Below are 288,358 nucleotides of genomic sequence, written 5' to 3' on the forward strand. Positions count from 1 at the left end.
ATTTATTAAAAAAACTTCAAATAGAAACTAAACTCAACACTCGATCATGGGAGGTGATATGCATTTTGAATATCAAGTATATTTGGAAATATGTAACGCATTGTATTTCAAGGAATTTATTCTGCACTGTATTTTGCTGTACTCGAGGAAGAAAAGGTAGGCAACAATCGATCACATGTATCCAAAGGAGTAGAATCTCCATCCTTTAGCCCCGCAATCTTTCCTAAGCACACAGATACAAACGAGAAGCCCGCGTTCAAACGAACACACCTAACGAGATCAAGGTCTGGGTTGCGCTATCGATTTTTGAACCTCGAAAAAGCCGTCCGCATCTGTGGCGCTGCTACCACAGCCAGTGCTTCTCCGTCTTACGCTTTAGCCAGTCACAATCGGACTACTTTCCTGAAAATAGGAGTTTTCATTCACCGAAGTTTTGGATAGAGATCCACGAGTGGCATTGCCATGGATGGGGAAGAGGATTCCAGCCAAGAGTTCCGCTCCTGTTGCATAGAGCAGGTACGTCTTTGAACCAGGAGTTTTTCCTTAAACGCAAAGCACGCTATTGGATATTTTAATGATTTGGAAGTTTTCGTTGGGGTTTTTCCAGTCAATTATATTTCTCCCAGTGTGTCTGTATATACTGTCATTGTTTTGAAAGAGTTAAATATATTTCTCAAGTGAAAATATTAATTTGAACGGCGCAATCAAGTGTTTAAATTATTCTATTAGGACCACATTTAGCATTCAGCATCCACTGAAGAATGGATTAATTGCACTTAATAGTATGGTGTACCGATATTTTCGTTTCAAAATGCATATCTTCTATTCATAAATATTTTATAACTACATAATTGAGGTTTTTGTTGGGGCTGTAAGTTTTCTAACATTTTGAAACACATGTTTACTTCCCACTATATTGTGAAACCAAAGATAAAAAGAATCAAGCAGAATACTTATGCGTTTTGAGTAATATTGACCGCTCCATGTATTTATATTAACGAAGCAATTATATTACAGACTATTGCACTGCAGAGAGGTTTTCTACTACCAGAAAAAGAAATCCAAATCATATTTTATTACATTTTCGATTAAGGCTTTCTCCTAATGGGGTTAGGGCCAGAACACCAGTGAGCGACTGGTTAACCCTTTGCGGCACATTGTATGCGGTCTGGACACACATAAAAATTTCCTTCTGTACGAACATAAAAATTGAATGAAAAAAGATTTTTAGGTTACTATAGGTTACTCTGAACCTTCTTCATTTATAGTAGATGGCAGCTCAACACAAACCAGTCCATATATTTTAGCCAGGTTTAGTTTTTTAAGACCCTCATTTTTCAAAGAAAGTTTCCAGTTTTTTAGTGTATAAAAGGAATTGTTTGAAAAGAAATTCCTATGTTATTTTTTTGGCTGTATGCTAATCTCCTTATCCTATATTAGTTCTAAATATTTACCTTGAAATCTTCGGTAAGTTCGGTTAATCTTCGGTAATCTTCGGTTTGGTTCGGTACTCATCGGTAAGTTCATTGACAACAATGCTCGTTTCAACACTCTTTTCGAAGCTCCATTCAATCAGTGTGCCCTTTTCGGGCACACCCACAGAAATAAGCGATAAGCTTCACAAAATTTTACTTGTGTTATTCTCTAGGCCTAATTAGACTGCCTACCTTTTTTTTTTTTTTTTTTTTTAATCAAAACTCCGACTTTAAAATGTAGCGTGCTGGAAAGAGTTAAGATCTCTGAATAATAGTACTTCATCACAGGTTCGAAACCAGATGAATCGGCCGTCATCATAGCTTTCACCTTGTGTAATATCAATTACACATGTTTTTCCTTACAAAGCCTTCCACTTGTCTTCCTTCAGTAGACAATTCTCATGTAATTTCCCATATTCAAATAACATGAGGTCAGGTAAAATCATTTTGCAATATAACGGACGAAATTTGCTTCCGTTTTTAGCCCAAAGGGGCCATTTGCCCAGAAAGGCTTTTAATTTCATTTTGGCATTTTGCGTTGGTTCACTATAAACGGCGAATCACTTTTTAAATTGTTGCCACCAAATAATAAAGCCCTGTAGTATGTTTATAGAAGTTAAATAATAAAGAATATGCATAAACGTATGTATGTTTCTCGCATTGTGATAAAACAACGATACCTAGAGCCATCCAATTTTGAATAACGTACGTCTCCACCCGAGTATGTGCATCTGGAAGCCCAAATTCACAATTTGGATTAGTTTTATTATCTATTTCATATTTTGTACAGCATTTATTAGTTTTTGATTAAGAAACTCAACGATTTGAAAGCGAGCAATGGCAACACTATATGAAAATAAAACAGTTTTATCCCCAGCGCGCGAGACTGCGTATCGGACATTCTAAAGATATGTTAATTTTAAAATTACTTTGCGATATTGCTATTGAATTGAATTTTATGGTTTAAGTGCGAAGAACATGATATTTAATGAATAAAAGCAACACACGAAACGTTAACAAAAATGCCTTTTGGGCTTAATATAAAATCTGGAATCTTTCAGATTTTTTTAAATCTCTAACCGCTATTTTTATCTCCTATCTCTATAGTGTTAGTCGCTATTTTGTGCTATTTAAGTGCGCTTTAGAAAGCCCTATTTAAGTGCTATTTTGTTAAATTAACGAAATGGAAGTGTCCATTTATTTAGTATGTCTTTCCCAAAGCTATTATAACTGCAGAAGTCAAGTGGTGCTATTAGTCATAACGATGTGCTTATTATATTGCTATAGATATAAAAGATCGTTATAAAAGTCTTTTGAAGTATACATTAGCGCTCAAAAATTGACATATGCAGTGCAGGACTAAGTAGTATACACGTAATTTAAATTAATTTTTTAAAAGACTTCTGACATCATATTGACTCTAATTTAAAATATCCTCGCGTATCAGAAAATATTACTTTTTATAAGCATGCCTCAAGACACATTGTGGCCATTACAGGCCGAACGTTTAAAACAGTTAAACACTGGGTGTTCCATCTGGATTCGAACCTCAGGAGAAAAAGGTTTTACCACGTGTAATATAAATACAAGGCAAATCTTTATGAATTTTGAATTAACTCTCCGCAAAGACATTCCATGTCTCAGGGAGATGTCCGTTGTATGTTTAGTCGTATTAAAAGTATTCACATGATAAAAGGCGGACATGCCTGCAGAATATTCTCGTATACAGGCTAATATGGATTTAACGATTCGCTTGGGATTCCATATAGTTTGTTAAATTCACAAGACGCTAAATCCCTGATAATATATGTGAAATAACACTAATTCATGATATGCAATAAACATTATATTTACGTATTGACGACAATAATAATCTGATAATAAGATCTGATCACTGCGTGTAACGTAAAATGCGATGATGAAAATTTTTAAAAAATGTAATTTCGCCAATAAAAGTTTCTTTTTGGGAGGGGAGAAAAAAACGAATGTCTTATTGTTCTTGTCAGTTCCAATGATTTTACCTATCAAATTCCTTTCCACAGTGTTTCAAAAGTGTTTCAAAGGTACCCTATCTTCTATTTCAAATTTTAGACGGAAATTCTTTCGTAGTCTCTAGACAAAAAACATATCTGACTTGCTGAATTTCTTTAACAGACAAACTACTTCCTTCATTCTTATCTTTCTATACCACAAAGTGTAATCAGAGAACTTGTACATAATCCAAGTTCAACCACCACACGCACATTCAGAGTAATTTCCATGCCAAGCATTTCCATTGCATTTTCTAATAAAAGTTTAGAATTTTAAATCAGTTATTGAAAGAATTTGATGAAACTTCCTTCTATGAAGCTTTGACAAAACATATCGAGTGAAAACATTAAATTTAAATTATCTCAGGTTGATAATTGGATTTTGTATCATTCAGAATTTATTTGATTAAAGCATTTTTGAAATTCAGTTAAAATTACAGAATTATTTTTGCATCTAGTAGCTTTTGGTTAGCTCTCTTTTAAGCCACTTGATGGGGTAAAAGAACTTTTTGTACTTCGCCTTTTGAAGCGTCAGTAATTTATGAATAAGTCGCATGTGTAGCTTTAATATGATTACTAAATTGCATAGATTGGATTCCCTTCTCAGGAAGAATTATATAAAAATTTCTAATTTTAAAACGTTAGGCGCGTTTTAATCTTTCGTCGTTTAAAAGTATAAATTTTGCAAAATCAGTATTTTTTGCTTATAAAAGTACCCTTCAGTTTGGGAAAATCTTTGAATTATTATTTCGTAAACACTAATTTAACTGAAATTTGAATTTGTACGAATAATGTGTTTTCTTTAAAAGCTAATAAAATGGTCTAAACATCTTACTTCTAGGCAAAACTTAGTATTTTGTAACTTAAAAGTTAAAGAACACACTAAACATAACTTTCATATTAAGTTAAAATATCTGACGGATGTGAGTTTCAGAAGGGCATTTTGAAAACAAAACCATATAATTATATTAATGCTTAGATCCTATATTTATTTTTACTTCCTTGTACGAAATAAAGGGAGTTTTGAAATCACGAACAATTTCTGATCTGATATTTCAACAAAAATATCCATTTTGACCGCTATCGAATGCAATATACATTTTTGCGAGTCATCTGTACGTAAGGATAAAATAAAGGACTATTTTCCCTCAAACGAATTATAAAACTAATTTAAAAAGTATTCAGAAGAGATTTTTTTTCGTGGGGTCTGTACGTATGTGTGCATGTAACTCTAACTCAAAACGAATAGCTTCAGAAAGTTGAAAATTTGTATGTGGGGCTGCTATAAATGTAGATATGCACCTACCTTTTTAGTTACAATCGGCCGCACCAAAAGCATATAAACATGTATATATATATATATATCCACTATGTTACTCGGCTCGGTAATCTCAGTTTCTTTATTCTTATTCTATGTTTGTAAATTGTGCACTTTTCGCTTTAAAAATGATTAAATTATATTGTTCTTATCTTTCGGTTAAGGTTTTTATGCCTTTAAATAATCTGCATGCAGTAGTTATAGAATTATCAATAATATAAAATTTTGTAAGTGCGCCTAAGCCTAATTTTGTTTTACCATAGCAGCCACATTTGTTCGCATTTCAAAGTTAGCAGATTTGTGAATTAAATCAGTTTCTAAACCTTCAGTATCTTTTTGCCTAGGCGGACCAAAAGGAAACTCAGTTTTGTGCAAAAAAGTCTGGCTTCTTGCCTGCTGGCTGAATTGATTGCTTTTGCGTAGAACCTGTAATTGCAACTGTAATTTTTTTTTTTTTTTTTTTTTTTTTTTGTTGTTGTTGTTTTTGTTTTAACTGTATTTAGTGTTTTATGTTTTTCTATACCTTTCAGTTTTTAATGAAGATATTTTGAAGTTTTATATATTTTTGCCTTGTTCCGAAGTGAGAATTGAATTGATTGAATGAAAAATATGTCTGTAATAAAATTCAAGAAAATGCGTTTAAATGAAATGAAGCAAAAATGCTTATAATTTCATATTCTGTACAAGGAAGTCATGTAGTGTACACATCAGATTTTTTTTTATAACGGAATCATCAATTACCATCAATCGTTTGCTTAAATTAGTTTTCATAATTCATCTTTGCTGTCACTTTCAGTTATTTAAAATTTTATTACTCAGTTTGCTTAAGAATAAGTAAGCTGAATGGGTGGAACGTGCAATAAATGCGGCAGTTTCGTCAGTATACCGATGATGCATTATTTATATAAATATTGGGAATAGAATGGCCATGAGCTTCCATCAGCGGCTTTTGCCTGTATACAGGCAAGGAAATCTTAATTTGTTGAGACGGTCACCTTTTACAGACTAATTTCGAATGACAATCGAACCAGAATCATGCAGTTCTTCCCCGCCATTTGATGGAGTGCTTTCTGGTTAATTAGTGGGTTCTTACGTTGACATTGCACTTGGGGATCCATTTCATAGCAAATAAAAGACGGAATGTGAAGGGAAATATTCTTGAGAATCCATTGAAAGGCCATTTCAAGTTTACTAAAGGTTTGGCTGAATGTTGAATATTAGCTTTGGGTAAGGGCATGGGTTCATTTGCTTAAGAAACTGTTATCGGTTCGATGTCCATTCGAAGATTATACTTTACTCTAGTGAGCAAGTAAAAATGTGTTGATATCTTACAGATGATTCTTACAAACCCAAAAATAAATAAAGTGGTTTTAGGAATACCAATCAAAAGCCTTTTTTTTTAACTGAATAGCACAAAAACGATTGAAGCAAAAGTAAGCGGAACTTAAGTTTTAAATGCACGAATTTTTATTTTTATTATTAAATTCCTACTATTAGCTCCACTCTCCCTATATCTTGTTCAGATTTTCAATCGTTAATAAAATACTTTTTCCCATCCATTCAAGTTCAAATACATTTTTGTAAACTTATAGTGAATGACACTGGATGTAAATACATTTTTTTCACATATTATTATTCTTTTAAATGGCTAAAAGCCGCTGAATGTTCATGGTCTTCAAGCCCTATATTTGCAACTAAAATAAAATTTTTCTTTGTAGACCTAAGTAGGAATTGACTTTAATTTTTTTTTATATTACTTGTTTTGAATGTCAAAAATACATAAGAACTGATATCACATAAAATAGGAAATATACTAAAAAAATCGGAACTAAATTTTTATTCCAATTTTTGAAAAAACATTTAATATTTACAAAAGAAATATGATAGGCAAATGTGTAATAACAATTTTGTGTAATAATACGTACCTTATAAACTTGTTCAAACAATTTTAAAACTTTGAATACATCAAATTAACAACAAACACAAAATCAAAAATTCGTAAACACAAATGATGTCCACATTCTACACATTAGCTCACAATCATGACCGTTACACCGTTAGTGGTGGCATTACATTGGTACGTTCAAAAGTCTAAACCTCAACAGTATGCATCCAATTGGTCACACTGTGCAGTAAGCTAAAATTTGCCTTTTGATTTGATTTACATGACTAAATATGAGTGTGTTGCTAAATGGTAATTACGTGCATTTAAGGGTTAAAAAGGCTATTATCTCATTAGCAATAATTATTTTAAGGCAGATATGTCGGATTCTTTGGATGAAACTTTGCAGTTTTTCAATGTTTCACGTATCAAATACGCAGCCGTAAAATTTTCCGCGAGCACTTTACACGAAATCCTGTTAACGGTTCAGAATGGCTTGAAGAAAATGAATAAAATGAGATAAGAATTTCTTTAAAAAGTTTAAGTAATTCTTTAAGAATAAATAGAACGGAAATATAAATTTTTGTAGAGAATGTCTATTCTTATAAATTCAAATATTAAGATTTATTTTAAACATTGTTCATAAATTCTTCAAAATATATTGTCAGCATGATAATGCATTCCATGAAAGTTCTTAAAATTCTCTGCTTTCAAGAATAAAATAAATATTACTGTCATTGATTGATATGAATATCTTTATATCTCATATTGAATGTATGCACAGTGGAGCTCATTTCTGAGCAAAAAGGATTGTCTCAGAAGAAAGCCAATTATGTTTTGAATTTGATGCAATTCAAGGAGATGCTCAGGTTTCTTGCATTCTAAGTATCAAAAGAAAAAAATATAAAGTATATATATAACCGAAAACGTAACCAATTTAACTAAACATAAAGAATCAAATATAAATTATAAAGAAATTTATTTTTCGAGGTTAGTTAAAAGAACTCATTGCTAGATTTTTGCTGATCCAAAGAGGAATTATATATTGTTGTTGTGATTGGTAAAAGGTGCTATAATTTCTTTACAGATGTAGTTAAAAGCCAAAAATTTAGAAAATAAATTTTCAAAGAAACATTCACAAAAAGGAATACCCTAACACTTTATGTAATATTAGATGATTTTTAATGAAATACGTGACAATATTCAATACTCCTGTTACTAAAAAAGCATATTTGCATTTTAAAAATCACATCAAGTGTAATAGGCCTTCCGACAACAACCATTTCGGTCATGTGTTACTTTTAACTAATAATTAAGGAAGCAAACTGTAAACGGGCTCCTTAGGATATAACCATGTAGAAAAAAAATATTCTTCAAAGTTAAATGTAACTAGCAAAAACAGTAAAATGTCAAATTTATTAGATCAAAATCCCCTGTGTAAAATTGTAGAGACATTAGGATTTATTGGAAAAGCCGGAGAGATGAAAAATTAGCAACCCTTTCGGCCGGGAATCCAACCACGGACCTCTGGAACACCAGCCCAGCGTGCAGAACCACTACACCACGAAGGCAGGCTAGGAAGGCGGGAAAAATACCTTATAAAATAATCTAATTTTTTTGGCATCAATTAGCTACAAGTATTAAGCTTATAAGGTATTTCCCTCAGCTTCTTAACATGCCTTCGTGATGTAATGACGATGCCTATTCGAGAGGTACATAGTTGGAGTCCGGCAAGGGCACTACTCATTTCCCCTTCTCTTGCTTTCAAAAATCCTAATGACTCTACCGTGGCGCCCGAACTAAAAGGTGGTGAAAGATGATTCTTTCCCACCGAGATTTGGCAACTGGGTCCCGTAATCCCCAGTCGTCTTTTAAAAAAGGGCTAGTATATAAAGTATTTCTCTCGCCTTCTTAACATGCCTTCGTGGTGTAATGGCCAGCACAATCGACGCGTATTCGAGAGGTCCGTGGTTCGACTCCGGGCGAGGGCAAATGAGCATTGCTTTTCACTTCTCCTGCTTTTAAACATCCTAATGGCTCTAGAAGCTTAATACGCGTATTTAAAAATATATATTTTATTTTAGAAAGACATTTATTTAAAAGTATTGCTTCCAAATTACACATTGCAGAAATGCTGAATTTCGAAACTCTGTATTTAACCGAAATCATTTTTATACCGCATCTGAATTTATCGAGAGTTTTTGTCCTTCCTCACCGCTTGCTTTTTTAATGTAAGTGGAAAGCACGTCCAGATCCCAAAGAAATTTCATAACTTCTAATTTTGGCCAGATTATCTCTGAGGTTTCCTGCTTCATGCTGCGAAACAAAACTGATATTTGAACAATTTGACATTGGTTTATTTGTATGAAATTACTTTAATTCATCCTACTTCGATATTTCTTTCAGAAATGGAAGCTTTGTTTTGTGGGAGACTTATTTAACAGAGTAACAAAGAAGATAAATAATCTGAATTTGCTTTCAAGATATCCATTTAAAGGTTTAGATTTCGTACATTTTTTACTAAAACCTATTACGTGGGCAGTTTCCACAGACGGAGAACCTATTTTATTTGATTAATTTCTTAAATCCGATCCTAGTTTTATACCCAGTATTTATGAGATATTTTGTTATGAAGAATTTTGAAAGACCCTGTAGAATTATAGTAATAAGAATAATAATATATTAGTATGTTACTGAATTCATATCGATTTTAATTCAGCCTGCGAGATTCGGTAAAAGAAGTATTCACTAGTATGATCTATCAAAGTAAAAAAAATATGATTTGCATACCACGTGATTTCCTTGTACGGAATATTAAATTATACGCATATTTTCCTTCATTTCATTTAAATCTATTTCCTCGAATTTCATTAGACATATATTTCTCATTTAATTAATTCAGTTCTTACTTCGAGACAAGGCAAAAATACATAAAAACTCAAATTATTTTCATTAAAAATTGAAAGATATAGAAAAACTTAAAACACCAAATAGAGTTAAAACAATTAAAAAAACAATTTTTACAATTAAAATTACCGTTTATATGCAAAAACAAGCAATTCGGTCAACATGCAAGAAGGCAGATTTTTCGGGGCTCAAAAATCGTTTCGTTTTGGTTCCACTCGGCAAAAAGACACTGAAGGTGCAAAAAGACTTAATTCACTTATCTGCTAAGTTTCAAATGTAAAAAAATATGGTTGCTGTGGCAAAACAGTTAGGCTTAGCCGCACTTTTAAATTGTTGATAACTTTTTCATGCGGATTAACTATGGACATAAAAACAACTAAAACTATTGCATGCATATTAACTAAAGGCATAAAATCCTTAACCGGAAGATAAGAACAATATAGTTCGATCATTTTTAAAGCAAAAAAACACAGTTTATCAAAATAGGAATAAAAAACCTGAGTTTACTGAGCAGAGTAACAGAGTAAATGTATATATATATATATATATGTATTTGTAGGTATATATATTTATATACTTTGGTGCAACCAATTGTAACCGAAAAGGGAGGTGCGGTGCACAACGCCATGTTACGGCAATCCCGTATACAATAGTTCAAAGTTCTGAGGCTATTCATTTCTACGTTATGCGTGATAAATACATACGTACGTATATACAGACTCCATGGGAAAAATCTCTTTTAAATCCATTTTAAACGAGTTTTATAATTCGTTTGGGGGTAAAGCGCGTTATTTGTCCTTACATACAAATATCGCGCAAAAGCATCGTTAAATTGCATCTGATAGCGGTCAAAATGAATATTTTCTTTGAAATATGAAACTCGGAATTTTTCGTGATTACGATACTTGGTGTAAGGAAGTAAAAATCATTACAGCAATAAAAAATCTCATGTGCACACCACACGACTTCTTTGTGCGGCCTATTAAACTATACAAGCTTTTTCTACATTTCATTTAAACGTATTTCTTCGAATATCATTAGATATCGATTTCTCATTCAATTAATTCAGTCCTCACTTTAAATGGAGGTGCACTATTAAATGTTTTAGCAGCCCCATATAAAAAATATCAATGTTCTACGCCTAATCGTTTCTGAGCTATGCGAGATGCATACATACGTACGCACGTACAGACGTCATGGAAACCAGCCCTCCTATATACATTTTAAATCCATTTCACCATCCGGTTAGGAAAAATGAGTGCTTTATTCTATTCGTACGTACAGGGACAGGGAAAGGGAAAAGTGGACGGAGCACCAGAACTTCGTCAGTGACTTTTACAGGTGTTGCTCCGCCGCACTACAGTATCCCGCTGGGCTTTTAGTTGGCCCGCATCGGATGCTAGCCTACCAAGACATTTACATAGTAATTTTACATTAATATTAGACTTACGTATTGAATATACAATTACAAAGACATAGTATACAATTATTGCAAAGAAATTAACCTATTAACAAAAGTTGGATTATGGCAGATTGAAATAACATACGTACGTACAGATGTCACCCACAAAAATCGTTCAAATGCGTCTGTGGGCGGTCAAAATGGATGTTGTTTTTGAAATATGATAGTCGAACCTTTTCGCGGTTACGGTACTTTTTTACTTCGTACAAGGAAGTAAAAAACAAAATTTGTCAGTGAACGAAAATTGTTAAAAATGAACTTTCAAGCAAACACTGATAATTAAGGACTCCATCAGTTACTTAACTTTTTTCGACTTTTCTTAAAAATTACTTTTGCCCACATTATGTGTTCCTTATCTATTGAAACATTTTGCCTTCCATCTCAGTTCCGTAACTTATCTTCATTATAAAGCTTTAACTGCTTATCACCAGTCAGAGATAGCGCAGATCGTAACAATAAATGTGAGATTAATTGCTTTAGAGAGCGTCGCAGGCTACTGCAATTACATCGACCTAAAACATTTATTTTATAGTTTTACGGGAAAGTAGCTCTCTAATAACTGTATCTGCGACAAATCTACTTTGCATACATCGGCGAATTTAGAACTACGCTTGGTAACATAATTACTAACTCGAACATCGTTAATTTACTCTTCTGTTGCAGTTAGAAAATGAATATTGCAACAGCCTGCTGCTGGTTGTTATTTAAAATTCTGTTAAGGTACCTCTAGCGAAGTCGATGTTTCTGAAACAGATATTAAGTAATTAAACATCACTGTCTAATTATTGCATGGTCAAATATGTCTAAATGAAATGCATGGAAATAAATATCCTCCCCCTTCCAACCCCCCAGAAATCTTTAATAATTTTAATTTAAAATCCGCAATGCTGCTAACTCGATAAAGATCAACTAGCATATCCAAGAGCACATTTTGTACTGTACTTACAAATAAAACAACAGGTAAAGAGTATAAAAATATTATTTGGTACCATAAAATGTTTTCTCTCTTCTTTGGCATGCCTTTGTGGTGGAATTGGATGCATACTCGACGCTTATTCGAGAGGTCTAGGATTCAAATCCTGGCTAGTTCACTGCATATTTTTCATGTCTCCTGCTTCTAAACATTGTACTGACTCTACAAGTGGCGTCCGAACTAAAAAATGGTGAACGATAATGCCTCACCCTCAGGATTTGGCGATTGGGTCCCTCAGTCCTCAGTTTCCCTTTAAAAGGATTATGTTATATAACTTATGATTTTTCTCCTTTCGCATGGTTTTGTGGTGTCACTGGAAGCATACTCGAAGCATATTCGAGAGGTCCAGAGTTCAAGTTCCTGCAAGGGCACTAAACATTTATCATGTCTCCTGCTTTAAAACACCTAATGACTCTACAAGTGGCACTTGAACTAAAAAGGTAGTGGACAATAATTTATCACCACTAGGATTTGTTTCTTCTGCATTCCACATGTCTGTGGGGTATATTCGAACGGGTATTCGAGAGGACTATGGTTTTATTTCCTGTGCATTTTTCACCTCTCCAGCATTAGAAAACCTAATTAATCTACAGTGCAATAAACCAAAATTAATTACAGAACCTAAAGTAAGTGCTAGGGAAAACAGTGGACGAGAATTAGGACACTAAATAGAATACTTCAAAAGCAATAGAACTGCTTTACAGTTCATGTAGTACCATATCACTGAATCGGCAAGATCCAACTTTACCATCTGATGCTTTTATCGGCTGTTCATATAGTTAAGGTTTATGAATTTATTTAGGTATTTTTAGTAGAATTTGTAATTAAAATTGTTTTATATTCCTATGCAATGCAGCACGAGACTTAATTGAAGAGAAAGCTTCGCCGGAAAAACTAAATACAGGAGCACGCGCATCTAACATTTTAATAATATATATCTCGTAATTGTACTCATTGAATATTTAGAAAAATCGGGAAAATGAGAGAATTTTCTCGTACATTTAAAAAGCTTATAAAAAACTGGAGAAAAACATCTCAGTTCAGTTGTTTACTTATTGCTGTTAATGATTGTAGCGAATTCGCGGTGGAGCCGGATTAGCTCTCTCTATTTTGAATTACGTTCTGCTGAACGTTTTAGTAGTTTAAAAGATAACTACTGTGATATATTGGGACATTGTACGAGTATCTCTAAGGACATTTAAGCAATTATTTTATTTGCTGTAACATTAATAAATTTTATTTACTTTTCACCGAACTTGCGCATTCAATTTATTGCGCACGCAACAATATTATATAGTAAACATAAGCAGAAATACTACTTTGCGGACTCCAATAAAAGATATAAACTGCTTGCTTGATAATAATTCTCGCAATATTTCAACAAGATATACATACGCAGTAATCAGACATTTCCAACAGTTGTGCAACAGGTATCAATATAACGCAGCATTAAATTCCTGCAGATGCTGTGCTGTATGTAAAATAAGTGCAAGCTATAATTTCAGTGATATATGAAATTGCATAATGCAATATTCAGCTGTAAATTGTAGTACTCAGTTTAACGAACTACCCAACAGGGATATGTGTTAGTAAAAATCATCGCCGTACCGAAGGCTCCGGTTTCGAATCTCGGAGAAGGCATGGATGTTTTTAAATGTATAGTGTTGATCGGCATCGGGGCACTCTTAATATGCGGCGAGCGAAACGTCCTTTCGAGAGGTTGGAGATAGTTAGTTAGTTAGTTAACGGAGGACGTGTGCACCACCCCTCTATCATTATGGGAGGTTGGTGATAGGGAAAGAGGGTCGGACCCGTCTCCTAGGGTGCTCGCTCTCAAAATTGGGGGGGGGAGGAACTGAGCTAAAGTTGAATGTCGGCGCAGACGACTCCTTGCTATGATGGATATAGTGGACTTATGCTGACTCTTGTCAGACAAGTGAGATTGGTAACAAGAACAACAATAGTTTAGCGAAATGTTTACAGTAGCTGCGATGGCAATTTTCCAAGCTTTACGAATGTATAGCGCTTTTGTAAAATCTTAAACTGCGTAGAGTGAAACAGCAGTTACTGTTAATTCAAATTGAAAATAGTTTTGAGGGACCTTAGATTTTCATACTAAAAGTATCAAATTATCCTAAGAAACATGTATAAAAGAGGATTAGATAGGATTGGGTTATTTAATTATAGCAAAGCACACGAGGGCTATCTGCCTAAAGCGAGGGATGCCTTCATGAAAGACTTTGTAAGGGAAACTGGCTCGTATACACGTAACACATGGGGAAAACCATAAAAATGCCCATGCAGCCAGCCCGTTCGCGAGATTCGAACCTCGGACGAAACTAGCGGTGTTCAGCGTCTTTACCGCTCGGCCGCTGGTGGGCCTGTACAAAAGAAGAAAAATTCCTTAAAAAACTAGCTGTAATTTTGTATTTAAGTGTATTATTAAAACGCATCAGCTTTTTTTACCGTATACAAACCACACAAACCGTATTAAATGTTAACAAAAATATCAGTATATGTATAATTATATGCATCAATATGTGCATATACTAATTATGTGCGTATTTTGCTTATAAGTAAAGTATTAACATTTATACATGTATTTTACGTACGGCCGAAAATTTGTTTTATTCAATATTGAACTAAGAATGCAGGCCTTTAAAACTGGCAGTATTTAATTAAATAAATTAAACAGTCTGTGAGGAATTATCATTAGTCATTCTGGTCATGATTTGGGGTTGTAGTAGTCAACCCGACCAGTTGACATATAGACGAACCGAGGTCATGGGGGTCGAGGACGGCAAAGTTGTATTTTCCCGTTTCCAACATCGAAAAACTGATAGTCTCTAAAGCGGTTCTAGACCGAACTAATATATGCTGGAAGTTAATTCGCAACCATCTTCATTTGGTTCACAAAAGCTCCTCTCCATTTGCCTTTTAACTGAACGAGAATAAAAGGAATTATTGTATTTCTTCTCGAAATCACATTTGCCATATCTGACATTAAAAACCATAATATTTTCTATAATGGTCTGGGCTTAATGTAGCTATATATAGTGCTGCCAGCTATCTGTTGCCAATTTAGAGCTCTGGCAGTGTACCAGGGGGTGTAGAGGATTAATTATTTCTAAGCGTAAAGTAGCATATTGTAGTGAGATTTGAATGACATAAAAAATTGAAAGAATTTGCTCAGACCATATATGTTTATGTTTCTACTTATATAAAGTAACAATAAAAAATGTATCAATAAAACATTTGTATGAAAAGTACATAGTTAAATGTGTAAGTTATATAAAGTAAATCTAAAAAAGATGTATAAAGTACATAGCTAAATATGAAAAGAACAGAAAAGGAACAGTTTTGTTGCAGAAAAATAGAAACACAGAGATTTAAGCTAATAAGTACTTAGTTTATGCAATAAATTTAACGGTAATTAATGGAAATTGATTTATGTAATTAATTCAATGGTAATTAACGTATGTAATTAATTCAATGGTAATTAACTTATGTAATTAATTCAATGGTAATTAACTTATGTAATTAATTAGGTAGTTAATTTAATACTAATTAACTTGCGTAATTAATAAAGTATTTAAGTTAACGCTAATTAATTAATGTAGTTAATTTATTAGCAATTAATTTAGGTAGTTAATTTCCTAGTAATTAACGTATGTAATTAATTTAATAGTAATTATGTAATAATTTAGGTAGTTAATTTAATAGTAGTTAACTTATGTAATTAATTTAATGGTAATCAAGGATAGTTAATTTAATGATAATGTTTCTAATATATATATAGGAAGACATAAAGTGCAGGCTAAATTAGTCGTAATTAATTTAAGTCTAATTGCTTAAATCTATTAGCTCTCCGACTAAATCGGGTTTTCGCAAAAAGCCCAAATTTCTTAAAACTTCTATGAGAAAGATTATTTCTTTTTAAATTTTAATATCAAAATGCCCGTGGTACGTAACACCGGGATTTATATAATTGAATATATTGCCTGAATTTTGTAGAGACATTAGGTATTTTTTTGGAAGCAGACGAGATGAAAAATAGCAAGCGACTTCGACGGGAATCGAACCACGGACCTCTTGAGTACCGGCCCAGCATGCAGAAACAGTACACCGCGAAGGCACGCTAGGAAGGCGGGAGAAATACTTTATATTTCCTTGGATGTATTACAGTATTTAAGGAAGTTTGCTGCTCGTTATCAAACACATACAATAAAATGTTCTTCACCAAAGATAAAAATTAATTGAGATAACTGCTGTTAAATATTGGAGATCATGTTCAGGACTAAACAAACTAACGAGTGAAATGTTTTCATTTGTATGTAACTAAAAACAAAGTACCAGTTTAAAAAGTATTATGATTTTAAGATCTTAAGTAACGAGAACTTCTATGCAGATAATTCGGAAAAATATTGATTAATAGGAATTTCTTTGAAATGAAGATCTTATTCCCAGAGTCTTATAAGATTCGTGTACTAGAAAACAAAGGCAGGCGCTTGAGTGATGTCACATAACCAGCGCATCATACTAATTGCATTAATAAAAGGCGAAAAATATTTATATTATAATAAATATAGTGGTAAAATAAATTAAGAGGATTTTTATATTTGATCTACGATCTCCAGAACCACTGTACATTTAATAACATTAATAGCATTTGGTGTGAACATAGTTTGATATAATACAAACAAAATAAACATTCAACAGTTAAAATAGACACACATGTTCGTGTGTAACACTCATGGGAGTCTGAAGGTCTGTAACAGTGGTTGCAAAAGACACAAAAGAAATGGGCTAATAGGTTGTATGATTCCCTCTTACAGCCATGCAGGCCACGTTGCGTGATATCATACTGGAAATAAGGCAGTTTATGAGTATCTGCGGCAATTGGTCCCACTCATTTAACAACGCTGTTTTCTGTTCCTGGATGGTTATCGGAGGGAGAATTGCGAGTTAAATTGCCCGCCCCAGAGTGTCCCAGACATGCTCTGTAGGGTTGAGGTCTGGAGACCTGGCTGGTCAATCCATCCGACGAAAATCCTCACTCTCGAGAAATTCGTCGACCAGAAGAGTTAAATATGTTACCAAATGTTAATATAATGTACCTACATTATATTTAAAGAAATTAAAGAATAAAAAGTCTGCATAAATGTATGTATATTTCTCGCATTGTGATAAAACAACGGTACCTAGAGCCATCGAATTTTGAATGACGTAATCCTACTGCGAATATGGGCATGTGGAAGACCAAATTTGAAATTTGGAATTTGTTTTATTATCGATTTCGTATTTTGTAAAACGTTAGCAAATGTTTGATTAACAAACTCAAGGATTTCAATGCGAGCCATGGCAATGTTGTACAGGAAAAATATTTTTATCTCCAGCGCGTGAGACTGTGTATCGGAAATTCTAAAGATAGGCTCATTTTAAAACTATTTTGCGATATTGCTGTTGAACTGAATTTTATGTTTTAAGTGAATTTTATGGAAACGTGATATTTAATAAATAAAGGTAACATAGAAAGTGTTAAAAAACGCCCCTTTAGACGTAATTTAATATCTAAAACCTTTCGTTTTCATTTATTTATTTATTTATTTATTTTTTACGTATTTCGAAATGTGAAATATGTCCAGCTTTGATGCTAAGCGACAGTTACTTTCGCAACACATTTGCTCCAGTATTTCACAACAGACAAGCGATACAGGCATCCATGATATAATTTTGATCATTTGGTAGATCGGCAAGGTGAGGTAGGCCAAAGAGAGTATTCTTGACAAACTTTCACAAGGAAACAAGGTAATCTTGCATGGCATTAAATCTGAAGATAGGAATGGCGAGCATCTCGCTCTATCCACATTGCAGCAAACTATAATTCAAATATTTTACCAGTTTCTTATTTTTGATGAAACTTTTTTAATGTTTTTGCAAATGGTTTCGATAATGGTCTTCTGTGGTAATACTGTAGTAGGGTCTCCTTTAGTTCAATTTACCAATTATTCAAAATTTTGTTATCTTTTATGTACTCCTCAACTTCCCTTAATATTTCCTCGCCAGGTTGCAAATTTAAAGTGAAGTGAAGTGAATATTTAAACGGGTGAATCTTGGAGTTTACCCAGAACATGTTTTTGCTAGCCAGAGCACGTTACGAGTCTGTCCTTGCTCTTATGTGAAGTTGCTGGTACGCCTTTTTTGGTCATTTAAATAATTATTACGCCGGGTAGGTTGTCGAGCAACCTAATTAGCCTAAACGTAAAGGGCTAGTCCAGCACTGCTCTTTAGTCTTGAACTTATTGTGTAGCGATTCTTAAGTTCTACCGCAACTTGTCGGTGTTACTGTAAAGCACGAAGTGAGTGCCTTTCTGTGCATAGTTATAATAATAAGGGGCTATTTCTACCCTTCTCCTGTGTTGGTATCATTAACGTTTGTTCGAGAATTGGCCAGGCTCTTTAGTAGGAGGTTTACTAGGATAGTCTCGTTTCCTTAGTAGTATAGTCTCGTTTCCTTAGTAGGACAGTCTCGTTTCATTTTACTGTAGCATCACCCACTGTGTCCATATAAACCTCTTAGAGATGCATAGATGCCCGCAGTATTAATAAAAGTGCAAATATTCAGCATTTGTAATATTAAAAAAATAATGTGGACACGACATGATTTCCTTGTACGGCCTATTACCCAAAGCAAATTGAAAATGGCATGAAAAATTGCAAATTTTGAAATTAAATATCTCGGTCAGTTTTTGCCGGAAAGGAAGCAAGCTTCTTGGGTTTTTATTTTTTCATAAACTAATATAAATTTTTCCAAGATATAAATATAGGAACCAGGAGACCATATTAAAAGTAAGATTTCGTTATTTGTTCAAAATAAGTTTTTTTAAAAATTCGACATTGTAAAAAGATGAACATTTAAGACACTACTGTCATTCGAAGTATATGACCAAGACCAACAATCACGAAAATAAAGGCTGGATAATGACGTTTAACCTAATGACGACGGTGGGTGTGTGTATGTATATATAAATTTTTCTATTGCCGAATGCAATAAAAATCGGAGATGCCCAACTAGATGTTATAGCAATCCGATATACAAAATTTCAACGTTTTACGTTCATACATACATACGTACAGACGTCATACACACGTCACGGAAAAATCCCTTTTGAATTCATTTTAAATTCATTTTACAATCCGTTATAGAACAAAAGAGGTCCTAATTCTCTCCACACTTACGGAAGTGCACTTACACGTAAAGATGTACGTACAGACGTCACACCAAAAAATCATACAGATAGGTTCGTGAAAGATCAAAATGGACATTTTCGTTGAAATCTGATAATTGAAATATTTCGCGAATACAATACTTCCTTCACTTCTTACAAGAAAGTAAAATCCTTCTTTAATAGACCTCCATTTCAAGGTAATAAAATTTACTAAACATTGTTTAAATTATTTTCTGTTAAATAAAACTGAAGTTGCAATATTTTCAATCAGTTAGCTAATATGGTATAATTTCTGTCTTTGACAAAGGAAAAACTAATTAAACTACTCATATATATTCTCAGAATTACCTTTATAATAACCCAAATAACCTAATGCTGTAGGATGAGTGTCAAATTTACTGTTGAGTATATACAAGGAAAAGCTAATAAAAGTAGCCAAAAGCAGAGAAAGCTGTGAAAGTTTCAATAATTAGAAGACATTTGAGAATCAGTGAACTAATTAACAAGGAATTTAATACGGATACTTTCAACAGGATGGAGTATGAGCCGATACAGCTGGTAATTTTATGGATAAAATTTACGAAATTTTCGGTTTTACTTTTGATGTAAATAGAAGCTAATGCGGAGATGGTTTAAGTTGACTGATCATTATTTAGAAAGAACGTGGAAGCCAAATTACATTGCATCAAACTCTCAAAGCTTTACGGATACAAGAAAAATGAGCTACGCACGTGTGAAGAGCCTAGCCATCTGAGCGCCGCTTGAGATAACCACTGACCTGACTTTGTTGTAAAAGTGTTACAGTGTTAATAGTCATCCTGGCAGAAGGGAATATTTCCTCCATGTAAAAATATAAATATAAATATTACATCGGCATACAAGGCCTCTGTATAAGCAGAGATATATGTTAATTACAAACATTGTCTTGTACATGTTACATGTGATAGTTACATAAAAACATGACAGCTATGTGTACATTTAAACATTATCTGAATTCATATTTACAATACTTTTAATGAGATAATCAAAGTAAACTTGTAATTCATTTACACATTGACTGGATTTTCAGTTTCATTTTAAACTGCTTTACAATATTATTTTTATCAAGTACATACAAACTTGGTAGTAATATGCTTGCATTACAATAGTTTTGCTTTTACAGTCCTGTTACTATTCTACGGGGTGAGCTATTTTTCTAGTGTTGATTTTCAGTTGTTATAGTATTTTGATTTGCTATTAAAATTATGCTGCGAAGCTACAATTCTCAAGGTAGGGGGAGAATCTCTTAGTACATTGCTGAGCATAGCCTGATCACCTCCTCTATCTTAGTTTTCGTCTGCTTGTTGCCGCAGGTATTCTCCGACCATTTGCGGCCAGCATTCACTGTTTGACATTTTTAAATGAAGTTTATCGGTTTGTGGGCACTTGAAGAGGTAGTGATCTGCATCGCCTACCGCACCATATTTGCACTATTCGTCTGGCGAATCTCTTAAGATAATGTGGCAAGGGATCATGGCCAGTGTAGAATTGAGTTTGTGTTCCGCTGTATGTACATTAATTGAGCATGTAACTTTCGGAAAGAATTTGTAGGTTCTTCTCCCAGTGCTTTCCTTTTCCCGTCTTTTCTGCCATTCTTGTAAAAGGCTACTAAGCGTGATTTTTTTAAAATAGAACTGCTGAACACTTACTGCGTTTTCCAGTCTACTGGAATTATTGGCTCAAGATTTTGCAAGCACGTCCGCCGCTTCGGTGCCAGTAATACCCACATGATCTGGAATCCAGATCAGGATAGGTCTGTTATCTGGTGGGATACTTAGAAGAATTTTCTGAATATCTCGCACCAAAGGAATTCTTATCTTGTGCCCTCGAATGGACTCCAAACTTAAGGCAGAGTCCTATATATATTGAGCTTTATTACTAATTGATATTTTACCAAATTGATGGCTGCTTTTAATGCAAGAAGCTCCGCATGAAAGACGGTATTTTTGTCTGCCAGTTGTCTTTCCCAAGTTTCAACCACTTCTCCTTCTTGGAGTACACAGTAGGCGCAACCTGTGCCTTTCTCCGTCTTTGTGCCATCTGTATAAATAACTAATGCTTTCTCATTTGGCGGGGTGTATTGTGTACGATAAATCTGTATCTGCAGGGACAGAAACAGGAAAAAGTGGACTGAGCACCAGAACGTCGCCAGTGACTTTTACAGGTATTGCTCCGCCGCACTACTGTACCTGCTGGGCTTTCGGTTGGCCCGCATCGGATGCCATCCTAACAAGACATTTACACAGAAATTTTACATTAATACTAGACTTACCTATTGAATATAATCTGTATCTCAAAGGAGTCCAAGCATGATCGGCTTGCGCTTCTCATAATCTGTATGGTAGAATGTCATTTGCCACAGAGAGACTTTTTCCCCCGGGCGCTATGTCCTTACTAAAAGTGATGGATCGATTTGTCTCTAAATGCAGACATACCGTTTTAAGTAGATATCTTCAAGGCGATAGATGCATGTGGTTACAAAAAATCATAAAAATGTCAATGGGTTGGCAAAGCTGTAGAATAAAATTAAACAAACTGTAATAGAAACTGATGGTCTCATATACACTTTGGTCCCATATATACATTTACACACGTTTAATAATGACTCGTTTAATATTGACTCATACGTTTAATATTGACGTTTAATAATGACTTTAATAATGTTACCTTGATTTGTTTATATTTGTTTCGAGAAACGTATATGTACTCACTCTACAGTACTGCATTGTTTTCTCCCAGCCTCTAAACTTATCTTGAAAAGTAAATTGGACTTCGTTTTTTGAAATGCTTGTATATTTAACACTTCCAATGCGTTACACATTAACTAGAATGCTTTACATTACGCCCTATAATATTATCCAAACAGTGAACAAACTGTATACTTTCTCCCACAATTACGTTTCTTTATCGGCGATTCTGTGTGAGATTGTTGCCATTTCAGAGATGGAAAATGTTCTTTATTCCGTTCATCAACCAGTTTGTTGATTTATGTTTTAAGTGGGCAACGGCCTGAATGATAGCGCACACACATCCTTAAGCAAAATATCCGTAAAGCAGAACACTTATTACATGATTAAAACTATGTCATCAAGTGAATTGCACGTCACCTTCAATAGTTTACTGGTCAGAGACCAAACGGTACTCTTGCCAAGCTCACTTGAAGCCTTCATTTGAAAAACTCACAAAAAACATTGCTACACTCAATAAGTATCTATTTTGACTGTCATAGACTCCCTATATATATATTTTTTAATTTACATATTTATCAAACGTTCAATATTCCAGCTTTGATGCTAAGCGATAATCTCTTTCGTCTCATATTAGCGCAGAAAATAACATAGTTAAAAAATATTTCAAATTTTATAACATTACATTGTCATATTTTCGAGTACACGAATAAGTATGTTTGAAAAAATTTACAAGGAAAGTGGAAGTGAGTAGAAATTAATCTAGGTACAGAAGATAACAGAATTTTTGTCTATGTAGTTAACAAATAAGGGATATTATTTAAATAATTGCTTTTATAAGGACGTATTTGTCGTTTTTCTTTAAACAATTTAAAATGTGAATTAAAGAGATAAAAATTATTTCTTATTCCTTCTTGTTCTCGTAAATCATTGCGTGAATATGCATTTATAATGTATAATGCAAATATATGTCTGCGATACTATCATTATGTAATGATTTGCAGGTGCTTTAATTCTTACCATGATATTTTCTACAACGATCTCACAAAACTCCGAAGAATTTGAACCGTGTAGATACATTAGGTTATTTCGAAACAGAAGAGAGGAAAAATGAGCAATACACTTGCCGGATTCGAATCTCGGACCTCTCGAATATGCCCCGAGCGTGTTAACCATTACACCACGAAGGCATGCTAAGAAGGCGGGAGAAATACCTTATGTGCTCCAGCTTTTAAAGGGCGACTGGGGATTAGGCGACACAATCGCCAAGTCTTGGTTGTGGAGAGTGATCATCCACCACCTTATTCTAGTTAGGGCGCCACTGTAGAGATATTAGGTTATTTCGAAGCAGGAGACATGAAAAATGTACAGTGTCCTCACTGAGAATGCCGACCATTACACCACGAAGGAATGCTAAGAAGGCGGTAGAAATACCTTATATACTCATCCTTTTAAAGGTTGACTGGGGATTAGAGCATCCAATCGCCACTGGTGATGGAGAATCGTTATCCACCATCCTTTTAGTTCGGGCGCCATTGTAGTGTCATTAGGATTTTTTTTTGAAAGCAAGAGTGTGGAAAAATTAGCAATGCCCTCACCGGTACTCGAAACTCGGAATAGAATACGTACCGAGCGTGCTGACCATTACACCACGAAGTCATGCTAAGACGGCGGGAGAAATACCTTATAACCGCACTGTTTTTTTACAACTGTGTTTAATGCCGCAATGCTTTAGAACTGCGAAGTTTTCTCATTACATTCTTTCCTCTAACGATGTTTTCTACGACACGTCTTTGCTTTTTTTTTCTTCGCGACGTTTTCGTTCGTTTTTTGCCTGTAACCTTGAACGAACTTATCAGGAAAGAAAAAGAAAGTGTGTGTTTCAATGGTTGTTATTCCAAAGATGATTGGATAATAAATTTTTACATCTCAAAACAAATCTGCTATAGAAGAATTTCTTGTGAGCATCTTTAATCTGAAAGTCTTTTTTCAAAACAAAGTAAGGATTTATATAAATTTGCATGCTAATAATTATCACGCTATGGGAAATACGAATTACAGATATTGAAAAGAAATGCTTATAAGTTTAATTAAATAATTTTTCTTAAACTTTAAATGAAAAATAAGAAACTCCTTGCTGCGCAGAATATTAAAACATGTTCCAGCTCTTGCCCCCAAATTTCTTAATTTAATAAGCAAGATTTATGCAGAATCATATTAATAGAAATATTCTATTAAGAATTTGAATAGCTTTAATTATACTTTCGCCCGAAAAAAATGACTTAGCTTTCGCTGGAAAAATGCATTTTCATTTTTCGTGATATTATTTAACTTGGTTTCTTTATTTGTTGGTTTGTGAACTGCTTGAATCACAACTGGATTTTTTTTTTTTAATTCCTTCTGCGAAATCAGTGACATTACGACTTTTCAGTCGTGTACATATTTGCGAAGGCAGTGCCGTGTTCCAAAAGAATTATTTGCATGATTTTCACAGAAATCTTTCTTTTCTTGGAATTTTTCTCACATATCTTTAATTAATTCCCAAACTAATCATAATAAATCTTCTATTCGGTATATTTTTAAACCGCCGAATAAAAGCAGAACTAATATTTTCTAAAAGAAAGGGTTTTTCGGAATTTCTAAAGTAATTTACAGAACTTTGGCCTGTATTTTAAAGATAGTTGAGAACATTAATAAATCTTATCAGAAGATTTATTACTTCATTTTTAGTTGTCCTATGATGAAGTGACCATAAGATCAACTATTAAACTAAAAATTTATAACAGTTTTAAATTATTTTTCACTTTATATTTTATTTAACTATAAATGCGGAACCTAAGAAGTTTTTATATGTATATGGTATTCTGAATAACGTTTTTACATTTTAGTGATCTATTTGACGCGGGATTTGAAAAAGTGATCTTAGTTCGTTATTGAAGTTTTACTGTATGGAGTTTTAACTTGGACAATGTCAAACGTTATAACTTACACGTGTTTTTACATTTTACGAAACTTGACTGCTTTCGATTCCGTGCCATTATCTTCTGAAACGAAAATGGCATATTTATAAATATCTTATTATATTTTAATACCTGCATCCTTCATTATGTCCGTTAGGTTCATTAAAACTTATAGGCCCACTAAATTCCTCATCCCGCGCAAATCAAGAAATGCCCACCAGCGGCCGAGCGGTAAAGTCGCCGAAGACTGGTAGTTTGGTTCGAGGTTCGAGTCCCGCTAACGGGCTGGCTGCATAGTGTTTTTCGTGGTTTTCCCTATGTATAGCGTGTATACGAGCCAGTTTCCCTTATAAAGTCATTCGCGAAGGCATCTCTCCCCTTAGGCGGATAGCCCTAGTGTGCTTTGCCATAATTAAATAAACTAAACTAAACCAAATCACGAAATATCATTAGTTATGAATTCTGTTAAAGTCGCAGTCAAGCATACCTTTTTCCCGTACAGAGTTAAGATCTTACTAGATATATAAATATTAGAAACCGCTTTTTAACTAATAATTAAGTGTTTGTTTTAAATCACCATTTTTGACGAATTTAAATTAGTAATGAAATTGAGTAAGTATTAGGAAGCAGATGGGAATTAGCGTAAAAGGCCTGTTTCAGCTAAATAAGAGTTTCTTTCGATACTTCTGAATCTTTTGTTGCATGTACATTTTGTAGTCAATATAAGATAATATATTAGTGAAAAGCAACAATGCTTTATTCATCTATGCTACTGAAATCTGTGCGCATCTGTCTGTCTGTTAGTTTGTGGCATTATCTCCTTCGAAACGGCAGGCAGTTTAGCTTCGAAAAAGGTACCCCCGGAATTCAAAAATTCGTGGGAGGTCATTTTGACCGTTGTCATCTTCGTACGACTTAATCAGCCAAGATATTAATTTAAAACTCTGAAAACGCTCATTTTTGCCTTTATATTTCAGAGTGGCAAGAGTCTCGCACTCTGGAAATAAAAGTGGACTTTATTTCGAAAAGTATTGATATTGCTCGCTTTAAAATCCTAAAGTTTGTTAATAAAAAATGTTTAAGTTTCATAAAATATGAAGTAAAATTAGCATTGCCAAACATTAAATATATTTGTCCAAAAATTTGTGAGAAGCCATTTCAACCATTCTCATCTTCGTACCACTTTAATTAGGCGAGATATTAATTAAAAACTCTGAAAATACTCATTTTCGCCCTCATTTCTCCGAGTGACATCAGTCTCGCACCCTGGAGACAAAATTCTGCTTTATTTTGGAAAGTGTTGCCACTGCTCGCTTTCAAATCGTAGAGTTTATTAAAACAAATTGTAACACAGTATGAAATAAAAATACTGTTGCCAAACATTAAAAATATTATTATATAAGGTCATATTCTGATGTTGGAGAATGCACGCGATTGCATGTGACGCCAATTTTTCTTTAATGTCTGCAGTTTTAATAAATAGCTGCTGTTGTCATATTTTTATTGTTTCAGGTTAGCATAATTGACTATTACGTTAATTCATCTATCGATTTTGAGAGAATTTTTTTATATTACGTTAAATTTAAAGCATAACGTTATACGTATCACCTTAAAAGTGAAAAGTTTTTGTTCCTTGGTTTGGCATGAAAAAAATTATTTACGAGTTCGTTATTGCTTGGAAAGGATGAACTTATTTTATTTATATTGTTACGCTTTTCTTTCTGACACCAGTTGTTGCGTTGTTTTCTTCCTTCACGCTTGTACGGAGTTTGTAGATTCGGAGTAGTGAATAACGACGATACTTCATGAAGTAACAAAACACACTTTATTATTTACCAATATTAACAAGGACAGCTCCAAAACACTTTTACAGTCGTCGAAGATCTACTATAAACACCCTGGAACAATCAACGACACAGCCTTCACACTGTCAGGCAATATCAATGGAGACAGCTTTACTGCAAAGCACCAGCTCCCGAGTCTGCTCGGTCGTTTTCGGAACTCCACGTACTCTCGAGACTCTCCAGCTACAACTCGAGATTTACTCGACGACACACAGAGCACAGCTCCCGACTCTTCGGTTCAGTCGTTGCCGGAGCTCAACACACTATCTCGACGATGCACTAGCCGCGATACACTAACGGACTCTTCGATGCACTTGACGAGCCACTCGGCACTCGCTGGCCGGCTGTCAACTCGATCGTCTCCGCACGGACTAACTAAATGAGAGATACTATCTCGCATTGTACACTAACTCGTAACTGATTGCGGACCAGCAGGGTTTGTATAGCTTTTGGCTTGTGTTCGAGAACATTCTGGGCTAAACCGGTAAGAATTCGTTTCAGAAGGTTCTCCATCCGCCCATGGCATATCGGCAAATTTGTTGCCAAATGTGGCAACCCCGCCTTCCTTGCTATTTTATGGCAACCCTAAACTTACTTTGCGGGGAAGCCATCTTACCACTCCTAAACATTTCGTAACAATATTTAAATATTTTTATGCATTTTCTTTTCAGCTGTACGTACGTAATTATAAATTTTATTTTAGATGCAGCCCTCTCATTTGGCGGCCTTGTTCGCTATTATCTTATTAAGTGGCCTAAACTTTAATACTTATGGAGCATTGATCTGCATATTTTATTACCTAATTTTAAATACGATTCATACTCATACATTTTTCAGTCTGATGCGATACAAAATCAAAAAATACAAAATCAAAAAATTAAAATCTGAAAGGTTTCAGATTTTAAACTTGGAATGTCATAAACTAAATATTCACATGATTATTGTTTGTCAACCTTCATCACTTAGGATCACGATGCAATGAACGTAGTGTCTTCATTCAATATTAAAGGATAACACTTCGTGAGTATAACAGTTGCACAGAGCTCTAATGTTGAAATTTTATTAAATTTAAGGCAACCTCCGTTAAATTCATGCACACTGATACATTAAATAACCTTCATCCTGGTTAGAGCCGACTAAAGTTGCATTGATAGATAGGAAAGGCAAAAGAAAAAGATAATGAGCTTAATATACATAAAAACCTTGCAAGATAATATTCCTTAAGGACACTATTTTAATATAAACATAAAACCTTGAAACATTCCTAAAAGATATCTTTCAGATCATGTCATAAAATTGGTAAATTGATGGTAACAAAATAATTTTAATTCTAATTCTTAAAACATAGCGCTCTGAATTATTAGCCCAAAGGAGCAGTTTGCCCAGAGAAGCTATTAATTTCGTTTTGACATTTTGCGTCATCCACAATAAAATGGCGTTTCACTTTTCAGATTGTTGCCACAATATATTAGAGCCCTGCATTATATTTACAGAAATTAAATGAGGAAGAATATGCATGAATGCATATAGGTTTCTCGCATTATGAAAAAACAATACCTAGAGATATCATATTTTGAATAACTTAGTCCTCCTTTCAAATACGAGCATCTGGAAGCCCATATTTAGAATTTGGAATTTATTTTAGTACCTCTTTAAAAATTTATAAATTTTTAACGAATTTTTTATTAACAAACTCAACGATTTCAAAGCGAGCAATGGCAAATGCATTTTTATCTCCAGCGAGCGAGACTGTGTATCGGAAATTTTAAAGATATGCTCTTTTTAAATGTTTTGTTATATTACCGTTGAATGAAATTTTATGGTTAAAGTGCGAAGAACATGATATTTAATAAATAAAAGCAACAAACAAAACGTTAAAAACTCGTCTTTGGACGTAATATAAATGTAAAAGCTTTCAGATTTTTTTTTTTTAAAACTTTAATTGAAAACTAAGTTTTTACTTTGACGCAGGGACATTGCTAATATATTCCATATGAATTTCGTTTTATTTCGCTTTTATTTTTTACGTTTTTCCAACAACGTTTCCGTCATAACAAGTAAATGTTATTATAACGGAAACGTTGTCTTTCAAGTTTTAATGCATCTTAGAGTTTGCGATGCCAGTAAAAAGCAGAAAATTATTTTTATATACATAAAATTGCCTGGCTGACTGCCCATTGCTTTACGCATTGATTGGTTGATCTGTTAAGCACTCAACCTGCCACTTCAGATGACGACAGAAAAAAGAAGTTATGAAAACAGAAGTCGCGGTTCTATCCGTTTTCATAAACTATCGATTTTCAGTTCTCTGCAGCTTACGTTCCAAATATAGTTCTATATTTATTGATGCAAAACTGAAATGTATCTCATTTTGAAGCATCATGTCTGGATATATTAAGCTTAAGTGTTTGATAGTTATCTTGTAATGTATCTTGTATGTATGAGTCAGTGTTAAAAAATTTAATGAGACATCCTTCTGCGACCTATTAAATTATGCATATTTTTTTTTGCTGCAGTTCTTTTAAGGGGGTCATACACCTTAAACTCCTTACGATCTTCGATATGTGACTGTTGCAAGAATTGGGATATTTAATTTATTTATAAACAATTACTTCCAACTTTTTACAGCTGACTACATAATACAGCTGCTTTGGGAACTAGTAACCAGAAAGTTTGTGTTGCCAAAAATATTTTTGTAATTTAATCCGCTTTGTGGCAAAACATTTCGTCATATTTCCACCTTGCGCGCATATTTTAAAAATGGTTAATGTTACATACTTGAAAGTTGATGGAATTCTTTATATGGGCACTATCGTCTACCTGAACCAAAAATTTGACGAATATCTTAGTATTAAAAAATTTTATGCACGAAAACATTACAGATTTTTTAATAAAATACATTTTATAAACTCAGTTTCAAATAAAATAAAAATTTAACATGAAATTCTTAGAATTTTTGGTTCACAATAGTTTGCAAATGTTATGAAAGCTACATATGAAATATGGAATCAAATTATGCAACAGAATGTTTTAAACTGTGCGCGCAAGGTGGATACATGACGAAATGTTTTGTCACAAAGAGGATTAAATTATAAAATTATTTGTGGCAACACAAACTTTCTGATTACTATTTCAGAAAGCAGCTATATTATGTAGTCATCTGTAAAAAGTTGGAAGTAATTGCTTTTAAAATAAATAAGTTATCCCAATTCTTGGAACAGTCGCACATTCGAAGATCTTATGGGTTTTAAGGTGTATGAGTACTCTTAAAATTACTTTCTCGAATTATTCTACCTTAATTAACCGATGCCTCAAAGCTAGTTGAAAATGAAATCAAAAGTTGCAAATTTTGAAATTAAATGTCCCAGTCAATTTTTATCCTAAAGGCGTAAAATTTCTTATAATTTTATTTTTTTCATAAAGAGAAAAAAAAAAAAAACTTTCCCAAACGTAAATAACGTAACCGAAAGACCGCATTAAAAGTTAGGTTTCGTTATTTACTCAAACGATTTTTTTCAATTTGGCACTGCGAAAACGTGTATATTTTTGTCATTTAAAACTCCTCTGTAATTGGAAGTATATTACTACGAGCAATGAATGCAAAAATATAGACCGGATAAGCGCTTTTAATCCAGGTAATGGAGTGAGTATCTATCTATCTAACTATCTATCTATCTATCTATCTATCTATATATATATATATATATATATATATACAGGGTGTTTCAGCAATCGGTCACATACTTTCAGGAAAAATAGAGTGCACCTAGACGATGAAAAATCACATAGCAATATATGGTAGGAATCGATTTCCTGGCTCAGGTAGCGCGACTACACAAAGCACAAGAAAGAATGGACACGAACAGGGGGAGAAAACATGTTTATTATGCTCAGTGCAGCTAAAGTGTTGGGAATGTTAAATTTTTGTATTACATTAACAGTTTTCATACGTGTCTCCATCTGAATGCAACGTATCTGAACTTTGGATCAGCAGGTGTGGTCCGGTGCATTGGCCAGTAAGATCGGTACACCTTACTTGTATTCACTGCTTTCTCTCAGGGGTACGCCAAGACACTGAGGTACGAAAGCACCATTAACATTGCTCAGGAACTTGTTTCAGGCATCCCAGCAGGTGCTGCGGAAGTCTGGAATACGCCAGGCACTTCCAAGAATATCGGATCTTCCAAAGGCCAGTGATATCAAGCCTGCATTACGGTCTGGGGTCGTAATTTCTTTCTCATAAGATTTAATTCTTTCTTTGATGACAATTGTTGCCAATTTTCGTTTTCAACTTCTTGTTTTCTGCTGTACTTAGCATAATTAACATGTTTTCTCAGCCTGTTCTTGTCCTTCTTTTCTGGTGTTTTATGCTGTCACAACCGCGCCAGGAAAGCGTTTCCGACCATGCATTGCTATGTTATTTTCCATCATACAGATGTACTCTATCTCTTTAAAAGTTCGTAACCGAACTTGTAAGGATCTTAAGTTTTACTAACGTTTATTTTATTTTAAATCTTTACTATCACTTCTTATTTTCTACTTCCGGCCAGAATTAAAAGCGTTAACTTATTTATGCAAAATTTGTCTGGCGAACGCCAAGTACTTAAGTTGTGGCTTTTTGCCAAGCGAGAGAGAGGAAGGAGTTAGTCGAAGCAGGCCGCTTGCCTTAGAAGTTTTACTCAGTTGCTGTTTGCCTTCCAGGCCAGAGGTTTAATCCTCGTGATAATTTTAAACGTATTGTAGTGTTAACAGTTCTCTGTACTACATACGGCTTCCTGTTAATATCCGGCCAATCTTCCACGTTTATTATTCCAAATTTAAGTTAGAGTTTAGTTATATTTTTTATATTCTTACGTTCAGACCACAAGTAGTTGGTCTCTGTATTCCGAAGTGCGGAAATTATTGTAAAGAGTGAAAAATAAAGGGTTTTGTATACCCTTCTTGTGTATCTTGTCTGCTTCCCACAGTTATTGAACATAGCTTTAGTAAGCTCTCTGTTCCGAGTCAGGTCTTGCATGTTCCCAAAGAAAGTAAGACGGAACATTGAACCTGATAAACTGATTAAAGAGCCTGTAATATATATATATATATATATATAGGATGTCCATCCATCCATATATTTATGTAAGTAAGGTAATTATTAATAACTAAAAAAGCCTTATGCTTGCGCTAAAGCTGCTAGACGAAAAATTAAGAATTTATTTATTAACAGAGTTTTTTATACCATCTCGTAGTAAAAGAAAGTAAATTAGAAAACTTCATAAAAATCTAATTACAATGCCATTGCAGTAAAATGTGACAGTAGTATAATTAAAAGTCGGAATATATTTTTTAAATAATAAATTTACAAACTGTGTAAAACGGAAATGCAGATTAAACAAGTCAATTAATTTCCGTTTAATGACAATAATTACATCGTTTAAATTGCATTTCTGTTTACATACAAAAATTTACCATTTAAAAAATTCGCCCGGCTTTTATTTATACTGTTGGCATAAACTTAATAATTAACCTAATAAAACTCCATCCACTCATGCATGTACACACATATACATATATATATATATATATACACCTTTTCGCACTACTTGCAATAAAAGAGAAGGATGCTTAACTAGAAGTTATATCAATCGCATCCACACAATTTAAACATTTCTATGATTAATACTTATTCAGTTATCCGAGATACATACGTACGTACGTTGCGAAAAAAAAAGAAATGACTGTTCTGTGTTTCTCGTTCTACTTGGCCGATTCACGAAATTCAACTTCCGTTTTCCATATCTACAAAGCGCGACTTAGGATATTTATTAGATGTACATAAAGCATTGTTTTAATATAGGTATTTTGACACAAAATTCGGAGTTTTTCTGAAATGACATGCCAATTTTTTTCCATATTTCGATTCTACGACTCAAATTATGCCAAATTGCCAAATTTTGTAAAAAATCACACGAGTAGTATTTTTAAAAAATTAGCTCTCAACATTTTAGCTCCTCAAAGTTAATTGAATTTGATATATATTTATTAATATCTCTTTTTTATTAAACTTACTTGAATTCTTCTTCAGAATTCGAAATTTAGGCTTCATCCAATTATAATTCGCCCATTTTTATGATTTATTTTAAAAATTTGTATTTTTAAATATTTTTAAAAAAAAATTTCGAAAAAAATTTTGTATTATAACATATAAAATTTTTAATACCATCTTAAAGAAGATGTATTTCTGAGCATATTTGTAAAAAATTAGAATTTTTATTTAAAATTTCCTTTCTATATATGCGAACGCGTTTTGAAATTTGGCGTATTTAATATAAGCGATAATAACGAAAATGTGGTTTACGCGCATTGTTAAAATTATTTGAAAGAATGATCGAATGACCTGTTTTAGTCTCGTGCATGAATGAAAAATAAGGTAAGTAAGCAGCTTACAATAAATTAAGGATTCCGCTAAGTGAACTATTCTTGGCGCAAACTGAAAAAAAAAAAAAAAAAAAAAAAAAAAAAATCCGCCAAGATAAATAATGTTTTATTTTCGTTTATTCGTTTTATTTAGAAATAAATTATTTATTTCTAAATGAGTCAAGAGCTTTGACATTCCCGATTAATGCTTAAAAAGCAAGCGTGCGCCCAGCATTACAATATTTGGTTTGGTTTGGTTTATTAGGTTACGGCAAAGCACTCGAGGGCTATCTGCCTTAAGGGAGGGATGCCTTCGTGGAGGACATTTTAAGGGAAACTGACTCGTATGCACTTTACACATGGGGAAAACCACGAAAACACCCATGCAGCCAGCCCGTTCGCGGGATTCGAACCTCGGAACGAACTACCAGTGTTCAGCGACGTTACCGCTCGGCCACTGGTGGGCCCCATCATTACAATAAAAAATAGCAATTGTAAACAGCTGAAGGTGCAAACCTGTGATTGATGAAGATATTTATCAAAGAGAGCTGTGGAGAAATGTGTCAATCGAATGAAAGGGAAATTGAAATAAAAACAAAAGATGAGTAACGTTATGAATTTGGTAGTTAATACAAGTTTAAGATTCTTGAACATCTCGCGATAGTAGGAAACACGCGGTGCTATGTTCTCTTGAGTAACAACATGAGATTTCCTTACGTAAATTAAAGACCGCACAAAATGGCATTAAATCATAGTGCAGTTATACCCAAATACTGCTCTATTTAGCGATGGATCACACGCCTGTCGACTTCAAGAGTCTTCCTTACAGTAGAGATGTTTTGCTCTATAGCAAACTGTCTTCTCTGTTAGGAAGTCTAAACTTCAGGCTTCTATTAGGCTAAAATTCGAAACTGCCGATACCACTTGGAAATGATAGTCTGTGTAGAAAAACTGGTCGGCGTTCACGATTCATGACAAAATGACAATCTTCCTTAGCGATGCGTCACACGCCTGTTAATTTTCAGAATCTACCTGGCAGTAGCGATGGACGGCTGAGTGGTAAACAAGATTAGGACTAGAGACCGAGGAGCACCTACTTGTCTAAAACTCTACAATTTCCGATGCGACTTGAAAATGGTAGTCCGATGACTAAAACTGGCCGCTTTTCCACTTTTGATCTAGATAACATTGCCAGTAATCTTTACCACCACAACCCGTATGGTACCCGTAGCCCAGGTGGAATAAGGGGAGCCTACTACGGCACCAAAGAGCCCGGTTTCGAGTCCCGGAGAAGACATGGATTTAAAATTGTCCGTGCCTTCATAGATGTCGGTGGCCCCTATTATGTGCCTTCACGGTGGCCACCTAACATGTGCTTCCACAATAAAATGGCCACCACTTCTGGCCTTAGGAGTGGCCAATGCCGTTATAGGCAAGAACCTGCCAAAAAGGAAAAAACAAATTCAGTGAAATTTTCTGTTGTTTCCATGTCAAGGAGCTTAAATGAATAACAAATGTAGACCAAATGTGTTTAAAATAAATAACAAACTACTATTTTTTCGTATGAAATACTCGTATTATTAAAAAACAATTCTGTTCAAATAATAATTCTAATGGATGAATTATTGCTCGAGATCTGAAATATTATTAGAACTACGTACTTTTTATGAGTGTTTTTGAGAACTAGGTAACTGGTTAATTCAAAATAATCGATTCACGTAGCCTAGTTAGCCCGATCCCAAAAGTAATAAAACAATTTCTCGTAAGCAATTAAGTCAAAGTGGCCGTAAAACAGGAGAGTCGTAAAATGGATTCATCACTTCTACCCTAGAAATGAGATGGAAGGAAGGCTATAATGCAGCTGCAAACTGGAAAATTTATAAACATGAACGAAGATACTTCTTCGTGTCCATGGTGAATTAGTTACTGCACTTCTATTGATGAATCGTTTTAGTGCAACAACAATTTTTCCACAGGGATTTTTCATGCCACTACATCAAGTGCTTACAACGCAAGAGGCTGATGTTAATTATACCACGCATTAATATTTTATGGTTTTTGCTAGACGGAAACGATCTAGTTAAGGGAAGGTCTAGTTGTTAATCTAGACTTATTTTGAGAGAAGACTATTATGCTTAAAAACCTGATGTAAGTATTAATAATATTTACAAATGAAAAATTGGGTGATTTTGTTTATCGTTCATCATTACTGAATTTATGAGCATTATTATTAAATTTTGATTCATGATAAATGATTCATTATTACCGAATAAGAACGAATTACTGAACGTAAAACCTGAAATATATTTTGCTGATTCATGATATTCATAATATGCTAAATCATGATAAATAATTCAGTATAAACGGAACAAAAACGAATTACTGAATGCAAGCCTGCTATATATTACTGTTCTAGATATTATAAATTATAATTAAAATGATTTGTGCAAAGGTTTCTGCTAATTCAAACTGAATTACCCAGCGCAGGCGGCGAGGACGCCCCTTTGCTTACTGCCCCACGGGGTTTCCACCCTTCTACTCGCTTAATTGCTTAAAGTAAACTGCAATGAAGGAAACCACTGGTGGTGCATTTCTTAAGAGCCATGGCTAGCTCAATAAATAAAGGTGATTTAAATAATAAAATGATAATTCACATGTCAAAGATCTCTTTGTACACAACATTTCTTGTGTAGATCTTTCCATCATTTATAAGCTCGCCCTGCAGAGGACAATCCATTATTTTTAATTTTACGTTAGTTCTTTCACGAACTCTTGAACAGGCAACATAAAGTTGACCGTGTCCAAATGCAGGCTCAGATAAAAAAATGCCAACACGCTTAAGCGTTTGGCCCTGATACTTATGGATGGTCATAGCAAAGGCAAGTTTTACAGGAAACTGTCTACGTCTCAATTGAAATGGCAACCCTGTGCCGTGGCAACTTCACCCCGTTGGCTAGTAGAGTTACGCAAGCAACCAAAAAAAAAAAAAAACTATCGGCGAGAAGCAGACACTTAAGCTGCATATAATAAAGATATTTATTTATTTCATTTTATTTGTTTTTCATCGTTGCCGGTTGCATATTTCCGAATTCTATTATATATAGATGTATACGAGCCAGTTTTCCTTAGAAAATCCTCCACGAAGGCATCCCTCCTCTTAGGCAGATAGCCCTAGTCTGCTTTGCCATAATTAAATAAACCAAACCAAACTATTATATATAGATGCTAAATTTATTTGTTAAATGTTTAATGCACGTACTCTTGTATTTTTAATTTTTCCAGCTTAGCCCTCTCATAATATTCGTCATGCACTGCACTGCATGGGGAATAAAACAATTTACGATTACGCAAGCAAACAATAAACTATCGGCGTCAAACACTTAAGCCGCATATATATAAGATGCTATTTCATAGTATTGATATTAGGCTGATTCATGATAAGTGATTCACTATTACCGAAAAAGAACGAATTGCTGAACATAAATCTGAAATATTGTATGGTACTCATGAGAAATGATTCAATATTAACCAATATCGAAATGCAATGCTAAAGGGTAACGTACAGAGGAAATACGAAGTTTTCTATTTTGCATTTACAGATTCAACTATAATATTTATAGGAAAACTGAAACTCCTATTTCGTTTTATTAAATTAGTATTTTGACATGAGAATAAAATTTTGATTTGAACAGAATTAACAGCATAAATGCTACACAAATCCTTTGACTAAGCAACAAGAACTTGATGCTATCGTTCAATTGTTAACAGCAGGGATAAATAGAAAGGGCTAGCTCATTTCTTTGTTCGACACCTCGCCGACGCGAGCCTAATGGGGGGGGACGTAACAGGCAGTAATCTGACGTCACTGTGATGCCACCTGTTTTGATTTCCCGCATTTAAATCTGTAGTTTCATTCAGCTGCAAGACGATTTTCTAGAGGTTACATATTCCAAATTAATTTTAATCATATATATATATGTTTTCTAATATTGCATATATTTAAAATAATTTATATATATGTAATTTTAGTCAGTTTTTATTTTAAATTCTATATTGTAAAGTATCGTTTACGTAATATGGCTTTTTGCGCTGTAGTAACGTGCCGTAGCATTTACAGAAGTACGAAAGGATGAGATATTTTATTTCATGGGACCAAAGGATCCAAATGAGATTTTGCTTTTGACGAAAGAATGGATACACAAATGTCAAAGACAAGATTCTATTAATGTGAAGAGCGGAAAAATCTGCAGCGAACATTTTCTATGCAGTGTTTATGAAGATGATATGAAAAATTGCTTGTTTGGATAGTCAAAAAAAGAAACTGTTGAAATGGAATGCTGTGCCGAAAGTAAATTACTTTCGGCATAATATTTATATTAATTATGATAAATCGATTATGATAAATCGAAATTGATGATAACAATAATAAATCGAAATTCATGATGACAATAATAAATCGAAATTCATGATGACAATAATAAATCGAAATTCATGATGACAATACTAAGTCAAATTTTAATGATTTTGAAATAAAACTCACAAATGAAAATGTAGATATTCCTGAATGCCCTAAGTTTAAGGATAAACAAGAATGCATTGATAATTCGAAGAACAAAATAATAGCCTTAGAAAATTGTATTAAAGTATTGAAAAATAGAGAAAAGAAAAATTTTAGAATGTTTGTTCAGCGACAAAGAAGGTGGATGACATCTAGACAGAAATTGGTATCAGAAATTAAAATCTCAAATAGCGAATTTTATTTGGGGGGAGGGGAGGAAGCACAAATCGAAGAATTTGGAAAAAATGTCTAAAGCCTATTTTTATAAAGACGCAGATTAATGCATTACTGAAAAAGAAGGAAAAAATCAGGTGGACTAGTGAAGATATTTCACGTTGCATTGTCATAAGAGCTCTGTCATCTTAAAGCTATGATTTTTGGAAAGAAAAAAAATTGGAATATCTTTACCTAGTATTAGCAAATTAAAGAAATGATGCGCTAAATTTTAGTGCAGTCCAAAAATTCAAAGTGATGTTCTTACTCTAAAGAATGAAAGAGGCGAATATGTGTATTCTGTAGAAAAAATATGCGTTCTCAGTTTCGACGAAATGCATATAGATTGAAAACTCTGCTATGACTCTAAACTGGACCAAGTTCTGGGTTCTTTTCACAATGTGAAGTTTGTTTTAATCAGAGGTCTCATTTCGCGCTCTGCCTCAAATTACTGAGAAACCACGTTTTAGATAAAGGATTTGTTTTAGAAGATGGAACTGTTTTAAATTTTGATATTATTAAAGAGGTTTTAAATAGAGATTGAGAAGAAATCAAATTGTGTCACAAACTAAAACCGAATTATTTAATGGTCAAGGGAAACGAGAGACAAAAATTCGCTACAGAAAAAACATTATTTTCAGTACTGCAAAAGGTATACTCCACCCCACAGGAAATCAAAAAGCATCTGACTTCTATGAGTTAATCGATAATATCTTCGGTATTATGCATAGTACCAAAATAGTACCAACAAGAATAACAAGTATTTAACAAACTAATTTTGTTAAGCAGTTGTTAAAGTTATTCTTATTGTACCCTTTGTAACTAATTATTGATTCGATTTTGTGCTAGATTAGCATTCTAGATAAAAAATAATAGTATAAAACATCAAAGTAATTGGCATAAAAAAACCTGCTTCCTTTACTCACACTTTTGAAAAATTAAATAATTGTTTTAGGTACTCTGAGTAAAGTTATTTTGTCAAAATTAAGGTAACAATCTTACATACATTTATTTAATTGTAATATAGATATAAGTATAAATTACAAAATTATTTAAAAAAATATCTATTATTATATTGAATCGGAAGAGAATTATACAATATAAAATTTACAATTAGGCAAAAAATCAAACCTTAGGTTAGCAGAAATGTTGCCATATATGTCATATATGTCTATGTCAATGTAAAGTTAATTTTTGAGTAAATTTAAATAGCTGCTATTATAGTTATCTTAGAAGCAGCATAAAAATTCTCTCAGTTAACATGCAAATAAAGAAATGATTAGAAATAAACATGCATTAAATAAAAAAAACCTTCAAATAAAATTTAAAAAAACCGCGGAACTTTATGTTAAAAGATAAGCACATTTTATCTATTATTTTAAAATTGAGTACGCATTATTAAATTTTTTAAGGGTTCAGTCAAAAATGTATAAAGCAGTAACATTGCCTCTTCCAAATTATAGCTATCTTTCATACACAGCTCATTTTAAACGCTGATTCAAAAACGCTAATTTCCAAACTGTGAATTGCATCTGCGCGCTCAGTGTCATCATGGCTACGTCATCACTTCTCACTTTCTGCTTCAGGAGGAAAAGAGCTCTATGAGCTAGCCCTTCTCTTCTAAGTCCTGTGTTAACAGTAGCTGAATGAGCATTCCATTGAGCTCGTGTTTGAGTCTGAAACTAGGTATTGTTAAATAGCTGAAAATTCTCCATTGTTAAGAAGCTGAAAATTACGAGTTTTACTTTTAAAACTCTAACTTTCTAACTTCGGGTGCCGGACAAAACTAACCTTAAAATCAAAATAAATCAAATTCATATATCATAAGAATTATTGCTGTGATCGTATAGTTTTCATTTGTACCTTGAGCGTTGTGTATCCGCACCCAGAAGCTGCCGCTGGAAATGGCTTTGTTAATATCAGGTTCCCTTTAATTGTCATACGAAAATCCTAATTCATAGTAGAAACAAAAATTTTATAACCAACATCGCTTACCCTTCAATTAACACAAATCACACAGTAATCATTTAAATTGATGCATATTTATTAATTATATTCCGATCAAATGACATTACATATTATTTTTAGGTTTAATCCTCCAGAGGTTAAAAAGAAAGTTAAACACATAAATTAAAGGAAGGTATTTAAGATTGCATATTTTTTTCTTGATTAATATAGACCTAGGTATTAGTGAAATTTCTATATGCATTTCCTTAATACTTGTATATTTTAGAAATTCCTACGAACATCATTTTTACTGAGTCCCTCTTTCATGGAACATAAAACTCTCAAAAAATTGTAAGAGCAACAGGTTCCTGTAATCGTTAGAATAAAAGAATGAAAACAACTTCTAAAGGTGAGGAAAGAACTAAAAAAAATTAGCTGAAAACACCAGTAATGGTCCAGCGTACATATCTCGATGTTACCACTAATGGCTCCGACCTAGACTAGGCTTCCAGTGACAAATGGTAAGGGCCTGTCAGCTTCAAACATTTCTCTCCCTTTTAAAGTTCATCGTTGAGTAGTCACGAGACAAGGCGCTCTAGTTGACACTTCTTCTTCTATCCTCTCCTTGGCTTCAAATGTCAGGAAAATTCTTGGAGATAATTGAAGTACACCATAGGGACGATTCAGGGGCTGGGGCTAAGTAATAATCCTTTTTCGTAGACGTAGCAAGAAAAACGCGCATTCCTTAGAGTTCTGTAATAGGTTAGCAGATAACAAACAACGAAGAGGCTCATTAAGAATCTTCTCGATCGTTACCAAAATCCAGAATATCTCAGCAGCGCGTTCGAGATAGTCGGTCTTCACCCAGAAGTCAAATTTGCAAGCAACAGAGACCTAATTCCAAGCGCAATCCAGCAGAACTGAGAGAGAGAAGCAACAAACGGGAGGTCGAACCCACAGATTTCACTCTACAAATACTGACAAGCAATGTTTCCCAGACTTGGCAAAACTCGCCCCTCAAACGTTTCCAATCCTTGTCTTCCAAAACCCGTCCAGTCACTACTGAGCAAGTCCGCTGCCTACGAAAATTCGCCAATTCTCCCAGAAACCGGCTCGCAAGAGCCTGACCTCTTCTCGACCTTTTTCATTAACCTACCTGTTTACAAGAAAAACTAATCATGTACATCTGCCTTCAGCTAAACCCTGAACAAAAGACCTAGTTTCTAGAATCTTGTGGAAGATTCCCTGAACGAAAGAAGACAAGAGAACGAAATGGCGGAAAGGAAACGAATATCAGGCGACCTTGTTCCTTTGCATTAACACCTTTAATCAAACTTAGCATTTCACAATTAATCCATTACAGTTAGTTAGATACTTCTCGTTCACTTTATATTTTTACATAAATTTTACTTGAGGCACTGGTTCACAGACTGTATCCCAACATAATAAGAATTAAGTGAAAAAAAATAAAAGAACAGTCTCTTAAAAATAAATATACACGAATAAATGCTTCTTTCTAGAGACACAAAAAATTAAGCTTAATATCTAATTAATTGAACCGAATACGAGATTATTTAATTCGTAAAATCCTGAATTTTACTACACAACAGTATTTATGACTTTGTTGACTAGAGGCATTTAAAATCTGCCGATCCAAAACTCTTCTCGAGAAACTAGTGGTAAAGGAAAAGAGTGTAGGATGCTTAATTTCCATTTAGCGGGGATTTCTTAATTAATAACAGACTTAATGTTAGCTATATACCGTTTCTGGGTTTTGCTTTTATTGAAAACACCATCCATATAGCTTTAAAGAATTTCAAGGTAAAAATAATGTTTTAAAATTAAATTCAAAGATATTAAATTTTGATCTGTAAACAAAATTAAACTTGACAAAAAAGGTGAACGTTTGATTCTGATATATCTTAGAGAGCAGATATTCTTCAGAAGTTTATGCCACCTGTAAACTGAATGAAAATGAATCTGTGTATAAAATTGTTCTCTGTACTCTAAACTTTTCTCCACTCTCCATTTCCCCCAAATGTAAGCTGTAAAGTATTCTTTTAGTCATTTTTAACACCAAATTTCTTTTGAAAATGCATTTAGTACTTTCTAGGTTCTAATTATATTTAATACGTGGTTAAAATTTTCTATTTACTCAAAATGTGTTTATTCAATATAAATAAACTTTCTGCACCATTTAAAACTCCATTTGAAGACGAAAATGTAAAATATATATTTATACAAACTATACAGATGTTAAGGGTTTGGTTTAACAGAAATTAACAGGGTTTCTAATGGAGAAAGCGAGCGCGTCTCTCAAAGCTAAGAGGAAGATTGTCAAACATAATAAGGAAGATTTATCAGCAGCGCCAAAAATTAGTATTCGCACCCGAATTAATCTAACATTAAAAAGCTTTATACAGAAGGATATTACTTAACTTTTTAATTTAATATGAAAGCAAACAAAATGTAAACACTGGAAAAAATTATGTACACAGCGGGAAAAAAAGGGGAGAAAAGTTAATTGAATTTGGTACATATTTATTAACCTCTCTTTTTTGGTTTAACTTACACCTACAATGTGTGGCTTCATACATCATTAGTACATAATGTATGAGGCCACACACTCAGTCTCGTAGTCTCTTCTCAGGAAACCACCTTATATATCTCCCTGTGTTTACTTGCGCTGAACGCCCGGGGAGAAATGATTCTTTCACTCAACTACAAAGTGTCCAATCTCTTCACCCTGATGAAAATACTTCTTTTACTTATTTTTTTAATGGAGCGACCTTCGAGGCTGCAACCGGAATTATTAACAAAGGCAAAGAATTTCACCACTGGTATGAAAACTATTGCACTCTGAAAACTCATCCTAGACAAAGAACCTAAGCCGCCTTTTCACATCATATAAAGGAGCTAAGGCCTCCTTCTCGAATAGAAGCTTATAGTAGGTAGAAAATTCAGCTCCTGTATCCTGTCCTTTGAGGTTTCTACCCTCAAAATCTTTCCTTTGCGATACGTTATGAAAATAATTCATAAAATGCTTGCCTCACGTTCAGCCTTATTGTACACTGACAGTGTTCGAATGGGAAAAAAAAGGTAAGTGTAGACTCGAATCTTGCGAGAAGTGGTGTTAGCACCAGAAGGCTCGGACGCGATCAAAATTCTATCAAAATTGATTGATTATTACGTAATATTGTATAACCCGAATAATTGTTGATTATAGAAGTTACATGAGGATTAAACGAAGCATAAGGGCATCGTTGTGAGCATAAAAGTTAACAAGGGGTTAAATGCTGCTGGTAGGACGTTACTGCTAAAAGTTCTTTAAGTAAAAATCAAAGCATAGTTGTAACTCAAGCAAGTGATACAAATTTAAGCAACATTCATAATATATTTATAAAGTCTTACTTTTTTTAATAGCATACACTAGTACCAAACTTCTAACCGACTATCGCTAAGTCTGCACAGAAATACAGTGTCTAAAGAAGGTTTTAAAATAGGCCTTTTTATTAACCAGTTAACTGTCATTGACGGTTTTATACTTGTCATATGTCATTGACGGTCATTGACATTGATAGTCATATGTCATTGAAAGTTATATACTTGTCATGGAGAAGCGGCACGATTTTGTATATTGACGAGTATACTCGTCATGCGTATAAAGCAGTGTAAGCAACGCGCGTATAAAGCAACGTAATAGAAACAGAGAAAAGAAAAATAATAATAATAATAATAATAATAATAATAATAAAAAACGGAGCTAGTGATTGATTTTAATTTTAAAAAATGAGTGGAGGGAATACGAGCGATAGAATTATCATAGCGTACTCCACAGCAAGAAAACGACTCAAAAAGTACTACAAAGAGATATTTTTTCATTTCTTAGACATTATATGTCTGAATGCATTCATATTATATAAAAAAATAATGGAACATTATCGCGTATCAATGTTTTGCGCAAATTTATTGACGTATCAAATTGTTTAATATGTATTTAATATATGCTTATGTTAACCAAATAAGTAAATAGTAATAAAATTTTCAATTTTATAAAATAAACTCATCTTTTTCATCCAGTATCTTACCAGCGCAACTTACTCTGTGACTGACGAATATACTCGTCATGGCTCGATTCTGGCGACAAAAAACGGTGCGCACTCTTAAACGAGAGCGCCACAGTTAACTGGTTAAAGCAAAACTGGAACATAAATACACGACTTGTACATATGATTCAGCCAAACCCTTGTGGTGATATATTTCGAATTCATAGTGAGTTTAGATTTAAATTTAACCTAGTAGATTAAAGACTACACAGTACAACTTAACGTGAAGTTGGCTCACAGATATAATAATCGTAAGAATTTAAATGTAGGCAATATAATGCAAAGCCGAAGAATAAAATCTTATCTGAGCTAGAAAAACTTAAATACGAGGCCTCGATAGGCAGAATACGCTCCATTTTACAAACTAGCAGTCTTCCCTTAAATACTCTAAACTAATTTGCGTCTTGGTATGGAAACGGAATTTAGAGGTGACAGTAAATATCTAGATCATAATAATAGGTTAAATTAATATATAGTAATGCTATATATATATTAATACAGAAGCAATACAAAATGTTACAAAATTTATATAGTGCAAAAAATGCAAAATACAAAAGCAGAAAAAAATCTAAAAGCTTTCAGATTTTACATTACGCCCAAATTGGTGTTTTTTTCATTCACACATAAATATTTCCAGAGCAATTGAGATAACTCTACTCTGGAATAAAAATATTTCAAACAACATATTTTTAGAATATCCGATAAACAGTCTCGCGCTGGAGATTAAAGTATTTTATTCCAGAAAGTGTGTTGCCATTATTCGCGTTGAAATTGTTTAGTATTTTTAAGCAAAAATTCGTTAAAGTTTAAAAAACACGAAATAGATAATAAAGAAAATTCGAAATTTAAGACTTCGGCTTAGACGTACCCATGTTTGGGTGGAGGACTAAGTTATTCAAGAATTGACGGCTCTGGTATAGCTGATTTTTCACAATGCAAGAAATACACATTCATTCATGCAAGATTCTTCATTATTTAATTTCTTTAAATATATTACAGCGCGATAATATTTGGGGGCGAAAAGTGATAAAGCCGTTTATGGTGATTCTACGCAAAAATGCCGCCCCTCTATGCTAATAATAAATTACTTACAAATTATTACTTAAGATGACCATTGAAGTCATTGAAGTCAAGAAGACCATTGATTTAGATAGTTACGAGAATTGTATTTATAACTGTAGAAAGGAGTAATGCTATTGTTTGAGTACCGAAGATCCAAATGCAAGCTGTGCGCCAGATAATGGATGTGGTCACGCACATGGATTACATTATTACTGACAAACCACGGGCAGCAGGCGATTTGTCAATGGATGCAATTCTGCAGAATTGCCTCCAATGTGCACTGAAAAAGGCAAGGAAAGCATTGGTCATGCTTGTAATCATTAAAAGAAAGATTGACTGAACAAAAGAAATGTTTAATCTTCCTGTTGGATAGAAACGTAAATCTTGACATTTGAATAAATCATTGGAAGAAGCCTTTTTAAAATTTATTCTATGCCTAACTTGTAACATGTCGAAATGTCAAGCGAAAGGACTTAAACCTGGATGAACAGAACAAATTGTTGAAGGATTTCAACGCTTTTGGTAATTGCAATTAGAGGAAAAACTGCATTTAAACTGGCAAATTTCCAAACAGCACTGTGCAATTTAGCTAAACAAGGAACTGTAATTAATGACAAACTAATAAAAAATGAAAATCTTTCGAGGAATTGCAAAAAGGCTAGAAAATCGAAAGACATTAAAAGTACTTTTCTAGAATGGCTTCAAGCTATAAAGCGAAAACTTTATTTATTTATTTATTTATTTTTTATTTGTTTGCACCGGCGATTTTCAGTCATTCGCTAAATGCTAGGAGAGAAACTTATATCAACTGACATGTAGCTCACAAGTTGGAGAAAGTGAAATCCAACTTTGTTTCATCAAAAATTACACGGTCATAAGAAAACATTGGATTATCATGCATCTGATAACTGGATACAATACGTTTCATCTGGCCTGCTAAATGAATACAAGCCGCACGCAGTTTATAACAGAGACACAATTTTACTGCCTTACAGAACATTATAAGAACTCACAGTAACTTTTAAAAGTGAGTTTTAAAGAAGATTAGAAAGAGTAGAAATAAGTTATTGTGTTATTAATGTGCAATATGGACACAACAATTTGGAAGACAGCACTGGTTATTGAGAAAAGCACAAAACCCCGATCAAACGAATCAATAATTTCTTTTTAACTTACCATAGCAACATAAACTCAGATATGGCAAACAGTATTTTTACTAATTTTCTTTTAAATGAGACAGCGAAGTGAAATACGAAAAAGTAGTTTTACTAATTACGTAACTGTGCAGCACCTATGACCTCTTTCTGAAAAAACGTCACTGTCTCTTCTTGTAACTTCCAACATTCAGCATTTAATTGTAGGGTATTATAAAAGCTTTCGAATGTTATTACAGAAATATATTCGGTAAATGATAAACAGTATCTAGTTTTATGAAATGTTACACTTCGAAGTAAGTCGATATCTCTGCTAGAGGCTATGCATATTATAGTTAATGCAAGTGTGTGTGTGTGGGGGGGGAGGTAATCTCTTAAAATGAGTTAGAAACGCTTTTTTAAGATGTGCTTTTATGTAGAAGAAGACTGAGAGGAAATTCATATTGCAGTTTTTGTTTCAGGTATCAGTCAGGAAAGTTACGAAGGTTCACTTTTAGAATATGTGTCAATTCACAACACTATAGAAAGATAAAAACGCTAATAACATTTATTAAAACTTATAGTGTTCGACCTAAATTACAGTTACTTGAATGTTAGAACCTACTAAAACTATAAAGCGATTATTCGGTAAATTCTTCCTGGTCAGTAACAACAACAAATACAATTTTAATTTAACTCAATCATGTTCACAAATGGCCCCCAACTGGGCGTAAAGATAGCCAGATTTATGGCTTTATTTTAAAAGTGGAAAAACTTTAAAACTAAGCTAATTTAAAATTGGATAATCAGGAGACAGGAGGCCTCTGTGTGAGCAGCTGTGTCACCAAGAAAACTTTCAGCTTTATTGCTCATTCAGTGGGACCATGCTTATTTAAATTTTATAACCTATGAAATTGGGATATATACGTTAAATCATTATACATAAATAAATTTGGATAATCAGTCGAAGCTTTAACGCGTAGTTGGTTCTTGGTTAAAATCACGGAAGTAGATTAACAGGCAATTAATATGTACGGCCATAAAATGGCAAGCTTCAACTAGTAACAAATAACCTGGCCGAAAAACAGAACACGCTTTGTTTGAAGTAGCCCACATTTCAACTTAAATAGTCATTTCTACGCTACATTGTAGAAAGCGTGGAATTGAAAACTCATTTCTGGCGGGAACGCGTGGGTAACAAAATGAGGGCTGTTTCCAAACTAAAAATTAACTCTTTGGAAAATAAAATACAACCCTACAAATTGACTATGAAAATGTTACAAGAACTGCGAAAAAGGATCACGATGCTGATGCAGAAAATAAATGTTTGTATGCCATCATCAATCAAATCAATAAAATAACTGCAAATTCTTAAGAAAATACCTTAAATAAAAGGTGCTGATCAAAAAAGCTATCAGCAGTTTTACGAAATCGAGGATGCATTTAAAAAGCTGTTTTTGGACAATATGAAACGAACACAGATAGAATAATTGTTCGCGAGTGAGAAAATTCCCCCCAAAACATAATTATAATAATATTTATTAAAAGTTTTAAGATGAATTTAAAAAAATCGCAAATTTTTAAATTGATTTTTAATTATTATTTTTGGATTAATTAATGAGTGTATTATTACTTATTAGTTCAAAGGGAAATTCGTCCAGAAGGACTATCACTTTCGTTTTGGCATTTTACGTCGATTAACTTTTTAATTTGTTGCCACCAAATTTTATCTTCCTGTGTTTTATTTAAACTGTGTTTAAGAAATTAAATAATGAAGAATCTGCATAATCTGTATGAGAAGATTTATTGGAATATTATTGCTTACAGGATATCATTCTTTACCTCAAGAAAAAATGTATAGTTCTTTCGATAAGGACATTTCTGGTCCTGTTCAACGAGAATCGATATCACGTTTGCAGTACATGATTATGAAGCAGAATTTGCATTTGACAATACTGATAAATTATATGAGGTGATATAATTATATTATATGATAAATTATATGACAATACTGATAAATTATATAAACTTACTAAATATCACCACTTTTTCTACTACTGGAAATATAAAGTCTCTTTTCGATTTCAGACGCGAGAATGCATTATTCCTTTTGCAAACTCCTATTGAGAGTGTAGAATTAGCCAGAAATAGATCAGCAACAGGAAGACCTAGTAAATTCAACATTTAAAAACCATTGAATGGAGCTGGTAGACATTTTATCGTAAAGTCCGTTGATAACAAAAGACTGTTGTAAAGAGTACCATAGCCAGACTGTTTATAGATGCAAAGCATGCAATGTAGCTTTACATCATGATTGTAATCAAGCATTTCATGCTTAAATCTTTCAATTGAAATAATATGTATTTGTGAAAGAAATACAATGTATATTTTAATACTAAATTAATTACAAGTAAAGTGATTTATAGATTTATCAAACGTTATACAGCTAAAAAGTAATCCTGCGCTCCACTCGAAAGAAACATCACACGAGTACAATCCTATTCACTAAACATCCGTAGTGCTATTCCGCTGACGTTGCGCGAACACAACACTCGCTTTTTCCACAGGTAACAGCATTGTTTTTATTTTAAATGTAAATTTATGTTATAAGTACTTAATTTAATATTTGTTATTATTTTTACGAGAAAAGAAACATTCCTTGTAGTTTTGGCGGTTAATGGGTTAAATGATACACATTTTTCGCTGCACTATATTTAAACGTAGCTCCTCGAATTACTCTGAATTTGTAAAGCGTTACGAATTTTTGATTAAAAATTTCAACGATTTCAGAGCGAGCAGTGGCAACACTGTACGGAATAAGATATTTTTATCTCCAACACGCGAGACTCTCTATCGGAATTTCTAAAGATATGTTGTTTTTAAACATTTTTAGCCCAAAGGGTCGAAATGAAAACAAAATGCCCCTTTGGGCGTAATATTAAATCTGAAAGCTTACAGTTTTTTTGTCTTTGACGAAATTATGAAGTCATGCTGATGGAATTAATTTCAAACCTCTTTTACGGGTAAGTTTCAGAGCTTCTAATTAAATTAACGATCTGTTTATACCATGATGACCATTTTCATTATAGCTAATTTGGTGCTAAGACTAGCAGAAGCTGCACAAATAGTAGTAAATTCAGAAAGAATGCATAAAAGTGTTACTAAATATTTAATAGATAAAAATATTTAATTCACCTTAATTTAATATTCTGCTAAATGCGATAGCTACAACATAATCAGTTAGTAAGAAATCCAAATTCAGCATACATTCTATTAAGATATTAAAATCTCTGATATAATCAAAAAATTTCATATATTTAAATGCATGAATTAAATATTAAGTTTCCTTTATAAAATTCATGCTCTCATTCAGGAACCTGAGAAAAAATTGAGCGAGAAAAACTAAAATTGATTTGCGCCATTTAATGGAATAATAAATTCCAGTGCAGTATTCAGAGTTGGTATTCCAATCAAATCTATGAGAATGCTTTGAATTTCGAATGCATTTAAGCATATAAGGAATCCCCGCCTACGCGATAAACACTTCCAATATTTTAATCTAAATTAGGAAAACAAGTCTACTTATCCATTATCGAATTCACATTTTGAATAAAATATTATTACAGTTTGTTTCGAAAACTCGTACTCCGTAATATTCTCTTTCTATTTTAAATTCTTCGCTTCCTCCTCGTTTATTTGATTCTATTTATGAAGATTAATATAATCATCTACAATCATTTTACATTACATTATTTATACTATTTACATTTTATATGCAGTCTAGCCTTATCGGGATCGGATTGAGAATTGTATGAACGCATGTTTGTATGTATGTGCATATATATACACACACACACATAGATTCGTACTTACCTGTATACATACGTTTCTGAACCCGTTCCTTAAAAGAGAAAAGTACCGGACAGGTTTTTATCCGTTATGTAGGAGTGTTCTCTAAGTGAAAGTGATTTGGTCTTCCATTTCAACGTTTCAAGGAGTTAGAAATTCACGACTCGCTATCTTTTATTGATTTGCGTAGTTGAAAGGCGCTTAGTTAAAGAATTTATTTTGGGACTTAGTGAAAAATTTATAAAAATACCCACACAAATGAATCTAATTTAAAAATTTATTTGAAATCTCATTAGCAGTATTCAAGCTGCATCATACAAATCGAAAAGGAAGTTCTAGATTTTAACTATTGCCACTTAACGTTGTCTAAATCAAGGCGCTTTTACTGATTTTCACGTTGCCATTCAGAGGCAGAGAAATATGCCTTTCGAAACTGGAACAAATGATGTGCCTTTTGCCATAAAACAAAATACGCGAAATACCTTTCAGAAATATCTTTCCGCGATTTTACAAAATAAATAAATCCCTTAAAAATCAGCCATTTTGAGAGGGAGGTCATATCACCGAGATACAGTGCAAATGTATTATCTCGCAGGTTTGATATTGTGCGGCTTTGGCATACTCTTAATTATAATCGCAGCGCCCATTATATGGAGTAGTTAGGTGTGCACCCATATTGATCGCAATCAGTTACGAGATGCTTATTTAGGAAAGGGAACATACTTTACTAACTGGTTACTAATTACAGAAGCTACGGTCTCGACATGTCAAAGCTTCCACCATTCATTAGCAATGACGTCTGGATTAGTTTCGTATGAACTCTGGATTAATCTACGTGAACATAGTTAATTAACTCGAAATGGCATTCAAGGTCTTGAATCTGACTTGATATGTGTAATATACTTGCATGCATGCTTCATGAGGGACTGAGGTTTTAATGGGAAGTCTGTAAACTTTGCAAAGAGAACAAAAGTTAAGAATACAGTAAAAGAGGACATTCTCGGTTGCATAACTTAAGTAAGTAGGATGAGAACGATGCAATGCAATAAAAACTGCAGAATTTCAACGTTTCCTTGAACTTAACTTCAAAAAGCTTCTCAAATCCTTCATATAAGTATGAAAAAAACTGAAAAAATAATAATTAAAAAAATCTGAGTGTTTCCAGATTTTATACTATGCCCAGAAGGGCTTTTTTTAACGTTATGTATGTTACCTTTATATGTTAAATACCATGTTCTTCAACTCAAACCCTAAACATCAATTCAACTGAAATATCGCAAAATACTTTAAAAAGAGCGTAACTAGAATTTCCGATATACAGTCTCGCGCGATGGAGATAAAAAGTTTTTACTACTGTACAGCGTTTTTTCCGAGTAATTTTCCGAGTATTTTCCGAGTGATTGTTATATTGAACAAAAATCAATTTTAAAAGCAGCTTTCTAGCAGACGTATCAACCAGGATGTTTAAACTTCCTGTAAAAGTGTCACAAGGTTTGACAACCATGCTGTGGTGATTAGCTTCTAAATGGCGCTTCAATTTATTTGGATTCTTTGCCAAACCCTTCTCATTTATGCTGATGTAAAACCAAACCCTAAATAATTGTCATTATACTTACGATATTTCGGTTTCTATACAGTCGTGCCACTGGTTGAAAACATACGTTTTTATCTGAACAATTACTTTAATTACTGTTCAAAAATCGGTCCATTATCGATGATACAAGAGCAAAAAATCGCAAAACTATGTATCCAACACAACATACAAGAAGTAAAATAACACTACTACTTGAACTAATTTTATATCACCGTTTTTATTTATACGAAGCTCTGAGTTTAATTTCACTAGACTTAGATTATAAACCAAATGACTTAATTGAGGCACAACTCTCGCTTGTATATGCTTTTCTCAAGATCTTCCAGAATATTCCTTAACATGAGAAGTTTCAGATCATAAGAAATGAGTTTCTACAGTCCACGTCTGAGTTTAATTTCACTAGACTTAGATTATAAACCAAATGAATTAATTGAGGCACAACTCTCGCTTGTATATGCTTTTCTCAAGATCTTCCAGAATATTCCTTAACATGAGAAGTTTCTCTGCGTCGACGACCTTATTCTTTTACAAGATCAAGTAAAAATAACTCCTACACACACACACACACACAAAAAAAAAAAAAAAAAAAAAAAAAAAAAATTCTTGTTTCTCACTTTGTGCTTTATTTAGGTAGGTCAAATGTCTTGGCTCAATTAACTATGAAGCTCTTACAATATTTCGCAGCGGCGTTGTTAAAAGCCCACGGCTCACAGTGTAGGAACAACGTTCCCAAACATACAGCGTTATTTCATTTCGTCGAAGAAATCATGGTAACATAATTTATATCTGATTCGTATCTTACAAATTCCAGCACTTCCCATTGCCATCGTCGTAGGAGATGTGTGACAGCTCTAGCAATACGACACTACGCGTAGTCGTGCAGGATAATCTCATTCGTCGTCAGACAGCAAGTGTTTTTGCTCTCTCCCGAGTGCTAGATACAGTGAAGTCTCGGGTGACGTTTTCGTTATCCTACATAACAATGGACGGGTTATGATACAAGTGCTGTCGCAGATCTCCCGTGACGACAGCAACTCCTGATTTTATGATGAAGGCCACGGATCGTTTTCTTGAGAGATCAGCGTCAGAGAGAATAAGGTTTCATCAGCACATCTTCTTTCAAGAATTTAATGGGAAGATTTGCGGCGTTTGAGGGTCACTAGTGTGTTTCTTAACGTTAAAGAGAATGGTTGTACGGTTTTACAGTACGAAGATATTTTTTTTAGAATATTTCATATTATACAAATATATATATATATATATATATATATACTAATAGCAAAATTTAGATATGGTGTACAAGCTCTGCATACCGATATTTAAAGGGAATTACCCCAATGGTTAAAAAACGCAAATTTCCTATTCTTCGAAAGGAAAAATTTACTAAACGATTGGATTTATGGAATTCACAAAAATAATTTGAGCCGACGTAAGTTTAGAAGCCAGATTGCATTCTTATACCATTTTATTGGAATGAATAAGTTTATATGCCACCCAAACTTGACAGTGGTTAGCGACTCTGACTGCCATACTGTAGGATCGTTGTTTGTAAAAAATAAAATAAAATAAAATAAAATAAAAATAAATAAAAATAAAAAATTGTAAACAAGTCATGATTGTAGGCATGATTTATACACTAGAAATAAGTTGCTTCTAGCCACCACAATTTATAATGTCATGATAAATTTTTACATGCAGATAACATGTACTGCTAGACAATAATATAATTTCTGAAAATCAATTAACATAAAAACGTACGTTAAAACAAATAATGAATCGTCAAAATTGAGCTGTTAAAGTTTCAGCACAACTTTACAACAGTACTTATATGTAAGCTTTGTAAACAATTTTATAGTTCTTAATTAATCTGATAGTAAACAGATCATGTTTTCAAAAGTGATTTGTAACGTGGAAACAACATGCTTGTTTGTAATGCAATATATAATGTCCTGAAATATGTTGCCTGTACCCACTACAATAGATAACATCTTGAAATATGCACCTGCACAACTATTTATATCTCAATGTATATCATGTAATTTAATCCCTTACGTGAACTAATTTAACGCTGAAAGGTTAGGAGTATCGTTGATGCCGCCGCCGGTGACAGTACTTGTAGTGTTCACTGGAGTCACAATTTCCATCACGACTCGAGGAATGATGCCAGAATGTTGTTAGTTTTGCAGTTAGTGTGTGGGGCTAATACCTGCTTACTTAGGGTAAATATTAGGTGCCCCCCTCACTTCTTCATAACATAACATACTGTAGGATCCACGTTCGAGTTCCGGAAAGAGCATAGATGTTTGTAAATGTATAGTGTCTGTTCATCGTGCGGGCACACTAAATAAACGTCAAAAGTTCTCTGGAGAGGTTGCTGGTAGGAGAAGGGGGTGGGAGACTCTCCGACTCGGCCACCCGGAGTGCTCTCCATGAAAACTGGGGACGAAAGCTGAAAGTCGTATTGTTATCTGTATATTTCTCAAAGCTCTTGCCAACGTTAATCGCAACATCTACTTGGCACGATGTATTTGATGGGTTTGTTCTAATGTTAATGTCAGACATGTGAGCTAAGTCCCAACAACAAAAGTTTATACTTTTTTTAATTGAGAAGATTTGTTGTTGACTTCTAAATTTATAAGAAGATACCTCTAATTAGGATACAACCATAATGCTCAAAAGCGAATATATATATTGACAGTAAGTACATTTACTTTTAAAATAAGTATAATGAAGGATTATGTAAATATGCTTACTTATATCACACTAATTATTTAATTTAAAACACATCTTTATCCGTCAAAACTACACTTTTTAAACAAAAGTACGGTTTTATTTAAAATTAGAAATAGTTCAAATTTTGAAAGAAATTTTCCTCAGAAAAAGAAATTTTGATTTTGATTTTGATTTGAGGAAAATTTGAAACTTTGTGCTGCAAAATGCTTCCATTCAAATATTTCAATATTTGACACGCAAACAAAATATTTATAAATAATTTAAAATTTGAAAATTAATATTATGCAATTGAGAAAAAAACTTTGAAAATGCATTTTCTATTAATTTTGCAGATCTTTTTTCTTGATTGTTATCTTTACTACACATTGAAATATATACATAATTAAGAAACTTGTATATATATTAAGGCATGATGACATCTAAAGAAACTTGAAATTATATTCTATATATTAAAGTGTGAAATATAAGAAAAATCTTAGTAAGACCTTTGCATTATTAAGATTTTTCTTATATTAATAATATGAGAAGTAACATAATGATCATTCATTTTTCTAATGCAATGATAATTGTTTTGTAATATCATTATAAAACTCTTAAAATTTTTCTTTTTACGATTTCATGCCTGATATCATTTTTTTCAGTTAATATTCGTATAAAGATCATTAGTAATACTCAGTAAAATAAAATGATGTTTAATGGTCCATTCTAACTCAGATAATTAAATCCAAGGGAAATATTTTTTAGCATGCAAGTGTTTTAAGATAATATATGATTTATCTCACGAAAGTAACATGGATGACGCAAATTAGATTTTTACAAGCAAAAAATTCATTTAAAAAGCTTAGGGGTATCTTAAAATGAGCTCTAACATTATTTAAAAGGACAAAGACAAAACAATGTTCGTTTGTCTAATGAAATAATATTCGAAATATGCTTTTAGGGAAAATTGATGTTCTAAAGTTTTGTGTAATATTCTAATTTTTCTCAGTTCCATTTTGAAAGTGGATAAATAGATAGTTTCCAATTATGCTGTAGTAGAAAATTTAGATTATCCTTCTCGCTTCTGTTTTATGTGAAAAAAGATCTTCTTATATTGCTAATTAAAAGTATTATTCTAAAGCAGAAGTGTTCTTTAAAAGCTCGTAATAGATAGTTATGATTTTCCATTTAGTGTTACAGAAAACATAATTTATCTTTTTTGTTATCGGGAAATGTTTTATAATGATTAAATCTCAGCTGAATGGCAGTATGTAAAATATTTGTTAATAGGATTTTGCCCTTCATTAATATCCTTTACAGCATTTCTTCAAAAACTACGGAAATATTTAATGTAGAATGCATTTAATTGTGTACTTTTTTTTGTTTTATTCTCTATTGCAATGTATTTTTATGCTGCCTCTAGAAAAAATGTAAGGAATATCATGCTATACAGTTTTACAGAGCAAAACCCCATATACAATATCTCCAGAACGTAATCATAGAAAGATATGCATAAATCTGTATACTGTGGGTAAATTTACAATAACTTATTTTCTTCTTCTCTTTTGAACTATAGTACCCTTGTAGGATTCCATATATTCTGGTAATGCTATTGAGTACAATAATTCTAAGATATTTAGTACAATAGCATTATAAGTTATTGATACTTATCGAGGTTATAAACTTTATTAAAGACATATACCAAGGCGAGTAGGATAAAATCGACCTCAGTTTCTAATTTTTATTTTTCTGTGTGCTTCTAATTAAAATATCATCGATAATTTAAATAAATTGTTAGAACTTATCTTCACATTTTAAAATCTCCATCTGTATCTTATTTTATTTAATTTTAGTCCAAAGAGGCAATTTGCCCTGAAGGACTATTAATTTCGTTTTGGCATTTTGCGTTGAAGCCTTTAAAAAGCTGTATCCCTTTTTAAATAATTGCTACCATATATTATTGCTCTGTCTTATATTTAAAGGCTCACCAGCGGCCGAGCGGTAAAGTCGCTGAACACTGGTAGTTCGTTCCGAAGTTCGAATCCCGCGAACGGGCTGGCTGCATAGGTGTTTTCGTGGTTTCCCCATGTGTAACGTGTATACGAGCCAGTTTCCCTTAGAAAGTCCTCCACGAAGTCATTCCTCCCCTTAGGCAGATAGCCCTCGAGGCTTTGCCGTAATTAAATAACCTAAGCTTATATTTAAAGAAATTAAGTAATGAAGAATCTGCATAAATATATGTATGTTTTTCTCATCATGATAAAACAACGGTATCTAGACCATCAAAATTTGAATAACGTAATCTTCCATAGAATACGGGCATATGGAAGCCCTAATTTAAATTTTAAATCTATTTTATTATCGATTTCAGATTTTGTAACACTTTAACGAATTTTTGATTAAAATCTAAACTATTTTAAGGGAGCAATGGCCACTCTGTACGAAAAAATAAAAAAACTATTTTTATCTCCAGCGCGCGAGACTCTGTATCTGAAATTAAAATGTATGCTCATTTTAAAATTAATTTGCAATATTGCAGTTGAACTGAATTTTATAATTTGAGTACGTAAAACATGATATTTAATAAATAAAGTTAACACACAAAACGTTAAGAAAACGCCCCTTTTGGCGTTATTTAAAAATCAGAAAGTTTTCAGATTTTTAATTTACTTAATCACTATTAAAAATTTGTAATTTTTGCAGAGGTACCGCAGATTCACTTGGCACTCTAAGTGTACCTAATTAAGAACATTTACATTTTTTAAAAATGTCTTTTTCTTTAATTATTCTAAGTAAATAAACTTTCGATTCATTAAGTATGAAGTTTTTTCGTTAATTAAAGTTAATCAGTAAATGTACAAACTTAGTAATTGCAGATTTCGATAGATTGAACTACATGAAGCTAAAATCTAACATCTTGTATCAAAAACATTCCTGAAATAGAACAAAATTATAATGAATAGTTTTAGCTCCCTGATTTATAAATATAAGAATATGTAAAATATGAAAACTCTTGTTTTATTAAACCTAGTTAAAAATGTATTTAAGGTGCTATCTCTACTGATCCTCAAAGTTAACGAGGCGAAACTGTCCAAGTTGCCAGTTTTCAGTTAGTCCAGGAGATGGTAGCGATGGGAGGTACTGAAATTTTTCCACACCCACCAGATTTGAGTTCCTTTAATTATTATTTCTCTACTAAAACGAAACAATTACTTAAAAGCATCCATTACAGCATTACAAGAAACCCATTTCTGTAGAAAGGAGATTTTTCATTCTTTAAGGTTTCTGTGGAGCACCAATAGAATTGGAAGTGCTGATGGTGCACGATGTTTTCCCAGTGTCTTGGCAGAACACGCCAGGAATCTCTTGTGGATGATAATGAGGCGTTTTTAGATCGACTTATCGCTACTAATACTTTTTATCCAACCATGTAGGGAAATGTAAGGCTGAAAACGGAACGTAGAAAAAATAAATTAAATATTTTTTTTTAGCTTAAGAAATAATTAACTGCCAAGTTTCTGTCTTTTCAACTTCCTTGTACGAAGTAAAAAGAAAGTATTGTAATCACGAAAAGTTTCAGGCAGCATACTTCAAAGCAAATATCCATTTTTACCGCTATGGAATGCAATTTAACGATGTTTTTGCGTGGCATCTGTACGCAAGGACGGAACAATGGACTCTTTTGCCCCCCAAAAATTATAAAACTAATTTAAAAGGAATTCTGAAGGGAATTTTCCATGGCGTCTGTGCGTACATACGTATGTGCGTATCTCGCATAACTCAAAAACGATTTGCCTCAGAACGTTGAAATTTTGTATATAGGATTGCCATAACATGTAGATGTGCACCTTATCTTTTGGTTGCAATCGGACGCACAAAAGTATTTAAATATATGTATATATATATATATATATCCACTATGTTACTCGGCTCAGTAACCTGAGTTTCTTTATTCTTATATATTTGTAAATTGTGCACTTTTTTCCTTTATAATGATTGAATTATGTTACTCTTATCTTCCGGTTAAAATTTTTATGCCTTTAGTTAATCTGCATGCAATAGTTTTAGAATTATCAACAATTTAAAAGTTGTTTAAGTGACGCTAAGCCTAATTATTTTTGCCATGGCGGCATGTCTGTTTACATTTGAAACAGCAGAATAGTAGATTTGTTGTCAGTCTAAGCTTTGCAATAACAAAGATAACGCCTACTTTTGTTATTGCGAATTAAATAATGCTTAATCCATTCTGGAATTTATTCAGGGAAATAAGTGTCTAAGATTTACTTCTTAATTTTCAATACAGATATTTTAAGTTTTTGTTGAAAACTGAATTAATTGAATGACAAGTACTGTATCGTCTGTGAACAACAGTTTCTTTTTTTGTTGTTGTTGTTGATTGCTTAATTTCTTTTATATATCGTTTTAGATTTATTATAGTATTTAAATATAATATGTGGCAACGATTCGAGTATTCGTATGATATAAATTTCCTGCATTCTGAATTATAAGGTGAATGAAATGTAACGCTGTCAAAGGAACTTAGCGTCAGAGTATCGCTATGATAAAGAAATATAGGGAATTTTAAAGAATGCATTTATTCTATTGTGGGTTATGCGCTATCGACGAAGTAAATTTAATTCAGTCCAATAAGTTTAAATGAAACGCAAGAAAAAATGCGTATAATTTAATATTCCGTACAAGGAAGTCATGTGGTGTACACATTAGAATTTTTTGTCAGAGTAATATCAGCTGAGTTTCTGTCGTAAATTACGGGACTCTAAGGGTGGAAATTTCCAGATTCGTTGATATGTACAGATCAGGGTAAAGAACAGAAAAATGAGACTGCCTAATGAAGAATTTTTGAAATGAAACACTGGTAGGTTACAGAACGGGATGATAAAAGTAAGCATAGAACAAGAAACATAAACAATAATGTATAATCAGAAGGATAATTGTTGTGTGAAACTATTAATCTGCTTATTTAAAAATTTAGCAAATTAAATGAACGTAAATAATAAATAAATAATTAAAAAAATGCGAAACAAAACCATTCTTTGAAGCGATTGTGATCAAACAGCACCGATAACAATCACATTTTACTGCGTACTGAGTAAAACCTCCTGCCCCTTCTACCACCAAAAAGCAGGCATTTCCAAAGATTCTGTTATAAGGAGCATTTACAATCGCAAAATTGCATAAAAATACTTCCTGTATAATTTATCGCATTTCGATTATTTCTGTTTTTGAAAGAAATAAAATTCTTATTTACTTTTACATTTTTTTTTATTTCTAACATTTATAAGACATATGAAAATTTTTAGAAATTTTACCGCTTAATTATGGGGTTGTAAATATCATGCTTGAGAACAGTTTTGAAAGGCATACTGCTTTGGTCTCTAATTTATTATCTGCATTCCATCCAGCATGCCTGTGGCTTTGCATGTCACTGAATATTTACGTATGTAAATGGTTCATTAAATTTAAAAATAATCTTAAAACCCGTTTTTCTAAAAGAAAGTTAGACATTTAAGAAAAGCGATGTGAATTAATGAATATAAAAAAAAATCATATTCCTTTCTAAGCAGACCTTAAAGCTGTTTCTAATGCTAAAATAACGTTGTTCAGGGTGTGTCCAGTCAAGCGTGCTGAGCTTGTAAAAAGGATATCCATGTTCTCTTTCCTACACACAAGAAAAATATTCTTATTTGCTCTTGAAATTATTTTTTCCGTCGTATTCAATTCAGTAATACTCCAGAGACGTGTAACGAACTGTATAGACTCTGTATAGATAGTTAGAACTGTATAGATTTATAGATTTATAGAACTGTATAGATAATTAGCACCGGATAATAATATAACTGCTAACAATTATCTTGGATTTTTAAGGTTATCTTCGAAATATTTAGCCATAACATGTTAGCTTTTTCATTTATCCACCTTATTTAATGAATCCGTTAAGACTGGATCTAAAAAGAGTTTCTTCTTAAAGCATAAATTGTTTTGTTTAAGGTTGATTACAAATTGCACTACCCTCATTTTAGGTGCAGTTATTCCGACAAAGGTGCTGGGACCAGACAGGTACTTTTATCAAACTGGATTCGCTGGAATCTTTAATCAACTGTGGGTAATTCCTAGCGAGCTGTGAATTTTTGAATGATTTATCGAATTCTTTCCGTCACACGTTTTTATGTTTATATGTAACGATATGAACCTCAGTTCAGGAAGCAAATTATGATATCGGTGTTCCTTATTGTTGAAGTTACGCCATAAATGCTGGCTGGTTTGAAAGCGTAATTAATAAAAGGGTTTTCTACACCCTTTTTAAATCCTGTTTCATCTTGTACATAACAATAAGTTGCTTAGAGTCTATTCAAGGATTGCTACAAGTTACACTTAATTACAGGCACAATCCCTGTAAAATAATCCACATTGTACCGTAAATCTTAAAATATACTACTAAGCATATGGCCTTTGCTGCTTTGGGTATTCAATGTTCTAAAGATACATAAGTCTGGCTTCAGTTAGCTTTTGCTTAACGCCGTTGATTGCCGTGCAGAAAGGCCCGGGTTCGAATACCGGAGAAGGCATGGATGCTTGTAAATGTACAGTGTTTTTGAGCCGAAAGTCTTATTGTGTGGTTTAGTGGAAGAGGAGAGGGTTCGAAGATCCTCGGATCCGTCTTCCCGGGGTGTTCTCCATTAAAATTGAGGGCGGAACTGAGCTAAATCCCACTGTCACTTGTAAAGGTGCTCAAGACTGATTCCGACGGCAGGCATTGGAATCAGCCACGAGGAATTTCATGGGCTTGGGACGATGTTCCTGTAAGACAAGTAAGAATAAGTAACAACAAATTTTGCTTAGCACTTTTAAGCAATTGCTGCACTCCACGTATTCCAGTGAACCACTCCTTTTTGGGTTCACCTCGGCGAGGTAGCATTTTGCAGAGGGAAAGTGTCTAACGGGCCAACTATCAAGCTTTGGGTAGCTCTCAATATAGATACTATGCAGATCATAGTGGTACATCATTATCACCGCACACAAAGACATACTAATAGGGGTACGCTTCTACGGTTTGGCAATGTCCGTAACGGAATCGTCCCGTCGGAGCAGGAGGAGAACTGAGCATTACAGAATTGTGATAGGCTAAGGCTAGCGCCTTCGCGCGGGATAACTTCCAGTGCAATGTTCCACTCACCCACTTGTGTTCTGAGATGACATGTCCAAGAAAGTGAAATTACACACGCGGGTGTTTCACAATGGACGAAGATGGGATGATCAGAACTAAATCATCCCCACCTGGATATAAAATCAAAAATCTATTGTTAACGTGCACACATTCACCTCTCTGCTCATTCATTTGCCAAATGCAGATAATTTCTCTTTAATCGACAAGACGATGATTGGATCTTGATGTCTCCCATCAGAGTTTTCCATCTATGTTTAGAAAGACTGAATGTAGGTCTAGATCTTGAATCAGTAATGAATGTGATAAAAGTTCCTTTTATCAACCCACCAAAATATGTTTCCTACAAATATTGATCTTTAGAAAGAGGTAAACATGGATGTTTAAGACTTTATTTCATCAGACAAACCAAACAAGATATTTAAATGTTTTCGATAATAATTTCAATAAAACTTAATAATACAGATAAAATAATTAACTTAGCTTCCTCTCATTGTAATTGTTTTAAAGGATTTTATGTTTACGAAACAGAGTTGGTATGTCAAATTGGTTTTAATTTAGGAACTGTTTCGTATTATTACCTAAATATAGTAAGTAAGCAGAATTTCACAATTCGACTTCAACTATATTTGCACTATAAAATATTCCTTGGTAGCTATCCATATACTCAAGAGGATGTTTATCTATATTTTAGTTATGATCGATTTGGATGTTAGGATGATAATGAAGATTCAGAGTGCAAATATACTAAAATATGTCAGCATCCTATTTCAAGAATTCCATTTTTGTATCAGTTTAAATTGCGAAATTGTTCTCTTTCTATAAATCAGACTTTATTCTGTCACAACATTTATTCTTATTGATACCTGAAGTCCTTTATTCGCTGGTATTTGCACGTATTCTATTGAAACCATGTTTAATAAATTAGTTTTTCTCATTCAAGATTCATTGTGTTGATAGGACTTTAAAGAAATAAATGCTGCTTAATATATAGTTTATCAGTTACGAAATCTGTTAACACCATTTATTTCACACACGAATTTGAATCCATGAATTTTAGTTTTTGGAATCTGAATTCCAGTGAAAAGTAATAATTTTAATTTCAACTCTGTTTGATTTAATGAAAATGTTTCTTTACTTTTTTCTCCCATAAAGACAAATCCCCCATTCAGTTAAAAAATTAATCACTTCCTAAATCTTTTAGGAAAGCACAAATATTTTTTTCTAATTTCAGATTCCAACTTAATCTCTCTTATCTCAATAATATGAATTATTATAATTTTTGAATTTTTATATTATTTTTAATCTAATCCAATGCAATAAAGTTTTGAAATATTGCATACTATATTTTTAATTGTTACATAGTATTTAATGCTATATAATAATACATACTATTATAAATATGCACGCTGCGTACAGTTAAAATAAATTCTATAAAGTAGCTTTCATTTTAAAATGCTAAACTCTCAAAAATTTCTCGAATTGAAGATTGTTGAACTCTCAAAACTTTTTTTGCTAGAACTAGAATAAAGGCCATTCAGAATCAGAAATTATATGCAGCCACGATGTTCTATAAATACAACATTTAGGATGCGCTTCTTCATATCTAAAGGCTTTTATTCCTTCATTTTTTTTAACTGCGTATAAAAATGTTATTAGAAATGCGTTGAAATGCTCAAGGACTATTGCTTTCGTTTTGCGATTTTGTGTTGAGTCACTATAAATGTCCGTTTCACTTTTCAAACTGTTGTCAGCAAATGTTAGAGTCTTGCGTTATATTTGAAGAAATTAAATAATGAAAAATCTGCATAAATGCATGTATACTTCTCTCCTTATGATAAAACAACGGTACATAGAGACATCGAATTTTGAATGACGTAATCCTCCTACGAATATGGGCATGAAGACCAAATTTAGAATTTCTTTTATTATCGATTTCATATTTTTAAAAATTTAACGAATTTTTGAGTAACCAACTCGGCGATTTAAAAGCAAGCAATGACAACACTCTACGGGGGGAGGACCTTTTTATTTCCAGCGCGTAAGATTGCGTATCGGAAATTCTAAAGATATGTTCATTTTAGAATTATTTTGCAACATTGCTGTTGAACTGAATTTTATGGGAACATATTATTTAATAAATAAAGGTAACACACAAAACGTTAAAAAAAAGTCTCTTTGGACGTAATTTAAAATCTGAAATTTTCAAATTTCTTTTTATAATTTCTTCCTTTTTTTTTTTTTTTTTTCAAATTATACTAGAATTTTTGCTGAGAAGTTTAAAATTAGACAAAATTTTAAAGCGATATTATTCTTAACAGTATAGTAACCTTCAACAATAGAGTATTTATAACATAATAGACAGTACTTGTAATTTAGGACTGGCTGGCAGAGGGGGAGAAAAGCTGCTTTACGTATCGAGAATAATCCTTGCCTTCCAGCCGGGATATGACTCTGACTGTCGTACCTAAGGTCCCGGGTTCGAATCTCGGATAAAGCGTGTTTGTTTATAAAGGTACAGTGTAAATGATTTCAAACTTCTGGCTGAAATACATAATATAAATTTACACTGGATCATGTTGGATACATTGGTAATGAGAGGATGGACCCGCTGGCAAAGGAAGCTGCTCAAGGACTAAAAAAGGAAGACATCGAAGTGTTGTATTCGAAAAGAAAGTTGTTACATATTATAAAAAATGAGCTATTTGTGGAATGGAAAGAAAATGGAGAATCGTCTGTAAGAAATAATGGTTATAACAGATTTTTGAAAATTGATGAAAGGAAAAAGATATTTAATAATATTGATATGAACCAAATTATTACTAGTCACGGACGAGTCCCAGCATATTTTAAGAGATGTCTTCAATGTAATGAAAACTGGCAAATTTATAAAGTGTAAAATGTAATAATTGCCATTTCCTTGAATCTTGTAATTTTAATAGCGACATGGTTCAAAGACACCAGTTTAATATAAATGGGGATTTCGAAAATTGTAAGAAATTTAATTTTAGTAAATTTAAACAAACAACAGAAGAAATTATGATGAGAATTAATCAGAGCAGAGAAGCGACAAGGATTTGGTTTGATTGGATAATTTGATGGAACATGGCTGGCTCGCTGTTCACCGTTATTGTTTGATGAGTTGGTCCCTGTTATAGCCTGATGGCTGAACGTGTTTCGACTCGGGGTGCCAGAGGTTTCACCCCTTGCCACAACAACAACAAAGGTATAGTGTCTAAGAGCCATGGGGGTATTCTAAATATTCAAATCAGGTAGAAAGGTAATAGTGTTTAAAGGAAGGTTTTAGAGGGTAGAATGAGAACGTGTTTTCCCTACCTGAAGGCACGTTGCTATTTTGATTTTCTTGAAAGTAGTACTGTGCGGCGTTGCGCTATTCTCACTTAAGTGGTGTCACGCCAACTTTAAGTCAGAGCCAACTTGCTCGTTACTCTACTTTTGTGGCCATTAGGATAACTTACCTAGTAAAGTCAAATTCATTATCTGATCTAAGCCAGAATTCTTGATTTCTGTAAGCACGAGTGGGGTTTTCTTAACTTTGATTTGAGTTCAATAAAAAGTGTCTTGTACAAGACATAGTGATTATTCGCTTCAAATCTTAAGATGTTTCGTATATTTTATGTTCCCAAAGAATACGAGGGTTTGTAACGTATGAATGAAATTTTGTACTCAATGTCTTCAAAATGTTATATATTAAATTTCGTTTCAGATCGCAATGATGTTCCGGTAAATCATTAAATAATGCGACATTAGTTTAATGAACTAAACAAACGAATCTCTTAATATCTTATGTTTGTAAAATATTTAGCCTCCCAATCGGCATAGTGATTAGCGACGCTGACTGCCGTGCCGAAGGGTCTGCCTTCGAATCCCGGAGAAGGCATGGATGTTTGTAAATGTATAGTGTCTGTAGGGCATGGTTGCACTCTAAGTATGCGGCGAACCGAAAGCCCTCTCGTGTTGTTTGATGGAAGGGGAGAGAGGTGGGTGACCCTCGGACCCGGCTCTCCATCAAAATTGGGGGAGGAGTTGAGTAAAATCGCACTGTCACCTGTAAGGTGCTCAAGGCTCATGCCAACGACAGACGTATCTAGCGATCCTTGCCACGAGGGATTTTGTGGGCTTGGGTACTGTTGGGCAAATGAGCATAAGTAACAACAACCACAACAAAATACTTCATACAAACTTGCGCAATTGCGTCCTCTTTGGTTAAAAATTAAAATATTTCTAGGCACGGGGTATACAAATTTGAAACTACTGATCTAAAGACCAATGCACTTGGTAAAAATAATCTTACATCCCCTTTCTTTATGATCCACGAAAGAAGTTTCAGGATTACACAAATGTTTTTTATCTAAATTAAGACACTACTTTAAAAGAAATCCTAAATTATACGCAATTTTCGGTTAAGACATTTCTTTCTTTTTATTGATTCAAAAAAGGAAATCCTTGGGCAATAAATTTGTTTCATGTGCAATAAATGTCTCTTGTTGAGCCAGTTGTGTTAAGATAAAGTACGAAGTTTTTTTCTCTAGAAAGCCTAAAATGGTTTTCTTGGAAGTTTAAAGCCAAACACAAGAACCATAAACATGTTTTATAACCGAAGTTATTTTTGAAGAATTAGTATCTGAGTAATAAATGTTAATACCCCTGGTTTCAAAGCAATAAAATGTTTGCAACGTTAAAGATGTAGCGTTCTGAATTAACAAACTGAGATGAGTTATTTTCATTAATATCTTGTTATTTAATTAGACACTGCAATTTTAAATTTAAGAAATTAACGGGAAGAATAAAATATTAAAAATACATGAACATACAGAGTATTAAAATTTGTTCTAAAATTTAAAAAATAATATTTTAGCTATCATAATAGTGTTAGTCACGTGAGAGTTTCTTAAAAAAACGAAAAGTGGAGAAAATAGAAGTCGTTATTCTGCTAGTAACGGTAGAACATAAATCAGGTTAGAGGAAATTTATGTGAAAATGTGAAATGGATGTAACCATTCGTACATACCCCCATTTCTGCACATTTACTTCTGTTGATCCTTGGTTCTACTAGTGTCTTAATACGATTTTTATATGGGAGGACCACTATGTTTTTTAAATAATATAAAAAGAAGATTGTTAATCTAACCTAAAAATACATTTTAATTTTGGTTGATTATCTGCAGCACTAAGAAACCACAGTTGCGAAAGCTGTAATTACTTTATTTTGATAAATCAAATTTACAGTGAATTGATAACTATCCAAGTCTCTATAGATCCTATTCAAAACCCTATAGGGGGAACTACATCGTTAACACAATTAGCGTTAGTAAAAATCGCTTTCAACGAAGTTAAGTTTCTATAGATAAAAAGGGTAAGGTATAGTTCGAATTAAGATAGTATGTATAATTTATATAAACCTAAAAATTATCGTAATTAAAAGGGGCAAATGAAGCAATGCTATTTATGTTATTGCTTAATATTATGATTTATGTTTCTGTTTAATAATTAGGTATATAACTCAATTATTGTTTTAAATAATTACTGATTTTTGTGTGGGGTAATATCTGGCGTAAGTCATTAAAGAAAGTGTGTAACGTGTATACGATCCAGTCTCCCTTAGAAAGTCCTCCACGAAGGCATCCCTCCTCTTAGACAGATAGCCCTCGAGGCTTTGCCATAATCACACACACACACACATTAAAGAAAGCAAAGCAAAGGTGTTTCTGTATATCTCATAGGGATCGTCTTCTTTGATTTGAGTCATTCTCCATTACACTATTAGTCTTTCCTCTGATTTTTACTTAAAAATTTAACTTCTTGCACCTGAAAGTCTCTTATTCTTCATTATTGCTATTTTAACAGTCAGCGTGTGCAGTAGAATCATCCAACATCTTTCGTTTTACATTTCCCGACCGTTATTTTTGCCTAATTCTTTAATTTCTTCTTCTTCCATATCTGGAAGTTCGTCGCTGCTCCTTGCTTTTGCAATTTGTAGAATTTCTTTGGCTTAGTTTTCAATCAGTGCAAATACTTTAATGTTGCTGACAGCTTCTGGCCAGCGAGCATTTACTGTTGAGGAATTTACTTGCTCCCATGCGAGCTGAATTATTTCTTCACAGTGTCTTCTGTTAAATTGCTTCTAGTGGTTTGTCGTACTTTCCTTCGTCTAGTGGTTTATTAACAGAGATGCAAACATGCCTAAGGTGGCATGGCTCTGAATGCTTTTAAGATTTCTTGATCCACTGATTGGATTAAGGATACGGTGGTCTGTGGAAGGAAGAAAATCTGTACTTTTGGATGCAATGGTGTGAGAGTGTCAGCATTGTATCCTACAGCATTATCGAGATTTAGGAGAACTTTACGCTCATATTTTGCTATTCTAAATTGTAGAGACGTTAGGTGGTTTTTTTTTTTTAAAGATCTTAAGATGTGGAAAATGAGCAATGCCCACACCGGAACTCGAACCTCGGCCCTCTCGAATACACGCAGTGTGTGCTGGCCATTACACCGCGAAGGCATGCTCTTTTGATTTTAATGGATTCGGAAACAAAATATAAAATATCTCAAGTATTACTTAAACATTTATCAAAACCATATTAAGAAAACCAACGTCAATGATTCTGAATTTTTAGTTGTACATTTTATTTATTAGATCCATTTGTATTGCCTTGATGATTACACAGATATTTCTAAAACCTATACTTTTTATTTTTGCTTTCCACTAATTGCAGATTTCAAATTTTAAGTAACAACTCTTATTATTAGCATCAGAGAAATTATTAATCTCGACATTTTGTCCCTAGTTCTTTTGTAACCGAATCACCTTTCGAATTGTTGCCACCAAATTACCTCGCATAAATGTATTATTTAGGAAGAAACAAAATAAATAAGAAAAAAAAGCGCTAGAAAGCCCGCTATTTGCATCCCACCTCCCACAAGATAGAGCGTTTACAATAGTGCATACAATACCCATACTGGACACAGCGTCAATGGGATAATTTTCTCTTCACGGATTCAGTCCAGATTCAGTCCAAATTCGGATTCTTGGCGATTATTGATATGGAGGAAACCTAGGACGTGATGCCATCCCAACAACATCATGGAAAAGGACCGGTATGGTGGTGGAGGAGTGTTGGTCTGAGGAAGGATCATGCTAAATATCCGCACACCGCTTCATGTGTTTGACACTAGTTCTTTGAATGCCAAAAGGTGCAGGCAAGAGATGCTAGAACCCTATGTGCCACTTTTCAGAGGTTTTGTTGAATCTAATTTCATTTTTATAAACGACAATGCACGATCACATAGGGCCCATCTTGTTGATGACTATTTGTAAAGCGAAGATATTCAACGAATGGATTAGCCAGCCTAATTTCCTAATCTTATTGAACATGCTTGGGATGCTCTTTGAGGCCTATTGCAATACGCCAACCTCCATCCAGAACCATTCAGGAGTTAAAGACTTAACTGTGGAGAATTGGTGTGGCTTCCACAGGCAGTCTTGAACTCCCTTGTTAACACCATGGTTAGCCTTGTGTATGCTGTCTGTCAGAGGTGACCACAGACCATAATAGCCATCTTTCAATCTCGCGTTTGGACCATATTGGATTTTAGGCCATAACGCATGCTAAGGATGCTAAGGAATGCGATTTTTATTGTTGTTTTGTACACATTATTGTTATGCAATAAAATATACCCGTACCTAATTTCATGTATTCCTATCCGGTATTTCTAGAGATATTTGGGAAATAGTGTTACATCTCTCAATTTTGTCCACCAGTATACTAACAAATCAAAATACTGATATATCAAGCTGAAAAGAAACAACATTGAAGAATGCACCAGAAGTTCTAAACATAAACACTGCTATGTCACTTTTGAGATTTTTGTGATTCTGCTGTTGATTTCAGCGTGGCGTAATGGGGAAAAATATTTAATTATAAAGCTAAAATAACCAAAACAACTGTGTTTGCAGGAGTGAGTCCAAGAACAGACTGCTAGTCTGGGATGCGCAGCGAGAGTACAGAAACCTTACAGAATCATCCGATGCGACTTTAATATCTTAATTCTTTCAATTTTCCTTCTTGTTCTTTATTAAATTATCGTTCTTAATGTTTTGCATTAGTTTTATAGGAGGAATTCAAGGGCCTTTTAGGATTTGAACTGGGATTCCAAAAAATTTAGAATTCGCCGGAATTCTAACCGATAGAAAATCCCAGGAAAAAACTTCTTTCTACGCGGGATTTGCTCCGAAAAATTCTGATAAATTGACCTTTCAATCGTTTGCCAAGTTTTCACAGGCTTTTGTTTCATTTTTTTATTCGCACTGCTGCTTGCAAAGTGTCGAAGAAAATGTCAGAGTTTCTCATAAAAATATAAAATTTTATTCTGAAAGTCTACCAGAATCGAGCTATTCTAATCACGTTTAGAAATATTATTTTTTCCGTTTCACTAGTTATATTTTTGAAAGGCGTATTTCAAAGAGTTATGCGAAGATACTATGATTTCTTTTCGAAAGAGAGCTACTTACACTCAAGTCACGAAACGATGTAAGGTTTCGGTTTTTATTTGCTATAATCATGCTCTGTTGCTTGAAACTGGAACTGCAACTTGATTCATATTTCACGAGGGAACATGACAGAGAAGGAAATATATATATCATTGAAATGAAAGTGGGAAATGTTCCAATATTATTCAAAACAAATAATTTTAAAAATCTGATAGCCACATATTTATTGGAATCTGCTTTGTACACTGTTTAAGCATAATTTTATTAGGATAAGATTTAAGTTATTGTATACTAGCAGAAGGACCTGATGCCCGTTAAGTTAGATTAAGAATAGCGATGCAAAAAATATGATTCATAGTCATATATTTTTCAGTCTGGGACGATCAGGAGCAATGGCATGCAGGTTTTAGTGATTTTTCTCTTTCTAATGTAGTGGTCGTAAAAGCTCAAGTGTTATCCAATATTTCATCTATATTCAATTTTAGTCGATTAAATGTGGCAAAAAATTGATCATAATTGATGAGAAATCATTTACGCGAACAAATAGATATATAGATATTTTAGATTTATAGATAGATTTTGTAAAACTTAGAAATTGTTGATGAATAAACTCTACGATTTAAAAGTGAGCAGAATTTTCGAAATAAGGTATTTTTATTTCCAAAGCGCGAGGTTGTTGCCACTCAAAAAAATGAGTGCTAAAATGAGTGTTTTCAGTGTTTTTAATTAATATCTCAGCTGATTAAAGTCGTACCAAGAGGAGAATAATCGAAATGGTTTTACACGGATTTTGAAATCCGTTTAAGAATCATTATTTTAAAATTTCTAATAGGGACACCAGATGACTTCCTTGTACGGCCTATTAAATGATAACTTGCCTCTATTTTAAAAGTGTGCTGTTGTCTTTAGACTTATTTTCTTTATATAAAAAATCTATAGTTTACTATGTTTAAAAACGAATCCTGCGTTTGGCGCATATGGCCTGTAGAGCTTTGCGCCATAAATCTACTACTACTACCACCACCACCTATTTAAATGATACGCATTCAATTAATTTAACTTCCCGTAAGGCAAAAATACATAAAACTCAAAATATATTCTTTGAAAATTGTAAAATACAAAAAATGTTAAACACCATATACAGTTAAAAATAGTTGAAGAACAATTTTTACAATTAGAATTAAAATTCATGCGCAAAATCAAGCATTTCGGCCAGCGCGTAGGAAGAGAATTTTTTTCGGTGCGCAAAATTGAAAATTAATTTTTAGTTCCACTCGGCAAACAAACACTGAAGTTGGTGCAAAACGGACTTATTTCACTGCTATACTAAGAGTTTCAAAAGTAAACATATGGAGACCTCGTTAGGCCTAGCTCTACTTAAACTTTAAATTGTTGAAATTATATAACTATTGCATATAGGTTAATTAAAGGCATAAAACCCCGAGACGGAACATATGAATAACGTAGCTACTTTTAAAGCAAAAATTGCAAAATTCTGTGCATATAGCGCAACTCGGAATAACACTTTTTGAAATAAAATTTTATTCTTAATTAAATACTGATAGTTTTGTGGGGCTTTTATGGAGCGCATAGAAAATGATGATCCAAAATGCTGAAAATGTTTTCAAAAACAAGTTGTTCTGTAACGCGTAAGTAATACATTTCATTAAAAAATCTCTAAGATTTTACAATGGTACAAGCTCGCATATTGTAAATGACTTGTAGTTAACGTTTTATCAGTTACGTTGAATACTAAAATGTAAGGCGACAAACATGGTTCTTGGTCAAGGTGATGTCTCAAAATAGCCTTGATGATTTAATTCATGGATTAGGCCCAAGCCGGAGACAGGTTTTGACAATCATTCCTTCCACCCACCTTCCGCGTTACCCCAAAATGAGTATTAGTCTGAAAATGGGATTTCGTGGTGGTTCATTGTAAACGGAGTATCATTTTTCAAATTGCTTCCGCCAAATATTATCATCCTGTATTATTTATAAAAAATAAATAATGAAGAATCTGCATGTACTAGTGTAATTTCATATAACATTTGAATATTTTTAATTAAATATCTTATGATTTTAAAACATATTTATTCAAATCAATCCTATTAAAAAGTAGAAAAAAACGTTTTTAAGAATTGTATTTACTGATTTTAAATTGCTTTGTTTATGACTGTTACTGAATAAGCCTTCTAGAATAAATTTGAAATTATTTTAGGGTTTGTTGAATGGAAAAACCCTGGCGCGGGGAAGAAAGAAGTATTTTATTTCCGTTCGCGAAGACAATCCGCGAAGACTACCAATCTATCAATATTATCAACATTACCGAGAATCCCACTATAATTCTGACAATTTTCAAGGCTTTGATACAGTCGAGTTTGTCAATTAAAACTGAAATATATTACATTATGTTATCACGTATGTTCGTCGCATTGTAAGAAAATGATGGTACCTAGATCCATTAAAGTTTCAATAACAGCAGACCTCCATTCGAACATGTGCGCCTGGAAGCTCGAATTTGAACTTATTTTGTTATTTGTTTCCATTTTTAAAAAGCTTTAATGAATTTTTAATTAACAAATTCAACAACTTGAAAGGGCGCTGTTTCGAACTAAAGCAGTTTTATCTCCAGCGCACGAGATTGTCGCCATTTGAAAAATGTAATGTATTTAAATTTTAATTGACAATCTCGGCTCTATACAAAGCAAAGTCTTCACGGCCGGAAGTAAAATCGTTTTACCTTCCACGCGCCAGGATGTTGCCATTCAGCAAAGCCTAAAATAATTTCAAATTGAATCTGGAAACTTATTCAGTAATAGCCATTAACAAAGCGATTTAAAATCAATAAACACAGTTCTTAAAAATATTTGTTCTACTTTTTAATGGCACTGATTTGAATAAATATGAAGACATTTAATTTGAAATATTCAATATTTTTTATGAAATTACAGAGATATGCTGCTTTTAAATATTTTGTGATTTTTCTGTTGAATTGAATTTTATCTAATGATTTTATCTAATAATTGAATTTTATCTTCTCGAGTGCGAAGAACGTAATTATAATAAATAAAGTTAAAACATAAAACGTTAATAAAAAAAGACAATTTATTTTCTTAGCCATCTTTCTAAGAAAACTGAATATTGATATGCTGAATTGAGGAAAAACTGAAAAGAATATAAAAATGATATACCAATACCTCATACTGCGTCAGGAGTTCTAAACAAAACCGGCCTTAAAACGTTTGCGATTATGTTGTTGAGCTGTATGTGGTGTAAAAGCGAAGAAAGCGATGCTTAATAATAAAGCTAAAATGAAAACAAAATAGCAGGAGTGAGTGCAAGAACAGATTGGAAGACTGCGAGCTCAACGAGAGAGCAACAAAGACGTTCGGGAGATCGTTAAAATTTTAAACCTTTTTAGATTTTTTTTTGATAACTCTAATTGTGTCATCTCGTGTTCCACAAAGTACCTATACAACGAATGTTACGCAAGTAAGTAATAGAAGTAGAACTGCAAGAGGGGGGGAGTATGGTAAAGATTTAAAATAAAATAAAAAGAACTCAAAAATCTAAACTAAGAAGGAAATTCCGAAAAGCTAAATTGTCTCTATTGTCAGTAAAAGTTCTGAAAAAAATTAGTGACCAAAATTCAGGTGGTGTAAAGTTCCTCCTCTACTGAGCACGCTGAAAACACTCAAGAAAAAAAATATGATTAACAACTTCATCTTTAGCCTTATTTTTTATCACTTCATATAAACGTTAATGAAAGTAAATTTGAGGTATTCCTCCCTTCCTTTGTTACACCAAAGCAAGCACGTGGTTTGCATTAGCCTAAAATTATATTTGACCTTTCTTAGAGACCGATTTATGGTAGATTTATGGTCTTCCGTGTTCTTTAGCTAGCTTGTCGGTCTATTCTGTACTGGTCACGATAGCTGTTCCCTTTAACAAGATCTTAGGAAAATTTGAATGCATTGAATTTCAGAAGAACCAAAAAGGCTTAGTAGATGATGACAGATCTTTTAGACTGAAACTTGCATATAAAAGTGAAATAGATATTGGGTTTGACGATCTAACAAACATAAAGTATTCTTATACATTTCACACATAAAATCACTGATCAGAAATTCATGTATGCACAAGAGATGAAGCAAAACATGAAGTACAGAACCATAAAATGAGACATTTTAGAAGGGTTGAGGAAATTAAACTGCCAAGTGTGAACTGAAAATGATGAAAACATGTAAATAAGGTTTGTAGAGACTTTAAGCTTTTCTGATTCAGAGTTATGTGAATCATGAGCAATGCCCTGTCCGAGACTCGAAAATACCTGAGAAAATTTCTTATACACTTCACCTTTTAAAGGGCGACTGGGGATTAGGGGACCCAATCGCCAAATCCTGGTGGTGAAGAATCATCATGCACCACTTTTTAGTTCGGGGGCGACTATTAAAATCATTAAATCATTAGATTTGTTTGAAGTTGGAGACGTGAGAAATGTGCAGGCCCTCGCCGAGACTCGAAGCTGGACATCTCGAACACGCGCTGAGTGTGCTCACCGTAACATTACGAATGCATGCCGAAAGGGAGAAAATACCTTATAAGCTTTTGGCAGGTATGCCAAGAACCTATAATGCCAACACCAATTTTTATGACTAGCAACGGTCTGTGTACTGGTCGGTACGCCGTTTTCAATTTATTATGAATTTTTAATGATAACGTTTTAATGAGAACACCGAGACAGGATTTTAAACTATAAGGAGATGACTTGTAAACAAAATACATATTTGAAGATTATAATATAGGAAGGTTGGGGCAAAAGTCATGGCAACTATTTTTTTTTTCTTGAATTTAACAGTCCGATTGGAAAATGTGACATATACAGACGAAAGGACAAGGTCTTAACTATATGTGTGGACAATGAATAGCACTAAAATATCGTAACACACGAAATTATTACGGTAGTATACAGGTCAATATGGCCTTCACCGTGCAAAAGAATGATAACACAATACACATAAAGTTGGCATGACAAACCTGGGCCAAAAGACCCTCATTGTAGCCCCCTGCTACTGTCACCACACGCTGTCAACGATGTGGGAGCCGCTGAATACCATCAGCCTCAGCATTTGCCGCACCATGTGTGAATCGGGTCATCTGTTGGCGCACAGCATTAGCAATGTCCTCTCGTGTTGCAAACCGCCTACCACGTATTGTTTCCTTAATCTTGGAAAAGAGATCAAATTCACAGGGCGAAAGGTCAGTAGATTACGGTGGGTGCTCCAATTCTTCCCATTCTCAACGTCGAAGTAGCTGCAGCACACACTCTGCTTTATGTGGTCTTGCATTGTCGTGCAGAATTATTGCACTGTCTACAAGATCCGGAAGTTTATCCCGAACGCCACGTCGTACCTGTCGCAACAGGAAGTCCCTGTAGTGCTGTGCGGTCACTGTTCTGCCATGAGAAACAATGTGGCTAACAATGACACCCTTGACGTCATACGCAACGATTACCATCAATTTGACTGGGAAAGGATTCTGACGGACCTTCTGCTTGGTGAACTAGGATGTCGCCACTCCGCGGACTGACGTTTCAGTTATGATTTGTATGCCCTGGCTGAAAATTCATCGATGGCGGTTATTCTTGACAAGAATTGATCGCCGTCCTGTTGCCAGCGTGCAAAGTGGTCCGATCATATTACATAGCGTACCCACCTTTGAACTTCCGTCAGTGCATGCAGTAATCACCGCGAAGCGATTTTGCATAGCTGTAGCTTATTACGCAATATCCTGTGGACGGTGCGTGTCTCGATGCCACTTGCCCTCTCTAACTCCAGTAACGTCCATGGTCTATCTTCATACATGAAATGCTCTATGACGGCACTTGCCAAGTCGGTCCGCACACTCACCGGTCGTCCCGAATGTTGCGCATCACTGGTTGACACACGTCCTTGCTGCAACTTTCCTACCCACCGTGCTACTGTACGATATGGTAGGGAATTATTTCCAAGGGCTTCTACTAATTCACTGGGGCATTCCACCGCATTTCTCCCTCGGAGAACGACTATTTTGATGTAAGTGCGCTGCTCAACACAGGTTACTTCCATCTCGCACCACACTCACCAATTAACTGATTTCAGAGCCCTCGCTACCACAGAGCCAGCTATCACAAAGCCATCTGTTGTTCTGCTACATACTATGTCTTCAAAGGTACCACACGGCATATATACGTTTTGTGATCCGTTCACATATCTACAAGCAAAAATAGTTGCCATGACTTTTGCCCAACCCTCGTATATAGTGTACGTCCATCTACAAACCTGTCAACCACTTATGATTAACAGGAGTCAAAGACTGGAGTAATAGACATTTATACCGACGGCTCCGGACAGGATAACAATTATGGTTCAGCATTCGTAGTATTTTACTATGGAAATGAAATTGACTATGGAAAGTATAGACTGAATTATTATGACTAAGGTTTTTAATTCAAATGCTGTGAATTCAATAAAGCCTTGATGTGGATTAAGAGATTCACATTAAAGAGATTAGACAAAGGGGAAAGTGTAAAAAAAAATTCCATAGATTTAGGTGTTAAGGAGGGGGACGGACTACTTTGATAGCGTGAAAAAAGAAGAGGTCCAAAATCGAGTCTTGGTGTGTGAAAATATAATGTATGGATAGATTAAAGGAAATAAGTAGTATGAAAAGTGTTAAATAGGAAAAAGTGAGTGAGGCACTTTATTTGTGGCTCAAGTAGCAAGAAGAACTGGGAACACCCATTTCAGAACCAATTTTACTAGAGAAAGCCTTCAAGTTTTATGATGAATTTCAAGAATGAGAGCCTAGATTTACTGCTAGGGCTGGATGGCTCGACAAATGGAAAAAGCGGTACGATATCAGGCAGTTAAACGCTTGTGGGGGAAAAGCTATCTGCAAACTTGAAAAATGCTGCAAAATTCAAGGATAATTCCCACAAACTAATTGAAATGAGGGGATCTGGAGATCGAATTTATAATTGTGATGAAACCGGTATGAAGTTTCGAATGCTACTATCGAAAACGCTGGCATCCAGGGAAGAATAATCGGCATCTGAGGGCCACCTCCGTCGCCTACGGGAGCGAAGCTGCACGATGACGGAATGAGTGTGAGAGACAATCTACCATCACACAATATTTTTCTACCAAGAACTACTAATAATTTATCTTCATTTTTGTATCTAATTAATTTTGTATCTAACATTAATTTAATTGTGTGCGGTACATTTCCGTGTCCAATATTGTGCTGCAAATGTCTAGAGTAATTTAAAGTTAAATACTAAGAATTCTGAAAAATCCACCCCTTATTCCGTAAAACTTGACTTTTCGGAAACTCGACAGTCTCTCAGTCCACATTATGTCGGGTTTGTGGGACTCTACTGTATTAAACAAACCCATTTCTGATCCCACAAACCAAGAGATAACTAGACTTTAATTTTCAGTAATCGTATCTAAAGTATCATCATGTTTGTTCCATTGTCAGATTTTATATATTTTTAATTGATTATTAATATTTTAGGAACGCTTTCCTGAGGATTTCTCCTGCATCCAAGAAAACTTCAATTCCTTGTAAAAGATGCAGACTAGCTTGATTTAAAACAAGATAGTCTCGCAGTACCCAGAATGTGATTTATCATCTAAGTTGTTTTACTGCTGGAAGAACTTTTGGTACCCTGAATCTCAACCAGTGTCTTGTTGCTTATTGTGTTTTGAGTAATCTCTTTAGACATGAGATTAACGCTTACAGGTAAGTGAATTTCATTTAACTCAAAAATGTATTACATTAAGTCCAAAAATGGTGGACACAACATGATATTACATATATATATATATTGTTACGAATTTGGTATTTAAAAAGCTAATGTTAGTTCAATTACAAATTAAATGGTTTTATTTCTCGCGCAGTGCAGCGCGTGACGAATATTAAAAGAAAGCTAAGCCGGAAAATTGAAAATACAAGAGCGCGTGCATTAAATAAATAAATATCTCTTTTTGATTTCGAGAAAGTACTGGAAAATTCTAGCGCGTGATTTTAAAATCTTATAAAAGGAGGAAAACATCTCAGTTTGTAGTAGTTGCTGCTTAGTTTGTTGTTGTTTAGAAAACTGCTGTTGTTGATTATAGCGAATTCGCGGATTAGCGTTCTTTAGCTGTTTTGAATTACGTTCTATTGTACATTTGAGTAGTTAAAAGATAACTACTGTGAGATATTGTAATACTGCATGATAATTTGAGAAAATTTAAGCATTTTTGTTGTAATAATAATAAATTTTTATTCATTTTTCATCGGACTTGTGCATTCATTTCATAACGAACCCGTACGCACGCAACAATATATATATATATATGGACACAACATGATATTACATATATATATATAATTGGTGTAATTTAGTGTAAGAATCATTATTTTAAAATTTCCAATAGGGACGCCGCATGACTTCCTTGTTCAGCATATTAAATTATATACATTTTTTCTTCACTTCATTTAAATTTACTTCCTCTTATTATTCTAACCTTAATCAACCAATCCAAGTTGAAAATGGCATCAAAATTCGCTAATTTTTTTATTAAATATCCCACTCAATTTTTGTCTAACGGGAGTCAAACTTCTCACAGATTTTTGCAAAATGGGTATGAAACGTTCCCATATAATAAGCATAGGAACCAGGAAAATTTTAATTTTTGTTATTCCTTTAAAATTAATTATTTTTTTTAATTTGATATTGCCCAAAGTTGAAGATTTTTGTCATTTAAATTACTTCTGTATTTGGAAGTATATGACCACAACCGGCCACTGTTAAAATAAACGCCGGGTAAGGAATCAAATATACAGAGTGTACTCTCGATTATCTGGCTGCTGGTTATCTGGTTTGCGAATTATCCGTGAGTGACAGCACCCAACATTACGGGCAAGAGTAGTAGAAATTAAATCCAATAGAATCATTCGATCATGTAGATCATGTCTCAGGGCCAAACGCTTAAGCGTCGGGATTTTTTTAACCTGAGCCTGCATTTGGACACGGTCAACTTTATGTTGCCTGTTCAAGAGTTCGTCAAAGAACGGACGTAAAATTAAAAATAATGGATGGTCCTCTGCAAGGCTAGCTTAAAAAATGATGGAAAGATCTACACAAGATTTGTTGTGTACAAAGAGATCTATGACATGTGAATTAACATTTTATTATTTAAATCACCTAATGTAAAAGTTCACCTAATGTAATTTCTTCCTAATGTAAAAGTCAGAGATTTATTGAATTAAGATGAAGTCCCGGCAGTGACTGAAGTTGCATTCCGAAAAATGTAAACCATAAAATTCGTTGAAAGTGTCGATCTGGAAATCATCGAAGAATGGTTCGATTAATAAAAATACAAGCGAAGAGAATACTGTCAATTACATTATTCCCTAGATAGCAATGGCCTCTGTGAAATTGCTGTTGCATTACGTCAATTAAATAAAACATGAATGCTATGAAAACAGCATTTAGGAAAACATGCAGTAAATTTCGATAAATATTTAATCGTTCTCAAAAAAGAATTAAAAATATTGACGTTTAAAAAAACATAAACACATATATTATACAGGAAAGTGCGCATTTTCAATTATTCATGTTTTTTTAATTATCCGTTGCCCTCTTCCCCAGCATTAGACCGGACAATCTACAGTGCACTGTACAGGGCGTCTCAAAGCCTCGTCGCCAAACGTGACATGCTGGTCTGTCATAATATCACAAATAAGATTTACGTAGGAACTTGTGCCCGAAAATGCGAATGATGACCGTCAGAGAGCAGTGACCACAAGCGTAGAGGGGAAGAAATAAAGAATGTCCAAGGGGATGTTAATATGACTTTATTAAAGGTCATGATTACATCCCAGAAGATGTTCAAAATTCCTTCCGTTCGCCACAAAGCATGCTTCTCATCGTAGTTTCACGGACCCGTTCAAAATAGGCAGGTGTATTACGGATATGTGCAACTGCAAAATAGGCAGTGTATCACGGATAAGTGCAACTGCAAAATAGGCAGGTGTATCACGGATACATGCAACTGCAAAATAGGCAGGTGCAACTTCTTCCTCGATCCTGTCGTCTCTTACACCATGGACTTCATGTATCCAAAGGCGCCAGATCCAAAATCCAAAGGCGCGAGGTCGGAGGATCACAGTGGCTATGCGACTGGTCCACCTCTGCCAAACCATTGATTAGGATATGTCCTATCAAAGTATTCCCATACAGTGTTGCTAACATGTGCAGCTGCTCCATCATGCTGTATCAACGTGCAGCTGCTCCATCATGCTGTATCGACGTGTAGCTGCTGGAACATCAACTATCAGATCCAGCAACACTTTGTACATAACGTGTCCATGAAGACCTGAAGTAGTAAACCGATTCATTCTTCTCTTGCAACGTCCTCGCCTGAAATGATCATACTTCCCATTCTCCCACAAGTCTGCGAGCATGACCCTCTAGCGGTCGCCTTTCTCATTTTCGGACACACGTTCCTATGTAAATTTTGTTCCCATGGTTTGAGAGACTAGCATGTTAAGATTGGTAATGACCTTTTAAGACAGCCTGTATACATTTTGGTACTGAGGATTTTAATAAAGAAAGAGTGATGCGTAACTAGATATTATGGCTGTCCCATATATTAAATTTCAAAGTTTTACGGTTATTTCCTTTTAACTTAGTTCTAGAGACATTAGGTTATTTCGAAGCATGAGAGATGAAAAAGGAGCAATGACCTTGCCGGGACCCGAACCACGGACCTCTCGAATACGTGTCGAGAGTGCTGACGACTACACCACGAAGGCATGCTCAGAAGGCGAGAGAAATATCTTACATACTTCCCCTTTTAAAGGGCAAATGGGGATTAGGGGACCCAATAGCCAAATCCTGGTGGTGGAAAAACATCATCCACAAACTTTTTAATTCGAGTGCCACTGTAAAGACATTAGGTTATTTCGAAGCAGGAGAGATGAAAAATGAGCCATGCCGTCGCCGGAACTAGAACCACGAACCTCTCGAATACGCCTCAAGCATGCTGACCACTATACCACGAAGGCATGCAAAGAAGGCGGACGAAATACCTTATTCAGTTATAAACTTATTGCATATATGCGAGATGCATATATGTATACAAATGTGTAGACATCACGAAAGCGGACGTAAAGACGTCACGCAAGAGAAATGTCCAAATGGATTCGGGAACGGTCAAAATGGATATTTGTGTTGAAAAATGATACCTGAATCTTTTCACGATTACAATACCAGGAAGGTATTAATTTATTAATTTAATATTTATTAATTACAGTACCAGGAAGTAAAGAGTTTAATAAAGAAAGAAATTCTGAAATAATTCTAATTTCAATGTTGTTTCTTTAGGCTTTTGCTGATTGTCCAGTATGGTTTCGTGTTCACTCTTGCTAACACGTTTCCGTTTTTTTTTTTTGTTTTGCTTTGTTTGTTTGTTTAGCTTTGAGTGTATAGCTTTATTATTAAGCATCCTCTTCTTCGCACTTAAGTAATTTAAAATACAAGAGCAATGTCATACAATATTTAAAAGCAAAATATTTTTCGAAATTCCCAATAGAGTTTTAGGGGTTTCCATACATTATTTTATAAATTTAATGTATTATTTCTTTGAAAATCAGCCGCTCCTGCGTCCAGATGCCTAAACAAAATATATCTAATTATTTTAACAAGTCTAGCTAGTGCCATATATATATATACAGCTTCTAATTACGCATCTCATGATTGAAATGCCTTTTTATTTAAATTAATCAAATAAAAAGTAAAAAGTCGAAAAGATATTCTTTAAGACCAGCTTTTATTTTTTTCCAATCACTTCGTTTGCTATTCAGTAACAGAAAGATTAAATTAGAAAGATAAAATATTGTGCATTTTGCCGAATGACAACAGCCTAGCTAGTTGAAGATAAACATTCTTGCGTGCGTACGGGTTCGTACCAGATTAAAATGCACAAGTCCGATAATAGGTTAATAAACATTTATTCTTATCAAGAGAAATATTTCAGAACTCTGGAATTTTCCACAGAAATATTCCTACAAGTGTTCACAGTATCACAAATAATTAGTAGTTACACTACAGATTACTAAGACCGTTAAAGACAACGTAGTGCAAAGCGCATCTAAAGAGAAAGCCAATCCAATCACACGATGAACTCGCAACAATAGCAACAACAGCTAACTAAACAACCGACACCAGATAATCTTTCTTCGGCCTTAAATAGTTGCCAACAGGCCGTGAGATATTTCTAGTACTTTCTGCTTCCAAAATTACTGGAAAGCAATAGTAGGATGGAATTACGGTTACAGTTAACACAGTGGTAAATTACATTTATTCAGTTTCAATAGAAATTACCGATATACTCATTTACACAATGTTAAATTCACTTATTCTTGCATTCTAAAGTTTCTGGCAAAGCTTTCTCTTAACTCCTTCACATCCAATCCGCCCGACGTGGCCCTACATTGAAACGACCAGAACCGCCCGAAAACGGCCGAGATTGTAATCTTGTTTCTTCCCTCCTCCTAAGGTATGCAGTAGCAGGTGCAGTTTCCCCAAATGCATTGTATCATTTTACTGCAGACAGTTTGTCCTAAGAGGTTTCTTATCTTTTGGTTGTTCGTGACATTTCGTTGTTGATTCTTTTGTGGTACAGTGTGTTTTTAAGCTTCAAACAGCAATAAAAGAGCAGTTTAAAAATTTCAGAATTATATTTATTCTTAAACAATTTATTCCTTCCTATAAAAATAACAGAAAGAAACAAAATCTCAGTCGTGATCGTAACAAAGCCGGAAAGGCTTGTTGGTCTGACTTTTAGATTTGTTTTATAAAGAACGGGGGTCAAAGGCTAATGGAATCTTTGTTAGAATGTACAAAGGATGTCATTGGAAATCTTCACACCTATTTTCTGTATTAATGGACGGGAAGGGGAGATAATTGCTGCGAAACTGGAAAACTATTTCGGGCGGTCCGGTATTTTGAGGATACAGGTTAACGAAGGGACTGGATTTCAAAGAGTTAAAATGTGTCTCGCGCTACATTAAAAAGAAAAATACAACACTTTTAATTATAATTCTACTAAAACTACCTGTCTAAATTTTTTTTTCAAGATTTCTAACAATGTGTTTTATCTCAGAATAGTGCTGTCAATTCTGATTTCAGATCACTGAGTGCGTTAAATTTGTAGATAATATGAAATATATAAAAGAAAATCGAACTCCGCTAGGCCCATGTTCAGATAGAAACGTATATTAAAAACTTGTATTGAAAACTCGATGGTTCAACATGCCATCATATTCTCACATAGCGAGGAATATTACATACATATCTAAAGATCCTATATAATTAGTCCAAAGAGACTATTAGTCCAATGGACTATTAATTTCGCTTTGGCATTTTGCGTTCATTCACTATAAATGCCGATTCACTATAAAACTGTTGCCACCAAATATTAGAGCCCTGTATTTTATATAAAGAAATTAAATAATAAAGAAACTGCATGGATGTATGTATGTTTCTCGCACTGTGAGAAAACAACTATACCTAGAGCCTCCCAATTTTGAATAAGGTAATCCTCCTGCGAATATGAACACCTGGAAGCACAGATTTGAAATTTAGATTTGTTTTATTATCGATTTCATGTTTTGTAAAACTTTAACGAATTTTTTATTAACAAACTCAAGGATTTCAAAGCGAGCAATGGCAACATTGTATAGAAAAATCATCTCCATGAGACTGTGTACCGGAAATTCTAAAGGTATGCTCATTTTAAAATTATTTTGCAATATTGCTGTTGAACTGAATTTTATGGTTAATTACGAAGAACATGATACTTAATAAATAAAGGTAACACACAAAACGTGGAGGTAATTTAACGTAATTTGACGTCCACTTTGGACGTAATTTAAAATCAGAAACCTTTCAGATTTTATTTAATTATTTATTCACTTATTTTTATCATTTGATGACAACCATTTGAAGCGCGATTCGGAAACAAACGCGTACGGGCAAAAAATATGTTTCAAGAATATTAGTTCTTCTGATGCTAATAAAATGCAGATTTTAACATAAATTTTCAAAATTATATTTGCATTTTTAATTAAAAAAGTTAACTATTCTTATTAGCTTCGCGCATTAATGGTAAGTAGTTTTAAAAATCATTACTTGATAATGTACATGATAAGAATTCACTGTTTCTTGAATTTTGGATAATTTCGGTTTTTACCAGGAGGAATAGAGTTTCTAGGCATATTAATTTAATTTTATAACATTCAAGCGTAATCGGAAGTTAGAGTAATAAAAGATATTGCATTCATTTACATTATTGTTTTCTACAAAGTAATGAATTAATTATTTCTTTTGGTATAGTGGTTAAAGAAAGTTGACTACTGCGCCAGTTATTACCGATTTAGATCCAGTGTTATGGACATGGTTGAGCCTCGCTTTAACGAATTTCAAGATATTGAAAATTTGGTTCGCTATAGTCATTGCGATGCGAAACATTTAAAGGAAACGATAAGAAAATCTAAATCGAATTTTGGAAGCATATCTTTACCATTATCTTTACCTGAATTGTCATCGACAAAAAGTGTGTTAACAAATTTGAACTCAACTCCTTATCAGGAAATAGTTTACTCGATGACAAAATTTCACTTATAGTCGAGCCCGGTTTTAAAAGACTTCAACGGTTCACTATCTTCGTTTCGATAAAAAAATGTTTAAAAAATCTAAATCGAAATTTGTTAAAGTGAATTGTCATCGAACAACAGTGGGTGTACAAAATTTGGATTGATTTGCTCATCAGGAAGAAGGTTAAAATTTGATGACAATTTCTCGTTCACAGTTGAAAACACCATAAATAAACTTAAATAAAACTTATAAAAATGAATCGCCTCAAACCATCGTATAAAATTGCGTTGTTGAATCGCACAGAAAGAATAACTAAAATAGCATTGTCAAATCTCAAAAAAGGTTTTAATGTGTAGTTTTATCCTGTTCCTCCAATCACGTACTTGCACCTAAAAATAAGCATTTAGCATCATGAATGAGCAGAATGCTCTCTTATAAATCCAGAAGAAATCGGATGGAATCAAAGAACCGATTCAGGCTCAATGGATCAATGGTTCTTTAGCTCGATTCGTGACTCATTACGATCTTCTAAGGCATGTTTATTGTGTGCTCTGATTTTCTAATGTTTAGTTTTTTAGAGAAAAGTGAGAGTGAAGTTGAAAGAACGGAGGGGGGGGAGGGGTTTGAGGGTCTCCAACTCCACTTCTCCTACCTCTGAGCTCTCGAGAGGACTTTTAGCTAATCGCATACCAGTGTAGCTAGTTATCTCATGGCTGTTTGTTTACCCTCAAGGAACACCAGAGCACCACTTTCATGCCAACAGAACATGCCCCATATCATGATACTTCTACCAGACCCTTAGCACACTGCGAGTAAAGCAAGATCGATTCCTGGCTTCATGGATTTCTCGCCAAATTCGATGTCTTCCATCAGTGCAAAATAAGGAGTCATCCGACCATATTACCCGATTCCAATCCTCAGATCACTGGAGTGTCTTCTTTCCTGATACCACTGCAAACGAATTCTTGCATGTCGGGCAGAAATGAACTGTTTTCTCGCAGGCACCCGATTAGGCATTCCTATCCTCTGCAATTCTCTCAGCACAATTCGAGCTGAAATCTGTTGGAAAGAGCCTTGGTTCATGATCTGTGTCAGTTGAAGCACATTAGATTCCCTATTCTACCGTACAATTCTTCGTACACGACGGCGATCACTTTGTAAGGATTATGTTAATTTTATTAACAATTAAATTTTAAGTTAAAGTTCCTTTCCTGTCAGATTCTTGACTTACTACTTTCGGCTAGAACGTAGTTTGGGAATTTGCTGAATATTTAATGAGGAGGAGCGGTATTTAACCCACGAAGTTACTTACTGAGTGAGAGAAAATCTGAGTTTCTGATTCACGCGCATCTGCCTTTTTGGCCACTCTCTCTCTCAAAGCTGTTATTTCGCTCGGACATACTCAGGCCTTTGCTAAGCTTCGTAGTAAAATAAGTTAAGAGGCCAACTCAAATTGAACCTTGATAGCTTCGGCTATACTTGTTTAGTTAATCTTAATTTTAGTTTAATTCTTAGTCTTTTAAGTTCAAGGTCCAAGTGCGGGCTTCTACACTCCCAGGCGGAGTTTTGTTAAATCTTTGTGGAATAATAAAGGGTTAGTTACCCTTCTATCTTGTTGTTTCTTGTCACCGAACGCAAGCGATTATTCGCGTATCAGTTCTTAGATTCCTCACTTCCAACATTAATTTAGAATTCCAAACTGAGGTACTCTACAACGTTCTTGGAAAACTATGCTCAAACCGCAGTTACGTATTCTAGAGAAGGACTGTGGGTTCTGTTTTCAAACTTTTGAAAACCTTTGATATGGCTGCTTTTCAGAATTCAATGAGATTTGCTGTCTTCGAAATAGAGGCCCCTGCTAGATGGGCACCAAAAATAAGTTCTTTTTTTCAATTGATGAAAAATGTGTAGTTTTTCGCATTTTGCTTCATTCATCGTGAAAAGCACTCTTACACTTTACTAATACTAGCTATCTTACCACGTGTAACAAACGTCATAAAAAAAGATTTGCATACTTCATTCCTAGCACGCATTAAAATGAAAATCTACAAAGGTTTCTAATTCATTGGCCAGTGTGTTTATAATGTAAATCTAACATCAAACACCAATAAACACGTTTTAGCTAAACCTTATTTTGACTCCATCTATCTAACAGTATAAACAGCACAGTTCTTATTCAGCTACCCAAGCAGCGACGGACTCAACTTCGAATTTCAGTTTATAAGGTATTTCTCCCACTTCCCTAGTGTGCCTTCGTGGTGTTACGGTAGCACGCTCGGCCGGTATTCCAGATGTCCGTGGCTCGATTCCCGGCGAAGGGGGTTGCACATTTTTCATCTTTTCTGATTCCAATTAACCTAATGACTCTACAAGTTTGCTAACGGCATTTAGCACATTGTTCTTGAAGTTAAATCTCATGTTACGCTAAATCTCATTATATACGAATAAAAAAAATTCATTGCAATTAAAGTGAAAGGTTTCTTTGGCATTCGTAGAGCAAAAATAAATATCGTCAGGAAATAAATTTCAGCAAAAATGCAAAGTTTGCACAAACATCACGCATGTAAGAACGAGTAAACATTCATTGTGGTCAAATTACCAGATATAAAATTCATAAAATTCCGTTGCTTGCACCAATCTGCTTTTGAGCTTTGTTCATAAAGCGCATTAAATAAAAAATACACAGAGAAAGTATACATTCGAATTAAAGAGAAAAATGTAGTACTGGCTCAAAGAAGAGTACAGTAATAATATAGTATAGTAATAACTCAAAAAAATATACATCAACAAGACAAAGTCAATATAATGAAAAAAAGGAAAATCAGAGTTGTGAAGTACCTATAACTTTCGGCTCGCTGGCGAACTAATTTACAGGTTGTATCAAAGTGGGAAGGTTTCTACCTTACTCGAGTCACGTGGCTTGGCATTCAATCTTAAGAGTTACAAAAGCAAACTCCAACCTACTCATTCGATCTCTTTTGCCTTTTGTAGCAGTCTTGCATATAAGAATACATCTAAAACTGTAAATACTGTATTCACAACAAATACATAATCGAAATGTATTCGTTTGCCGGATTCGTCCCCTAATCTGCCGTTTTGAGACCAATGTCACGAGTGCTCCCATTCTCCAAACCATTGTTACAAATAAAATTTTCCTTTAAATTTCAGAATTTTCTTTCTAAAAATTCTAAAAATGTTCTTAAATAAAAGTTCTAGAAGTGATGAACGAAGATGTTTAGAAATATTATTTCTGATAGTATTATAAAATACTATAATATACTTAAATAAAATTTTAGAAGTGACTAATGAAGCTCTAGAAGTGACTAATGACATACAGGGCTAATGAAGAAGTTGTGACCGGTGTACTAATGCCAACGGAAATCTAATAAAAACACAAATGTTATAATCAACTCAAAAGTTTGTTAACGAATTTCCCTTACGTTGCAACTCAGACTAAAACTTAAAGTCATTTCAAGGCAGAAGAATCTAAACTTTACAACTTAACTAATTACAAGAATGGTCCAAAGTCATTTACGGATAAATTTTTGTTGTACTGACAAGGCATAGATTTACTCCTGAATTCAATGCCTAATTAAAGCTTAAATTATAAAATAATAAATGTAGCTCTCTTTTTCAAACCTGAGGAAAATTATGTGATGCGTTTTGGATACAGTTGATATAAAACACAACATTTTAATTTAAAGAATTTGGAGAAATTAATTCCAGCTTGCAATGTCACTGATGTAAGAAAGCAGGAATTAATTTTACAAAACTTGATATAAATTAAATCAACACATTCTTTTTATTGAACATGTTCTTGTTCTCGTTATTTATGCAGGAGAATAGGATTTTAATAAGTTATTTGCTAGATTTCATGATAATTTATGATTAACATTTCTTTATTTGCCAGACCAAGAGAAATGTTGATTTGGTTTGTTCAGAATGATTGCAAAAAAGTTATGTGACACGAAATAATTGAAATAATTGAATCTGCTGTTAGAGGGAGTTAGTATGTTCTGCACAGAAGAAATAGAAGAAGTCACATCATCCTGAACAACGAAATGCAAATGGATTACAAACATCTTTCAACTACACGGTGCAAAAGCGCATTCTGACAAAAAGAATTTCAGCAAAGAAGCTTGCCTCTATTTCTTTCATTGAAATAGTTTACTCCTATTCCCCAACGACCTTATTAGCCAAATTTCGTGTCCTTTAACTCTTTACGTAGCCTCCAGATACTATAACGTTCTTTTCAGAAGCCTGGTAACATACTTAAACACCTGGTCTTTTGCCGGGATTTAAAACTCGAACTTTCCAATAGCTTGCTGGATGTGCCAACAACTTACACAACGAGAACATACATAATGAAATGCAATGACTCTTTCTAGATCTACTTTATTGAAAGGCAGTTTAAATTATTCAAAAATGTCGCAATGGTCAATATAAGATAGATAACAATCATGGCAGAGTGAGTGTTCCTAAAAAAGTCAGAAGTTCACATTCTGTAATTTTCAAGCCTGAGTTTCAACATCGAAATCATAACTGTAGTACCAAATTGCACCTAGAACCTTCAGGAACTAACCATCTGTACGAAGAGATATGTACTACACGAAGAACTACCTCTGAGTGTTTGTGACGCTCACATCAGTCCTACAAGGGGAACCATATTACCGGCGCGTCAGATATATGTCTTCGGCGTCTGCGCCAGGAGTCATGATCATTAACTATGACGAGATATAATGTTTTGGAAGACTTATTTAGGAACAGCCAACGAAATTGCGTATGAAAGTCACGTGTCCGTAAAACAATGGCGATTGCTGAATTAACATTGTAGTCACTAAATAACATATGCCTTAAATTGTTTTGAGTTTTTGTTATTATTTCAACGAACAGAATTTGTGATTTTTTACTTCGTATTTTTAACCTTATTTAGTAGCATTAACTAAAGTTAATTTTATTTGATTTGCAGAAATACATATTTCGAAAAATAATTGTTTTCGTTTTAGTGAATAGACATTCTAAAGTGACTTTTATTTCCCTATTCGTACTTTAAATTACTTTTTTTAACTTAATTATTTGCAGAAATATGAATTTTTTTTAAAGATCCAAAATTTTTATTATCCGAATTACTAATAAATTTGCTCTACAGTCATACATTGTAATTTGTGTTTATACACAGAATACACTCATTTAAGTTTTATTTAATCATGTCCCATGAGTTTCAATAGCGAAATCAAGTCTTATTTTAGTTACTAAAATAAAACACGAAATTTTTGTCAATCCCCTTAAGGTAAAGATTTAACTTTCATCTTATAACAACAAGTTGCTTAAGAGTGTAACAAAAGGAGTAAACTAAATAATAGATGTAACTAAATAATAGATATAATTGTGTAACTAAATAATAGATTTTATTTCCAACGGTAGCAATATTCACTATAGAGTATTTTTTTCCAAGCACAGCTTATTTGAAGTGATTTAGCGTATAGGTATATTTCATCTGTAGACATAAAAAATGAAAATTTTCAGAGACATTCTTCAGGTACTTTCTAATGAATCTCTCTTTAACCTTATGTAAGCATACATTATCATTTCCTTCAAAATTTAGGTTTAATGTTAACCTGAATGTATTAACAGTTGATATCTCATTAACTATTATTTAATTTCAATGCAGTCTTACGTTAAGGACTTTTCTCATATATTTTTAATATACTTTTGTTTTCTTCTCTTTCTAAAGATGGTGCTAAAATATTTCCTTCCTGAAAAAAAATTCATTGATCTTGTTTTGTTTATTTCAGTAATTAATTCCTGGCAAATGACGCAGAATATTGTACATTTTGATGGGTCTCTCAAACCCAATTATTGATTAAACCGAACCACATTGTTAGAGTAGTCTCTTCTTTCAGTTCTTCTTTCCTCTGAATTTACCGAATACTATTTGTAATATGAATATAATTTCGATGGGAAATTGTTTGATTTGTGTTTTAACAAATGAATATATTTGTTCATAAATTATGACCAAATTCTGTTTGACAATAATCAATTAATTATACTTAAACTGTTTCGAGGTAAATACACTGAAAATGCATATATGCATTGTGAGCCTCGTTGTACATCTTAATCAAGCTAATAATTTCGCTTTTTTTTCTGAAAGAAAACTTTAGCTAAACATTGAAATCTCTAGTTAAGACTCCTTTTAAAAATGACTATTATTTTTGAGAATATAAATGAACTCCAGATTGATATTTATAGAATTACAGACACCTCTCCTTAATGGCAAATATCCTTAGTCCGATCAATTCCACTAATTCGATTTTTAAGACAGCTAGTAACTTGTTCATTTTCTGTTATAGAACTTGATACTTACGTTTTATCCAGACCACTTCAATGAAATTTGTGAAATTTCTAGAATGCGCCAAACTCTGGTAAGCATACGAATAATAGTAATTCAAGTAAACATGCACATAAGAGTTCTTAAGCAGCCATGCACATGACAATGTTGCAGTTTTTAGCAAGGAAAGTCGCCATTTTCTTATACATTCTTTCTAATATATTCGAAACACGAAGTTCGAACACGAAATTCGAACACGAAGTTATATTCGAAATCTGTGTTTATACACAGATTGCGCTATATTTTTGTATTAAAATGAATTTAAAAACATATGGTTGTAGAATTTGCGTAAAAGTCGCATCAAAATTTTTCTACAGTACAGCTTTTTGCCTCAGAATCAGTAAAACGTATCATACAAATCAGTATCAACAGTGGGATGTTTTGAAAGAATGAACGATGCACCTTTTATTCCGCTCGTGCACAATGATAGGGAAAGAAAAATTGGTTACCATAAATTAAGAATTTGGCCAAGTCAATTATCCTTGGCGCAAAATGAAAAAAGTGCGCCAAGACAAATTTTAAAATTTCTCCATTACGTTTCTCATCAAATTTTACAACATTTAATATTTAAGTATGATTTAAGACGCAGAATCGAAAAATGGAAAACATTGTTCTGCCATTTGAGAAAAAGTTTGATTTGTGTCACATTAGAACAGTGCTATATACAAATCTAATATATATCTTAAGTCGCACTTTCAAGACATGAAAAACGCAAGTTCAATTTCCTCAGTCGGTCCCAGCAGAACGACTGAACTGTTAACACTATCTCTGTTTGTTATCCATTTATTGTCCCTTTTTTATACTTTCTGTAGAGAAAACGTGAAAGGTAAAAATTAACATCTAACTTCGTTCCTCCCGAATTGAGGCACCTTTCACTTAAAAATAATACAAATCACTCTTATTTTGACATTTACTCGCTGGAACTCTACAATATGTCACTTAACTAACACCTCAAAGAAAACTACAACTATAACTGGGGCAGGGAGTAATGCGCAAATAACGTTCAGCACTTATCAAAATAACATCAGGTGTTCACTCTGATACGTGTCCCTCTCTCTAGGCAAGCAGCAGTACTCGAGACATGTTTTCTACTCTGAACCATTGTAGTTATGATTCCTTTTCATTTCTACTAGCATTTTAACCTCATTTTAATTTGTATATACCTCTGAACTGAATGAATATGTGACAAAATAACGAATGAAGGAAAGGACCAAAATAAAGCTAACTGTAAGCAAAATTTAAATCAAATGTTATAAGTTATCAGTTTCTTGCATCGAATCGAAACATATAAAAATCTTATGTTTGAACTAATATCTTTTTTTTTTATTTTCAGAAGAATGTTTGGTAGTTTTGGTATTTTTTGTAATTCTTCCATATGAAACAACTCATAAAAATTTTAATGAAGACAAAAATTCTCGAAATTCAATAGGGAGAGATTCCTAACTTTTCAATAAGGGGAAAAATAACCATATTCAATCTAATGCAAGAATTGCTTTTTTTTAATCTAAGATATGCATTATATATTATATTTCAGTCTATATAGGGTTCATTAATTTAAAATTTAAGTTTCCGTTACGATTTATGGAAGCAATTTGAGATTAGTTTCTAAACGTTTGACATAAAAGCATTTCGTGGGAAACTAAATAATTATAGCTAAACAAAACGTAAGTCGTTGGTGTACACTGACTACCAATAAGTATTTGGACACCTATGATAGAAAAGAAGAACTAACTTTATTCAAAATCAATAGTTGGTAGAGCCTCCACGAGAGGTAATTACAGCGTGAAACCTCCGGGGCATACTTTCCACAAGTCTTTGTATGACAGCTAGAGGTATTTTCTTCCACTCGGCTTGGAGAAGACATAAAAGTTCCTTCACCGATTTTGCACGGGTAGTGCACCCCTGAAGTCGGCGATGCAGCTCGTCCCAGAGGTTCTCGATAGGGTGAGGTCTGGACTCTGGGTAGGCCAGTCCATTCGATGAACCCCATTGGCACCATACCAAGCCTTGGTTAACTTCGAAACATGACAATTGGCATTGTCGTCCTGAAAGTAACAGGGCAATCCGTAAAACTGCCAAACTGCCACATTGTCATCCAAAATAGTGCAGTAGGCATCGGAGTTGAGCTCACCATGAATGGGGACCAAGGGTCCCAGCCCATACCAGAAGAAACACCTCCAGACCATAATTCTACCTCCGCCGAACTTGACTGTTGGCACAATGCATTCTGGCAGGAGACGTTCTCCAGGTAGACGCCAGACCCAGACCCTGCCATCCGAACGGTAAAGGCTGAACCTTGATTCATCACTCCAAAGAACACGTTTCCACTGATCTACGGTCCAATTTCGATGTGCTTTGCACCACATTAACTGAGCAGCGCGGTTGGACTTTGTGATCAAAGGCTTATGGGCAGCAGCACGACCATGAAAACCAAGCAGATGTGCTTCCTTACAGATGGTATTCATTGACACAATACTTCGGGATGCCTGTTGAAACTCCTCGCGGATGAGAACCATCGGTTGGGTGTGGTTCTTCCGAATTTCTCTGGACAGCACTTGTCGGTCTCTATCTCCCAGTTTCGTTTGTCTGCCGACTCGGGGCACATTCCGACAATCACCGCTCACCTTCCACTTCTGAATCACATAGGCCACTGTCGATTTTGGGTACTTCAGATCGCTAGATATGTCTCTTAAGGATCGGCCACATTTGTGATACCGGATAATTATACCTTTTTCGAAATCAGAGAGCTCCGAACTGCGAGGCATCTTACATGCGACTAAAGCCAATGCTGTTTCCTACACGATATATACCGGCGGAGTCCGTGACGTACCTTAGGACCGCAGATATCGTCATTTGCATAGCTGTCCAAATACTTATTGGTAGTCAGTGTATTTGATTATGGCAAAGCACTCGAGGGCTATCTGACTAAGGGACGGGGTAGCCTTCGTGGAGGACTTTCTAAGGAAACTGGCTCTTATACGCTTGGAAAACCACGAAAGCGCCCATGCAGCCAGCTCGTTCGCAGGACTCAATCCTCGTACCAAACTATACTAGTGTGCAGCGGTTTTACCGCTCGGCCGCTGTTACGCACGAAATGTAAGGAATTTTATGACGTAAATTCAAAGAAAATGAATGCGCAAATATTTTCTCCTCTAGATCACCTACACTAATAATTTAATGATGAATGTTAAAAACGTAGTATGTTAAACACCTCGGAAGATTAAGATTTAAATTCCTTAGATTAGCACATCTCCTGGGTAATAATTCCAGATTAATTCAAAAAGGATATCGTAGAAAATAAGGCAACTATTCTCTTAGATGATAAGATTTAAAAGTTGTTTCACCGACTAACCTTCGTTATCCTCGAATGGCATCTAAATTAAAAGCATGATTCTAATAAAACAATTTTTCAAGTAATTTTACTACAACTAAACTTTCACGTATTTTCCAGAATTGTTATTCGTTTTAAACATTAAATTAATTAGAGCGCAAACGTCTTAATCTATCCATCCAGCGCTTTTGCTATGGAGACCGAGATCAAGCATATATTTTTAAATGACAATTTAAGAGATTAAAATGCTAAATTAAGTCTCACGAGCATTGCAAGTATTTCTAAACTTCAGGCACCGTTCATTAAATTGTTAGACAGGTCTAATACTTAATGACTATGTCTATCTAGATTACTCTGTTGTCCGCAAGAAATTATTCCAGATATCACGGCTAAATAGCGAAAGATTTACCATGTCACACTGAAAACCCTATAATTAATATCTAGTAGGCAAAGTACTCTTACGTTTCTTAATAAGCCATCTCATATGAGGTAGTTTCCAATCAGTGTTAGTTAGCATAGTTAGCGCTCTACGTAAGTGCATAATGAATGCCACGACTTTTGTTTCCTACAGAGTATTTGACATTTAATGTACTTGTAAACTTCAGCTCCTCAAGCAGTTCTCTCCCATATACTCGTGTTATGATAGACAATAATCTTGAAAAGTATTAAAGATCTGAGCTGATATTAAAATATATGATGTCCAATTACGTTAAACACTGAGCTTCTAAGATTCAACAAACTTAGTTAAAAATTTCATTCATTGAAATGCATTAATGCAGGTCTTCTTAATATATAAAGAGACATTTTAAAGACTATAATTCAAGTTAAAAACAATTTTTAAATTTTGTTTTAAATAAAAGCCTGTGATATTAGGTATTTTTTATTATTATTAGTCTTCTACAACGGACTTGAGCGTTTGGAAAAATCGGGGAATCTTAAAAAAAGGGAAAACAACAATCTTGTGTTCGGCGTAGATTTTAATTGATACTCTGTTGATTTTGAGGGCGAATATGTATAGGTCCTCTTTCGTCAGAAGAAAAATACCTCAAAATATAGCCATATCAGCACCTGTACAGGAACAATGTACCTGTACCTCTTCGCCTTTGAAACTGATAGAGTTTAAATTAAAATCCATGCTAAACGCAAGACTGTTTTTTTGCCTAAATTTAAGTTTTACTTTGGTATTTTTTTCTTCTCTCTTGATCCGGGCAACTTTTAGTATTCCTGAAAACCTAAATTCATATCATAAGCAATTAATATAGGTAATAAATATGAAGGGATTGATTTCTATTTCATGCTCCTTTGTTCTTTTTTTTTTTTTGTCAGGCTTGCTTATGTAAAGATTAATAAAATAGCCTAGTCAACAAATTCAGTAAATCCACCGCTTACTCGTGTCTTAGTCTTCAAATTTCCTTCCTTTTAATGCTAGCAGATGTTACATATGCCGGCTTTCTAATAACAATATATTTATCTTTTTGTTTCATTTTTATTGTCTTGTAGGAAGCGTTGTAATAGCAAAAAATTTCAAGTATCTTATTTCAACGGAATTATGCATTTTGACAGTTCTCGAATCCATTTAGGCGATTTTTGGGGGACGTCTCTACGTACGGACAACTTATTGCAAGCTTACAAGCACTGTAACATAGGATCTTCTCACTAAGAATACCGAAAGAGATACATTCCTCAAACTCGCGGTACGCAATCCCCCAAGGATCCTGAGGAGAGGAATGAAAGCTGAACCTAACCAAAAAGGAACGCAAGCACTAAGTGTTGTCACTAAGCAGGCATCAGTAATCTGTAAAAAAATATACTAAAGGCCAAACTAGAAAGTTGGCATAAGGTTTGCACCCAAAACACGGAAGGGTATGGAATTTTACCAAAACTCGCACAGATATGGATTTTTTTAAACATAATTTTTTCAAACATTTTTTTAAACTCAGCATTGAGAATTCGTGCACCAACACAATCTACTTCCAATTCGATGCAAGCGACACTCACTATCCTGTTGGAAGTAATATTTTCAGAGGAGCAGCAAGATGAACTGGACCTTCAGTCAAACCCAGCCTACAGCTTGTCCGCTGATATGCCTAATGATTTGCCCTACATATCATCTAAAGTAAACGCGGTGATTAACATTAGTCAAAAGCGAGAGACCCGCAGGACTTGGCTCCTTGGATTACCATATCACCGAGACATTTATTAGGTGAAATTAAGCTTCCTATTTGTTCAAGCTAAATAACTTTAACAAACTTCTGGATCTTCTGGAGCTGGAGCCTTTAATAAGGGACAGGATATTTTATTCTCAAAGCATGATAAATATCATAAAATCCCAGAATCTTTCGGGCCGATCTACATATTCCCCACCAAAGAAAATATACCAAAACTAGGGGTGTGCTTGAATAATCAATTAGCAATGAATACTCCAGCTCAGTTTTAATTTCGAAAAAATCGGTGAATGTTGAATACATTTGATATTATTCAACATGACGTGAGAGCAGTTAGAAGTGAAAAAAAAACACGCAGCGTCTGGAAATAAGGTGAGTTTGATTCTACACGGTAGCCTATCATAATAGAGGCTATGCATGCAGCGAGTATTCCTAACAATCTTCTGGAAGTATTCAAGAGCTACCTCAGCAATCGAACTTGCATTGCGGTTCACAGTTGAGTACTAATCACACGAAAGAATACCTTGGTCTGACCACGGAGATCGTGCGCCGGTCCAGCCCTTTGGAATGATACTTTCAACTCAGTTATTAAACGTCAATGGCTGGTATGCACAGGGAAGTCTGGAATTTGATAATTAAATCACGTTTATTGTTCCAGAGCCTAGCAGAGATATTCTCCAGAATAACTGCGTTGAAGTTATAGTGCTTTCCCATCGTCTCTATCGCCAGAAATGGCTTAACATATTGGGAACAAAATACACATATATTATTTTCCACAAGCCTGAACAAACTATCCAAAAAAAGCTATTAAAAATGAGTGGTAAACGAGTGAACGAGCCAGGAAACTCAAACTGCTAGGGCTCGTTAATGATGAAACCTTGACTTAGAAACCGCATTTGCCAGCACAGAGGAACAAAGCATTGAGCAAAGCACCTTAACATTATGCAAGATTCTGACTGAGGCATTTAGCCGTACATTCTCGAAATAATTTATAGTACAATAGAATAAAAAATCCTGGCAATGTTACGTTGAATAGTTAACTTCGTTAAATCGGGGAGACGTTGGTTTCCCCGATGTCTTTCACTGCTTTTAGTAACCGGTGTCCTAAAGTTTGAGTTTCATTTAGATTTAATCAATGGTCATTTCTGTTAGTTAATGCAAGAAATGTAAACATAATTTTAAATTAAAATTAAATCGTAATTTGCAAATATAACAACCACTAATTTTCAAGGCTGTTTGTCACCACAGAAGCACGGATCGAGGAACATTTTACATCAATTAACAAGTCACTGGTCTGGAGTGGTAAACTATTTTAAATTAACATTAGTGGAAAGCACAATGGTGCATGGAAAGACTGGGTCACATGAGACTTAAATTTTACGGTCGCTATGCAATGACCTAGATGTTGTCATTCATGATCACTATTAACGAACGTAATTTGCAAATATAACAACCACTAATTTTCAAGGCTGTTTGTCACCACATAAGCACGGATTGAGGAACACTTTACATCAATTAACAAGTCACCGGTCTGGAGTGGTAAACTACTTAATATTAAAATTACGCGAAAGCACAATGGTACGTGGAAAGGCTGGGTCACGAGAGACTTAAAAGTTTATGGTCGCTGTGCTTTGACCTAGACCTTGTCAGTCACGATTAGGTCTAGTAACAAACTCATTACCAGTTTGTGGCAATTCAATAAATTTCGTTATTACCATGATCGTTGCCTACAGCTGAGCTGTTGACTTTTTGTCGCTGGTGAAGGGCAGTGCATTGGCAAAACTTTCCAAAGCAGTGAATTTATTTGGCAGTGCAACGTTGCGTAAAATAATAATCCAAAATTTTTAGAGAGACATCAAAGACGTTTCTAACATAAAAAAATATTATTGCACACCTGAACGGATCATTCGCAAATCGAAAGTTAGGCAATAAACATACCTTTCGAAAACGTATCCCCATATTTTATTTTTGACTGCATAATGTGTATTATTCGAACGTAAGCGTCGCAGCACGGCCATTTAACTTCTTGTTTTGAACATCTAAGTCATTACACAGCGGAAAAGTCTAGAATAGTTTTAAAGAAGATACTTCTCAGCTTTTATTGACTATGAGAAATAAGTGACCATAAATCTATGACATAATAGAAAAATCATAATATTTTTATGTTCAACACTTCGAATTTATCCGTCTCATCCAGCAGAATTATTTTATGTTAATAGATATTATTTTCAAAATAAATATGGAATTGCTATTTATGCTGAGCGTTATGTTATTTTATTTCCATATGACGGAAACAAAATCTGATTATTTAATGATGCACTGAAATCTATATATATTAATTTGATTGTGCCTCAAGATAAATTTTGTTTAACCTAATTATATGTTGAAACCAGAACTTTCAATCTGATAATGCTTAGGAATCAAAACTTTCTAATCTTCAAGACAATAATTAAGAACGTACTTCTTCATTCTTTGGCTCTGTCTTCAGTTATCTGGGTGAGAGATTTGGGTGAATTTATCATATCAAAAATTTTCCAAATAGTACTTAGTTTACATATTATTCACACAAAAATCAGAACTCGAAGTAAAGTTTTCAGACAGTATCATAATTTAACTTAAATTAAATAAATACAAGGTGTTTACAGAAAATACAAATGTTCTTTTACAGTCATGTTTATCTAAATATTCTTTAATCAAAATTAACTGATTCGTATGATGTTGCCATTCCATTATAGCAGACGACAACAAAATACAATTTTTTTACGTAAATTTTGTTTCCTTTTCAGCACGAAGCATGTAATTTCTTTTACACAAGTAGAAGAATGCTAGTAATGTTAGAAAATAATGTGCGATGCCGAAGAAAGCAAATGAAAAAAGATCATTGCAAATTCTAACTATGCCTCTAATCCATATGCATTTGAATTTCATTTCTGGTTCCGATAGATGCTAATATCATTTCCTACAATTATGCTACACATCACGAAAACTACTTAATTTGATTTCATGGTTGTGGGGGTTGCTATGGAGATCTCATAAATTAGTTATAGATAGTTACAAGATGAAGCCACAGGCGTTATATTCGTGGTCTGTCTCTAATTCCTATGTTCGAGTTGGGGTTTCTAAATTCCGTCTGCAGCGATATTTCATCAAATTTATACAAATTTATACGAGTTAAGAACTGGAAAAGTAGCAAAGGGAAATGACCAATAAATTCTTAATATTTTTAACAGCTATTTTTGCTTTAGATGTAATTTCATTAATGTAAAAATATAAATAGATACTAATCTATGAATAAATTATATTACTTCGCTTTCCCGCGCAAGCTTCTGCTTTTATTTCCTTGTCCATCCTTTGGCATCAGAGTCTGTGCGTTGTTTGATGGAGTGGGACACAGCAGAAATGATGACACAGAAGAATTTAAATTTGTAGCTTCGTATCTTTATTTAAAGCAAATGGCAGATCATCATTCTTTTAGATTAGATTCGCTAAAAGTGCATATCCGAGAATAATTTAAGTTAAATATGATTAATGTTATAGCTTCATACTGTACGAGCAACGGGAGACAGGTGGGAAGAACGGCAGCAAATATCTGATAGCGATAGGAGGAAAAAAGCAGTCTTGGAGAAAAAATGGCGCGATCTCTGCATTTATAGTAGCGGTTACATAACATGCTAGAATATTCTCGAAAGTACTGGTCTAGTGGGAAGATTATTGTTGATTATGGAACAACACTTCTACGTTCATTATGGTTCAACAATATATCTATATCTATATCTATATATATATATATATACCAGAAAGCCTGGCGGTCATACGAAATGACCGCTGTTCTAAATATTATAAATTGTGATTAAAATGATTTGTGCAAAGGTGTCTGCTAAATCAAACTGAATTACCCAGGGTAGGCGGCGAGGAAGCCCCTTTGCTTAGTGCCTCACGGGGTCCCCCTTCTACTTGCTTAATTGCTTAAAGTAGAGTACAATGAAGGAAACCACTGGGGTACATGCGACCGCTATCTCAATAAATAAAGGTGATTTAAATAATAAAATGTTAATTCACATATCAAAGATCTCTTTGTACACAACATTTCTTATGTAGATCTTTCCATCATTTTTAAGCTCGCCTTGCAGAGGACCATCCAATATTTTTAATTTTATGTCCGTTCTTTCACGAACTCTTGAACAGGCAACATAAAGTTGACCGTGTCCAAATGCAGGCTGAGGTAAAAAAATGCCACCGCGCTTAAGCGTTTGGCCCTGAGACTTATTGATGGTCATAGCAAAGGCAAGTTTTAGAGGAAAATGTCTACGTCTCAATTAAAACAGCAACCCTGTGCCATGGCAACTTCACCCCATTGGTTAGTACAGTTATGTAAGCAACCAATAAACTATCGGCGACAAACAGACACTTAAGCCGCATATATATATATATATATATAGGGTGAAGTAACATCCTCTCCTCCGAAACAGCTGGCTCTCGGGCTTAGCGAAGCACACCGTTGGACGAGAGCGGTCAAAATAGATATTTCTGTTAAAGTATTGTAGAGATATTAGGTATTTTTAAAAGCGGGGAAGATGAAAAATGAGCAATGCTTCGCCGGGAATCGAACCACGGACCTCTGGAATACGCGCCCAGCGTGCAGACCACCACACCACGAAGGCACGCTAGGAAGGCGGGAGAAATACTTTACAATGTGATACCCGAACGTTTTCGCGATTAGAATACTACCTTTACTTCGTACACAAGGAAGTAAAAACGGTATTGTTGCAATTTCCCTGGACCTGAAGGTGCCATACGCTTAATTTTCCGGACAGAATTTAGCCATCCATGTTTAAAGCTTACCTTTACTAACTCGAAATTATTCTGCCTTCCGCTACTTCTTTCTTAATTCGGAACATTTCTAGGGGAATGTTAAATTTAAATATCTACTGAATTTTTTGTCAAATTTTGTTAAGAAAAGCAATACATATATATATATATATATATATATATATATATTTCTAAATTTAATATTAATCGTTTCAATCTGGTTACTAAACCTCATTTGTATATGTTTAAGATATACAAATGAGTATCGTTTATTTATTTTTCATTATTAGTAGATTACACATTTAAATTAAAAAACTTTCAACATCGATTAATTTTTTTCTTTTCTCTCTTCTTATAACTATTCTTACATGAAATGTTCGGGAGAAAAGAGAATATTCTAAAATTTGCATTCTTATTATGGAAAATTTAGAATCGTTTCCACATTATTTAAGATTAGATTACTTTACACTTCGACCTGCGTTCGATAATGCCGCATGATCATCTTTCCAGCTTTTAGGTGGATTTTGCAAATAGAAGGATTATTTGCATTAGTACACGCAGAGCTAAACGCTTAGAATGGAGCAGTTGTCAGCACAGTTTCTTTATTACTCAGTCCAAATACTGTAAAAAAATAAGCAACAATTACGAGTATTATGATATTTGTTATCGATTCACTTCTGTTTACACAATTTCGTTGATCTCTTTTCTTTTCTGTTTGTATAATCTTATTGATAGTTAGATATTCAATTTTCTTCACCTTATTAATTATGTTGCATACGTTTATTATATATGCAAATTCATATTCAATTCGAAGGATATTGTATTTAGCAAGTCGTTCTCTTCATTTTGGTCTATTTCGATGCAACTAGATAGTCGCTATATACTAATCATACATTAATAATTAATCATACATTACAGTCATAACGCTATATACTAGTCATACATTATTTTGGTCTCTATTGATGCAGCTAGGTGTTCGCTATATGCTAATCATACTTTACAATCTTAACGCTACATAATAGCTATATAACACTTTATAATCATAACTCTATATAATACTACATAATCATAACACTATATAATATCTACATGAATATTATATAATCATAACGCTATATACTAATCATACATTATAATCATATATTACTTTGGTCTCTCTCATTGCAGCTAGGTATTCATTATACTCGTATACTAATCATACATCACAATCATAACGCTGTATAATAGCTACGTAATACTTTATAATAATAACTCAGTATAATAGCTATATAACACAATATAATAATAACGCTATACAATAACTATATAACACTATACAATCATAACGCTATATACTGATCATGCATTACAATTACACATTATTTTAGTCTCTTTCGATGCAGCTAAGTACTCGCCATATACTAATCATATATTACCCAAATCTTCGCAACGTTTATATCTCTTGCCACTTATATCTTATACCTTGTTATATTATATCTTATCTTATATCAACACTTATATCTTGTTACGTTAATTTTTAACATTGTCGTTATAAGTAGCCTTCTTCTTCAAATAGTTTTACTAAGAAATTATTTGTATAAATCGGTGGCAATATATTTATCAGTTTAGAGTCAGAAAGAGCGTGGTAATTAAAAGTTAGAGTTCGGTAAAATTTTAAACATATCATTGAGTATTTGGTACGAGTAATCTTATAAATTTAATGCGGTGAAACATTATATTAATACATAAATATGTATGCAAGTTTGTATGTCTTTGTAGAGATAAAAATGTAAAGCATATGGAAAGGTACCCAGTGTGTCTCAGTATCAGTGTTATAAGCTTGTAGAATAGTTAGAATGCATTTGGACGACTCGGAATCTCATATCAATGCAGGATTGGAAATGCTTTTATCACGCGGCAGACGGTGCTGGTTCGAGGTCCGAGTATTCTAGCGTCCACCAGCGGCCGAGCGGTAAAGTCAATGAACACTGCTTGTTTAATATACTTACGCTAAATATAAGGTTGTTATTGCGATTTTGAATATCTCGTTAGTTTCTAGGTGATTCTTTTGGAATAATTTACGATTTATTTATTTATTTATTATTATTATTATTATTATTTTTTTTTAATAAAACTTCAGTTATTACATCGACTTCTTCACAATCACATCTCCAATTTCTATGGGGAAAATTTTCTTCATGTTTGGATTTGTGAAAGCTTGTTCTTCACACAGTCTCATGTATGCATGCGTGAGATCCATACATGCCTACGAACACATGTGCATGCGTGGGCACCGTCACCCACGGATAACACTCAAACCGGATGTCCACAACCGGATAACCGAGAGTACGGTGTATTACTGTATTGAAGCTTTTTTGCAACAGTAGCAATATTGCAAAGAAAGTACATTTACAGGCAAATACAGCGCTATGAATTGTCAAGTTTCAGTGATGTAACTGGAAGCTTACTCGTAAGGAGCAAACCTGAGAAGCCTAAATTATATAGTACAAAAGTTTCAATTTAACTTCGGAATTCGCTTGGCAGAAACTCTCTAAATATATAACTGGTATAAAATTATCACATATTGTAATTAAAATTTACAGAGCAGCACACCTGCTTATTAAATCCAAGGGCAATAACCGGTTTATCAAAAGGAACCGACTATCGAAAATATAATGAAAGACGTACGTTAAATTAAATTAGACCTGTAAGAGATAAATGAAAAAGCCCCTAAGAAGCCATATTAGTTAAAGTGGATGGCATGCTATGCACTTATTCACTTATCCAAGGTATCTGCTTTCATATAACTCACCGAATTCCTCACAGTGGCTACAAGCAAACATTTGTCGAAACTCTGTTTTCCCAGTACAGAATAAATAAAAACAATAAAATCTCTTGAAGTTAAAAATAACGAATTCAGTTAACGGCTTGTCAACACTTCTCTCAGGGCAAGTGCTATCCTGTCAATTATTGCAATTTATGGCGTTTGTTTTTATATATGTGTAACACATGTAGCTGAAAACTATATGTTAGCTAAATACTATGTAATGCAACTTTTGCTAATATTTATGTTTCTCTTTTCATTTTCAATAATTAGGTAAATATATTTAAGAATATTTACTACTGAGTTATTTATAAATTTTTTCTTCTCTGTAGGAAGCAAGAATATGAAAAAGAAGTTAATTCATCGCGAAAAATTTCGGTTATCAGAGTTCAACGGAAACGTCTATTTTGACCGTTTCCGAATCCATTTTGACTATTCTTTTGCGTGACATCTACGTGTCGAAAGAAATAAAAGAATTTATTTTCCAAAGCGGATTGTAGAATTGATTTAAAATGGATCACTGGTACAGATATTAAAGTTACTTTCCCATGAAACTAGAAACAATTGTTTTATGTCAATGTAATTTCAATAGCTTGCGACACTATCTAAGGCAAATAACTGCATTCTTATCACTGGTTTTGCCCAAACTCAGGCTAGCGAGAAGCAGTTAAAGCTCTATGATTAAGAAAAAAAACTGCTGAAATGAGATTAAAGGTGAAATATTTCAAAAGCTCAGCAGCGCATAATTTGAGCAACAGCAATTTTTTAAAAAAAAATCAGAGAAAGTTAGGCAACCGATGGAGTCCTTATTTACCAGTATTTGCTTGAATGTTAACTTCCAATAATTTTTGTTCATTGATAAATTTTCGTTTTTTACTTTTTTGTACAAAGTAAAGGAAATATTGTAATCGCGAAAAATTTCGAGTACCATATTTCAGTGCAAATATACATTTGTCGGCTGTAGAATATGCTTAAATCATGTTTTTGCGCGATATCTGTACATGCGGACACAACATAGGGCTCTTTTTCCGAAACGCCATGTGAAATGGATTTAAAATGGATTTAGAAGTGATTTTTTATGACAGCTGTACGTATGTACGTATAAACGGATCTCACATAACTCACAAGCGATAACCCGCAGACCGTTAAAATTTTGCTTATGGCACTGCTATAATAGTTCGTTGTGCACACCCCATTTTCGTTCCAATCGGAAGTGCCTAGCGTATACAAATCTATATATATGTAAGATAAAAATATATGAATCAAAATTATAGATTAAACTATAAACATTAATTCTTCCTCTCTATTCTAAAATCGTAATAACTTCTTTGCATTGCGTCATTTCTAGATCACTCTATGATCGGCGCGGCTCTGATGGCGTAATCATTGGGAACTGAAACTGTCCTTGTAAACCAAAACTTTTCCCTTCGCGTGCCTCCATCTTGCATAACTACGCACTTCAGCTTTTGCTCGCTACTGTGCTAAGATGTGATTTCGCTGGCTTGCTTTCTATCCCAACAATATCAAAAATGTAAATCTTCTGTGGAAAGGCACGACTAGAGTGCCAAGTGATTGTGGCCACAAATATCAATTGGAAATAAAAATGGAATTAAAACTACCTCGACTGCCAAGTTCTTTAAATACTACGCAATCAAAATTCTTCTTCAATATGGGTCTAATCACGCATCTACAGTGTTCCGTCTTTTCCTTGTGTTTTTATTATGACATATATATATATACATACTGTTGCCGCTCTGTTTCCCGTCTCGGTGGACTCAGTTTTTTATTTTTATATGTTAATAAACTTTGTGCATTCTGCTTCAAAATTGATTGAATTATGCTATGTTTATGTTTCGGTTAAGGTTTTCATGACTTTAGTTAATCTTCATTGAATAGTTGTAGAATTTTCAACAGTTTAAAAGTTTCAGTGGAGCTAAGAGTAACGTTTGGTTTACATTTCCAAATCTCGTAACAGTAATTAATTATATGAGTTGGTGCACCAATTTCAGTGTTTTTCCGAGTGTTACCAAATGTTAACTTTCAGTTTTTTCTCGATAAAAAATTTGTCTTTCTGTTCTCTGTCCTAATTGTTCGTGTTTGGGTATAAACATGTTTTGGGATAGAAAATTTTAATTCTAAATAATCTTTTTCTAACTGCTTTTCACTGTATTTTATGTTTTAGTTTTGTGTGCATTTTACAATTTTTAATGAAGATATTCTGCGTTTTTATGTATTTTTGCCTTGATATGAATTGAGAAGTGAACTGATTAATTGAGAAATATATCTTTAGTAAAACTCGGGTTTAAAAATAAGTTTAAATGAAGTGCAGTAAAAATGTGTGTAATTTAATAGTCCATTATAGTCATGTGGTATCCACATCAGATATATTTTTCAAGAACTGAAGAAAAGAGAGTTTTTTGCGCCGTTTGATCAATGAAGGTTTCTCTACTTGTCTATCTGGACAATATGTTATCCCAGTTACTCTTACAGAAATGTTTACAAAATTCTTCCCATTCGGCGAAAAGCTAAAACGAAATTTAGTTATTCATTTTATAATTATTTATGTTGTGAGTGCTTATATTTTTCTTTCCTTTTATTAGTCACATGTATTAGTCTTTTATTAGTCTGTGATCATGTCACATTTTATAATAAGTTATTGTACGTGATATGCTGCCTGCATTTTATTTCTTTTGACATATCTTACATATCTTAGCTGCATATTTCCTTATTTTCCGTACATACTTATCTTGCGTGGTTACTGGAAGTTTAAAAGCCGTTGTGTCGTAAGCAAAGCCGATTCCTTACATATCTTGATGGATAAGACACATCTACGTTTGGCAAATTCGTATGAGCATTATTACTAACACTAGTATGAAACAGTTTCTGGAACTATAAATGAGAAGATACTGAACAGAACACGTATGGGAATATTATTATTTAAGTAACTTACGTTTGTCGGATTGAATTAGGTATCATTTATCAAGCGGCTTGTCAGACAGTCAGACAGATGTTTATCTGTATGTAAATAGATAATTAAATTACCATTAAAATGTGGAATTTAGGTATATAATCAACGATGGGCAGCACATTAATCAAAACGACTAGCAGTTAGTTAATAAAGATCGAAGAAAACATGTATAACTCGAAATGAACCCATGAAACAATCTGTAACAGATATACGCATCATCTTCAACTTTAATTATTATTGAAGTTACTGTTTATAACTAAATTCAAATAATATTCTTTTTTTTAACTTTTCAGTAGATCATTGATTCAGGCGACATGAAACATGTCCAATGTCCTCTTTGGAACTTGAAACTGGACCTATAGTATACACGCCGAGTGTGCTACCGTTACACCACGAAAGTATACCTTATAATCTTAAAAATTAAATATATTACTTTGTTGTTTCGTCTGTGATTAAGGGCAACAGAGGTTACATATTAATAATGATTAAAGGGAAATTTTTGCTGTATTACTACATAACAAAACAAATACAGTTCTGTTCTGAAAGCAGTTAATTACCTTTTACTGAATGCAGTGTTTTTGTCATTTGTATCTATATCTCGTCAACTTTACATCATTTTTAAGCCCAAAATCGCTATTAGTCTCGAACCTCGATTTTACGCTGTTCACTTAAATGTATTGTTTCACTTTTCATTCGAGTCTATTGCCATTTGGCAAACTGCAAGATATTTAACTTTTAGATTTAATCTGTTTGTTATGGATTAACAAACTAAGCTATTTAAAAGCAATAAATGTAGTCCATACGAATATTTTTTTAAAAGCCTTTCAATCTGATTGATATAAATAAAATGCATTTAATGTATGTTATATCCACTTCAACATTTTTAGAGAACTAGTTTCATATTTTTCACCTTCCAAATATTTAGAATATGTATAATGTTCTTATGTTATTCTAAATGCAGAACCATTTCAGTACCCTCTAAAATGTTTTGCTATTTCCCCTGAGTGACCGCTATTGGTAATCTCTGCTGATGTACACTATTAAACTTTAAAAACGATCCACCGTTAATATCTAAGCCTCTTTAGAATTTTTCTTCCTAGTAAGGGAATCAAAACTTTCTAAGATCAGATCTTTTTATTTCTCGAAATCCTGCTTTATCCTAAAGAAAGTTATAAGTTGATTAACTTTTTCTTCTTCCTCTAAAATGTAAAAGAAGAAACCTATCCGCTTAAGAGAAGATCATGTTTCTCAAACGCTGTATTTTTCTAAGCGATGCTATTGGAGTTATGTTGTTCTTACACTGGAAGAAAGGTAACAATTGTTGGTCTTGTTGACTGCAGGCATTATTTTCTAAATCCGTTGGATATGTTAAATCGATCCACTCTAAATCACAACTGTAACGGCAAAATTAACGACTGCTTAATTACATGCTACAAAATTTTCTTATACAATTACAGTATTGTCAGTTTAATGCGTCATACGAGTTTACATTCTCGTTAATGTTATTCAGTCCATACATAAGTGTATAAATTATTCCTCTCGCCTTCTTAGTGTGCCTTCGTGGAGTGGTGGTCTGCACGCTGGGCGCGTATTCCAGAGGCCCATGGTTCGATTCCGTCGAAGGCGTTGCTCATTTTTCATTTCTTTTCTGCTCATAAAATACCTAATGTCTCTACAATGGCGACCGAAATATAAGTGTGGTGGATGATGGTTTTCCATACTCAGGATTTGGCGATTGCGCTCCCTAAATCCCGAGTCGCTCTTTAAAAGGGGCAGTATATAAGGTATCTCTCCCGCCTTCTTAGCGGGCCTTCGTGGTGTAGTGGTCTGCATGCTGGGCGCGTATTCTAGTGGTTCGCCATTTCTCATATCTCCTGTATCCTAAGAAGTACCTAATGTCTATACAAGGTTACACCATGCTTGTTTCAAATAACAAAGGAACAAAGAATGTTTATATACTGTAAGACACTTCAGAGCAATATATATTAAAATAAACTTCAGTTATAAGAATTAAACTTCATCAAGAGTTCATGAATAAAATTTAACAATGTTGATCTAACAACTATTGATCTAACAAGCAAGAATACACTTTTAGTGAAAAAAGAAAACAAAGCAGTTGCACTCTACACAAGAGGCCGGTCGAAAAAGAAATATGGATGTGAAAATCGTGAAAAAATTCCAGTTGAGTTCGCTTCTTAGTTTTAAAATTTTAATGTTATTACTATTCTACTACTACTGTCATATCATTGTTATTACATAAATTTAATTTTATCTTAAATTTTATCTAATAAAAATGAATTAAAAAGTGAATCGATAACGAGAAACATGCACTTGAATGACTGATATTGAAATTTAAACTGCAAAGCAATTAATCGATGACTTGAATGATAAATATTAAAACGATTTTTCTGTTTACCATATCTGATATCTATATCAACACCTAAGACACCAATAAGAAGCATAAAGTAAACATTTATGGTTATATTTGACATTACAAATATCTTAAAAAAAATCTTTCTCAGCATTTTTATCATTACGCTGCCTACAGTGGAAAAAGTTAAGTCTTACGTTTTTAATCATGGACCTCACGCATTGCTATTTTTAAAGTTTTGCCATTCAAAAATATGACATCTTAATTTACCTTACAATTTTAATGTTTATATTCTTTGGGGTGATGCTGTTGTGCTTTACTTTACTTTTATGCTAGTAACAGCAGGTCAAGTTAAAACATTTTATTTATTGTTAAAAGGCAAACGATGTGTTTGTTGGTGATTTAGGCATACAAACGCTCATTGAAATTGAGAAAAATGAAAGTGGAAAGATAAACATTTTGTATCTGGTGAAAAAAGAATAACGCGTAGTGAGTTTTGGATGGCTCTAGAATTCTTTTATTTTACATGAAGTTAAAGCAAATGCAGAAAGCGAAATAAACGGCGGTAAAAACGAAAGAGCGAGTAACGTTTAAAATATATATATCTGAAGCTAAAGCAGAAGTTTTTGTAGCTTTGATATAGCTTAAATTCAGAAACACATCTCTTCTTTTAAATGCAAATAGATTGCGTTGATCTTACAGACTTTTCCTCTTTGTTGATATATTAGAAAAACTGTTTACCAAAAACTTGCTTTCTACTAATCTAATATTTGCTTTAGGCTTTGGTATTTTTTGTTATTTCATTAGCATCTCACTCAATTGTTTTCATTCACCGGGGAATTGAATTAGGGGCTTTCTTTCACTGGGAGAAAATATTTATAAAAAATGCCTCACTTGCATACATGCAATGAATGTTTTAAACATAAAACATTATATAACAGATATATAGGCATATATCTGTAGCCATGTATAACTTCCCTATTGATCCGGATGTGCGATGGCCTTATAAGAATATGATTGCATTTTACAAGGTGTTTCCTGAGAAAATTAGAAAGACAGTCGTAAAGAAAGGCCACATCTTCGGTGTACTGAATCGTTTTGATAAAAATAATCATAAATTGGGAAAAATGTTATAATTTAAATGAATACAATACTTTTATAATTTTGATTTTATACATTTTTGTGTTATTGCGTATGTGATTTTTTTATCGTTTAATCATTTACGACTGCAATTTTCGTATTACATTTATTTTGCCTTTTCTGTTCAGTATTAAATTTGTAGACACTCTTATACACTCTATCCCAAATGTTTCTAGACTCAAGTACACTATTACGTGTTTTAGAAAAATGGGAAATAACAAAATTAACAAACAAAAATCTCTTTATTTCCATTACATGCGACTTGCATTCCAATAAATATTCAACTAAAATAGCAATTTGTATTTTAGAAAAAAATAAAAGCATAGAAGAATATGCGTCCGCAAATTTATAGAGTGTTAACATTTTATCAAATTTTCATCAATTTCAAATTATTTAATACTTTAAAGTGGCCCTATTATTCCGTATGACGTCGAATATGCGTTTCCCATTTATATAACTAAATTTTGTAATAACTCTGGTTCCACGTTGCAGCATGCGTTCTCGATGCATGCTTTTATCGCATCCACGAAAGAAAACTGCCTTTCATTCTCGTAAACTCTATAAAATATGCAGACGCATGAATGGGAGCTTTTTCATGCTGGTACACCCAATTCTGTCCTCCAATGTTTTCTACAAATGACATAAGAGGGTCTCTTAGTGTTTCTATGTATTTAGACGAATATTACCGACCATCTGTGAGGGTCAAACGTACTTGCCCGTTGAAGTTGAATGCTGCCGACACCGTAACAAATTCATCTCTATAGTTCCTAGTTAACCTTTAACTGCTGTAAGCGGTCTCAGAGGCCGCAGAGGATTTTCTAACCGTCGTTTCCACCCCTAAAAACGGAGAATGGTCCCTGTACTTCCTCCTACCTTCCCAAACCCGTCCCACAAGGTCACATATCCAGTTTTACACTTCTAACTTTATTATGGTTTCAGGTATCACGTTTTTTACTTTTTAAGGTGTCTAGAAGACCGCTCACAGAAAATGCGTACCATTTTTAGTGGACGATAGACGTTGTGTATCGGATGCTTGTTTTTCGTAAAAGTGATAAATATGATTTCAAATTTTACGAGGAAACGTTCCTTATATCTATCTCAAAAAGAAATTGAATAGCTTGTAAACAATATTTTTGATGTAGAATATTCTAATTCTAAAGAATCATATAGTATTCACAGCGAAAGCAAAAGTTTCTGAAAATGAATATCATAATTTTATAACGACTGTGAACAAAATGATAATTTTTATGGAAAAAACACTTCAAATGGAGAAAAAAAAATAACCGAGTCGGGAGGTAAGAACACCAGAACATAACATAATAGTTCAGCTCCCTGGTCTGAAACATTCTGCAAAAACAGGCTCTAGAGCAGATCCCGAAGGTACTTGGAATCTATGCTCATACATATTGTTCCAGTCATATCCTGATGCGACAGAACTGAAAAGAAACAAAAATGCTTTTATTAGCTAATCGACTATTAAACCGCATCTGAAAGTTGAGATAACTTCCGCTTTTTTGCCAAGGGAACTGAAGATAACAATTAGAAGAATCCTCGGAAAGAAGGAAATTAAGAGAATGGATTTATCAAATCAAGAAGGAAATTTCGAAGAAAGAAAACATGTAGTCTGTGCCCACCTTGTAAGAAGAGAAAAACAGCACGCAAATGCTTGGAATTCAAGGAACCAGTGTGTCTTCAGTGCTCTCAAAAAATGTGTTTTGACTGTATATCATCTCATGATTCATCCTTGTAAACAAAGATATACTAATCTATTATTATTAATTATGGTAGAATTATGGTTTCATTGAAAGTAATACTTAATAATGTCACATAGTTTCATGCATGTTTAATGTTTAATAAAATCTTTGTTTTTTAAAAAACTTTGTTCCTTAAAACAAAGAAAATAATCATTTTTGTATGAATTTAACTGCGTAAAATTAAGTGATTTATGTTTAAAATATCTTGATTAAAATTAATTAAAATTCCATAAATATACATAAAGTATCTATAACATTCCTTAAAAAAGCATACAAGTATGTAATTTTACGCGTTTCTCTAAAGCGGTCTGTGTAATTATGCGGAAAACACTGTCACAGCATTTAAAGTTTAAGTGCTCCGAGGCTGTTTTCTTAATCCCAACACAATGGCTGACATTTGCCTATAACAGCATTAACCATTACTAAGGCTAGAAATAGTGGACATTTTATTATGGGGCCACCTAATAGGCGGTAGCCATTACCTATTAAGGAACAGATAAGGAACAGTCCTATTAAGGAACAGATAATTTTACATCCATGTCTTCCGCGGAATTCGAACTCGAGCCTTTTGGTAATGCAGTGAAGCTCCACTGAACACTATACCGTCTGAGCGGGCCTTTTCGTAAGTCATACCAGATCCATTTATTACTATATGCCATGTGGTTAGGTCCCATTGCAAACTCATTCGTTTGTGAAGCTTTGAAAGCGGTAATGATCGAGACCATTTTACGGAAATCATATAACCAGATTCCTTGATTCGCCTATGAACAGTACTTTGGGATGTTTGCAATATACAAGACCTTGTAATTTAGAGAATCGAATTTTTTCGATGCAATTCTTTGTATATTTGTATCCACCTTGAAGCCATTCTTTATATTGCTTAGATCATACTTTCGGATCAATTCAGCAGTTACGAAATTCCTATGTTAGATTATATAAATCTATTCCACATTGAAAATTGCGCTTTCGAGACATGAAAATTGCAAATTAAATTTAGTCATTAGGCCCAAAAGAATGAGAAACATAGACCTGCCCGCTCCTTTTTTTCTGTGCAGAGTATATAGAAAGAACCTTGTACACAACCAGATTACATAATTGTTTTATAACATGAGAAAATCCCTCAGGAAATATAATGTAATATATTCAGTTTGCCAGAAGTAAAACAAAGCAAAAATCTATAAGGTCTCATCCTGCTTCACGTTTTCCAGTTCGCGGTTTCTTCTTCATGTAACCCTCCAGGCATTCCTGTCAACTATTATTAAGAGGATGTCTCTTCTCGAAGTCGCAATAACCAGATGACACATTATGAAATATTGGGTACTTTGCTTTTCCTGCCTTCGGCGCCGTAGCCACAAATTACGCAGCCATTGAAAGCAACTTGCCACCTCAAATTTTACTTATAGCTTCTATGCGCTGAATAATTGAATAATAGAGTATGAAACTTCGTGGCGGCTACCATATTTAAATGGATAATTATTTCTAAGGCATGATACAATTGATGTCTGACATTTATTATATGAAGTAAACTCCCCCGAATATATCGTTAGCTGATCATTATTAGACACTGTTAGCTGTAAAATATATAAGCCATTTAATCCTCGAATTTTATACCGAAATCAAAATTCTAATGAATCAATGATCCTAATCCGAAATAAATTCTGAGGTGTTTCCACTGTAATTCATATTTAAATTTTTGAAAGTCGATTATATCGATGCAGTAATGTTGAGAACGTCTAAATCGCAGGGAGTCGAACTACACACCTTCTGATACATAGAATGAAGAATCATAATATTCGTAACTGGAAGCACGCTTGAAGAATCGTCAAGCGTGCTTCCAGTTACATTACGAAGGCATGCAGCTGAGAGGGAGAAAATACCTTATATAGTCCCCCTTTTATAAGGCTCCTGGGGATGAATGGCCAAATCCTAGTAATGCGAATTTATCGTCCACCATCATTTATTTTCGGGGCCACTCGTAAAGTCATTTAGAAGTTTATTGAAATAAGAAGACTGAAGAAACTCGCAATACTCGCGTCGAGCTTCGAACTCCAAACCACCTGAATTCACGTCGCACTTGCTACCAGTTACATGTGCAATGTGCAAAGAAAGGATAAAATACCTTTCAATACATTTTAAATTCGTAATATTGTTCATTCGTAACGGTACTAGCACAAAGAGCGTTAGCCCAGAAGGGTTACTAATTTCGTTTGGCATTTTGTGGTGTTTCACTTTTCAAATTTCTGCCACCAAATATTATCGCCCTATATTATATTTAAACACATTAAATAATGAAGAATCTGCATAAATGTATATATGTTTGTCGCATTGTGATAAAACAACGATACCTAGTGTCATCCAATTTTGAATGACTTAATCTTTCACCGAATATGGGCATATGAAAGACCTAATTTGGAATCTGAAATATGTTTTCATATCGATTTCATATTTTGTAACACTTTAACGAATTTTTGATTATCAAACTCAACGGTTTCAAAGCGAGCAATGTCAATACTGTACGGGAAAAAACATTTTTATCTCCAGGGCGCTAGACTGTGTATTGGAAATTCTAAAGGTATGTTTTTATATCTAAATTTTTATTTTTAATATATTTTGCCAAATAACAGAAGAAATATTAATGTTCTGCAGTTTTTATTGTCATCCATCGAAGAACTTAGACTAGGAGACTAACGGAGAATTAATTCATGTTGAGCAAAATGTTACTCTTTCGAAGCTTAAATTTCTAGTTCTGAATATTTGAAATATTATTGATGCTGGAACAACGAAATTTCTATGCACCATATTGGGATGAATCGTTCATCAAAATCATTTTGATCATTAGTAATGGTTCTCCATTACGTTGTTTTAGTTGTTTATGAAGCTGTCTTCACCGTTATAGCTTGATAGCCTGAAGACTGTGTTGCTGATAGTTTTAGCGAGTTTATCGTAGTTTTTTGACGACGTAAATATGTCTTTGGAACTCTTCTGTGTAATACTGACGAATATGTTGTGTTTTTTAATTTTTCATTAAGTATTTACTTCAGTCACTCCAAATCCACGAACTCGTAACCAACAATTACGACGTTACAGTTTTCTATAGATTACGTTAACCTAGAGATATACATTTTAAGTTTGTATGTGTATAATATTTTATTATAAAAATTGTAATGACTATTAGATGATACATGATGAATATGAAAAAATACTTTTCATTCTTTGGGCATATCTTATAATCCATCTATACTCTTATTATAATATTGAAATGTATGCAAAGAAGATTAAAAACATACATTTACAAGTATAGATTGCAATACGATAAACTGGTATACCAAATGCCAGTATTTCGCGAAACGGTTATTTAATAAGGTAAAATACTGGTATTTTTGCTATTATCTATAAATATTAAATATTCTTTATTAAAGGGCTTTATTTAACTTACTGCTGTTGTTTGAAATAATTCTTTTTTTCATCGATGTTTGCAGTATCAACATGACTATTTGCTATCTTATTCGTTCCGATTTCTTCTATTTGTCTGCATAATGTCAACGTCAAGGTCAAGTATGATATCCATATGAAATCTAACCTCGCATCACATGAATCTTCCACTAATTAGCTTCATCGGAATGTTCAGCTTTTGATTGCTTCCCCAGCACCTCACAATAGCATCGTAACTGTTGCTGCACGATGATGCTTATCTCTTCTCTTAAATAATAATATGCTAGCATTTGGAACTGCAGGTAAATTGTGCACAAAAATCCGTTCCAGGTCCAATGTCAGTTCAATGGCAAATTCAGCGTTCAATGACAGTTCGGTATTAAGTTTTTTACGATCTCATTTCGAAAATATGTAGTTAATGAATAACTTACTTTTCCTATTAACAGATATAATGAAATAGACTACACAAGATTTTTATATGATATTTACTCTTCTTAATAACAGTACTGTATGTTTTGTTCCTGTATAATATAAATTGTATTGTAATACTGCAATGGTTTATTTTTTTGTATTATATTTTTTGTTTCTTATGTTATAAATTGTTATTTTAATGCTGTTATTAATTAATAATATTTGATTATAACGATTGTTCCTTTATTTTATACTTATGCTGCCAAACCGGTATAGTAGATAGCGTCGCCAACTGCCGTGCTGAAGAGCTCGGGTTCGAATCCCCGAGAAGCATGGATGTTTGTAAATGTATAGTGTCCGTGCGTCATGGGGACATTCTAAATATACGGCGAGCCGAAAGTACTCTTGAGAGGTTGCCAGTAGAGGAAGTGGTATGGAAGACCTTCGGACCCGTCCCCCCGGGTTGTTCTTCATCAAAATTGGAAGCGGAACTGAGTTAAATCGCACTGTCCCCTCTAAGGTGCTCAAGGTTGTTACCAACATCAGGCGTAAACGTGTGCTCCTTGCTCCTTGCCACGATGAATGTCGTGGTCTTGGGCTGACTAAAAGTCAGACATGTGAGCATTAGCAACAATAACACTATATATTTTATTCCTTTATTTTATTATAATTACTCTAAAGTATTATATTTTATATTATATATTCTGTTTCTTACGCTATGTATTATTTTGTTGTTCTTATTAATTAATAATATTTAACAGTAACATTTATTCCTTCGTTTTATATTTGTACATGACAAAATTGTTTCTATTTTTAGAATCATTGCATGTTTTGTATAAAACTAATAAATATGGCAAAGAAACAACTATATTTTTTCCTTTTTTACTTCCTTGTACGAAGTAAAAAGGAAGTATTGTAATAGCCAAAAGTTTCAGGCAGCATATTTCAACGAAAATATCCATTTTGTCCGCTATCGAATGAAATTTAACGATGCTTTTGCGTGATATCTGTACGTAAGGACAGAATAAAAAACTCTTTTCCTCAAAAAATACAAACTGCTTTAAAATGAATTCTGAAGAGAATTTTTTTGTGGCGTCTGTACGGACATATGTACGTACGTATCTCGCATAACTCAAAAACGAGTAGCCTCAGAACGTTAAAATTTTGTATATAGGACTACTATAACATGTAGATGTGCACCTCGCATTTTGGTTGCCATCGGCCGCTCCAAACGTATATAAATATATTTATATATATATGCACTCTGTTACCCGGGTCAGTGATCTCAGTTTCTTTACACATATATGTAAATTGTACATTTTTTGCTTTGAAAATGATTGAATTATGTTGTTCTTATCATCCGGTTAAGGTTTTTATGCCTTTAGTAAATCTGTATGCAATATATTTAGAATTATCAATAATTTTAAAGTTCTTTAAGTGCCGCTAAGCCTACTAATATTTTTGATGGCGGCCATTGCTTGTTTACATTTGAAACAGCAGAGTATTGGATTTGTTGCCAATCTAGGGAAACGTAGCTTCGCAAAAACAAATATAACGCCTTCATTTATTATTAAAAAATGCTTAATCCTTTCTGAAATTTTTTCGAGGAAATAAGTATTTAAGATTTATTTCGTAATTTTTAATACAGATATTTTGAGTTTTTATGTATTTTTGCTATGTCGCGAAGTGAGAACTGAATTAATTGAATGAGAAATACTCAATCGTTTGTAAAAACGGTTTCTTTTTTGTTTTGTGTGCTTTATTTCTTTTATACTATGTTCAGCTTTATTAGAGTATTTGAATAGAACATGTGGCAACGATTAGATAATTCTTTAAATGATAAAAATTTTGTGCATTCTGAATTATAATATAAACGAAATATAATACTGTTAAGTGAACCTAGCGCCAGAGTGTCACTATGGTAAACAAATAGAAAAATAGAGTGAATTAAATGAAATAGTGAAAAATAGTGAAAACAAACAGAGTGAATTTTAAAGAATGCATTTATTCTTTTGTGATTTATGCGCTGTCGGCGAAGTAGATTTACTTCAATCCAATAATTTTAAACGAAATGCAAGAAAAAGTGCGTATAATTTAATATTCCGTACAAGGAAGTCATGTGGTGTACACATCAGATTTTTTTAAATTTCTAATACAGATATTAACCCTCGGAATACCAGTATTAATACCGATATTCTAGTGCAACTTTCTAAAAAATACCGAATACTGCTTATATATTTTTGATTCAATATTGTAATCACTAGTTGCAATATATTTGATTTAAGATTAATGAGCTACTGTGCTATATTTATCAGTGTTAGAGTACAAGGAAAACAAAAAATTTAAGCATTTATATTTTTCCTTCTCAGACTCAATACATGGAACCTAAAAGAGGTTATTATGAGTTTTATTATTGAACCTAAAAGAGGCTAAGAGAGCCATATTATGCCTTGCATTTAACTGTTGAGGTGGATCCGTTTGTTCAGAACTGTTCATGAGAACAACACTAACATTGAATGAACTGTAAGCAGTTTTTATATAAACATGATGCAATATGACTGCGAGTGTGATAGATCCTAAGTAGTCTGGATTTTTATTTTAGTGAAAAAATAGAAGAGAGGCAGATCCCTTTTTATCTAGAATAGAAACAATTTTAAAGGAGGCTTCAGCTCGGAAGGGTTGAGACTTTTTTTTTTCCGAATAGAAACGTGATCTTCGAAGAGAAAAGTTCAGTTCTGTCTGATTCGAGAACTACTTTATTTCCTGAAGCAAAACGAAAGAGGGTTATAATTGAACCCTATTTATTGAGACTTTGTGATAACAAAAGAGTTTGTTAAAAGAGGATTATTATCGACAATGCTCAAGCTTATCAAGACTTTTTCATAAGACCTGTTAACTGGTTCTCTGCTATTCATTTCCTGTCGGATTGGATTATTTAATTTAATTATGGCAGAGCACACGAGGGCTATTTGCATAAAGGGAAGGAGGTCTTCGTGGAGGACTTTCTAAGGCGAACTGGCTCGTATACACGTTACACATTGGGAAAACCACGAAAACGTCCATGCAGCCAGTCCGTTCGCGGGATTCGTTCCTCGAACCGAACTATCAGTGTTCAGCGTCCTTACCGCTCGGCCGCTGGTGGGCAATTTCATTTCGGATTTTTTAAATCTGGATGATATTCAAAGTTTTAATATTGTATGGGTTTCTTGTCTCAACTATATGTTCTTTCTGAATTGATTACTCGGCAAACACATTATGGATAATATGTAGGATAAGGCTACGCAAGTCGTATCTCTTAAATATTAGGCGTAATGTCACGCCAACTGCGTCTCTTTCAGAAAAAGAGTTAACTTAGTCAACCATGTTGTTTCACAACGTGTTCAATACCCTGTAATAATGTACATCTTAGGAAGACTGTAAAGAGATTATGATTCCGTGCCTAAAATCCAAATGATGGGAAGACAACTTATGTCGTGGAGTTGATAAGATCATAAAAAAAAATAAGTAAATCCGAAAGCCTTCAGATTTTATATTATTCCCAAAGGGCTTTTTTAACGCTTTATGGGTTACCTTTATTTATTAAATATCATCTCTTTCGCACTCTAACCATAACATTCAATTCAACAGCAATATCATAAAATATTTAAAAGAGCATATCTTTATAATACGATTACAATATAATCTTTATAATGCAATAATATCTTTATAATAATATACAATTCAATTCAACAGCAATATCGCAAAATATTTAAAAAAGGATATCTTAAGAATTTCCGAAACACAGTCTCACGCGCTAGATATATATATATATATATATATATATATATTTTTATACAGTGCTTGCCATTGCTCGCTTTGAAATCGTTGAGTTTCTTAATCAAAAACTCATAAATGCTCTACAACATATGAAATAGATAATAAAACAAATTCCAAATTTGGGCTTCCAGATGCCCATATTCGAGTAAAGACGCAGGTTATTCAAAATTGGATGGATCTAGGTATCGTTGCTTTATTACAATGCGAGAAGCATACATAAATTTATGCAGATTCTTCATTATTTAATTTCTTTTAACATAATACAGGTCTCTAATATTTGGTAGCAGCAATTTAAAAAGTGTTTCGCCGTTTATAGTGAATCAACACAAAATGCAAAAACGAAATTAATAGCCTATCTAGGCTAACGCCCGTTGGACTACAAATATATCTTTTTGATCATTATTGTAATTAACTGAATAAATATATTAATTGTGAAAAGGTCTTGCTATATTTGCTCAATTTTAAAAGTAGAAAGACTTACTCTATAGAGAGATCTGATGTCCCATATCGTTATATCGCCCCTATAAATTTTGATTTGATACGACTTTGAATAATGATTGCTTAAGTTGTATTACGTTAGTGTTCATAAATTATATTAATTTTATCCAAGAGAATAGACTTTAGGGAATTTTACTGTAGCAAATATCAACAACGACAGCGCAATATTTTTATCACATATAATATTTATTTTTTTCATAGATCCTAGGGTTTATACCTAATTTTTTCTTAGGGGGTACGACTTATACAAACTTAGCCTACTTGATGTTCTTTCCCTAAGAAATTTTCGTTTTAAATTTTTATTAACATTTGACGAACGATGATCTCGGCTGTTTTTTTCCTCACATGCAGATTTAATTACTTTATCATTGGTAAGTAAACTGTAAAAATTCTTTATGATAAGATTTGCCTAATTTCGAAATATTTTGTCAAAATAAGCTTAGCCGCATTTAAACCACTTTTAAATAGTTGATAATTCTACAACTATTCGATGCAGATTAGCGAAAGATTAAAAAACTTAACCCAAAGATAAGAACCACATAATTCAATAATTTCAAGTCAAAAATGCACGATTTAACAATGTCTAAGAATACAAAAATTGAGTTCACCGAGACGAGTAACAGACTGGATATATATATGTACTTTTGGTGCTGACAATTTCAACCGAAAAGGGAGGTGCACAACTACATACGTTATAGCAGTGCTATACACAAAATTTCGACGTTCTGAGGCTACCCGTTTTTGAGTTATGCGAGATAAATGCATGCATACGTACAGACGTCACGAGAAAATCTCTTTATAATATACTTGAAATTAATTTTATAATTCGTTTTGGGGGAGAAAGAGTCCTTTATTCTGTCCTTAAGTACAAATGTCAAGCAAAAACATCGTTAAATTGCATACGCTACCTCTCAAAATGGATATTTTCGTTGAAATATGATATATATGGAATTTTTCTTGATTAGAATACTTCCTTTACTACGTAGGAGGAAGTAAACTGGAGCCGGTATTTGATTTCTGATTTTAATAGTCCTTTGCATAATACGTTACAAGGTAAGTTTAAAATGGCTGATCTTACAAATTTTGCCTTCATACACGTGAGAAAAGGATTCAAAATATCATCGGCAAATTGCTTGGTTCGTTGATAATCACAGTTGCATCAAGTCAAGAATATTTTATACTCGTATGTAATACATGTAAATAAATGTCCTAGACTACATTTTCTTACTGCATTTTAATAGCTCGCTAATTGTAGCTGCAAGAAAGAAGCGTTTGGCAGTTTTGCGATAAACGAAGATTAATGCACTTTTCGTTTACAGCAAAATCCCAGCTTTTATATAACTGTCCGGTTATGTAGTTATTGAAATTGCTTTTTTGTTCTAAAGAAAACATTAGTTTTCATAAACCGGACTTTTATGCTTCAGAGGACTTTTCGCATTGTTTTAGTATATATTAAATAAGCAGTTTCCGCGTACGTTTCGAGAATCAATATGTATTTCAAAGCACAAGGAAAAGTCTTATGTTATTCTTTCATAAGCCTCTAGAGACTATAAATATATTTTGTAATAAAGCATAAAAGAAAAAGTGTATAAAATTTATATTTGAGCTGATGCTAAAGTGTTTTCTGGAACATCCATCTTAATCAAAACTGTTTCTAGGGAATAACCGTAGTTGAGGATGGAACGAAAGAATATTTTGGAGGAATGTTCTGCCGTGTTTTCCAGTTTTAAAAATAGAAAAGCAACAATGAAGCGAAATATTTAACTCTAACTGCTATTTACGTGGAAATATATGAATAAAAACATATTGTAGGTGAATTATTTTTACAGCGAGAAACATATGAAACTACTCCGGAAAATTTTGCTATATTGAAAAATTCTGATTCTTTTAGTATCTCAGAGGATTTTGTGTTTTTTTTTTTTTTTTTTTTTTCAAACAGAGAGTGAAACTCGTAAATAAACTGAAGAAATTGGCACTGTTTTGCTATTCAATATTGATAAATAATTCGTAGCGTAAACATTAGTACGATGAACCAGAATGGTCGAATTTAGAATTAATGTAAACATTTTTAGTAAAAGCCCAGAGCTTGAAACTTATTTTAATCTCTCCATTTTTGTCTACAATCGCCCATATGAACCAATAATATATTTTATTGTTGATTTAGATTAGAATTCCTCTGTTCTTAAAATAGCCGACTTCCTACTACGTATAAATACAAAATCCGACTTTCTAATGAAAGAAACATAAACAATATTAAATATTTTTTATTACAGATAGATCGAATAAAATGATAAAAATTTCATAAGCGTAATAAATACCCCATAATAACATCGATATTAGCAGAGAGGTAGAACATACATCGCAAGTGAAATTGAAACCGGACACTGTTTCAAAATGCAGTTAATATTTGGTTGTCTGAAGACACATGGCGCAATTTTTATGTTCTTCAGACGTCATTTTATTATATAAAGAACAATGATCAGCCAATGGTTTACCGGTTCTGTTCAATATCTTCTTACTTGCTCCTAATCCTTAAATGCGTGAATTTTTATTTTTAGTCCAAAGGGGTAATTTGCCCAGAAGGACTATTGCTTTCGTTTTCGCATTTTGCGTTGATTCACTACAAACGTAGTTTTACTTTTCAAATTTTCGCCACCAAATTTTATCGCCTTGTATTATAATTAAAGAAATTAAATAATAAAGAATCTACATAAATGTACGTGTGCTTCTCGCATTCTGATAAAACAACGGTACCTACAGCAATCCAATTTTTGAATAACGTAATCCTCGTGCGAATGTGGGCGTCTGGAAGTTGAAATTAGAAATTTATTTTATTATCGATTTCAGATTTTGTAACACTTCAGCGAATTTTTGATTAAAAAACTAAACGATTTCAAAGCGAGCAATGGCCGCTTTGTACGAAAAAAAAAAAACAATTGTTATCTCCAGCACGTGAGACTCTGTATCAGAAATTCTAAAGATATGCTCAATTTAAAACTATTTTCGATATTGCTCTTGAACTAAATTTTATAGTTTAAGTGCGAAGAAAATGATATTTAATAAATAAAGGTAACACACAAAACGTTAAAAAAGTCCTTTTGGGCGTAATTTAAAATCTGAAACCTTTCAGTATTTTTTGTTTATTTTTTATTATTTTCAAAAAATAATAAAAGTCAAAAATACATTAGAATTGATTTCAATTAAAATAGGAAAAATACTAAAGAAATTTGAACTAAGTTTTATTCCAATTTTTGAAAAAAATATCATTGACTTCTACGAAAAAATAGGATAGGAAAATATTTAATAACAATTTCATGTAATAATATGTACCTTATAAAGTTACATCAAAATAACAACAGACACAAAATAAAAAATTCGTAAACACAAATGGTGTCTACATTCTACACGTCAACTCACAATAATGACCATTACAATCGTTAATGGTGCCAGCACACTGAAACTTTCAAAACGTTAGACGTAAACAGTATATATCCAAATGGTTACACTATGCACTAAGCTAAAATTTATGTTTCGATTTGGATTTGCATGTCTAAATAGAAGTGTGTTTCCAAATGGCAACTACATGCATTTTAAGGGTTAGTGAGGTTATACAGTCTCGTGTTCTTTACTATCATAAATTAATGAGCTCTAGAAAGAGCGTATGAGGAAATATCCTCAGGTTTTAGGACAACAGAGAAAGTAAGAATAAGATGTAAAGAATACTTTATTCAATCCCATATATTTGCACAGACAGCTTCCCTTGGGCTTACACAAGCCAACACTTCTGGCTTAACTAAAAAAGGTAATGCCGAGCTTACATGTGATTAAACTAGCCTAACTACTCACAGAATAATTTAAATGCGAAAAACGGCGCTGACTCTTACAAACCGGCGAAACAAGCCTACGATGGCTAGAAGCACCCAACGCCACCAATTAAGTAGTTGTCAAAATAACAACGTGGTCCTTAAGCAGAGTAACGAGCTCTAAAAACTCCTTCCAAAATCTACGCTTAAATAACGCTCCTTTTTACCTTAATTTGAATAAACTGGCGTTATCTAATTAGCATTCTGGCAATAAAGCGTAGGTGAAAAGGAGAACAAAAGGAAAGTTGTTTTAATTAAAAATTAACTGTTAGTCAAAATAAATGAATCTGCACAGTCTTCGTATTTTCTCATTCACAAAAGAACCTAACTTTATCGGCGAAAAGCTAAACAAGGTATTGATTTATGGCAACGTCTGAATTGAATGTTATAGCACGAAGAAAATTTTGAAAAGAGCGAAACAATTGAAAGTCTGAAGGCACAAGATCAGGTGAGTATGGTATGCGTGGCAACATCCAAACTCCAGTGATGTTTGGTCAGGGAAACTTTCCAAATTCCCTACCAACGAGCCAATAAAGTAGATCGAATGTGTGCTGACACCAAAAACGACCGTCTTCCAGAAACTTCCAGGGCTCATTATTCATATATTAACAACATTCCGTAATGCGAGACCACACACATGTTTAATCGCCTGATAAAAGAGTATTGTAGTTTTTTTTTAATATCGCCAGCGATGTATTACCGCTTTTTCTCAACGAGAATATGTATCTCTCTTGTTTAGAGAATATACATTACACTTTCATTAAATATCGTTTAAGTAGTAGTTACTTTTCCAGGAAAAAATATTGAAAAATAGTGCCGCCCAGTGGGTATGGTGGTCAGGGAAGTTGACTGCGATGCCGAAGGGCCTGGTTAGAATTCCGGAGACGACATGGTTTGTTACTGTCCGTCCCTTCATAGGAAAGGCCATAGTGGCCCACCTATTAGGTACCTCCATAACAAAGAGACCACCACATTCGGCCATGCACAGATTAATGGACTGAGTTAAATTTGTAATTGTTTACAATCTGCCACAAAAAATATATTGAAAAATCGGATAGCAGTTTCTAAACAAACAGGTATTTTTAGAGTATTCCTCCTGAGCGAAAGGTGATTTTAATGAGAATTTCTTCTTTGAAACTGAAAACATTTTGTTAATCTAAGCAGGCAAACACTTTTCTAATATTAATAACATTCAGCTCAAACCTTATCTTGGAATTCCGGAAAATATTCGACGAATATTTACTGATAGTCTTACTTTTTTATATTTCATCATCGAGTGAACATTATTTTTCAGAGATTGCCTTAACATTCTCAGAATACAATGCTTATTTGTTTGAATAAAAGTGGACTCTCAGATTGGCACTGTCTGCGTTTAAAAAATGCCTCTCCATCTGTCTTCCGTTTTAAATCAGGAAATATACTCGTACATTTGACGTTTCATCTATTGATATTATATAACACACTTTATTTTCTTTTGGTGAAAATTTAAAGCAAATTATAGTCTTACAAGTGAGAGGCAAGAAAGCAATGAGAAAACATTGTGGTAACATTGTCGTCGAAAATAAACCGGTAAAAATCATCGCTGTAAAATATATCGTGGCAAAAAAAAAGCACCTACAAATCATCGTATGACGCTAACATCTCTGATGTGAGTTTTGCAAACCCTAAAAATGGTAAATGCATATGAAAATTTGTGTGCAAAAATGCGAATAACGATCATTTCGTACTGCATATTTCATGTTTTTGGATTTATTAAAAATTTGTTTGCTAAAAAAATTATTCCCTCTCCTGAGGCAGATAGACCTCGCATGCTTTTCCATAATCAAATGAAAAAACAAACCTAGGAAGAAATATTACTATTCAACAGCCTTGTCCATATATTACCATTCGACAGCTCAAGGGGAATGATAAAGCGAGTGGTACTATTCAAATCGATTTGGATTTCTAGAGCAGTGAGAAAATGTAATGGAACTTGCCCGTGGGTCAAATCAGTAGTGTTTCTGGAATTGCTTTCAAAGAAAAATAAACACTAATTTTGAGTATACATTGTAATATAATATAAGATAAATAGTTTTATTCTTCTTTTTCTAACATTTATCCCAATCTAAAAAGTCTTTCTCTTTAACCTCAGTTGGTACAAGTAAATTATCAGTTACTTTTGATGGGAAAATTATTTGGATAAAATTTCAAAGAAATGCCTATTTTACCTTCGGAAACAACATAAGCTTTCGCTTTATCTTGCTACCTAATAAAAGACACGTTTTGTCGCTTTTACTTCTATAGATTTTAGTTAAGCACTTTCACAGGTGTGTATGCAAGTAGGAAACTAAAGCATTCAGAAATTGAAAATGAGAGGAAACGTCAATGCTCCATATTTTAATTGATATAATTTTAAACTTATGTTTTTTAAGGTCATTCTTTAATTAATCTGTTTTATAAAATTGTATTGGCAGTTTTTCATTAGACATGCAGTTTGAAAGTTAGAAAAGGGAAGGCGAGTAACTCTATGAGTTTACCTCTAAAACAATTTCTTAATTATTTATCAAATTATTTTCTTTCATGCTTGTTAATCTGATATTCTCTAAGTGAAAATTATATCTTGTTTTGTTTCAGTTTATTCTTAAAGTTTTGTTTCTTTTTATCCTTAAAGTGTCTATAACATTTTCATTTATAGCGTGCAATCAATTATTTGGATTTCGATTTATTAGTCATAAAGAAACTGTAAATAACATTTTTGAAGATAATATTTTATTAGTGGAGGATTTGTATTTATAGGATTTTGCCAAAGCACACTAGTGCTATCTGCTTAAGGGAAGGGATGCCTTTGTAGAGTACTTTCTCAGGAACTTACACATATCCACGTTATAAGTTAAGAAAATCGTGAAAATCCCATGCAAACAACTCGTTCACCGAGTCGAAATACCCACTGTTCAGCGACTTAACCGCTCTGGCGCTTTTGGACAGTTCAGCAGGGGAATATTAACGGAAATTCGTTCGTTTTTATAAAAAATCAGTCAACGAAAGATGCAAAACTTAAAATTACACTTTGAAAATTTAAAAGCAGAGTTTTTTATAAATAATATATTATTGTAGTGAACCCCTTTTAAGTTATACGGTATCTCTCTACGACGGTCAGTGTTTCTGAGAATAGAAACAAACATAGTTTTTAATCATTATAGAAGATAACCACATCCACGGAAGATTAAAAAGATATTGAATCTTCAGTGGTCGCTTTAAAGAGGATTTGGCAATTACGTTTTTAACTGTTCGTTAAAGAATCAATCATATATTTCCGATTCCAAAACAGTTTTCAAAGCCACAAATGTTAGATTCATCATCATTTATTCAATGAACAGTGTGCATTTCTAAGTTTAATTTTGCATAAATTATTTTTTTTAAGATTAATGTACAGGTAACAGATACTGTGGAGGAGGGAGAGATAAAGAAGGACAGTCGTGTGGGCTTCTGAGAGGGAATCGTTAGTAACGGGGAATAGACGAAAGTGATTTAGAAAAGAGGAATTTTCAAAACCACAGTACTTTCAATTCATTTCATTTATTTGTGTAGCATTTTTTTCCACGTTGCAGGATTCTCACTCTCACTGTACTAAATGAACGTTAACGAACCTAGCGATCTGTTACACGAGTTATCGCTAAGTTTAAATAAATAAAAATGTAGACTCAAGAGAAGTTAACTTCCCTTTATTTCAGGCATGTAATATACGGCCGAGCGTAACAGCTGCAAGAGAGATTTAGCCCGAAGGTTAACGCGCGCTACTCAAGATACCTAGCTCTCTCTTTCTCTTGAAGTAATTTGAACCTTTCTTAAATACAACTTCTCACTCATTTGCATTCAACGCGACTCTAAAAACTCATTCTGGTAGGGAGTTGTACGTGGAAAGAAGAATGGATAGAAAAGCACTTTAAAATAAATATTATAAATTAAAATATATCTTAAAACTTCTTCGTATTTATATGCGAAATTCATTATTCACGAAACCTCAAGTTTAGGAAGGGAACATACACATTCAAAAACTGAAAATAGGTAGAAATTTAATGCTACATATAGCAGTCGGTAGAATTTTTAATTTATGTAATATTATTATTTCAGTAATTTCTTTTATAAAGTTCCACTGAGAGTTTTTAATTGGACATTTAGACTTACGGAAATTGAGTAGCTGCATGAGGTTATCTCTATTAAAATTGTTTTATTAATTATCATAAGGTAAATTTATTTTCTTTTACCTTTGCTAGTGTAATATTCTTTTCGTAAAAATCAAGTCTTGTTTAGTTTCATTTTACACTTTTTCTTAAAATGTCATCAACATTTTGATGTACAAGCTGCAGTGCAAGTCCTTTGAATATTTGATATTTGGTCATTTGGATATATGTCATTTGGATCTACAACCGTCATTTGGATATTTGATTGGTTAATCGCTTGGACCGTTATGATGAAACATATCAAGTCGTAGCTTCGTAGCATTTAGCATTAGATTATGCCAGAACAAATTATGACTATGTCCGTAAGAGAAGGAGTACCTTTTTCAGAAGAAAGTTCTTAGAATTTGGATTTCAGCCATATAATAATAGGAAACTACAAAAACTTCAAACAGCCAGTTTCGTTCGCTGTGGCCCACCAGCGGCCGAGCGGTAACGTCGCTGAACACTGGTAGCTCGGTCCGAGGTTCGAATCCCGCAAACGGGCTGGCGGCATGGGTGTTTTCGTGGTTTTCCCCATGTTTAACGTGTATACGAGCCAGTTTCCCTTAGAAAGTCCTCCACGAAGGCATTCCTCCATTAAGGCTGATAGCCCTCGAGTGCTTTGCCGTAATCTAATAAACCAAACCAAACCAAACCGTTCGCTTTGTCAAATTACCCATGTTCAGCGGCTTTACCCGTCGACAAATGTCAACATAAACTCCCAATGAATGATGTGATTCGCTTACACAACATTCATTGGAAGAACTCAAATTAAAAATTATAACCCTAAATATTTTAGCGCATAATATTTTAGAAAACAATATATAATTACAGTGAACCGTCTTCGCAACTATCTTCCTAAGATAACTGGCCAAAGTCTAATTGTTATATAAAAGATTTCTCAGGCCTTCGCCATAGGTAAGTATTCTCTTCAACTTCGTCATGATAAATTAGAATTTCGGGATTAGACTATGTATATAAATGAGGACTCTTAGTAACGGCAAAATATTCAAAGCATTCAATTATTATTGGACTCTTTCAATTATTGAACGCCGAAAAACCAAAATTAAAACTTTTTCCAAGATTTAAATGATTCAAACGATATTGTATTTGCAAAGGAAACAATGTTTTATACAGACAAATAAGCCATGCACAAAAGTCGACTTCGCGCTGTCTATTTTTACTTTCTTGTACGAAGTAAAGGAAATATTGTAATCACTAAATATTCCGGGTGTAATATTTCAAAGAAAATATCCATTTTGACTTGATTTAAAGATGTTTTTGTCTAACATCTGTACGTAAGGCAGTATAGAGAACTCAGTTTCCTCAAACTGATTATAAAATTGATTTAAAATGTATTCAAAAGAGATTTTCTTTCGTGATGTCTGTAGGTAAGTACGTATGATGTATCTCGCATAACTCAAAAACGAGCAGTCTCAGAATGTTGAAATTTTGTATGCAAGAATGCTATAACATGTAGTTGTGCCTTTCCGTTTTTGTTTGCAATCGGCTACAATAAAAGAACATAAATTAAAGGCATATATTGTGCATTTTTTGCTTTAACAATCATTGAATTATGTTGTTCTTATCTTGCGGTTACGATTTTTATGCCATGTGTTAATGTGCATGCAATATTTGTAGAATTATCAACAATTTAAAAATTTTTAATTGCGGCTAAGCCTTTCAAACTTAGCAAAATTGGGAATTAAGTCCGTTTCTGCACCTTCAGTGTCTTTTTGCAGAGAGGGACCAAAATTAAATTTTCATTTTTATGCACCGAAAAATCTACCTTCTTGACTGCAGGCCGGCTTGCTTGTTTTTTGCGTAGAAACTCTAATTTTAATTGTATTTATTGTTTTATAATTTCCTATATTTTTCAATTTTAATGAACACATTTTTGCCTTACTGCAAAGTCCGAAATGAATTCATTGAATGAGAAATCTATGACTTATGAAATTCGAGGAAATAAGTTTAAGTGAAATGCAGCAAAAAGTGCATAAACTTTTATATTTCGTACAAAGTCATGTGGTGTCCTCATCAGATATTTTGTTTTCTAAAACTCAGCCTTTTTCTAATCACTACACCATCCCCTAGACTTGCTGGTTTTGATATTATTTTTCACTACCGCGTAAATACATCCAGTCCGTTATAACTGACCCGCAGTCTTTCCTTTTCCTCATACAAATGTCGACATTTCATAGAATTCTCATCGCGTGGAAGTCAAAGAATGCTTCTTCTGGAATGATTCGCGACCGGATACTGAAAAGCATACTGCCACCGGGCAATTTAAATGGAAATCATATTACTTCTGCAATTCGGAAAGAAGATGAGCGTGACATCGAAAAGGAATTTCGGAATGTTCTCGAGGAGAAATCGGGAGAACTAATACGAGAAGATCAAAAGTAAATGCAATACCAAAGAATGGTATTGAAGATTCCTGCTTATATTACAAAATATAGATTAAACATTTAATTTATAATAAAGCAGAATTATAAGACAAAATCAATACCGTCATTTACAAGAATACTGATGTGAAGACAGTAAAAGCATATTTTTTGGAAGTATTTTCAATGAAAAAAGCCGTTTAAACATTATCATGTACAGTGCGGGAAAAAAAAAAAAAAAAAAAAAAAACAATTCTATATCTCCCGTTCTTACTGCGCCGATTGACGAAATTCAACTTAACGTTTTCCATATCTGGAAAGCGCAATGTAGGATATGTATTAGATTTATATACATCACTGGTTAACATACGTATTTTGACACCATGCGGACATTTTCTGAAATGGCATGCCAATGTGTTTCCACATTTCGATCCTACGACTCAAATTATGCCAAATTGCAAAGTTTTGTAAAAACCGCGCAGTAGTTTTTAAAAGATTACCTCTCACAATTTTAGCTCTTCCATGCCAATTGAATTTGGTATATAATTATTAATATCCCTTTTTTATGAAACTTACTTTATTCTTCCTTTTACATTTCAAAATTTAAGTTCATTTCATACGAAAATTCGCCCACATTTTATGATTTATTTCTTAAATTTGTATTTTTAAAATTTTACCATCATCCTACAGAAGATCCATTTCTACGCATACCTGGAAAAATTAGTGTTTTTTTTTTTTTTTTTTTTTTTAAGTGTCCTAAGATATACGTGAATGTGCATATTGGCGCATTTTGAAATTTGCCATATTTGTTATAAGAAATAATAACGCCAAATCTGGTTTACGCACTTTGTTAAAATTATTTGAAAGTATGAACGATGACTTCTTTTTCCCGCTCGTGTACAATGAAAAAAGAAAGGAATGGAAAATAGGTTGCTATAAATTAAGAAGTTCGCCAAGTGATTTATTCTTAGCGCCAACTAAATAATTGCGCCTAGATAAATTTATTACCATAACTAGCCAAAACTTGAGTTGTAAAATCGAAATATGGAAAAACATTGGAGCGTCATATCAGATAAAATAAGATTTTGTATTAAGGTACCTATAGTAGAACAACGCTATGTATAAATTTAATATATATCTTAAATCGCGCTTTCGAGACATGAAAAACGCAATTATGTAGAACTGTCCCATTTTTTTAACAGTGTACATACCATAATTTTCAAATTATAAATCTTTTCGATGCAGAATCTTAAGATTCCTTTAATACTTGTTTGCAAGAAATAAACCATTATCTGAAAAGCAAATTAAAGAAGCTACGAAAATTTACCTATTACTTTTAAAACAAGTACATACAGATTTCAAATTCCTCGAAAGAGTTGTCGTTAAGAATTTTTAATTCTCAAAATTAACTTAAAAAATTTTATAATCTCTTTACATTAAATTTAACTATAGGCTAGGTAGTACTTCTTATACCATCTACAATACATAATTTTTCGGTAATTTTTTAAACTATTAGTGCGCAGGCGTGAAGGCTGATTTATAGGATTTCAAAAGCTTCAACTGTAAAAGGCCCCACATTTCAAGCGGCCACCAAATCATTAATTAATTTCAAAAAGAGTAATTATAAACTTCGTCATGAGATGACAAGTCCCAAAAATTTACGGGTAGTCCGGAATCAGGCAAATGACCAAGTGGGTTTGAATACCTACAGTTTGACACGAATTTGAACATAGGCGAGCTACGTATTACGTTTTCGGGATTCTTTCATTGCTGAACTTCAACACAAGCCATTTTTACTTAAACATTCATCCTCTAAGGCATCGCTTAGAGTGAGTGGGAAGATTCATCCTCTAAAACATCGCTTGCCTTAGAGTGATTGGGAGGGATTCCAGCCCTCGTGAGTTATGCTACAAGTTATAGGGCATATTTTAATTTTATAACAGTTATTTTAATTTTAATGTGCTTTCCTACCAGTTCTTGTTTCCACTTACAACTCCCTACCAGAATGAGTTTTTAGAATCACGTTGAATGCAAATGAGTTAGAAGTAGTATTTAAAAAAGAGTCAACTTAATTCGTGAGAGAGAGAGCTAGGAATCCCGAGCAAAAGCAGGTGTTTGCCTTTGGACTAAATCTCTGTTGAAGCTTTTACGCTCGGTCGTACATTACGTACCTTTTGATATTCGCTGTCTAGTTCAAATTAAGCGCCAACTACGTAGATACATGTGTCAACTTCGCCTAAGTCTTTTTTAGTTATAATTTAGTTCTTATTTCTTATTCTGAGTTTAAACCCGACTGAAGGCTTTTCTGTAAGACCGAGAAAGGGGCCAATTGCTATTCCAGTGAAATAAAAGTAGTTTAACCCTTCTTAAGTCTATACCTTTAGTTATTTGAACTCAGAGATAAGTTCGCTAGGATTTACATTTTGAATTGAACACAGTTTTATTTTCGTTTTTATTAAATGCATAAATTTTATGGGTATGAGAAATGTAACATTCGTTTTATTTCTAAATTGTGTATATTTTAATGCTACATTTTGCATGTAATGGAAATTTCGGTTCTCGGTTTTATGTATTAAACAAAAAATACGTATTTGCAAACATTCGCAACTATTCTCAGAGTTTTATTTAATGAATTTTTCAATAATTAATTTCCCCCATGAAACGTTCTTCCGTCGAATGTCCTTGCTGATTTTATGGAGCTCCTATTATTTCAACTAGGTAGTCGAACCCTTCCATTATATTACCAAGAGCAGGTGTCGTTTGCGATGTAGATGAAGCTAGCTCAACAGTAGCATCGTTTCCAGCCATGAGTTCGCGTTCTGTTGGGCGCTACTTGTAGGATCGCGTTCTCTTTAGTAACATAAACTCTACGAGATACTACTAAGGAACCTGGTGATTTCTCTTAAAGGCGGAAGAAAACCAGAACAGAAAAAGGAAAGAAATAACCCTTTGTTATTATCAACTATAAACAGAAAAGGCACGGATTCGTGCTTACAATAACACCGACAACTTGCGGTGAATCCTAAGAATCGTTAAATAATAAATTCATAGCTAAAATGTAGTGCTGGAGTAACATTTTGAGTTGAAGCTAATTAGGTTGACTCAACAACCTACCCGATGTGATATTTATTATAATTACCAAAAAACAGGTATCACCAACTTCGCGTAACAGCAAGGACAGACTCGTAACTTGCGCTGGCTAGCGAAAACACTCTCTGAATAAACTCCAAGATTCACCTGTTTAAATACTCACTTAATTTTAAATTTGCACCCTGGCGAGGAAATGCAAGGGGAAGTTGAGAAGTTCAGGCAAGGTAACAAAACCTGAATAATTGGTTAAGTGAACTAAAGGAAACTCTACAAAGTAATCATCTATTAATAATTTAAAGTCAAATAAATATTGGTGGTGTGGATTAATTTCTGCCAAATTGTATTTTTAACACAGTTTTTGAACAAAAGGAGACTACTGTTTATTTATTTAGAATGTAATGAACAGTAACGTATTGCTATTGCACATTATTTTTATTCAGCGCTTACGAACTAAAGATAATACAATTTTCTAAATATTACAGTAAGAGCTTTTTTATACTCTTAAATCGTTTTTGGATATAAACAAAGGAAATTAGAGTTTGGATGATGAGAAAACCACTTTAATTCATCACCGAAGCGAAGCATGTTATAAATATAATAAAAACATCAAATTTCAAATTTTGTCCCCAAAATTGAAAAATGTTCAGAATCCGAGAAAATTCTGAACATGATTTTCTGAAATTAAGTTATTTTTACTTCCTTGTGTGAAGTCAAATGGAAATATTGTAACCGCGAAAATTTTTAGGTGCATATTTCAACGAAAATATCAATTTTGACCGCTATCGAATTCAATTTAACGATGTTTTTTCGCGTGACATCTGTACGTAAGGACGGAATAAAGGACTCTTTCCCCATCGAAAAAAAAGTTATAAAACTGATTTAAAACGAATTCTGAAGAGAAATTTTCGTGAAGTCTGTGAGTGCGTAGATACTTACGTACGCATGTATCTCGCATAACTGAAAAACGACTAGCCTCAGAACGTTTAAATTTTGTGTTTAAGAATGTTAAACATGTAGATGTGCACTTCGTGTCTTGATTGCCAATCGGCCGCACCAATTCGCTTTAAATATTGCCAGAACATTCTATAACTGTACGTGTAGAAAAAGCGGGAAAAACAACTTGACTACTTGTAATTTTATTACTACATATATATATATCTACTCTCTTACTCGGCTTAGTGAGCTCAGTTTCTTTATTCTTATATCTTTACAAATTGTGCATTTTTTGCTTGAAAAATGATTAAATCATATTGTGCTGATCTTCCGGTTAAGGTTCTTATGGCTTTAGTAAATTTGCATGCAATGTTTGTAGAATTATCAAAAATTTAAAAATTGTTTAAGTGCCGCTAAGCCTAATTATTTCTGCCATGGCGGCCATGTTTCTTTACTTTTGAAACTTAACAGAATGGTGGATTTGTTGCCAATCTAGAGAAAGTAAGCTTCACAACAACAAAGGTAACGCCTTCTTTTATTATTGCGAATTAAATCATGCTTAATCTATTCTGGAATTTATTCGATAAAATAAGTGCTTAAGATTTACTTGGTAATTTCTAATATTCAGTTTTATGTATTTATTTTGAGTTTTTATGTATTTTTGCATTCTTGTGTAGTGAGAACTGAAGTAATTGAATGAGAAATACTGGATAGTCTGTGAAAAACTGTTTTTTGTTTATTTGTTTGTTTGCTTAATTTCTTTTATACATCGTTTTAAATTTATTATAGTATTGGAATAGAACATGTGGCAACGATTCGCTAATTCTTCAGATGATATAGATTTTGTGCATTCTGAGTTATAAAATGAATGAAATGTAACGCTGTTAAGTGAACCTAGCGCCAGAGTGTCGCTGTGGTAATCAAATATAGTGCATTTATTCTATTGTGGTTTATGCGCTATCGACGAAGTAGATATACTAATTTAAACTACTACGTGTAAATGCTATGCAGGATAAAGCGCGTATAATTAATATTACGTACAAGGAAATCATGTGGTGTATATATCAGATGTTTATAAATGTCAAGCAGCATATTTTCAGAACTGCGCTATATGCATTAATTTTCTAAATACTTTAGAAAATTAAAAAGGTTTACAAAATTTCCATAATCATGTGTGAATTCGCCAAATTATCTGAGTTTAAAAAATTTTATCTTCAGTCTTAATACTCAAAAGTTTTAAAAATTTGCCTTTTTGATTCAATGTCTTTAAATATGTAAACAATATATCTTTATCTACAATAATCTATCCTTGAAAGCAGTGGACTGTGTCATTATCCATATCATTAAATGACGCGTTGTTATTTTTTTCTCAGAAGCACCTTTCTTATAATATTACATATTTTGTCAAGAATTTAATTTAAAACATAAAAAAGTATAAAAAATGGTATGAGATAGAATCATAAAGTCTGAGTGTTACTTATTTTTATAGCGGGAAAACCTTTAAAGAACTTATATAAAAAGGTGTTATTATTATTCTTCGTGCATGATATTTGAAACAGGTTTTAATATATCTTTATGAAACTTGTACCATAGTATTTTCATGTTTCTCCAAATTAATTGAATTGAAATTGTGATATTTTATTCAAATGTTTTGATTTTATGAGGTAAGTAAACATCAAAATGTAGCAAAAAATTTAGATTTAATATATATAAATTATAAAACGGAAATTAAAACTGCATGGGATGTATACTATTTTTAGTCAAGTTATTTTCTCAGATATTCTCCTGCATAAAAAAGGAAAAAGTAAAGATTGTGGAACAAAATATTTCTTATACATTTGCGCGTAGTGTGAATACACATAATCAGATGCGAAAAACGTTTTATGATTTATTTTCGATATTTTTATTAATTTTTTCAAACTTCAGGTGCACTGAAATAACTGTTAAATTAATGAAAAGGAAACTATTGAGTATGTTTTATAAGAATTGGAAAAGTTGCACAAGATTGAAATTACGTAAAAAACTTCATCGCTCCACTCATTTAAAGGCCTTATGACCCCTTAAGTCATTGATTTATAAATACGAAACACTATATACCCAGAGGATATACTCAGATCGATGCGTTATTTCAAATCCAAACACGAGAGCTGATACACACTTGAGCACGTATAGTTTTCATTTGTCATTATAGAGAGATAGAAAAAACATATAGATTATAGAATGGATTGAATAGTTATGTAGATCTCATTATAGAGAGATAGAATAATAATAATTGAGAAGTGTCTTTTTTTTTTTAAATACTGAAGCATAAAATTCGTAATGAAATCAGATTTTATTTACAAACGGTCAAGTGGAAGTGATAATTTTCTTAAAGATGGCTGCTAGAGGTTTGAATTTTTATTTTTTGTTATGTTTGATTACGGCAAAGCCTCTAGGATAATACCTAAGGTGAAGGATGCCTTCGTGGAGACTTTCCAAAGGAAACTGGCTCGCATGCACGTTACAAATGGGAAAAACCACGAAAACACTCATGTAGCCAGCTCGTTTACGAGATTCCAACATCAAACCGAACTACCAGTGTTCAGTGACTTTACCGCAGTGCCACTGTATTAATACCTAAGGTAATGTGATGGTCACAACAGATTTTCTTTCAAAAGCGTTTTATACGGCCTCCAAAGCATTATACTATACAGAGAGAAAACAGCGGCCGAGCGATTAAGTCGCTGAACACTAGTAGTTTGATCCGAGGTTCGAATCCCGCGAACGAACTAGCTGCATGTATATTTTCTTGGTTTTCTCCATGTGAAGAAAAAGTTAAAAAGAGTTAGTAAACGATGAAGTTTTCTGTTCTAAATCAATGATACCAATACAAATTCATCTTTACTCTCAGCTTTTAAGAAAACTATAATATCATAGTCGTTTTCATTTTTCATCAATAGATCAACCCCAGGGTATTTTTCTTCACAAACGGTGAGGAACTGCTTAGTTAGAGCGACAGCACTATATCTATATGACTCTAATGGTGAAATTTTGGTGCCCCGCTCATTTCAACCTCTACCTGTGATGTTTAAGTGCGGCACTGCAGATAAAGTGGTTAGTGAAGCTTACTGCCCTACCGATGGGTCTGGGTTTGAATCTAGGAGGAGACATGAAAAAACGTATAGCATACATGGTAAGCATATAGTGTTTGTGCGGAAAGGGGGCATTCAAAATACAGGGGGAGCAGAAAGTCTTCTCGAGAGCCTGTGATAGAGAAAGAGGAGGACGATTGCCCCACTGTGTGTTCTTCCTGAAATTGGACTGGAATAGCATAGCTAGCGACTATACGACAAATGGTGAATTTCTGGTGTCCCGCCTACTTCTACTAGCACTTGTAATGATTAAGTGGTTAGTATACTAGCGAGCACAATTTCTTGTTTCTCATGTTCCTTTTACTAAAAACATCTAACAGATTTTCCAGATTGACAAGTAATATAAAAAATAGTCAAAGTCAGTTCCTACTTAGGCCAATTTTTTTTTAATACAAAAAAATTTAAATATTAAAATTTAAAATAAAAAAATTACTTTTTAAAATCATTTTTTTAAATTACTAGAAATTTAAACAAAATTTAAATTTTTAATATGCGAAAAAACTGCAATAACATCAAGTGTCATCTATTACAAGTTTAAAAAAATGTATGTGAACTTGAGCGGATGAAGAAAAAGTATTTTAATAACGGTTGTAAATTAATTAATTAAATAAATAATTAAATTCCTACTTAGATCAACAAAGAAAAATTTTATAAAATACAAAAACAAAATTTTATAAAATGCAAAAACAAAATTTTATAAAATACAAAAACAAAATTTTATAAAATGCAAAAACAAAATTTTATAAAATACAAAAACAAAATTTTATAAAATGCAAAAACAAAATTTTATAAAATACAAAAAGAAAATTTTAAATAGAAAAAAAAGAACATTTATTATTAAAAATTTTAATATGTCAAGAAATTGTATTAACATCAAGAGTCATAGACTACAAGTTTAAAAAAATGTATTTGAACTTAAGTGGATGAATAAAATTTATTTTATTAACAAATGAAAATTTGAACAAGATATAGGGAGAGCGTGAGCTTATAGTAGAAATTTAAAAAAAAATACAACTCCAACATATCCAACTAGTAAAGTTACTAAAACTATTATGGTATTAGTTTCCAGCTGTATATATGAATATACTTAGGAGGTAGCGGAAGCTACAGAAAATACTTGTTTATGGATAATTTAATAAATTTTATTTCACAGAAACTGAGATGTTGTCCCAAGTCATGTACGACTGCCAATCGTAATCGACCGTGCGAAGTTTAAGTACGTAAGCAGCATTTCCAGAATTGCTATCTTTGCGCACTTTATATCCCAAGGGCAGCAACTGAAAGCGGCTAGGCTCGTTTACATTACTCTTAGCCTGTTTGATAACAAACCTTTTCAGAAACGTTGTAGGATAATTTCTCCCAAGGGCAAAAAGCTCCATAAATCCTTGCATCAAAATTCTCGGATAAAAGTAATTTCTTCTTTGCTAGGCTGAATGTCCTCCTAGGATTTATGCATTCAGGAGGAGATTTCTATTTAAAGAACCGAAAGAACATCCGTCATAATCCAGGTTACGCGTTAAATTCTTCTTCCTGATGGATATTTGCTACAATTTTTATGACATTCTTCTCGAATCTGTTTGAAGCTAAACTTATGAATATATACATATAAAAAGCTGACGTGTACACCACACAACTTCCTTGTAAGTTAATATTAAATTACATGCATTTTTTCCTGCATATCAATTAAAATTATTTCCTCGAATTTCTTTAGAGATAGATTTCTCATTCAATTAATTTGGTTTTCCTTTCGCGGCAAGGCAAAAATACATATAACCTCAAAATGTTTTCATTGAAAATTGAAAGATATAGAAAAACATAAAACGCCAAATACAGTTAAAACAATTTTTACAATTAAAATTGCAGTTAATAAGCAAAAACTAGCAATTCAGCCAGCAGGTAGGAAGGAATTTTCCTTTTGGTCTCCCTCGGCAAAAAGACACTAAAGGTGCAGAAAGACTTAATTAACTGTTCTGCGAAGTTTCAAATGTCAACAAATATGGGTGCTATGATAAACATAATTACGCTTAGTCGCACCTAAGCAACTTTTAAATTGTTGATAGTTCTACAATTGTTGCGTGCAGATTAATTAAAGGCATAAAAACCTTAACTGAAAGATAAGAACAATATAATTCAGTAATTTTTAAAGCAAAAATTTACCAACATATAAGAATAAAACAACTGAGCTCAACTAGCCGAGTAACAGAGTTGGTATACATATACATATATATGTATATATATATATATAATTTATTTCTTAAACAGTATTGATTAATTGATTATATTATCTCCTAAGTTTAATTAAAGTAGAATTATTTTAAAAGTGTGCATCCATACTGGTAAGTTATATTTTGAAAGATATATTTCAAAATATAACTTACCAGTATGGAACTAACTTACCAGTAAAATTTTGTGGGTATAACGCTGATTTTTGTTGTTTGACTTCTGAATTAGTATTTATTCGGCGTGTTATTGTGTCTTAATTAATCAATACTGTTTAAGAAATAAATTATTATTAACTAACTTTGCAGCAATTGCGCAAGTAATAATAACTTGTATTCGCACTAAATGGATTTAAGTTCATACAACATATATATATATATAATTTATTTCCTAAACAGTATTGATTAATAGATTATATTATCTCCTAAGTTAAATTAAAGTAGAATTATTTTAAAAGAGAGAATCCATACTGGTAAGTTATATTTTGAAAGATGTTTTGAAGTAATAGATATATATATATATAAACTAATAGATGAAGTATATATATATATATATAAACTTTTGGTACGACCGATTGCAACTAAAAGTTGAGGTGAACAACTACATGTCATATTTACAAAATGTAAACGTTCTGAGGCTACTCGTTTTTGAGTTATGCGAGATACATACGTGTATACGTACGTACAGAAGTGTATGTACGTACAGACGCCACAAAAATGTCTCTTCTGATTCCATTTTAAATCCGTTTTATAATTTATTTGGGAAAAAAAGAGTCCTTCTTTACATACAGATGTCAAGACCAAATATCGTTAATTGCGTTTGATAACGGTCAAAATGGATATTTTAGTTGAAATATGGTACTCGGAATTTTTCGTGGTTACAAAACTTCCTTTACTTCGTACAAGGAAGTAAAAATGAGCAGTGTATTTTTAAACGAATGAAGTGAAGTTAAAATTCTACTTTTGATTCGGGACATATTAAATAGGTATCAACGACGACTGCAGAATTTTAGCTATTTTAGTTTTCAAGAACGCAGCATTTATCTGAGGTGCTCATTTAAGAATAAATATTTTAAAATGTAATTTAATAACTTCAGACACGGGTGTTGTATTGTAAAGTATTATTATTGACAATAAAATGTTACTGAAACTACGTCTAAAACACGAATTCGAAAAATCGTTGTTTCGAACTTTTAAATGTTTTAAACTCATTTAGTGCTCTGAAAATTCATGTGATTTCTGGTCAATTGTTATACGCGTCTTAGAAATTGTTATCTTTCATATAATATACCATAAAGTATTTGCTTATCAGTATTTGCTCCCTCCTTTTAGCATGTTTTGTGGTATAATGATTAGCACACTCGGTGCGTATGCGAGAGGTCCTGGGTTCGAATCCTGGCGAGGGCATTGCTCATTTTTCACCTCTTCTGCTTCAAAAAGACCTGATGGCTCTGCTATATACATTAAACAGTAAAAAGCAACCTAGAAACTGTTTCGAAAGGACAACTGATAAAAACATAGTTTCCAGAATAAACTGAATGGAATTAATTCAATGATTTTACCTATATTCCTTAAGATTTCTCAAATACACAGTTTAGTTTCTCCTTGGCTATCTCGAAAATTTCCTGGCAAATTTTTAGATGTTCCTCTATTTATTCCTGAAATTCCAGGAATAAATGTCTCCCTGGCATAACCATTTCTACAATTTAAATCTTAAGTGCGTGAATTTTATTGTTATTTTTAAAGTCAAAAATACATTAGAACTGATATTAAATAAAATAGAAACAATACTAAAAAAATTTGATGTGTACACCAAATGACTTCCTTGTATGGAATGTTAAGTTATACGCATTTTTTCCCGCATTTCATTTAAACTTATAGCCTTGAATTTCATTAGAGATACATTTCTCATTCAATTAATTTAGCTCTCACTTCGCAGCAAAGCAAAAATACATAAAACTCATAGTATCTTTATTAAAAATTGAAAGATATAGAAAAACATAAAACCTTTTGGTCCCACTCCGCAAAAAGACATTGAAGTTGCAGAAAGAATTAATTCACTATTTTGCTGAGTTTCCAAGGCAAACAAATATGGCTGCTATGATAAAAAATTAGGCTTAGCTGCACTTTAAACAACTTTTAAATTGTTGATAATTGTAGAACTATTGCATAGAGATTAATTAGTAAAGGCATAAAAACTGTAATCGGAAGGTATTTAATTTACCAACATATTTACCAATGTACCAACATATAAGAATAAAAAGAACTAAGCTTATTGAGGTGAGGCTCAGAGAGGTATATATATATATATATATATATATATATATACATTTATATACCTTTGGTGTGACAGATTACAACCAAAATAGGAGGTGCACAACTATACATTATAGTAGTACTATACACAAAATTTCAACGTTCTCAGGCTACTCATTTTTGAATTATGCGAGATACATACGTGCGTATGTACGTACAGACGGCACACACAGTTCTGTGACTATTCGGTTTTCAGTTAGGACCATGAAGATCGTTGCTTCTCCCATTTTATAAAAACATTTCTTACCCCTGTAGATACTGAAACCCCTCTAAATAGAGAGATATTTTTTACTTCGATTCTACTTCAAAATAAGGTAGCTTTTCTTCGTAAAGTTCAATTTTACATTAGTGTGTTTTTCATTCATTTGCATTAGAATGTCAGGAAAGCTACTATCAAAAGCGAAATTTTTATCACTGGAAATAATGCTCACATGGAAATAAGTCCACTGATAAATAGAATACGTAGAAATATCCTTATATTAATCAATCAATAATTAATCGAGCTGAACATCGTACACCTACTTAATTTTTAAAAGAAAAATTATTTAATCATTTGAGATAATTATTGGACAAATGCTCAAATTAAGAGGCGGTATATAAAAGAATAAAAACTATAGGACTCTAGGAAACCGGCTCGTATACACGTTAAAAATACGGAAGGAAACCAAGAAAACACCTATGCTGCCAGGCTATTCGACGGAAGACGAACCCCGAAACGCACTGTTATAAACAGTGATGATGGGCAGTAGCAGCTTGAGAGGAAGAAAAAAAATGGTAATAATAATTAATAAATAAGAGATACTTAGGTAGGAAATCCCGGTAACTTAGTTAAAAATTTTGATTAGTTAAGGAATAAAATGTTTAAGTGAACTGCTGACTATATTAAATTATTGATTTAAGCCGTCCGCCTGCGGGATTCGAACCTCGGGCCGAACTACCAGCGTTCAGCGATTTTACCGCTAGGCCGCTGTTGGGCCCGAGCTGTAAAAAAAAAAAAAAAAACCGATTCAGTTCCGTTTCCGATCTGATCTCATAAAAAAAGTTGATTTGTCCAACTGTAGTTTGGTAGGTAATTTTATTTTATTTTATTTTATTTTTAAATCTGGGAACAAGGGCAGGCTTCGAGGATCCTTTAAGATCCGAGGACTACAGCTCCCTTAAGCCACGATACGCGAACGTTCTGAAAAGCCATAGTCAAATATTTCCTAAATTTTACAAAGCATTGCAGTTTAAACAAAAAGACCTTTTCTACTATTTTTTAAAATATCAACTCAATTTTTAAGAATTTTAAACTAGGAAAAACACGGGTACATTTTAAATAAAACTCTAACAGTTTCAAAGGCAAACAGATGCATGCTGCTCTTCTTTTGAAGCCAAAAAAAAAAAATTAATAAATAATTGCAAAACAGAGGATAGTTTTTATGCGTAAGCAGTGGGTGAAGTAAAGCGAGCAGATACATAGTGCCTTCTCTCGAAGATATTAGTAATGCCAACATGATAAACTAGAGTATTAGAATTCGAAAAGCGTCATCAAAATCGTCATTCCTCCCATTTTATAAGTACGTTATTTTATTCCTAAAGAAAAGAGGCGCGTCTGTAAAATCCCTCTAAATCGAGAGAGAGATTTTTTTTTTTTTTTTTTTTTTTTTTTTTTTTTTAAGTCCAAAGGGATTTGAATCCCGAAGGACTGTTAGTTTCGTTTTGGCATTTTGCGTCGAACGGATAAATGTCGGTTCACTTTTCAAACTGTTGCCATAAAATGTTAGAGTCCTGCATTATATTTGAAGAAATTAAATAATGAAAATCTGCGTAAATGTATGTATATTTCTCACATTGTCATAAAATAACGGTACATAGAGTCATCGAATTTTAAATAACGTAATCCTCCAACGAATATGAGCATGTGGAAGACCAAATTTGAAATTTGAAATTTGTTTTATGATCGATTTCCTTTTTTTTAAAAACTTTGACGAATTTTTGATTAACAAACTCAAGGATTTCAAAGCGAGCAATGGCAACGTTGTGCAGAAAAAACATTTTTATCTCCAGCGCGTGAGTCTCTGTATCGGAAATTCTAAAGATATGCTCGTTTTAAAACTATTTTGCGATATTGCTGTTGCACTGGATCTTATGGTTTAAGTGCGAGGAACATGATATTAAATAAAGAAAGGTAACACACAAAATGTTTAAAAAAAAAAAAAAAAAAATCTGAAACTTTTCAGATTTTAAATTACGTCCAAAGGGGCGTTTTTTTAACGTTTTGAGTGTTACCTTTATTTATTAAATATCATGTTCTTTGCACTTAAACCATAAAATTCAGTTCAAGAGCAATATCGCAAAATAATGTTAAATTAAGCATATCTTTAGAATTTCCGGCATACACAGTCTCGCGAGCTGGAGATAAAAGTATTTTTTTTTCTATATAACGTTGCCATTTCTCGCTTTTAAAACACTGAGTTTGTAAATCAAAAATTCGTTAAAGTTTTACAAAATATAAAATCTATAATAAAACAAATTCCAAATTTGGGATTTCAGATGCCCATATTCGCAGTAGGATTTCGTCATTCAAAATTCGATGGCTCTATGTATCATTGTTTTATCACAATGCGAGAAATAGACAATCATTTATGCAGATTTTTCATTATTTAATTTCTTCAAATATAATGCAGGACTCTAACATTTTGTGGCAACAGTTTGAAAAGTGAACCGACGTTTATGAGTCCGACGCAAAATGCCAAAACGAAAGCAATAGTCCTTCGGGACTGAAATCCCTTTGGACTAAAAACGCCCCTTTGGACGTAATTTAAAATCTGAAACATTTCAGATTTTTTTTTTCCTCAAACCTACGCCAAAATAAATTTGCTTTCCTGTATCAATTTAAATTTTACATTCGTGTGTTTTTGACCCTTTTCTTTTAAGAGTGTCTGAGGAAAGCACGCGAAATTTTAATCACTTCCAAAACTATGTTTAATTGGACTTGCAGTTATAAATTAAACTCCATATATGTAAAAATAAAGTTTTTATCTTTCTTTACAAACGCAAAATATCTAGCATGATTATGCTTAAGTACCATTGGTATTGAATATTTTGACTTCTTCGCAAATGCAGTTATCGCAAGGAAATTGCGACACTAGGCATTTGTATAGCCATTTTTTTAAAGAAATTACCATTATTTTTCCTAAAAGCGTAAGAAGATGCCAATTGCCCTCGTATAATTAGGAGGCTTTCATTTATCATCTAAAGAGATCATCTGAGCGTCCTTTGATATTAAGCAAGAGCTATTAGTTTTTTTCCCGTTTTCTATAACTCAGTTTACAAGCTAAGAGAAAATGAAATCAATTGCAAAACTACTCCATCCAATTTCTATTATAAATAGCCGCCGATCCAGTAATTTATCTGTTGTTTAACTTCTTTAACGCAATTAAATAAGCCTCTCCTCCCAAATTTAATTACATGCATTATTTTTATAAGGAAGCATTTTGGATGTTATGGATATAATTTATTTACCCATTTATATAGTCAAAACGATTCTTTATTCTGTAAATCATGTCGAATATCCAGTGCTTGCTCACAGAACAAACGAAACTGTCGATTTTTAAAACTAACTTGTAGATTTTATTTACATTAATTTATTTTATTTACATTTCATTTATATCACAAATTATTTAAATTTCATTTATACACATTTGCGGAGTACTGTTTAGATTTAGAATTCAATTGTATGAACTCAAATAGGTTTTTAAAACGTTCATAAAATCAAGAATTCGTTAAAGGTAATGATACTGATAATACTGTTGCGTGCGCACGGGTTCGTAATAAATTGAATGCATGCAGAGCCGATGTTAGTTTGATAACATTTATTTTATACAAAGAAACATTTCACATTCTTTGAACTTTTCACAAAAATACTCGCACAGCTCTTCACAGTATCATGTACAATCAGTACTTATACTTCAAATCTGCTAAAAATGTTAAACACGACGAAATGCACAGCGCATCTAAAGAGCAATAACATGGAGATATCTCCAATACTCAGAACTCACGTTCAAGTAAACAATTAACAACTAAGAAATGATGCTCTCTCCGGTTTAATATAGCTTTCGCCAGGCCGCGACATATTTCTAATACTTTCTGCTTCTTGAAATTACTGGTAGGCCTATGAAAGCCTGATACGGTTACAGCTAATATAGAAATCAATTACAGTTATTCAGTTACAACATCCATTTACAGTTATTCAAGGATTGAACCAAAATATCGCCAAATGGTCGCCAAGTCTGTCGACGTTTCGTGATTTCTCGCCAAATGTGGGGGGCAAAAATTAGTCGCCATAAACAACGCGATATCTCTTACCAATTTAGCGAGATAACTATTTGCTAAATGGGAAATAGACTTCCCCGTGTATTCTTTCTTTTCTGGCAAAGCATAGTCTCTTCAGATTTTCATGTTACATATACAAGAAAAATAAAACAATTTCACATATATTTTCTCTAATATTAACTATTCTATGGGCAAAACTCGTATCAATATTAAAAACGAACTTTCCTATATTTGTTCGCTAGGTATTACGGAAAAATCTCTAATTTTCGTTCATTTCTAAAATTTCGATAAAATTTCGGAACTAATGCTTACCTTAATGACAATTTCATATCGCGAATATTCATTCTTTTTAAGTACCATCCTTCCCCTTTCTCACTGAGAAGTAAATGTGCATTGATCTCTTTTTATTTGACATAACCATTAAATTAAATTCTGCCAAACGACGGGAAGAAGAAGGCACATTATAGAAACTATTTTCGCGAAAGAAAAGTCTTGAGTATCTGAACTAATTTACAGAAAGCTACGAACACTCACTATGCCTTTTATATGACCTGCTAATGTAATCACATTTGAGAAGAAAGGGAGTTTTCTTCCTTATAACTCCGACGCTGACTACAAGCCTTATAATCAGCGTTACCTGCTGCGTTAAATTCATTTATTAATGTGAAATTCAAACGAACTTTTTGGGAAATTTCACCATTAAACCATTTTCGGTAAAAATTTTGTCTTTGCTCGTCCACGTCTTTGACTTTCGAAGAGAAATATTAAAAATGACTGAAAGATTTGGGCTTGAGAAAATGTGATAATGGATATTTTTAGTTGGTAAACGGCAACAGATATTAGTATTAATTGCATGGTATATTTTACTAAAGAAATGAAGTTGCTCCAAAAAATGAGAAATTCGTAACTAGATCCTAGAAATGCGAATTGATTATATTTCAAAGAATGGTACTTAAAGAAGAAACTCGTAAGAGGATTTATAAGAAGTTTATGATTCGGGTTAGTGGTGAACTTCACTGCTAAGATTTGGAGCGAAATTAATAATTTAATTCTAGCTCATATGGATACAATGAATACGGTAGGCACCCACTGTTTAACCATTGGATATGCGGATATTATCGAGCATGGAAAATTATCCAGATAACTCAACTACACAGGCCCACAAAAGACCATGCCAGGCGTTTCTTTGTATACGTCGCGTTTGGTGTGTTCCACACCAAGTGCTTTCTCCCTTTTGGTGGGTATTAGATCTCTCTATAGGTTAGTCAGGTGATTGTCTGATCCGGAAGGAAACAACTGCATTTCTTTTTGCAATGATGCTTTTCCAATGGGGTTTCTCGCACTTACCTGCTATGGACGACACCTCCAGTTCTGATTGCATTTTTACTCTGTTGCGGTTATGTGCAATGTTTGAGGTTACATTCTATAATCTTGAGTAAAATTGTTAGGTTTTTTGTATACATCCTGCTCTTATAATAGAGTTTTATAATTTGATTAAGGGAATTCCTTTCCGTTTACTTCTTTTTCTGCGCTTGAAGTGATGTTATTTTTCTTTCCTGAGTGGGAGCTCATATGAGTTGCCAAAGTCTTCGTATTTCTCTGCGACACGTTCTAGGCTGTTGTAGTGACTATTCTTCCATAGTTGGATCACTGTTGTCTCATGGAATTCTTGTTCATCTTGCATAAAAAGTAGAGTTAGGAGTATGGAAAAGTACTGCACTTGACACTGCTCTGTAGCTTCCTGTGTAGTTGATGAGGGAAGAGCCGCTGGATTCTACGAAGCTTTATTCGCTTTCCTTTCGTTATCGATTCTGCCCAGATGGGTGCCTCGCTATAGGGCAATTTTCTAAATTACTATATAAGGTGTTTTCTCCCTCCTTTCTGCATGCATTCGTGGTGTAACGGTATTACACACAACGCGTATTTCGAGAGGTCCAGGTTCGAGCCCGGCGAGGGCATTGCTCATTTTTCTTTTCTCTTAACTATACTACAAACCTATTGTTTGCGAACACCGAGTCTTTATGGTGGCCATTAATTCGGTTTTTGAAGTTCAATTTGTATTTCCTTTTCCTTAAACAGCGAAGAAATCTGAAATCTGTCTAGACAAGTGGTTTCTATAAAAAGAAACAACCAAATACAGGTCTAGACTATCAATGCATGAAAACAGTAAAACGAGTTGTTTCCAACTATATCATTATTTAACGATATATTTCCACGGGAAGCCAGATAACAGGGTCTGTTATTATGCGATTTCCTCTTCCGTAAGCACGATCTGAAAACTATGTTTCTCTTTATCTACTAACATAAAACATCAAAGAGGTAAAGAAAATGTATGGATAAGCATAAATTGTACATTGCAACAAATTTCCATAGTATTTTTTATTTTATTTTATGCAGATAACTAACTGTCCACAAATAAAAGTGTTAGAGTCTGTAGCTGAAACTGTGCTTTGTAAACCCTAATTTAGAAAATGATTTTCTAACATATGGTTTCAGAAAATGTCTTGCAATAATTGCGGTATAGCAGTTTATAAGGTATTTTCTCCCTCTTTTTTGCATGCATTCGTGGTGTAACGGTAGCACAGTCGGCGTGTATTCCAGAGGTTCAGGTTCCAGTCCCGGCGTGGGCATTGCTCGTTTATCATGTCTCCAGCATCAAAAATAACCTAATGACTGTACAGTGGAGCCCGAACAGGGAGTTGAACCTGGACCTCTCGAATACGCGCTGAGTGTGCTACCGTTACATCACGAATTCAGGCAGAAAAGAGGGAGAAAACACCTTATATTCTTCCCCTTATAAAGGGCGATTAGGGGACCCAATCGTCAAATGATTGTGAAGAATCATTATCCACTACCTTTTAGTTTGGGCGCCACTGTAGAGTCAGCAGGATATTTTGAAGAGGGAGATGTGAAAATAACCTATTAGTTAATAAAATAAATTATCTTAAAAAAAGAGAAAATTGTGTTTGCAAATAATAATAGGATGCCTGCGTGGAAGCGTATCTTATAAAATTATATAACGACTTCGAATGTTTAGAATGTGTATGATATTTAAAAATAAAAGATTATTGCTGCTTCTTTGGTATAAGAAGGACAAACTTTCTATTACAGAAGGTATTAATAAAGTCACTCTTAATTTTAGTCTTTAGAGAAATGAACTCTGACTAGGAGGTAAGAAAAAGCCGTTTTAATCTTTGAAAGGAAGATTCTAAGAACTATTTTGGTGCTGTTTTGGAGAAGAATATATGGCGCAAACGGTATAACTTCGAAATCTCCAAACTTTATAAAGGTGAAGAGTTATAAAGATTATTAAATTCATAAAATTAAGTTAAATAAGATGGGAAGCACCCGTCTGGAGAATGCCTGCAGACAGAACAATGCTTAAGTCTTTTATGAAACTATTCTTTGAGGAAGATCCATAGCGAGACCTCAGAAAAGATCGAGAGACTGCCTGGATGATGATTTTGCCATTCTAAAATTTAAGAACTGGAAGTAGGTTGTTGTAAGAAGGATGGAATGAGAAAGGCTTTTGAAGAAGGCCAAAGCCCTCAAGTGGCTGTCATGCCAACGTTGATGATGATGATATTTAAATTAATTGCACAATTAATTTTTATTAATACACCAAATGAGCACGAAAATCAGCACATGATTTAAACAATCTAACTGTTCGATCACATTTCTGTTGCAAACAAATCTGGATAATAAAACTTTCAATTCAGAAACCTAAGCACATCTGTACCATACATGTAGAATATGGCGTTACAAATATCTTTTATTAATTACCATAAGATATGTTTATTTCTGTTGATTAAGTATACTATTAGAAATAAAAGGTTTCAAACTATTAAAATATTCGTTCATTGCTTTCCAATCGCTTAGCATGTTGTATGGATTATGTCAATTTTATTAACAGTTAAATATTCAGTTAAAATTGCTTTCCTATTGCTTCTTAATTTAAACTTACCACTTCCGGCCAGAACGTAGTTTTAGAATCACGTCTGAATACTAAGGAGGAAGAGCAGTATTTAACCGCGAAGTTCTACTGTCTTAGTGAGAGAGATACCAGATATTCTTGGCTGCACGAGTCCTCCTTTTTAGACTACTCTCTCGTAAGCTATTATTAGCTCGGCTGTACTTTAGGTCCTTGATAGCTTCGCAGTCAATTAGCGTTAAGGAGCCAACTCTGTTAGAATTTTAATAGCTTCGGCTATATCTATTTAGTTAGGATTAGTTTAGTTTGATTCTTAGTCTCTTAAATTCACGCCCAAGTGTCGGCTTTATTGTACAACTCCAAGACGGAGCTCTGTTAAATCTTATTTGAATAATAAGGGGTCTTTTAACCCTTTCCAAGTTTATTTATTGTCTCACAAACTCAAGGAATTATTCACTTACTAGTTCTTAAGATTCTTCAATTTTAACTGTAACTTAGAACTACACAGTGGAGAATCCTACAATGTTAAGCAATTATAGAATTATTAAATTAGAAATAATATAAAGTGTTTTATATTATGTAACCAACTATTATAATTTACACATCTTACCATAAGTTTTTTCTGCCTTAGGCCTCACCAGAATACAATTAAGTCGAGGGTTTTGACTATTTGAAAGTTAATGCTTTTAGCAGCCTCGCTTGTAATCACGTCCTACTCGCCCAGTTCTGTTAGAAATTATTATGGCCTTAGCCATTATGCTAGCCGACGTCAAAAGCGAGCCAACTAAAAAGACTGACTCAGCTTAAATAGGCTAGTATGGGTAGTCCCTGACCTGCAATACCTGAATCTGAGTTTCAGCTTTTGTTATTTTAAATAACCGCGGCCGGCTAAGGTTACTTTTATGTACGATTTACGCCTTCGGTTTAATTCAGAGATTTAATAAAGAACTCTTGTTCAGCTTTTCAGGATAAGTCATTTTAATTCAGACTGGAGAGATAACTCACATATTATTCTAGCAGGGTCTGAATGACACTGATTAAAACTTCTACATAAACCAAACCCTATTATATGAATTATATTTCTTGCTTTTTGCCCTATGGCATCTCATGAGAAGTGGTTTTACGCAAGGCTTGTAAAAAATAAACTAAAGACTATATATTTTACGCAGCGACGAAACTTACTAAGGCAAGATGATGCTAGGCGATAACATAAAGTAACGGTCTCAAAATTTTAGAACACTCCTTTAAAGAGGTTTCTAATGTCTACATAGAGATAAATAAGTTAGGTAATCACGACGAAGATGTTGCAGTTTCGTTTGGATATGTTACGTCGCGTAATAAAAAAAAGCCTATACTAAGCCGCTTAAAAAAATCAGTATTTGCGATCAAATAAAATTTACTAAACACTAAATATCCCATATTAAAGTTAGCTGCATCAAAATTAATATTAAATGCAACAAAATCAAAGATAAATGCATCACATTTAGCATCGAATCAAAGTTGACAAGAAACGAGTAAAAACCTTAAGCATGTTCCAAGGGAAAAATATACACACTTTTTCTCCTCCCTATAAAATCTAACCTTTTTTTGCTATCACACAACGTGTCTATATTTCACAGTGCGAGCTGGCGACTTCTCCCACAAGCGTAAAAATGAATACAGGAGGGAAAGTGCGAAAATAGGCCTTTTATTTATTACAAATCTTTTAGAAAGACATGGACGTCCTGCTCACAAAAACACTACATACATGGGGTGAGAATTTAAAAGTAAATTTGTAGAGACATTAGGTATAATTTTGGAAGTAGGCAAGATAAAAAATGAGCAACGCCTTCGCCGAGAATCGCAACACGGAACTCTGGAATACGCGCCCAGCATGCAGAGCACTACACCACGAAAAGAAGGCGGGAGAAATCTCTTATATACTCCCCTTTTAAAGAGCGACTGGGGATTTTAGGGGACTCAGTCGCCAAATCCTGAGTGTGAAGAATCCTCATCACAACCCTTTTAGTTCGGGCGCCACTGTAGAAACATTAGGTATTTTTTGGGAGCAGGCAAGATGAAAAATGAGCAATGCCTTCGCCGGGAATCGAACCACGGATCTTAGGAATACGCGCCCAGCATGCAGACCACTACACCACGAAGGTACACTAAGAAAGCGGGAGAAATTCCTTATAAATTAACAATAAACTCGAAAGGTAAGAAGTAGTGCTACACTACGCAATTTAATTTAACCAACCAAGCTGACTCAGCAACCTACACTGGCAATAGGCTAACTAAATGACTAGAATGCAATAGCCTCTACGAAGTTAACAGCAGGAGGACAAAAATAACAAACGTGCGCTATATTAGCGAAATGACGCTCTGTCTAAACTATTCTTTTCAACCGTTTAAACACTCTCTTTCATCAGCTAATTTGCATTCTAAGGGGAAATAGAGAATTCAGAAAAGATACCTTAACTAAAATAACTTGTTAATGTACTAAGGAAACCCCTACACCCTTAATGCGGAAATTACTCAGTATATGCTTCAAAATTTCGAATAGTATGCGAGGATACAAAAAGTTTTTTAATGCTATTTATTTCAGAGAAATGTAAAGCAAAACATCAAAATTATGTTTTACAGATATACGAAAAGAGAGGAATAGAAAAAATGGAATTAGATAAAATTCGATTAACATGAAAAGTTTCGAGAAATCTAATCGAATTATGGATGGAAGTTCTCAGAAAAATAATTCAGAAAAGAAATTAAGGGCATGAGACAAATAATGGTAAGAAACAAATAAAGTTTTCATTTCTTTTTGTCCAAGGTTAGATTCAGTTTTCTGTTCCAAATTTCAAGACCCTTTCAGTCTGCGCGATGAATAATAAATCAGAATGACATCAATTGCATTGGAATTGCATAATAAAATCTCCCAATTTTGAATCGGAAATTTCATTATAATTTATTTTTGTGCGTGATGCTTTCTTTAGGGAGCAGATGTTTTAATTTATCTTACGCGATCTAATTTTGACATCCCGAAGATGTTAGACATCCCGAAGAAGACTTTCCTTTTCATATAGCAATTTAAATTTAGATTACATTTACTGCATGTTATTCGAAAACTTAATTTGCCTTTAAGACCACAAAATAGCCAAATAAAGCGGTAATAGCTCATAGATCTGTTTACTCATTTCTAAGGCTTAAGCAAAAAATGGCCGAGAACCATTAAACAAACATTTATTTAGCTCAAACCGCTGTACCTTATTTCTTAAGGAATTTTAGCCTTTTTTATATTTTTTACTATTAAAGTGGTCAAATAATATATGCTACCTATAATTCCGATCTCATGACAAATGTTCTAAATAAGTTATTACGATAAACAATGAAACAGTAATTTTATTGATTTTTGAATACAAGACGTTGAATTTAAAATAAAAAAGCAACACCAAAAAAGAATTATCCTGGAGGGACAAAATATGGTAGATATAATTAATGTATTTGCATGCAAAAAGAAAATATTTAAATTTCAGAGCAATCGGATGCTTGAGACAGATGACACAGTTACATATAACGAATAAAACAGTAAGAAATTGGACTATTTCCTCTGGCCTTATGCCCGTTATCATCCGTTTAGGTCTTGATTGGTAGCATTTATGATCTCTTGCATATTTTTTTACCAGACGCTTGACAACTCCTAGGGTGTGAGAGATATAGGACGATATCTGTCACACCCTAGGAGGGTCCGAGATAAATAATAAAACAGTCTGAATCAAACCGCGCTCTATTGGGGAGCGATATGGTGATCTACGTGGTTAACACTTGACCGACCGCTAGCAGTTCAACAGCATGCGCACGTCCGACCGGCCGCAAATTCTCCTTAATAATAAAATGCAGATGATATAGCAAAGGGCAATTGTTTATCGCCATTTCTACAGATTTCTAGGCTAATTTTAGGTAGCCCAAAAGAAAAACGATTAATATGCTATTGGTCGGTAGTGTTTGGCGAAAAAAGCCGATGAATAGGCTATCGGTTGATAAAGTGTTCAGGAAATTCTGGGACAAGTATGAATCCCAGATCGTAGATCATTACTTTGCAGCTGGTCTACAGCTACTATGAGTTTTAACCAGCCCATATTATACTACTGACCATTTGCTTGTTTGAATAATTAAGAATGTACATTTATGCATCTCCACCCGAGGGCGAAACGAAATGAAAGATCATGAAATTATCGTGTGAAGATTTTAGAATTCATTGCATAGGAGAATGATGTTGGCTCTTCGGTGAGTAGGAGAAGAGCGTAAGAGCCAAGGTGTGAGCGACGAGCAAGTCGTTTGAGATCACGTCATGGAGTTAAGAGTTTTTATTGGTCTCTTGACGACGGTGATAGTTGGCGCAAAATACAAAGAGAGTTCTTGAATGAATAAGCTTTACATTATGTACAGTACTAAGAAATGTCTTTCGTAAAAGACACTAAGCCCGTAGATATTTACAATAAATGTAAGTAATTATCAGAAATATGAAATTAAAGTTAAGAATGAAGCATGACCAGTGTCATTCAATGGGGGTACTGACAGATGACTGTACTGAGATTTAGATTTTCTTCCGAAAACAGACTGGTGCATTTAATGTTTTAGTGACACGTATGAAGCGAATCAGTAGAACAATTGCTATATACGGTCGGATATAAACCTGCTGAAAAGTAATCCCAACATGCAAAAAAAGCAAGGCTGGATGATATCCTCGACGTAAAACAGTGCTGCAAAAAGGTCACGAAAGATAACAAAAGGGTCCACTATGAAATGAAATGGCACTCCAGCCCATTTTTTGTTTCATCAGATTGAACGCTTAACCGTAAAAAGAGCCCTTTTTATTAAAGTGACCATTTGGTCCTTAAAACGACCGTTTTGTTTTAATCTGATTAGACATGTTTGATCAAACTAGCTTGAAAATACTCAACTACAAAAATTGCAATACCAGAACAACCGTTCGCTAGCTATTCTGCCATTTGAGATCCCTTCCCGTTACCGAAAATGACATTTTGCATATCGTCAGAGCAGCTACGCATGCTAAGCATGCTCCTGCACAGACGGCACGTCATCGCCAGCTGCGTCTGCAATGGACCAAGAAACATCGGAATTGGACGTCATAAGACTGGAAGAAGGTTGCATGGTCCGGCGAATCACATTTTCTGGTCCATCACATCAAAGGGCATGTGCTAGTACGCCAATTTTCAAACGAAAACCTAGATCTCGGCTGCTCAGTTGGACGGAGACAACGGAATACCAAGCCGGTGACGGGGGGTATTACGGTGTGGGCAATGTTTTCAAATAGCACATTGGCATCCAATATCCAAATATATAACAAGCTCTGAAGTTTGTGAGCTACGGGAACATCGTTGCAGCCCAGGTTCAATAATCCATGACAACAGTACTTCCTGCGGGGAATCGCATTTACCAACAGGATATTGCAGCATGTCATAAGGGTAGAATCTTCAGGGAGTGGTTCGAGGAACATTCCTCGAATGATTTCCAAGTCATGTCTCGGGCTACAAATTCACCTGTCTTTAATCCAATAGAGCATTTCTTGTTGCCACGCTACTCCCTCGCAATGTGAGGGAACTGCAGGAACAGTTGGCGAGCGTACCAGATACCTCAGACTACGTATCAGCACCTTGTGGAGTCAATGTCAAGACGGGTGCTGGCAGTTTTGAGGGTTAAAATTGGTTATATATGTTACTAACAGCGTGATCATAATGTAACGGCTCTTCCGTGTAAAATCTGAAAGCTTTCAGACATTTATTTTCAAATTTTTCAATTTTTTAATCAAAAATTCGTTAAACTTTTACAAAATATGAAATAGACTGTAAAACAAATCCTAAATTCCAAATTCGAGCTTCCAGGTGCCCATATTAGGGAGGAGGACTACCGTATTCAAAATTGGATGTCTCTGGGTACCGCTGTTTTTCTAGAATGCGAGAAACATACATGCATATATGCCGATTCTTCATTATTTAATTTCTTTAAACATAAAACAGGGCGTATAGTAGTTAGTGGCAACAATTTGAAAAGTAATACATCGCATTTAAGTGATTCAACGCAAAATGTTGTTTCGAAACTAATAGGTCTTCTGCGCTAAAAATAACGCTCTCACCTTTGGGCTAAAGAAATGGACCCAATTTCTGCTAATAAGAATTTTATGTAAGATGAACTGGTTCATCACACTACTTAACATCCATGTTCCAAAACTACTCGCTTACCTTAATGACAAGCAAGTTTGGTTTATTTAATTATAGCAAAGCACTGGAAGGGTATCAATCTAAAGGAAGGCTCGCCTTCGTAGGTGATTTTCAAAGGGAAATGGACTCATGTATTCGTTGTTGTTGCTGTGACTATTTTCGCTTGCCTGACGTCATCAGAACAAGCACACGAATTTCATCTTTGGAAGGAGTACAAAATTACAAGTACAAATTATAACGCAGAATATATGTCCATTCTCTGGCTTAGATCATATCTCTCTACAATCCCTTTAAAAAATAACAAAATGGGTAAAACAAGGCAGACTCGCCTTTAATTATCTACCAACAGTTAACCTAATTCGCAAAATTTCGATTCCGAAGTTATCAAGATATGTAACTGGGCTCGGTCAGGGTTTTAATACGTATGTATTTACCAATACTGATCATCACAACCATGGAGACATAGGATCTTCTGCTCGTTACATAATAGAGTGCCTCTTAATGAGTCAATATCACATTAAATTTCCTGCAGCTAATGATTTCAGGCCATAAATTGGAGCATGAACCCATATATACAAAAGCAATTATATACCACTATGATAGATGCCACAGCTTTAAGTAACTTACATCCGGCTTTTATGGCAATACTTAAAAGTATATTCGTTAATAAAAACAATAAAATAAAACTTGAACATTTATCATATAACAGTAAAATGCATAGAATTGACCCTTACGCCATCACTGAAAAGGAAAATCTTGACAATGGAAATAGTATATTACAAGCAGAAGCATCAAAACAAATGAATACATTATAAACAATAATATTATTCATTGAAATAGCTTTGCTGACAGTATCTCAATGCGATTTGCAATTTCAAATTATTGATAAACTTTACCGCTAATTTGTTATTACAAAACATGGAAAGAAATCGTGTCAGTATTTTTTGGATAAAAACTCATGATGGATCATAGAGTGAGTTGATGGATCAATCAGAGGCCGCTGAAAATATAAGGTGCATTTAAATGGAAAGGTAAGAAACTTCGTAACATATAAACCGGCTTAAATTTGTAAATGCCGCTTTGGCATAACGTACTGAGATATCTAAGGTCGCGAACGCAGTGTGCGGCAGTGTCCGTCCAATTGATGCGACAGTAAGTGTGAGGACGTCATGGCGTTCCATTGGAAAACTAGGCAATTGAGAAACAGTGAGGTGTTATCATATTTCAGTGAGGTGTTATCATCGCCGGATGGTGGCCGTATACGAAGGAGACTGTATATCCGACAAGTCAGTGAAAAAGTGGAGTATCATTTCTCGTGAAAGCCTGAAGTGTTTGAGTGATGACCAGGCCAGGCAAACAGGGTAATCACGGCCGAACTCATCGGCAAGGTCGTCATTTGGTGAGAAGTGACATCTCAAAGGCAAGAACTTCAACTTGGACGACGAACTGAAAGACACGATGGAGTACTGGCTCCTGTCACAGCTACAGGAATTCTGTGGAGACGGACTTCTTCGGCTTGTGAAACAGTGGGATAGTTATGCTCAGACCTCTGATGATTACTTCTGAATAAAGACCTTCAATACATCTGTATTATCATTTATCATTTGAACATCCCTCATATTATGCTGAATACGCTTCCGAACCTCCATCTAGTTCATATCTTAAAAATTATCTCTCGACAATATCACTGAGAAAAGTGGCAAGAACAGTGGAATGCTTGTGAACAGGGAAGAAGCACATTTAGCTATCTTTCAACAGTTGACCTAAATCGTAAAACTGAAATTCGCAGTTACCAAGATACAAAGGAGGGCATGGTCTTGTCACACATAAACATGGTGTCTGTAAGGACAATGGATCTTCAGCTCATTATGTTGCCTTAACAAAACTATACCATGCTAAATTTTTTACAAAAAAGATATTTGCATCCTACTTAAAAATATTAATATATTAGCAGCATGTTTTCATTACTTTGTAGAGACATTAGGTTTTTCTAGGAAGCATGAAAGATGAAAAATGAGCAACACCTTCGCGAGAAACCGAACCATGAACCCAGCAAACTCTGGACGCGCCCAGCGAGCAGACCACCACACCACGAAGGCATGATAGGGAAAAAAAATGGCGGGAAAATTTACCTTATATACTCCTCCTTTTAAAGGGCAACTGGGCATTTTATAGGACCCTATCGCTAAATTCTGGGTGTGGAAAATCATCCTTTTAATTCGAGAGCTTTTTTCAGGAAGCATGAAAGATGAAAAATGATCAACGCTTTCGCCGGGAATCGAACCACGGACCTCTGGAATACACTCCCAGCGTGGAGACCCAACACCACGAAGGCACGCTAGGAGGGTAGGAAAAATGTCTTATAACTTTATTCAATCTCACAAGTAGTAACTTTATTTTATTGAAGAAGGTGTGGAAACTTACTTACGATATTATAGTTATTTGTATGATTGATTTTATGAATGTTTGATGGCCTATAGGAACAGGGAACGTTATACATATTTTCAATGTACTTACATTTTAACTTTAGTTTTTTATTCCTCTTTCATGTAAATATATTTCAAAATTCATGTGTTACATATTGAAAAAGGGGAAATGTTTAAATTTAGTTATTGTTATTTAAAATGAAAAAAAAAATCTAGTTAATGATGAATGAGAGCCAATACCTGTTAACCTTTGATAAAGACCAAGTACCTTCATTCATCGACATTTTATCTGAAATAATGTTTGATGGGATTTAATAAATAGTTTGAAGCAACACAAGTTCAACCTAAAATTGTAATGTCTTTGCAGTTATTTCTTACAAATTATATTGAATAGACATCTAGTATTTCATTGCAGCAAAGGCAAGGGGAGCACTGAACAAACTGGAAAAGAGGACGGAGCAAAATAAACATCGAATTTGAACAGTGAATAAAAAAAATGCTAGGAAATAACGATTTTAAAGCTAGGGAGATATTTTTTCCTCCTTTCACCATGACTTCATGCCGTAACAGTAGCACACTTGCCGCATATTCGAGAGGACCAGGCTTGAACTTCAGCGAGAGCTTATTGCTAATTTTTCATGTATCCTGCTTCAAAATAACCTAATGTCTTCGCGGTGGCTTCAGAACTGAAAGACGGTGGATGATGATACTTCACCACCAGGATTTGGCGATTGGTTTCCCTAATCCCCAGTCGCCCTTTAAAAGAGGAAGTATATAAATGAGCGCAGCCCAACTCACCTAACCAAACAAGTTGGTCTTACGGTCATTATTTTCTCCCTTCTTTCTGCATGCCTTCGTGGTGTAACGATAGCATAGTAGGGGTGCATTCGAGAGGGCCAAGTTCGAGTCCCGGGGAGGACATTGCTCATTTTTCACATCTCCTGCAGCAAAATAACCTAATGACTCTATAAAACTACTTACGCCGTTCTTTATACATGTTTATCCATGCCGTACAGATCAAGGAGTTTCGATAGATAAATAAATTCATAATAGGAACTGCGTAAAGCGCCAAAAATAGATAAGTGAACAAATTACAAACAAATCTGGAATAAATGAAGGAAAACAAATTAGGTTTGCAAGAATTTCGACCACACGGCAGGCAAACTGCTCTCTAGTATTTTCTCGCCATTTGCTCTTCGCATACAGTGTTTTGTAAGAGAATGGATACTGTTAAAATTCCATAGAATTCTACATTAATTAACTGAATTTCTTCTTGCGATAAGACCTGTTGCAAGTCAGGATTCTATCATAAGCATTATTTGAAGCTATGTCGCGTCCATTATTTAAAACTGGAACGACCCAACGGAATATTATATAACCGTTAACTATTACGCAAATGAAATTTGTTCAGTTTTCGGAAATGCATTTATTTTAACACTGCTCTTAATTTTTGCACTTTTTATATTTAATATATTTAGTCGCCAAACCGGGATAAAGGTTAGTTACACTGTCTACTGCGAAGAACCCGGGTTCGAATCTTGAAAAAGGTATGGATGTTTGTAAATGTATAATGTCTGTGCAGTATAGGGACACTCAAAATACATCGCGAGACGAAAGTTCTCTCGAGAGGTTAGTGGTAGGGAATAGGAGTGGTAGACCCTCCAGGTGTTTGTTCTCCTTCAGACTTGGATGCGGAACTGAGTAAAGTAGTTCTGTCACAGTTATGGTGCTCAAAAAATCTTACCAACAATAGGTACAATGTCGATTCCTTGCCAAGATGAATTTCGTGGGCTTGCTCTGATTTCAGATAAGCGAGATTAGTCATAACTTTAATATACACTGAACTAATTCACTCGTATAACGTTAATTTAATGTCACATTTATGTAGTTTATAATGCATAATTAATTGCTTAATGATGCTGTGAATGAGTTAACCATATTAATGACTTCTTTTATTTAATCATAGGTTCCTGGAGACACACTTCTGTAGTTCATCCATAAAAGAAACCCATCATTTTTTACCTCAGCCATGTTGCCATGGCAACTTTCGCAAATGATAACGAACTGGCAGTCTCGCCCACCACCTCTAATACTACTACTGACGTCATCAGGACATCTATGGCCCCTTCGGCGGTGGCTCCTCCTTTTTACAGAATACCTGCTACGACTCTATCTCCCGGGCATGCTGCGATTTTGGAAATGCACGCCAACAGCCAATCGAATGCAATCATATATGTCGTGGTATGTAAGGTCTATTTTTCGTCTAGTAAATGTTCGCATGAATATGTCCAATTTACACATTTATGATGAAATTATAATTAATTTATTGCGTTATCTATGGAAGCCTTTTATATATCATCTATTCTGTTTCATCTATAACAGAGATGTTAAATGTCAGTGCAGAAAGATTAATTTTAAAAAACATACCAAAATATAGCCTGCTTGCAAATCAGATGTAATTTATTTGGTTAGCGATACTGTTTTCAGGTAAATATTTGCATTTTCCCTATTGAGTCTAAATGAGATCGGTACACAAAGCTGTAGAGAAGTTTGGCACTTCGGTTTGTCACGTATTTCATCACAGCAGGGATAGTTTCAATGATTCGGCTAGTCCATATGCCTTAGGTGGAATGATACCGCCCGATCCCAACGGAGCCTCAGTTTCTGAGGTAAATTCTAATTCTAGCCAGAGCGCAATGGATCCCTAAATAAAACGGCTCCAGTATTTCATTTAGGCAAGTGAAACAGAGTTCCAACAGATAAATTTTATTTTAAAAATAAATATACCTTTAAAGTTGATTATAACTTCCGAATTGACGCCTGTGGGGAACAAACACTTTGATGGAAGTTAGGACTTTTAAGGAAAGAATAAAGCCCCCATCGACATGTCAAAGGCTTATTCTCCAAGTAATGCAACAAATTTGAGAAAAGAGATAAAATGATTTGTTCCCTGGATTATTAACATTGATTACCTTGGTCTTCCGCGTCCAGTACTAGTGACCTCTAACAGCAGAGCTCCTGCGGACAACTAGGTAACCAAATATGGGGGACAAAAATTGCCACTTATGCAGACCTAATATTTGTTCTTATGGCGTCACTGTAACGGATTAGGGAGGAATGTTTTCGCCCAGTCTTATTCTGCTTAACAGCGATAATTAAACTGCTAAGGCATCGCGGTCAGAAAACGTTGAACTCTTCTATGTTTGTTTTCAAAGCTATAATTCTTCATTAAAACTTCTTTCCATACTCTCATATTTTCCTAGCCTTCTCTCTATTTTCACTAGTGACGTTTTAATAGTTTTACTTTTATCCACTGTCGTACTGGGAAAAGAATAATCCCCCCTCCATTGAAACAGTATGCTATGCTATATATTTACGATATATCTGATCTAAATTCAGCCGGAGGCCAGCTGAGCTATTTCTTAGTTTTTGTATGAAATTGTAAGTCCAGTCAGAGCCCCAAATAAGACGAGGTCCGATATTTTATTTCGTTTATTTAGATGTTTATTATGAATTTGATAAATTATTAAATTTATATATATATCTTTACATTTATTAAATTTTAATTTAGATATTTTAATTATCAGTTATTTTATTTATGTATTTTCTTCATGACGGCCGTCCAGGGAGCTCCGGCACTTCTGATTATGGAAATTAACTCCTGAATGACACCTTCCCTACTTACCTTTCATAATACAAAATCTGATATCAAGTCATCGATCCTAAACTTTTTAATTTTTTGTTCGCTTATACTCTATACTAATACGCAAGTAGTAGGAAAAACGTTTAAATTTCTGAGCAATATCAGAGAAATTAAACAGATGGAAGTAAAATCATTCTTAACAGTATGACCTTTTCTTCTCATTGTAACAGTTTATGGAATATTAATATATATATATATATATATATATATATATATATAATAAAGAATTGAATAAAGTACAACGTCTCGTACACTCTGGTATCATAACCTAAGCCAGACGTTAGAAAACTGTTTAGAGAACTTTTTCGAAGTCTTTTAGTATGATCAAGCCTTCTAGTATGTAAGTCAAGAGGAGAGTGTACAGAACCCTTTATTAACGGAGATAAAGGTCACAGATAGCACCGATCTTTGTTAACGAAAGCTCATACTTGTGGCTTAACTGAAACAAGTAACGATTAACTTAATATTTAATGGAGCTAAGTTTAGCCTAACGGTTTCACAGGTTACTTAAAGTCCAGGCTGGCTCTGACTCGAAAGTCGGTGTAAAGAAGCGTAATGGCAAAAAGCGCTCAATGCCACATAAATCTAAACGCTGAAAATAAAGACAGCAACGTGGCGTTCAGGCAGGCATAACACGCTCTAAATTCATTTTTCAAAAACCTTCCCTTAAATGCTAACTTTTAAGTACCTCATTTGAATACACGCGCGTTAGACCAGTTACATTCTGGCAAGAAACTGTGAGTTAAAAGCAATAGCTATAGGAAAGGTTGCTTCAAAATAAAAATAACTGGTAAGTAAATTCAATACATTCCCACAAAATAAATAAAGATATAAAACGCTTTTCATGGCATATTCAAGAAATTTGGTTTTAAGTAAGATAAGGAATAAAAATATTAGATCATTGTACAGTTTGAATGTTCCTTGAATAATCTTCACGTTTCCCATTTCCACCTTATCAGTGAGGCAATAATAAATGTAGCCCTTATATTGAGTCTGAATTAAACTGCTTCTAGGAGAAATTACTTTACTTAACATTATCTAGTCAGCTTTTATTAAAAAAAAAAGATTTAATTTTTTCAGTCTTTTGTAAAATAATAAAAGGCTTTCGCGAGATTTAGACGCAGAAGATCAAATATTATACAGGGGATTGATGGATTAAACTTTTCGCAAACTATCTTTAAACTAGATATTCACGAATTATAAAATTTTCATCTCACTTATAAGCATACATTTATGAAACGATATTTCAATGCAAAGTTTTCCAAAAATTATTTTTTATTTCCTGTTAACTAAGCTTTTCTCTGATTAGATCTGCCATTAATAAAATGCTTTTAAGGACTATAGTTAATGCAGTCCATTTGTCGCTAAGCAACGCGCAAATGACCTCCAAGATATCGCAATGCTGAAGGCAAGGAATGCATTATATGGCATATTATATACGTTCTTTGACTATATTAAGACTATAATTTTTATAACATAACGACGATCCGTCAAAAACTCCATCTACTATTTAAATTAAAAATCTGATGTGTAAACCACATGACCTTCCTGGCACGGAATATTAAGTTATACGCATTTTTTCTTGCATTTCATTTCATTTCCTCGAATTTCATTAAAGATATATTTCTAATTCAATTAATTCAGTTCTCACTTCGCGGCAAGGCAAAAATAATGAAAACTCAAAATATCTTCATTAAAAATCGAAAGATATAGAAAAACATAAAATACCAAACACAGTTAAAACAATTAAAGAAAATGTTTTAAAATTAAAATTACAGTTTCTACGCAAAAAGAAGCAATTTGGCCAGTAGGAAGAAAGAATTTTTTTTTTCGGTGCACAAAACTGAAAAGTTGTTATGGTAAAAGAAAATTAGGCTTAAGCCTACTTAAATAACGTTTAACTTGTTGATAATTCTACAACTATTTCATGCAGATGAATTAAAGGAACCGGAAGATAAGAATAACATAATTCAATCATTTTTAAAGCAAAAAGCGCACAATTTACCACCATATAAGAATAAAAAGCACTGAGCTCACTGAGCCGAGTAACAGAGTGGATATCTGAGTATATGCTTATAGACGTTTGGTGCGGCCGATTGCAACCAAAATAGGTAGTACACAACTACATGTTTAAACAGTCCTATATACAAAATTTCAATGTTCTGAAGCTACTCCTTTTTGAGTTATGCGAGATGCGTATATACGTACGTACGTACAGACTCCACGAAGCAACCTCTCCTGAATCCATATTAAATCAGTTTTATAATTCGTTTGGGGAAAAAAATTTCTTTCATTCTGTCCTTACGTATAGATGTCACCCAAGAACATCCTTCACTCCTACTCACTGCCTACTCACTGCCTACTTCACTTTTACCTACAAAAGCGGTCAAAATGGATATTTTTATTGAAATATGATACACGGCATTTTTCGTGCCTACAAGGAAGAAAAATGCATTTTCTTTAATTATTTTAGTTTACTTGATAAGAATGCGTATGGTATAGTTTTCAAGCGATTATCAAACAGGAGATTACTGCCAATACCAACCAAACTTTACAAACAGTTCCCTTTCACTGGTTGGATCTGAAAGGCTAATTTCTCGCCGCACCATGTGCCTGCGAAACAAGCTAAATTTTCCTAGCGTAGAGTAGCAAGTAGTGAAAGCAAGGCAAAAGTGAAGTAGGCAGTGAATGGAAGCACACTTGCATTAATGCGAGTGGATAAAGGATCTCTGCATGATTAGCGATTGGTGCTACCGAATGAAGACTGACATCTAACTGGTAAATAGAATTCCAAGAAATGTTGTGCTAACTCCATTATTTTAACAGCTTTTGCTGGAGTGTGGTGGCAGCTTCATGTAATCCACGGAATCGCTGTTAGACCTGCCAAGAAGACCAAATCTCCTACAGGAAAGATCGGAATAATCTTAAGTAAAGTTATTTTTAACATCTTCGCCAGCAATTTTTTCTGAAATTTTTAGGACCAAAGAGATAGTTTCTGCTTTTCGAAATTTCTTTTTAAGATGTACCATTCAACTGATAACTACTTTTCTCATAGAAGTTTCTTCGGTTTTTACCGGATTTTTAAAAAACCAATAGAAGGCCCTAGGGAGGAAGAGACTTATAGAAATAAAGTGCAACTTCAGGTAGTAGACTTCTAATACGGTTATGGATTAGGATTCGAAATTTCATTCTCACTTTAGATCGTTGAGTTCGCTTTATTTTTTTACTTTTTATTTATTTCATTTTTTTTTATTTATTTATTGCGTTTTAATCATTTTCCCCTATTTGCAGATCTATTGCAAATTCGTTTATTGTTAGTGCTATAACTTACTTGTGTATGCCTCGTGGTATACTTTGTGGAACACCAGGAGTTGAAATTAGAGTTAACAAATAAAAAATAAACAGATAAAAAAAATGAAAAATAAAAAAAAAGATTTCTTATTTGAAGAATTCTTTTGTTTTTTCAGAAAAATATCTCGTTTTCAACCTTCTATTAACTAATTTTGGGAAAACAAGAAAATGCTGCATTTACTGTACCAGGCAATAATTAAAGGGTGCAATGTTAAGACAATCACCACTGGAAACTTATTCTCAGTTATTGTTTTTTTCCTCTTGGATAGATTGTTATTTATGTACACATGAAAGAAAATGTTGGTATATTAATTTCTGTCTTCCTATAGCTACGTATTTCAATCAAAAGAGATTTTAAGTACCGACATTTTCTCATATTAAAACCAAACATTAAAAGGTTAAATTTTTAAATTGGACTTTAGAACATCTTGATATTACTCTGCAGAGTTATTTTGCAGATATAATGAAGAAAATGTGCATAAAAATCTATTCAACTATAAGAATAAACTAACAAATATAAGAATTTAAGAATGACAAGGAAAAATCTGAAATTTTTTAGTGTGCTTGACATTTGGAGAAAAAAGCCTAATAATAGTGAAAAAGCATAAAATCCCTTAAAATTTTGTCCGCGATAACGTTAGTACCTCACTGGTAATACGTGGATGGGATTCCATCAGCAATTTCAGTTCATTATTTTTAACATTTCTCAGTATTTTATTTTAAGGTTCATCCCCAAGATCAAAATTTTCATTTTGGACTTATTAAACTTCTTTATTTACAGACAGCATCAAGATATACTGAACGAATTTTCCAGTTGCTTCCGCAGCATTTCCATGCAGGTACAGCTCATAAAATATATTGAGCCCTTTCGTCACACAGGGTTGTAGAATTTCGTATGCTTGCGTGACATAAACTCACGAACTCTAGAATACTAAAAAGGGATTATCCTCGTATGTTTAACTTCAAACAGACAGAGTCAGAAGATGGGTATAAATATGTAAATAACCCTTTTATTCGATCGCAAAGAATTAACAATCGACCCCGCTTGGGTTTATATAAGCCAACACTTCTGGCTTAACTTAAGTTAAGCCAAAAGCAAGTAATGTTGAACTTAAAATAAAATGCAATTCAGATTAACCTAACGGATCACAGGATAACGTAAACAGGCAGAAAGGCTCTGGTTCGTAGAAGCCGGGGAGATGCGCTTAATGGCTAGAAGCACTCAGTGCCACGGAATCAAATCGCTGGCCTCAAGTAAGCGGAACTCGCTCTAAAACAAATAGCGAAATCTTCGCTTAGATAGCACTTCTTTCTCCTTTAATCTGTATAAACGCGCTTTATCTAATTTATAATCTGACATGAAAAGTGTGGGTGAAAAGAGAGTGACAACTAATTAAAATTAATAATGAGTTAAAAATAAATAGATAAATCCTCATAACCGTCATGGGTTTAATTCCTTAATTTTCGTTAATTTTTCTTGCTGATTAGTTGCTAATTAATGGCAAATGGAATGCATTAGTGAATATTTGTTTAAGCTGTATGAAATATAAAAGGCATAAATTGTATTTTGTTGTTCTTTTAGGTAGTTCTGGCTTTGTACATACTGGGCATGAGTATCGTCGTTATCAAGTATGTTCGCACGGAACGGTACGAGGCAAGACTTACCCGACTTTTCCATGATCTAGTAAGGAGGGACAGATTCTTTCGGCTGTCCAGAAGACGGTCTTCCTTACCTAAATGTGGTCTAACGATAGCTGCTAACATCGTTGAAGATGACTTACCTTTATCACCGATTGTGCCGGTTCCAGACGTCAGTGAACCGGTTGATATAGAAAGTAACCTCTGACATGGGGAAGCCGTCTTGGAAGCAAGATTTGATTCGGAGAATTGCCAGTGAGCTTCAAGAAAATATAATCGATATCCTTCGAACAAATAACTTTTGACAGAACATGCTTTATTTTCGACGTATCACTCGTGCGGACGAGTTTTAAACAACTATATTTATACATGAGATTGTGTACCTAAATGCCGGTATGTTTTAAATGTAGCAGACTACGTTGTTTCAATTGATACAAAACTAAATCAAATGAGCAGTCCTGATTCATAAAAATATCCCGAAATGGCGATATCAAGAAAAGGTGTAGTGATTATGTTTCCTGAAAACTGTTTCACATTTTCTAGAAAATAATATGAAAGGAAGCATAAAATATTCATCTGCTTTTACCACATAAAAGATTACGTAACCGCTTGCTCCATAGCTTCACTTACCCGTCCACTCTTATATCGAAGCTTCCATTATTTCCCATTTTTCTTATATAAACTTTAATACAGAAATTAGGATAAAGTAAGGTACCATCTAGTGTAGTGACAACATAGTGCAACAGGTCTACAATTTTTTTTCCTTCTATTCTCCCCCAGTCAAGATGCATTATTAACAAGGCGAGGAAATTAAGAGTAAACGGAAGTTGTGGTACTTTAAAATGGAGTTCTACGAGACTGGTCTTTGAGATTGGTTGAGGGAAACAGCACAATTGTCTAATAGAAGGAAGGAAAATGTGAGAAAGGAAATGTAAAGTTAACTGAAGGAGAAAATAATTTAATGAGGTATTAAATATTCATAAAATGAAAAGTAGTGAGATTATAAATAAGACTTCATTTTAAATTTCTTTTCTCTTTTGTTGTAATTATGCTTCTTTATAACTCAGATTTATTCCGTTGTTCTTTGCTTTTAAACTTCCATTTCTACCGCTTTAATGTTTTGTTCAATATATAGATTTAAATGTGTGTGTACGAATTTATTATTCTATATAACAAATTTCTGGAATTCTGTTTTATTGCCTAACTATGATATATATTTTTCCTTAGCATAATGCCATAACACGTTTTGCTGATTATTTTCTTTCATACGCATTTTCTACGTTATTTGTCGTTGGTTTGCTCATTGTTAAGAAGTACAGGGACATATAAGAAACATTTTGTGCAGAAATCGTAACTTGACTTTTGTCAAAACCTTACGACCATGAACACTTTTGTTACTTTAAACACTTTTTTGTTAAAATAAAAATTTCGCAGTTTCGTGATCTTGGCGTGATGCTGATAAATTTAGAAATACATGCATACAAAATAAATACGTGCGGTAGAATGTTTCCAAGGCAGTTAGAGTCAATTATCATATAAAAGTATCACAGAAAATCATAAATAAATTATTTATGAGAATTAAATATTTTTAGATAAGATAACACGTTGCGTCTGACTTCACTGCACATTTTCACAATATTGGCAACTTAAAATTTGATTTGCGAGACACCGTCTTGATGAGAAAATCTGATAAAAGGTATATCGGTAAGAGCCTAAATATTGATAACGTAAAACCTTATGCTTTTTACAAATTATTCAGCTCCAATTCCAGCATAATGTATATGATGGTAGTAGTGTTTTCATGTTTCAAGGAGATTTTATTACTTTTATATAATAGCCGAAATGTTTACATTTTGATGAAAGTTAACATTTAGTTACGATGTCATTGAAGTGAAACAATTAATTATAGTAAATGATTTCACTATTCTTACAGCATAAAATACGAACCTGTGACAGGAATAATATTGTAACTATTTAAATATATTTGAATGTATCTTAAGAAGCAAAAAGCAGTTATATTGAAAAAATCAATATGGTTATGATATAAACTAAATTTATATTATGGAATGTTTTTAAACTTCGAAGCTAGAACTTATTCTTAAATGAAAGGACAACACTGCGGGTTTCGAAACATTAAACTTACTTTTTTATTCGAAAGATACTTTTTACTCAACCCTCATACCGTTCCAATATCCTAAGTAAATGGAAAAATGTTTCTTATTCCAACAAATATTTGAATACTGAAATTTCTGACGATGCAGCTCAGTTACCTGAGGATATATATGGGATATAAGTATCTTGCTGCACCCGGTTTTTAGAAATGTTCGAAATCTGGAAATTTCACTTGTCAAGCCGTTTTTCGTCATTCTAATCTTCCAAATCCTAACGCAAAAAAACGTTAATCTTTTCAACTCAAAGCGGTGCAAATATTAGTTTTATTTATGACCAGTAGAATAATCCTTTAAAAATAAAAACAAAGCAAAACTTGATGAAAATCTAAGACATTCAAATAACACAACCATCAAGCGTAATATTAAAATGATTATTTAATATATCAAGTTTTGGGGGTTGCAACCATTTCTCTACTAGTTAAGTGTATAGGAACCTTGTGAACTGGTACGCGAATAATCGCTTTAGAAATGTTTAGAAACAGAAACGTAAACTCAAGAAGAGTTAATTATCTTTTATTTCTCAAAATTAGAACTGTACAGTCCGCTTCTTCCTTATAGCGTACAGAACGCCTCTACTTGGGCTTGAACTCAAGCGTACTAAGAAATCAAACTTAACTAATGTTTAACTAAAAAGATTTAGCCGAAGCTATCAAAATTCTAAGGAGTTGCTTCCTAAGTGTTAACTAACTGGTGAAGCTCTCAAGGGCTTGAATTATGGCCGAGCGTAGTAACAGCTTAGAGAGCGTGTAGCCAAATGGCAAACGCGCGCTAGTCAGAATCTCTGGCTCTCTAACGACGTCAGCAGAACTTCCACTTAAACAGCGCTCTTCCTCATTTGCATTAACCGGGATTCTAAAAGCACACTATGGCAGGAAATTGTAAACTTTATCAAAAATTGGTTAAAGGCTTAGAGAATTTTAAATATATAATAAAACAAATTCCAAATTTGGGCTTCCGAATGCCCATATTCGAATGGAGGATTACATTATTGAAAATTCGATGTCTCTAGATACCGTCGTGTTTTCACAGTGCGAGAAACATACATACATTCATGCAAATTCTTCATTATTTAACTTCTTTAAGTATAATGCAGGGCTCTAATATTTGATGGCAGCAATTTGAAAAGTGAAACGGACATTCAGAGTTATACGACGCAAAATTGCGAAACCGAAACAAAGGGACAACACTCCTTTGGAATAAATATTAAGAGAGCATAAATTTAATAATGTTTAAAGAAACTTTATATTACATAATTATAGTTAATCTGGATAATCGTCAGCTTTTCTATTATTTGAGCTTTACAACTTTTACAAACAATTAAATTTTACAAACTGTAGTCCTAAATTTATTTTTCCTTAAACTATATTAGCTAAAATAGCTTAGCTTCGGCTAAATCTTTTTAGTTTTCGTTTTCTTTTACATTATTTTTTTGTGCGACAATTTCAAACTGGAAGGAGTGAAAAGATTCTGGAAAGTTCTACGATTCAGATTTTAAAAAAATATATAATTCTTCTAAAAAATTTAGAATTCAGAATTATCTCTGCCTTAGAAATATAATGTTGCTACTCTTATGTATACAGCAATGTAAAAACATTAAGAACTCATCTGTGTGAAAACAAACAAACAACTTACATGTACCGAGAAACAACTGCATATGTTCGATAAGACAAAAGCGAAATGTTTTTATTTCTCATGAATTTCGTATTTTGTTGAATAATAGAATAATGAAATAGGAATAAAGCTTCCCAAGTGTAGTAAGAATTTTCTGTGCGGGAAAAGAAAAGAGGTCGTTTTGTAAGCGAGTTAATAGATGATGATTTATTAATTATCATTACCGTAGTGCAAAAGGCTAAATGAAGTAATGAATTTTATAACACAATACACAAATGTTTCGTGCACTACTTTACAGTAACTGTATTTGCACAAAGGTTCCCCTCATCGTTATGTAAATACGAAAGTGTGCACAAGAAATAATACGCTTCAAGACCAATATAGAGCACTGAATCTGACCCTTATTTGATCATGTACTTATATGGTAATTCTGTTTTTACGTACAAATATTTACATCTTTGTACTAAATGCACTTATATATTTTAATATATAAATATCGTGATAGATAACACAGTAGGGAATTTGCGTTCCAAAAAACACTTTCGATGCAGTTCAGATTAATAATTTCCCTTTCATGACTATCCCAAGTGGGTATTTAGTAATATTTTTAATTCGAAAAAAACCGTTTGAAGATTTCCGGTAATGAATTTTAAGCGATTCTTTAAACATACACAAGAGGCATTTTTTAGAAAATCTTTCGAGTAATCCAAAGGCATTTAAATTCATAAATTTTTACAATCCGTTATGTCGAAATCAAGGATATTTTGTGATAAAATATAAATATTGCCTTACTCTATGATACACATAAAACGATAAAAACTTTATAATCATATAATATTGATATAAAAATATTCAGTACATTACATGTAAAACGATTTAAAAAAGACAAATTACTATAAGAAATTTAAGGTTGTAAATATTTCGAAAATAATAGAAAAAACTGTCATAAATATTTATCAATGCATTTTTTATATGTTAACGCGTAAAAGCTCTGAAATGCAGACAACGTAGCTCTCAGAAAAATCAATGGAAATGGGTAAAATCAGTCTTCGAACTCTGGACATTTCTAAAATTTATAACATGTTATATTTATTTCAGTTTAATTCTAAACATTAGAAACATCATTTAAATTCTAAGTACACATTTATTCGCAGGAAAAGTAAAAATTTGAGACCTTGATTAGAAATACTGTAAGGAATTAAATAATTTTAAAAAAAAGGATGAACATCTTTTCTCAGGATTTACATCAAAATTCGGAAAAGGTGTAACAATTAAGGAAAATACACCTTATTATAGTATGACAATATGGAAGACGTTTTCACTGTTATAAAAACGAATATTTAGAAGTCTTAAAACAGATACTAGGGATAGAAATAATATATAAAAAAGGACTTTATAAAATAACAAAAATATTAGTATAACTTTAAAGACTTTACATAGTATCAAAAAACTGTAAAATTTAGTAAAAATTTTAAAACTTTAAATGTTAGTAAAACATTGAAATTTTTTATTGAACTATAATAATAAGAAACGCACAGTAAATTTTGAAACATAATCCAGATAAAAAAATAAATATATAGAACTGGCGAGAAATTAAAACAGCATCTTAAAAAATGAAAATCTGAAAGATTTCAGATTTTAAATTACGCCCAAAGAGACGTTTTTTAACATTTTGTTTGATACCTTTATTTATTAAATTTCATGTTCTTCGCACTTAAGCCATAAAATTCAGTTCAACAGCAATAAGTAAAAATTATTTAATTTTAAATTGAGCATATATTTAGAATTTCCGATACATAGCGGAGTCATGCGCTGGAGATAAAAATGCTTTTTTCTGTACAATGTTGCCATTGCTCGCTTTAAAATCCTTGTGTCTGTTAATCAAAAATTCGTTAAAGTTTTACAAAACATAATCGATCATAAAACAAATTCCAAATTTCAAATTTGGGCTTCCGGATGCCCATATTCGCAGTAGGATTACGTCATTCAAAATTAGATGGCTCTAGGTACCGTTGTTTTATCACAGTGCGAGAAACATGCATACATTTATGAAAATTCTTCACTAGTTGATTTCTTGAATATGATACAGAGCGATAATATTGGGTGGCAACAGTTTGAAAAGTGAAACGGACATTCAGAATGATTTGACGCAAAATTGCAAATAAATCAAAAATATTTCCTAAAGCTAAATTTGATTTCTTTTTTATAAAAGTTTAAATTAAAATAAAAATTTTCTCTTTGATAAAAAAATTCTTTTTAATTAAAACTTTAAATTAAAAAAATAAAAATAAGTAAACATTGTCAGTATATTTTTGACTCTGTCTTAAGTTTGTGCATGTTACAATAACAACAAAAACAATCTCGTATGTCACATATAGTGAATTTCAGATGCTTATGTAATTTTTGTGAAGACTGTTTGCACAAATGTATGTCTTTTGGTAAAATGTAAATACATATTTTACTTATCGAAAATATTAAAATGATGATATAAAGCAAAACGAAGTCTACAGAATGCGGACTTCATTATGTTTGTATAAGCAACATTTTTTTTGAGAAACTAGGTTATAATGCTGTAGTGTTATTAGTCTCTTGGAGAGCGTAAACTTTCCAAAACATTGATACTTTCTTTTAGAATATTTTTTTTGCTATTTGAGAAACATTGGTGGCATGAACTAGCAACTCTTCCGTGGTTTCTTGTATGCACCACTTAATGTCGTATATGAATATCATTTACCAAAAAAGCAAACATTTGCTTTTTGTAAATGTCAAACCTCTTACTAGAAAGTGTTTGTTGCGTGAAAAGTGTTCACATATAAATGACTAACATCATAGTTTAATGATGTTTCCTTAAACGTTACCGATATTTACAGCACATCGGTAATAAAATGTATGTTAAATGAACAACATTTGTACTATTTTTGCTGAATTAGCTAGAACACTTAAGGTTATTGCCGAATTACAACTCTTTCCCTACTGCCTTAAAAACATCTGTTTGTAATGTTCTTGATACTTCATGTTTTCTACACATGTCATAAATTCAGAACATCTTCAGGTATTGTTAATAATTAATATAAATGAAATATTATCATAGTTGTAACCTTTATTTAAGGATGGATTATTTAGTTATTTAATGAGTACTGTTCTGTTATCGGGACCAGAATTGTCGCCGCATGTTTTGTTAAACTCGCCAAGAGGTTGGTACATATGAAGTTACAAAGTTTTAGTTGATATACATGTCCTCGGCTACTATTAAGGAAGTGGCTAGTGACTATATGCTGGTCTTCTTAAAACTGTAAAATATAAGTAAAAAAAAAGCTTAAAATACCCTTTTATTCAGAATTATTATTATTTATAATGGTAAATGACGGCGGCTCTCGAGTTTACAGGAAAGCCTCCACTTGATCTTAAGAGAGAAAATGAGAAACTGAATTACTTCTAACTAGATAAACTTTAGCCGAAGCTGCACAAAGATAACTAATCGAGTTGGCCCGCAATTAAATTATCGGCGAATACTAACAGGCACGTTAAGTCTACTGCCCTACGTAGTAAGATAGGCTTAAAGCAACAAAGTGGCCAAAGGCAGAACACGTTTTACTGAGAACTTCAGAGCTCTCCCACAGAGTTGAACTTCCCATTAAATACTGGTTCTACTTCATTTACATAAAACGCGATACTGAAATCTTATTCTGGTAGGAATTATAGGTAGAAAACAAGAAATTAAAGGAAAGGGTTTCAAAATATAAAAAAACTGTTAGAAAATTAAAATAATCTCTACAAAATCATGAATGTTTACTTTAAAAAAATGTAAAAGAATGCCTTTTCAAAATTAGGAATGAGAATACAAATTCGAAAGATGCGTGACGATAAGTTGTGTTTTTATTATTAATGTATTTAGCAATATTATGAAAATTTTGGATTTACCTAAAGATGAAACATCTTCCAAAGAATTTCTTCAGGAACGAGGAATTATTCTCTGGGAAAGAAAATGAGGGAAACACCATAAAAAAATGAAGCTGTACTTCGACTCGAAAGAAGTATCGAAATGGAGATGTGAAGCTGTGACGTACCGAAAATGATAACTTCCTCAAAACTGGTTTTCAGGAGTGAGAATAAATTTCATAGCGGAAATACATTTCATTTATGCATGGAATTTAGAATTAACTTCAAAAGAATTCGTCAGTACCATCTTGATATGAATCACTAGACTGTTGTTGAATGGACCACAGACATACGGAATGTATGTGGACATGCATTAATGTCTAGACCGCAAGTTGAAAAGGCAGCCCTGATAACATTGTCGAAGTTGACGGGAGACCTGTTTTCGCGTCGAAAGAACAATATTACTCCTATGCTTCGACACCAATGAGTGTGCGGGGGTGCTTACTCAGAAACAAAAGAATGTGTTTTAGTTGCTGTGCCTAACTTCTCTGCCAGAACTTTGCTTAAAATATTATTAATCGCACTATAATACAATATAATACATAAATGATTCATTCCTTTTGAAAGGAATGAATCATTTATGTATTATATTCATTCCTTTTCAAAAGTATTACATGTACACTTATGAAAAGAACTATGAACTCCCAAGTTTATACGCCCTCTTCAAATGTTCAATATGTGCCCCTTTCGTGACACAACACGCGTCCCGACGATAATCGAGTTCGTTCCATATATTTTGTAGCACAGTCCTGACAATTGTCTGCACCGTAGAACTGATGCGTTCTTTGAGCTCGACGAAGGATTATGGTAGTGGGGGTACGTAAACAAGGTCCTTGACTTACCCCAACAGGAAGGACTAGCAAGGCATTATACCAGGGGATCTGGGAACCCAGGGGAATAAAGCTAGGTTATTCTCAATAATACGCCCAATCCAGCGATTCAGAAATTCATCGTTTAAGTAGTCACGAACTGTGCGGGTGCCCCATCTTATTGAAAGAAACAATCCCTGAAGTCAGCACAGAGGTGCAGCAGCAACCACATTTGCAACCTATCCAGGTAACATGTACCGATGACAGGGGAGGAAAACGGCCCATACATCTTTGTTTATAGCATTGCCCAGAAAACATTCACCTTCGGTAAATCTCTTTCTCAATTATCACAACTACACGTGGATTTTCTGTGTCCTAGAATCGCACATTATGACGATTCACCTTCCCGGAAAGACAGAACGCCTCCCATATCAATTTTGCGCCTCACAACCGGTATAGTGGTTAGCGTCATTGACTGCCGTGCCGAAAGGTCAGGCTTCGAATCCCGGAAAATGCATGGATGTTTGTAAATGTATAGCGTCGGTGCGTCATGTCGTCTCGTGTGGTTTGGTGGAAGGGAAAGAGGTAAGAAACCCTCAAATTCGTCACCGCCGGGGTGCTCTCCATCAAAATTGGAGCGGGGAGACTGAGCTAAATCACATTGTCACCGGAATAGTGCTCAAGGCTGTTGCAAACGACAAGCGTAATATAGCACTCCTTGCCACGAGGAACTTCGTGGGCTTGGGATGACTACGTCAGAGAAGTGAGCATAAGCAACAACGACAACATATCAACTTTGCAGCGAAATCTTCGTCCTGCCACACCCGATGGGAAAGATAATGGACTCGTGCTGCCACCTGGAATATACAATACAAACTTGGTGAGCTTATGGTTCTTTTCATAGAACTTTCATGCGTGTACATGTAATACTTTTGAAAGCATACCCTTTTCAAAGCGAATGAATGATATATGCTAGCCCTGTATATTCAGACGATTGGACAGTGGGTAACACTGGAGAATTAAGAGGCCGATTATGAACATTTCTGCCTTAACCACGAATATAATTTTATCGATACCAGTACTGGTTATCATACGTGAACAACTGAAAGGTTATGGGGCAGTGTGATATGGCGAAATAAACTTCAACGTGGCATTGATCGTAAGCCAATTAGATTCTTCATCTAATTATGTGGCAGGAGCAGCATAGATAGTAAACACAGATGTTTTCAGACATTTTAAATGATGTCGGCAATTTAATGCCTTCCCTAACCGACTAGTTTTTCCTGATTTCTTTGTCATGTTGTTTAATTAACATTAAAAATTTCTAATTTTGCTAATATCTATTAAGTTATTTTTTTCTCTTGGATTTTTCTCAAATTTAAACGTATTGCAAATATTTTGGCGATTATTTTCCATGCTTTAAATTTTTCGCCGCATTGTCAGCTTTTGGCATTGTCAGCTAATCTGAATCCGGTCCCGATAACAGAACAGTACCGTTTAATGCACGAATTTTAGGTATCGTGCATTTGTCTCACAAATTATTTTTTGAAGATATTCACTGCAAGAATCAACTAGCCTTTACTAAGTTAAAATTTTTCAGTTTCGTAATTTGCATTTTTGCATATTATATGAAAATAATATGCAGCAATTTTATTTTAATATTACATACGAACCGTATAATTAAAATTGAAATTGAAAACATATAATATCACATTTCTTAATTATATTGTACCATAGTTATTCTCTAACATCTGTATTTCTGTAATAATGTTTCACATATGTAGAGCTGCATTTTATTTTATATGTTGTTTTACGCTTGTATTTTATACCAGAATTTCCTGCACATCCTGTTTCTACTTTTGGTTAGTATAACCAATCATTTGTTCGCAATATAATTCTGAATACGAAAGTACATTCTTTTAATATTAAAAACCGAAATCATGCATTTTACACATCTAATGTCTCGTGTAAAATAATTCTTGATAGTAAATAAAAGTTCATGAATCCAGTGAAGTTTATTATTAATGTATTTATAAGTTCTATTTTAAAATATTGTCCAATAAAATAATTTTTCACATTTTGTATTTAAATATTAAACGAAACAGATTAAACTGACTCCTAAAATTAAGCAATGTATGTAGTTCGTAAACTGTTTATATTAACATTTCATGTATCCTTAACCTATTTTAGTATTGTTCTTTTTTATCCTAAGCTTTCTGCACTTTTTTATAACTCTTTATTACACAAGTTTTTGTTTTAGGCCTTTCTGCTCCAGGATTTCGCAAGGAGTTTTTATAACATTTACATGCAAATCTTCATCTTCGGTATTCACTTATATCATTGAGTAGTTAATTTAATAAGACAGAGTTATCTTATATTCTTAAATCATTGAAACGTACAATCTGGAAAGTTATTTGAAAACTGAAAAGCGTTATTCGTAATAAATGACAGTTAATGTTTCGAATATCACTTAGTACTAAATAAAACTTACAGGCACTCAAAACGTGAGTCGGCAATTACATTAAAAACTGAGTAGATTTAAGAACATTATTAAGCACGTCATACAAATAATCACAAACGCATTAGAAAAACTAAAGGAAAATATGTTTATATAGTCCTACTTAAGATTTAGAGTATGCTGAATAAAGCAATCATAAAAGAAACATATATATCTGTATTACATGCGTGTATTCTGTCATACTTCTTTACATCGGAGATTTTCAAACTGTAAAATTAAAACCATATGTACCAGCATGCAGCATTAATGATACATTGCATTACATTTGGTGGTACAATTTTTACACAAATATATAGATGGATTTAAAACCCTCTGAACGGCCAGGGTTTCGCTAAAAGCACAAATTTCCCAAAACTGCTACAAATCATTTTTGAGAACAAATCATGTTTTTTTAAATTTTAATGTAAAAACGCTCCCGGTATTTCATACCTGGATTTGTTTTCTTTTGATATATTGCCTTAATTTCTTTGACATATTTTAATATGCACGTATATATACTTCCTCACTTATATCACAAAAATATTCTAGGCCGTATATATACGACCTTGCCGCTTAGAGGGTTAAAAGGAATGTAAAATAGCGCCCCTTTTGATACATACGTTGGTATATTATGGTACATATATCTTACTTTTGTACTACTACAAAATTTAAAACGTTTGAAAATTCCTATTTTAAAGAGTCAAACTAGGCAGTGAGCCATCTAAGGCAACTGTAACTTTACCTGTTACAGATGAGGATCAGACTAGAACAGAGGTTCTCAACCTTTTAACTAACGCGTACAATCTAAGCAAAAACTGAAAAATACCAACATTATATTTTACAAGGATTATTTTTCAATTTCTCAATAGAAATATTAAATATACATATATACATTTTGTCGTCTGAACAACCTATTGCCTATTTGTATTAAATATGAATGCATAAAAATTTAGATTAAGTAAATAGTACTTTAATTTAAATTTAGTGTGAAATTTAGGTCTGTTTAAGAGAGATCAGTTTCTTTATGTCTGGTTTTATTTCACTTAGTTTTAACAGTAAATTAGGATTCACATTTAATTTTCTTCTGTATTTATTTTTCAAATATAACATGGAAGAAAATTCTTTTTCAGACAAACAGGTTGTGCAAAAAGGCAATGAAAATTTAATAGCATTATCTGAAATGCCTTTAAATTAATATTTTCGATTAATCCGAAAGTTAACACGTGTATTATTTTTGAAGCATTCAGTTACAGTTCGAGCACAGGAAATTTCTATCAGTTGTTCTTTTCCTTCATGAGATAAAATTTCAGGTACATTTGAACAAAATGGTTTTCTAATCCAATTTTCTTTTCATAATCCTAGGGAAAATACATGGTGAAATAACTTATCAATGAAAAATAATTATTTTTAATGTCGGATGCTAACTTTTCTTTTATTTTCAAATTACTTTCGATTATAAAACTTTCTAAAAGTGATAAAATGTGTAAAATATTATTATCGACTTCTTTGATTATTAGTTTGAGAATTTTTATCATTGCATTTATTTTATCTGTAATGGTAAACAAATTAACACTTTGTCCCTGTAATCTTAAATTTAATTCATTTAACTTTTCCAAAATAGCAGCTAAATATACTAAAGGTGCTAACCATAATTCATTAAATAATCATTTTTTCAATTCAAATTTTGAATCACAGAGGAAAATCAGAATTTCTGAAAGTTCAAAAAGACGATTTAAATCTTTGCCTCTAGATAACACTTTACTTCAGAATGTAACAAAAGCGTTTCGTGTTCACTGCTCATCTCTTGGCATATAATATTGTCACTGCATACGCAGTGCATTTATTCCAAAGAATATCATTCTCAGACATAAAATTGTCAATGACTTTGAAAATTTCATTTGCAGATGCTCTATCATGAAGAGCTTTAGAAAATAAATACTCTTCGGCAATTTGTTTATCTTCTTCGAAACGTAAAAACTTCGTTATATCAGTACTTTCATTCAATGGCAATGAGAATAAAACATGGTGAATATACTACGTTTTATTTTGAATAAGTGTCTCTTTTATGGAACACGCCGTTTCATGAATTCGATTTTCGTTACCATATAATAGAATATTACGAAGCTAATTAGCCGCTTTTTCGATGAATAATGCTAAAACGATATCTATAGCTGCTGATAATATAAGGCTTTCTCTAATAATGTGAGCCTGCCCGATCTTGGCAATTCTTAGCTTCCAAACTTTTTTTTTGTTTCAAGTAACAAAGCCTTTCATTACTTGTTTACTGTTTTTAAATTTCGATAATTTCTTCTTAAAATATTCTTCAGATTTACCCTTTAAGTTGGCATGCTTGGATTCAAGGTGTCTTTTACGAAGCGATGGTTTCATACTTTGATTGAATAATATTTCACAGCAAACAACACATTGAGGTTCAAGGTTCATTTCATCTCTATTTCAAGTAAACCCAAACGATAAATAACTTTCATTTATATTTTATTTAAACAATTTTTCTTTTTTTTTTCAACAGTCTTAGTGTTAATAGATTGTCCTGGATTCATCACCTGTGAATCATCACTTTTCCGCAAATCCTAGCCATTTTCCCATTTTGAAAATCTAGGTTTGTTTTATTATTTTTCACAAATACTTAAATGCACAAAAATTACGAATTCTTCAAAAAAAAAAAAAAAAAAAAAAAAAAAAAAAAAACGATTCTCAAATGTGGAATACAAAGCAAGAAGAAGACAAAATACCTGCTTTTGGAGACCGCAAATGGATGTAAATAATGATTCTTATTGAAAATATGAGCCAGAAAATTGCCGTGACATACAGTACAGACATGCTAATAAATCGATCAACTAAAAACTTAATGACATATTGTTATCTTTTTATAGGAACTTATTTTTATTTTCCTATTAAATACAACTTCAATTTCTATTACTCCTTTTAAAAACATTATTTATAAAAAATTTTGTTGTCTGTAACTAGATCTGTGAAAATAAAGCGGATTACTTTGCTAAAGTCTCTGAGCTGCTATCGACCTTGAACATAGCTCAGATCGCATACATTTAACGAGTGTTGGAACAAAAATATAAACAGGATGTTGGAGTATTTAACTTTTGAATTTAATAGTTAAGAATGCGTTGTTTCTTTGGCGTACCACCTATGTTTCTCTTGCATACTACCAGTACCAGTGGTACGTGTACCACCGGTTGAGAATCGCTGGGCTAGAGTATTTGTATAAGATAACTACGGCTTAACTAAGAAAGTATTCTTCCGTTCTTGAAGGTAAAAGTATAAAATATTGGTAAAAAAATATTTGTTAAGTTCTAAGTGCTTCAAAAATAAAATTTCATGCAGTTTGTATATTTTCTGGAAGGACAAATAACGAAAAGTGTGTCCAAAATTAATCAGCTTGCTGCAAGAGCACTTATTTTTCTAAGGTACTATGCAATAAAGTCCCTTGAACTCTATGTGGGTAATTTTGTTTTGCTCTTAAAGAGATTAGTTTCAGCTGAAGAGATATTCTTTCTAAAGACGTCTTCCATACTTCTTTTAAGCAATGTAAATAAAACATGCTAAAATTATATAAACAATCTTAATGAGTTTTATTTCATATAAAATACAAGATATGTCTCGATGAATGATGTCATAGGATGCTCACGCGCGGTTGTGGCAGCACGAAAAAACGCCTAAAAATATCCCATAACGTGTCTGAACATGTCCTAGGATTTCTGTTAGAAACACTCTAGCGTGCAAAGGAATAGCAATTGAACAATGGAGGGATGAAACAGGTGGATAATGGAGGTAAGGAGCAGGTATATAATAAAGGGGTACAATGGAGCATAAAAGAAATTCAAAGTTCTGTTTTAAGCTTGAAAAAGCCGAAACGTCATTACATATATGCTGAAATAAATTTATAGAGAATGAGTAGTATTTTTTTTTCAATTAACTGTTTTATTTTGTTTCTGTAATTCGATACAAAAACTTAACTTTTTTAATTGCACTCTGTTTCTGTTCAATTTAGAAATTTACGTAAGAAAATCTTATTTTTTTAGAATAATTTTTCTTACTGCAAATAACATAATATTTTCTCTGGAAGTTTACTTATTACAATACGGCGCTAAGTGGAATGCCTTTACACCACGAAGACATGCAGAAAGGAGGGAGAAAATACCTTATATACCTCTCTTTTAAAGGGTGATCAGGCATTAGGAAACACAGTCGCCAAATCCTGGTGGTGAAGAATCATCATCCACGACGTTTTAGTTCGAGCGCGCCACTATACAGTCATTAGGTGTTTTTTAAAGCAGTTGACTTAAAAAACCTCGCCGAGACTCGAAGCTGGACCTCTTGAATACGCGGCGAGTGTGTGCCGTTACATCACAAGAGATGCGGAAAGGAGGAATAAAAAACCATATGTACTTCCTCTTTCCTTTTTTAAAGGGCGACAGGAGATGAGGTGACCCAAACGCCAAACTGGTGGTGACAAATTATCGTCCACCACCTTTTAGTTCGGGCGCTACTGTAGTTATTACGTAATTCTGATGCTGGATATGTGAAAAATATGCAGTGCCTTCGCCGGGACTCGACTACGCGCCGAGTGTGTCACAGTTACAACACGAAGGTAAGCTGAAAGGAGGGAGAAAATAACTTATAAAGTAATAGAGAAATTATGATTGATTATTTAAAATGTTCAGTTTATTAATTACCTTCAATTATATTTACAATTACTGTTGTTTAACTTTTTCCTTTTCAAACAACAGCTTTAAATATCTTAAAACAAGGCGAGATGGACAGTCCAGATAAAAATAATACTTTTTTTTATTATCATTTTTTTTCAGTGAACACACATAGCACTGCCTTGTGGGTCTTATTTCCTGCGGGGTATTAGTTAAGATCTCCTCTATAAATGTTTTTCTGCAAGGCTTAGTGGATATAGTACATATCCAGGAAGATATTTCCTTTACCTTACTATGGCATGCCTTAATGATAAACGATAATATCCAATCGAAACTATAAATTAGTATCTTTACCCTCAAGTTTTTTATACTAGTAGTGAAACCATCTAAAGAACTTCCACTATTCCCAGATCATAACCCAGAACTTTTCAGATTCTGATTCCAAATCACAGTCTAAATCGGAAGATATTAGCTGCGTACGATTCTGAATCAACCATTATTTTATGGCAAGAAACATTTTTAACTAATTGTTTGTACATTAATAAATTTATCAAATCAACTCTAAAATACTTGGGAAAATTTACGCACTGAAAGACACAAATTCGTCTAGTCATGCAAATGATGTTAAAGCAATCGGTTTAGCAAACAAAACTTTACTACCGCTTAATATATATATACTGACACTTATACGATTAATTTGGTATTAAAACTAAAAACGATACACGCAAAACAGTAAAGAGAAACACAGGAATTAAATTGTTCGTATAGTGTATGGGAAAATCGGTAAAGACACAAAAGCAGAGCGCAAGCGGTTGCAAGGGAAAGACAGAGAAATGATTAAAATGCGTTTAAATTGAATGGTTTAAACATTACTGGCATGAACAGGATTCCATTGAAGATGCTTACATTTTACATTGAAGAAAATACTGAAGATGTGAAGACAATGTTTACCAGGAAGAAGTACAATGTACACTAACATGCATAAGAATGTTCATGCAGATTATTATATGCTGATTAAAGATTTCGTCATCTTCGTCTAAAATACCCAGAGATGAGCTGTCGTTTTCTTCTGTCCAGCTACATTCCGCCCCCGTCAGGAAATATTTTATGACGTGAAGAGAAATTAAAGCCTTCGATCACCCCCTTGTACTCTTCTAAGTTGACTCTAGTAGACCGCTTTCTGTTTCCGCACCTAAAATGAGCCCTAAACGAGAACAATTTTCAGATAATTCAGATATTCAAAGGTATGTGATGAGGTATTTTTAATGTGATTTCGAAGAGGACTCTTACAGCAATTATCAAGAAATGTACAGTAGTTAACAAAGGTGTATTGAAAACAATGGATAAGAATATGTAATTTATAATTTCGTAATTTTTTATGTTATAAAGTCAAGTTTTGTATTGTTTGTTTGTTTATGAACATATACGGAACTTTATTGTCATACCTTATTCGACAAATCGACAAGGCATAATGCTAAAAATTGAACATAATGCAACATACGGAAACGATAATTATGACAAACAACCAAATAATCCATGCTGGTGTTAAATGTAACAGATCTCCGTAAATCAAGTTTTCGGCAAGTTTTATATTTTACTGAAAATCAGAACTTTTCTCAACACAAATACGCTTTAATATTCCTGCTTGTATTGCTAAATAAATTTCTTAGATGTGCATTACGTGCTTTTTCATAATTCTACCATACAGCCGAGAAAATTCCCAATAGTTTTCTTCACACAAAATTATTGTAAAACATATACAGCGTTAAAAGAGTTACTTCAAAACTGCTACCAAGTTTGCAATGAAATGTTGACAGTAAAAAACTAAACACAATATAATTTCAGGAACTACATGTACAAGAATTATCGTGACCTCACACATGATTCTTCTTAACCTTACTGTTGTGACCTATAGTACACAATACACCATATAATCTGAAGGAGTACGTATAATAATGAACGTATTGTATGAGATTAATGACACGATTTAACATTATTCTTTGAAACGAAATAAAAACTGAAAACTCATCCCTTGTATAATGTTTTCATTAAAGCTTTTTTCACTGTGATTTCTATGAACAAGATGGTAAAATATAAACAAGTAAATGAAACCTACTGCATTACTATCTTTATGTAAAAAGTGGTTCTCACCAAATTTCAAGTTGTATAATACTCATGCGTGGAAGTAATCATATGGCAGCATGTATTATGCATTACGGGAAATTGGACAGAAGAGGGAAGAACTAAAGAAATTTTCAATTTTTTTAAAAGTTATTCTGCTATACGCATAGCATATTCAAAAACATTCTTTCCGATGCAGTTTTAAGGGAATATTCTTAAGCAAACCATTTCCTGTTTGCGGGGATCTGTTTATTTACTTTCCTTATTTTTAACTTTTCTACAGAAGAACAATCACGATACGGTAGCTCTGAAATTTCCTTCGAGAGAAAATTTTAGAATTATGTCTGCTCATCATTAAGAATTCTAGAATTTTCTCTCAAAAGGAAGTTTGTTTCTCCTTTTATTTATTCTATTTTTTTTATATTTTGAGTTTTCATTTTTCCCAAGAGCAAATTTACTTTTAAACTTAAATTTTAGGTTATTTTACTTTATAATTTTAATTTTATTAATTTTCTTTTTGCTTTAATATTTTATCCATGCTACGTTAGTTAAATCTTACTTTTTCCATACATATATTTTTATTTTTATTAAGATAATATTTTCTAAAATTTCGACAAAATCTTTTTTTCTTTTTCTTATGAACTTTTTCTAAACTTCTGAATCCCACTGAATTTCCTTTTTGCAAATTTAGATGCAAGTATCTAGTTTCATAGATACTTGTATCTACTATATATGCCTATATATGTCTATATATGCCTAATTTCTACGTATGTGAACTAGGAAGAGGAAACAGTAAACAAGAAAACTAATTCTTAAACCATTTCAACTCTCTATTGATAATAAATGCATAAAAATTGGTTGATATTATGTGCTTGATCAGTTTCATTTCATATGTAACTAAAAAATAATTATACAGCGTCTAATGTCTTCTACGCAAAGGTATTTCTTGCCTGCTGTTGTAGTTTTTCAAGTAAAATAACCAGGTTGTCCAAGTACAAAATTATTGAAAATTTAAAGCATAATATTATTAGCGTTATATAAAGTTTCATCTATCTATATATATAAAGAAGAATGTTTGTATGTTTGTCCTCTAATAACTCAGTCACTACTACAGCTATCGTCACCAAACTTTCTACAATTCTTTTCTGGGTGAGAAAGGTCGACGTCCAATTTTCTCCAAAACAAAAAATAGCTAAAATCAGAGATAATAATTAAATCTTTGAAAATGATAACTTTTGTCCTCATTTTTCCGAGTGGCAACAGTCTCGCACGCTGGAGACAAAAATCTGCATTGTTTCGAGAAATGTTGCCACTGCTGGCTTTCAAATCATAGATTTTGTTAATAAAACATTTTTAAGTTTTAAAATGAAATAATAGCCAAACATTAAATACATTATTCCCGATTCTTAAAATTCGTGAGAAGCTTTTTGACCGTTTCCATATTCGTACGACAGTACCAGCCGAGGTATTAATTAAAAACACTGAAAATACTAATTTTTGTACTCATTTTTCCGAGTGGCAACAGTCTGTCACGTTGGAGATAAAACTGCTTTATTTTGAAATGTGTTGCTACTGCTCGCTTTCAAATCGTAGAGTTTGTTAATAAAAAATTTGTAAGTTTTACTAAATCTGTATATATATATAAAAGAATGTGTGTTTGCTTGTTTGTTCATGTTATTAATTTCTGATCAATTACGTTCAATTTTTTGCCACATTTAATAGACTAAAATTGAACATAGGTAAAATATTGGATGGAGTTCGAGTTTTTAGTACCATTTTATTAAACATACGTAAATCATTAAAACTGCGTGCCAATGTTGCTGATATAATGAGAGAGAATTAGTTTACTTTTGTTTCGAAAATTTTTATATGGACTCCATATCGCACCAGACTGAAATATGTATGACAATGAATCGTATTTCTTGCATCGTTATTAGAGAAGGATTATAGCGGTGTCGTTCGTTTTCTTTTGTTAGATGCATTACTCTCAATCTACCTTAACTGACATCGGGTACGTCCAGTAGTTCTGTTATAGAACTGAATCAATTGCATTAGAAAACAATGCCTGTCGAATGACATGCTTTCTTGCTGTTCCTGTTATTCTTACCTTTTTATGTTTCTTTCTTATCGTGAATTCAAGATTTCTGTTTGCAAGGGGACTTGATACCTACTGATTTCCCAGTTTTGTTTCCTAAAAATATACCAAATGATTGAAGACCAAGAATAAATGAGTAAAATAAGCGAAGTAATTACGTGCACTGCTGGACAGTTTTATATAAAATATTTCTATTTCTGCTCAAATTTTAACTTATACATTATTTAAAAAATGACAAAAAACAAATTAATGTTATAAACTTGGATTAAAATGCTTTGAAAAATTATTATATTTAATGTATGTATTAAAAGTGTTTGAAAAACATAAAAAGGTAAACAAAAATTCTACTTAACGTTTTATGGTCTTTTCTGCAAAAACTATTCGAACAAAAGCCTGCAATTTGAGTCTATATTCAGTATTGAATAATAATAGATTTAATTTTAAATAACTATTAATAATTAATTTCAATTTAGTTATCTCCTAGGAAAAAAAATACTGCACAGTTCAATTCGATAACATACGATAACAATATTATATATATTGCAATTAAGTAAGAAAAATATTTAAAACATTGGAAACATTTTAATGACCATGTTAACCTGCATTATCTCAATTTGCATTTTTTCTATAAAGCCATTTACACAAAACCCTAAAACGTACATAGACATAAAATAAATTATTTAATATTTTTACTTCATACTTACTATTACATACTGAATACATAAAGATGATTTTTGCAAACAAATACTGAAAAGAAAAACAATTGGTAATTAAAATAAATGAAATCATATTTTCTTCAAATATGAATATTCTTTTCACTGTTTTTCTCAGAAACAAATTCATTAACTTCAAATTCGATTCTTCAGATTATGAAGAACGTTATAATAAAAGCAGTGAAAAATTTCGGTAAAAACATTGAAGAAGAAGAATATTGTAGGAGAAGAAAAATAGTTTAGTTGTTAAATTTTTCTGTTAAAAATTTAAATTAAAAACGATTGTTGAAAGGTTTCAGAATTTAAATTACGTCCAAAGAGGCATTTTATTAACATTTTGGCTGTTATCTTTATTTATTAAATATCATGTTCTTCGCACTGAAATTCAATTCAACAGTAATATCGCAAAATAATTTTAAAATGAGCATATCTTTAGAATTTCCGATACCCAGTCTCCCGCGCTGGAGATAAAAATGATTTTTCTGTACATTGCCATTCCTCTCTTTGAAACCCTCGAGTTTGTTAATCAAAAATTCATTAAATTTTTACAAAATATGAAATCGATAATAAAACAAATTCCAAATTTCAATTTCAAATTTGGGCTTCCAGATGTCCATACTTGCAGTTGAATTACGTCATTCAAAACTGGATGGTCTAGGTACCATTGTTTTATCACAGTGCGAGAAACATATATACTTTTATGCAGATTCTTCATTATTAATTTCTTCAACTATAATATAGGGCGATAATATTCGGTGGATATAGTTAGAAAGGTGAAACGGACATTCAGACTGATTCGACACAAAATCGCGAAACGAAAGCAAAGCAATTCTCTTTGGAATAAAAATTAAGAAATCATAAAGTTAATAATGTTTAAAGGGAATTTTTATTACGTAATTAGATAATCGTCAGCTTTTCTATTATTTGAACCTTAACGATATGCAATAATCATGTTTCACTGCTGGAAGGCCAAGGCCAGTTCTGACAGTTTGTCTTCATAGTGTGTGATGTTGCTTATATATACCACAAGATTATGATTCGAAATATTTTTCATCTGATTCCAAATGCAAAAGCCCAGTAGAAAATAAAAATTGACGGCTTTCAAAGAATCGAACACAGAATAAACCTCCCGTTCGATTGCAAACTTTTTCATTGAATATAGAATGAATTTCTTGCCAAAAAATTAAAGCTTTAGCAATCAGGTGAAAGCTTGTTTCCATTTTACTTCCTTGTACGAAGTAAAAAGGAAGTATTGTAATCGCGAAAAAATTTGGGTATCATATTTCAATGCCAATATCCATTTTCACCGCTATCGAATGCAATTTAACAATGTTTTTGAGTGACATCTGTACGTAAGGACAGAATAAATGAAACATTTGACCAAAAAAAAATCACAAATCTGATTTAAAACGGATTCTGAGGATATTTTTCGTGGCATCTGTACGTACGTATGTATGTATCTCGCATATCTCGAAAACGATTAGCCTCAAGAATGTTGAAATTTCCTGAAGCTAGGACTGCTACAACATGTGGATATGCACCTCCTATTTTGGTTGCATTCCGCCGCATCAAAAGAATATAAATATATATATATGTATCCACTCTGTTACTTTGCTCCATGAGCTCAGTTTCTTTATTCTTATATGTTTGTAAATTGTGCATTTTTTGCTTTAAAATTTGTATAATTGTAGTGTTCTTATCTTCCAGTTAAGGTTTCTATGCCTTTAATTAACCTGCATATTATAGATGTAAAATTATTAACAATATAAAAGTTGTTAATGCGGTTAACCGCTACTACAAGTGCGGTTAAGGCTATTTTTTTGCCATAGCAGCCATATTTTGTTACATTTGAAACTTAGCAGAATAGTTGTTGCTAATACAGAGAAACTAAGCTTGGAAACAACAAAGCAACATCTTCTTTTATTATTGTGAATTAAATTATGCTTAATTCATTCTGGATTATGATTTAAATTATTAAATTATCCCATATATAGACTCGGCATAGCTTCCACAACAAGTTACGTCAGTTACTACGCCTTCAGTGTCTTTTTGCCGAGTGAGACCAAAAGTAAACTTTCAGTTTTGTGCATCAAAAAAATTGTCTCTTTGCCGGCTGGCCGAATTACTTGTTTTAGTGTAGAAACTGTAATTTTAATGGTAAAAGTTGTTTTTAAAAATTTTTAACTGTATTTATGTTTTATATTTTTCTAGATGTTTTTAACTTTTAATAAAGGTATTTTTAAGTTTTTATGTATTTTTGCCATGTCGCGAAGTGAGAACTGAATTGATTGAATGAGAAATATATCTCTAATGAAATTCGAGGAAATAAAGTTTAAATGAAATGGAAGAAAAAAGCGTATAATTTAATATTCCGCACAAAGAAGTCATGTGGTGTACACATCATATTTTTTTCTCTTTGGAATGGTTTCTTCAACCAGAACTGTAATTTCTTATGAATCTCAAAGCTGAATAACATATTCAACTTAAGCTAAAAGATGCGTATATCACATTGACATTATTTTATTTAAAACTGAAATCTTATAGCTTTCTCAGAATATTTGGCACTTAATTTATCATGCTTAGCAAATAAACCCTGCATAAATATCAGGCATAACAGGAAATATTGACATGAGTTCTAAATTGATAGTTAACTTTAGAGTCTTATGCATTTAATCTAATTTAAGATACGCTTTCCAATGCTGACATTAGTTTATATAACACTTATCTCTTACAGCTTTTTCGGAAATGTTTCACATTAAGTTTATCAAGGCTATAATATTTAGCAATTAAAACTATACATAAACATCATACGTAATGGGCAACATTGACATAAACTCCATATAATGATTGCAATATAATCGGCAAATTAAAAATATTTGAACATAGTTTAGTGCGAGTTAATCTAAAAAAAGATCACATTTTCAGAGAATGTTTATTTAAATTGAACACTGGAACCAAACAGTTCTTCTAACATATGTAATAATTAATTTCTCATGACCATCGTGCGTAATAACATTTCAAAATGTACTACACGTTTTCTCTTAACCGTCTGCATTCTTAAGAAAGAAGAATGAAGAGCAGATACACTGTAAGTGCTTGGAACCATTGATTATTTTAGGTATCCTAAATTCCCCCACATTAATTAAAATGTGCATGTACTTTTAAAGGCAACAAAATAAACAAAGATATTCATACAAGAAAACTTTGAAAATTTGAGAAATGGCAGGAGACAATGAATCTAATTGAGAATAACGAAAAAGCATGTAAAGGTGTCTGTGTGTAATTATTGCAAAGCCTCGAGGGCTATCTGCCTAAGGGGAGGGATGCCTTCGTGGAGGACTTTCTAAGAGAAACTGGCTCGTATACACGTTACACATGGGGAAAACCACGAAAACACCCATGCAGCCAGCCCATTCGCGGGATTCAAACTACCAGTTTTTAGCGACTTTACCGCTCGGCCGCTGGTGGGCTAGCATGTAAAATGTGTGGGTATTGGTGTGTATTTAATTATGCCAAAGCACACTAGGGCTATCTGCCTAAGGGGAGGGATGCCTTCGTAAGCATGTAAAGGAATAGGAAAAAGACATATTCCGTGGAAGACGTTGTAAGGAAAATTTGGTTCATTCTACATAAGGAGATTATCCGTCACTTCAATTCATTCATGTTCAAATAAAAATTAAAAATAATTAAGAGTTTTGCCCATACTAGTTTGTAATGCAAATTATCAGAAGAGTCAGGGACCTAAAAGAGAAGTATGTAATATACAATGAAAACACTTCAAACAACCAGAAGGAAATATAAAATGAAAGAAGAAAATATCAGATTTCTAACAAAATGTAAGCATTTGACTACGCAAAAATGAATAAGAAATGAATGCTTTCTGCTTTCTATGCTTTCTTTAAATGAATGCTTTTCAAACGAGACAAGTCTAGACCTTACCTTAACTAGTTTTTTGAATTGTGCATAAAAAAAAAAAAAAAAAAAAAAAAAAAAAAAAAAAAAAAAAAAAATTCAATCTTATTCTTGTCTGCATCTTATGTTGTTTTCAGGCATTATTTGTTCTAAACCATTTCATTTTGATGACTGTATCGTACATTTATGCACAAGTTGAAAAATCAGAGTGATTCAGTTTTCGAAAAATTCAGGCTCAGAAATATTACAACTCGAAAGCAAAATGACTTGAACCACAATGGAATACATCAAGTGAATGTAATAAATTACTTTTTCGTTTCTTTTTTCTTATGAATCCGCAAAGAAATAGCAACATTGCAAAGCAATAGGAACGTTTTTTAAAATTTATTACGAACACTGTTTTACACTGCACAGATTTTCAGGTACTATTTTGTGTTAATATACCGTATTTCATAATATATATCCTTCTATCTGTTTAATTTCAGAATATTTTCATTTATAGTATTGAAAAAGTAGGAGCAGTTTCTTTTTTTTTTAAATGACCCTATTTTGACTCAAACATTACTTCTTAATTACCTTACAAATAACCGATTAATTATAGAATTAATTTGCACTGATCTACAACCGCGGGTCTTACTCTTAATTTTATAACATATCATGCAGGAGCCTAAAGGACATGATGTTTTACTCTAGACAGAGATTTTGAGTGGTATTTTTACTAGTAAACAAAACACTTTATTGCATTTTCAATGACCTATTCAGCGCTTTATTACTAATTAGCCCAAAGGCTGTTAGCCCAGCAGGGCTATTAATCTGGTTTTGGCATTTTGCGGTGGTTCACTAAAACTGCGTTTTACTTTTCAACTTGTTGGCACCAAATATTAGAGTCCTACATTATATTTAAAGAAATTAAACAACGAAAAATAATGTAGAATCTGCAGGAATATCTGTATGTTTCTCGAATTAAGTGAAAAAACAACGGTATCTAAAGATATCAAATTTGTGTCTTTTTTTTTTTTTTTTTTTTTTTGATAAAATTGTTCTGCAGAGTAAAATTCTGTGCAGTTTTTAAATTTAAGGCTTGAGATTCACTTTAAGCATTTTCGCGCTACATTTAAAAGCCAGACGAAGGCTGGCCGCACAGCGAATAGTTTTAGAATAAATAATGCGTTGTAGACAAGAATAAGATTCTCATTCAGAGCATTAGCGGGAAAAGTATTCATTTCCTAGTTCATGTTTTGCATACTCAAATGCGCAATATGAGCTCTCAATAATAAATTGTATGCAAGTTTTATAGGTTGTTCATATCTAATAATAAAACTGTTTATGGATTGAAGCCTTTATTTTTGTTCTACGAATAAAATTTCTATTTTGAGCATATGAGTAAAACTCACATTTTTGGCAGACTTATAAGGTATTTCTCCCGCCTAGTGCGTTCATGGTGTGTTCACCACACCACAGAGTCTCACGTCAGCAAGTTCCACGTCTTGCTGATTTTTCATCTTTCCTGTTTCCAAATTAATTGATGTCTATACCGGCCCCTGAACTAAAAAGGTGGGGGATGATGATTCTCCCCACCCAAGATTTGGCGATTGGGTTCCCTAAAACCCCAGTTGCCCTTTAAAAAGGGGTATTATATAAGGTATTTCTCCCGCCTTCTTAGCCTGGGTGTACTCCAACTGCGCTAATGAAAATCCCCCCTCTCGTCCTGACATAGTCCAACTGCGCCAATCAAAATTTCTTCCCCCCCTTTGCCTACAGAGTTACAATTTTTTTTTTTTCGAAGCCGATTGTAGACAAGAGGAAAATAAAGAAATAGAATTACATATCACAAAAACAAGTGAAAAATATCTAACAAGCAGGCTAATTACTTGAATAACAGTAATAAATGCGAGAGCTAACAAAGAAAATAAAAGGTATTGGTAAACATACATATTAGCATTACAAACATCTTTCATTAATTACAATATTAGAGGAAAAGCCAGACGAAGACGATATTACAATAATATCATAAATCAAATAATTGTAAAGTTATACTTTTTATAAATTACATCAATTATAGCCAAGATGTCTGAATTAGACTGGAAAATTTAGTATAGCTCAGTGGCGTGCAAAAGATTTTTCCGTATCAAAGTGTGCTAGAAATATTGTTGTTAATTAAAGTAATCATGTATATATATTTGCAGAAATTAATAGTTAAATTAAAAAATCTTCGCATGAAATCTGTTATAACAAATTATATTATTATTATAAATCTATTATAACAACATTACTATGCGTTTGAACACTGACGTATAAATTGTAAATAAATTTAAATTATTATGCTAAGAAGTTTCTTCTAAACTTTATCTAGAAGAAAAGAATTAAGTAAACAGTACTGCAAATTAATATAATAAATCAGGCTCCTCAATAAATAAAAGCTTATTTTTTTAACCAAAAATTAAAAATTGGGACGCAAAAGTTTGTGTAATATACTTGGAAATATCTGAACACATAATTAATTAGAAATGTATAATTAAATTAATAACAAGCTAATTAACAGCAAAATTAAGCTTAATTTCATTCAATCTAAAACAAGCAATCGATCAGGAGCTCCGAATAAGTGAAGTTTTATTGCTATTTTACGTAGATTTGCATTTGTGAAACAATGTACTTATAGTCAACAGGAATTAAAATAACAGTGGTTAAAAATATGACTACTTGTCAGAAGGTATGCAAAGTTGCCATAGCTAGAAAAATTGAATGATTATAGAAAACTCATAAAGCGCTACAGTGTGAAAAGAAAGTTCTGGAATAAACATGTTAAGAAAATTAGATGGAGAAATAATCGTTAATTTATTGATATCCAATATAAACTCTATGCTTTTGGAAAAGGTTACATATAATTTGCACGGAGGTATCAATCACCGAAACCGAGTTAATTTCTTTCCTTATTTTTTCTTATTAGAGGGATTTGTAAAAAGATATGCTAAGGTAAAGGTGAAAATTTTTGCAATATTTTTCCAATGTTTAGTGACTTTTCCGCTTGATCATAAGACCTTTTGAAATTAGGCTGAACAATATATTAAAGAAAATAGAAGATACAGCACACGTAAGAACAAAAGTGGGCTGAATTAGAGATTTACATGTTTAATGAATGAGTTAAACTTACCTGTATGCCATTATGAAATTTTAGCAATGTAGCGTAAAAGCATGATAAAGAAGGCAATGGCAATCTAAATCACTGTAATATAAATGTATAACATTATCAGTATCTGCTATTCATTTCAATACTGCTGAAAAAATTTTAGAAATATTATTAGCGTGATTTAGTGACCATCTTTGTTAACAAATAATTTCAATTATGTAATTTTGTAAATAATTCAGCCTGAAACTAGGTTAAAAAATAAGCTACATGCTGAAGATTAAGCTTTGCCAAGGTGTTAGAAACATCTTAAGTTAACTAGAGTTGTGATGCAAGAATTTGTAAAAATTATCATTTAAATATAAATTGGCATAAATACAATACAAAGTATATAAATTCTACATACATGGAAACTTGAGTACAGTGCAACAATATGTAAAAAAGGAATGGATTAAAAGGGAACTGAAAAACCCCAGGATATAAATATAAGGGAGTTTGATTTTTTTTTTTTTTTTTTTTTTGTTAATTATGAAAATTCTGCTGACGCTCATAATTATCAATTTATTAATTAAATGTGTATTAGAAATTAAATGTATGCCAAAGTACATCAGGTGGAAAACAGAATAAATATTTAAACGTTTCTAGTATTAAAATATGGAATTTGTAAAAAAGTTAAATAACCTTAAAATAACTTCAATGACTAAAAATGGAAAGCTTAATACGGGAATATACTGCAATAATATTAGTGTGAATTTAGAACGACTTAAGAAGTCCAATTTTTAGATTTAATAAAGAGAATTAAATTTGAACTGTTTAACTAAAATGGTAAATTTGAAAGTTAAAAACCATTCTGCCATCTAAGAAGATTTGTTAATATTTGTCTAGACAAGAAACTTATTTATGGTGAGCTACAAATCCAATATTTGATAGGTTGATTGTGTATCAGTTTTGTGTATGTCATTAATCTATCAATTTTACTATTTTAAACTGATATATATATATCAGCGACTAAATCTATAACTTAAAAAGTTTTTAATTCTTAGAGAATAAAAAAGATCTGGCTCATCATTCCTTTAAGTATCACAAAACTTTAAAATAAGTGTAAAAGAAATTTATTTTTACTTTAGCACACACAAAAAAAAAAATATTAAAATTAATATTTTTTTGCATGCACAATTTTTACAATATTGATAAACGAAAATAAAGGCTTGCAGTCTCAATAGAATGTCCCATTAATGGTGCTAAATAACTTTTTGTAGCACCCAATCTTCTTGGGAAAGAAATAGGGGACAGGAAATGTCGCGCAGTTCGTGGATTAGATAACAGGGGGACGGGGATCTTCGATCAAATTTGGCGCAGTTCGTACCCTACCCTTAGCGTACCTTCATGGAGTGGTGGTCTGCACGCTGGGCGCGTATTCCAGAGGTCCGCGGTTCGATTCACGGCGAAGGCGTTGCTCATTTTTCATCAATCCTGCTTCCAAAATAACCTAATGTCTCTACAAGCTTGACATAAATTTAATGTAATAACACAAGCACAAATGGGATTCTTTCCAGGACTAAATTGCCTCTAGCGATAGAGAAGAATTTTCAGAATTTAAGGTGCGCCAGGAGTTTGTGAAACATTAACAGATGAATAAAATGCCAAGTAAAAAAGCGCAAAATGTGACAGGGTTCAGAATTTAACGGTCACCGCAAAGAGTTTAGCCCACAGTTTATCAGTAGAAATTATCAACAGAGATGGCTCAGGTGATACAGCGGAACATTTTTTAGAATACTAACTGAATAACATACTTAGATTAATACGGGAATGTTATATATTTTTGTACAATTGAAAAGTGACAAAATACACTACGTATCTTTTATAAAAACTTATGAATATTTTTAATCACATATGTTATTATTTTAATGTATTTTTATTTAAATGAATCAGATTAAAAATATACAATGCTCCAGAATTGCATCTGTTGCATTTACCTGCGCAATAATTCGAAATTATAGGGCATTTAATCACAATGCCCTGATAATTTTGAACTACATTTTTTAACTTTTAGGTATATTCGCCGTATAACGCGCACCCTTTTGTCAAATGTGTCATGTCAGTCTAGAAAGAGTGTGTGAGTAGACAATAAAAGCATAGAATAAAATTCATCCCGATATAATTAAAAAGTCATTTAAATACACTGACTACCAATAAGTATTTGGACACCTATGCAAATGACGATATCTGCGGTCCTAAGGTACGTCACGGATTCCGCCGGTATATATCATGTAGGAAACAGCATCGGCTTTAGTCGCATGCAAGATGCCTCGCAGTTCGGAGCTCTCTGATTTCGAGACAGGTATAATTATCGGGTATCACAAATGTGGCCGATCCTTAAGGGACGTATCTAGCGATCTGAAGTACCCAAAATCGATTGATTTTATGTGGCCTATGTGATTAAGAAGTGAAAATTGAGCGGCGATTATCGGAAATTGCCTCGAGTCGGCAGACCAACGAAACTGGGAGATAGAGACCGACGAGTGCTGTCCAGAGAAATTCGGAAGAACCGCACCCAACCAATGGCCCTCATCCGAGAGGAGTTTCAAAAGGCATTCGGGAGTGTTGTTTCAATGAATACCATCCGTAAGGAAGTACATCTGATTGGTTTTCATGGTCGTGCTGCTGCCCATAAGCCTTTGATCGCAAAATCCAACAGCGCTGCTCGGTTAATTTGGTGCAAAGCGCATCGAAATTGGACCGTAGATCAATGGAAACGGGTTCTTTGGAGTGACGAATCAAAGTTCCCCCTTTAATGTTCGAATGGCAGGGTCTGGGTCTGGCGTCTATCTGGAGAACGTCTCCTGCCAGAATGCATTGTGCCAACAGTCAAGTTCGGCGGAGGTGGAATTATGGTCTGGGGGTGTTTCTCCTGGTATGGGCTGGGACCCTTGGTCCCCATTCATGGTAAGCTCACCTCCGATGCCTACTGCACTATTTTGGATGACAATGTGCTTCCTACGTTGTGGCAGTTTTACGGGTTGGACCGCTGTTACTTTCAGGACGACAATGCCAGTTGTCATGTTTCTACGTTAACCAAGGCTTGGTAAGGTGCCAATGGAGTTCATCGAATGGACTGCCCTGCCCAGAGTCCAGACCTGAACCCTATCGAGAACCTCTGGGACGAGTTGTATCGCCGAATTCAGGGGTGCACTACCCGTGCAAAATCGGCGAAGGAACTTCTATGTCTTCTCCAAGCCGAGTGGAAGAAAATAAGACTAGCTGTCATACAAAGACTTGTGGAAGGAAATGCCCCGGAGGGTTCACGCTGTAATTACCTCTCGTGGAGGCTCTACCAACTATTGATTTTGAATAAAGTTAGCTTTTCTTTTCTATCACAGGTGTCCAAATACTTATTGGTAGTCAGTGTATATAGTATACCTAACAGTGTAGATGGAACAAAAGATAATTATTTATTTATAGATCAGATGAAGATGAAACATAATTTTTATGTTGTGCATGAAGATATAACGGAAGAGGAACTTTTCCTGTTATCCGACAACGAAAAGTTTTAAATTCATAAGAAATGTCATTTCTTTCAAATGAGGAACATTCAGGTACATGTGATAATCCAATTTTTGCATGCTCATCTTTTCATTATTTTTAAATCTCATTTTTATATCCGGCGTACAGCGCGAACCCGTAAATTTGAACTTTATTTTTTGTATTAAAAGTGCACATTATATACTGGAATGTACGATAGCTTAGTACGCTAATCAATAATAAAACAATGCTATATATAAATCTAATACACATCCCAAGTCGCACGTAAGTTGAATTTGGTCAATCGGTCCATTAGAACGAGAGATATAGAACTGCCCGATTTTTTTCCGCAGTGGAGCAGTCAAGTAAATAGGAAACTTATACTTGCTATTTAACATTCCAGAAATTTCCTCTTACTTTAATAAATCAAACATTTACGCAATTTATCGTTCATTTGAATACAGTTTAAAGACTCCTCCTATGACTTTATTTTGCAAATTACTAAAACAAAATTCAAATGCAAATTACCACTGATACTGAAGTTTCAGTGCTAATATTCCTGAACAATACGTGAAGTTGCCAGTTTGTTTACCTATGACTGACAGTATAATTATTTTTTTAATTATTAAACAAAGCTCCAGAGAATTTTTTTTCCTTTTTTGAGAAAGGCAAATTGGGAATGGCTGCAGAATCAGAAAGAAATTTTCATTAAAGATTGTTCTGCATTTATTTTACCTAATGGTAGAACAAACGGTTGAATTTTACCTCCAAATGTACCCAATTTGCCACGCAATTTACAAAAATGAAGATTCGTGGGCTAAAAAAAATCTCAAATTCCAATTAGCTGTTACGCTCGATCCCCAGACGCTGGAGTAAATTAGCATTCTGAGAACAGTGAAGAGCGAAAAAAATTTGAATTTAGTGGTAAAGAATGCCGTGGGTGAGCAGTTTTAACAACAGCGGAGATAAATAAAGCGGAGACACTTTGAATTTTATCGTTTGTTTAGAAGTTTAAAAAAAAATGTTTCCAGTTCTACTTGTAGTTTTAAGCTCCAGAAGGAATCACCGGTTTAGAAAGTTCCAACATGAATTAATTGCTACAGAATTGTGTAATTCTCTTGGTATTCTGATGACGCACATATTTTTCCTCATTCATAAACTCTACCTCTATTTTACCAATTCTGCTATTTAAAATTCTCGGAATCATATAGGTAGTAATTTTAGAAGCATAATTACCTACCTCTAATGTCTTTTCATGTCCAAAGTTACTTGAAATGCATGGTGATGAAACTTGAGCGCTTTGAAGTATGTATTATGTGAAAGCGATAGGAAGTGCTTATATTTAATTCAATTTATTCAAATGGATTATGTACACGTTGCAAAAAAAAGAGCAGTTCTGTATCTTCCGTTCTACCGGCCGATTGAGGAAATTTCGACTTAGGATATACATATATATCAGATTTATATATAGCATTGTTCTAACATAGGTATTTTGACACAAAATCGAGCCTTTGTTTTAAATGACATACCGATTTTTTTCCATATTTTACTGAATACCTTCGAGGGGAAAAAAAAGGAATTAGAATGGAAACTTCAGTCAGCGCCAGCTAAGGAGATTTTCTTTTAGCTCATTGACTTTTTTTTATATTCAAGAAGTATTTAAGTTTGCTAATCATAGCTATACTGTCCGTTTTATGCGACTTTCTCTAGAATACAATGCAAGAAACAATTCTGAGCATTTTATAAAAATATAATATTTTTCTATTAGTTATATATTTATATCCACTTATAATCTTTTATTTACTTTTAATATACTGGGTATTTTCTTTACCTCTAACAATAGTCTTACTTGAAGAAAAACGAAAATATTATTTTTTCTCACTCTCCGGTTGAAAGTGTAACTACTTTTATCTTTTTTGATTTCCTGTTCGAAAGCATTTGTTGAATTTTGCCATTATTGAACTCTAGCTGCAAAAATCGTTCTCAAAATATTTTCCGTTTTCGGGACGCAACTTGAAAAAGAATTTCCGGGGCCTTTCATCCTGTGAGATATACAACAAATAGAAAAATTATTATTATTCTGAGACATTTAATCAAATTTTGTTCCCGAACCTGAAGATATAAACAGTTTTCTAATAAGAAAGGAATTTTATTAAATAATTTTCACGTGATTAGCAAGTAGGTAAGCAAGATCTAGTTCAATATCAAAGTTGTTCAAATTTTATCTGGAAAATACGAACCATAGTTTATCAGTTTAAAAATTTCATTTAAAATAAGTACTAAAAGGTTTCAGATTTTGACGTGTCGTCCGAAAGAGTTTGTTAAGGTTTTTTTATACTCTTCTTAAGCTGGCAGCCAACTAGTCTTCTGTTACAATCACACCTACAAACTCATTTTTTTTTCCTTTTTAACTTATTACTGAGCATCATTTTCTTAGTACTTATTCCGTATACCATTCAACAGCAAAATTAAAAAATGTTTAAAAGCAGCATAGACGTATACGTTTAAAATTCTCGATGTAGCGTTTAATTGCCATCACACATTTTTTTTTTTTTTTTTTTTTTCCCCAGTTTTTTGTCAGTTCAGCATGTGAATGTTCTCTTTTCTTTCTAAGATGGCTTTACAAAAAAAATTGTCTTTTTATTATTAAATTTTGTTTGTTTACTTTATTTGTAGAATATCACGTTTGTGACGCATACGCCTCATAAAATTCGATTCGACAGCAAAATCACGAAATATTTAAAAACAGCATACCTTTAGAATTTCCGATAGAAAATTTCTCGCGCCCTGAAGATAAAAATGCTTTTCCCGCTCAGTGTTGCCACTGCACGGTTTGAAATTGTTGCGTTTGTTAATCAAGAAACTCCTTAAGTTATACAGAATATGAAATAGATAATAAAACAAATTTGAAATTCAAAATCTGGGCTTCCGGGTGCCCATGTTCGGGTGAAGGATTAAGTAATTCAAATTTTGACAGCTCTAGGTACCATTGTTTTTCACGATATTTACATGCATTCATGATGATTCTCGATTATTTAATATCTTTAAATATATTACAGGGCGATAATATATTGGACGGCAACAATTTGAAAAGTGATACAGCCGTTTATAGTAATTCAACGCAAAATTTCCGCTTCGAGACTATTATTCCATCCGGGACTGACGTCCCTTTTGAATTAATGAAGAGGACATAAAATGACTGGAAGCTAGTACATTTTTACTCTTAGCCTGGCGTTTGAACAAGCAGGAATAGAGAAGAAAAAGTAAGAAGCAATCTAAAAATTAAACGAATGTTCGGTGGAAATATTAAAATGCAAATATCTCTCATACACGTATATATTTTGTTTAATTTTATGACCCTTAATATTTTGCAGTTCAGGAAATTATACATTAATACTTGAAGACCGCTTACTTCATCTCTATAATAATTTCAAAAACTCTTATAATGAGTGGCTTCAAATATTTGAATTAACCTGGCACTTACGTTTAATCAAATGTATTGTCAGGATGATCTTTCTCAGATATATTCTGTTTCACACAAATAAGTATTCATAAATGTGTTGAGTCTTATCACATGCTTTTATTAATGTGAAAACTATACGGCAATGCCATTTTAAAAGCAACACGATAGATCTCGAGTTCAATCAAGGATTACACGGAGAAACTGGCTCGGCTCACCAAAATATGACATATAAATTGATACGAAAATCAATAAATCATGTTACAACATCTCGCATACTTTGGTACCATAAACTGCTGCTAGATGTAAGAATAATGTTTATACAATTATCCAAAGTACAAAAACGTCAGGAAAAGTGTGTAAATAATTCTTTATTAACTCAAATTAAAAGCTCACAGATGGCACCAACAAGTGCTTACAACATCCAACACTTTTAGCTTAAGTCGAAAAAGGAAATGACTAACTTAAAATTAAACGGAAGTTAAATTTAGACCAACTTCAAACACAGATTAATTAATGTGCAGACTGGATGTGGCTCGAAAGACTGTGTAAACAAGCGTAATGGCAAGAAGCGCTCGACGCCACATAAATCTAATCTCTAGAGAAATCTCAAGATAACAACGGGGCCTTCAGGCAGGCAGAACACGCTGTGAATTCACCTTCCAAATCTTCACTTAAACTTCTTTCTACCTCGTTTGAATACACGCGTGCTAAATCATTTGATGATGATGTCGTGTCTATGACAAAGTGCAATTATATAGCTCCGAAAGCTGTCATCGGCAGCTCTATCATCATAAAGTAGGTCCACTGGGTCTTCAATGCCGATGTCAAACAGTATGGCCTGGATTGCTGGGCAGCTGAAGATGTGATGGCGAGACAGTGAGATGTCATCTGGGCAATGAGGACAAATGTTAGTGTAACTACGCTGTCTGTCTGCAGAAATCCTCATCCCTTTTAAGTGATTTGTCCTAAGTCTGGTTATGATAGTCGATATGGCTCTGTCACGGTTCAATTCCGGGATGGAGTTTCCTTTAACTTGACCGATTAGTCTTTGGCTGGCAACTGCATTGGCATTAACGAGGATTAGGCAGTTGGATGGCTGAGAAGTATCACAGGATGCCTTTGCAAGCTCATCGGCCTTCTCATTAACAAAAATATTTACATGAGCAGGTATCCATTGTAAGATGCAGGATCTTTGGGCAGCAATGATTTTGTTTGTGAGCTCAATGATCTGACGACTCAGTTGACATTTGCCCTTCAGGATCGCTTGCAATGCTAATCTGCAGTCAGAGAAGATGATGATGCCCTTGGAACTCTGGTCTTCTTTAGAGAGATAAAGCTCTATTCATAGAAAAAGAAGCTGCCATAGCCTCGAAGAGGTTGGACTTCTGCCTGTTGGTCCGCGGGAGGTATTTTATTTCCCTCCTACCACCCAAGGATAAACCTATAGAGGCATTCCCCGATCCGCCACCTGGGGACGCGCTCTCTAGGAGTTACAGGCTTCCCCGAGAGGCTAAATCATTTACATTCTGGAAAAGAAAGTGTGAATGGAAAGCGACAAGGTTAGGAAAGGTTGCTTCAAAATAAAATAATTGTTAAGCAAATTAAATAAATACCCGCAAGAATTATATTTACGATTGCCAAAATTTATAGCTTCTAACTTTTAAATAAAATCTAGTACGGATATCAACCGTTTCCTACAACGCGGTTTCGCTTCTACACAATAAGAAAATTGCGGAAGTTCTCGTATAGCACGGTGTCATTCTTGCATGCGTAAGCAGGAACATGAGCTAATCCTCTTACAGCCTTTAATGTATATGTACACTGCCCGAAAAAAATGGGACAGTTCTATATCTCCTGTTCTGCTGCGCCGATTGACGAAATTCAGCTTGCCTTTTTCATGTGTCGAAAGCGCGACTTAGGATATCTATTATATTTATATATAGCATTCTTCCAATGTAGGTACATTGACACAAAATGGGACTTTTTCTGAAATGACATGCCAATTTTCTTTCCGTATTTCGATTCTACGACTCAAATTATGCCAAATTGCCAAGTTTAGTAAAAATCGCAAGAGTAATTTTTACAAAATTTGCCCTCTAAATTTTAGCTCCACTATATTAATGAATTTTGTATATTTATTAACATCTATTTTTTATTAAACTTATTTGATTCTTCCTTTCATATTTCGAAATTTAGGTTTATTTCAAATAAATTCGTCTATTTTTTATAATTTTTTTAAAAATAATTTTTATAAATTTTTCGAAAACTATTTTAAATTTTAACCAGTAAATGTTTTGTCATTATCTTAAAGTAAATGTATTTCTAAGCATTCCTAAAAAAAATTAGAGTTTTCATTCATAATTTCCTAAGATATACATGAATTTACATTTTGGCGCGTTTTGAAATTTGGCGTATCTTTATATATATATAAGCGGCTAAAGTGTGTGTCGCCGACAGTTTATTGTTGCCACTCGGAAAAATGAGTGCGCAAATTAATGTTTCCACAGTTTTTAATTAATATCTCCGCTTAAGTCGTACGAAGATGAGAACGGTATCGATGGATTCGGAGAATTTTTTTGGGATCCGAGGATACGCGTCTCGAATTTCAACTCGGCGTCGTTCCTTAGATATTCGAGAAAAAAGAATTTGGCACGTAGACAAATCCCTCTAATAGTAAAACCCAAGAAAGAAAGTAGAAAATGTAGGGAAAACGTAGGGGAAATTAGTTTTTAATTAATATCTCGGCTAATTAAAGTTCCACGAAGACGCGATTGGTCAAAATGGCGTGCCACGGACCTGCGGAATCCAACCGTGTGCTTCGCTAAGCCTGAGAGCTAGTCGTTTCGGGGAAGATGACGTTACTTCACCCCATATATGCGGCTTAAGTGTCTGCTGGTCGCCGATAGTTTATTGTTTGCTTGAGTAACTGTACTAGCCAATAGGGTGAAGTTGCCACGGCACAGGGTTGCCGTTTCAATTAAGACGTAGACAATTTCCTGTAAAACTTGCCTTTGCTATGGCCATCAATAAGTCTCAGGGCCAAACGCTTAAGCGTGTTGGCATTTTGTTACCTGAGCCTGCATTTAGACACGGTCAACTTTATATTGCCTCTTCAAGAGTTCGTGAACGAACGGACGTAAAATTAAAAATAATGGATGGTCCTCTGCAAGGCGAGCTTAAAAATTATGGAAAGGTCTACGCAAGAAATGTTGTGTACAGAAATCTTAAGAATTTAGCAGTGGCTCTTAAGAAATGTAACGCCAGTGTTTTTCTTCATTGCACTCTAATTTAACCCGGCATTACACGCGCGAGAAAAACGAACGGCATTACACGCGCTGGGTGTGTCATACCCAGGGTGGTTTCTTCATATTTTCTACTATAAAACTTACACAAAACATAAAACAGAAGAAAAAGATAAAAGTCGGAACAGTTTTAAACATATATTTAAAATATTACTTACAATTATTTTGTACATTTCCTGCAAATACATGCCATGTGTTCCATACACACATGTTTTTGACATTTTTCACAAATATATTTTGTTTTTCTGTTCTTTTTAGATCTACATTCAGCACATCTTTTAATTATTACTTTTGCCTTCTTAAGAGATGGTTGAGAGTCCTCATTCCTTACAAGTTTTACTTTCAAACTTTGCGGGAGCATTGTTTGCTGGCTTCTGATCTTTTTATAGTCTTCGATTAGTTTAAATCCTATACTTTTCAGAAAAGAACGTCGTGTTCGATTCTGAGCCGATGGTTCCTTAGTGGATAGCAAAATAACGCGTGCATTTATAGCAGCTGCATTCACCATTGCATAAAATATCGTCATAGGCCATCGATTTGTTTTTTTAGTTTTTGAATATGTTGCAGCCATTTCGTCGACGACATCGACAGCTCCTTTCGTTATATTATAGAAAGTTATTATTTCGGGTTTCTTTGATCCTCCAGTAGTGATGTCTATTGCATTATCGTTATGCATTGTTGACAGCAGAAGAACATTTTTACTCTTCTTTGGTACATACGAAACAATAGTCGTTTCTTTCTGAAATCCAAACATGGAAGAGTAAACGTCCCTTTTTTTTTTTTTTCTTTTTGTACTCAAGAATATTGGAGGAATTTCTTTCTTATTTTTTCTCAATGTTCCAACAATTGTTATATTTTTTTCAAAAGTTCTTGTGAAAGTGGATAAGAAGTGTACCAGTTATTCACTGTTAGATTTCTTCCTGAATTATACAGAGGTTCCATCAATCTTTTTACGACACTACTGGGAGAATTATCTACTTGAAATGGACCTTTCGGCTGTTTACTGGCATATATTTCCATTTTCCAAGTATAGAACACTCTCGAATCGACGAGCGCAAAAACTTTTATTCCATACTTCGATGGTTTTTTTTGGCATGTGTTGGCGAAATGGACATCGCCCTCTAAAAGATTCTAATTCCTCGTCTATGGTTACGTACTCTCCAACGTTGCACGATTTTTGGCAGTTTTCTACAAAATTTTCGAAGAATTCACGTATCGGGGCCAATTTGTCTAATTCTTTTCTGCTCTGGCGAGTTTCTATATCATCAAATCGGACGCATCTCAATAAAAAATAAAAACGTGTTGATGAAATGGTCGTACGGAATATTTCTATTCCAGTGCCGTTCGATGTTTTTTTAGAAGTTCGATTTTGTGTCAAAATACCTAAGTTAGAGTAATAATATATATATATATAGAGAGAGAGAGAGAGAAAGAGAGAGATATCTTAAATCGCGCTTTCGAGACATGAAAAACATGGTTTGAATTTCGTCAGTCGGCCCAATAGAACAGGAGATATAAAACTGTACCTTTTTTTTTTTTTTTTTTTTGTTAAGTGGACGTATTCCAATAATACAATTTTTATTCTAAACATTTATAAGATTACGTTACGTACTACGAGGTCGTATGAAGTGCACAATAACAACCTTTATATTACTGCCTGCGTGTGCATAGGTTCGTAATAGATTGAATGCCCTCTTAACCGAAGATAACTTGATAAAATTTATTTTACTAAAAGAAACATTTCACATTTCTGGAGCTCTCCACAAAATACATGTACAGGTATTCACAATATCACAGAATACAATCAGCATTCACACTCCAAACTACTAAGAACATTAAACTCAACGCAATGCAAACCGCATTTAAAGAGCGAAGCTGACACGGAGATATCTCAATACTACGAGCTCACGCTGAACTAACAGCTAACAACAACTGAGGAAATGGTGTTCTCTTTGGGTTTATATAGATGTTGTTGTATTTGTTGTTAATGCTCACTTGTATGAACTGTAGTCAGCCCAAGCCACGAAATTCTTCGTGGCAAGGAGCGCAAGTTTACCCCTATTGTTTGCAACAGCCTTGAGCACCTTACAGGTGACAGTACAATTTAGCTCAGTTCCGTTCCCCGTTTTGATAGAGAGCACTCGGGGGAGGACGGATCCGAAGTCTCTCACCTCTCTTTCCCTACCAGCAACCTCTCGAGTGGACTTTCGGCTAGCCGCATATTTAGTGTGACCCCATGCCGCAAGGACCATATTACATTTACAAACTTATATGCGTTCTCCAGGATTCGAACCCAAGACGTTCGGCGCGGCAATCAGCGACGCTAACCACTAAACCGGTTGGGCTGCTCGGGTTTACATAATATTCTCCCGACTGCTGAGAAATCTCTAGTATCTTCCATTTCTCGAATTACTGGAAGGCATGTGAAAGAGGGATACGTTTACAGTTATATATGGGGAGGAATTACAGTTATTCATTTTCAATACCAACTATAATTATATAGGAACCGGATCAAAATGTCACCAAATGGTGGCCAAGTTTTGCGACTTTTGGTGATTTCCCGTCAGATTTAGCGACGAAAATTAATCTCCAGAGCCCTCGCCAATTTAACGAGATAAACATTTACCCGATCTGAAATATACTTGCCCCTCTAATCTCATTTGTCAGTTCAGAGCTTCGACTCTCAAGAATTTCATGTTACATTATACAAAAAATTACTACAATTGTACATATAATTTCACTAAAATTACTTACATATATGCAAAATTCTTAACAATCCTTATACACAAAAAACGTAAATCCCAGGAATAGCATTCTCTCTCGTCGAAATTCTTTTGAAATTGTGTCGTCATTTACACAGTACGTAACTTACACAGTAAAGTATCCCTTTGGTAGATTTCACAAATTACGTAATGCTGATTTTCGAAGAAACTTTCTAAATTCTTTTTGAGGATGAGCTCTGTAGTTTTTAGAAACAACTATTTCAAAATTATGCTTCAATTCCACACTATATCTGAAAGTAAGAAAACAACTTTTAAAAGAAAATTTATGCCTTTGGAGACGAAAGTACAAATTGCGAATCATTTGCTAAAAGGAGAAATGGCAAAAAATTTATTTTGTAGAAATTTTAAATTTAAATGAGGCAACACAGAGAATCATTAAAATTACATTAAAAGTTTTTGGAACGTATACCTCTATTTTGTATTCGTTGTTAGTTTCGTATAACACGGTTTCACACAACGCGATATTTTCTAGAAATCTATCTACCATATTATTAGAGGAATAACTATGCTGTTAAATATTTCCTACGTTGGTTCTTACATCAAGCGTAAAACTCATCCTCTTTGCTTTTTATGTGATCGTACACGAGACTACGTCAGAATAAATATTTCTGCTTTTATATAGGCTTAGTTAAGAAAACATTCATCAGTTTATCAGCAAATCCTTTCTCAAATTTTAATCCGTTATGTTACACTGTACTCTTAAGCTTTTATACACATTTTGGCATTCTAAAAACTCAAACTAAATTAACTGATTTCAGATTATTTTTGCACCGCAATGATAAGCTCATAAATGACAGATAAGATTTATTTCATTTGATATAAAGAGAGTAATGTCTGCCACTAATAATTAGTTCAAATATATATTTTAATAGTAGCATATGGTCAGAGTTATCTATACCTAAATGGCCATTGTAGCATATATGTATGTAATAGAAACAAACTTAGAAGAAATAAACAACAGGGAATTTTGATGACGTAGATACTTGATACTTAGAGCATAAAATTCGTAATGACTAAGAAACTGTGAAGTCGGGTCGGTTTTGATTCCATTTTTATTTAAATTCACATTTAAAGCCGCAGCTCACTTGGCATTCTAATCTTGCCTATTTTCAGAACATTTACATTTTAGAATACAATGAAGCAACGGAGCACAGCAAAATAACGTCTCAGCATCAACAGAGTTACCACCGAAGTCCATTGACCCAGCATGGTAGCTCACTTGCAAATGTTTTTCAGTTCTCCGAGTTTAGGTTCCGAAATAACTACTTCAGCAACATTATGCAAGCTTCGTGGCATAAATTAATCCAGAAATGACGCAGTCCAAAATTGTTGTTATTAATTTTAGGATATGGAGAAAATAACCAAATTAAAAATGAGGAATTAAGAGGCTATGGTTAAATTAAACTACAAAGTGATTTACATATTTTTTAAATTACTCACACGATATATCCTTCACATATATAAAGGAAGAACATAACTAACAAATCAAATAGAATATACTCAACGGAAATGGCACCTTCAATAAAGCCAAAAAGTACAGAAAGCATAGACTAAAGAACGAAAGCTAAGTGTCACGTTCGAAACACTTCTTGTTACCCAATTTTGTTCCAGAATGTTGGGAAAGAACTATAATATACTAAAACTATGTTTTTCCCAGAGGAGCTGAATGAAAACAATTCTGTTCTTTCATAAGATGAGAGCTCTGACAGAATAAAGAAGAAGCATTCCCATTGCAATAACAAAAATTATGTTATGAATATGAATAGATAAAATAAATTGGAAGCAACTCTTTTTGTGTTTATATTGCAGCCAGAATACAGAAGTACTTCAAGTCATATATATATATATATATATATACAGTGTTTACGTTTTTTATCGACGAGTAGATGCTTCTCCAATGGGTAAATGGATGAGCAGTACAAAGAATTGCAAATACGCGGATACCAAATATACGGACTCCAGGAATGCAGAAATCCGTTTATCTGAATATATGTTTCTTCATATAAAATCCATTTAAACTGTTCTTATTTCGATTACGTGTTTTCCATTCGCTTAAATAATACAAAAGTGCTGTAGATTTCCTCACTCATATTCTACTAAAGTAAATATCGAGAAGCCTAAATAACTGTACCCTTTATTTCACTCAAAATAAGATGAGCAGTTGGCCCTATGTTCGGGCTTATAACAAAGCCTCCACTCGGGATTGAAATCAAAATAAGAAATAATAACTAACTAAATCTAACTAAGAGATTTAGTCGAAGCTAATACAGATTCTAATGTTAGTTGGCCTTAGTTCAAACTGTTGTTGTTTTGCCCATGTTACGGTGAAACATCGAAATCTGCAGAATGTCGACTTTCACCGTTTAATGTCAACATTCACATCGTCGCTTTGTGTATGTCCGAAATATTTTCCAAATACTCTTATTTCTGACTTACACCGGTCTATGTCGACATTCACCATATACTAATAGTAAATGTTGAACATATAAAAATACTATATTTTCTTCCCCGTAATTCAGTCGAGAAAAAACGCACTTGAGACTTAAAATAAGAACTTAAGAACTTAAAACACACAGTACATTCAAAATGAGAAAGGAAAATAATAGAAGTTAAAAACTTACTTAATTATACTGTACGTTCTAAATGAGAAAATAAAATAATAGTAATAAAAAACTTACTAAATTATGTGATTCAAATCTTATTTATTGCGACAACTTAAACTATTATGACACTTTATGACCTCTCTTTTCGACCTACACCAGAGCATATCTGTGACTGTCGACATACACCGATGAGAGTCCGAATGTACAAGAATGGAATGCAGTATTCGATCTTTCACCGACGTATTTGGTGAATGTTGACATTCTCCAGTGAAAGTCGATTCTCCAATTTCGGTCTTTCATGGTAACATCCATATTACATGGAACAATGGTTGCCAGAGCCTACTCGAGAAAGATGTTGGACTTCTATTTTCCACGCTTAATTTTGAGGGAGAGCACCCCGGGGGAGAATCCGGGGGTCTCCCACCCCTGTCTTCAGCCACCGATCCACACGAGAGCACTTTCAGCTAGCCGCATATTTAGAGTGCCACCATGACGCACCACCACTCTGCATTTACAAACATCCATATCTTGCTAGAGATTCGAACCGAAGCCCTTCGATACCGTAGTAGGCCCTCTAACCACTATACCGTCTGGCGACTTAGTTTAAACTAGTTGGTGAATATCAAAAGGCACGTAAGATACGGCCGAGCGTAACAGCTGCAAAGAGAGACTTAGTCCGAAGGCAAACACGCCCTAATCAGGATTGCTAGCTCTCTCATAAAGTAAGTTCAACTATCCTTAACTTCTCGCTCATTTGCATTCAACGCGATTTTAAAAACTCATTCTTGTAGGGAGTTTTAAGTTTAAACGAGGAACGATAAGAAAGCGTAATTAAATTAAAATAACTGTTATAAAATTAGAATACGCCTTTTAGTAATATAAACAATAATATTATGTAAACAAAAATATATTTTTTTAAATATTAAAAATGATTTAAATGGATAGGTACGATGTGCACATATTAATCTACACGGCTTACATTTTACGTGCCTACATCTGCATACCATATTATATAAAGCTTACAATGCTTCTCAAATATGTATTTCATAAATGTTGGCTTAGAATCAATTATGCACTGTATGAAGTGCTTACTCTTCTTTGTTCATTTCATGGGACATTCCATGATCATGATGACTGCCTTAAAAAAAAAAAAAAAAATATCGAGCCCTCTCAGTGGCCGAGTGCTTAAGACCACTGAATTCTGAGATTTCGACCCAGGTTTCATCTAAGGCGAAGAGGCTGACTTTATGGTTGCTTTAAGGGGTGTTGGAACCCCAAAATCTTCAAAAAATTGTGATTTCGGATTTTTGCATTTTCAAATTCTCTACACTTTTATCTTTCTAAAAATACCATTCTTTAATCTCTATGAAAATTAGAACTGTAAAAAATCTAGTTTTAATTTGTCATCGACTGCTTTGATCAATGAGAATTTTTACATAAAAGCGCGTTTTTCTTCAAACGTGATTTTTTTATACTCGATGTACCTTTTCTCAGGAACTACTGCTCACAGGTATCTAAACTTTTTATGGCTTATTTATTAGGTTCCCTAATATTTACTGAAATGAGCTTTTTGCAATTAACTTCGAAAAAAAAATGTTTTTTAAATTTTTTTGTGTGAGAACAGTGCTAAATTTTACTATGCCTAACAAAATATTCTGTAATTTACTCTAAAATTCAAAATGTTTCAAAAGCTCATTTCAGTATAATCAGATGGGTATACTTTAATTACAGAAAAAATTTCAAGCTTGTATCTACAGCAGATTTTGAGAAAAGGTACATCGAAAATGGCCAATTTAACATTGTCGGTATAGGGGTTTTTGATACCCCTTAATATGAGCCAGTTTCCCTTAAAGTGTCCTCCGCGAAGGCTTCCTTGCCCGTAGGCAGATAGCACTTGTATGCTTCGCCATGTTCAGATAACTAAACCTTTACCCATATCAGAGTAGACAAACTTTGCCATGTTACGCCAGTTCTTTTATATGCAACTAATTTCTCTTACAGTGTACAGCATGATTGTTTCCCCGGTAATTTTCGCTTGCTATTTGATATTTTGATAAAAATACGCTATGCTGTTTAGGTAAAATTTTAATTTTTGTTTGGTTGGATTGTATAGATAAAGTGTATTTGGTTGTTAGGAGACATTTTATTTCCTTGAAACCTCATTTCAATTTTTTTTTCTACTTTGTCGAAAATGTTTCATTTTTTAATTGAATAATTCCCGCTGAAGCATAGATTAAAATAAGTTTATAAAAAATATTTAAATTTAAAATAATACTATGCCATTGCGTTTTAATAAATGTATGTTAGCCAGCAATAAAATAAATGTCATATAACCAAGGTATTTAGAATTCGTAGAGGTTTTTTGTGTATTTCCTTCTAATTATCGATGAAATTTAAAAAATCAACGCCTGAGTACCAATGAATGTAAAGTCCATAAAAAGCTAAATCAAATTCACCAGAATCTCAAATTTCCAGGAAAATTATCACTAATCAGGGAGTTAAAAAATGAAACATGGAAAAAAGGGAAAACCCGAAAAATTCCGTGAAAGGTAAAAAGATTTAAAATAATAATATAAGGTAGAAAATGATCCCCTTTTCAAGATTATGTTACAAAAACAGTTTTTCAGGCTCACTTTTTCCCTGTTTTTTTGGTTTTGTTCTGATAATCGGTATATAATTTTTATATTAGTTTTCTGATTACTAAAGATATGAAGAAAAATAAATTAAATTGCTTTCTTTACATACAATCTAAGATTTAATACAAATATAAATAATTTAGTAATGAGGATTTTAAGCTATAAAATTCGGATCATTTAAAAAAATGTGTTCAAGAGAAAGTTATTTGTTTTTAATGTTGCTGTATAATTTTCATTGGAGTTTTTCTGATATTATTTTATAAATTACATTTCCATTAGAAATTATTCTGTCATTATATTTTAATGAGAAGCAGATTAAATTATATTCATGTTGGAAGAGGTAAACTAGTTCAGACATAATTTAGAGTACAAATCAATATTCCATAAAAAATTTTGCATTTTGGTAGCGAATGTTGTTTTTTTGAGAATCTATGAATAATATTTTGTTAATTATTCACTTAAATTTTTTTGCGGTATGAACAAAACACTCTGTAGTATTTCACGAAATTATTCGTTCAATATTAATCAAACTTCACATGAATGTTTCTTTTATTATATATATACATAAATATATATACATAATTTCAAATAACTAATGAAATTAAGTAATTTTGTGCTTAAAAAGCTTATAATCCTTTTTTATTTGTTTAATCAGCTTCCTATATGTCGCCAAACATCTCTTGTATTCTATTTTTCTAGTAATCTTAAGTTTTGGTCCAAATCCTTAAATTGGAAACTCTTCCTCATTGCTCTTATTTTACGCCTCAATCTGTTCCATCCATCGTTCCACCAAAGAATCCTATTAAGTCTTTCTAATCTGACATCTCAGGTACCGGCACATCTACTGAACAATATTATTTTCCGTTGTTACAATCACCTCATTGAGTTCTTCTTTTGTTCGAGTATGAATCAATTGATCTTCTGTAGTTGGAAGTTTCTTCTTTATATTTCTGCAACTTCTTTCTAGCCTTTCAATATTTTTAGTCAAAGTCACGTTCTTTCTATCAGTTTCTTCTATCTGTCCTGTTTCAACTAATATATATTTGTGATCGCTCAGTGATGTTTCGTCTAGATTTTCTATTTTAACTTTATTAACATCTATATGCGGAGAACCAAGGATCACGTCTGTCGAACCTTCTCCAACCGGTGAAAAAAGTGTAAGTTTCGAATCCACTGAATTAAATAAAATAAAATCATTTTGAACAATAAAATCGCCATTTAAATTTCCTCTATCATCTGAAAGCTGTGCTTCCCCCATAAAGTTCTTTGAGTTGAAATCCATAATAACAATAAAATCTTATGTATATAAAGACAAACTTTCTCTAATTTTAAAAAATATACATTCAGATCTTCCACCGTGGTAAAGTAAATGGAAACAACACCAAAAAACCTTATCAGCTTCGAAAACCTTAATTACCACAATAGTATCTGTAACCACCTCAACACAGAATTCAATCCCTGAGAATTAATTACAACAATAGGTGTCCTCCCCGCCTTAGAACTAACAATTCTCCAGCCCCATTTTCTCCAATATAGTATGGCTCCTGTAGTGTTATAATGTCTGGTATTCCATCAAAGATGTTATTGACAGCAGAGAGCCGGCATGCGGCAGCATTAAAATGATCTACATTATAATTTAAAATCTTCATGAATAAAATAATCTAATAAAAATCATTAAAACCAAACAGTTTCTGCACTAAGTCTTAAAGCACAATATATACAATAAAATTCAAAATATTCAATTAAAAACAGGTTTGAACAGGTTAAAATTCATCTATACTTACCTGGGAGGCAAGGAACAGATTCTTCTTATGACAATCCTTCAAAGTCTTTAAATCTTCTTTTCTTGCTAAGTAATCACTCAGTTTATTTCAAAATATTTTGTTTTATATTTACAAATAAGGTTCTTAAAGTTTCAATCTAAACTGCAGGAAAATAAAATTCAACGTTTACAGAACAATAGAATTGAAACGAGAATAAAAATATAAAATAATATAAAATTCCCCACCGCAATCTATTCAGTATATCGTAAATTTCTAAATATTTAAATCCAAATGTTCCCTAATATACTTCCCTAATATACCTATAAATTAATCATTTCTAACTAAATATATACTGATTCAATTAGATGCTTATTCTGATTTTTGTAGTTTTGAAAAGACACCGCAATGTTCTTTTATTTATCTTAAAACATGGAATAAATTTTGTGTTTTAATGCTATTTGGTGGCATATTTCAATATGATGAATTCGGGGTTACTATTACATTTTGTTAGTTCTTAATATACGTAATATCGTAGTTTACATATACAACAAATCAATTGGTTGATATTTTTCCTGGGATATCAATAGCAGAGAGCAAACAATAATAGCTTTACATTATGAAAAAAGGAACTTCCATGTGCAAATAATTCTAAATAAATTCAAGATTCTTCTTTAGACTTATTATAAAACGTATACAAGGCTAAATATATAATATACCTTATTAAGGATGAGATTTAGTAAGCCTTTAAAAAGGGTAGTCATGAAATTAAAGTTTCAAACTGCCTGTTTAAGTAGAAGAGATAATTTTGAATCATAGTAGTTGACAACAGACAAGCAGACTTAAAAAAGTAACTAAAGCCATTTAATTCAAGACTTGCCCAACGCCGTTAGTAATATCAGCTTAATAGGCTGAAAATTTGCACCATATAAAAGCAGTCACAGAACAAATTAACATCGTAAAGATTTTTAATACTCTTTTAACTTCAAATATGAATTTTTTACCCTCCTCTGAGTTTCAAACTAGCTGGCCTATCGACGTAAGTGTCAGACATGCTGGCTCTCCCATCATGGGGGCCCGTCAGGCTTCGAAACACATGATTAAGATATTTAAAATTCAAAATGGTCATGTCACGCTAATTCGTATATTTATTATAAATTAACTTCATAAACAATTTTTCAACATAAAACTAGGCTAAATGTTTAAATTAAACTTATAAGCTATTTAAAAAAATGGAAAAGCATGGGGAAATTGACACATATAAAAAAATTGAGATAGTTATAAAATGCTTTTAAATTTGCTTGAATTTATCCGTTTCTATTTTAAATTTCTGATTTAATTTCATACAGTATTTGTCGCAATAATAGCTTATGTAGACACAATGCGTACCTTTTTAAATGAACTCATAATTAGCTGAAACAGCAGATTATTAATGTAGATTAATTCTTGGTTACAATATATCAGAAAATAAGGTTAATTTTTCTTTCTTTCATTGAAAGAGATATTATTTCTGTTACAAATAATCTGTTTGTTTACTTTTACCGTATATCTTACCACCATACAGGTTTTTATGACGTGAACAAAATCTGTAAATCTTGAATTAAGTTATGACTTCCTTGAGTCATGAAATTCCATGTGCTTTATTTACTTCTAGTGTCTCTTCTCGGAGAACAAATAGTACTTAATATGCAGGAAATGTTGAATGAGATACTAAGAAATGTAAACACTGTTTAGTTTGTTAAATGTGTTTAAAAGTTTACAATAGGGCGCCCCTTCATATTTTTGGCGATTTTTGTGTCGCCAAGAATGGTGCCAAAATGCAATGTTTCCAGAACGGCTGTCATTCGAAACGACACCGAAAATGTATGTTACAAAAACATCAACAAGTACTCATCTCGTGTGTTCTTGGCTACGTATCATCCTCAGCGTCGAATGACTGCCGCACATACATAATGCAAATCATGTAGTCCCGGAATTGATCCTGCCTCTCCTGATCCGGGTATTGGTTGTGCCACATAATCTCCGTAAACTCCGCAAATTAGGAATATAAATGTCATCCGACGACTTGCCGAAGATCCCGCTTTCGAAAACTCGCACTTAATGTAGTTCCACATCACTTAAGTGATGTTGGTTATGAGTGCCAAATTAGAGGGCCTTTTTCGCGGCAAAACTACTCATAACTTGTCCAGCAATGGGTTTACCATAAGTCGTATCGCTCGCCAAAAAAAAATTGCCAAAACTCCGTGCAACCGTCTACCAAAGTAGCACCCCAAATACGCTTTTGAAAGAGAAAGAAATACGTTGTTTTTTTAAACTGAGAAATGGCTATCATGACAAAATTGATTTTTGGTTACCAGAAAATCGATAACAGCGTCGATATCTGGCACCTTTGGTTTTCTACGCGAGAAGCGTTAAAGGTATTCATGTAAGAGAAACCCCCCAAAGTTATACAATCATGTCTCCCCCAATGTTACCATACGTTGTTGTTTGATTCTACGAATCCATAATCGTTTCTCAAAGCCCAGATCTTTCGTCATCTGTTGCTGTTACTATTACTCGACAGACTGGAACTTGTCTTATACTAGTAGCATTATTAGATTTACATATAATAGTTACCTTTTAAGTAATGCATTGTTATCAAAAAGATAAAAGTATCAGTATTTTTGTAGCAGATAAACAGTTTTTATTCGCAATAAACTCAGATGAATACTTCGCTGATAACACATATAAGTTAACATCAAACTACACTCGGTGCATTTACCACATAACTTAGTTTCACTGTAATTTTTATTAATACGAAAAAGCAGGAAAATAAAGCAGAAACTCTAATGAATGAATACGTAGAATGTTAACACCTCTCGTAACAAATTCTGTAATGATTTTTGAAACATTTCTCAATCTATTCGTGATGCAATATTTTCAATCTTAGGAAATCTTATCTTTTTAAATACGTTCATCTCTGATTCTGAGCTTCTTGACTCTTTCATAACTTCGCTATGCTTTGACTGGTACCATTTAAACAAGCAAACACCAACGCACAAGGAACTCAGGATTAGAATCATAGGTACAATAAAGAATAATCCAATAATAGCATACAGATTCATTTTAAAATATGGTAAATTTCGAGAACAATGGGAGGTGTTTTTTACACAAATTTCATCGGAAAAATCTCCGCAGTTGTTGAAATCATCGCAGTGAAGTTTACCCCAGATGCAGAGACCGTTGTTGCACATATACGATGAATTATCAATGCAGTTACTACCATTGAATATTTCGGCAGCTGTGTATGTAATGCTAAATGCAGGAAGTTTCCTCGCTTTGCTACCTTTCGTTATTTTTATTTTCACTACGTTATCCTCAAATATAAGTGTATTAGCTCCAAAAACATGAATCCCTGTGAACGACTTGCAGAAATGGGCTGTGGTAGAAGTGGTGATGAATTGCAAGTAACTGTCACATGTGTTATCTAACACCAGTTTTTCTATGCTTAGAACTAATTTGTACATTTCAGGAGCTATTAAATCCAAGGAACAATTATAAGTTTTCCCCTCAGTAATTGTCTTCGTAAAAATTACATGGCCTGAAGAATTTTTACCTGTCTCTCCAATCATGAATTCACTCTTGCCCAAATCACATAATGTTTCCAAGTCATTGCTATGACAGCATATTACACCACTGATAAAATATAACGAAACTTGTAAATGAACTATGGTTTCTATCCATCGCATTGCAGGATTTTTTACGTCAAAATTCTGGGAATACATTTTGAGTCTCGGTAAATTAAATTTAATACACTTGCACAGCAGATACTTTAACTCGTTATTAAAGGAACTTGACTTTTTGAACTCACTAGGTATTTCTGTAATACCTGATATTCTCCTTAAGGATTATTTATTTATTTTTAAAATATGTTTAAGTCGTTGCCAGATTTAAATTTCAAATTCGTATAATTCTGTACTATATGATATTGCCAGATGTTAATCTGAAATAAAAAAAAAACTGCAGATTTCTATAATATTTCAATTAATGTAGCAATGTTGGAGATTATTAACCATAGCGTCTTATGACTGCCTTACAGATAAAAATCAATAATTAAATCTAATTAGCATTTTATTTAACCTTTTATTGTTTAACCAATCTAAATTCTTTCACCAAGTCATCAGGATTCTGTACCCCAGTATAAAATGGTGAATATTATGAATAAAAGACAAACAGTTGTGCTTTCCCGGAATAACAGCATCAGAGGAAAAAGATCGTGAATTGTGAATTAAAAAACACTTTGCTTTTCCGGAATGGCATCATAAGAGGGAAAAGATGTTCTAAAGATCTGAAATAAAATTTGGGCTTGTAGTTTTTATTAAGATATAGGAATTATATGTTTGTGCTTTCAAAAGAATAAATTTTATAAATATTATTAAAGATGGATTTTTATTGATAAGAGCCGAGTATTCACTTCATTCAAATAAGATGAAATTCATTGGGAAGATGAATTATTTTGATGAAATTCATAGGGGAGATGAATTAATTTGATGAATTTCATCTCAGTATTGAAAGGAAAACGAACAAGAATGTCTACTCTCATTAATTTGTTATTTATTAGTTACTGTCGCCATTTCTTTTCCCTTTCAAGCTGCTATTGCCCACCAGCGTCCGAGTGATGAAAACTTGGAGTTCGTTCCTGGGTTCGAATCTCGGCGAAATGGCTAGCTACATGGGTACTTTTACTGTTTTCCCCGTGTTTCAAGTACATACAAAACATTTTCCCTTAGAAAATCTTCCACGAAGGCATCCATTCTTTTGGCAGATAGCCCTCCTGTGTGTTGTGGCAATCAAACAAACTGAAACCCAAACCAGTACTAGACATACAGTGGTTCAGACTTTAGGGAATGAATTGGCGGCAAGCAAAATATAGAAACAGTGCTGCCATATTTTCAGTCTTGACAAGTAGAAATAAACTTGCCATTTCTACTATATTTGTGTAGCGTTTAGAGCCCGTTGCTTTACTTTATGTCTGGAGGTAATGTGTGGCTTAGAAAATTACAGTATATTTAAATAGAAGTAACACAAAATTGCAGTTCAGTTGAGTTCGATGCATTTTAAGGAGTTACAAGACAGCTTGTCAAAGTAATTACATTTATAGGTAACAATAAATGTAAACTGTTTCTATAGGTTTCCCTGTTATGAAATGTCTTTGAGGGGATATAGTACATCATATCAAAAGAATGTCAGCATTGCATGTTTACACTGTAGTGCTAACGTAATAATGGTAGAAAGAACATGTCGTATTGAATATGGTATGTGCCTATGCTTAGTTTCCTCCGCAAGCGGAAATAAGTGGTTTTTTTTTTTTTTTTTTTTTTTTTTTTTTTTTTTTTTTTTTTACGTAGATAACAGTTTTTTTGAAGATATTGCCATTAATTAGCAGTATTTGAGGAAATGGGGGGTGATTTGCGAATATATTTAAAGTTTTGCCCAGACATTTAATACTGTTGCGTGCGTACGGGTTCGTTATGAAATGAATGCACAAGTCCGATGAAAAATGAACAAAAATTTATTATTATCACAACAAAAATGCTTACATTTTCTCAAATTATCATGCAGTATTACAATATCTCCCAGCAGTTATCTTTTAACTACTCAAATGTCCAATAGAACGTAATTCAAAAAAGCTAAAGAACGCTAAACCGCGAATTCGCTACAATCAACAAGAGCAGTTTTCTAAACAACAAAAAACTAAGCAACTACTACGAAATGAGATGTTTTCCTCCTTTTATAACATTTTAAAATCACGCGCTAGAATTTTCCAGTTCTTTCTCGAAATCAAAAAGAGATATTTATTTATTTAATGCACGCGCTTTTGTGTTTTCAATTTTCCTGCTTAGCTTTCTTTTAATAATCGGCACGCGCTGCACTGCGCGAGAAATAAAACCATTTAATTTATAATTGAACTAACATTAGCTTTTTAAATACCAAATTCGTAACACTGCCCCCTTCCCAAGGACTGCACGTCCCGGGCAGTACAATCCCTGGACAGGAAGCTAAACTTACAACTGTGGCATACATGCATTAATAAGCATTACATTACAATAATGAACAACATGAACAATAAATGCAATAAATAAAACAAATCAAATGCTATCAATTACAAATCAAATGCTAAATGCAAATCAAATACTAAATACAAATCAAATCAAGTACACATTTAAAAACAAAAAGGACCATGGTCTTATACTATTTACAATTATTTACATTACGTACTATAGCCATAGTAATGAGCTAACCTGTCTTAATGAACGACTTTAGGTTTAAAGTTCGAAGACTTACGGATCCGAACCACGACGTCATTCAGTCTGTTCAGCACTGTATATGGACCATCCGAAGATGACTGTAATTTAGGACTGAGTCCTTTTCGTTGAATCGGGTTCCACAACCACACCTTGTCTCCTTTGTTCGATCTATCTCTAGTAGCTCTCGTGTTGTATCTGGACTTCCTTTTCTCCGTCGCCAGGTTGACTCGCTTTCGTACGGAACGGTGCATCACTTCAAAACGGGACTGGACATCTTGGATGTATTCCTCAGGCGATGAAGGCGCATCCGTATGTCGATCAAACAGGCAGTCACAAGGCAGACGAAGGTCACTACCGAGGAGCATTTGTGATGGAGAATAGTTGGTAGTCTGGTGTTTCTCTCCGACCCTAGCATGATTTCGGCAGCTTTCTGAGCTGGGTCTTAGGCGTAGGCGTTTCCAGATGATGATCCCACTTCTGACACCAAAAATTGTTGCGTGCGTACGGGTTCATTATGAAATGAATGCACAAGTCCGATGAAAAATGAACAACAATTTATTATTATCACAACAAAAATGCTTACATTTTCTCAAATTATCATGCAGTATTACAATATCTCCCAGCAGTTATCTTTTAACTACTCAAATGTCCAATAGAACGTAATTCAAAAAAGCTAAAGAACGCTAAACCGCGAATTCGCTACAATCAACAAGAGCAGTTTTCTAAACAACAACAAACTAAACTACTACGAACTGAGATGTTTTCCTCCTTTTATAACATTTTAAAATCACGCGCTAGAATTTTCCAGTTCTTTCTCGAAATCAAAAAGAGATATTTATTTATTTAATGCACGCGCTTTTGTGTTTTCAATTTTCCTGCTTAGCTTTCTTTTAATATTCGGCACGCGCTGCACTGCGCGAGAAATAAAACCATTTAATTTATAATTGAACTAACATTAGCTTTTTAAATACCAAATTCGTAACAATACTTTTGTTGCTATATCCATTTTTAATAACGTTATTTTTTCATTTGTTGCATCCATGGTTATTTTCTTGCACGTGCCTGAGGTTCCAACTCAGAAGTTTTTCTATGAATTTGTTCCAGTATGATAATCGAAGTCACAAAGCCATCCATGAAAGTGTTGGCGTTTTAAATGTTGAAATAAATTTGTTTAATTAATAGAATAATAATTACTAATTTACAAGCAACAAAGCGGGCGTAGGCGTTCGTCATAGTATGAATGCACAAGTCGGATAAAAGGTTAATAAAATTTATTCTTACCAAAGGCAATATAACAGAATACTCGAATTTTCCACGTAGATATTCCTACAAGTGTTCAAAATATCACGCAATATAATCAGCAGTTGTAAAAGTACTTTACGCTACTAAAAAAGTTAAAATATAACGCAGTGTAAAGCGTTATCTAAAGAGAAATCTAGCCCCGATTTATCTCAGTTCGCGCTAAACTACAAGTCGAAATAAGAGTAACTAAGAAACAGGATTCTTCTTCTCGAGATTTCTTCAAAACAAACAGAGGATGTAAGCACGGTTACAGCTAAGATAGTTCATTTATTGAATTTAAGTACAAATTAGAAAGATATCTATACAATATTAAAATGATCGCAGATGTGTTTTGTGATCTCAGTTTTAAGATCAATTATGTTTTTGTTTATGCTTGAAATTTGCAAAAGTTCTTTCATTTCTATTTGCTTGAGGATTTTTTTTAAAAATATTTTAAGAAATAAAAGAGCGCCAGTAAAAGCGAACGTTACGAAACTATTTCAGAATGTAAAAACAATGCTGAAAATACTGACGTATTTGTCTTTGGAAAGGGCAATCTATAATTTCATGGACCTTGATAAAGAAATATTGCAACTGTTGGCTTAACGATAAATAGGAAACAAAATGCCCTGATGAGTATGAAGTCACGGAGATTTATATATAAATAAAAAAACTCTAAAACTCAGCGGCGTAATAGCGCAAATGGGCCAAGGCTGCAGTGCCCGAGATCTGCGTTTTTGACCGTGGGCCCCGGGGTGCGTAAATATATGTTCTGAACAAGTGGTCAGCTTGTCGCAAGACCCCCCGTGTGTAGTCCCCAAGCGAACTTGGTACTCATTTGATCGACACAAGTGATAAAAATCAAGGGTTGAAAAACCGAGTAGACCTTACCCAGCCCGGGAATCGAACCCCGGACCTGTGGTGCTGCTGCGCGATGCGCTAGCCACTGCTCCACCGGGCCTTTATAGATAAGTATTTGATGAAATTTAATCCCATGTCTAGAGTTTCTAACTGTTAAAACAAATGTCACATATATATGTAAAATTCGTTCTCCGTCGCCACTTGTAAAAGTTAGATTAAAAATCACCAGTTACCTGGATTTGGCTAAAACAATCTTCTTTGAACTGTTCTAATTTTACAAATAATATAATTTATTCTAACAGAGGCTACAAAATTCGCTTAAGAGCACAACAGCGATTCAAATTTCTAATTTACCAAACTAAATCTATCTGATCTTCTATTTAGTTGAAAGCAAGCAGTGAATTCTCCAAAAGGGAAACGTTCCACGGCAGGCAGCCGTCTGTGTGAATACCAGACCTTCCATAAACAATTATGCGCGGTTCTTCTAACTTTGCAGTCAGAACTGCTAGCCACTCCGATCTATATATATTCTAGAATGAATGTACCTCGTAGCGACAAATGAGGCAATACAGGAGAAATGTAAATTAAATAAATATTTGTGTTCAAACTCAAACATAATGTCGTAAAATAAGCAACTCAGCCACCTCAAAGGAGAAAATTAAGATAGGAGTTGAAACTCCCCTGTGTAGAATAACTTAATTTTGAAAACTACATTCTTTTAATCTAATTAACCAAGGCCATCAGCCACCGTGGATGCCTTCCTCCGACTTAACGTATCCACAGAGATCATTCCTCTGTTTTTAGTTAAACTGGATGGTGCTTACTGCGGTTAAATTTTTCTGAACTGTGAATTTTCTACGGTACGTTGTTACATTGTTTTTGAAGGAAGATAAAAATAATAAAAGATAAATCCATTTCATTAGAAAGAATGTTTCGTCACTGGAGTATAAAGATGATGGTAAAAATAATTTAAACAATGAAGTCATTTTCTCTCGTTCTTTCCCTAATAAATACCTACATCAGAAAAAATTAACAACGAATAAAATCTAGTGAGGATACATATATAAGTGTGTTGCTGCTGCTGTCTGGGGTAACATCAGAATTAGCCCACGAAATTCATTGTGGCAAGGAGTGCAAGATTGATCCTGTCGTTGGCAAGAGCCTTGAGCACCATACAGGTGACAGTACGACTTTGCTCATTTCCGTCCCCAATTTTGATGGAGAGCACCTCGGGCTGGGAAGAACGTCCGAGGGTCTCCCACCCATCTTCTCCAACCAACAACCTCTCGAGAGGACTTTTGGCTAGCCGCATATTTAGAGTATCGGTATGCCGCAAATACACTGTACATTGACAAACATCCATGCCTTCTCCGGGATTCGAACCCGGGCCCTTCGGTACAGCAGTTATATTCACTAACCACTCTCCCGGTTGGCCGGCGCAGATGTAAGTAATATAAAGAAGATTAAGAGCTAGGCAAGACTTCAAACAACAGTAGAAATTTTCTTTCTCTCCCTACATACCACTGAGACGCAGAAACATCGTTCAAATTGACTCTAGAGCTGTCAAAATGGTTACTTTTGTCGAAATAAGATAAGAGAATTTTTTTTTCCGATTGTAATACTTCCTTTACATCCTACAAGGAAAAGTGAAAAGAAGATCTGATTATATTACATTTATACGTATAATAAATAGTATTTGTAAATAGATAATAAATATTACGTTATTGTTATAGTGATGATGTTAATTACTGTTTTGTCTTTTTATAATTCAATTTTGTTAATTTCCTTCTGATGCATGAAGACCAGTGATGTATAGTCAAGTGCTTTTGCAACCAAAAAATATCACGCTGGCCATCTTAAATAAAAAGAACTCACTAACTATACCATCAAAAACACACATATAAAAAACAAGCAAAATAACTTACGAAATATATGAGCACTTATCGCGTAGTAAACTTCCAAGCTGCTTTTAACAATAAATCTCTGCCTAAGTAGGGCGCTCTGAACTTAACTGTGATAGTAAAGTGAGGATATATCTTCATTTATACATGATATAGCTTTTAGCATTATGTATAACCTTCAGTATAACCTTAACGTAACCACTCATGTACGAAACTATTAACTCTAATGAAGTTTTCGCCGAATTTATGCCATTAAACTTTTTAAATAATTTAAATAACAGTATTTAATCTGTGGTCATTAGTAGAATTAATATATAAAATAAGTAAAGAATTTGAGAAAAATTCAGAATTAATCAGGAATAAATACGTCGCGACGAGGGCATTTCTCATTTTTCATGTTTCCCTACTTAAAAATTAACGTAACGATTCTACAGTGGCGCCCGAAATAAAGTGTGGTGGACGATAATTCGTCACCACCAGGATTTGTCGATTAGGATCCCTATAACCCCCAGTTGCTTTTATAAAGGGGGAGGTGCCAGAAATGAGCACAGCCGTACCCACCTAACCAATCAAGTTGGTCTTGTGGGGGCGGGAGTATATAAGGTATTTTCTTCCTATTTACAGCCTGCCTGCGGGGTGTAACGGTAACACACTGGACGCATATCTAGGGGTCTAAGTTCGGGTCCCGATGAGGGCATTCCTGTACTCTTTTTTCATGCCTCCTACTTCAAAAAAAAAAAAAAAAAACCTAATGTGTCTACAACCAGTTTAACAAAACAAATCAACAGTTCCACATCTAAAGTGAATATAATAAGACGCTACAAATTAACGACAAATCTCTACATATAATAAAAGAAAGAGTCTGTCTGTGTGTGTTTTTCGTTCGTGCGGCGCATAAGCTAATAGACCCAGGGCTACGAAATTTGGTACAGGTGCATCTGCACAAGAGCCAGTGCACCTCAAAGCGATTTTTTTTAAATTCGAAACAGATTTTTTTTATTTTATCTTTTGTGATGAAATCGCATTATTTTAATGTTTTCATTCTTTTAGAAATGTGGCTTAGGCAACAGTTTTTCATTCAGTGTTTTCTATACTGAACAACTGACTGTTGAAAATATGTAATAAAATATTGATTGCTTATTGCACCGTTTCTAAAATACTGAAAAATTTAGCAAGATTTTTTTTGAAACGGGAAATTGGTTAATTTATTTATTAGGATAGTTAATATTTGTATCAAGGGATATTGCTTATTTCCTGCTGCTTATTTTCTTTCGATTTTTGGACACGCAACAAAAACATCTGTATCTTCTTATTCTGACGCGCATGTGACTCGCGAGGCACAACAGAAAGAATTTCCTATTTTTCTCTGTCTCTCTTTATTAGCTAATCGCAAAGAGGTTTCTGTGTTTTGATTTATGTCATCCACAAAGCACAACTTTGATGGGATTTTGCTTTCTAGTGATAATATCACTTTTTTAGAAGTGTTGTTTTGGCAACAGGCTTTGATTCATGGCTTTGGAGACTGGACTGCTGACCATTTTCTCTTGAAAATAGGAGATTTATTGCTTATTTTATTGTAATTTTTTTATTATGTTTTAGTTACATATAATTTAAAAAACGTTTTGCAGGATTGTTTCTAAGAAACAAAGTTCTTAACTCCCTTTACACCATTTGAATTCATAAGATTTTGCAACGGGAAGTTGGTTAATTTATTTAGTAGAATAATTAACATTTGCATTAAGGGATATTTCTTATTTCATTATATTTTTTAATGTGATACATTTTTTTGGATTTTTTTTTTTTTTTTTTTTTTTTTATAAATTTGTTTTGCAGAGTAAAATGCTGTTGAGATTTTAATGTTTGGTGTTCCCTTTAGGCATTTTTACGGGGCATTTAAAAGCCAGGCAAAGGCTACCCTCGTAGCGGCTAGTACTATCATAAATTTAATAATTCATCTTTTTAAAGATGATAAAGGTATTCCAGATATTCAAAAAAATATTTGATTTAAATCCTTTTTGATGCAATAAACAGATGGAAATAATGTGGAACTGATAACTACTTGAGTTTGCAACACATTCCAAGATAACACCAAGGAATCACAGATTTATTCTAAAAAAGTTAAACAACAACTGAAAATTAATACTGTAAAAAGTTCAGAAGACTTACAAGAAGAATTTGCACTAAAAGTTAACCCTGAAAATTTCAGAATGATCATTTAGGGTACATAGAAACAGTAAGCGATCGGCTAAAAGAAAATTTATCGTCAACAGGAAATTAAGGAAAACACGTCTGGCGTTTGCAAAACCCATGATAAACAAAACCTTATGATATTGAAACAATGCTATATGTGCACAAAAGCTATAGACATAGTGATGGGTAGCACAATCCGATTTAATTGAATTCGAAGAACTTATTGTCTAGTGTTATGCATGAGGGTAGGGGCAAAATGATTTGAAGAGGCTTCGCTGTCTTTGGAAAAGAAATTTAATGCTATCGAAAATAATATGGATTGGTATAAATTCATTCTTTTCCAAAATCTGAAAGCATCTGCAAGCAATTGTGGAAAATGTCCAAATACATTCAAGTTCTATCACGATAATGTTCAGGACCATGTTCAATAAACTCTATCAAAATTCAAGTTCTATTAGCTTATAGTCCTAATGCTGCTTGTGATTATTACACATTTATCTTGAAGTTATCAAAGTGTTTCCATATTCTTCGAACTTGAATCTTATAGAACGTGTACGGAGTGAGTTGGAGAAAAGAATAAGGAAATGTGATATTTTTCGAAAGCTCTTCTAAAAGCAGGTCTGACATAGGAATTGAGGAAATGGGATATTCTTACAGGAAACAATTGGTTTAATCCATGCCATAGCTTATGATATGTGTAACCTTTAGTAAAGAATATTCAACAAAATATAAATTTTTACCAAATACATACAAAAAAGATTTTAAAACAGATGATCAATAATATATGTGAAAGAGAACTTTTTTTTGTGATTTTGCTAATATTTAGTAACTGATATTTGAAAATAAAACTGGAAAACACAAGTGTTCGAAAGTAATTCGTGAGCCATCCTAAAATTTTATTCAGCTTCTAGTAATAATATCTAATGCAAATCTTTTTGCCAAATTAACTCCTTAGTATGCCAACTCATATACTCAAACATAAGATGCGCCAGCTTTCGTTCGGTTATCTAATGTTTGTTTACTCATAATTTCATGTTAATTTAAAGTTAAGATTTAGTTTCCTTGTGAAATGTAACTATTTAAATAACTTTATAATGATGCTCCATACTCTGCCCTTCTATTCAAGAAAATGAAATGCAGTGAAAGAGGAGACTGAAAGTTTATAAACTGAGGTGACAGTATAATAAATACGTTTTTATTCATTCAGTGGCTCAAGACCATTAAATAAATTGCTAAGAGGTAAATGAATGACTTCGAGAAGAAGTGCTTTTGAATGTCGGAAGGCCCTCTGATTGCAAGGAGTACGTTATTTTTCTATTTGAGAAAAGTAAGTCAAAATCGCAAATTACGCAATTTTAAGAATTTTATCACATGATGATGCAATTAACTACATAACAATAACTAGAAATTAATTTAAATTACAACTATTGAATTTTTATACATATACGAGGAGCATAAACATACATTATAGCGATATTTTCTTTTCAAATGGCGGGCTGTAGCCGTTTATAGACGTTGGCCACTTTTAAGTTCGGAAGCTGTGATCTTTTTATTGTAGGGCACCTAATAGTCGGGCTATCGTTGTTTCCTATGAAGGGAAGGATAACCTACACCAAAGGCTTCTCCGAGATATGAGCCCCGGGGCGTTTGGCCCTCCAGTCAGAATCGCTAACCGCTTTCTCGTCTAAGCGGCCTATAACGATATATACTTATAGCGATTTAAAGCGTAAAGCATCCATCCATCTCCAGGTTACAAATATGTGTTTCATATTATTAGGAAAGTGTTTAGCTTATGTAAGATATATGTAAAATTATATTTATGATAAAAATACATAGATCAGTTTTGTAATTTAATTTAATAATAGCCTCTTAATTCCTCATTTTTAATCTGGATATTTCTCCTTTAGTCTAAAAAATTGATAACATTTCTGGACTGCGTCATTTCTAGATAAATCTATGCCAGAGCCTGCGTAATGCTTAATGACGAAATTGATTCAGAATTTAAACCCTGAGAATTGAAACTAACGTAAACCAAACTAACTTTTGTTTGTATCTCTGTCGCTATTTGCAGGCCATTTCGCTCTGCTCTCTTCCTAACGCAGAAGTATTCAAAAATGTAAATGTTGTGGAAATATGGACGATTGGAGTGCCATGGGAAATGTGGCCACAAATTTCAATTTAAATGAAAATGGAATTTAATCTGCCTCCACTGCATAGTTCCCTATTCATTATCGGATTAGCATTCTACGCAATCAATATTCTTCCTTTTCCGTACTCTATCTACGTGCTTCATCATCAGAATGCCTGCAATTCTACGCCTCACTGTTCCTACATCAGTTGTTCCCTAAATTTTTTTTATCATATTCCATATATATAATTTACAGCACAGAACTCGAACAGTCTCTAGCTTACACATATAAAAAAAACATTCCTAAGACCACAAACAGTCTGTAAATTTAATCATTAAAGCAATTAGATCTCTGAAAGTATTCTTATTTTTTAATTACTGCTTCCATTTCCCGTCAAAACATTCTCATTATCACGGACAGCTATAGCCTCTTATTTTATAATAGACACTTTGTAGAGTCATTAAGTTAATTGGAAGCTGGAGAGATGAAATATATGCAACCGCCTTCGCCGGGAATCGAACCACGGACCTATGGAATACCGGCCCAGCGTGCTACCGTTCACCACGAAGGCACGCTAGGGTAGGGGAGAAATACCTTATATATTCCCCTTTTTAAAGGGCGACTAGGGTTTTGTCGCATTTTTAAAGGTCGACCTAGTCGCCAAATCCTGGGTGCGGAGGATCATCATCGACAACTCTTTTAGTTCGGGCGCCACTTGTAGAGTTATTAGGTTAATTGGAAACCGGAGAGATGAAAAGTATGCAACCGCCTTCACCGGGAATCGAACCACGGACCTCTGGAATACCGGCCCAGCGTGCTAACGTTACACCACGAAGGCACGCTAGGGAAGTGAGAGAAATACCTTATAACTTCAGAGACGTTTTTCCTATAACTCCTGTTTCATAAGCATGGCAAAGATTGCTGCAAAGTAGAATGTTAAAATCTCCTCATTTTCTCTGTACCGGGATGGCTATATACGTTACAATTGTAAATGAGGCAAGGACTGTTACGACCTTCAAGTGAACATGTTAATATATAAAAAACTATAGCAGCATATGACATCAAAAGCAACGAGCATATTCTCAAACAACAAAGAAACTCAATATTCTTCAGTTTAATCTTTAGAAAAAAGAAGCTTTGGCGACCCTGTATGCTTAAAATACGGAAACGCCCGTCCCCGTCCACAACAGTACTGTTTGTTTCCTCCCCTCCCTGTCCATTAACGCACAAAGAGGTGTGAAGATTTAAAATGACATCCTTTCTACTTCTTAACAAAGAAGCTTCCATTAGCCTTTTAGGAAAAGCTAGTTACGATAAATTGATACAATTCATTTTGGAATATTGCACCTGCTACTGCATACTTTATGGATATGGATATGGAGAAGTGTGGTGGACACCCATTAACCATTGGCAATGTGGGTGTTGTCCAGCCACAAGGGACGGAAAAAACAACATCGCAATCTCTGTCTTTTCAAGAGTTGCGATCGTTGGAATGAAAGGCTGTCTCGGGAGATTTGGCATTCCAAGGGTTAAGCTTTAATTAAGAAAAATTAATATTTATATATAATTCTCGCCAAAGTGATGTTTGCGTAAAACTTCTTCATTGGACGATTTATTTTGACAGAGGCGTTCCTGAATACAGCATTTTAACACTTAATAGTTTGAAAAGCAAGTAATTGGCTCAATTAAGTAGACAAAGCTTCATTTTCCTATCTTGGTTATTCTACACAATTTTTGGAACGATTTATTTCCGTATTTTGAAATCAAAAGTTAGATAATCGTGTTAATAATAAAAAAATATGGTTATCAACTTAAAATACCAGGAGATTATGAGATGACTGCCATTTTTAAAACCTCTCAACGTTTTCTGAAGTGGTGGTCATCTGCTAAACTTGGGTAATTACTAACAGCATTAAGTAGCATACGAATAAGATGAGTCGTGATAGAAGTAAGGAAGAATAAGATATATTTTAGATTTCTCTAGGATTTTCTCTGAATTTTCACAATACTAGGCAGAATTTGAGTCAAGCTTCTTGAAGATACTCATTTCGGTTTTAAACTTATTATTAAAAAATTTCATTTCTGTACAGAGCAACTGCTACCTCGACATCTGATTTCTGCTAAGTCGGATCTAGTCCTTTTAGAGGTGACTCAAAACAAAGAAATCCTTAAGCTACATTATTTACGTTAATAAATGTTTGAAAGCAAGTGCAGGAAAAGTAATTTACTGTACAGTATACCAACTTTAAATTTAAGAAAAATATATATAAGCCAAGCTTCTGGTTTGCCAGTGTTACCCACTTTTATAGCTTCGACTGTATTAACTTCCATGCTGGTGTGTGTGTGTTTGATTACGGCAAAGCCTCGAGGGCTAGCTGCCTAAGGGTAGAGATGCCTTCGTGGAGGATTTTCTAAGTAAATCTCGCTCGTATACACGTGGGGAAAACCACGAAAATGACCATGCAGCCAGCCTGTTCGTGGGACTCGAACCTCGGAACGAACTACCAGTGTTCAGCGACTTTGCCTCTCGGCCTCTAATGGGCCAACTTCCATGCTGGCTAAAGAGTGCTAAGAAACACCGAAGTTATGTGTGCACACTCAGAAAAAAAACCTTCCTCTTATCTGGCAAAAATGTAGTCATTTTTACAGTTCATTCAGACGCTCCAATTAGTGCTACTTACTTATTATCCTATCGACTGTTGGTGGAAATTTCGGCAACGGTTGCCATTCGCCAATCATTACCGCGGAATTCTGAAGGACACGGTTATCCATAATTAAAAGAATGTTTAAAATAATAAACGATTTCTCTGCTTTGTACCTCGGTATTAAACGACAGAAAACTATAATAAAGAGCTTAATTATAAATTTAAACACCAAAAAGCTAAGATAATTTCATGTCAGGATAAAACTTTGAACGACTTGAAGAAAATCAGTTATTATATAATACTGCTTCAAAGAATTTTCAAGCAGATTACTTCAATGAAGGCAAAAATCTGCATTATCATTTTTAAAAAAATTAAGTCGAACTCAGCACAGTTAAAATTCTAAAGACTTTTGTAGACACAAAGCTCATGTTTCAGATATATCAAACACACTGCCCGCCAAATATGACAATTTATTGTCTGGTATGGTAACAATGTGATTTTGGCGAGATTTTATTTCGTACAGCAAGCCATTTCACCAGTTTAGGCGTATCTGTGTATTTTTATTTGGATATTTTTCTTATTTCAGCAGCTCATTTTGTCAAAACTGATTTTTTTTTACGTTTTTAAGAAGATTTTTAATGTTCTTTTTGCCTTTTTTCGAACGATGAGTGCACTTTTTTACGTTGTTTTAATAATTTTTGTTTAAATTTCGCACTTAAGGCTTAACACGTCTCAGAAAACCTTGCCAAACAATTTTGGCCATAACGTTTTGCCAACACAATGCATCTGGAACATCTGTTTCAAATATTTTCCAGAAGCATGATAGTTCTCAATGATAAATATTTTCTGCGTCTTTCATTCAACTCAGTTGGAGCTAAGGCAATATTTCTCCGAACACCAACTACAAGACCTTGATCAATCTCAAATAGATAGTTATAATCAACCGATTGGATGCTACAGTACTCGTCAGGAAAAGATATCTATTATAAAGATCTCAAAGGTTAAAATGTGTGTGTGTATTTAATTATGGCAAAGCACACTAGGGCTATCTGCCTAAGGGGAGGGATGCCTTCGTGGAGGACTTTTTAAGGGAAACTGGCTCGTATACACGTTACACATGGGGAAAACCACGAAAACACCCATGCAGCCAGCCCGTTCGCGGGATTCGAACCTCGGACCGAACTACCAGTGTTCAGTGACTTTACCGCTCGGCCGCTGGTGGGCACCTCAAAGGTTAAAAAACATCATCAGAGAGCTACCATCAATTAGAAATTAGCCTCAGCTGTGCATATGAAGAATATTCAACATTTAATGAATAAATTTATATTTTAGTTTATTCTTATTTTGAGGATCATGTTATCATGAACACTTTACTGCCAAGAAATTCAATATTGAATGGTTTGGTACTTACGTATTATCCCGACGGCCGGTGGAGTAGTGCAATTTAGCTCCAATTATGGATCATAGTGTCTTTTAGAATTCCGCGGTAACGATTGGTGATCGCCGATTATCTCGGAAATTTCAGCCAAAAGTCGATGGGATAATATAAGTAAGTACCAATGGCTTCAATACTAGTTAATTAAAATTTCCTCATATCCTACCTTTCACAAAATGATAGTTATTCGGTGTTCGCCCCCCTTTTTTTATTATTATTATTATTATTATTTTGGAATATGATCTTTGACTCGACAGAAAATCTGCCTTCATTCTAGAATATTTTCCGTTTAAGAAAAAATTACTTTTCTAAAGTTTCTTGTCGAATGTTTAAAATTATGTTTACGCAGAAGCAAATGACTTTTCGTCTTGAATTCATTTTATAAACATTTAAAATTTTGAAAATTATTTTATGAAACAAATTGAACTAATAAAGTTTTTAACCAAAATGAAATGTTTTCTTCCTTTCTTTTTAGATAAATTAACACTCAATTTTACTACATATACATACGTTGCTTTACTTATAAATCTTTAGCATTAAGGCTAATGTTTATCACTACACAAATTTGTGAGTTCGTAAGTCAATTAACCTAATTTTAAAGATGAATAACTTTTGTTGTTCAGTATCTCACTGAAGTAATTAAAGCAAATGCGTGTAAATTCCTACTAGTTACTTTTACAGTAATTACCATTTTTTCATTATATACACAATAACTAAGAACATAAATGTTATAAATAATGCTATGGAAGTATATAAAATAATTCTGGATTTGAAATTTGATATAGATGTGTCTCCGCCCGTAGTTTGATTTTTCTCTGTGATGTAGCAGGCGATTGAACTATTTGGACGAATTTCATCAGAAAAATCACCACAATTATTGTAACTGTCACATTTCAGATCTTTCCAAACACAGAACCTGTTGGTGCATTTGAATGCATCGTTTCCGCAAGGTTCATTATGAACAACAGTGAACACAATCTTCAAATATGGTGGCAGAAGTTGGGCTACACTCAGTACGAAACTGACAGTTACCATTTCGTTGTAGAATATAAGTGTATTGAATTCAAAATCAGTCTTATCAACTGCTTTACAGAAAGTCTTTTCCTTCGATTGGCTGATGAATTTCAAGTAATTTTGACATGTACTGTGCACAGTTAGTCTTTCGATGCTTAAAACAATATGATGTCCTTCAGGTCTCATCAACTTCACTGTGCAGTTGGCAACAAATGGTGGAGGTGAAAATGAAAGAAGACCAGTAGAATTAAGACCTTTACCAGCAATTTGGATTTTATCAGTGCTAGCATTCTGTAGAGCCCACAGATCATATTCTGTATAACCTTCAGCGTAATACTTTATTTTACTCGAACAGATTATCCAGGTTATCAAAAAGATATAAACTTTGCACATATATCAAATGTTGAACGTTTAACTTTCAATTTTTAAAGCTCTTAGGCAGTTCATTAACAATGATGCCAATCTCTCATTACTAATTTAAGGGAATATTTTTGGAAAACAGTTCATTGAAAAATGTATTATATTATTTAAATATTGTTTTTGATCCTGCCTAATATTTTAATTTTAGTAACTCTATATATTATGTTTATTTTTATTATAACGCCAAGATTATTCATATAAATCCAACAAATGATTTTTGATTGCGATAAATTCAACATTGAAATAATAAACTGAATAGACTAGAATAGATATTACACTTAAATAATTTAGATTAATAGATAAACTGAATATTACACCTAGCATTTTTGACAAAATAACGGTTTCTCTTTTTACGGTATGATTTGCGTCTGCTGTTTGGCAACATTCGCTTTTTCTGCGACTTGTCTCTCTCGCGTGGCAGCTTAAAAAATACCCTATATTAATAGGAATATAAATATTCTATTATTAATTTCTCTTAAAATGTTTAATTTTGCGTTTTCTCAATTAACTAATGTTCAATTTAAACTTATGTGTTCATTTCTAAAATACAGACTCACTGCCATACCTCATAGTTAAATATATCAGTAAAATTATTTAAGCAACCCCAAAAACTATAATCATAAGATAACCTATTTATTATATAAAAGGTTTTAGTTTTTTATACTCAGAGCAAAATTAAGGAAATGGTACTCAGCATAATTAATAAATAAATATTTTATGTACGTTACTTCAAAGCTATTGAAGATGAAAACATGTACCCTGTGCAAAGGGAAAAAATAGGACAGTTCTATAGCTCTGGCTCTACTATGCCGATTGACAAAATTCAACTTGCGTTTTTCATGTCTCGAAAGCGCGACTTAGAATAGATATTAGATTTATATATAGCATTGTTCTAATATAGGTATTCTGACATAAAATCGGACTTTCTCTGGAATGACATACCAATTTTATTCCATAGTTCGATTCTATAATTCAAATTACGCCAAACTACCAAGTTTTGTAAAAAAATCGCATGTTTCAAAATAAGTTTTGTAATTTTTTCAAACAAAAATTAATTATAATCTATAAACATTTTACCATCACTTTAACCCTTTGCCGCACATTGTGTCCGGTCTGGACACACCTAAAACTTTCCTTCTGTTAGCACAAAAAAATTAAATGCAAAAGGATTTATAGGTTACTCTGAACCTTCTTTATTTATAGTAGATGGCAGCTCAACGCAAACCAGTCCATATATTTTAGCCATGTTTAGTTTTTTAAGACCCTCATTTTTCAAAGAAAACTTCCAGATTTTTTTAGAGTATAAAAAGAATTGCTTGAAAAGGAATTTCTATGTTTTTTTTTTTTTTTTTTTGGCTGTATGCTAATCTCCTTATTCTATATTATTTTTAAATGTTTACCTTGAAATCTTGCCTAAATTCAAACGGCGAGCCCTAGGTGTGCCCAGTTCGAGCTCACCGATCAACTGAGAGTCTGTATTCTTTGTTTCTCCGCGTCTCATCGGTCAATTCATTGACAACAATGCTCGTTTCAGCACTCTTTTCGAAGCTCTATTCAATCAGTGTGCCACTTTGGGCACACCCACAGAATTAAAATGATAAGTGCTATCTTCACAAAAATTTACTTGTGTACTACTCTAGGCCTAATTAGACTGCCTACCTTTATTTATTTATTTATTTATTTATTTATTTATTGTCAAAACTCCGACTTTAAAAGGTAGCGTGCCGGAAAAGGTTAACGTAGACATATTTCTAAGCATACCTGCAGAAAATATAGTTTTTTTTTATTCAGAATTTCCGAAGATATACGTGAATTTATATATTTGCGCGTTTTGAAATTGGGCATATTTGTTGAAAACGATAAAAAATCAGATGTGGTTTAGACACTTTGCTAAAATTATTTGAAAGTCGGAACGAAATGTCTTTTTAACCGCTCCTGCATAATAGAGAGGAAAGAAAATTTGGTTGATATATATTAAGAAGTTTGCCAAGTGAATTATTCTTAGAGCAAACTAAAAAAACGGACCTAGATAAATTTTTGAATTTCTCCGCAAATTTCGCACCAAATTTTACAAAACTTTATAAACTTAATAAGCATAATTTGAGTCGTAGAATCGAAATATGGAAAAAATTGGTATGTTATTTCAGAAAAAGTCTGATTTTGTTTCAAAATACCTATATTAGAACAATGCTATATATAAATCTAATACATATCCTAAGTCGCGCTTTCCAGACATGAAAAACGACAAGTTGAATTTCGTTAATCGGTCCAGTAGAATGGGAGATGTAGAATTTTTTTTTCCTGTCCAGTGTACTTTTGCCTCTTTCAATTCAAATGATAAGCCGCCAAGAATAATTCTAATATTTGTATGAAGGAACGCAATATTATATATCACGCGTATTGAGTTTCCTAATTTATTTTTTAACTTCACAACAACTAGGAGCTAGAAAACTTCAGTTCGTCAAAATCATGCTCTGAGAAAGCATATGTAACGCAAAATTAGACACTGCCAATTCTTTTTATGAACATTTGTCATATAGTATGTCATATAGTATGTACTTGCGTTAATTCAAACTAGAATGTCTATGAAATAAGACATTAATTAATACTTCAAATTAGGCAAACTGGTAGCTTTATATTGACATGAATTTTAAATAAAACTCTATCGATTTCGGGGGCGATCAAACACAGATCCCTCTTCTGCAGCAGCAAAAGAAAAAAAAAATCTGCTAAAGATCAGGGACCTTGTTTGCCCTCAAAATCGATAGACTTTTATTTTAAATATACGCCAAAGTAAGGTTACTGTTTTTCGTAATTTTTAAGATTTACTTTTATGCGAGTTATTCTTCCTATTTGAAAAATACACTCATGTACATAAATTAAGAATAATGCAAAATCAGGCAAAGGAAGTGTTAGAAGCAAAACAAATTTGACTTATTTGTAAAGCTTCTTTATTAAACAAAAGGTAAAGAGCAAAAAAAAAGATGCTATATGTTTGATATTATTAAAAAAATTAGCGATTTTTTTCTCCTTGGAGCAAATTACAAAAAAGATCTATTTAAAAAAAATCAATATTACATGGTTGGTATGATTGTTAATACATTATATGTCTCCCAGACGATGCAATACAGTCCGTACAACACCTAGGCATGCTGAGTACCAAATTATCGATCTGATCTTGGAGGATATTACACCACTCAAAAAGCAATGCTCTCCGAAGTTCCGGTAGACATGTAGGAGGAGGTTGACGGTCTGCAACTCGTCGGCCATGCACATCCCACACGTGCTCTACTGGATTCAAGTCCGGTGAGAATGCTGGCCAGTCCATACGGATGATATCCTCCGATTGAAGGCATTCGCTTACTATGTTTACACGGTGAGAACGGGTGTCGCCATCCATAAACACAAATTGTGCGCCCATGGCGCCCCGAAACAAACGTACATGTTGTTCCAGAATGACGTCCCGATAGATTTGGCGTGTCATGGTTCCAATTTGAATGTGCAGGTCAGTTCTGGTATCCAGAATAATTCCACCCCAAACGAGCACTCCTGCACCACCGCAACGGTGTTGTTCAATGATGTTTTCTTGGTGGTAACGGGTACCTGGAGCTCTCCATATGAACGTCCGACGAGAATCAGACTCCAAGCTAAACCTGGACTCGTCGGAAAACATCACACAAGCCCATTGTTGCGGTGTGCACAACGCATGCTCTCTACTCCAGGCTAACCGCAGGCGACAGTGAGTTGCAGTAACTGGAACGCATTTGTCAGGTCTACGAGCATATAGACCAATCTGCCCTAAGCGTCTGTACACGGTGTGCCTTGAAATTGTCGTATCAGTGGCTGAAGAGAGCTGAGGTAACTGGTCTGAGGCTGTGCTCCGCCTGTTTCTTTTGGCAGTAACTGCCAAATACCGGTCCTCATTCGGAGTTGTAACGCTGGGGCGACCTGTGCTGTAACATCTACTCACATTACCATCATCTTGGAATCGTTGCCAAAGCCTGGAGATGACACTCTGGGCAATTATAAGTTCGTCTGATACTTCCAGTTGGGTACGCCCACATTCCGGATGGCCGATAATTCTACCACGTAAAAAATCATCCAAATGCGTCCTTTGTGTCATAACCATTCGGTTATTGCACTGAAATGCTTATAAAGCGCATGCGAACAATTTTACTTCTTTGCCTGTATTCCTTATATATCACTCTCTTACACTCTCGTCATTGTGGCGTAACATCGGTGTCATCTGGTTACTTCCTGAAATTTGCATATGATTCTTGAAGATGTGTGTAGTGATTTTACAGGTGATATATTTGTTTTAGATTTCGATTTCCGCGTGACTCCGAATTATCCTTAATTTATGGACATGAGTGTACAATAGTAATAATAACATTGTTTCATTACGAATTGTTATAAAGATTCTATTCACAATAGCATGAACTTCTTATCTTTGCTTTTGTGACATAAAACATACACATAAAATTATTTATTTATCAATCAAACATATATTTGGGTGAACTATATTGGTTTCAGAACCTTAAAGGAGAAGTAAGTATGAAAATATGAAACTATTACAAGTACATTTGTCGACTAATTCCACCTAAGGAATAAATGTTTGTCAAAGTTGGAATTCACACAAAATTTTTCAGTACTATTCGGTTTCGAGGACCGTCAAAAAATTGCAGCGAAAATGTACGCGCAAAAGCGCCAAATCCAGCAAACGCGCTCGTTTAACAGCCCGCCAAATCTAGCGTACGCGCTGATTTCAGATTGCGTAAGTTTATATAGTTCTATATTTCTTAAGACGCCATTGAAATACTAGTTTAATTTTTAAATCCTTTCTTGATTTTAAATCCTTTTTTGATATCCTATGGATTTAACAATTTGGGAATTGCCCATGACGAAAAGTCGGCAATAGAATTTTGGGTAAAGTGCAGAATCATCCACTTCTTGACGCGTTTTTAAGAATTGCACATACTCGGTATCCATGTGCACATCTACCTATTTTCACTTAAAAAAAAAATCCTAGAATTGCACAAAAAGGGCACTGCGCACACCCTTGACTTTATATATGTACTCGTCGACCTATTTTCACTTAAAAAGTAAAAGAAAATTGACAAAAATCCAATTGTTTTTACCCTTGTAAAAAGAGGCAAACAAATAAGTGAGCGATTCTGCACTTTACCGAGAATATTTTCAAAGAAAAGACATCATTCATTATAGAAAATTACGTTTGAACAACAAACAAGATGAAATTATGCTTTAGCGATAAGTCGGTAGAGAAAAAGCAATGCAGGCATCCATTCAGTTATGTTTAGCAATTTTTATATAAATTATAATAATGATCGTTATTTACTCTTATGCTTCCATTCAGTCCTTTCATCTACTAAATTAAAACATCAATCCTTAATAGTTATTTACTATTATACTTCTTTTCTTGCCGCAATTATTAGGGTTGCCGCAATTATTTTTGGCAGCATTGGCATCAACAATACTTTGGCGATTTTTTACGGCCCTCGAAACAGAATAGTACCAACTTTTCTTTTTCTTTTTTTCTAAGAACAAAACAACCTTATGAGCAAAATGGTCATGTATTAGTATCACAGTTGACTAGTTAAAATGCTACAGAAATCATATTAAGAATAATTATTAATTGAATATGACAGTATTTAAACGAAATATTGATGAGGACGAACAAGATGAAATGCTGTGATGATAAATTTAGTGGAAGTGTTTACTTTTAAATCTTCAGTTTTTGTCGTAAATGAAATTTCCATAGCGTATTTCAGATTTATGAAAACTACGTTTCATTTTTTTTTTATTCTGACAATTGCTTTAAATTTTTTGCAATATTTAATTCATAAATAACAATGGTTACATGTAATATTTCTAAAACAGTCTAAGCACCAATAATTTAATAATTTAATAATAAAATCGAAATGTTTTTGAGCTAACATGAATTGAATGTAAATCTTAAACTTTTTGTCGTAAATCAAATTTCCGTAGCACATTGCACATTTATGAAAACTGCGTTTTATTCTTTTATTTTAAAAATTTCTTTTATTTTTTTAATTCATAAATAAACAATGCTTACATATAATATTTGTAAAAAAATTTAAACATAAATAATTTAAAAAATCGAAACGTTTTTGGAATTAATATGAATTCAATGTTTTCAATAAATTTTGATATATGAAACCATTTTAGAATATTATTTACTTCAAGAAACGGAAAGTCTAAAACAAATCCCTTTTTCCAACTCATGTCCGTATTCAAACGCTAAAATTTTCAAAATTATTAAAAATGAATGTTTGTGGGATAATGGGAACTGCTAAAATGCTTATTCAATTTAGTATTCAGTTCTAATTATACACATCAGAATCAAGATACCAGTTGTAAATATTCCCTTGTTTAGTACCGGAAAATCTCTATGTTTTCATCCAGATAAAACATCCTCAGTTTGATTTTTAACCAATCGTAAATCTAGGTGCTCATACAACACAGAAATGAAACATTGTATCTGGGCATTTTATCTCAGCACTTTCAGTTTCTATAACTCTGTGGAATCGAATAAGAGCAGAAACAAAATGGTAAAATTCATAGTTAAATTATTGTCCAAGCATTGCATAAATTTATCTAAAGTAGTTTTTTCGTTCCAAATTTTACATTAATACTTCTTCGACCCCAGATGTTTTCTTAGCCTGAGATACAGATGTGCGTCTGTTAGATCTTTCTTTAAATTTTTGAATGCATGATTTATACCATTTTATGCAAGAAAGTGTGATCAACGAAAGAATAAAAGTAATCAATATCATCGTAGTGTATACACTTAAATAATTAATCGATATATTTGCAGGATATATTGCATTTCTTTCAGCAGTGACGTGCGTAAAATTTTCAACGTATTTAAACTCATTACATCCCAGATGCTTCTTCATACAAAAGCCAGTTTGATACATAATATATAGAATGTTATCAGCAAAAAGATTAATAACTGACATTCGAATATTTCCGTAGAGTATGTAGAATTCAGGAAGAAATCTTCTCTTCTTAGTGCATCCTATTTCCACTTCTGTGACAGAATCATCAAAATATGAAGTATTTAAGCTGTTCAACGCACACACGCTTGATAAGAAAGCATCTTGTTTTGCAGAAGACGTTAATTCTGAATTTCTTACTTCAGCTTTCTAAGCACTGAATCATCAAAGGCTAACACAGCATCATGATAACACAGAAGTTTCTATCAAATATACATACTTTAATTTATCGTAAAATGAATGCTGCCACGAATTAATTTCAAAGGATATATGAATAAAATTAAATTTAAAAGTTTCCGATTTTTCTGATTTTTCATTCGAGCTTGTATTGAATTTCGTCGATAGAAAGGAAAACAACATTGAAACCCATGTGACAGTGCTCATGAATTTTTTATTTAATTTTTCATAAAGATGTGTTTCTCAGAGAATAATATACTTTCAAAAACTGCAACAAAAATAAAACGGCTTATATCTATGACTCATTCGCATTTTATATGTAATTAGCAGGCAAGCCTGCTAGATGTGCGGGCTACAAACAAAACAAAATTTATAAGTTCTACGTAGACATTAAAAGAAAATATACAAACATTTCAATATAAAAAATTTTGAAAAAATCTGAAAGGTTTCAGATTTTAAATTACGTCCAAAGGGACTTTTTTAACCATTTTGTGTGTTACTTTTATTTATTAAATATCACGTTCTTCCGATAGAATTGTGATTTTCTCAAGAGCTGGAGATAAAATGCTTTCTTCCGTACAACGCTGCCATTGCTCGCTTTGAAATCTTTGAGTTTGTTAATCAAAAATTCATTAACATTTTACAAAGCATGAAATCGATAATAAAACAAATTCCAAATTTCAAATTCTAGCTTCCAGATGCTCATATTCGAAGTAGGATTACGTCATTCAAAATTAGATGGCTCTAGGCACCGTTGTTTTATCACAATGCCAGAAACGTACGTATATTTATGCAGATTTTTACATTATTTAATTTCTTCAAATATAATACAGGGCAAAAATATTCGGTGTCACAAGTCTGAAAAGTGAAACGGGCATTCAGAGTGATTCGACGCAATTTCGCGAAACGAAAACAATAGTCCCTCAGGGAAAAAGCCTCTTTGGACTAATAAAATCAGTTCATTCTTTCCAAGCAATAACCAATGAGATACATTCCGATGACCTCACAGATCACATGACTTATGTATAGCTTTTGTAACCAAGCAATGCAGATGATCTCAGAGATCACGTGACTTATGTATAGCTAATATAAGCAAGCAAGGTCATTCCTTCTCTTCTCCTGTAGAATGTATCTCATTCATAAATAAATTTTTAGTTGCTAAACCTGAAAAAAAAACAAAAGCTTTTAACACTTCAGGTTAATACGTTTACGTCTTAAATCTAATCTAATACAACATTTTTTTCTCACTGTCAATGAAGGAACTAACGTCACACGCAATCGCGCGCTTTCTTCAACCTCCGAATATGTCCTTATATAATAATAATATGTTTAAAGTTTGGCAATGCTATTTCATATTTTGTAAAACTTGAATATTTTTTATTAATAAAGTCTACCATTCGAATCAAGTAGTGGCAACACTTTTCGATAAAAAGCAGATTTTCATCTCCCGCGTGTGAGATTGCTGTCACTCGGAAAAATGAGGGCGAAAATTAACATTTTGATTAGTTTTTAATTAATATCTCGTCTAATTAAAGTTGTACAAAAATGAGAATGGTTGAAATGGCTTCTAACGAATTTTTGGAATTCGGGGGGTAGCTCTTTTGAAGTTCAACTCCCCGACGTTGGAGGAGATAATATCACAAACAAATAAACAGATTTTAATAGTGTAGACTAGCTGTTACCAGGCATGCATTACAATGCTTCTTAAAAGGAAGTAAAGTGTTTGCGTTTTAATTCTGTTATGAAATTCTTGTTTACGCGTATTTTGCATATATCGATTGGCTCGTGTCACCTCATACCAAGGTTAATAAAATTCAGGTGGTGAATTTTATACAGGCAATTTCACTGTTCAACCCGCGCAGCACATTCTTGCGGCTTCATTCTTAAATTTGAAGGGCTCTGCGGTATATGTATAACTTACCCATCTTTCCAGCAACCACATTTGGAAGATGACTGTAATCATATGTAGCATCGTAATAGAATGCACCAAGATTTAAATCAGCACACAATGTTCGTCTGGATCGAGCCGTGCGTTCTCGAACATTTTCCAGTCTTGCTTCGCGTTTCTTGTTTGTTTCTGAAGCTTATGATGTCTTTTGGTTTCGTTCTTGAGGTGTGGATTGTATGATCTATTTTCGTTTTGGTGACATAATTGATTTCACAACGAAAGAAATGTTTTGTTACGACAGCTACTAATTCACGTTCAAAAGAAAATGCATGTGTTGTTATAACACTGAAGTTAATGCGTGAAAAATTAAATATTTTACGCTTTCCGGAACGATAACGTACTTCTAAACATTTTAGTTTGGCAGTAGCAACACAGGTCTCTTAAATAGCCGAGTTCCTTTATTTAAATTCGAAACAAATTAATATAATTGCATTTGCCCGAGCGACAACACATTTTTTTCTATCGCCCAGTTTTCGGACCAAATGTGAAATATCTTACGCTTTGCAGAGTGGCAACGCAGAGCTTTTAAATTGTTGAGTTTTTAATCAAAATTTCATTAAATTAGAGTAAACATATGCATATAAAAAGTGCAAACCCCATGGGCTATTTTTTAAAAATTCTTATGTAGAAAGTCACCTTCCTTTTGTTTTGAAGGTCGAGTGTAAATGAATTATAAAGATCGAAATTAAAATTTAGATGTTTATTAAAGACAAACCAACATTTATATATATTGTTGCGTGCGTACGTGTTCGTTACGAAATGAATGCACAAATTCGATGAAAAATGAACAAAAATGTATTATTATTACAACAAATATGATTAAATTTTCTCAAATAATCGTGCAGTATCACAATATCTCACAGTAGTTATCTTTTAACTACTCAAACGTTCAATAGAACTTAATTCAAATCAGCTAAAGAAAGCTAATCCGCGAATTCGCTACAATCAACAAGGGCAGTTTTCTAAACAACAACAAACTAAGCAACTACTACGAACTGAGAGGTTTTTCTCCTTTTATAAGATTTTAAAATCACGTGCGAGAACTTTCTAGTACTTTCTGGAAATCAAAAAGATATATTTTTTTTTATTTAATGTTAAATGCACGTGCTCTTGTATTTTTAATCTTTTAATATTCGTCACGCGCTGCACTGCGCGGGAAATAAAACCATTTAATTTATAATTGAACTAACATTAGCTTTTTAAATACCAAATTCGTAACAATATATATATTTCACTATGTACAGTTACGAGGTATTTCTACCGCCTTCTTAGCATGCCTTCGTGGTGTAATGGTCAGCACGCTCGATGCGTATTCGAGAGATCCGTAACTCGAGTCCCGGCGAGGGCATTGCTCATTTTTCCTAGCTCCTGCTTCAAAATAAGCTAATGTCCCTACACAGTAACCGCGCAATCCTACACTGATTATATCGACATGAAAAGTAACTGCATTCATAAAATAACATTATTCAAATCTGAAACTTGTACAGTGATCCTGAAGGTTATTTGAAGCATTTAAGCTCTGCTATCCTTAGAAAACTCAACCATTCAAGTTAAGTTTGTCTGTTTTGATAAAAAAAATGGTAATTAGTTCCTTGTCCTTGCGGCAGAACTCTGCTCCATTAACTTTTATCGATGCCCTCGAGGAGTCAAAGAAAGTAATGTGTTCTATCTAAGAGGTAATCAATGCTGCCAAGAATAATAGACACACAAAATAAGGACTTTAGATAATGGATTCTATGGAAAGTGCAGAGGAGCCAAGCGTTCTGTGTAAAACAACGATTTAAGTACGGAATGATACAGTTTCACAATTTACATATGCTACTCCACAAAATATTAAGCTAGGATTTATTTTTTAAATTAAATAGTTGCTGAATCAACATTATTTTTTCGTAGATACAATAAGAATTCCTTAATAGTACGTCTTCTGTAGAATCTGATAGTTATTGTTATTTTATCGACGCAATTGTTCCAATCAACTACAGCACTTTCACACGTATTAAACTGTGTGTTACACCATTTCATGGACGTCAACTCCTCTACCCAAAAATACATAAATGTAATAGCAGTGACAAATGATATTCTGGAACCGCTGAACCAATTTCCACAATTTCCAACATGGAGACCCTTCTTCTATCAGCAATTTTTAACACTCCAAATGATTTCGTCGTTAACATAAACTGTCATGTTGTGGCCATTTTCGCAAACTCGTTCGTCAGGTAAAAGACTTTTTTGAAACAATGACATGGCATCCACTTCATTACTTGGTAAATTAAGGATTGTTGGCGTTATACAGATAAAAAAAAGAATATTTTAGATAAACAATACGAATTCGAAAAATTCATAAAAAAATGAATAATATAAGAACGCGCAGCGGGAGCGAAAATACAACATGATCCTAGTATATGATCACGTGACGAGGTATAAGAATATGGAGCCAAATTCTGGCGATATATTTCGGTTGAGTGGCCGTTCAGACTCGGGGGCTGCTATAGAGAAGTAATACCTAGGTTGCAATAGTGCAATTACGATATATTTAATTAAGGAGTATGGGACACTAGAATACAGTATGGAAAATAGTACACACCCTACTAAAATGCATTATATTTCATATCTAATATACAGAAAGGTAGAATTTGAGAATAATATCATACATGTCACTCTGCTATTGTGAAAATTATGTGATAATGCATTAGCAATTATATATATATAATGCTAAATAATAGGTAACAAAATAGTAGACTGCGCAAAAGAAAGGTCATTTTATATCTCCCGTTTTACTGGGCCGATTGAGGAAATTCAAATTGCGTTTTTCACAACTCGGATATGTATTTAGATTTATATGTAGCATTTTCTAGTTATAGGTATTTTACACAAAATTAGACTTTTTCTGAAATAAAATACCAATTTTTTTTTCATATTTCAATTCTACAACTCAAATAACGCTAACCTATTAAGGTTTGCAAAAATAGCACGAGTACTTTTTAAAAGGTTAGCTCTCAAAATTTTAGCTCCTCAATGTCAATTGAGTTTGGTATATATTTAATAATCTCTCTTATTTTTTATTAAATTTATTTGATTCCTTCTTTCACATTTCAAAATTCATGTTCACCCTAAATAAAATTCACCCTTTTTTATGATTTATTTTTAAAATTTGTATTTTTAAATAATTTTAAAAAAATTTTCAAAAAACACTGTGTCTTATAATCTATACAAATTTTACCATCATCCTAAATTAGACGTATTTCTAAGCATACCTGCAAAACATTACAGTTTTTTATTTAAAATTTCCGAAGATATACGTGAATTTATATACTGGCGCGTGTTGAAATTTTGTATATTTGTTGAAAACAATAAAACATCAAATATGATTTAGGCACTTTGCTAAAATCATTTGAAAGTAGAAAAAACGGGATTTTCAGACTATGCCCGAGACATGACAAACGCAAATTGAATTTTGTCAGTAGGTCCAGCCAGTAGAACGGGAGATATAGAACTGTCCCAATTTTTTTATTGTTGTTTTTTGCGCAGTGTACCTAGGTAGCAATAGTGCATTTACGATATATTTAGTTAAAGAGCATAGGAAACTAGGAACACAGTACCTAAAACAGTACACACCCAACTAAAATGCATTATACTTCATATCTAATATATGCAAAGGTAAAATTTGCAAATAGTATTTACATGTCACTATATTATTGTGAAAATTACGTGATACTGCATTAGCAATTATATATAGAAAATGATAAATAATAGGTAACAAAATGGTACTATACACACTACGAAAAAATTATACAAAACATAAAAACAGTATCCATCTCACCGGACGTTTTAGTATATCTCCTTCATCAGAGTTAAGGAACAGGAATATAACATTAAATAAAAAAGTGTCAAACATGCATAGACATAACGTTAGATCTTAAGGAATTTTTAATTGCATCAAAAAGTATTATATTCAACATTTTATAGAGAGTACAGGTAGTAACTGGGTTTTCTCTTTTTCAGGTATTATTCTAGCTGGGATATAATTGTTCCACAAGAGTCAAAAATGGCATTTTGGGCGCTCCAGCTTCTGGCCTCAGAGATACGAGAGTACAGTAAATATAGAAACTGCTCACCAATGTTTCTCAGATAGCAAATCTGGTTCCTTATTTGAAGAAGAAATTTTATCAATTCTATAATCTTCTAAAAAGCAAGATACATACCCTTAATAAACGTCTGGGAGAAAAAATATATTACAAAAGAATAATTAATACAATCATCTGAGTTTCATTTTATAACCGAATCGAAACTTTTCCCTATAAATATTTTCTGAACACTACACAAATAAAAATTTCTACGCTTGTAGACTCCATACCTTACGGGGCTTTATATGTTTGTGAATTTGGTTTGGTTTGGTGGTTTATTTAATCATGGCAACGCACACAAAAGCTATCTGCCTAAGGGGAGGGATGCCTTCGTGGAGGACTTTCGAAGGGAAAATGGCTCGTATAAACGTTACACATGGGGAAAACCACGAAGCCCGTTCGCGGTATTCGAACCTCGGACCGAACTACCAGTGTTCAGCGACTTTACCGCTCGGCCGCTGGTGGGCCCGTTTGTGAATTTAATTTGGAGGTTCCCATTTAGTATAGGGAAATCGGACTAAGGCCCACTACAAATGTATTTTTATATCACAGTTTTCTTTCATAAAATTATGTGGTATAGTCTATGTTTATAAGGGTTACATTATATTTATTACACGTCACATATCATAGAATTTTCGACATAATACGACACAATAATCCTCAAATGCACATGCGGCTAGAAAACTGAATTTCATAGCCCCCGATCTTAAAACAAAGACCACGATGAAAGAAATGGCTTCAAATCTATTATTATACAGCCGAAATTACAGTTCTCCTTGTATGTATATATATATATGTTGCAACTTTTCATCTCAAGAGGGCGCTATTGTGCCAAAAGAAAATATTCTGTGCGTTTTACGTTATGTAAGAGTAGTAGTTATGTTGCTGCGTTCGTAATAGATTGAATGCACACAGGTCCTATGATAGGTTTAACACTTTAAAAGAACCAAAGAAACACTTTAAAATTCTAGGATACCACAAAAAATGCTGGTACAGTTATTAAAAGTATCATAGAACACAATCAGTCGTTATACTTCACTCTATTACAAACGTTGAACACAACAGAATGCAAAGCGCATCTATAAGGCGAAGCTCTCCAAAGTCGCTCTGAGGTAACAACTAGAAAAACTTAGAACAAATGTTCTCTTTGGTCTTATGATTTCTTCCGTTCGCCGAGATATTTCTAATAATTTCTGCTTGAAATTACTGGAAGGAATATGAGCGCTGGATACAGTTACAGCTACATATGAAATCAATTACAGTTATTAAATTACAATACTTATTACAGTCATACAAGGACCAGACCAAAATGTCGCCAAATGGTCGACACGTTTAGCGACTTTGGTGATTTTTTGCCAAATTTAGCAACAAAATGAGTCACCGAAATCGTTGTAGATTGGCGGTCAAACTGGAAACTAACCAAGTTGGTCAGTTAGAGAAATATCGCCAAATTAGCGAGAGAGCCATTTATTCAATATTGAATAGACTTGTCTTTCCGGCAAGCTTCTCTTCTTCAGATTTTCAAGCCCACCAGTGGGCGAGCGGTAATGTCGCTGAACTTTGGTAGTTCGGTCCGAGGTTAGAATCTCAAGAACGGGCTGGCTGCGTAAGCGTTTTCTTGGTTTTAAACATGTGTAACGTACGAGCCAGTTTCCGCTAGAAAGTCCTCTACGAAGTGCCTCCCTCTTAGGCAGATAGCCCTCAAGGCTTTGCTATAATCTCATAAAACCAAACCTTTAAATTTCCATATTACATTAAACAGAGAAATACAGCATTTTCACATATAATTTCACTAAAATTATCCGCATATGTACAAAACGTCGTAATATTATCCCTGGACAGTACAATCCCTAGACAAGAAGCCATACTTACAACTAAGGAAAATCAATGCAATACTTAGACAATAATTGGAATAAATGACATAAAACAAATGATATGCTAAATCAATAAATGAGTGCAAAAATTTAGAAACAAATAAATATGGACGGGTCTAAACTTCAAGTAAAACTCCTCGCAAGAACCACTGAAACATAGATGTTCAGCACAGCGTCAGAATACCTGAAGAATTTTCATCATTGCTCCATACAGAAAAAGGTATTATTTTCCCCTCATAAAGCGACAGAAAGTCAATTTCCTTTTTCTTTACTAATAAACTGACTACGCATATTACAAAAAATATAAAAAATGCATTTTGTGCAAGAGCAATTTTCCTTTATTTCATCAAAAAATATAAAGTAAAATTTAAAAATGCTGGAATGAGTTTTCCCTTTTCCTCAAATCCTTAATTGCCATTTTCAAAAAATTAAGTATAGTATCGCACTACATTTGTTGCCCAAACTCATTAATGAAACTATCTGAAAATTTATTAGCTTAAAGTAAACTAATAACCCGTTTAATCTTATAATAAATACTTGCGTTCAAGGACATTTTCTTGAGCTAAGTTTCATTTGCACTTTTGCATTTCAAAAATCTTTTGAAGAGTAATTCATAACGCACATTAAAATTCAGTTCTTTTCAGTGTTCACATTAAAACTCATCGCATGTATTGTTTTATTTAAAGTCAATGTTAAAAACATGAATGAGTATTCCATCAAATTTGTACCATCAAGTCAAATATTTCAATGAAGGTCTCTAAAAAAATCATTAATTTTTCACTTGAATTTGGATTATCTAGTCCAATTATAAAGGTAGGAAGCATAGTATGAGAGCAGAAACATGCCGAGAGTTAACTAAGAACAACACTTAGTCTATTATGCTCTTATTAATAAGAGCGAACAATTATTTTACGGACTGAATCTAATAATTTAACTCTTTGAGTAACGAATTTAAAATATGTAAGACAGTGGAGGGATAACTTAGATAATAACTGAAGTGTTTCAATAATAGAAGAAAGTAAATTTGTGATAAAAAATCTAAGATTCACTTCAGTTAGCATCGTCGTCTCGTCTTATGCATACCAAGGTTACTACAATATAAGGTTTTTCTCTTCTATGACGTCACTGACTTTTAGTCTGTACCAGAGCTATTACTCCCTTTGTGTCTTCGTTTGAAATCTGTGTAAGGAGGAGACGTCAGCGTTAGGGAGGAGCCTAACTTTGTTTTCCGAATGGCCTTGGAGCATCTTATCGAAGGTCCGTAGAAGAACAGGTTAGCTCACTTGAGTTGTTGTTGTCGTCTTGTAGATGAATTTCATGGTTGTCAGAGCCTCAAGGAGGTTGAACTTCTAGTATTTCCACTACTATTTTGAGAGAGAGCACCCCGGGGAGTTGATCCGTGGCTCTCTCACCTTTCTCCGCTACCACCGAACCACACGAGAGGAATTTGGGCTAGCCATATATGTTTGTATAGTTCCCCCATGCCGGAAAGACACTATAAACATCCATGTCTTCTCCGTGATTCGAACCCGTCCTCGCAGTAGGCTCCTCTAACCATTATACCTTCTGGGCAGCGCTCACTTGGGTACACAAAAGAGAAGCCAGGAACTCGTTCGCTTGTGACGTCACTAAAGTTCGTTGTTGCTGCTCGTAATAGCAGTTTCAAATTTCTTTCGATATATTTTCGCCACTAATTTATTGTTTTACCAGAAATCTTCCACACTTCGTTACAGAATTTACCATTCAAGATTCAGCTATTTGTTAACTTACTCATTTTAGCATGAACAGACTGAACACCCACATTTTTACAAGAACTAGAAAATATATAGTTTAGTAATATCTAAACGTTGAAATGGCAGACATTCAAATTGAAGCCGTTATTCTGTACCTAACTCTGTCCGATATTTAAAACTGTACCAACTTGCCTCTAATGTTTGGAATCTAGTTTGGCTGAGATTTAAATTTATTTCTGTTGCCAGAGCCTTATTCCGGTGCGATCGCTTTTGCAATTTTCTTCAGAAGAATTTCCTTCAAAATCTGTGTTTTATATTTTAAAGAAATATGCATTCAAATCGAAATTTATAGAAATAAAATGCTCAACTGTAATCCTGGTTGAATATTGTTAATCCAGATACGGTGAAAAGAAGAATCCGATCCAGATCTGTTAAATTCTGTAATATTATCAAACAGTAATATACAACTTAAACAGACTAATAACTTGAACAGTTCCGTATTTTGAAAAGTAGTTTAAACTATTCAAATAAAGTTTACCTAAATTTAAATGTGGCAAATACCTGTATATGATATATTGTCGTTGTCAAACCAATATCTGCTACGTGCAAAAAGTATAGCTTTGAGATATTGAATGAAAACGTTCTCCTGTAAAACTTTATGAGGCACATTTTTGAGAACTAATTTAAATTAAATTTACATGTGTTATACGTTATTTTTTTATTTTTAGGTATTCAATGTCAAAACCCCAAAAACGTGTACATAGCAGATATTGGTGGTTTGACAACGATGACATTATAATTTAAATATCCTTTCTGAGAAGAAACATAAATCTATCCACAGTAAATAAAAATTTAATATTATTACAATTTCCTTTTCATAACTTACGTTTTCACTTTCACTTATGTCGCTTCACTGTTCGTATTTAGAAACACATAATAGAATGCATGGAAGTTCCTACACATATTAAGGAATCAATTTAAGTAATGTGAAAATTCAAAATAATTTGCACCACTGCTATTTAAAAATTAAATCACTTAATTAAATATTAATTTATCACAATTATCCTAATATAGTATATTAATTTAAGAATTAAATTTAAGAATTAAATTAATACACACCATAAATTTCCTTACCTATGAAATGATACACTTTGCTGATTACTTTTTATTTTGCCTACCTTATTGATGCATAGTGCAATCTAGCAATACGTACCAACCAGTATCCTATATAAATTTCACAATATTTATGCTAGATAAAAACAAATTAATTTTCATGGTCGAGTATAAGTTTACACTCAGCTTAAATCAATGCAAAAGTCCATATTAATCAGAGGAGGGAGAATTTCAGTGACGTCAGAACCAACAGAGAGCAAGACGGCACTGGCGTTTGTTTTTCCCAAGTGAATTAACCTTTCCTTCTACGGATCTTGCATCTTATCCACCTCTGCTTTGAATTTTGATTGAGATAATTTAACATATAGTCTCCATTGTAGTGAATCGAACAACTGCTTTGATAAAAATGTCCTCATCACTGTTTATATTTAACCGTGGCATTATCCAATTTTTCATTACTATTTTCATTACTCTAATTTTTCATTACTAATATCTGCGATTCTAGCAAAGATGGACATAATGAACACTCGTGCAATGTGAAAATACTTATGGGAAAATAATTTTTCCTCTGTTTCAGTTTAATAAAATTTGAGAGCGGTTGCATTGCGTATCTGCTATGAACTTTTAAACAGTTTCACAGACTTATGAGTAACCAAGTGTCATTAAAAAAAAACTTGGTCATATCAAATGCGAAAGGAAAGCCTTAACGTTAACGTAACAGGTCCACAAATTTGCGTTAAAATAATCATTTTTTTTCAGCAGATTTTTATAATTCTTAGGAGATTCTGTTCATTAAACGTAACATTTTCCGGTTTTAATATTTTACATGTTCTCTGCAACTACCATGCTTCAAAAATACTCAGCATTGAAAAGTACGTTTTGGTAAAAATCGATACTGATGTTATCATAGATTTAATTTGGGAAATGAAATTTTCATCGATTTATTTCGTCTGTGCTTGCTTAAACCTTTAATGAAAGTTCGATAAAATTGATAAGCATAATAGATCTGGTATCAGTAACGCACAGTTGCAATTTTAAGCTATAAAGGTTAATAACTTCCTTCGCTACCGTCGTTTAACGAATGATGTATGGAATTGTGTGAGGCATTGATCTAAGGAAATCCCAGCCAAATTAGGCAATAATATCCATAGATTAAGATATAAATCAGATTTTGTTAAAGAAAACAAGATGACCTACTTTAATTTTTAAGCTATCACGAGAGCTAATTAAAAGACTGCATTTCGGGGTTCCAAATTAGTAATAAACAACTGTGATTTGCATTTTAAAAATAAATATAAGGAGTAATTAAGCGGAATGTAGCCACGTGAAAGATGACAGAAATTGAGAACAATTTTAGAGCTTCGGTAAATCATCCATATACTGTATAACCATTGATTTATAAACTGATAGCTATATAAATAAGACCAGTTATTATTTATCTGAGAACTGTAACAAGTGTGATAATTATAAAGTAATACAAGAATAATTTAAAAATAATAATGAAAAATAATAATTTAAATATGAAAAAAAGGTACAAAGAATGCTTAGTTTATAACAAATATAATTAACACAAACAGACGAGTATCGAAATATATATAAAAAGCATGAGAGTAAAGTAATATAGTAACTACAAACAAACTATTCGGGAAATTGAAGTGGTTAAAATAAGTTAATTAGGTAAATAAAAATAATTGGGGCTATGAGAAAACTTGCTACTATTTACGATAAGCCGACGAGGGTACTTACACACGTGGACAATGCAGTTAATATAAAAACATACATAACATAAATTTGATTAAATAAAAATAATATGTAACAAAACGCACAAATCTGGGGTCTAGTGCAGAACTGGGTGCCGCTTCGATTAGCGACAAATTTGTCCAATTTTGGCGAGGAAACCCCATTTCTGGTTACCATGATAATTTTAACTTTGTTTTACCTTCTTGATTTCTTTAAGTGAAAATACATCGATGTGTACATGGACAAAGATAAGGCAGAGCGCAAAGCCTAGTTTGTGCAATTCTCTGATTTTTTTTTTTTTTTCCTCCCTAAGTAAAAATATATCGATGTGTATATGGACATCAAGTTTGTGCAATTCTTTGACTTCTTATTTTGGTTTTGTGTAGCGGCCATCTTGAAATTGCGCCTCTCTGGTGTCGATCGTGGCGTCAAAAAAATCGCCAAAGAACTAAGACTATCTGCCTGAGGGAATTGATGCCTTCGTGGAGGACTTTCTAAGAAAAATTGACTCGTATACACGTTACACATGGAGAAAACCACAAAAACGCCCATGCAGCCAACCTGTTCGCGGGATTCAAAACTCGGACCGAACTACCAGTGTTCAGCGACTTTACTGCTCGGCCGCTGGTGAGTTTAGTCAACTGAAGGAATGTTGAATTATGTGAGAAAAGAGTAAATATATCTTCATAAATTGAATAGAGGTTATTGCAATGTAAAATGTCAGGCATTAGATTGTATTTCTTTTAATAAAAAAATAGATTTCATAAGTATAATCTGCTAGTATTATTTCCTAAACAAAAACACAAAACTAGCCTATGCTCAATGAAACATCCAAACGTACATTGAAGAAAGGAAGGAACTTAAGGAAGGAAAGTCATTAATGTAGAGAGAATAAATTTCTACCTCATACGCGGAGATATCAATCAGTCTCGTAATACAGTTGTATCCGCAGACATCAATTAATAATAAGTTATCGCCAATTTGGGAACTTAAGAGTGACACGAGAACTTTCGTACACGCCACTTAATGAATTGATTTCACAAGAATACTCATAACTTGAGAAGTTGTAAATCCACAGATAAAAGTTTCATGTCGGCATGTTAAGTAGACTTGCGTGCACAAGATGCATATAAATTTAAACAAATAACCACAAAATTACATTAAAATATAATCTTCAAATCCGGAGTATATATGACACATGGAACGTAGGGCGATAACATCCGGCAAACTCAAGTAAGGTTACACGAAAACAATTAAAACAAAGCCAAGAAAATTACTTATTTTGCTATTTATTACTGATTTTGCAAATTTAGCAACCTTTACTTATCTTAGCACAGGACTTAGCCGTTTCGGAAAATTGACAGAAATCAGTTCATGCAAAAAAAAAATAAAAATAAAAATAAAAAAATAATAATAATAAATAAATATATAAATAACAATAATTCAATATTTAAAAAATCTGAAAGCTTTCTGATTTAATATTAAAAAGGGGCGTTTTTTAACTTTCTGTGTGTTACGTTTGTTTATTAAATATCATGTTCTTCGTACTTAAGCCATAAAATTCAATTCAACAGTAATATCGCAAAATAATTTAAAAAGATCATATCTTTAGAATTTCTGATACACCTCGCGCGCTGGAAATAATTTTTTTTTTTTTTTTTTTTTTTCGTGCAGGGCTGTCATTGCTCGCTTTGAAACCGTTGAGTTTCTTGATCAGAAGCTGATAAATGCTTTGCAAAATATGAAATAGCTAATAAATCAAATTCCAAACTTGGGTTTCAAGACGCCCATATTAGGATGGAGACGTACGTTATTCAAAATTGGATGATTCTAGGTACCGTTGTTTTATCACAATGCCAGACACATACATACAGGTGACAGGTGAATGCAGGGCCCGGACACCCGGACGGCTTACCCGCACCTATTTAGAACAACACAACCCTGGCGACTTCCTGAAAGGGCTGCATCGGAAATATATTAATGGAGAATATGTGGTATTGACGGGGCCAAACAAGGGCGTGTGCATATATATGCTTCAGTATACATTTAATAAAAAGTTTCATACATAGGTACATTGGTGGTATAGGTATATTGGATACATATGTATATTGGTCTAAGGGTTTAATGAGATAGGCAAACAAGACACATACATACAGTTATGCAGATTCTTCATTCTTTAGTTTTTTTTTAATGTAATGCAGGACTCTGATATTTCGCGGAAACAATTTAAAAAGTGATTCGCCGTTTATAGTTAATCAACGCAAAATGCCAAAACAAAATTTATAGCCCTTCTGGACTAGCGCCCTTTGGGCTAAAAAAACTGAAAGCTTTCCCATTTTATGTTATGCTCAATGGGGCGTTGTTTTAACGTGTGTGTGTGATTTATTATATATCATGTTCTTCACACGTTAACCATAAAATTCAATTCAGCAGCAATATCCCAAAATAATTTAATTTTTTTTCGTATACTGTTGCTATTGCTTGCTTTGAAATTGTTGATTTTGCTAATCAAAAATTCGTTAACGTTTTACGAAATATGAAATCTCTACATATAATAAAAAAAGAACCTGTCTGTGTGTCAGTTTTTGTGTCTTTCGTCCGCGCTGCGCGTAAGCTAATAGACCCACGGCTACGAAATTTGGTATATATGTGCATCTAGACAAGAGACAGTGCACCTCGAAGCGATTTTTTTTTAAATTAGAATTATAATTAGTCCAAAGGGATTTGAATCCCGAAGGACTATTAGTTTCGTTTTGGCATTTTGCGTCGGACGGATAAATGTCGGTTCACTTTTCAAACTGTTGCCATAAAATGTTAGAGTCCTGCATTATATTTGAAGAAATTAAGTAATGAAAATCTGCGTAAATGTATGTATATTTCTCACATTGTCATAAAATAACGGTACATAGAGTCATCGAATTTTGAATAACGTAATCCTCCAACGAATATGAGCATGTGGAAGACCAAATTTGAAATTTGAAATTTGTTTTATGATCGATTTCCTATTTTTTAAAACTTTGACGAATTTTTGATTAACAAACTCAAGGATTTCAAAGCGAGCAATGGCAACGTTGTGCAGAAAAAACATTTTTATCTCCAGCGCGTGAGTCTCTGTATCGGAAATTCTAAAGATATGCTCGTTTTAAAACTATTTTGCGATATTGCTGTTGCACTGGATCTTATGGTTTAAGTGCGAGGAACATGATATTTAATAAAGAAAGGTAACACACAAAATGTTAAAAAACGCCCCTTTGGACGTAATTTAAAATCGGAAATATTTCGGTTTTTTTTTTTTTTTTTTTTTTTTTTTTTTTTTTTTATGTTTTATGTTTTGTGACGAAATTGCGTCATTTTTAGACATAATGGGATACAGGAAACGAGATTTTACTCTACACACTCTATTTTCACGTCGTCATGAAACGTAGGCACTTAGCAATTTTACGAACTTAAAATGAATTACGGGATTTTTTCTAAAAAAGTTTATTTTTAAAAATGTACAGTTTATTTTTCTTTGATTTTTGGACACGTTAAACTTTCATCTTTTCGACTGCTTTTACTAAAAGAATTTTGGAAAAATGATAATATTTTGTATTTTTAAAAAAGTTTTCAGATGAAGTTTCCGAGTACACTTCTCATATCTTTAAAAATGTGATTTTGGCAACGATTTTCCTTTCTTATTGTTGTTGATAGATTTTTGATGAAACCGCATCATTTTGAATAGTTTCATTCTTTTAGAAATAGTCTGGCAACAATTTTTCATCGTACTTCTTATGTCACTCTTTTTAAGAGATTGGCATATTTGTCATTTATATATATATATATATAAAGCCTGAGTAAAAACTTTAAGGCCAGTAAAAATTTTTGAGAAAATGTAAAATGCAATAAAAGGGATTCAAATAATATTAATTATTAAAGTTCATCGATAAGAAATAAATGCTATAAACATAATTTGTAAATACATAATTATAAGAAACATGTGGTTATTTACAAAGTTAGTATTTCTGCCTGAGTAAAAACTTTAAGGCCACCAGTCATTTTTTAAAAATAAATATAATATAAACGTGTAATTACCATTGCAACTACTAGCTTGTGACAACGCTGCAATTTTCATATTTTTCATACGTTTCTTCGAAGTATTGGTGATCTTTGTGAAGATGGCGAAGGGTAAGAAGTTAACTGATCGTGAAAGAGGAGAGATCGATGCTTTGTCTTCAACAGAAATGAGTAGTCGTGTTATTGCGATAAAGATAGAAAGATTGTAGTCAATAATTTTTTTTAAATTGAAAGACAATTATGGTAAAAAGAATACTGGGGGAAGACCTAAAGCTTTGTCCTCGCGTGATGAAAGAAGAGTTTACCAACTTGTATCTACTGGAAAATACTCAACCAGGAAACTGATTCCGACGAAAGGTATAAACGTTTGTCAAAAAAGGATTTATAACACAATTAGAAGGTCTGGAAGGTTCACTTATACAGCAAAATTGACTAAGCCTCAGTTACTGCAGAGACACAAAATAGAGCGTTTGAACTTTGGCCAAGTCATGACCTGGGACAACCAATGGATAGAAATTATTTTTTCTGACGACAAAAAATGGAATTTGGATGGACCAGATGGCTGGAATTTCTACTGGCATGATATAAGAAATGAAAAAGAAATATTCTCCAAGCGCCAATTAGGTGGAGGGTCCGTCATGACTTAAGGCTGTTTTGCTTACAATGGTGTGGGCTCAACTGCATTCGTTTCAGATAGGATGAATTCACAAGGATACCAAAATGTCCTAACAAGTCATCTTTTGCCAAATGCTGAATGTCTTGTTGGAGAAAATTGGAAATATCAGCAGGACAATGCATCGATCCATTCGAGTAACAGCACAGAAAATTGGTTCCAAGTCAACAATGTTGAAACTGCGAAATGGCCAGCTAGATCACCTGACCTCAACCCAATCGAGAACCTTTGGGGTGACTTAGCAAGAAGAGTTTATGCAAATTGAAGACATTTTACATCAACTACAGAGCTGAAATCTAATATTTAAGATGAATGGTATAAAACCGACCCCACCCTTTGTCAAAAACTCGTTTCATCCGTGAAAATAAGAATATTTGAAGTAATTCGAAGAAATGGCTCTTACAAAACCTTCTAAGAACTTGTAATTTTTTTCTTATATGTTATTTTCTATGTTGGCCTTAAAGTTTTTACTCAGGCTCAAATATTCATCTGTGTGTTCTGTAACATTTTCTAATAATAAAATATTTGCAAATTAATTTTTCTACTTTTTTACTTTTATTTAAGCTCAATAATTAGAAATCAAATGGTATTTTAATTCCTCAGTTTAAATGTTTACATTTTCTCAAAAAATTTTACTGGCCTTAAAGTTTTTACTCAGGCTTTAATACATTTTTATGGATTTTTTTTAATAATGTTGTTCTGCAGAGTAAAATTCTGAGCGGAGTTTTTTGTTTTTTGAGTTTCTTTCATCTTATTTTTCGCTTATTTTACTGTCTGTAAGATATTGCAAAGTTTTGCATGATTTTTGTTTTCTTCAACGAAAGAGTATTAATTTTTTATTAGGATAATTAATGTTTGTATTACGGGATATAGCTTATTACTTCATTGTAATATTTTTCTCTTGAAAATATAAGATAAAATAACATTAATTATACTTTACTTTTCAGAATTGTTTGTTTTTTGTATTCTTTTATGTTATTTTTGCTTATTTCACTGTCTTTCATATATTAAAAAGTTCTGAGTGTTTTTTTAGGAAACAAAGTTTTTAACCTCCTTTATACCATTTGAGTTCTTAAGATTTTGCAAAGAGAAGTTGATTCATTTATTTATTAGGATAATTAATATTTGTATTAAGGAATATTACTCATTTCATTGTAATTTTGTTATACGTAATAACTTTTTTATGAATTTGTTCTGCAAAGTAAAATTCTACGCAGTTTTTAAATTTAACGTTTGGTGTTTCCTTAAGCCATTTTTCCGGTACATTTAAAAGGCAGACGAAGGCTGGCACGAAGGTGCTAGTAGATAATAAATCAAATTCCAAATGCGAGCTTCCAGATACTCATAGAGTGGGAGACTATGTTACTCAAAATTTGATGTCTCTAGGTACCGTCTTTTTTTCACTTTGCGAAAAAATACGAATATCCATGCATATTCCTCATTATTTAATTTCAGTTAAGGGCTCTAATTATCAGGCGACCACAATTTGAAAAGTAAAACGAAAACCAAAGAAAAATGCCAAAACAAAATTAACAGTCCTTCTGTGCAAATTGCTCCTTTGCGCTAAAAAAAACCTGCAATTTTTTCTAATAAAGTATGCTGTTTATTTAAAAGACTCAGTCCAAATCATTAAATATTATTCAGGCCAATTATCATAGTCATGATTAATTAAAAATGCAATAACGGATGCAGTAGTATGCTATGAATGTGACTTTTAGTCTGCCAGAATGCTACAACTTTTGCTGAACGTGCCTGCTCATTTGCTTGGAATCGAACCCAGATCAGAACTACTGCTGTTTAGCGATTTTACCACGCGACCAGCGGGTAGGCTAATGACATTGTTGAACTGCAGCTTATACATTCTTTTCTATTGAAATGAAAGTAATGACACAATGAATCCTCTGACCTATTACTGCAATTCGGTGTTTTAGAATAATTTAGGTGTTTTAGAATAATTTGGTGTTTAGAATAATTTTCGAAATTTATCTCCTTAGAATTTAGTAAAGAAGATTTATGACAAATCATAGAAATATTTCGGTTGCACTTAATATCCATAGTTTTAGATACAGCTACTGTGCTTTTCGGCAGTCATTCTGGGCTTAAACAAATAAGTTTCTGATAACTCCGTAAATGGTTTATTTCGTAATGCCTAAAAATGATGCGCTAAAAACCGATAGAAATTTTCAGTAATATTTACATGAAATATTTAACAATTCTCAGATTTTTTAAATAAGATAAAATGTTTATAATTCTTGAGAACTTACGAATACCTGTTTAAGTTTGTTTTTGAGAAACAGAATAATTTCTGTCTTTCCATCAGAAATTTAATTCATTACGAATTCATAACTATTACGAATGGAAGATCAAATAACTAAGTTCCTGTTCCTAACAGTCAGTAAGGCACATTTGTAGATATTAGAGAGTCTTTATGCCTTTATTGGAAGTAGCAGATTCAAATGTCGCTCACACAATGCTAATTTGTGGTACCATTGCACGTTTTTACAAGCTGCTCATGAAAATCCGCACCTACTTCTTTAACGGTAATTTAAATAATCCGTGTTGCGTTGATTAAAATTCCAATATTTCTTAAGGAATCGATCAATTTCAACATTATTTGTGGTGTATCTTGAAAACATACAGCATTTGAGCATACATTGTCTGTTATATACAGAGGGAATCTGAACAACAGGGTAAAAATTTGGGGGGGGATAGAATGCAACTTTACGAGCAACATTCGTCATAGAATGTATGGTCGGATTGCAAACGGCGAGCCGCTAGGTGACATTGTAAATAAAGGGTATAAAAAGAGTCGGTCCTCACACACAACGGCATTTTCTACCGTTTATTGCCGACATTACAGCTGGTTATACGAACCATGAAATTTCCAGGGAGATGGATTGGTCAATGTGGTCCCATAGCTTGGCCACCAAAATCGCCGGTTCCCTGGTATTAGGACTTTTCCTGTGGAGCCAAATGAAAAGCCTAATCTACGAGTGCCCATTTGAAACCAATATGGGTCTAATCCCCAGGATCGTCGTTTCGGGAAATGCTTGGTGTCTTCGCAAATGTGCGTCAATCCTTATCCTGCAGCTGTGAAAGTCTTTTGAGCACTTTCTATGAGCATGTTAATTAAATGTTTTCTTATTATCTTTTCTCATTCTTGTGCTAATTCTTAAAATGTGACAGTGGAAAACTACCCTTTAACTATTCACGGCTTGCATTATGAACATAAATTTTCTTTGACGAATATTGCTCGCATAGCTGCCTTCTATCACACCCTAAAGTTTTGCCCTCTTGTTCAGATTCACCCAGTATAGAGGATGTAACTCTGTGACTTTTAATACTGTGACTCTGCAAATTTTGATTTTGGAATGAATAAATGCCGCTGTTCTACAGATCAGGTATTATTCTTTTTGATTTTACCTTAGGACGGAAACCAGATCTGTAGTGTAGTTGTAGTAGTATAGAGGGTGTCCGCAAACATTAACCCTAACTAAAAAACATGGCAACTCACGAGTGGGCACAGATAACGAAATATGCATTGAATCACAGAAGCAAAAACATTCAAAGTTTAAAAGGATACTGAAAACATTTAATCAACTTCTACATGATCTGCACCCCTGGCTCTATGCAAAATGTTGAATGAGTACTGAATTTCATGCCACAATTCTTCTCATATAACCCCTCCTAGACTTCTTTTCTGGATACTTTGGGGTATATTAAAGACACTGTATACCTCACAATAGTTCCTGATGATGCGACCTCGGAACAATGTATCAAGATACTATTCACTTAATTATACCAGGAAATTTGAAGACTATGTGGCGTGAAATTGAGTACCAGTTGTATGTTGCCAGAGGTAAACATGTGAAAGGGACATGTGTAGAGACATTAGGATTTTAGTCATGCGGGAGACGAGAAAAATGAGCAATGTCGTCGTCGGAACTCGAATCTGAACCTTTCGAATACACGCGGAGTGTGCTAACTTTACACCACGAAGGCATGCAGAAAAGACGGAGAAAATACCTTATAAAGCGTAAGGGTAATGATTCTTTATGAATTAAATCGCTCAGGTACTCATTCTGACCTTACAATGCTATTAAATGTTTTCAATATGATTATAAACTGTGAGAATTTATGCATTTAAATTTAATGCACGTTTCATTACCTGTGAAATATCATGAGTTACCATGTTTTCTAATCAAAAGTAAACTTTTGCGGATACTCTGTATTATACTGGATATTTTGCAATGGAGCAGCTCTGCTTAACACAGGAAGAAAAGTATATTTTCTTTTCCTTTCACCGGTTATGTGTTTTGTAATCATGATCAATTTCTGGGGAAGTAATTCCTTTGGTCACACATACTTTTAAGCTGAAATAAACATGTCCCTTCTTCTTTCGTCATATTAAGGGGGGATTTAAAAAAACATTTCTCTCTCTTTCTCTGTATTTTCTTTCGTTCTTTCCCAAATGACCAGGTTTTTTCCGATTGAACATTAACTAACGCGCCGATGGCCTTAACCATTTCACCATCCCATTATTGACAGTCTTGCCCACTATGAACTGAAAATTTTCCTTTGCAAAACATTTTTTGAATTCCTCTTTAGAATAATGTTATTTGGAAAATGTCTTTTATATCGATTCCTTTAATAGCATAGACAAAAAATATATATCTTTGTGTGTAAATTTTTTTCATTAGATACAGAATATGCAGCAAAGACTTAGTTTTCTCCTCTTGCTAAACTGGACTGTTTTATATAGCCGTTATTATTTCGTTGTTATAGTTATCGTTATTAGAAAGTGAATCAGAAGCTAATAACTTGGTTTCTATTACTATAAAAGCACGATCTGCAAAGTGTTTCTGTTTCTTTGCTAACAACTAAGCAAATTTAAGAGCACAACATGCTACTTTAGTTTTAATGGCGAAAGGAGATTGTTTGAAATGCTCTGTTAGTTAGTTGACTTTCAACTTGCAAATAATTTTTCTTTTCCTTTCCTTCTTTTTTTCCTGAGACAATTAATAGTAGTTTTTGTAAGTTCTCTATCCATTACAGTTTTTAAGAACTATAAAATTTGTGTTATGAACGTATATATATTTCTTTTAAAATAAGAGATACATAAACGAGTTTCTCCTACTTTATGCTAAAGTTATAAGTCTTTCGTTTTTATATGTTTACTTATTTCTATTCCATATGGACGCCAACGATAAAAAATAAATCCTTCAGATTAAGCACATCAAAGAATTCTTAGATTAATTGTTGCTTAACAGATATTGTTAAATTTCTACAGCTACAACAGCACAACGAGAATGCAAAAAAGAAATGATTAACATATGCAACACTGTAAAAGAAAATAGTGATTACAAATATATTTATTAGGTTAAAAAAAATTGGAATTCGATAAAAACTCACTGCCGTCTTCATGAAAAGAAAAATACCTTAGCACGTGTCGTTTGAAAATACTGCTATCTCATCAGCAGTTAACATAAAGAACCTCCAATTAATAATGCTGATCTCTGATTGGAAGATTATAAATATTTTCTTTTTCGAAGTGATTTTTCATAGAAGTTCCAGGAATGTGTTTGATTTATCAAAAAAATGTGTTAGTGTTTTTACAGCATATTAAAAATATCTTAGCTATGGTATCGATCTTAGAAATGAGTTTTAAATACGCATTTCAAGAAATTAGTTTTAAAGTTGTTATTATATATATATATATATATATATATATATATTAGTTTTAAAGTTTTAAATTTGTTATTATATTATATTATAACGATTTGCAGAAAAAAAGGTTAAAAACATAATGCGGTACCGTTTTGTTTCTTAAATAGAGGTGAGATCACCAGCGGCCGAGCGGTAAATTCGCTGAGCATTGGTAGTTCGGCTACCGGAGAATGGGCTGTCTGCATGGGCGTGTTTCGTGGTTATCTCCATATGTAAAGTGTATTCTAGTATGAAAATCATATTCGTATGTAAGTCAGTTTCTCTTAGAACGTCCTCCACGAAAGCAACCGTTTCTTTAGGCAAATAACCCACGTGCTCTTTGCCATAATCAAAACAAACCAAACCAAACCAAACTTAAAATAGATATACTTTATCCTTTTTTATTAGTTTACCCTTTTGGCGTCATTCCAATTGAGATAGGGTAACGTCCTTTAAAACTGGAAATTATTCCTGAATCCAATTTATTATAGAGTAAACAATTAACTAAATGCGTTTCATTAAGGTTCATTGCATATAAAATATAATGAAAACCAACTTTTTTCAGAACCTTTACTTTAGAAATCATTCTGCTTTTCGCAATAAACATCTGTTAGCTTAATGTTCATAAACTGTTAACAGAGTCTGATAAATTTATTTGTTTAGTAGATTATCCCAAAGCACACGAGTCCAAACTGCTTTAGAGAGCTTTCGTGGATGATTTTCTAAGGAAAACTGTCTCGCACTCATATTAAAGTAGAAGAAAATAAAAAACAAACCAGCATGTAGCTAGCCCGTCTGCCACGATTTGACTCAGGTTTGTGTTTAGCGGTTTTACTCATTATAACGTAGATGGTCTCTGAAAGACCTTTTATAATGTTAAACATACCATTTGCTTCTACCAGATATAAATGTCTCTTTGTAACCAATAGGAAAACATGTGGCAGTTTTTTTTTCCTCCACAAAGTGCAAGTATCACCTCTGAGCCAATGAGTTTCCAGGTTTCTCTACAACTGTTTGGCATTTGCTTCCTACAAATACAAGGGTTAAGACATTTTCATTTCAAATTTCAAAAAATGAAATAATTTTGGAAAACATCATGTTAAATACAAGTAAACATTATTACCTAAATATATATGTACTTATTTGGAGGTAATATATTTTTCACAAATTATTGGTTGTTTCAAATTAATAGTGTTATTACTCAAAGTTGGTAATTTATAGTTAGTATAACAGTCGATTTTACTGAACAAATTTAATTTACTGAAGAACCTCCGCCAATCAAAATTTGCTTAACTGAAACAGTGCATAAAAATAAAACTGAATTAATGAATTCGAAAACAATCTCATCTCCATTTTTTTCATCAGTCAACGTGTTCCCACTTCCTCATTATTTAGGATTAAATATGTGTTGCAATATAAAATAAAATGTTTTTACCACATAAATGTCAAACAGTAGAATGAGACACATCGGTGCAAAAAGTGGCTCAAATATCTTCTTCCGTCTATGACTATATTAAATAAATTTGCTTTATGTTAAAATAATATTCCTAAAACAGAAAAACATTTGAAATTAATGAATGTCTCAATTAAAATCTGCATAAAAATAGAGTCTAAAATGGAAAATATTTAATACATCTAAAATCGTAAGACCTTTTATATTGCATATTTTATTTTTTTATTTTTTTTTAATATTTTATACATAACGAAACCATTTCTGTAGTTCTCAAGTGAGTTTTTGTCATCATTTGATTAAATTTATCTGTGGACTACTATCGATATATCGACATTTATAGTTTTGCGTTGGCTAGAATGTAATTTCGGAATATCAATAATTTTGGATAGAATTATGTCCGTTATTTTATTCTTCTATCAATCTTATAACATATTTTTCTTTCAGCTGACAGTTTTATGTTGCTATAAAAACTAATTCCGTGTATTTTGTCCACAACTGTTGTTTTAAATAAACATTTTCGACATATTTAGTCCAAAGGGGCTTTGTCCCAGAGGGACTATTGTTTTCGTTTTGTGATTTTGTGTCAAATCACTCTGAATGTCTGTTTCACTTTTCAAACTGTTGCCACCAAATATTATCGCCCTGTATTATATTTGAAGAAATTAAATAATGAAGCATCTGCATAAATATATGTATGTTTCTTGCACTGTGATAAATGGTATCTACAGCCATCAAATTTTGAATGACGTAATCCTATCGTGAATATACTCATCTGCGAGGCTAAATTTGAAATTTGGAATTTGTTTTATTAACGATTTTATATTTTGTAAAACTTTAACGAATTTTTAATTAACAAATTGAAGGATATCAAACCGAGCAATGGCAACTTTGTACAGAAAAATGATTTTTTATCTCCAGCGCTTGATAAAATCGCAATTCTATCGGAATTCTAAAGATATGCTCAATTTAAAATTATTTTGCGATATTGCTCTTGAACTGAATTTTAGAGTTGAAGTGCGAAGAACATGATATTTAATAAATAAAGATAACACACAAAATGTTAAATAAACGCATTTGGACGTAATTTGAAATCTGAAACCTTTCAGATTTTTTTAAGTTTTTTTACTTTTTTTATTTTCGCAAAGGCAAGAAAGCAGCTAAGTTTCATAAAGAGATTTGCAAAGTTTATGGTATTGATTGCTTAACAGGATGTATATGCTAGAATCGTTTTTAAAAAATTTCATTTCGGAGACTTTTCATTTGAAGACGACCAACTTTCTGGCCGACATTCTGAGGTTTAAGACGATAAAATTAAAGCCATAATTGAATCAAATGGTCATATAATTCTGAAAGAGATTATAAAAAAAAGGTGAAATGTATCACGCACAACAATTCAAAGTCATATAAGGTATTGGCTTGCAGTACTTAAGAACGGGGTGTTTTTGCATTTAGTTGGCTTATTATTATGAAACCGTAGGCACTCAACAATATCTTTGACTCGTTAAAAATCTCGATAATTGCCTATCTCGTGAAGTGAGTGATTCAGAGAATATTCACACAACGAATGAATATTTGCGATACGCATTTCAAATGTAATGCAATTGAACCTTTTTGAAATGAAATACCATTGATGATGAAAAAATGGATCTCTGCAATTACTTCAATCGAAAAAGATTATGATTCAAACATAATGAATCAGCACAAATCATATCAATAAACTGCATCAGAAAAGAATCATGCTGTCCAGTTTGGTGGGATTACAAAGATGATGTACATTTTGATCTATTTCCAAGTAAACCAAACGATGAGCTCAGATGTTTACTGCCAACGACTTGTGAGACTCGAAGCATTCAAAGAGAAAAAGCCAAAATTGGTAAATCGTAAAGGAACCATGTTCCTCCATAACAATGCTAGGCCTCAGAGGTATTTAGCAACACGTACGGAATTAATTGGTTCAGGCGTGAGGTTTCATCCTTCATACAGCCCGCCTTTGCAACATCAGTCAGTCATTTGTTTTCAAATATACAAAAGCAATTGAAAAAAATTCACCAATAACAAATAACCTCAAACCGCATTTGGTTGAGATTTTTGCTGATAAAAAACAGAATTCTATGAGCGGGGAGTAACTAAGTTACCAGAAAGATGGCAAAAGGTCATACAGCAAATTGAAAGATATTTCACTGTTTGAAGCTCATTTTTACTTCATTGTACGAAATAAAGGAAATATTGTAATCGCGAAAATTTTCGGGTACCATATTTCAACGAAATGTCCATTTTGACCTCTATCGAATGCAATGCATCGATGTTATTGCTTGATATCTGTACATAAGGACAGAATAAAGGACTATTTTTCCCAAAATATGTTAAATTTAAAATGGATTCAGAATAGACTTTTTGGTAACGGCTGTACGTACTTACGTATTTATCATGCATAACTCACAAACGAGTAGCCTGAGAACGCTGCAATTTCGTATATAGGACTCCTATAGCATATAGTTGTGCATCTTCCTTTTTGGTTGCAATTGGCTGCACCAAAAGTGTATAAATGTATATAATGCATCCATTCTAATAATAATAATAATGATTTTTTCTTTTAAAAATGATTGAGTTATGTTGCGCTTATCTTCCGGTTAAGGTTTTTATGCATTTAGTAAATCTGCATGTACTAGTTGTAGAATTATCAACAATTTAAAAGTTTTTTAAGTGCGGTCTAAGCCTAATATTTTTTCCATAGCAGCCATATTTGTTTACATTTGAAACTTAGCAGAATAGTGAATTAAATCTTTCTGCACCTTCAGTGTTTATTTGGCGAGTGGGATCGAAACGAAACTTCGTGCTCTGAATAATCTGCCTTCTTGCCAACTAGTTGAATTGCTGGTTTTTGCGTATAAACTCTAATTTTTTTAATTGTTTTAACTATATTTGCCGTTTCTTTTCATATTTTTCATTTTAATAAAGATATTTTGAGGCTTTACGTATTTTTGCCTTGCCGCAAAGTGAGAACTGAATTAATTGAACGAGAAATATATGAATTAAATTCGAGGAAATGAGTTTAAATGAAATGCAGAAAAAAATGCGTTTAATATATTCTGTACAAGGAAATAAGATGTCCACATCAGATTTTTTTTATATTTCTAAAAGTAGAAATAGAAGGAATTTTAGGAAATATTTTGAATATTTGGACTCAATATTTCTAGTAAATTCTTTTAATATTTTTGTATTTATCTCTATCAATATATTTATCTATATCACATGCTATATCACTATTAATTTTCATCATAGGCTTTTCATCGTCCTCTTACTTAGACTAGCGGTTGTATTAAAATTGATAACTGATAAGAACAAAAAGAAAGCTTCTTTAGTAAATGAAAATAGTTACGCTTTTCAGTGTGTTATGTGAAAATAAAAAATATTCAATGGAAATTTCGGAGCTTATATATATTTTGTGGAAAACCTATGCCAAAATATCGCCATTTTCGAAAATGATATTGCTGCGTTCTGCGGGTTCGAGGATTTGGAATGCTTGATGATAACATTTGATGAAAATTCAAAATGGAATTTATTGTCCAGTATTACTCAGGACAGTACAAAAAACACGTTTAAATTCGTCGAAAAGTCTACATTAAACATGCTGAAACAATCAGCAACGCCGCCTTCAGGCTAAAACGGTGAAGACAGCTTCCCGGCAAAGTACTAAAGTACAGCTCCCGACTCGGTTCGGTCGCTCTCAAGCTAAACAACTCTGAGCTCAAAATACTACTACTGCACTTAACACAGTCTAATACTACTCAAGGTACAGCCGATATCTTCGTACACCGGTGAGGGTCCGAATGTGCAAGAATGTAATGCCATATTCTGTCTTTCACCGACGTATTTGGTGAATGTTGAAATTCTCCGGTGAAAGTCGACATTTTCGAGTTTCGGTCTTTCCCATTTCATATATAATTCTTTTCACTGAGCTCGCTCCATTTAGCAAGATTTTCGTTATATACTTCAGTGGTTAAATACAAGGTGAATGTAATTAAACTTGGCCTATTCATAAGCCTCTAACAAAAATGCGGATTAATTCAAAACTTTATTGATAGACAATTGAAAAAATACTCTGAAACTTTTCAAGCTAGGAGAGAAATGGTTTATTCCTGGTCGTGGAATATCTGTTGGAGCGACAAGGCATATTTGTATTTCAACGGAAAAATGAACACCCAGAATTGCCGAATTTGACTATGGAAAAACCACGTGCGTTCCACACAGTCCCAATACATTCGCCTAAAGTTGCCATCTGGTGTGAGTTCACAACCCAGTTTTTTCCTTGGACTATTCTTCTTCGATGAAAATTACGGTAATGGTTCTATAACACACTCAGATATCGTGGCATGCTCAACAGCTTCGTGTTACCTCATTCAGCAGTGACAATACCTTGCATGTACAATTTTTATGTAGAATTTTGCCGCTCCACATGCGCCGTTCTTTTCTGTGTGTGCAGAGGCTTTTGCGGCATCATTTTACCGATGACACGATGATTATCCGTTCATTTTCCACTCTTTGGCCGGTCCATTCTTGTGAGTTCATCAAGTGTGATTTTTGCTCACGGATCCATATAAAAAGCGGGGTTTATCGGAGGCATTTGGATCATTTAAAGGACCGTATAATGCTACGTGTGCGAAAGATTACTGGCGATCAGCTACGGTCAGCTGTTGAACACACTGGTGATCGACTGCACATTTTACACCATAGCATTGAACAATATGCTTTACAGCGCTATACAGTCTGTAAGAAATAATGAATGTCTGTACTGGAATTTGTAGCTTGTTTGTATTTCGATGTAAAGGTCCCCCTAATAGAAAAATTTTAATCGTTTTTTTCCCTTTTAATCTGAACCTTTTCGCGCATACTTTCAACTGTCTATCTACAAATTGTCGAATCTATACGAATTTTATTTTTATAGTCACAGTGTGCTCTGTTTAGGCTAAGTTTAATTACGACCACTGGTGTGTGAAAGAATCGATAAAATTTAGCTTTAGTTGCATTATAATTACGGATAAAATGTCTGTTTCGGATAAAAAAAAGCATTTTCGGATCCATAATGCTCTGAGTTTGTTATACCTTTCAAAACACATTTTCCGTTTCTCAAATTATGCGAGACTTGTATTTAAATATGTAAGATCATATAAATTTTGCACAAACGAGACAGAAAGAAAAATATTTTATGTTTGACTAGTATAGTGTTCCTCTACAGATATAAATGTAGATAGAACTGACTCACTTTCGAGTGAAAGTCACCATTTAGGTTGAGAAAAGCTTAACAAATACGAAAATGTTCATGATAGAGCTACGTATATGAAAAAGTCACGATGATTTATGAAAGATTCAAAGCTCAGTGAAACATATTATTAGTCGAATGCATCGAAAGCGGAATCATTTCCTGCTGAAGATGGCTTCCGTGGATGAAAGAAAATTTCCGCACAATGTTTCTGTATACGATATATTTTTCTCAAAACAGTCTTTCTAGTCTAGAAGAGTAGGCAACCTAAATATACGCACATGGAGAAAAGTTTAACGTATTCCTTTTTTAAAAACATAAATAAATAAAAATTCTGAAAGCTTTCAAATTTTATATTACACCCAAAGGGATTTTTTTTTAATTACGTTCAAAGGGGCGTTTTTTAACGTTTCGTGTGTTCCCTTTATTTATTAAATGTCATGTTCTCCGCACTTAAACCATAAAATTCAATTCAAAAGCAATATCACAATTCTAAAAGAGCATATCTTTAGAATTTCCGAAAGACAGTTTCTAGGCTCTGGAAATAAAAAGTTTTTTTTTTTTTTTTTTTTTTTTTTTTTTTTCCCGTGCAGTGTTGCCATTGTTCGCTTTAAAATCATTGCGTTTCTTAATCAAAAACTCATAAATACTTTAAAAATTATGAAATAGATAATAAAACAAATTCTAAATGCCAAATTTGGGCTTCCAGATGCCAATATTCGAGTGGAGGACAACATTACTCAAAACGTGGTGTCTCTAGGTACCGTTGTATTTTCACAGTGCGAGAAACATGGCAAAAATATTTGGTGGCAAAAATTTAACCCTATAACGGGCCCAGACCATTTATTTTCGAAATTGATATTTTATGCAACTATTAAAGAAAAGTAGTTCCTTTATGATCAAAAATACTATTTTTGAAATTATGTTGTTTATAATAGTGGTGGTAACATATTTACCACCGCCCGGTATAAGCTATGGCAATTTTCTGATTTGTGCAAAAGAAAAAAAATCATAATTACAAAAATATCACAAAAAAACATGTATTTTTTGATGAAAACTATTTATTCTTGATTATTTAAATATAATAATTTATAATATGAAATTGATGATTAATATAAAATTCATATATAAAATTGATTACAAAAATAAATATAACCAAATGCACTACTTCTACTGAGTTTCATGAAATAATTTAAAACATGGAGCTGCATACAGTGGTATATCACACGTTGAACATAACACCTTGGTACGTTTCTGATTTGCCTTTGTGCTGCAATATTTGCACCTTCTGTAACTTTCTCCTCTGACTGGCATTGTGTGTTCCAACATTAGTTGTTCGGATTTCCCTTGGAATAGTGTTTTCTTTTTACGCTGATACCCAGTTTGATTGTAGTTTTTTTTCTTACTAGAGAACCCTCCTATTAGGCCGCGAGCTACTCTCAACCTAAATTCAAGATAAGAATTTCTTGACACTTTATGAATGTCCACATATAAAATGTACGAAATGACACGAGCAGCATCCAATAAAAAGTAAAATAGCCGATGCCACCATTTCTTTGATCTCTTACTTGTACTCTATATTCCAAACCTTCAGAAATGGAATCATCGTCTTTTTTCCCAGTATAAACTTCAAACTAATATAGGTAACCATTTGAAGCGTCTGATCTAGCCCAAATCTTATATTCTCTCCTTTGAATTTTACCATTTTTTTATCAATAGATTGCACTTTGTCAAATCCTGGCTCATTTCGAAAGACAGCCTTTTGATATTGTCATTGAGATTTCTTGATTATTGAAAAAAGAGTCAGAAGACTAGTACAAATCTAAAGTAGGTAATTTGTTGATTACCATCATAATTAAGATTTTCAAAAATGCCTGCAGTTCTTGCGTGAGGGAGTCCTTTTTCGGAATTTTCAGAATTTGAAGGCAGTGCAAAATAAAGTTCTACAGCTTCCTCGTGGTTATTCTTTTCTTTTTCTTTAATGCGTTTACCTAAAATGATATTCATTACATTTAATTAGTTACTTATGTTTTGAAATCACTTGAACACACTGACTAGAATATTACCTTTATAGCATTCTAACTAAAGTAATATTTTAATTATAATTTCTAAATTCATAAATATTTATGTAATCCTAAATAAACGCTAAAATATTTTCCATAATATTTATAAAAATAAATACTGGAAATAATGAATTATTAAAATGATAATATAAAAGTATTAGAATATATATATATATATACAAAGAAATCAAGTACCGTGCCAAAGAAAATGCTATTTCTAAAGCGAAAGATTTTATTAAAACCGTGTTTCGATCAAGCAGTAATAAATTATATACCACCTCTAAAATCACTCAGCGTGCCGTGGTAAATATTTTACCACCAAATGCAAATATGTATAAAACAAAATATTTTGCTGCATTTTTTAAATACATAGTAATACAATATAGCTATCAAACCTATAAGATACAAAATATACGAATATATAGCTTTTAACGTAATTTTATATATAATTACACAACAAAATAAGAAAAGAGTACGTGCTTACCCTCTCATTTTGCTTGAAAACTGGAACATTACAGAAATGTTGCGGTTTACGTGGCCTCTACTATCGGGCGATGGTAAATAATTTTCCGTATGCTGCTAGGAAACAAATTGCCTAGTGGTAAGATATTTACTACCGACTGTAAAAGGGTTTTAATAAGTGAAATGCCGTTTGTTGGGAACCAACGCAAAATGTTAAAGTGAAATTAATAGCCCTTGTGGGCTAACGCCCTTCGGGCCAAAAAGAAAAGAACTATCTATTTGAAAATACATCAAGAAGCAGTTTTTGGATATTATTCTTTATGATATATTTAGTTTGACTTAATTATTTACGCTTTTATAACAGTTAAATTAATGTTAGTTTCCTTCCTTTCCACCTTCTTTTCTCGCGTACTCCTCTCAGACTAGAGGTTAATACAAATTGTACAGCAAGCGACGTATGCTAAAACTAGGAGTTGCCCCCGGGAATTGTAACTACAACTCTTAGTAGAACCCATGCAAATGTATTGACATTTGCTGCAAGGAGCCACTCAATAGAGAAGCTTGAACGGCTGACGTTAGCCGAGTTCGATAAATGCCAAAAGATAATTGCTTTTCCAACCTACCTACTATAAAAGAAATTTATTTTGCAGAACTGCACCGTAATACCGAATGGTAATAATAGTGACAAAATAATTGTAATCGTCGCAACTGACAATCTACGAGAAGTCCCATTATTGGTTTTCTCAACTATTAATTCGATTACCATAAGTAATAGAAAATAAAATCCTATATCAGAACTTACCTTTGAGTTTTTATCTTGCGTTTCATATTAAGTTCTAAGAAAGGTGAAATGTTAACTTCTAAGAGTCCGCTGTTAGGGCTTATAGCAAGTAGTTTTAGTTGTTAGATACCTTTGCTATATGTTATAAGCTGAAGTTTCAGTAAAGATTTAACTTTAAATATTATTTGAAACATACACTAGTTATTCAGTTAAGGGAAGAATGCTTGTTTCATTTTAATTTCTGATGGCATTTCTTAGGTTTACGTTTAGGTAATACTGGGAAGCTTCTTATTATATTTATAAAATAAAGTCAGCAGTATATTCCATATTATAATGTTCATTCATTTCTTCGATATTTCAGGAAAATTTTGAAATAATTGATACGATTATGCGTAATAGCCTATGTTCTCAAAGTCCTTAATCTTAACAGTAATCAAAGTACCTTCATTCATCCAGTTTTATTTAAAGTCCTGCTGGAAAATCTTGCTTTCTAAATAATCAGGTATATTTTCCACATTGCTTAGACATTTAGAAAACTCTGATGCTTTCAAAAGTTTTGTCTCAGTTCCTAGAGAAAATGTTTACAGATTGCCTTATCCAAATCATCATATCTATGGTGTCTTGGGCCAACCGTTAACTATGCCAATGCCGTTTTCGGTTACGAAAGCTTGGGATTGAATGCAAAAAAGTCACTTTTATGATCTGCTGCAATAGCAACAATAATATGGTCTATAGAATTGTATTTCAAAATTTTTGACGCTTTGAATGCAATTGCTAAATCGCAAGCAATATTTATTTTAATAATAGCTTTTAATAACTTGTGCTAAAGATTTATGTTATTATGCTGAAGGTTACACTGTAAAACAACATTCTGATTAAGACACAATAACACGCCGAATAAATACTAATTCAGAAGTCTAACAACAAAAATCAGCGTTACATTTACAAAATTTTCACAGGACTGCAGCTGAAGAGGGTGGTTCGGTAAAACCATCGAAACTAGTCCTGTGAAAATTTTGTAAATATAACGCTGATTTTTGTTGTTTGACTTCTGAATTAACATTCTGATTGTTTATTAATGACAGAATTTAACTATTTATACTTCTACTTTTCATGTATTTTTGCTGAACGATTTCACAGGAAGCTCGTGGAGTACTGAGTAGCACATTTCCCAGAAAATGTACGAAGTCAGGGAAGTTGCTATGCAAACCTTATTCTTGAAGATGCGAAAACCTCACCACCATTCTTTGTATGGATTCAAAACGCGTATCATAGCTGCTTATTAAGGCTTATAAATTGTTAAAAATATTTTGCGTATTTCTTGTTCATGATGTTAGTCACAGATATTCTGAATGCAAAAAAGAAAACTAAATTTGTATCGCTCGTCTGCCATATTAACGTATTCAAAACCTTGATCACCAATAAGAATAAGAAAATTCAAATAATAACTAAAGTTACGAGTCATGCTTCATTTTTACTTCCTTGTACGAAGTAAAAATAAAGTAATGTAATCGCGAAAAGTTTCAGGCAGAACATTTCAACGAAAATATCCATTTTGACCGTATCAAATGCAATTGAACGATGTTTTGGGGTGATATCTGTACGTAAGGACAGAATAAAAGACGCATTTCCTCCAAAAAAATATTAAACTACTTTAAAATGAATTCTGAAGAGAATTTTTCGTCGCGTCCGTACGAACGTATGTACGTACGTATCTAGCATAACTCAAAAACGAGACAGAACACTGAAATTTTGTATATAGGACTGCTAGATGTGCACCTTGTATTTTGGTTGCAATCGGGCGCACCAAACGTATATAAATACATTTATATACTGTATATCCATTCTGTTACCCGGCTCAGTGATCTCAGTTTATATGTTTGTAAATTGTACATTTTTTGCTTTAATAATGATTGAATTATGTTATTCTTATCTTCCGGTTAAGGTTTTCATGCTTTAGTAGATCTGCATGCAATATTTTTAGAATTATCAACAATTTTAAAGTTGTTTAAGTGCTGCTAAGCCTAATAATTTTTTTGATGGCGGCCATTGCTTGTTTACATTTGAAATAGCAGACTAGTGGATTTGTTGCCAATCTAGAGAAACTTAGCTTCGCGACAACAAAGATAACGCCTTCATTTATTATTGCGATTTAAATCATACTTAATCCTTTATGGAATTTTTTCGAGGAAATAATGTGTTTAAGATTTACTTCGTAATTTTTAATACAGATATTTCGAGTTTTTATGTATTTTTGCCTTGTCGCGAAGTGAGAAATGAATTAAGTGAATGAGAAATACTCAATCGTGTGTACAAAACTGTTTCAATTTTGTTTTGTTTGCTTCATTTCTTTTATACATCGTTCTAGCTTTATTATAGTATTTGAATAGGACATGTGACAACGATTAGATAATTCTTTAAATGATATAAATTTTGTGCATTCTGAGTTATAATATGGTGGAAGTCACAAGGAAGTCATATGGTGTGAATAAAAGATTTTTTATTCCGTAATAAGTATATTTTACAGGCAGAGCTTCAGATTCAGTATTCCTAAAGCAACTCTGAAAATTGTGTTCACCCTTTGAAATATTCTGACATCGTTGTATTAAATTTGCCATCAATTCAGTGGGTAAGAATTCAGTGACGTAAGTCTGAAAGATTGAGAATAATACTTAAGTATATCTTGTGCAAATATATCCAGCCGTGACCGAATCTTAATATCCGTATATTAAGGGCGATTTTAGTGAAAAGGGAATGCAAATTTGTTTCAAAGATTGTAGATTTACTTGAGCGTGCTTTTATTGTATTCTTAATATCGGAACTATAGCTGAAAATCATTATGTTTCCATGTCCTGCTTAGGAAGCAGATATAAGAATTGCTTCTAAAATTTAAAATAACTACAGAAATTGGAATTACGTGAATTTCTTAGTTCCAAATGAAGGCAAAGTTTCATAAAATGTTCCTAAATATTGTATTATAACTTTATATGTGTATATTTTCTTCGTCTTGAATTATTCTACACTTGTTTTCAAAATTTATTTTGTACAGTGGTATCAAAGATGGATTAAACTATTAATATTATCTACTATATTTAAAACTATTTGTTCATTTTATATTATTATTATCCTAATATCTTATTTAATTCTGCTATGTGTATATTTCTTTCGTATCTTGTTTCATGTTAGTCTGTATAACATTTTTAAGCTATTTACGCGTAGTTTCTGAGATTTTATTTGATTTGCTTTGCATAAATATTATAAATGGCTAATATAATACAATATATAATACAATTTTATAAATGGCTTCTATATTTAAAGTTGAGGTAACATTTATATAATTCTGCTGATCTTTGACAAAATACAACAATAAAATTTTTGTATAGTTGTATATTTATTTTAACTAATAATTTAAAGTTTTATTTGAAACTTTTCTATAAGCCTTCATTCCCTTAATTATCAGTGCCAGAACAGTTAAATGTTGTAGTGCGTGTGAACGAATGCAGTTTTTCTATTTTGAAGGAATTGTTAAAAGCTGAGTTTCGGTAGGAGAACGAAAAAGTTAGGCTGTCGCTGCCGTCTCTGCCGTAGGTACGTGTGCTTATTGCTGGTTCAAGTGGCCTAATTGCATTGCTTTGCTGCCACTAGCGTAGAAGGGAGTTGAAGTTACGAGATCGCGCTGAGTCCTGTAGGCTAGTTTTATCACTTGTTAATATTTCAACTTTTAGTTTCAATTATCTAGAGTTTATCTTGTAGCGTTGCGCGCCTCCAACTTGCACGCAACCAAGCGGTGACTGTTGAAACCGGATAAATGACAGAGTCTTGTTAAGGGTTTAAGTCCCTTTTTATTCAACGTAATAAATTACAAGTGCGTGCTCTTGACGCTCACAAACTACGCCAACTCGGCGGTAAAATAAAAATAAGAACCTGAAAAGAAACTAATCACAAGACTCTAACTACGAGGCTCTCTAAAAGTAACTAACCTCACCACGTTTTACAATACCGCTGCTAATTCAGCAAACTTGAAGATCACGTTGAACGATTAACAATACTTCCAGGCAAGCACACAGGCCGAAACGCGGGGTTCTTCAATTTCTGGCTAACTACCTCCGCGCTCGTGAAGTAAGAACAGCACACCTCGAACTCGTTTCCTTTCTATTTAACTCAGAATACTTCAGCTGATAATTTGAATCCTTGCGCGTTCTACTAAAATTTACATACTCTGGCATTGGCAGTTCCAGGGGAAAGGAAGGCTTGACAGGAAAGATAGTTTAAACTTAAAATAAATGTTAGTTAAAATAAATATAAACCCTACAATCTTATAAGAGTTAATAAAGGGTACGTGAACCCTTCTCCTGTGTAGTTTCCTGCTACTTCAGTATACAGACACTGGACTACTCCAGTATACAGACTACTCCAGTACACAGACAGTGTTACTCCAGTATACAGACAGTGAAGTACATTCACTAGACTCTACATACTTTAGAAATACGTTTCTGGAAGGCTTATGAGCATGATAAAAGTTTTATCAGAAAATTCTTTAGTCCTAAACAGTCTTTCCGTGTTAGACGGTATTTGTTTTTGGGAAAATATACCGATACGTATCTTAGTTGTGACGATAAAGAATGAAAGTTCCATGAAAGGATTTATGAAACTTTAATCAGTTACAACTGTATGCTAAAACCACAATTTCATATTAATAAATAAAGGAAATCTATCTAAATAATTCACCATTGTAAAATATACCAATCTCATTCGATTCTGAATAGCAACAATCACATTAAAGTGCATGTAGCAGTACTTCTCTGTACCTATAAACGGATCTGACATATGAACTAACTGTAATTGCAGTTAGCTTACATTGTGGTTTGTCAGGATGCACTTAAATGTAAGTAGCAATTTCCAAATGAACTCCTGAAACCTGAAATTTTGCAATACATTAAGCTGATGATAATGAAATGTAAGATCGAGACAGACAAATTCAAATAGAAAATAAAATATCTTTGCATAAAATATACTTTCAAACGGTATCCGTCATATCTAAAGACTACTTTCTAATTTTCAAACCAGTGGAAACTGGTTTGAAAACTCTTTACTCTTTTTCTCACGAGATCTTTTCGCTTTGTTGCAAAATATTCCTTCATTACATTTTTTTTTCCTCACGAGATCTCTTCGCTTTGCTGCAAAATATTCCTTCTGCAAAAATTTCTGGGTACTCTGCATTATCTAAATTAGAAAGCCCGGCGGTCATACGAAATGACCGCTGTTTTAGATAATATAAATTGTAATTAAGATGACTGGTGCAAAGGTGTTTGCTAATTCAATCTGAATTACCCAGGGCAGGCGGCGAGGTCGCCCCTTTGCTTACTGCCCCACTGGGATTTTCCCTTGCTTAATTGCTTAAAGTAGAATGCAATGAAGGAAACCACTGGCGGTACATTTCTTAAGAGCCACCGCTAGCTCAATTAATAAAGGTGATTTAAATAATAAAATGTTAATTCACATGTCAAAGATCTCTTTGTACACGACATTTCTTGTGTAGATCTTTCCATCATTTTTAAGCTCGCATTGCAGAGGACCATTGATTATTTTTAATTTTACGTCCGTTCTTTCACGAACTCTTGAACAGGCAACATAAAGTTGAGCGTGTCCAGATGCAGGATCAGGTAAAAAAATGCCAACATCCTTAAGCGTTTGGCCCTGAGACTTATTCATGGTCATAGCAAAGGCATGTTTTATAGAAAATTGTCTACGTCTCAATTGAAACGGCAACCCTGTGCCTTCACCCCATTGGCTAGTTCAGTTACGTAATCAACCAATAAACTATCGGCGACAAACAGACACTTAAGCCGCATATAATAAAGATATTTATTTATTTCATTTTATTTGTTTTTTCATCGTTGCCGGTTTTTGCCGTTTGCATATTTCCGAATTCTATTATATATAGATGTTAAATGCACGTGCTCTTGTATTTTTAATTTTTCCGGCTTAGCTTTTTCATAATAATCGTCACGCGCTGCACTGCACGGGGAATAAAACAATTTACAATTACGTAAGCAACCAATAAACTATCGGCGACAAACACTTAAGCCGCTTATAGATATATAGATGTTTGTTAAGACAAAAATACTGCAGTCAACCAAACAGGTGACAACTGTGGCTCTGGAATTGCATGAGCATACAGTACGAATACGTTTATGTTTTAGCGTTATCTCCCTGAAGAGTCAGTCAGGATGTTGATCAATGCAAGTTGCTTAGTGGGTGAAGCCACTTTCATATTATTCGGCTGTTTGCTACAAGTATCTACATTAATATTTTGGATAATTTCTAACCAGTCGAATTTCATATTTTACGATATTTCACAAAAGTTTCTTTATATGCAGCCCTCATTTTCCTGTGAGTTTTCGTTTCTTTTCTGGGCTCAACCTATCTATTTTCGCCCAAATAATCCAATTTTTACCTACAGAAAGACTTATTAATGGCTTAAGTCAATTTTTTTAAACTTAAAAAATAAAAAAGGTTATGATGTTGGGATGCCCCAACTTGTCAGCAACAGTAGTAGTGACTGCTATAAACTGTAAAGTATACCAACTCGTAAGAAGGGTTTAATTTCCTTTTTATTTCACTTTAGAAATCACAGTTGCGTTCACTTGACGCTCACAAACTACGCCGACCCGGCGGTGTAACAAAAATAGAAAAGTACAACTAAAAATAAATGACAGGATGCATAAATAACGAATTCACTACTTACGAGGCTCTATAATCGTGACTAACGTAACCGCGTTCTACGATACAGCTGAGATTCAGCAAACTTTCTGATTAAGAATTTGAAAGATTCAACGAACTGTTGAAATAGGCACACAGGCCGAAACGCGCGGTTCTTAAACTTTCTACCAAGCAACCTTCACGCTCGTTATTCAAGAAGCACACTTACAATCTCGCTTCCCTTCTATTTAAACTCAATTACTTCTGCTAAAATTTGAATACTCTGCGCGTTCTACTACGATTTACATACTCTGGCATTGGCAATTCTAGGGGAAAGTAAAGGCTTGACAGGAAAGATAGCTTAAAATAAATGTTAGTTAAAATAAATATAAACCCTACAAGGTATTACTCATTGTTGACTTTTTTCGACTGCGAACACCCGAGGAACATAAGCAGCAAAAACCTTTTGCTCATTTTAAAAGAAATGCTTAGAGTCAACACTTTTAGCATCTTCAGTTCATCATCATCCACTTCCCTTGGTTGTCCACCTGTTGGCTAGTCCTTAAGATTAAAATACGCATTTTGGGGCTTCTTAATCATTCTTAGCATTAACGTTTACTGGTAGCATTGAATACACTCAACACTCTTCGACTGGCATTTCCATGTGAACAATATTTATGAGGAATATGAATCTTAGCATTTGACATTGTTTTCTGGATGGATAAAATGAATTAAGTGTTGTTATTAAGAATTAAGTCGGAAACGAAAGGGTGGGCTGTCAAAATTATAATAATCTGCCAAACGTTATTTTCCGATCCAACTGACATAATATTTTTGTGTAAGTACGCGTTCGCAATAGATTGAATTCACACAGAATTGATGACAGCTTCATAAAGTTTATTTTCCAAATAACAATTTTAGAACTTTCCACAAAAGCTCTTGTACTTCTCTTTTCAGTATCGCAGATCACATTCAGTAGTTACGCTTCAAAGTACTAAGAATGTTAAAAACAACGCAATGCAAAACGCAACTAAAAGGCGAAGTTAATACGGCATTATCTCAGCACTCCAGAATCGACTCTTAAATTAGAAACTCATGCTCCTTCCGGTCTTATATAGTTTTCCTCCAGCTGCCGAGAAATCTCTAGTACCTTCCACTTCTTGAAATAACTGGAAGGTATATGAAAGCCGGATATAGTTACAGTTACATTTAGGGATCAATTACAGATATTCAATACAGTACGAATTACTGTTATAGAGAAACTGGGCCAAAATGTCACATTTGGCGACTTTTAGCGATTTATCTCCACTCTAGCAAGACAACCATTTACTCAATGTTAAACACCGTGCTCGTGCACCGGCAAAGCTTCGTTCTTTAAACTGTTCACGTAACATAATACAAAATTCGTAACAATATACTATAGAGTATCTGTCTTTTTGGAAGCATGTAAATTGTAGACCCTACGTTGAAGAAGAAATAGCAAATTCTCGCTGAGTCTTTGAAGAATAGATACTGCAGAACAATGTTTTCTATAACCTTTTTATTTGAACTAAATTTAACACGTTGCACGAACTTGGTGCTCATAATTTACCAACACTTGTGGCTAACTAAATTGAACTCCTTAGTTTATTTAAAACCCTAAATCGGCTGTACACAGCAAAGACAAGCCTGTATAATCTGAATTGTGTCTAGACAAGCCTGTATAATCTGAATTGTGTCTAAACAAGCCTGTATAATCTGAATTAGAGAGCTAATTTCAAACATGCAGCATAAACTCCGAACTAACTCCGCTACTACTCCTCACCAACTCTTGAAACTCAGCTTAAATACTGCTTCTGAAACACTTTAAATTTTGCATATTAAGTCGCTAAAATTTACATCCCGGCAGAAAACTCAAATCAGGAGGGAAAGGAAAGTTTAACTAAAAATAATTAGTTAGAATAAAATAAAGTCTTTACAATATCTTTTTCTGCTGTTTCGTAAACGTGGTTAAAATATATTAGATTGTATTTATAATTACGTATTTTGTAATTAAACAATATATATTGCTTCTGCATATGCAGTTCTCGTGTGTTACAACAAATATATTTTTTTTAAGATAGCGCTAAAAGTTGTTGCCTATTATATTGACAGCATCGTACCGCAAAACGACAAATTTCAAACGAATCCGAAGCAGACTGGCAACTAAACTCCTCTGAAAGAACAGTGTAAGCTTGTGGAGTCATTAGGATTTTTTACAAACAGGAAATGTGACAAACGAGCAATGCCTTTGCCGGGACACGGACCTCTCGAATTCGCGTTGAGCGTGCTTACCACTACACCACGAAGGCATGTTAAGAAGGCGGGAGAAATACCTTATATCCTGCCCCTTTTAAAGGCAGACTGAGGTTTTAGGGAACCCAGTCGCCAAATCCTGGTAGTGAAGAATCATCATTCACCATCTTTTAGTTCGGGCGCCAGTGTAGAGACATGAGGTTATTTTTGAAACAGAAGAAATGAAAAATAAGCATTGCCCTTGCCGGCATTCGAACCTCGGACCTCTCCAATACGTGGTAACCACTACAACACGAATGCATGCTAAGAAGGCAGGAGAAATACCTTATAAGCTGAAAGCTGGATAATGGTTCAACTGTGTAATGCTGGACTAACAAAACCTGCTATGGGGTTGAAAAATCTCGAAAGTACATTTTTTGTTCGTTGGAAATTTTACTTTTTATATACCGTATACACCGCAGTATAACGCGCGTTTTTTAATACAAAAAATAAAACAGAAGTTTACAAGTACGTGTTTTGCGTCGATAATTAAAATAATAGGTTTAAAAATAAGGAAAAGATGAGTATGCAAAAATTAGATTACTATATGTAAATAAATGCTGTTTATTTAAAGAACTGGTGTACCTTATAAACTTTAAAAAATTTCATTACCGGGTAAAATGAAAATTTCGTCATATTCCCCTTCCGTTATATTATCAGGCTCATCATCGAATCTTCACCATCACTGTTACACTGATCCATAAATAAATAATCACATTGTTAAAAGTGTACCATATTTTTAATACATCACATACTACATTTTTAAATGATTTTTGAATCACGTCGAGTTTAATTTCGTTCTAGGCTTTCATTATCCATTCACACACTATTTTTAGACTGCCATGATGACGCATTTGCTCCATTTTGCAACTACCTCGGGCTATGGAACAGCAATAGACCCATTTCGCTTGGATTATTCTTGCGAAAACTATGAAAAGACTTGTGGTGAACCGTTTGATCTGGTATCTTGAAGAGTATTTAGCATTTTAGATGTAAAACATACTGGTTTCTGAAGGAATTGGTCAACGTGTAACCAGGTGTTCAGCTAGTTTGTCAGTGATGCTTTGGAAGACAGAAACATTTTGACAATTGTTTATATTGACTTTAAGGGGCTTATAATTATAGGGATCTAGAAGGAACAGCTCTAACAGAAGCTCCTGAGTATTTGTATTTCATCAAAATAATTTATTTGGAATGGGTCTTTCACAAGCCACCGGACATGTCGGGTAAAGTTTGAGAATTCCTTCTCCAAATGTTTTAATTTACAAACTGGGCTTCCTCACAGAGCAGTTAGTAGATGCACCTTGTTTAAGGCATATATCAATGATCAAGTTTCTTTTCTTAAATCAACACCTGGTATTAACTGTCTACTAGTATTTGTTGATGATTTGGTAATTTGGATCGAGGCTCCAAAATATGGTGCAAAAAACCTTATTGAAAACCGATAAAATAAGGCCCTGCCGGTGCTCTTGAATTGATGTGAAGAAAATAATATGACTGTAAATTTGGAAAAGACAGCTTCACAGTCTTTTTCTACAACCCATGAAATTTTTTGCGCAGACCTAAAGTACCAAGATAGTCTGATTACAAACACGGGCAACTTTACTTATCTGGGAGTCACTTTGTAGAGACATTAGGTATTTTTCGGAAAGAGGCAAGATGAAAAGTGAGCAATCTCCTTCGCCGAAAATCAAACCACGGAGCTCTGGAATACCGGCCCAGCGTGCAGAACCACTACGCCACGAAGGCACGCTAGGAAGGCGGGAGAAATATCTTATGATAATACATTAAGCTGGAAGCTTTATGTTAAGCAGTTTAGGGAACATCTTTCAAATAGACTTTGTATTTTTAAGCATCTAGCAGGATGCATCGGTCCACTACTAACATTACATTTAATGCTTGTATCCTGCCTTTAGTGACGTAGTGTTGTGAAGCTGTCATCAGTGCCCCACAATTGGTGGTTAATAAACTTGAGTGATGCAAAACTAAGCTCTTCGTTTGATTACAGGTGAAGTTCACATTTATCGTAGTAATGGTTTTGTTGACATGAAATAAACCCTTCCGGGATATTATGAAAATGAGGTCCTTGGTTCTCTATGAAAGTTACTGCGGATGAAAGATCCCTACTGGAGGGATTACGTAGTCAAGCCTACGAAATTAAAAACCCAGTATAGATTTATTCAAAATGTCCTGGACATTAAGAACGATCTTGAGACTCCAGGTAATATACAACATCTCTTGACAACCATTTGGTAACATACAACAAATCCTTTGGAGGGGATTAATGGCGTAAGGCTAGACCTAATGAAAACCATCCATAGAAAGAGAGATGTTGCACCAAGTGTTTTGAATGTTTCTCTTTGGAGACCATTGCAACTAAATATCCACCTACTCAATGTCTTGCACACTTTTGCTGACGGTTCTCACAGTTTGACTGTGATTGTAAAGTCGGGGCTGGTGTATTTTCAAATCTTTCTTTTTACTCTTCTGCAGGATACATTGGTACCTTCTTTTGATGGTTAAGTAGTAGCCGTCTGTATAGGCGTAAAGTAATTATTAGCTATTCATCACCATTTTGCAAAGGCAGTCATTTTTTCTGATTCTCACGTAGCCATTCAACCAGTTTTCTCTTGAACAACCATTAACAACTGACATTTTGCAATGTTAAGTATTCTTGAGAACTCTCACTTTAAAGGGAAAACAAATTATTCTGGCCATTGTGGCTTTTGGGGCAACGAACAAGCGAACTTCCTTGCAAAAAGAGGTGCCTGCTTAACTATATAATACTATTACAGAGAATTCTTCTTGTAGGATTACTTTTTTTAAAAAAAGTTTACTTACGTCTAATATCTTACCAGATTCTAATTCAGAA

At 33.3% G+C, this 288,358-nt stretch overlaps 1 protein-coding gene across 1 annotated transcript; it reads left to right on the forward strand.

Annotated features, from left to right (window-relative positions):
* The first annotated feature begins 369 nt into the window (after positions 1–369).
* On the forward strand, positions 370–169,517 carry LOC118182931 (uncharacterized). The gene is made up of 4 exons (XM_085814143.1): positions 370–516; positions 77,635–77,862; positions 161,646–161,920; positions 168,316–169,517. Exons 3-4 carry the CDS (start codon positions 161,717–161,719, stop codon positions 168,577–168,579), a joined length of 468 nt encoding a protein of 155 aa, XP_085670269.1. The 5' UTR covers positions 370–516; positions 77,635–77,862; positions 161,646–161,716; the 3' UTR covers positions 168,580–169,517.
* The last annotated feature ends 118,841 nt before the right edge of the window (positions 169,518–288,358 follow it).

This window comes from Stegodyphus dumicola, chromosome 3 (assembly GCF_044657685.1).
Source record: "Stegodyphus dumicola isolate Sdum_Otavi_A_Nest chromosome 3, ASM4465768v1".
NCBI lineage: Eukaryota > Metazoa > Arthropoda > Arachnida > Araneae > Eresidae > Stegodyphus > Stegodyphus dumicola.

Coding starts and splice junctions, on each gene's coding strand:
- LOC118182931 (XM_085814143.1), top strand. CDS start 161,717: ATGGCAACTTTCGCAAATGATAACGAACTGGCAGTCTCGCCCACCACC. Junction 161,921..168,315: donor ATGCAATCATATATGTCGTG/GTATGTAAGGTC, acceptor TTGTTCTTTTAG/GTAGTTCTGGCTTTGTACAT.